Source organism: Arvicola amphibius, chromosome 5 (assembly GCF_903992535.2).
Source record: "Arvicola amphibius chromosome 5, mArvAmp1.2, whole genome shotgun sequence".
Classification (NCBI taxonomy): Eukaryota; Metazoa; Chordata; class Mammalia; order Rodentia; family Cricetidae; genus Arvicola; species Arvicola amphibius.
In genome coordinates this window covers 13,763,441-14,042,434 of record NC_052051.1, presented here as the reverse complement: position 1 = coordinate 14,042,434, position 278,994 = coordinate 13,763,441, and the positions used below count along the sequence as shown (strand labels likewise).

Here is a 278,994-nt window from a genome sequence, read left to right as displayed (position 1 = left end):
AAAAACAAAATGCTATTCAGTTGGGGCTAGATTGGTGACTCAGCGGAGAACACTTGGTTTCTGGTGACAACCAGCTATAACCCAAGTTCCAGGGGCTCTGGTGCCCTCTTCTGGCGTCCAAGGACATTGCACACACACAAGGTATATACACACACACACACACACACACACACACACCTAACACAAAACACTAATATAGCATTATGTCACACAGTTAGGTGTTAAAAAGGGAGAAACTGAGACAGAGACTTGGTTGGCCTGTTAGGTGATCCATCAGTGTGGCTGTTTGAGGTTCTGGGACAGAAAGGAGACCACTCACTCCAGCTTGCAGTGCAATGGCTGAGATGGAAGAATTGATAACACAGCCTGTGCCATTAATCAGTGACCATTGCTGTGGGAAAAAGATGAGGAAATGCCACCCAGGCTTGAGGGAGGGGGGATGGAGTAGAAGCAGTTGGAGAATGCTTCCCAGGTGCTGACCTTGAAGTGGCACAAAAGGATGAGGCCATGATTCATGGTTTGGTGAGATGCAGGGTGGGATGCTGTTCAAGGCAGAGGAAGCCATGATGAGCAAGAACTTGAACAAGCCATTGGTTGCAATCACCGATTGCTGGGGGGAATCCATTAGTATACAAGAGATTATTATATTAGTATTCGCCAGAGACGGGGAATGTACCAAATGTCTCATGCTTGTTATTTCAAAGTATGCTTTTCAGAGGTTAGGAGGGAGATGTGGTCTTCCTAGGACCCTGAACTGTGCTATGATGCCAATGTTCTCCTTGAATGTCAACCGCATGGTGGGCATTGCAAGCAGGAAGACCAGGTTCAGATTTCTGCTCTGACCCGTACCTAGCTTCTTCTGCTCCTCGGCCACAATTATTTTCCTTACAGATTGGGGATAAATGTCATCTATTCAGCCAGTTCATCTCAAGTTGATCTAAGGAATGAAGGCATGGTGGGACTTTTGGTGGTAGAAGGAAGATTCGAGGGAGATAAATAAATGTTTCTGGGTCTCCAGAGAGGCCACAGTGGTCAGATAGGATCATGGCTTACCCAAGGAGGTCCTGGAACAGGTTTGATTTGCAGTATAAGAGATGGATCTAGAATCTGCTGGAAGATGCAGGCAGAGCTCCCAAGAAGGTTGTGCATCGCTGTGTATGCAGTGTAACGGAGGAAGGAGGAAGCTAGGTCAGGATTTAAACTGCTGACACCTGTGTTTAGTATGACAGATGTTAGTGTTGATGATGTCATGGTTTTCTTCCTTCATCCGCAGTCACCACCAGCCTGAGGAATGGGACGAGGATGCTTCTGCCGGGCCGTGCATCTGGCGTCATTCCCGGGGCCTCCCTTCTCTCTGGTCTTTGTGTTTCTTCCTGGACCTGCAAAAGCATCTCCCTTTTCTAACCAATAAAGAGCTCCCTTTCAGCAATGGAGACGCCATAACACCTGCTCTCTTCACTCTGCCTGGTTCCCCTGACTTGGTTTAGGTGGGTGAGAGAGTTTGGGACAACTGGGTCATCCAGGCTCAAAATCCAGGAAAGATTAGTTCTGAAGTCATGAACAATGATTCAGGTATGTCTCTGGGGTGCTAGCATTTCTCTGGTGAATTGTTTCACCAATCCTGTGGAGTTCCTTATTCTTCAAAGATCATGGAGCCCACACGGCCTCTTAGGGGCTGAGGAGCACCTTCGAAATCAGTCAGATTCACTCCTGGGGGTGTTGCGTGCTCTCTGCTAGACAGTGCTGGGAGACGTGCTCAGGGAGGCGTCCTAGCTGCTCAGAGTCCTCAGAGAAGTTCATGACAGTCCGGGGGTCTGCTGAGCAGGCCGTCAGTAAACGCATGCGGCCCAAGTCTGAGGGCCTGGATTCAGATCCTAGCACCCATTTATAAAAGGTCAGACACAGCAGTATGCCTTCACCCTACCACTGGGGATGGGGATGAGGTCGGAGACAGGTTAATTCCCAGATCTTTATGGACAGCCAATCTAGCCAAATACCAAGCATCAAGTTCAGAAAGAGACAGCTTGCAGGAATTGGCTCTCTTCTTCCATCATGTGGGTTCCAGGGATCGTATTCAGTTGGTCAGGCTTGGTGGCAAGCACCCTTACCCACAGAGCCATCTCTCTGCCCTCCCCCTTCCCGCGTGGTTTAAAAAGAAGCCCTTGCCTAGCTTTGTGCCTCATCTCACCTTGAAATGACAGAGCAGACAGGCTCATCTTCCTCCTCTCCTTTCAGAGAGTAATAATTGTTGTTTAAGGAAAACCAGAGGACCTGGGGCTAGGGCTTGCCTGTCCTCTTCATGTCATGACTTAGCTTTAGCAGGAGGTAAAAACTTGCTATTTTTAAAATTAAAAGTGGCCTTAAAAATCTTCAGTTTTTTTTCTCCTCTCCATTCACTATTTATTCCTGTTTCTGCTTAGTGTGGGGCTTGGTACAAACATCTCTTACATCATGGGTCATTTCCTTAGTCCAGTATAGGCCCTCCCTTTTAGTCCCAACTCTGAGTCTTTATCTTCAGATGGGTGGAACAGCAATCCATACTAAGTTTTGAGTGGCACTTCTAAATTTTCCCAGTGGACTTGTATTTTACAAGGAAAGATTTTTAAGCAGGATGCTAACATTTGTGCAGTTTCTGAGATAGAATTAACTTTAGGGAAATGTATTTAGAGGAATGCATTTTTTTATTCACACACAAAAAGCCTTAGGGGACCCCCTAGGGAGCTTGACTTCATGGAGAGCCACACAGGCTGGATAAATCAGGAACGTCTGCAGGCTAAGCGGCACTGATTTCTGCTCAGAAAGTTGTTTTCGTTGCCTCCACAGCCTCCGTAGCTAAACCGCTCACACTTGCCAGATTTGATGTTATAGTGCCATCGCAGTAGGGTGGCTCGGCATTCACCCCTTTCCAAAGGAAGTTTGCATAGCGCTGGTAAGGGATTTCTGAATACTTGAAGAAGAAGAGTGGTTAGGGGGGCCAAATCCATCACCACCCCCTGCTACTCTCCCCTCTGCTGGAGGCTTCCATGGTCACAAGGGGCAAGGCTGAGGCCATCCATGACAGCCGCCTCTTCCCACCCGAACTTCTCCATCTCAACAGAAGCCAAGGTTTGTACTTCTGCAAGCAGTGAAACTCCCTTGCCTAGGATTTCGACATAAGCCCTGCCACCCATGACTGCATGAGGCTGTAGAGACGTCACATCTCCAAGTCTCCAGTTTGTTGTCTGTGACGCCAAGGAGCTGAGCCCTGGATCTCCTTCGCCCCCTCAGATTTGATTTGCTGCAGTCAGACCCTGCAGGTTTCTGCCTTCTATCTCACAGTCTGTTCCAGAATGGGCAGACTGAAGGGAAAGGGTGGGCCTTGAGTCTGAGAGCAGGGTTTCAGGTCTGACACAGTCATTTGCTAGCTGATAACCCTGTATGCACTGAGTTTCCTGACCATAAGCTGGACTGTAATGTTCACATTTTGGGGCTAATTGAGAGGTTAAAGAGAACTAACGAGGGCTGGGGACAGGAGTGGAACACACTTTTAATCCCAGCATTCAGGAGAGGCAGAGGCAGGGGGATCTCTATGGGTTGGAGGCCAGCTGGTCTACATAGAGAGCTCCAGGTCAGGCAGAGCTGTATAATGAGACCCATCTCAACAAAATACAGCAACAAAAATAGGGAACAAAACCAAACAAAAACAGCAAATAAGAAGCACTGAGAAGTCCAACAACTAAAAAACAAACAAACAAAAAACCAATCACCGGATAATGGTAAACTGCCCCTAAGCATCCTCTTCTTCCTAAGCAACAAGACCTAGCAACACAAACCTTGCATACTAACTCTGCAGCCCTAGTTCCCAGTGCAGGAATGCCTCTGAGGTCTCAGCAAACACCCAACAAAGCCACAATAACCATGAGCTCCTCGTGCTAGAAGCTTCTTTGTATTTTTTATGTACACTCACATGTGTCTGTGGCTGCATGTGTGTATGGGTGCATGTATGTGTGTGTGTTCATATGTGTTGTGAAGGCCAAAGGACAACTTAGGTGTTGTTTTATGGAGTTTTTTTTTTTCAGTCATAGTCCCTCACTAGGCTGGGGCTCACCAAATATGCAAGGCTGGCTGGAGAGTGAGCCATCTGCCTCCCCAGCTCTGGGACCACAAGCATGCCCCTGCGACTGTCCCTCTCCTTTCCTTTTCTTTTGATGTAGGTGTTAGAGATCAAATGCAGGTCTTTAGGCTTTCAAGGAGAATGCTTTACAGAATGCTTTGTCTTCTCAGTCTCTGTAATTACTCTTCCTAGTAACTTTGGGGTGAGTGGAAGATGCCGAGGGCCTCGTGTGTGCCAGGCCAGAGCTCCATTGCTAACCTGTGTCTCTGGTCACTCCAGCTATCGTGGCTTACCATGCTACATGAAGAAACTACAGTCAGAGAGATGGGCATCTATCCCAATGCCAGGAAGTGGGAGAATCAAGACACAAAGCCAGCACGATCCAGGTTCTTAACCTGTCTCCTTTACTGTAGGGTGAAGGGGTGGATGAACATTTTGGGTGGAATTTGGCAGAAGCCTAGGCAGGGGAGAGGTTCAGGTTCTCTATGTCTGTGCCTTGTAAGGCTGGTGCTAGGTACAAGAACAAAATAGTTATCCAGTCAAGATGGAAATGGATTGGGGAGGCAGGGCAAGTTGGCATGTTTGCATAGCATGTGACCTCCTGGTCACAGTAGTATCCTCCTTGACCCCAGGTGACTCAGGAGGAGGTGGAGTCCCACTTGTTTTAAAATGTTCCTAATCTGCTTTCCCTCTTCACTGGTTCTGTTAAAACCAAGAAGAAATCACTTTATTTATTTTTGTGTGTAATAGAGGTGATCCCCCCCCCCTTGTGTGTGTGTGAATAAGACACAACCATTGTTCTTATCCTCTAGAGGAAAAAAACCCTGACATTCTGAGAGACCAGACAACACCCTTGAGGCATAGATTTTTGTAAGTAGTAGGACCAGCTCCTGACCCCTGATGCTACTGACTTGGGAGGGGGACACCCAGGACTCCTACATGCTAATAAGTGTTCCCACACTGAATTATATTCCAGCTCTGAATATTTGTAAAGGGAATCCTCCTGTTCACAAGATCTGAATACATCACATTCATGCCCCTCCCCCCATCCACCTGATGACTTTAAACCACAGCAGAGACAGTGGCCCAAGAAGGAGCCTGACCCTGTCAGGAGGACACATAAAAGTTGAACATATACCTCTCCTTCTTGGTCTCGCTTTGGCCATCACAAGCCCAAACTTTCCTCTTCCAATGGCTCCCTCACCGTCTGTTATGCTATGACATATGCTGTGTATCTTCTCCCCCTACCCTTGCCCCCCCCCTCCAGTGTCTTTGGCTGGTGGCTGTAACTCCAGCTCCTGGGATGGTGCCTGGCACACAGCAAATACCTGACTGCGTCTGCCAGACCTGAACTAGCTCCCTGTCCTGCTGGTTGAGAAACAGACTGTCCCGCAGGGTCCCTGCTCCATTCCTGGTCTACGTTGAGGCCCCCATTTCATACCAACCTTTACTTGGTTCTGAGCAAAGTTCTTGGCAGAAGGCGAGGATCAGGAAAACCGAGAAAGAGGCCTGGAGCTGCATGGTGTCTGCCGTCAGCGGCACAGTCTGGAGCTGTCTTATTCAGGCAGAGAAGAGCCTAGGAGGAGGAGCTGACTCTGTGTCCTGCTCACCAGCCCCTAACTGCTGCTGCCAGGGCTGGCTGCTGCAGGAACAGAGAGTCCCGGCAAAGCACAACCTCTCTCTCCTCCAGGACATATCTGATCTGAACTCTGAAGTCGATGGGCCACCATGTCAGTCCTGAAGCTCCTTCAACAGGAATGGGACCACAGTTACTCCCAGCGGTGTGCCTTCGCATTTCCAGGCACCACTCAGAATACACCACACACACTGCTTGTCCGTGAAGTTTACACAGGACCTGACTTGGGGTCCTGACATACAAGCTGGCCAGCTCATATTTCCTGTAACTCCGGCTCCAAGAGAATCCAATGCGTGTGGCCTCAGTGGGCACCTGTACACGGGTGAACGACCCCCTTCGCATACCACATACGTCATTAAAAGGAAAATAAATCCTCAGAAAGGACAAGCCTGAGTTTCTCTGACGTCCTGTCCAACATATGGTCTCTTCTTTTCAAATGTCCTCCTGCCGTAATGCCACCAGTCACCCTGTGACACAGCTGATTGGGGTGGGGGTGGTGAAAGTCAAGCCGAGGGGACTTCTCATCTTTGACTTTCAGTTTCCAATTACCTGTCTGTCTGTCTGTCTGTCTGCCTGCCTGCCTATTTACTATGTGTACAGTGTTCTGCTTGTGTGTCTGCTTACGGGCCAGAAGAGGGCACCACCAAATCTCATTATGGGTGGTTGCTGGGAACTGAACTCAGGACCTCTGGAGGAGCAGCCAGTGCTCTTAACCCCCGAGCCACCTCCAGTATGTCTCTCCACCCCCACTTTCCAATTTTTTTTTTTTGATTAAGTAAACCCCCTTTTAAAATAAGCCATCCAGTCTCAGGCATTTTGTTATAGCAACAGAAAATACACAGAAGCACCCCATTTCGCAAGAAGATTCAGCTGCTAAGTTTCAGAGCCACAACTGTGTCGCTGATCTGTTCGGCCCCCATGATTTGTGCCACTTGGTCGTTAAAGAGACATTTCTCAAGTCTCTTACGTTGTATTGATCCTACTGCCAGGTGCTGCCTCCATCACACCTGGGTGCCGCCCCAGGGAGTTATGGGAACAACATACACTTGGTCAGAAGTTAGAACCTGTCATCTGGGTGGAAAAGGAGCAGATTCAGTGGATTTAAGAAGAATCACAAAAGTTCAGTATAAAATCAAGCTGTAGTTTGTGTATGCCGTCCCAGTACTTAGAGTTGAGGCAGGAGGATTACAAGTTCAAGGTCACCCTTGGCTAAATAGTGAGTTCAAGGCCAGCCTGGGTCATATGAAGCCCTGTCTAAAAAAAATAGAAAAAGAATGAAAGTTTGTTTTTTAAAATTAATATATTCTTTTGTTTAAAAAGGGTTGTTTTTTATTTATTTTCTTTTTGTTTGTTTTTGTTTTTATTTCTTTGGGTTTGGGGGGGGTTTGTTTGTTTTGTTTTGTTTATCTGACAGAGTTTCTCTGTGTAGTCCTAGCTGTCCTGGAACTCACTCTGTAGATCAGGCTGGCCTTGAACTCAAAGATCTGCCTGCCCCTGCCTCCAAAGTGCTGGGGTCAAAGGCATGCACCACCTTCTGGCTTATTTTTAGTTATGTGTGTATGCATGTGTTGAGGGGTATGTTCTTGTGAGTATGGGTGCCTATGGAGGCTAGAAGCATTGGTCCCCTTGAGCTGGAGTTCCAGGTGGTTGTGAGCCTCCAACATGAGGGCTGGGAATCAAACTCAGGTCCTGAGTACAGGCTCTTAACTGCTGAGCCCCCCTTCAGCTCCTAAATTTGTATGTCCTGTCAGGAAAAATGCCTTTTAAGGTCTTTACTCATTCTTCCTTTCCTTCCCTTCTTAATTTTTCTGTTCCTTGTTCTTTTTGTTTTGTGGTATGGAGGCCTGAGCTCAGGGGCTTGGAAACTCTACCACCTAAGTTATTTTCTCAGCCCCATCTTTTGCCAACTTTCTTACTGTATTAGTTGTGTGTTATTGACTTCTAGGAGTTCTTAATATATAATAATAGTTATTGCTGATAGGTGTTATTGTCTTTATTTATTTATTTATTATTTATTTATGTATGTATGTATGTATGTATTTTGGGGTAGGGTCTCACTATGTAAACCAGGCTAGCTCAGATCTTCTGAGTACTGTGATCAAAAGCCTGTGCCGCTATGCCCGACTATTGTCTTTATTATTTGTTTTTATTTATTTACTTTTTTGAGGCAGGGTCTTTTTGTGTGGCCTCAGCTGGCCTAGAACTTGCTCTGTAGACCAGGCTGTCCTCCAACTCATAGAGATCCGCCTGTCTCTGTCTCCCGAGTGCTGGGATTAAAGGCGTGCGCCACCGCCACCCAACCTTGGTTCAGAAATGCATTTATTTTGAGTAGGAGGCGGAAATAGGCAATTCTCCTTAGATGTGAATCCAGTAGATCCCAGGTGGTCATACTTCTGACATCTCCGTGTCCTTCCAGCACTGCATTAGAAATAACACTGATTATGTGTTCGTTTCACCTAATAAGGCAACCAATTGACATAGACAATAAAGAAGAAACCAGTGGCAGAAGGAAGAAAAATCGGGCATATTGCAAATGCAGTGAGTTGTTAGAGAGCATTTAACAGGAAAGGCAGATATGAAGGCTGGGTCTTCAGAGCAAAATTAATAGGAAGAATCAGGCATGGGCTAACGTATGAATGTGATGAATTAAGAGGGATGGGCTCTGCATTTGATAAAACTCACCAAGAACATGATATTAGCATAGGGTGTGGCAGTATGTCTCCAGTTTGAGCTACATAGTGAGACTCATTAAAAAAAAAAGTCAAACCATAGCAGTATCTGAGATGGGAGAGTCTGAGTGATCACCTGCATTGCCTGCCCATTTCCTCCTGGCCGCAAGGGAGGCTGGGAGAATAAATATGCTTATTTCGTACCTACTGTCTCCCAGCAACAAACCCATGCTCTGTATGTATCGGGAATAGGACTCTGCAGGCTATGTGTCCCTTCACTGACTTCTGGCAGCCTCCAAATCTCTATTTATTATTTATTCATTCATTTATTTATTCATTTATTTATTTATTTATTTATTATGTATACAACATTCTGCCTCCATGTATGCCCTCATGCCAGAGGAGGGCACCAGATCTCATTACAGATGGCTGTGAGCCATCATGTGGTTGCTGGGAATTGAACTCAAGACCTCTGGAAGAGCAGCCAGTGCTCTTAACCACTGAGCCATCTCTCCAGCTCCCCAAATCTGTTTTTTTTTCCTTTTTTCTTTCCCCTTAGATAGCATCTTGAGGTGGCCATGCCTTTCCACCCAAAAACCATCGGAACCCTTAAAGGTCTGAATCCAGCCGCAGCACATTCTAGAAGGGAGAGGCCAGGTACACACATCCCACTTGTTCTTCCACAAGTATCAGCTCCAGGTTCACTTGGGTCCCTTCCATGAACTCTGAGATCCTTCCAATCAAATGATCCCTATGCTTACAAATCTAGAAGCAACAATGCCTCAGTTTCCCTCTCTTCCTCCTAACTCTCCAACACTCATGCAACTATAAACCCCATGTTTCAAATGCCCACTTTTGTTCCTGGGTTATTTGTTCATTTTCTATGTGTGTATCGTCTGTGTGCCATACACACTTTGCTCCTGCCTGCGGGCCATGGTACGCGCCTGGCGGTCAGAGACTAACCTTGAGAGCTGGTCCTTGCCTTCCACCTTATTTGAGACAGGGGTTCTTGGCATTCACTGCTGTGGACAGCAGTCTAGCTGGCCCACACATTCCCGGGAATTCTCCCATTCCTGCCTCCCTTCTCCCTCTAGAAGCGCTGGAGATTTCAGACAAGCGCCATTGTGCCTGGCTTTATTCCATATGTGTGGATTCCGGGGATTCTAAGAGAGTTATCGCTGTCTCCCAACCCTGCTGTGTCTGTGTTCTTTACTGGATCTTGATTAATAAAGATTAAGAGTCTGGGTTTCTCAGCCCTAACAGAAATGGTGGTTTTAATTCCAAGCAAGATTCTTCAACTCCAGGAAAGAGAGTTAGATGCCAAATATTAAAATCAAAGTAACAAGCAGTCCCTAAAGGCACCTGTATTTTTTGTTTTATGTTTTCCGAGACAGAGCTTCTCTGTGTGACAGCTCTGGCACCATCATGCCGGCCCTAGCCACTCTTCAGGGCTAAGTTTTAGCTCATTTTGTTATGGCGTACTACTGTGTGGTCTTGGACAAGCTCATTTTTATTAGAACTTTCCATTTGTACACACGTAGATACAAAAGGTGTGGTTTGGTTAGCCTGGATGACCGTTTCCAAATTACCCAAGCTCCCTTATATATTTCTGGTTCTGGAGGCAGATCCAAGGGGAACATCAGGAGAGAAAGATGAGGGGTCCTTCACCCTGAAAACAACCAACGGTTGCTTCCCTGGGGGTGTCTACTACAATGAGGAAGTAACACAGAGACGTAGGGCCGTTCAGCTCCACTGAGGTCCTTCGGTGCAGGAGTTCTCTGAGCACAGCCCTGAAAACTGCATGTTCATTCCTGAGCAGAACTGGGAACAGATCTTATCACCACAGGGTACACACTAGCCATTTCTAAGGTTCTCATTGGTGCAGGGGCAGGAACAATTCGTTCTAGTCACTCACGTATGGCAAACCCAAGCAGGACTGAAGAATGGAGTCACAGGTGCTTATCGAATCTGGCAGGATTCCTTCGATGCCATGTTTTCCCAGAAGTGGAAAGTACTGTCTGATATCATCAATCATTGACCTTCCTGTTATGGAAGGGAAATACCTTGGGAAGGGACTCCCTCCACCCTGCTCTGTCCTAGTTAGGGTACACACTAGGATGCACTAGGGTGTTGCTATGGGCAACAATGAGATTTAAATTTAGGCCTTATTCTTTTTTTCTGTTTTAATGCTTTTGTTGTGTGGAATGTATAGATGGTTGGTGCAAATGGACTTTTCTTTTTGGGCCACTAGCTCACAAAAAATGACAAAGAGACTTATTAATTATGAAAGCTCAGTCTTAGCTTAGGCTTGTCCCATTAGTTCTTAACTCAAACTAACCCATGTTTTTTAATCTACACTCTCCCACATGTTCATTTCCTCATCTCCATTATGCCCGTCTTGGTTATTCCATGTCTGGCTGGTGACTCTGCCTTTTCCCCCCAGAGTTCTCTCTGTCCAGAAGTCCCACCTATACTTCCTGCCTCGCTATTGGGTGTTTAGCTTTTTATTAAACCAATCCCAATGCCTTCATACAGTATAAAGGAATATTCCACAACAGGTTGGGAGTAGTCTGGGCATTTTGGCTATATGAAATCTTTTTATTTATGAACTTAAGAAGTTTTCATATATCTTTGTTTTGCTTTTTAATTCTCCTGATCAATACTTCATGACTTTTGGTGCATACATCTTTTACCCTTTTGATGATTTGAAGAACTTTGCTTTTTTGTTTGTTTGTTTTGCTGTTACTGATGAAAACATGATTATTCTCTAAATTTTTCTCTTGTGGAACTTTATTGGTATATAGAATCACCACATATATTTGCATATTCATTTTTTACTCTGAAACTTTAATAAATTTGTCTAACAGGGTGTGTGTGTGTGTGTGATCCTTAAGTTTTGTCTCTACATAATAACATGCAAATGTGCATGCAGAGGGCTGCAAACAGAAGTGAGCATCAGATGTTAACAACTGCATAAAAAAAGGCTGGGAACATCTGCACACAGAAGGTTGTGAACAGACATGAATGTCTGCGTACATAGGGATATGAACAGACATGAACATCTTTATACAGAGAGCTGTGAACAGATGTGAACATCTGCAGACAACAGAGAAGTTATTTAGATTCTGAAACATCAGAACTCACATGATCCTTTATTAGGAGGAACTAGAATCTTCATAGGAATAAATGAGAGTCCTGAAAGTTGAGGTCATAGGGTCTTACACTGAGAAGGGGTCAAAGGTTAAAGGACATTACGTTTGAAGAGACGCTGGGGTGAGGGAAAGAGAATAAACAAATTCAGGGGTTCTGTTGTGGGAGCAGCCAGAGTCTTAGTGGCTAAGGCTTGGCTGCTGTTAGCCAATCTAGAGTATCCTTGGACTCACCAGAAGCAAGTCTCAGATTAGGAGCCAAAACCTAGAGCTTCTTCCAGCTTAGTCTTATCATATCCAGGAAGATAGGTCTGCAAAACACAAGGGTAAGGATGGAGATGCTGGGCTTCAGTCACCGTGGGAACCAGATCTTTCAGCTAATGGAAAAGGATGAGATGATTTTCACATCCTCGGGCAAGCAGGGAAACCAGAAATGATGGTTGTGCGGGGCTCAGACTGCACCTTCTAATTTATACCACTTTATACCTGTTAACTCAGTGTGGTGACCATGGCAGCTCATATGCTCCTCCTCTGAGTTGGGTCGGGCACTCCTGATGGAGGACTCTCATTGGTTAATAAAGAAACTGCCTTGGCTTTTTGATAGGGCAGGATTTAGATAGGTGGAGTAGACAGAACAGAATGCTGGAAGAAGGGAAGTTAGTCAATCGCCATGCCTGTCCTCTCTGAGACAGACGCCATGGAGCCAGCAACCAGGTCAGACATGCGGAATCTTTCCCGGTAAGACACCACCCATGGTGCCACATACATTACTAAATATGGGTTAAAGCAAGATGTGAGAATTAGCTAATAAGAGGCTGAAACTAATGGGCCAGGCAGTGTTTAAATGAATACAGTTTGTGTATTGTTATTTCGGGGCATAAGCTAGCCAGGCAGCCGGGAGCCAGGCGGCGGGAAGCTGCCCACAGCTCCTACTACACACTCCCTGCTCCTGTGTCCTTTCTTTTCCCACTGCTACCCCCAGACTTGCAGGCTTCCCTTTGCCCACTGCCCCCTCCTATCCTCTCTTTCCCGGGTCCTTCCATTTGCACCTCCAGGACTGCCCAGGTCTTGGAAAGGACTGATGCTCAGATTGCTGTTTAACTTTAGTAGAAATGCAGACTGGGTACCTTTAGCACTTACGTTTCTTTTTGCAGAAAACTCTGCAGATATGTTCAGTTTGGAAGTTGTTAGGATTCCCTTGGCAGCCACCATAGATGAATTCGGTACACACCTCAGTTTCTTTATTATACCACCAGCGTGGAAAGTAAGCCAAGCAGGGGCCAGGATCCTGTGGCAGACTGCATACATCTGTGGGGAAGTCATGGGAGACAGATATTTGGATGCCTGTCTCCTCAGGAACAGCCCTGCCCCCTTCCTCTGTCCACTGCTCTCTTTGTCTAGCTCAGAGCTGTGCTTCCAGTTCCGTGGGAATCTGACCAGTCACTTCAGCCTCTTTGTTCTTCTTTTTCTCAGCTGCAGGATGACAACACAAAGAACCACCTTGCTGGTCGGGACAGGACCATCCCAGGAGCAGACGCCACCATTGTCTCTCCCCAGCATCTGAACCATGACTGCTTGATGACTTGACCTCATAAATGGCAAGGATGGCCATCTCTTTCCTCTCTGCCAGGAATGGCCACCATCTAAGTTAAAACATCTCCAGTCCACAGAGGAGCTGATGCACTGGCTCAGGACAAAGTTATCTTCCAACCCCAAAGCCCATACCTCCCTCTGCAAAGCTTCTCTCTTTTGCTGCTCCTAATGCTCATTTTTTCAAACTCTCCTTGAAAGTCAGCCTACTCCCCAGTCTCCACGCCTTCACACCTGCTCAATGCCCGAGTTGCTCTGGCTAGCAAGGCACACTCCTATTCATTCTTCAGAACCCTTCCAGTAGCCAGGTGTGGTGGCATTTGCCTGACATCCCAGCACTTGGGAAGCCGAGGCAGGAGGATTACAGCAATTTCAAGGCTGCCCTGAGCTATACAGAAGACCGTGTCTGCAATATCTAAACACTCCCAGCATCATTGCCTTTCTGATGTCTCCTGGGTCTGTGCTTTACCCCTTGATTTTAATGCATCCATTTTATGTCTGTGATGAAGATTTATCGTGGGTTTATCCATATTTTCTGACTGCTCGAGAATTGAGTTCTTCATGAGCAAATACTGTACCTTAGCCCGGTACAGCCGTTCTGAGCAGATCTTTGGCAAGAAATGGATGTTTCAGGAATGTTCTCATAAATAAATAAACAAATAAAGGAAGGAAGGAAGGAAGGAAGGAAGGAAAGAGAGAAAGATCCCAAACTTAAGCACTTAATGAACAAGTGATTTCACCACTGAAAAGTACCATTACAATCACGCAAGTTTAGCTATTAGAGCGTTGGCCGTGGGTCTTAGCCTTTGACACATGCTGACATTTCCTCTGTTCTCTTTCTGTTCTCATTGCAGGTGGAGGGCATGAGACTTGGAGAGGTGAAGTCACTCCCTGATGTCACACACCAGTGAGGGAGATAAGTGTAGATGAATCACCAGATATGGTGGTGCTTGCTTAAAACCCCAGACACCCAAAGGCTGAGGCAGGAGGATGTCAAGGTTGAGGTCAGCCTTAATTCCCTGATTCAGCAACCAGAACCTGAGTAGACCACGGTCAGGGGTTAGGATCACAGGGAGGATCACGTCCGGATGTCTGAGCACTCTCTCTCATCCAGCTCTACCTTCTCCACCTCCCAGTGTTTCCACGCCTGATCGCGTATCTCCTAGCACAGGTTTTTCCCATGAGCATTTGCTGGTGTCTGGAAAGCTACTCCTCCCTGTGTTTGCCTGCACACTACCCGTCCTTCAGATTCCAAGTCCTATATGGCTTTTCCAGGAAAAGCTTTGGTGGCCTCATTGAGTAGCCAATCCTGGGTGTCACGAGCACCCGTAAATATTTGCTGATTGATAAATGGGTGAGTAGTTTTGAGGGTCTTGTGTGGAGCTCAAGGATGTGCGCAGAGAGGAAAGAGTATAGGAGGTTAACGCGATGAGGGGAGGCGTCCTGGGTTTTATGTTAGTCCAAGGCCTGGACAAACAAGCCAGCAAATACTCGACACCTGCCTCATGCTCATCCTACATCCAGATGCATCTGTTGCTGCTTGATGAGACTTGGAGAGCTACTTGGCATCTCAGAACAGCACCTGAGCGTAGTCAAGGGGTCACATAACCCAGTGCCCAGCTATATCTTAAGAAGAAATGAGGTTCAGAAAGGAAAAAGAACCTCAGTCAGATCCTTTACTCATATAGACGCCAACTGTTTCAGAACAGGTCTCCGTGGCCGGTACCTACAAGATCCGCATCAGGTAGACGATGCCACGGGGTCTCAGTGAACACCCGCCCTCATGAATGGGTGGGGAAACATGAAAGCAGGAGGACGGGGGCAGCTCAGGGGTCAGAGAGGTACCTTGTTTGAGGTCTAAGCACTTCTTGCCACAGCTGAACAGGCAGCATCTCTTCTTGTTGGGACAGTGTCTGTGCCTTGTGCATTCGTTTCTTTCCTCAATTTCGCACTTCATTCTAACTCTGGGGCATGTTTCTGTAGGAGGAAAAGATGTGCTTCCCTGAGAAGTTGAAGGAGATACTGTTCTTCCTTCCTGGGTCCAAGGTACCACTGCAGAGCTGAGGAAGCTTGTTGGCCCCTCACCTGGCACTAGGAGAGGCAACCCTCAGGGGCTCAGGGTTTTCACAGCACTGGCCCCACTGCCCCCTGCAGCGACTCAGCACTTAATCCCCAGGACCTTCTTCAGCTCTCTCTCCACCCCCTACATGATTCCCCCCCCCGAGAGGGACCTGCTCCTTTGGGACTGTTCTGATCATTTGTCTTTGGCCTTCGTTGGGCCCTGTAGCTCAGTGTTTGCCTAGATTGTCATCCTGAAGGCTAATGGAACAAAGTTTGAAAAGCCTTGGTCAAGATGCCTAGGCTAAAAGAACAGTGATTACTACTGATAAAGACTTCCTGAACCCTTGGTCTTTCTCCTTCCTCCTTAGTACACAATTCAGAGTAAGCCCTGCCAGTGTCCCACAGAGTGAGCAGAGGCATCCAGAGCATGCGAGGCTCTGTGGGTTTTTGCAGGTCACACAGCTCTCAAGGAGTGGACCCGGAATTTGCTCCTGTCACACGGCCTCCTGATCACTCACTTTCCCCACGACCTTCAAGTGCTCCGTGTGTTTTAGCTGGTAAGGGTGAAACCTCCCTGCTTCACCATCTGAAGGAACCCTGGAGGCTTTTCTTCGGCACACAGATAAGGTCCTGTGGATACAGGAAAGCTTTGGGGAGCTGCAGTGGGCAGGCGAGGAAGCTGCTGGGGTGCTGCTAGGGAGAGGCTCATCCTTAAATGGAGATCCCTTTGACTATTGATCTCCAAAGTCCATTTAATGCACACTGGTCCCGGCACCTCCATGAAGAATTCCTTATAATGGCAGACAGAGGCCCCTGTGTGACCCAGGGCACCTCTCCAGGATGATGGGGAAACAGTGACCCCAAACATCTCACTCCTACCAGGGGCTGGGACCGGGTTGGGGAAACCCTCTCATCTGCAGTGTGTTTTGTTCTTTGACCCCATCAAGCTACTTCTCTCCATATTAAGAACTGTACCCCAGTACTTACTGGTAAGGAACCCCTCTGCCAGCTCAGGTTCCTGGATGCCCCACAAGAAGATGAAGGGGACCAGGAATGGCAGAAGTTCCCAGAGTCTCATTTTAAGAAGCAGTTGTCTGGCCAGAGGCATTAATTTGTGTGGAACTGGTCAGTGGCTCCGGCTTCTGCTCTGAGGCTCTGTGCCCCAACCGTCAAGGAAGCAACTCTGGACACGAGCCAGTCATGTTCCCTCCCGGAGGCCATTTGTGGCCTAGATGTACTCACAGTCACACTGTGGAAGAAAGGCCTCTGACTCTCTGGTCTGGGCCTCTGCAAGCTGAGGTCTCTGGCTCTCTGGCCTATTAGGGAGAGGGTATACTTGCTTGAAGTCTTCTAGAATCTCTTAGCAAAGTCATGTGATTCCAGAACCTTCCTTTTTCCAGGGGCAAATTGGCGTTTGGGAATATCCTAGTCCTTTTTCTCTGTGATTCCTCTCTTCTTCAATACTTTCTTTTCTCCCATCCTCCCTTTCTCCTCGATTTACTCCTCCCTCCACCCCTCTCTCTTTTGAGACAGGATCCCATCTATCCCAGGCTTGGTATGAAGTAGACGACTTCTGCTCCTTCTGCATCCACCTCCCCAGTGCTGAGACTACAGACCTGTATCACCTCCCCTGGTTTACGTGGGACTGGGCTGGGGCTGGGGGCTTCAGGCATGCTAGGCCAGCATTAGATCAGTCGAGCTGCATCCTGCCTTGGCTGCATCTTGTCTCCCTCTCTGGCCTAATTATCTGTGGTTTTTGTCCTGTGCCTCCTTTTCAATGACTCTGCCCGAGTCTCTGTCTCCTTACCCTTCAGCTCCCTTCGGTTTTCTCTCTCTTGTCTTTGACCCACGTGTCTTTTTCTGCCACCATCCCAGAGTAAAGACTGTTAGGTGGGCAAAACCTAAGGTTCCTGGTTAGCATCTGGATAGGTGATGGCATCTTGAAGGCAGGAAAGTAGTGGCTCTGAGGGCCTGTGCCCCAAGAGCAGGTTAGCAGAGGCCACGGGAACCAATGACTCAGAGTCAGCTGCAGGGGGGAACCAAAAGGCTCTTTGATAGTTCTGAAATATTCCCTCAACACAAGTCTTGGAGCATTAGTGAGGGAGTGGACACAGTGTGGACACATGTGAGCAGTGCAAGGGGAGACTGAGGCAGGGATGTTGGCTGCAGCCAGCTACACTTGACTCACCTAGGACTCCATCTGCAGATGCAAGAGCCATTTCCATGGCGTGCATCTCAAAAACCCGTGGCCAAATTCCTCCAGAAAAGAATTGATCTTTTCTAAATATGGAATCTGTCTTCTCCATTAGTACATTCACATGACTGTGGGCCATATCTACTGCTTCCAAAGTGTTTTCTATCACCCTAGCTATAAACCTCGTCCCACGAGCTCAGTTTCCCTCCAGCCCCTCAGCCTGTTTCCTGCTGTGTTTTTCTTTGCCCACGGTGGGATTTCAGTCCAGGGCCTCACACAACAAATGCCCTACCTCTGAGCTACATTCCTAATCTAGCCCTTCCCCCCTTCTTTTTTTAGAATTGACACAGACTTTTACTAACTTGCCTAGGCAGGCCTTGAACCTGTAATCCTCCTGTCTCTGCTTCCTGAGTATCTGTGAATACAGGCCTGAACCACCATGCCCAACTCCTAGATATTTTGTGTAAATGGAATTACACAGTTCAGTGTGTGTGTGCATGCGCACGTGCATGTGTGTTTGTGTGTGTGTGTGTGTGTGTGTGTGTGTGTAGTGAGGTTTTCATGGCCTATGTGTAGTGGCCATAGGACAATCTCCGATGTGGGATTTCCTTTTCTACCTTGTTTTCTATCCTTGTTGCCCAGGCCCACCCCCCGTTCTGCATATCCTCCAGGCCAGCTGATCCGCAAGCTTCTGCAGTTCCTCTGTCTTCTGTGCCCATCTCAATGAAGGAGCACTGTAATTACAGGTATGTGCTACCCTGCCTGGCTTTATATGGGATCTGGGGAATTGAACTCAGGAACTCATGCCTGTGTGGCACGTTCTAAGCCACGCCCCCAGCTACCACTGTATGCTCATCCACAGCAGAACAGTGTTAGTTCCCCATTCTTGTGGTTGAATTGCATTCTGTCTTATGCCAAAGTTTCACTCTACTTTCTGACCCACAATTATTTTTGGATCCCTTGGAGCCTACTCAGCTTGAATGTGGAACATTCTGGAATGTGGTTGCTGAGTTAAAGACCTCAGGCATCCAGGGACAATGGGGGAACACTGGACCAGTATCAGCGTCCCTGTTACTGGAGATAGATGAGGAAAATTTGGAGGCATGTTTTATTGGTTCACATGACTCTCTAAAATATACCTAGTGGGAGTGTGTTACAATTCCCAGCAGCAACCAACTTAAAATACAGCAATTAAAAAAATTAGATGGAAAAAAGTGTGCGCTGAAACACGTTTGCTGTTGCAGGTTGTTGGCTGGGAATCAAGTATGTCGAGGTGCGGCAGAAACAGTTCCTGCTGCAGTGTACACTCTTGTGAGTCACCTGCCACAGTCGCCATCTTGTGTTCCTTGGGGGACTTTCCCAAAGATGCCCCTAACCCTTGTCCTAGAGACATTGCCCACAGGCCTTAGACAGAGGAGAAAACACACACACACACACAAAAAAAAACCCAAGATCCCTGCGCTTCCCAATTTTTAAGGATGTGGTGTCCACAAGCCCTTGAGTGATGTCATCAGAAGCTTTCCCATTTCCTCATTCTCCCCACACTGAAGATGTGTGAATTACCCAGTCTCAGAGGCACAGGGTGAAGCCAATACTTTACTGAGTAAAGTTGAGGGCTACACAGAGCTGAGCAGTCGAGGCATTGTTAGAGGATCCTAAGGGAAGGTATTATAATTAGGGACTGGAGATGGTGGGAGGGGAGGCATCCTGGGGTTCAATGCTGGGAAGACCTAACGCCTCGGAGTGCCTGGAGCAGTCACCAGAGACCACTCTGGAGGAGCCAGCAGGTATACCAAGCTTGGAGCAGAAGTCAAATCCTGATGGGTTTTGCAGCATGTCCCCTATTCAGGGGGAAGAGCCTGTTGAGAACACAGACACAAGATATAGCTGAGAATCTTGGGCTCAGTTTACCTCTGGAACCTGAGTTATGTTTCTACATCTTTCCATGGGAGGGGATCCAAAGTGGGGTTCATCGATGATGGTTGAAAGTGAGCAAAGTGCAAACATCAAGGGGTGAAAATATAATGAAACTTATTATTTTGTATGCGAACTCCAAAGCATATTAAAACCAGTCAGTTTGGTCTTTCAAGGAAAAATGGACAGAATTGGATTGCCGGCAAAATGGGGTTGAGGAAGTTGCTGGCCTGGGATGGTTCCCTGGCCAGTGTGCCCGGGTGGAACTAGACACTGATCGTTTTTCAGTTGGTCTTTGGAACCCTTCTTCGTCCCCTTCCACACCCCCCCCCCAAATCCCTTTTTGTTTGCTAACTCCCCCATACCTTCCCACATCCAGTTTCCAGAGGGCCACAGTACCGTCCTGTCTTTCCCCCAACCCTCCCCAGCTCCTGATCAGATCAACCCTCCCAACCAGCTCCTGATCAGATCTAATTCTGTCGGGTCGGAGAAGGACCTAGCTGCTTTGGGACAGGCCAACCCACACCTCCCACATGGCCCTGGTGGGGATGTTAGGGCGCCTCCAAGACTCACTTTTCTTCTGGCAGACTCTCTGGCATAGACTTTGGGATTGGAAGTTGTTGTTGTTTCCCTGGCAGCCGCCGTATATGAAGAGTTGGCACGTGCTGTTTTCTTTATTATAAAACCAGCGAGGGAAATAAGCCAAACAGTAGCCAGAGTCCTTCGGCAGGCTGCATATATCTGCGGAGAGAGCAGAGAACTCAAGAGTGTGTGACCCAAAACAGAACAATGCCATTCTTCTCTCCCCACCCCCAGCCACTGTGAAGCCTCTGTGAATGAATTTGGGACAGATTCCTCTTCCTCTCACACTCTAGGGGTTAAGCACCACGAACACACTGCACCTGCTTGCCGGGAGCACGATGGTGAGTATCTATATCCCCAGAGGTCGGATCTTTGCAGGTGCTTATGGTTTGAACATGAAATGTTTCCCCACAGGCTTACATTTTGAACACTTGTCATTTTGGGGGATGATAATTTGTGGGGGCATGCTGTGGGGCCTGTTAGGAGGTGGAGCCTGGCTGGAGGAAGTGGGTCACTAAGGGAGGGCGTTTCAAGGTTATAGCCTAGGCCCAGTTCCTAAGCCGGTTCCTAAGCCTAGCCCTCCTTCTCCACCACGTGCTTCCGACACCACGAACTCCACCATGCTGTTTCCATGGTGACGTACAGAGGCCCTTTAAAGTCACGAGCCCAAAGAAACCTTTCGTACATTAGTTGTTTCTGTTGGGTGTTTTATCACAGTATGACGAAAGAATTACCACACAGGTGACACCCTCCCTGCCCTAGTTTTGGGGATACTAAGAATGGACTGGAGACCTCATACATGCTAGGCAAGTGCTGTATTATTGAACTGTATCTTCAGCCTGTAGACATAATCAACTGAGGTGGTAGCATGTTGGAGTACGGAAGGAGTGAGTTTGGACAGAGATGCACACACAGGAAGGATACCGTGTGGACTTGAAAGTTGAGATCAGAATGAGAATCTACAAGCCACGGGATGCCAAAGATTGCCAGCAAGCCACCAGATATTAATAGAGAGATGTGTGATTAAGTTCTCACTCATGAGCCAGGGAGATATAGGCACTTCCTATGTAAGCCAGAGGACCTGAGTTCAATCCCACAGCCCATGAAAAAGTGGAAGGAGAGAAAAGACTCCACGAAATGTTCTTCTGACCTCTTGGGACATCACTGTCACCTAACCTCTTCCTTTGAGCCTGCAGAACGTCAGAAAACACATTACTATTGGCTGAAACCAACAGGCTGTGGCACATGGTTGCAGCGGCACTAGCAAGCTAACGCAGGCTCCAGCTGAGCCACAGCTCCATGACCGTAAGGACCACAGCAATTGCTTTCTCCTCCTCTGTCCTTCTGACAGTTCCACTCTCTGCCAGGCTCTTCAAGCCCAGGTCTCCACATAGTCCATTGAGGTAGCCTCCGATGCATCCTCCTGCCTTCCTCCCTGGCTCATCCCATCGATCTACCATGTAGATCACCAGGGAGGAGGAGCGAATGGATTTGAAAACAAGCTGATCATGTTACGCCATGTGTTAAGACCTCGGCTTCATGACAAGATTCTCCTGTCATTCACAAGGTCCTTCGTCTTCTGGCTCCTGTGCCGGTTCTGGCCTCTTCTGCCGAGGGATCCCTTTGAGCCCCAAGCTAAGGCGATTTCCAAGTCAGCACACAATGCTACACTGCACGGCAATACCGCTGCACAACCATATGCACCATTGCTGCTAGCAGAATGCTGCTTCTTCCTTCGAAAGTCTTTATCAAAAATCAGTTCCTCTGTGATGACTCTTAACTCCGCGCCGTATCCCACAGCATGGCAACTGCCCGAATCAAGCCTATCTTGGTTTTGAAGCTTGTGTGTTCACTTATCATTCTTAAAAATGTCTCCAGTCTTGCTCCTGGGATTGTGAATTTCCAGTGCTCAGGGATTATGTCTGATTTCATTTGAGGGCTTGATGCCCAGCAGGTGGGCTGGCATGGTACAGAGCTTTATGGAGCGTTAGAGGGGAAGTAAGGCGGACCCTGACCGGAACTGAGCAAATTATTCCTGAGCACCTACCATTTGCTGGATGCTTTCAGAGACAAAGAAGGCATGTGATCACTCCTGTTTAGTTCTCAAGCCAGAAAGGTGAACTGTTTGGCTCCCTCCTGTGCCTGGCATTGCTCTGAGACCTCCAAGGGATCTAAAGAGCCATTGGCATGAGTCCTTTCATCATGTAAAGAAATGGAGGCACACAGAAAACAAAGCATTAATTTGTTCAAGATTTTTAAAAAGACACTAAAAACTGGATCTGAGATCCGAATTTAGGAAGTCTGGAGTCTGACCCTGACATGTCACCTTGTCTGCCTGCTCTGCTCTGCTGACACATTCCATGCTCCTCGGTACTTTCCAAATGCCATCCGCTCTTTCCTTCACTGAGCTGTCTCTGGTTGAATCCATCACTTCCCCTTTCTCGGAAGTCCTCCAGTCACCCTCCCACGCTCTGGAGGGTCACACATATTGGTCACCTCACTGCTTGCTTTTTCTTCATCTTCCAGCCCTGGTTCTCAGGAATAAGATGATCTTTGAGCCTGTGGTTCTTAGGATTAAGATGAGAGTCTTTCTTCGGGCCCATCAGACCGGGACCGTATGATCCGAACACACAGAGGGCCTTTCCAAGTGACTAGGGTCATGCTCACTCCGCCTCCCTGGGATCCCCCACCGAGGGCTTTGCAAGCCACCCCCCCCCCATGAGTCTCATCAGCCTTGCTTTTACTCCTACTCTTTATTCTGAACTCAGCGCTGAGTTTGGTTACCTCGAGGCTTTTCGTAGTACCCGACCACATTGAACAAGTCGGCTGCTATTACAGGCACTGTGGTCTGAGTATGATTATGTGTGTCCCCCTCAAGTCTTGGTCCACAGGGTTGTGGTACCTTCAAGAGGTGAAATCTCTTGGAAGACTCCCAGATTAACTGGAACATGTCCTCCAAAATGATTGTAGAACCCCAAGCCCCTCTTGGTTTCCATTGATTGTGTGACCTTTGCCGCCCGTTATCTCCCATGAGGTCTATGCTACTCCCTCCCATGATGTGTGGTCCCAGCCTCAAAAACTGACTTCAATAAACCCCTTTTCTTCATGATTAACCTGTCTCATATATTTATTAACGCAAAATGAACTTAAAAAGTGGGCATCTGAAACACCCCATAACTATTTCTAAAGAAATGAAGAATCTCGGATAGCCTTTTGGGAGTCCAGAGAGGTGGTGGAGACGGAGCTGAAACTGCAGCTCTGGTCTGGAATGTCAAGGCATGCTTTCTAGTATGTAGTCCAGTTCATATGGACAGAGAGACAACTGCTTAGCAGTCAAAAGTTAGGAAGATAAATCGCTTTGCTTGTCACCGATAATGCGAACATATATGTTAGGATGACAATGGCCAGGTGGGGACTCAGAAAAATCATGACAGTGAAAAATCATCCAGAAACAGTTTAGTCAGGCGGTGGTGGCACACGCCTTTAATCCCAGCACTCAGAGGGATCTCAGAGTTAGAGGCCAGCCTGGTCTACAAGAGCTAGTTCCAGGATAGGCTCCAAAGCTACAGAGAAACCCTGTCTTGAAAAACCAAAAAAAAAAGAGAGAGAGAGAGAAAGAAAGAAAGAAAGAAAGAAAGAAAGAAAGAAAGAAAGAAAGAAAGAAAAGAAAAGAAATTGTTCGATTCAATCCCACCCATGCACCCATCATTTATTTGGGGAAAACCGAGGCTCTCACCTTACCTGCTGGGATAAGAACATTACTGCCACACACCACATCAGGAACTGTAACGAATCTAAATCGCAAGACCCTAAATCCATCAACCTTACCTAAATACCACCCCTCAGTGAGCCGTGGCAATGGCAGCCCTGGTGGGCAGGAGAGGAGCTGTGGGTAGAAGGCTTGTGGTGTTACCTTGTTTGGGGTCTAAACATTTCTTTCCGCAGTTGAAGAAACAGCACTTCTCTTTCCTCTGGCAATCCCTGTCCCTGGAGCACAGGTCCCTTTCTCTGAGTTCGCAGTACTCTCTGAATCGGGGGCATCTCCCTAAAGAGGAGGCAGTCTTTGAGTCTTGGGGCTTTCGGTTTGCGGGGTTCAGGGAAGCGTATGTTCAAGTTCGTTCACCCTGAAGGAATCCTTTCCCTCACTCATGTTTCCCACACTACACCCTAAACTTCTTCAAACACCCCCACTCTCTCCCTTCTTCCCTCCGTCCTTGGTCTACCCCAAGCCGCGGAAGCAGACATTTTCAGCCGCTGGTGACATTTAGACTGGATAATCACCTGTTGGCCATGGGAACTGCCTTGTGCTTTGTAGGGCCTTTGGCAACATCCTTGGCTTCTAGGCACTAGACATCCGAAGCATCTCCTCCATATCCTAACAACCGGAACTGACTCAAGACACTGGAAAGGCCTCTCTGGGAGCGAAACCCCCTCGCCTAGAGCGCTACTTTAGGATGTTCTAGCTAATCAGTCTCGCTGTGGCCTTGTTTGTGAGTTCCTCTGGAGGGCGACGTTGTACAGCGATTCTTCCGCAGCCACGGCTGGGTTTTGGACTTCTAACTCTATTGGGATGAATGTGTGTGGGAGAATAAACATTAAATACACTGCATAAAATTCTCAATGGATTAACAAAAATATTATCTTAGAAAAATATTTGGTAAGTTGAATGCTGGTAGCCGTGTAATCCTGGGCAAATTATTTAAATCCTATGTCCTCTAGTTTCCTTATCTTTAAAGAGGGGAGTCGGACAAAGAGCTACATGCAACTAAGGGATGCTGAGAGCAGGAGAAATAATCTTTCCTAGGGAAGAGACTCCTAATTGCTTATCCAATACCAGTGTTCAGTCCTGAAATCACATATATACCAGAAACCCTAAACAGACCCAGCATCGTGTATTTATTTATTTAGGCACATACACAGAAACACACACACACTCAAACACACACACACACACACACACACACCCCATAAACACCACACACAGTGATATACATATAACAACAGAGATTAAAGAAAAAGAGACCATTATTTTGAAAGGCTGTGTGCAGGGGGAGGGTACGTGAGAGGAACTGGAGGGAGGAGAAGGAAGGGGGGAAATGATAGTGTATTTTAATGTTTTAAAATTATCTTCTTTAAATTAAAAGAATAAAATATGGATGTTGCCAAGACTTACCCTCACGGAGCTGTGACGAGGATTAGTGAGACAGCAATCACAACTACTACATAATGACGGCAGAGCGGCTACCAGGCAAGCAGCTGCGCTCTCTGCCCCACAGATAAAGCTCTGTGTCTTTATCACAAAGCTTAGGGCCAAAATTCTCCTCAAATGAAGAAATCAAGTTTCAGAGAGCCTACATGAAATTTAAATATTTCTCTCTCAAGATCTTCTAGCTACCAATATTCAACCCACCAATTCTGACCCTAGAGTTCCTGACAAAGGAACTTGAGAACTGAGGGCTCTTCCCATAAATGCTGGATCCATGATTTTTCTCCCACAAAGAAGACACCTTTTCAAAGACCCTTCAAGGAGTGTTTTCCCAGTCCCTTGTCCCTGGAGTAACACAAAGGACATCACACGGAAGAGACCTTGTAAGTGTCTCCCTCCTTTCCCATGTCACCTCCAGGGAGAAGATGCAGAAAGGCAATCGGAACCTGAGGAACTAATCCTGGTCTTCCCTTTCTCCCAGACAACAACAGAAAACCAGTACTTACTGGGAAACAGAAAGTCAGTCAGGCCAGGTCCTTGGATATTTGCAAACAGGCCAAACAGCATGAGGATGTTCAGAAATCTAGAAAACTTCATTCTGGTGAGGGACTGGCCTGGCTGTTGGTTCTAGACCATGGAATTGTCTGGCTTCCTTAGCCCAGCTGACTCTCTCAAGAGTTTACCTTGGCTGTAAGGCTGGAGCAAAGCCAGTCACCTACTATCTTGCTGGGAACACCAAGTTCTTGAGATCATAAGGAGATCTAATGGCATTCACAGCCCACATCTATGGAGAAAGCCCACATCTTACTATGCCCTTGCTGGTTGGACTACATAGGGCTAGCCTTCTGGTCAACCAGAGTAGTGAGCAAAGTGTACTCTACACAATCTATGCTACATTAAGAGGCCACCCTTAGGTCTTCATCTTGATAACTCAAAGCTATGTGGAATGCCCTCTTTCCCATTCATTTGCTCCTTTCTGAAACATCCATCCAATGAACACACCCTTCCATTTGTCTCTGACAGTGTCTCTATTGTCTTGGTATCTCTTCATGTTAGTATATAATGTTTACTTCTGTGGGAAACCCATGGTCTCTGTGTTCCCTGCTCCTTTTCCTAAGGTCAGAGAATAGGGAATTGGGGGAGGTGGATCAGGCTGATATCAGAGTCTTTTGATAATGTTTGCCACAGTGTTGTTGAATGTTACAGACCATAGGAAACCTCCACCACATGACACAGACTCTGCTGCCTGCAGAGACACTAAAATGAAGACACTGATCTGAGAGACAGCAGCTGAATCAAGGTCAACGATACTGCAGAGCTGCGGGATTCTAAATGTGCTGTCAGGAGAAGAAGGGTGCAAACCTGAGTCACCCCCTTAAAAGGCATGCATCCATGGTACCAGCTGCCCCCTCGTAAGGCATGCATCCATGGTACCAGCCTCCACCCCCTCATAAGGCATGCATCCATGGTACCAGACACCCCCCTCATAGGGCATGCATCCATGGTACCAGACACCCCCCCTCATAAGGCATGCATCCATAGTACCAGCCACTCAACTCGGGCTGGAAGGGAGAGAGACACTGCAAAGGGCAGTGTTAACAATAGGGATTCTGCTTTCTTTGGCTGGGTTGTTGACATAATGTGTAGGTCATTGTCCTCAACTTGTTTCATATGACAGACAGCAAGCAGCCAGCCAGAGTCCACAATCTCATCATTAAATAATAATATGATCATAAAATTTGGGATCACAGCAGAGTCCCCATGATAATCCCTTCTCAGCAACTTTATAATGTCACCTAGAATGATTCTGCAAAAATGCTGAAGAACAGATTTATTTTTGGTGCTGGGTGTCCAATCCAGGTCTGTACAGACTAGGAAACACTCCCCCACTGACCTAGTTCTCCAGTCTGGGAAAGAGATTTCCACTAAACATCCAAGATGTCTTAAGTCAGCCTGACCTTCTTGTACTTCGGTATTCTCTCAAACTCAGCCAGAAAGAGTGAACACCTTTTTCTTGTTTCTAGGCAGGAAGGCCCTGAGGTATTTTATTTTGTAGACAGGGTTGTTGTAGCCCAGAGAAGGGAAGGTCCTGACAGATGTCATCCAATGAGTGACTGTGAGCGACAGAATTCCAGGGCACGAGTATGTCTCTACCGGAGGCCACTAGGGAATCTTCTCATGGTGATGTGGCTCTAATACTTCGTAGACTTGAAGGTAACAGCTAGAATACTAATCCATAGGGGACAAAAGTGATGTATGCCATAGAGACAGGCTGAAGAACCACAGCCAACAAACTTCCCAGTGTCCCCAGGACCCCCAGCTAAGTCTGCCTTCTTCCTTTAACTCTCTTGGGAGTTTAAACATGTTATGGTTATTCTACCACATTCTGTCTGATCTGTCTGAGTTGTATGTTAACACATATAAGTGTCATTTTCCAAGCAGATGATGTGAAATTTATGTCTCTGGGACCTAGGTTTGGATTCCTTCTAACTTAATTAATGAAACACGTTGGTTGGGACACACCTGGGTCCTTGTCTTTCTTTCCTTGCTCTACTCTTATTGAAGGCCATGGCCTTCATATACCTCTGTTCTAGGACACATCTTCTGCTTAGAAAGAGTGATCCAGGGAGGACCAAGACACACTGACCCGTATCCAACAACTCATGCTTCTTCATCAGACCAGGGCTTGCCATGGATGACTCCCTCCCTGTATTGTTCCTAGTGCATCAACTGAATTGTTAATGTGCACATCTGTTCTCCCAAATAGGCTCTGAGATCCAGTAAATAGGTCAATGTCTAGCCACTGGTCCTTAAAACATGAGGAGGTTCGGAATAAACTCTCAGTACATTTCCCTGTTTGAGCAAGATAGGCAGGGCAACCAGTAGGCATGTAAGCAGACACACAGGTGTGTGGTGTCAGGTAGAGTGATAGATGGGAGAATTTGGATGAGTAGAAAAAGAGAAAAGGAACGTGGGGGTATCTGGATACATGAGTGCACGGATTGCAGATGGTTGGATGGATGAACAGCTGGGTGAAGTAGGTTAAACAGAATATAAGGTTGGTCAGCTTTTTGTTGCTGTGGCAAAATATTCAGCATACTCAAGTAAGAGGAGGAAAACCTGCGATTGTGAGATGGCTCAGGGTATAAAAGACTCTGCTGCCAGACCCGATGACCTGAAGTTGAACCCCAGGACCCACATGGTAGAAAGAAAGAGCTGACTCCTGAATATTGTCCTCTGGGCTCCACGTGTATCTGTTGGATGTATGCACGCACACATGTGCACACACACATGTGCACACACACAGAGAGAAATAAGGTATTTGTATTTTTTTAAAAAGCACATTTTTAAAATTTATTTATTTATTATGTATACAATATTCTGTCTGTGTGTATGCCTACAGGCCAGAAGAGGGCACCAGATCTCATTACAGATGGTTGTGAGCCACCATGTGGTTGCTGGGAATTGAACTCAGGACCTTGGGAAGAGCAAGCAATGCTCTCAACCACTGAGCCATCTCTCCAGCCCCTAAAAAACACATTCTAAATAAGGTATTTGTAATTAAAAAAAAAGGGAAATTTTGTGTGACTATTTCAGTCCATAGTTGGTTGGACTCATTGGTCTGGGCCTGTCTGGAAGCAGACCATCGTGGTGGGGAACATGTGGTGGGGCTAAGAAAGCGGCCCACTTCCTTTTCATGGCAGCCAGGAAGCAGGAAGAAAGGGACAATGGCATCAGTATGTCCCTAAAGGACATAAGACTTAAGTCCAATAGACTTATTCCTCCAACTAAATCCCATCTCCTAAGGCTTCCAAATAGTGTCCAATGACCAAGGCTTCATTCAGCATACTAGGTTTCGTCGGACATTTAAGACCCAACACGCAGTAGTTAGCAGTGGGATGGGCGGGGCTATGGATGGCAGGTGTCTGAATGGAAGGTTGGCTAGTGGATTGATGAGAGGATTGAGTATGGCTGGATGCAGAAGTGATGAGTAACTAAGTTGGCAGATGAGAGTAGAGAGGGGAAGCGAAGCTGGGTAGAGGTGAGAGATTGGCCACGTGAGTAAGAGGATTGAGTGTTTAGTGGGCAGATGAGCTGGAAGCTTGACTGTCTGAGTCAGAACATTAGCCAAAGTTGAAGATGAGCAGCTGCACTGTGAGGTGCTAGGAGAGTCAGAACACCTGGAAGACGCGGGGCCTCACGTTCCTGTCTCCTGCTGCCCACCCTGTAGCTGTGGAGACAGTCAGGTAGGGCTGGTTGTTTCATTACTCTTTACACTTCGCGGGGCCTGTCACCCCGTTCCCAAATAAATACACACGGGGGCTTATTACTTAGGAAAGCCAGGTCTTAGCTTGGCTTAATGCTAGCCAGCTTTCTTAAACTTAAATTCTCCCATCTACCTTTTGTCTCTGGGCTTTTTCCCATTCTTACTTCGCTGGATGACTGGCAGCTGGCCCCTAGCATCCTCCTCTCCTTTTCTCTTGCTTCTCTTCCTCCTCACAGACTTCTCCTATTTATCCTTTCTGCCTGCCAGCCCTGCCTGTCCTTTCTCCTGTTTTACTTTTGGCCGTTCAGCTCTTTATTAGAACAGCCAGATGTTTTAGGCAGGCAAAGAAACACAGCTTCACAGAGTAAAACAAATGTGACATAAAGGAATGCAACACATCTTTGCATCATTAAAGAAATATTCCCCAGCATAAAAAAAATACAACACATCTTAAAACAATATTCTACGGCAGCGAGGCATCTGTGTAAGTGTGGATCAGGCACTGCCATGTGTGTCTAGCTCAAGCCCAGACCCTGGGGACCCGTGAGCTGGAGAAGTCCCAGGGTTACTGGGGCAGGCACACTATGCATGGCAGAGACAAAGCCAGTGATTCCAGGGATACAGTCAGAGGAGCAGCAAGTGAAGTGTCACCAAGTGTGTGGGTGACTGTCTGCGCCTTGTTCCAAAGGTGATTCAAAAGATGAAAGGGTCTCTCTTGACCATTAGGGGAATAGTTCTTCCTGGTTGCTGTCCAGGCCGAGAGTGGAAATCTGAAGAAAAAAAAAACAAAGAAGAAGGAATTCAGTCTTTTAAGCATGTTCTTTCTCTCTCTCTCTCTCTCTCTCTCTCTCTCTCTCTCTCTCTCTCTCTCTCTCTCTCTCTCTCTCTCTCTCTCTCTCCCTTCTCCTCCCCATTCTCGCTCTGTTTTTGCTTGTTTTATGTTTTGAGACAAGACCTCACTATATATCTTCAGTTGACCTGGATCTTGTCAAGTAGACCAGGCTATCCTGGAACTCACAGAGATCTGCCTGCCTCTGGCTCATGAGTGCTTGGGTTAAAGGCGTGCACCACCACACCCTGCTGAAGTAACAATTCTTGTATTAGTTATGTTAATGTTGGGACAAATGCCTGACAGAAACCCCAGAGTGGAGAGGCTTGTGCTGGCTCCCTGTTCAGAGTATTTCGTTCCATCAGAGCAAGGCAGAAGGGGTCAGTGTGTGGCGGCCAGCAAGGGTAACAGAGACTGTCCACTGGGCAGGCCAGGAAGCAGAGATCAAGGCTAGAACCAAAACAAAAGCTGGGCTATCCCCCACCCCCAGAAACCACTTCCGCTGTGTCTCTAAACAGCGCCACCCAGTGCAGAACAAGTATTCAAGACAGGCCTTAAGGCGGGTACTGGCTAGTTTATGTCAACTTGATATTTCTAGAGTCATTTGGGAAGAGGGTCTCTCACTGAGAAAATGCCTCCCTAAGGACGGCCTATAGTGCATTTTCTTAACTAGTGGTTGATGGGGGAGGGTCCAGCCCGCTGTAGATGATGCCCTCCCCAGGCAGGTTTTCCTAGAGTATGTAAGAAAGCAGGCTGAGCAAGTCGTGGAAAGCAAGTCAGTAAGCAACACTCCTCCATGGCCACTGCTTCAGCTCCTGCCTCCAGGTTCCTTCACTGAGTTCCTGCCCTGACTTCTCTTTGATAATGGACTATGATGTGGAACTGTAATAGAAAAAACCCTATCCTCCCTGACTTGCTTTTGGTCTTCTGTTTTATCCTGACAGAGGAAACAGACTAAGACAGGAGGTCATTTTCAGTTCAAGCGATGATATCTGTAAATGAAGAGACAAGGGCTGGCAGGTTTACGGCAGGTTTTACTCGCCTCTGGATCCCGCTTCTTTATGCTTGACTTCCAGAAAGTGAGAAGGAAAGAAGAGACCATAAGAGAGTGTTTTAGACCCATATTTCATGTGCTAAGTATTTGTTCTGTCTTCCTTGACCAAACCAGGGCCGGCTAGCTGTCAGATTCTACATACTACATGGGTACCTACAGGTTAGCAGAACCCAGGAAGGTTTCAGGGTCTTTATTTTCCATGGGTTTATTTTACATACAAGGGCATGGGTTAGATGTTAAGACATGGCATTGGAGAGATAGATAGATAGATAGATAGATAGATAGATAGATAGATAGATAGATGATGGATGGATGGATAGATAGATAGATAGATAGAAGATGGATGGATGGATAGATGGATGGATAGATAGATAGATAGATAGATAGATAGATAGATGGATGGATGGATAGATAGATAGATAGATGCATGAATGGATGATGGATGGATAGATAGATAGATGGATAAAGAAGTGATAGACAGATAGATAACTTTGTATAGGAACTTCAAAAAAGAGAAAACTTTGGGTAAGAACTTTGAAACATTCCTATTTTTGTTTTCTATTTTTAGTTGCATGTACATATGTATTATGTATGTGTATTTATTTATTTATTTATTTATTTATTTATTTATTTTACTGCGCATGAATGTCCCATTATGTGTGTGTGGTGGGGTGGTCAGAAAACAACTCCAGGGAGCTGGGTCTCTCTTCCATCACATGGATGTCAGGGATCTGTCTCAGGTCATCCTCACACCCTTACCTACTGAGCTGTCTTTCCCCAGCCTGGTCTCTGTTTTGTTTTGCTTTGAAACAAGGTGTCCCTGGATTCCCAGTCTTCCTAGGTGGCCTGGAACTTGCAAGGCAGAGCAGGCTGACTCAGCCTTGTATCAATCCTCCTGCCTCAGACTTCTGAGCGTGTGTGCCATAAAGCCCACCTGGAAGGTTCCTGTATGGATCTTTTTCTGCACACTAGGATGTGGTCGTGTATTTCATGTATATGTGCCAGTGTGCACATATGTGTACAGGGACATGTGTATGCAGGTACATGTATGTGCAGGTACATCTATGTGTGCTGGTGTTTGTGTACATGCATGCACCCATGTGTGGAGGCCAGGTGTTGTTCCTCAGGTATCTATCTTGGTTTTGACATAGGGTCTCTCATTGACCTGAAGCTCAGTGATTAGGCTAGCCAGTGATCCCCATAGATCCTTCTCTTTGTCTTCCCAGCTCTGGGATTATAAGCACTTTCTTCCACACCCAAAAACTTTACATAGGTTCTGGGGATCAAGCTTAGGTCCTGATGCTTGCAGGGCAAGTTTGGTTCCCACCCCCACAGCGGGCAGCTTGCAATCATGTGAGACTCCAGTCCCAGGCAATCTGACACCTCTGCTACATGCATGCACACACATGCACACACACGTGCACACATAAAAACACACTCTCACATATGTTCACACATAAATAAAAGTAAAAGTTAAATTAAATATATATTTAATTTATAATTTATAACCATATAAATATATATATAAATTTATAATTCGTAATTAAATATATGTTTAAATCATAGCAAGCCTATCAGTATTGTCATAATTGACAACACCATTTGTAGTTGGACAATACAGAAGCGGCAGCTTCATATTATGCTGTTCATCATTCATATTCTGGCAATGGCACTTTCCCTGCTTACTGTTCAGTGTTTGGCTTCCAAGCACTTCAGTCCACAGCGCGAGCAGCACTTCTCGTCCAGGGGACAGTCGTTGTCTCTCAAGCACTTGGGCTTGTCGATCTTCGAGCACACCATGGGCTTACTTGGGCAGAAACCTGTTTTGACTTTGTAAAGTAAACCAAAACACTTGACTTTGAAATACTTGAAAATAGTCTGACGTAAGTTTGGAAATCTAGGTAATGTTTTAGTCTTTCTTTACGTGTGTGTGTGTGTGTGTGTGTGTGTGTGTGTGTGTGTGTGTGTGTACAAGTGTGCTTGCCTATGCAGATGTGGGAGGCCAGAGGTTGACATTATAATGTCTTTCTACAATCAACAAATTCTCTCTCTTTTCTTTAAATGAAGTCTCTCACTGAACCTGAAACTCCTCACGCAGTTCTATTGGCTGACCACTGAGATTCTGGGATCCCCTGTCTCCGCCTAGCAGCACTGGGGTCACAACTTTGGTGTGGGTTTGGGGGATCCACATTCAGGCCCTCATGCTTGCACAGGTCCCCTCAGTCCAGGTTTTATCCTAACTAAGCCTCTTCTCTTTCCTCTACAGTTAACAGGAAGCAGTGTCAACCCTGAATAATGACCTGGAGATCAAGAAAGGCCTTGTGCAATTGTGTAAATGGATAGGACCCCCCTCCCCCGTGCAATAAATGGACTTGAGTTACACAATCCCAGAGTGATAGTGGGGGAAGGAGTCTCAGAAGAACCCAGAACCCCCTTATCTTATCAACAGAGGGGATTGAAGACTACAGTGCTCCAAGCCTTGCAGAAAGGCAGGACTGGTGAAGTCAGACGAAGCCACTGGCTCCTGCCATTCTGCTGTGCTGTGACTTAACCGCTCCTCAGGCTTAGAAGCCAGGGCCAGCATCTGCTTCAGAGGCATTCACACGTTCCCCTCCCACAGCATGCAGGTTTATAGGGGGAATGTACCCAGTGGAGGGGTGTGTGTGTGTGTGTGTGTGTGTGCGCGTGCGTGCGTGTAATTGCACTCATGAGAGGTTTGGAAGAACGGTACAAGGATCCAGAGGTCAAGAGGTCGACATGAGAGCCCTGCTGGGCTTTTCTTTTTCTTTTTCTTTTTCTTTTTCTTTTTCTTTTTCAGTCCCCTGAGATAGCTCAAAGATTAGGGCAAGAGGCATCTGAAATCCAAAGGACTTTCACCACCTCACAGGCAGATGCTGGTGTAGTACTCAGGAGGCCGAGGCAGGAGGATGGTTAAGTTTGAGCCTAGCTTGATTCTATAGTGAGATCCAGGCCACCCCAGACTAAGTCGAGTTCGTTCTCTGAGGAGCTTCCCTCCTCCGTTCCATGGGGTTCCACGGCATCCATGCCTATGCCCAGTAGACTCTGGGAAGCCGGCCGCCAGCCCTTACCTAGCCAGACCCTGGCACAGACGAAGCCGCACCTGGACTCACAGCACTTCTCCTTCTCCAGGCAGTCCATGTCGTTCTTGCAGGAGGGCGGGCACTCCATCCTCACTTGGAAAGGGAAGAGTGGGCACTGTCCCTTCTTCACTGCAATGAGAGGCGAGGTGAGCTTGACAGCACCCCAGCACCCCACTCACCTACAGCAAGCTCCTCCTCCTTGGGCGTCATATTTCCTATACCTTGCTTCAGCTTGCCCTGACTATCTCCCGTAGGCTGAGGAGGAACAAAAACATAGGGTGTTCCGTGCAATAGAGTGGGCTTAGTGTCTGAAGCCCCCCACCACAAAGCCCCAGTCCTGCCACTCATTGAGCTCAGGGTCTCTGGGAAAGAGGGGAAAATTGTCACAAAGCTGCCGTCTTCAGATTTGCGATGTAAACACCGTCACTTTGCCTCTGGTAGATGGAGTTCCTGCTGCAGTGGCTGTAAGAACATCTTCTCTCCTCCTTGTCGGGCTGTCAAGGGCTCCAGACGTTGTGAGAAAGATTCCCTTTGGGTTATAATGGGGAGAGAAAACCCCGTGCATACCTCCCTGGGTAGCATAAAAGGACTCCATTCCTTCCTTCTTTCCTTTCTTTCTTTTTCTCAGGTCAGATTCAGACTTGAAATTTAAAAAAAAAATATATATTTCTTCTGCATCTGTTTCACTTTTAATATTTTGAGAGAAGGTCACATGTAGTGCAAGCTGGTCTTGAACTCACTGTGTAGTCAAGGCTAGTCTTGAACTCTTTGTTTATTATTATTTTATGTGCATCGGTGTTTTGCCTGCACGTATATGCCTGTGTGAGGATGTCAGATCTTGGAGTTACAGACAGTTGTGAGCTGCCATGTGGATGCTGGGAACTGAACCTGGGTTTTCTGGAAGAGCAGTCAGTGTTCTTAACCACTGAACCATCTCTCTAGTCCCCAGCCTTGAACTCTTAATTCTTCTTCCTCTACGTCATAAATGCTAGGACTATAAGACACCATACCTGGCCCTGGCTCATGTATTTGACTCTCAAAGGTATTGCCCAATTTCCTTCAAGTCCACAACTCCATGGTTCTTTAGAGCAGTGGTTCTCAACCTTCCTAACGCTGTGGCTCTTTTATACAGTTCCTCATGTTGTGGTAGGTGACCTCCAACCATAAAATTATTTGGCTACTGCTTCATAACTGTAATTTTGCTACTGTTATGATACATAATGTAAATACAGGATCTGCACCTCCAAGGGGGTCATCACCTGTGGGTTGAGAACTTCTGCGCTCTAGAGCCTTCTGGAAAGGGGAGTATATGGTCCTAGCTTCTTGGAGTCAGGTCATAAATTTGGTTTTGCTGTTCAGAGGCTAAGAAATTAAGTTAAAACTTCAGCTCCAAGCCGGGCGGTGGTGGCGCACGCCTTTAATCCCAGCACTCGGGAGGCAGAGGCAGGCGGATCTCTGTGAGTTCGAGACCAGCCTGGTCTACAAGAGCTAGGTCCAGGACAGGCTCTAGAAACTACAGGGAAACCCTGTCTCAAAAAATCAAAAAAAAAAAAAAAAAAAAAACTTCAGCTCCACCCCAACCAACCATCCATCACTAGGCAGCTAAGTGGATTGTTCTGACTCTGTTTTCTCATCTGCAGTGTTGGTGATGGAGCCAAGTACGGTGGTTCAGACCTATAACGCCAACACTTGCATGGCTGAGGCAGAAGAATTTCCACAAGTTCCCAGCTAGCCTGGGCTACAGAGTGAGAACAAGCAAACAAAAACAAAGTGTTGACAATAGAATATTTGTTAATCTATCTCAGAAAAATTTAGAAATACAGTGCCCATAAGTCGATCATATCTCTTCCAAAGTGGACACATACATTTTGAAGATCTATAGTTGCCACACCAGAAAGAGCCAGCACGCCACACCTTTTATATCTCTGTTGGCACAGAATCCTATCAGCAATTCAGCAAGCCAATTGCTCTTCCAGAATCAAGAAGACAAAGAAACTTGCAGTAGACAGAGGGGAGTAAGCTTTTAATCCACATTATTTAATACATAAACCCCACAGCACACTGGCTCCCAACATTATTGGTCCTGACCATTGCACTGAAGAGCAAATCTGCGGAATATACCTCTCCCTCACTCTCCCGGGTCTGCAGTTACTCCCTGGGGTTTTGGAACAGACCTGTCTATGTATATTCTGCTTCCTCAGGATAATGCTCAGCAGGTTGGTGTGATAAGACATCGTTCTCCAAAGAGTTAGACTTGAATGTCAGGTCCCACGGGCCAATGTTTATTAGCAAGTTTTGTGTGTTGTCTCATTTTGGGAGGTTGGGGAAGACTTCAAGAATAGAGAAGTCATGGGTAGTCAGAGTAAAAACTTGAGAGCTGAAAAAGTAGTTTAAGGCCTTGAGTAGGGGCCAAGGAGAATTAGAGTGTTCAGGAGAATGGTATGAAAACCCACATTTGGAAAGAGAAAACCCGAGGCAGGTGCCTGATTGCCCAAAAGAGGGGAAGGGGCTGGACTTCTGAGATTGCTCAACGCTACTTGGAAGCTAGAGAGCTTTGGATGTGAGTCCAAGGAGTCTAGGTGTTTACCTGAGGACAGTGGAAGACTAGGCAGGTGGGAGGCATTAAAATGGAGACTGTTTGGAAAGTCACCTCTTCTGAATGGGAGGTGGCTTGGAGCAGGAAGGACCACGCCTTCCCCTTGTCATTCTCTGAGCCCAAGTCTTCCATGTGTACGCATGCCAAAGTGATTGGGGAGAAGGGGCAGCCCACAGGAACACTTCAAGACGTGGCCTGACTTCTGGAGGCCTCCTATCTACTTACGTTCCCTCATTTCCAGCCTCACAATTCTTACGTCATCTGTTTCTGGTCACGACAACTCTATCGTGTAAATACTGTTGACGCCTTCATTTTATATCTCAGCCAAAACTCACGCAGGCAAGCAGCTGGCTGAAGGCCTCTTTCAGCAAACTAAAGAGCCAGGGTTTGGATCTAAGGCAGGCTAGCCTCACAGCCTGAGGCTCTATAGCTAGACTGGTATAATGTTAGTAGTTCAGCAAGGACCTCAGACTACTAGGGACATGGCTCTTACCAATTGACATGCAGGCGTTCTTGCAGTCCATCTTGCTGAGGAAGTTGTTGGAATTCCCATGACATCCACTGTATGTAAAGGGTCTGCAAAGATGCTTCTCAGAGTCAAAATACCAGCGAGTCAGATTGTCATGGCAGTCCCCTGCATCTGAGGGTAACATGCAGGGTTCTGAGGTGAGGAAGCAAAGCAAGAGTGTGAAGCACGGGCATGGAAAGGGGAGGCCAGGCTCCAGCCACAAGCCCTCATCATAATCCCTAGGATTGCTGTTCTGCTCATAGAAAAAGTCAGTGAAAAAAAGACATAGGTGGACGAAGGAGGTGGGCTCGGCGAGGGCCTTTGCCACCAACCCTGGTGACCTGAGTTGATCTCCAGGGAGGAACCAACTCCTACAGGTTGTCCGCTGGTTTTCACAAACATGACATGGCAGCCTCTGCCCAAAATAAAAATAAGCAAATGCAGCAGTAACAGTTTTTCTTTTAATCCCACCCCCAACTTAATGTTGTGTATATATGTGTGTTCTGCTTTCTGGTATGTTTAGGTACCATGTGTGCAGTAGCCTCTGAGGCCAGAAGAGGGAGACAGATCTCCTGGAATTGAACATTGAGAGCAACAAGAGCTTTCAACTAAATTTTCTTTTTATAAGACATAGGCATGATTCCTAACATCCACATGGGGCTCACAACTGTTTATTACTCCAGTTCTAGGGGATCTGATAACCTCTTCTGACTTCGGCAGGCACCAGGAAAACGTGGTATATATACATACATGCAGGCAAGACAACCACACACATGAAATATAAGCAAATCTTTCTAAAAAGATTTCTTGTCCTGGCTCTTCTTCTGAGCATTGCCAGTTTCTTATAGAGTACATTACAAAACCACACTGGAGCAGATCCACCTTCCTGAATGCCTTGAGCTTTGAGAGGGTGAGTTATCCTCATTCTACATGCCCCCTTTAGAGATAAGAACCACTGTTTAGAGATAAGAGCCATAGATGCTCAGTCATAGAATGAACCCATCTTTGGACAATATCCGATGTAAGGCTAACCCTCACTTCTCTAGCCCTCTCTGAACTACCCAATCCAAGCCCAAATCCTCTAATAGACTCAAACAGATCTTTACTGAGATAGATGCCTCGGGACTCTATGACGACGAACGTGCTCCATGAAGGTCACGAGCAATAAACACAACTTGTTCAGCAAGCGTATTCATGGTAGCCTTAGGCCAAAAGAAGCAAAAGTTGATCTCATGTGGCTTTGAGTCAACAGAGAGCGAGGGTTATTAAACACTTCCACCCAGAAGGTACACAGGTCCTCTCTCTTCATGTCCCCTGTGTAATTTCAATTTTCAGATATGGAGAGGCAATACTATCTTCATATATATATATATATATATATATATATATATATATACATACATACATATATATGTGTGTGTATACACACACATGTGTGTATATATATGTGTGTATATATGTACATACATACATACATACATATGTTCATTTATTTTCCCTTTTGAGACAAAGTCTCTCTGTGTAAACCAGGCTGTTGTGGAATTCAAAGAGATCCACCTGCCTTTGCCTCCCAAGCGCTCAAATTAAAGGCATGTGCCACCATACCTGGCTCCTATCTTAATATATCAAGGAGATATTTGTAAAATTATGGAATGAATGAATGAATGAATCTCTGGGTTGATGGATGCTTCATTTCTCAAACAACAATCAGCATGAAGTTTGACTTTTTACAAACAGTAGTGAACATAGAGAAGGCACTAGTTACGGTGAATGACTGAGGGTCCTACAAAAGAAGTCTAGCATCAGTACTAACGACTCGGTATCCACTACACCTGGACTCCTGACTTGTACTTGAATGCAGAGAGTTAAATTACAGAATGAGAAAGGCTTGAACACTGGCGTGCGGTCCTGCCATCTGAAAGGACTGTTTGGCTAGTTTTCTGCCTCCCGCCTGGATGCCAGTACCTTCATAAGGATCTATGCATACATTCCCACAGGAGAAAGGACAACACTTGAGATGTGCCTCACAGTTGAAGTCTGTTGTGCACAGGTTTGGAGCCCTATTTCTGCATTCCAACCGCTTGCTGGGGCACTTGCCCACTTTCTCTGCAAGAAAGAAAGACCCAGGTTCATGTCCTTGAACGCTATGGCTCCTTTCCTCCATGGCAAAGGTGAGCTGCGAAGATCTCAGCCCTTTGTCATCTACCCCGACCCTCAGTTCTTCCCTTGCTTGTACTCAGGGGCCACAGTTGTCTCTCCCCACCCGTGGCTCCTTCCGGTGGAGCTGAATCAGGAGTTTGTGCTCAGGTAACTGAAGGAAAGCCATTTTGGAGTCCAAGGCATGTAACTAGGTGGAGACAAAGTCATCTGTCTTAAACGAACGAGTTATTGCCTTGTGACCTGATGACTTTAACCCCTGCGTCCCCTGCCTCCAGCGCCACAGTCTGCAGGGGAGGTTGCTCAGAAGACGCACAATAGAAAGAGGAGCCAGGGGTGCCGACTTCGGTCCCTGGCATCTTGTGTGAACTCAGGACCAGTCTGAGTTCAGTTGCAGGGTTCTCTGAGTTAGAGAGAAACGGTGTGTAGGGCAGAGGAAGGAGCTACCATCATCAGACAGCTCTGGTCTGGCTACCATTCAGAAACTACGGATGATGAACTACATCAGAATCTCTAGAAAGTAAGGCCTAGGTGGTCCCATCTTTTAGAGATTTCTTATGCAATGCCGGAGAAAGCATCTGAATGCTACGTTTAAGCCCAAGAAGACTAAGCAAATAATATGGAATCACCTCCAAGTAATCAAGAGGTATAGACAGGGAATCTTCGAGATTATGAAGTCCAACCCGAACCTTGCTAGTGTAGACTCTAGCCTTCCTCCAGCTTCCTGGGGACACTTGGACCTCTGTGTGGCCTTGCTGTTGTACGCTCTTCCCCTTTAATCAGCTAGTCGTTCTGAGCTCCCCTTCCTCCCTGGATGGCTCTTCTTAGTCACTCACCTTGTGTGCACGCACCCAAGGGCTCTTGCACATGTCCTGGTCTCAGTTGTCTCTTCAACTTCCTGAACTCTTTCTGGCTTAGCACGTCCATTCTCCTGGTCTGACTGGTTCTGGCATCTTCCCCCAGGCCCACTCTCTATCCTGAACTGAAGACCCTTGTTTCCAGTCATCTGAGGAAAAGCTACTCAAGTGGTTCTCAAGAGCCTTTCGCTTCCATGTGTGTACCACAGAACCAGTGTTAGGCGGGCTTAAAGAGCACCCTGCACTCTGTTCCTTGGCTTGACCTTCTACACATCAACAGCTCAGTTGTGAAACACCATTACTCCCCCAAACCCCAGATTCTGATCCATTTAGGGTTTAGGCCAATTCTGTTTCTTAAATCTCTTCCCATCCCACCCCCTTCTCTCATTGCGGCCCCTTCCTCAGAGTAACACCTGGCCTCCTGCCATGGTTCACTTCCACTATCAAGATGACATCCTCTCTGGCCCTTTCTTTTCAGACTCATGCCTAATGAATAATTAAGTTTTAAAAACTTGAAGACACATAGTAAGAAAAGCTAGGGAAATAATTTGGGGTAAACAAATGCAGGAAACCATAGAGTGGTAAACAGAGATAGCTCTCTGGCACCCTGAATCCAACCATTGTCAACCAATGCCAGCCTCCGCCTCATTCCAGCCCTCAGTCCCCGAGAGCACTTCCCAGGAAGAAGGACACACGTTTGATTTTGACAGAGTACGATGCGGAAGTCTGCTCCAAGTAGAGGAAGAGAAGCAACACAAGAGCTCCACTCCTCCAGAAGCTGGTGGAGCCATGGAGGGCAAGATGCCTGTGTAAGCAAAGAACAGGGGCCTGAGTTAGGCACATCTGGAGGGAAGCACAGGCCATGCAGGAAGGGTTCCCAGCCCCACTTACTTCATGGATGAGAAAACAGAGCCAGAAGCGATAAGGGATCTGTTGAGGTCTAGCAAGTGAGACAGGCTTGGAACAGCCACCTCAGGATTCTCTGTGGCAGCCCATACTTGGCCACAGGGCTGCAGCTGGGCCCTTTTGGTCACTTTCCCACTGTCTCGCTCCTGGGTAAGAAGTCACACTTGAATCATCACAGAGCTTTGTTTGGAATCGTTGCCAGGTGGCTTTCCTATGCTCATGTCTGAAGCAACTTCAGACACGATTCAGGGCCTTTGCTTTGTTCCACTGATGACAGGGATAGATAGCATGAGGTTGTCTGGAGACCTGGGCAGGCAGTACAGCATCTTGGTGCTGCTGAATAGCACAGGGACATGTGCATAAACACGCACGCAGACACACATGCACAGATAAAACACACAAACACACAGGACAGACACACAGACACATGTCCCAAATGACCTTGGGTTAACAAAGAGATTCTTCTCGCTCTTCCTCGCTCCATACAACTCTGGGATATTATGATTCATCTAGACAACTTGACAAGCAGACAGTCCCCCTTTGAAGCTCCAGTTTCATCATGCTTCTTCATATCCCATATGTATCTTTAAAATGTGTGTGTGTGTGTGTGTGTGTGTGTGTCGGGCACATGTGTGTCGGGGAGTGTCAAGCACATGTGCAGTTAGAGGACAATTTGGGGAGCCTGTTCTCTCCTCCCACTGTGAGTTCTAGGGCAGAACTTGGGTAAGTACCTTTACCCACTGAGCCAGCACCTCCTACAGGTGCTTTTTTTTCAAGATGAAAAGACCCAGTGATGTGTCGCTTACTCAGGCAAACACATTCCAGAAACAGTGAGGAGGAGGGGGAAGGGAAAAGGGAATGTTTTGATGCCACAGACGCCGGATTGAGTCTGGCCTGTAGAGTTTCAGAGCCTGAGGAGCTATACCCATGCCTTGGAGTGTCTTTCCTGGGCCTCCTGAAGCAACAATATGGCAATCTGCAGAAGCTGCTGCCTCCTTCTCTGCCTTTAAAAGAATTCCAATGGCCCCCAGCCCTACAAGTGTTATAATAGCACCCAGACTCTTCAGGAATGGGAATGTGAACTCCAAATCAGTAACTGTGATTTGGACCTTGTCTTTGGTCAGTTATACCTATAGCATAACTTAGATTTTCAGTTTTCAGCTGCTGAAAGACATTTGCTTATAAATGCTGGATTAAACCAACCTATATATTTTAAAAATAGCCTGACTTCAAAATTTAAGTCAAATGATATGTGATATGCTACTTTGGGGGAGAGGTTCTGCTTTTATTTCCACAGGAAATGAGAGGTTATGGATTCATTTTTGGTTAAGAAAAATAAGATTTGATTGAGGAAGTCCCCCTGAAAAATCTCTGATGGGAGTGGATGTCCAAGATGATGATTCAACATCTCAGAGCACCTCTGTTGCAGTTTCCTCTGAGTTCTACATCCAGAACAGCCTCACAGAATACTCTAGTCAGGGTTTGACCATAATCCTAAATTTTCTTTGGGTTCCTATAAGATTACTAGCACCCCCAATCAGCAGGAAAAAGTCTAGAAAACTATATCCACATTCCCCCCAAATGGATTATGGATGTTTGTCTTTGTTTAGTATGTTGGTTCCAAGTGGTTATAGATAATGGTCAGGAAAAAAAGGTAAAAAAGGAAATTAGATTCAGGGTTCTTGTTTTGAAAAGAAAGGGAAAATGCTGTGGGATAATGTTTTGTACACTGTAAAGATTTGTCACTCATATTGGTTGAATAAAATGCTGACTGGCCAGTAGCCAGGCAGGAAGTACAGGTGGGTCACCAGACTAGGAGAATTCTGGGAAGAGGAAAGCTGAGTCTGCAGTCACCAGCCAGAAGTAGCAGAAGCAAGATGAAAATGCTGCACTGAGAAAAGGTTCCAAGCCATGTGGCTAAATGTAGATAAGAATTATGGGTTAAGTTGTAAGAGCTAGTTAATAATAAGCCTGAACTAATGGGCCAAACTTGAAAATTAATATAAGCTTGTGTGTGTTTCTTTGGGAGTGAACGGCTGCAGGACCAGGCAGGACAGAAACGTCCGTCTACAGTTTTCCTCATCCAGAAAATGGGAAAATACAATTACCATGGCAGCCTTGTTGTGGGAATGAAGATGAAACAGTGTGAAAAATTGATGCATCAATATAGAATCAAGATAGAATGGTAGAAAACTTGTGTTTGGAGTTGGACCTGAGTTTTTCCAGGCTCGCCCTGTTACTAGCTGTGTGGTCTCAGCTCAGCCATGAATCTCCATTTTTCATTAAAAACAGAATCAACAAGCCGGGCGGTGGTGGCGCACACCTTTAATCCCAGCACTCGGGAGGCAGAGGCAGGCGGATCTCTGTGAGTTCGAGACCAGCCTGGTCTACAGAGCGAGTTCCAGGACAGGCTCCAAAGCTACAGAGAAACCCTGTCTCGAAAAACCAAAAAAAAAAAAAAAAAAACCACAATCAACAACATTTACCCATGACGGGAAAACTTATCAGACATGGTGACCCGTGTGCCCTGACACACACTTGTCAGCAAATGTCGTAAGTCCTGCCTCCCCTGTTATCTCAAGTTCCCCAATCAGAGACTGCAGGACTCCATAGAAGGCTGAAGGCATATGCTTAAGCAATTCTTTTGTTTTAAATTTTGACCCGTTTATTTCTACCAATCCAGTCTTGAGAATTAGTTGATCAGATTAGCCTGTAGCAAGTCATTATAAAGGAGAGTTCCCAGTACAGGCATGATGGGAAGACAGATCTATCTATAGTCTTTTCAAACCCATGTCTATCCCATGAAACATAGTTATATTACTATGGAATATATATTACTACAGATACAAGGAATATGGATATATTAGAATTATGTTTCGTTTACTTGAATAGTGATTCTCTGTGTGTTTTTTGTCAGGGAGGGAAAATTTGGCAATTTTACCACAGAATGAATCTGTTTTAATTGGAAGGGATTCATTTGCCAATATGCCATCAGGGTGGGCAGGAAAGATAACTCAGTAGCGAGAGCACTGGGTGCTCCTTCAGAGGACCTGGCTTTGATTCCCTCCAGTCACGAAGCTGCTTATAACCATCTGTACCTCCAGTCCCAGGAGATTTGGACTTCTCTTCTGGCCTCTTCTGGTACCACCCATGCATGTAGTTCACAGACATTCATTTATGCAGGCAAAACACCCCTATATATAAAAAAGTAAAAATAAGTTTAAGGTAGATGCTCTGAGATCTGGGTTTGTTGATGACAAGGAGACACAATTGAAGAGTTGCCCAGTTCCCTCTTGCAGAACTCGGGCAAACCAGAGCCACAGACATAACTGTGTTATATAGCACAGAATAAAAATGAGGCTGGGTGTGGCTTAGGCAGCAGAGTACTTGACTAGAGTCATGAAGCCCTGGGTGGAATCCCCAGCCCCACATAGATGTAATGTCATTCCAGCACTCTGGAGGTGAAGGCAGGAGGACCAGAGATCCAAGGCTACATAAAGTTAGTCCAGCCTGGGCCACATAAGACCCTGCCCCCCACCCAAATGAGGGGGAAGCAATAATAATAATAATAATAATAATAATAATAATAATAATAATAATAATAATAGATGAAAAGATCTCTCGGTCCTGGCCCTGTTATTAACTTACTGTTTCAGTATGGCCTGGTTTTACTTCAATCCACTCATTAGAAAAATGGCTTTGAGAAGATTGTTTCTGTTCATGCCAGGGTCGGTCACATAGCCTACAGACACAGGAAGATCTGCCAGCAGCACATGTGCACATAAGTAGTTAAGGATAATTTGTATGGATTCTGTATTTCTTGCTGAAGTTAGTGGACCTGCAATCTGTGGGGGATCTTCTTTTAATTTTATTATTACTGTAATTACAATTGGATGGGGTGCCTGCCACAGCAGGTAGGGGCATCAGAGGACAACTTTGTACAATTGGTTTTCTCCTTCGCCTATATATGGGTTTGGGGGGATTAAACTCAGGTTGTGGGACTTGTGTGACAAAAGCCTTCACCCTTTGAGCCATCTCACCGACACCTCTTCTTACATGAATTAATTCTTAAAAACCATGTCTCAAGCCTGGTGTTGTGATGTTCACACTCAGGAGGGAGAGGCAGACAGATCTCTGAGTTGTAGCCAGCTTGATCTACATAGTAAGTTCCAGGACAGTCAGGGCTACACAGTGAAACCCTGTCTCGAAAAACAAAACCAAACAAAGAAACGGAACAAAGCAATAACAACAACAACAAAAAAAAAAAAAAAGTGTCTCTACTTCTCATATGCCACTCAAGTATGGGAAATTCCAGGTTCCAAACAAAAGGACAATTAAAAGTTCTTCCTCTGAGGATGTGGTCCGTGGGGACAAAGCAAAGACAAAATGGGTAAGAATCGCCAAGAACTGTCTCAAGGGGTAAAGGCTTGCCCTGTAAGCCTGAGTGCATAGTTCAATCTCCAGAACCCATGCTGGGGGTGGGAGTCAGGAATGTGGTACATATTGTAACCCCAGACCTTGGAAGGAAGAGACCGGGGATCCCAGGGCAGTCTGGCCAGTTAGTGTAGCCTACTTGGTGAGTTTCAGATCAGAGAAAGACCCACTCTAAATAAATAAATAAATAAATAAATGTGGGTGTCACCTGAGGAACAACACCCAAGGTTGTCCTCTGACTTCCATGCACACGCATGAACACACACACACACACACACACACACACACACACACGATGTGGGGACTAGAGAAGAGAGAGAGAATAAAGTTTGAGGGTTTCAGGGTTTGTCTCACTCAGGGGCGGCCTATGGTATGCCACTGTGATTTTAGAATTCCAAGTAAAAGAATGTGTCTGGAGTGTCACCAATAAACTTACCTTTTAAGTCCTTCATATAGTTTCCATATATTATTATCTTTCAGCTGTTGGTGTTTGGGATAATATTGTTCCTATGCATGGTTTTAATTAGATGTAATTCACCTTTATTTTTCTTTCCCCCCCTTTCTTTTCCTTAGAGTTCTCACTTCTCAGCATTTGCTTTCACCTTTAATTGTGACCTCACTCTTTTGGAGCATCTTACACGTTACCCTTTTCGTTTTAAATTTTACTGGGGCAAATAATGATTATGGACTTTATGGAGTAGAATGATATGTGAGGAGTGTACATTGTGGCACATTCAAGTTAACACATCATTGGCTCAGATATCATTGTTTGTAGTGAGAACATCAGATCTATTTCCTTGGCAACTTGGAAACCTACAGCACGTATTATTAACAGTGATTCCCATGAGGCACAAAGATCTTTTTTTTATAAAGATTTTAAAGATTATTTATTATGTATGCAGTGTTCTGCCTTCAGGCCAGAAGAGAGCACCAGGTCTCATTTCAGATGATTGTGAGCCACCATGTGGTTGCTGGGAATTGAACCCAGGACCTCTGAAAGAGCAGTCAGTGCTCTTAACCTCTGAGCCACCTCTCCAGCCCAGGCACAAAGATCTTAAAACTGACTATACTTTCTTTGCCTGGTTTCTGTGGAAGACATACCTGGGGAAATGGAGTCCAAAGGTAGCAGGTAGAACACTCGCCATGGGGACCTAAGGTGAAGACCCCAGAACCCATGGGAAGTTGGAACAATGCAACTGTTAAAAAGCCAGCTCCACCACAGTGAGACCAGTAAAGAGCAAATACCCTAGAGACTGTTGGGTAAGCTGCCCCAGAATACACGGTACAGCAACAAACTGTGAGGAGACTACCTCAAGCACAGTGGAAGAGGAAAACCAGCCCTGGAGACTGCCTTCTGACCCGTCCCCAGCTACACACACCTTACTGCATTATTCCATATAGAAGGCATATCCAGGGCAGGAGTTGGGTATCATGGCTCAGGGCTGTAATAACAGATACTCAGAAGGCAGGAGGATGACAAATTCAAGACCAGCTAGGACAAGGTAGGGAGCTGAAGGGTAAGGAGACAGAGACTCAGGGAGAGTCATTGAAAAGGAGAAAAAGGACACACAGGGCAAAACCACAGATAATTAGGCCAGAGAGGGAGACAAGATGCAGCCAAGGCAGGATGCAGCTCTACTGATCTAATGCTGGCCTAGCATGCCTGAAGCCCCCAGCCCCAGCCCAGTCCCACATAAACCAAGGGAGGTGATGCAGGTCTGTAATCCCAGCACTGGGGAGGTGGATGCAGAAGGAGCAGAAATCATCTACTTCATACCAAGCCTGGGATAGATGGGATCCTGTCTCAAAAGAGAGAGGGGTGGAGGGAGGAGTAAATCGAGGAGAAAGGGAGGATGGGAGAAAGGGAGGCAAAAGAAAGAAAGTATTGCTGGGCAGTGGTGGTGCACGTCTTTAATCCCAGCACTCAGGAGGCAGAGGCAGGCAGATCTCTGTGAGTTCGAGGCCAGCCTGGTCTACAAGAGCTAGTTCCAGGACAGGCTTCAAGGCTCCAGAAGCTACAGAAAAAGCCTGTCTCTAAAAACCTGTTTCTAAAAGAAAGAAAGGAAGGAAGGGAGGGAAGGAGGGAGGGAGGGAGGGAGGGAGAGAGAGAGACAGAGAGAGAGAGAGAGAGAGAGAGAGAAAGAAAAAAAGAAAGAAAAGAAAGAAAGAAAAGAAAGTATTGAAGAAGAAAGAAATCACAGAGAAAAAGGACTAGGATATTCCCAAACGCCAATTGCCCCTGGGAAAAGGAAGGTTCTAGAATCACATAACTTTGCTAAGAGATTCTAGGAGACCCCAAGCAAGTGCACCCTCTCCCTAATAGGCCAGAGAGCCAGAGACCTCAGCTTGCAGAGGCTCAGACCAGAGAGTCAGAGGCCTTTCTTCCACAGTGTGACTGTGAGTACATCTAGGCCACAAATGGCCACCGGGAGGGAACATGACTGGCTCGTGTCCAGAGTTGCTTCCTTGACAGTTGGGGCACAGAGCCTCAGAGCAGAAGCCGGAGCCACTGACCAGTTCCACCCAAATTAATGCCTCTGGCCAGACAACTGCTTCTTAAAATGAGACTCTGGGAACTTCTGCCATTCCTGGTCCCCTTCATCTTCTTGTGGGGCATCCAGGAACCTGAGCTGGCAGAGGGGTTCCTTACCAGTAAGTACTGGGGTACAGTTCTTAATATGGAGAGAAGTAGCTTGATGGGGTCAAAGAACAAAACACACTGCAGATGAGAGGGTTTCCCCAACCCAGTCCCAGCCCCTGGTGGGAGTGAGATGTTTGGGGTCACTGTTTCCCCATCATCCTGGAGAGGTGCCCTGGGTCACACAGGGGCCTCTGTCTGCCATTATAAGGAATTCTTCATGGAGGTGCTGGGACCGTGTGCATTAAATGGACTTTGGAGATCAATAGTCAAAGGGATCTCCATTTAAGGATGAGCCTCTCCCTAGCAGCACCCCAGCAGCTTCCTCGCCTGCCCACTGCAGCTCCCCAAAGCTTTCCTGTATCCACAGGACCTTATCTGTGTGCCGAAGACAAGCCTCCAGGGTCCCTTCAGATGGTGAAGCAGGGAGGTTTCACCCTTACCAGCTAAAACACACGGAGCACTTGAAGGTCGTGGGGAAAGTGAGTGATCAGGAGGCCGTGTGACAGGAGCAAATTCCGGGTCCACTCCTTGAGAGCTGTGTGACCTGCAAAAACCCACAGAGCCTCGCATGCTCTGGATGCCTCTGCTTGCTCCATGGGACACTTTATCAATATTAATCACCAGAAGTCCTTTATCAGTAGTAATCACTGTTCTTTTAGTTCAAGCATCGTGACCAAGGCTTTTCAAACTTTGTTCCATTAGCCTTCAGGATGACAATCTAGGCAAACACTGAGCTACAGGGGCCAACGAAGGCCAAAGACAAATGATCAGAACAGTCCCAAAGGAGCAGGTCCCTCTCCGGGGAATCATGTAGGGGGTGGAGATAGAGCTGGAGAAGATCCTGGGGATTAAGTGCTGAGTCGCTGCAGGGGGCAGTGGGGCCAGTGCTGTGAAAACCCTGAGCCCCTGAGGGTTGCCTCTCCTAGTGACAGGTGAGGGGCCAACAAGCTTCCTCGGCTCTGCAATGACACTCTGGAACTAGGAAGGGAGAACAATATCTCCTTCAACTCCTTAGGGGACCACATCTTCTTCTTTTCCTATAGGAGCGTGCAGAAAATACAAACTAAAGTGTTACTATAAAGATACAAGCGAGTGTTCAAGGCACAGAGACTGTCCAAACAAGCAAAAGTGCTGCTGGTTTGCCTGCGGGAAAAAATGCATGGACCTCAACATAGGTAACTGTCCGGTTCGCTGAATTGCTTGTACCCTCCTATTTTGGTACTGCCATGCCTTCTGGGTCCCACTCCTGCCTTCCAATGCTGGTACTGCCATGTCTTCTCCTGGACTACTGAGGGTTAGAGTTTGACCACGATTCTCATAGCATCTGATTGGTGCAGATTTTGACAGTGATGTACAGAGAGAGACTGTCCTTTTTCAATTTTCTTCCATTTCAGGATATGAAGGAAACAACATCCCTTTTCTTTTTTTAAAAAAAGATTATTTTTATGTGAGTGAATGTTTTGGCTCAATGTATGTATGTATGCACACCAAATGCGTACAGTAGCTCTAGAGGAAAGAAGAGGGCATCATAGCCCCTGGAACTGGTGATATAAATAGTTGTGAGCTGCCATGTGGGTAATGGGAACTGAACCCAGGTCTTCTGAAGGGGTAGTAAGTGCTCTTAGTGAGCCATTTATCTAGACCTGGCCTTTCCATTTTGAACCTCAGTTAACCCTTTTATATGAGGCATAATGTTACTGAGTCATGTGACCCCTTAGCTACGCTCAGGTGCTGTTCTGAGATGCCAAGTAGCTTCCAATGGCTCATCAAACAGCAAAAACACGTCTGGCTGCTCATAAGTTGAGACAGGTGTCGGGTATTTGCCAGCTTGTTTGTCCAGGCCTCGGACTAACATAAAACCCAGGACGCCTCCCCTCATCGCGTTAACCTCCTATACTCTTTCCTCTCTGCGCATGTCCTTGAGCTCCACACAAGACCCTCAAAACTACTCACCCATTTATCAATCAGCAAATATTTACGGGTGCTCGTGACACCCAGGATGGGCTACTCAATGAGGCCACCAAAGCTTTTCCTGGAAAAGCCATATAGGACTTGGAATCTGAAGGACGGGTAGTATGCAGGCAAACACAGGGAGGAGTAGCTTTCCAGACACCAGCAAATGCTCATGGGAAAAACCTGTGCTAGGAGATACGCGATCAGGCGTGGAAACACTGGGAGGTAGAGAAGGTAGAGCTGGATGAGAGAGAGCGCTCAGACATCCGGACGTGATCCTCCCTGTGATCCTAACCCCTGACCATGGTCTACTCAGGTTCTGGTTGCTGAATCAGGGAATTAAGGCTGACCTCAACCTTGACATCCTCCTGCCTCAGCCTTTGGGTGTCTGGGGTTTTAAGCAAGCACCACCATATCTGGTGATTCATCTACACTTATCTCCCTCACTGGTGTGTGACATCAGGGAGTGACTTCACCTCTCCAAGTCTCATGCCCTCTACCTGCAATGAGAACAGAAAGAGGGTGGTCACACCAGAAGAAATGTCAGCATGTGTCAAAGGCTAAGACCCACGGTCAACTCTTTAATAGCTAAATTTGCGTGATTGTAATGGTACTTTTCAGTGGTGAAATCACTTGTTCATTAAGTGCTTAAGTTTGGGATCTTTCTCTCTTTCCTTCCTTCCCTCTTTCCTTCCTTCCTTCCTTCCTTCCTTCCTTCCTTCCTTCCTTCCTTCATTTGTTTATTTATTTATGAGAACATTCCTGAAACATCCATTTCTTGCCAAAGATCTGCTCAGAACGGCTGTACCGGGCTAAGGTATAGAATTTGCTCATGAAGAACTCAGTTTTACTGCAGTCAGAAAATATGGATAAACCCACGATAAATCTTCATCACAGACATAAAATGGATGCATCAAAATCAAGGGGTAAAGCACAGACCCAGGAGACATCAGAAAGGCAATGATGCTAGGAGTGTTTAGATATTGCAGACACGGTCTTCTGTATAGCTCAGGGCAGCCTTGAAATTGCTGCAATCCTTCTGCCTCGGCTTCCCAAGTGCTGGGATGTCAGGCAAATGCCACCACACCTGGCTACTGGAAGGGTTCTGAAGAATGAATAGGAGTGTGCCTTGCTAGCCAGAGCAACTCGGGCATTGAGCAAGTGTGAAGGCGTGGAGACTGGGGAGTAGGCTGACTTTCAAGGAGAGTTTGAAAAAATGAGCATTAGGAGCAGCAAAAGAGAGAAGCTTTGCAGAGGGGGGTATGGGCTTTGGGGTTGGAAGATAACTTTGTCCTGAGCCAGTGCATCAGCTCCTCTGTGGACTGGAGATGTTTTAACTTAGATGGTGGCCATTCCTGGCAGAGAGGAAAGAGATGGCCATCCTTGCCATTTATGAGGTCAAGTCATCAAGCAGTCATGGTTCAGATGCTGGGGAGAGACAATGGTCGCGTCTGCTCCTGGGATGGTCCTGTCCCGACCAGCAAGGTGGTTCTTTGTGTTGTCATCCTGCAGCTGAGAAAAAGAAGAACAAAGAGGCTGAAGTGACTGGTCAGATTCCCACGGAACTGGAAGCACAGCTCTGAGCTAGACAAAGAGAGCAGTGGACAGAGGAAGGGGGCGGGGCTGTTCCTGAGGAGACAGGCATCCAAATATCTGTCTCCCATGACTTCCCCACAGATGTATGCAGTCTGCCACAGGATCCTGGCCCCTGCTTGGCTTACTTTCCACGCTGGTGGTATAATAAAGAAACTGGGGTCTGTACCGAATTCATCTATGGTGGCTGCCATGGGAACCTTAACAACTTCGGAAGTGAAAGTGTCTGTACATCCATCTTTAAAAAATAATGTAAGTGCTAAAGGACCCCAACCTGCAATCTCAGCATCAGTTCTTTCCAAGACCTGGGCAGTCCTGGAGGTGCAAATGGAAGGAGCCGGGAAAGAGAGGATAGGAGGGAGGCAGTGGGCAAAGGGAAGCCTGTGAGTCTGAGGGGAGCGGTGGGAAAAGAAAGGACACAGGAGCAGGGAGCACCCAACCCAACTCAGAGGAGGAGCATGTGAGCTGGCAGCCATGGTCACCACACTGAGTTAACAGGTATAAAGTGGTGTAAATTAGAAGGCAAATTACTCTGAACCCAGCACACCCATTACTTGTGGTTTCCCTGCTTGCCTGAGGATGTGGAAATCATCCCATTCCTTTCCATTAGCTGAAAGATCTGGTTCCCACGGTGACTGAAGCCCAGCATCTCCATCCTTACCTTTGTGTCTTACAGATCTGTCTTCCTGGATATGATAAGGTTGAGCTGCAGGAAGCTCAGGTCTTGGCAATTTGAGACTTCTGTGAGTCTAGGGATACTCTACATTGGCTGACAGTGGCCAAGTCTTAGACACTAAGACTCTGGCTGCTCCCACAACAGAACCCCTGAATTTGCTTATTCTCTTTCCCTCACCCCAGCGTCTCTTCAAACTTAATGCCCTTTAGCCTTTTGACCCCTTATCAGTGTAAGGCCCTGTGACCTCAACTTCCAGGGCTCTCATTTATTCCTATGAAGACTCTAGTTCCTTCTAATAAAAGATCATGTGAGTTTTGATGTCTCTGCAGATGTGCACGTCTGTTCACAGCCTTCTGCATGCAGATGTTCACATCTGTTCACAGCCCTCTGTATGCAGATATTCACATCTGCTCTTGGTCCTCTGTATAAATTCTCAGATAACGACAGTGTTGTAAGGGGGTTGCTTGTTTGTCACACAGAAACTGTATTATTTAAATCACTGCTTGGCCCATTAGCTCTAGCTTCTAATTGGCTAACTCTTACATATTAATTTAACCCATTTCTATTAATCTGTGTATCACTACATGGCTGTGGCTTACCGGCTAACGTTCTGGCATCAGTCTCTGGCAAGGCTCCATGGCTTCTCTCTGACTCCGCTCTTCTTTCTCCCTGCATTCAGTTCTGTCTTCCCTGCTTACCTAAGTTCTGCCCTGCTATAGGTCCAAAGCAGTTTTTTTATTCATTAATGGTAATCACAACACACAGAGGGAAATCCCACATCATGACAGATTATGAATCTTCTCCTAACAGCAAAAAGAGAAGAGTGTGAAAATCATGACATTTGTGGATCAGGGGAAATGTATCTATCCTGCAATGCTAAAGACCTGAGAAAGAGAAGAGACAGCACTCCTAAAACTAGAGGCTCATTTGAAAAATGCTTAGAAATATAGGAGAAAATATCTCAAGTAAGAACAGAGTTCACCATCAACTTTTTAAAGATTTAGTTTGTGTGTTTTTGTGTGTGTGAGAGAGAATGTGTGCAGGTGCCTGCAAATCCCAGAAGTATTGATCCCCTGGGGCTGCAGTCCCAGTGATGATGAGCCATCGGAAGTGGTGCTGGCTATGACACTTGAGTCCCTCCACAAGAGCAGCGCCATCTCTGCGGACCCTTCACTCTGCTCTTACCTGTGAAGAACTCCCAACCAAGCTTCCATTAGAGCTGACTTATGGAGTGTCTACAAGATGGTTCCTTGGGGTGAAAGTCCTTGCCAGGGATAAAGGTGTTTGTTGTGCAAGCCTGGCAGACAGTGTGAGTTCAGTCCCTGTAACACCCACAAAGTGGGATGAGAAATCAACGCCACAGCGTCATCTTCTGATGTCCACTTTTATTTACACTGTTACACATACACTCTCTCTCACACACACACAGTTACATACACATCATACACATAAATGATAATAAAAATAGTAGCAGTTAATTTCATTTAAAAACGTTTTTTTTTTTTCCTGGCTGCAGGCACAACTCTCTGGTAGAGTCTAGCATTTTTTGAGGGACTGGCTTCTGTCCCCAGCAAACACATACACACATGGTGTGTAACATGGGGAGATTTCTTTTTAAATATTTTTTTTACATTGCTTCACTTAGTGGAGGCGTGTGCCATGGCAGACATGTGGCAACACTCAGGAGTCAGCTCTCGCTTTCCCTTGTGTGTGTCCCAGAAATTGAACCGGATGTTTTAGGGTTGGCAACCTGCACTTTTTACCTGCTGAGCTATCTGGCAGACTCTAAGAGTCTTGTTTTCTATTTCAAACATTTTTTTTTTCTCATATTCCTAGAAACTTCCAGGCACGTGTTTTTCTGGCTCAATACACTGAAAAAGTTGCCTCCTTCCACATCTTTCCAGAGTCAGGGATGTGAGCTCCAGAGCCAAACCTCTAGCCTCATGCTTCATGCCTCAGTGCAATGGGATTAGTCCTTGCAGCTATTATTACGCCAGGAGCAACTTACTACACGAATCCCCAGCTAAATATGTCCCTAATGTAACTTCCTTCTGTCTGGATGCTCAAAATGCTGGCATCTGTTCTAACGCCACCTGGCCCAGGAGAAGTGGGACGCCAGGGTGGAAGAGCACAGGCTGACGACTGGCAGCAGTTAGAACATCGTAGATGGCACCATCATTTCACCACGTGAGCACAACAGCCAGGGTCGTTCCCACAATCATTCGCTCTGCTCAAGGGAGGGCCCCGCCCCGAGGCTGTGATGAGCCAGCCTGCGTCCATTAGGTTTATGATTAAACTTCTGTTTCTCAAGGATTAGGCTATGCCCCACCTGTAACCTTAACTACAAAGGGTTCTGTACTGCCTGCTCCAGGAAACAGTGACCGTATCTTTGTTTCGTACAGTTGTTTATAACCATCTTGCAATCCCACCTTTCTTTCAAAAGGTTGCTATGACCACCTTGCAATCATGTCTTGGTCCAGGAGGCCATTATGACTAACTTGTTGTGCTTGTGTTCTGCTCCTATTTTTTCCTACCAAACCCCCATTTGGAAACCCCTTACCCATGAGCTATAAACATCTTATCTCCCCCATGTTCAATGCTGATCTCTTGAACCCCACCTTAGGGGGAGGCAGCCCGTATTCATAAATTTAAAAAGCTTGCTTTAATTAACTGCTTGCTTTAATTCATTTAGCCATGATGATTTGGGGCAGTGGTATTTCTCCTCAGATCTTGGGATTGACAGCTGGAGCCCCCTTCATGGTAAATCTGCATTTGAAGTTGCTTTCTGGGGTTGTGGTAAAGATACAGTTGCACAGTGTCTGCTAGAACCCCCAAATCAAATATTATGGGTGAGACAGGAGGAAGCAAAGAGGAACTGAAGAGGAACAGAGGAGGAAGTCAGGTGAAGGCAGAAATGGTACAAGACAGCATGGCAGTCTTGAAGCAGGGAATCAGTGTTGTCCCATGTGCCTCTCACCCTTCTCTGAAGCTAGGTATGCTCTGCTCTGACCAATAAAACAAAGCCAAAATGGTATCATGTGACTTCCCAGGAAGGTAGAGTTCTACTTCCTCTGAGTCCTGTGGGTGCGGGTGGGGGACTGATGGGGAGCAGCTGGGAGCAGGTGTTATGGGAGCACTCTAATCATGGGAGACAGCTGCATTAGAGAGGCTCACAGTGGGGAGGGGAGCTCTGACTGTCAGAGCTGGATAAGCCCCAAATGATGGACCATCAAGTAAGCGGCTCAGTGCCGTGGCTTCTCAGATCAGGTGAAAATCCCACGAAGAAATTGCTACATGGACTCCACCAAATCAATAGAAAACTTAAAAAATACAAGCTGCTACTTCAGACAAGGTGGGAGGGACCCAGAAGCTGTCCTCCAGCTTCCAATTAGCATGTTTGAGTCTGCAATCTCTACATGCAAACTCATGAGCAAACTTTCAAAGATTTAAAAAAATATTCTTGTCTAATTGAAATGCTATACATCTTAAAGACCTTATACATATGTGCAATGTATTGCACATGTATATCGTCAGTAGGTTCTTCTCATCTCTCTATGGAGCGTGAGCAAGGATGACGGGAACAACCTGTGCTTGGTTCTTGTTCTCGCATATATGAGCTGTATCCATTCCATCTTCTCTCTTTTACCCCTCCTTCACCCCCCAAACAGATCTTCCATCTCTACCCAAATTATCTGATTTTTGTCAGTGATGTACAAATTTTAATTAATTCTGCCCATATGTGCCCCTGTATGGGGTCATCCACTGGGGCATGGGCAAACTACCAAAACCCACTTACCACACTTAGAAAAGTGGCTTTCCCTCCCTCGGGAGCCATCAACTGTCATGAGCTCCTCAGCTGCGGGTGAGACAGCAGGAGTCAGTCCCTGCTTCATGTTAGAATGTTTGAGTAGCTTGATCTTGTGATGGTCTTGTGTGGGTAGCCACAGGTACAGTGTGTTTGAGTATGTAACAGTCACATAACCTCCCGAAGTTTGCCTTTTACAGCACACCCACGATCTACCCTGCCCCCCAACCGCCACACTGCTCCCTGAGCCTTGGGTGTGGGGTTGGGGGTAGGGCAGGGGCTTGGTAAAGACATTCTATCCATGGCTGAGCTCTGATTGCCACTCACTCTCGGCATTGCCAACAGTTGCGGGTTTCTGCATTTAACCACCACTCACTGCAAAAAGAAGCTTCTTCTACTCAAGCTGAGAGCAGCACAAATCAGTGGGTACAAACATGCATAGCTAGGGGATTGGAGAGATGTCTTCACAGTCAAGATCACTTGCTGCTCTTGCAGAGGACCTGTGCTCGAATCCCAGCAGCCACATAGCAGCCCATGACCGTCTGCAACTCCAGGCCCAGGGCTCTGATGCCCTCTTCTGACCTCTGTGGGCACCAGGAACACACGTGGTGCACATATACACAACCAGGCAAAACATTCACACACATAAGATAAACATTAAAAACTATTTTTTAAATGTACATTTAGAATACAGTTTGGCAAGGAAGTTGGTTTATAATTTTCTCTTTTTTTGTTGCTGTGTCTCCACCTGACTTTGGAGTTAGAATAATACTGGATTTGTAAAAAGAACTCGGTGGCAATCCTTCCTTACTAATGAATTGCTGTTTTATCTTCAGCTCATTGGTTGTGCCTTAATCTACTGCTATTTCAGCCAGCAATTGCAACTCTGCAGTTATCAGCTTTTCTGGTAGTGGCCTGGTCACTTAGGCCACAGCCTGGTAGGGATTCTGTTCCTGCAGGCGCTGGCTCTGCCACTGCCACTAAAGTTAGCTTTAACTAAATTAAATCTCTATAATTCTATTTATAAGTAAGACTTGAGAGTCAAAGGCTGGGGTGAAAACCTGCTAGTTCAGAGAGGTTGAGTAACATCTAGCTAACCTTCTCTTCTTGCTGGAATCTCCAAAAGAACATACCCTTTTCCTCTGCCAAACAATAAATGTCTCGCTGCTCCAAATCTCTCCCTACTCCTGGTGCCTCTCTCTCTCTCTCTCTCTCTCTCTCTCTCTCTCTCTCTCTCTCTCTCTCTCTCTCTCTCTCTCTCTCTCTCTCTCCCACACACACACAGAGGTTCCCGAAATCAAAGGACAAAGTGTAATCAGTTCTCTTGTAGAATAAACAGCTGTGATGAACAATGTGTTATTACTTTCTTTTCAACTTCAAAAATGCTATATATGTATCACATATAAGCGTGTGAGTATGCATATACATGGGAAAATACCCAAGTCTATCCTGATTGAGATGGCTCTACCCTGGGACATTCTACCTACAGATGCCCAGGTCATTTGATTAGGGTTCCATGGCCTCATCAGGTCATCCCTGGAAATCGGTGCCTTCTTTGGTCTGCTTAGCTTAGTTTATGATGCCCTGCTCTGGGAAAATCCTCGGCATTGTGCTTGGGCATTACTCCCCACGGCAGGCCAGTCTGGCAGCTACATGGTCTCAGTCTTCTCGGGCTCTGACACTGCATACCTGCCTGAACATCCTTTGGGCCATGCTGGGGTTCCACCACATTTCCTGGGTCTTGCTCTCCCACATACCCCTCCTTCAGCTACCACATTCCTCCTCTGTTGTGAAGAACTTTCTAACCCTGACCAGACCTCAGCTTCTTCACTGGGCTGTTCCTCTACATGAGCGTCCTCCTCCCAGGACTGAGAGGCTCATCCTGTACCAGGCTGTCCCCCTGGCCCCCACCTCAGGTGCATGCCTTTCTCATTGTCCTCAGGGCAACTTTCCCTCGGCACTGTTTCCTGCTCCTGCCCTGAGCATTCTCTGGTTCTGCTCTGAGTGTCAGCCACCCTCCTACACAGAAGCCCTCTGGCCTGTCCCAGTTCTGATGCCCACATTGCCCCCCCGCCGTGCCCTTCTCCTGGGGGCAAATATCTACCTTGATCTGCCCTATCTAATGGCTTTAGGGTTGACAGGTTCTGTATCTGAGGAGAATAAAAAGGCAGGGACCCTTTTTTAGAACATGTGTAAAAAATAATGCTAAAATATTTGCTAAAGATTAATGTTCAACCTAACAAATGTATGAAGCGCTCACCCACTAAGCTATCACTGAGTCAAAAGGAAGAGCATCGTCTACACCCGAAACACATTGTTTCTTTCCAGGTCTCACATCCTCCCAAAGACTCTTAATGTAATAACCTCCTTTGCTCTTTTCTTCATATTCTCAAAACTATGTTTCCCCATACACATATGCTAGTTTTTTGACAGATAGGGTTTCACTATGTAACTCTGACTATCCTGGAACTCACTCTGTAGACCAGGCTGGCCTTGAACTCACAGATATCTGCCTGCCTCTGCCTCCCGAGGGCTGGGATTAAAGGTGTGTGCCACCATGTTCAGCCAAACATAACATTATTATTATTATTATTATTATTATTATTATTATTATTATTATTATTATCATTTCTTTCTGTTCTGTGTAAACAGTCATTTGGAAAACACAATTTTGTTTCTAGATGTGTGTGTACATACGTGTGTGTGTGTGTGTGTGTGTGTGTGTGTGTGTGTTCTACAGGTGGGGCTTTTTGCAGGTTACACAGCCAAGTCCAGGGCAGGTAGGTTGCACAGTTTTTCTGTCTTCAGCTTCTGGATGCCAAAGGGTCTTAAGAGTTTGCTGCCTGCTGTTGATAGTTGAAGGTTCTGTTGCTCCATTTCTAGGGCATCTGTGAGGACCTTTTCATGTTTGCCATCCTTGTAAGAGAATAGACATAGCCCGGAGTACATGCTTCTAGTCCCAACACTTGGAAAGCAGAGGTGGGCAGATCTCTGTAAATTCAAGGCCAGCCAAATCTACACAGCAAGTTTTTAGCCAGCCAGTGTCTACATAGAGAATCCTTGTCTCAAAAAAAGTATACAAACACATAATTATGAATGTAATTTGAATTTTTAATATTAGTCCCATCTTTTATCTCTGTTAACCATGGAGATATTTTCTCATAATTTCCTATTTAAATTTTTTCTTGCCTTCTCTGAATTTGTCTGACTAATCCTTGCCAACCTCTGGCAGTTGTAAGCATTATAAAAATTTCCAGCCAGGTGATGGTGTCACATGCATTTAATCCCAGTACTCAGCAGGCAGAGGCAGGCAGATCTCTGTGAGTTCAAGACCAGCCTGGTTTACAGAGAGAGATCCAGTACAGTCAGGACTACACAATAAAACCTTTTCTTGAAAAAATAAATTCCCACAATCAAGAGGAATCCCCCAAGATTTTTATTAACTTATTCAATTTGCATATTTATATTATTTATATATAATATTTTATAGTATTTTTCAATGTTTTATTTTCTGGCATTGGGTACCAAATCCAGGAACATACATAGCGGCCAAGCTCTATGCCACAGAAACATCTCTCCAGCCTTGAACAATGTGGTTTTTAAAATCCCTCTACTGGCCGGGCAGTGGTGGCGTACGCCTTTAATCCCAGCACTCGGGAGGCAGAGGCAGGCGGATCTCTGTGAGTTCGAGACCAGCCTGGTCTACAAGAGCTAGTTCCAGGACAGGTTCCAAAGCTACAGAGAAACCCTGTCTCGAAAAACCAAAAAAAAAAATAATAATAATAATAATAATAAAAATAAAATCCCTCTACCTTCCGTATCCCAGATTCTCAAATCTTTTATCAGCTACATTTCTCCAACACTTTTAGCTTGTAATTATTCCTTTAGTGAGTTTTGTTTGTGGCCCACTTTTCAAGGTCAGCTGATGCAAAAGCCTTGTTTATTCTAACTCTCGAATGTTCCCCACAGGGTGTCCTAAGCCAACTGAAGAGATGTTTTGAACAAACATTTTAGAAACACCCTGCTGTCTCCAGGTTCCCCTACTATTCTGCCGAGAACACTTTTGTCAGTCAGCTAAGTTTTTTGGTTTTGTTCTGTTAACACAGGGATACATTATCTCTCTAGGTATTGTATTTGGTGCTTTTTATGTATTTTTATTATTTTGCTTTCTCTTTCACCTCTGCTATGGTATTAGCGGTCTCTTTAATCTATGTTCATTTCATGCTAATGATATTGATTTTCATTGTTTTATTAAAATGCTCTTATTACTAGCAAAAATTTTAGATATGCCTATTGTATGTATCAAATTGCTTTCCTGAACCCACATCAAGGTGCAAAAACCCACAGAAAGGAGGAGAACACTCCTGGTGGCCAGGCTTGTGCAGCAAGACCTTTGCCAGTTGAAACAACTGGCTGACCTCTGTCACCATGGAACTGAGAACTTTAATGTCTAGAATCAAAAAATTTCAAATGCTTTTATTTGTTGGTTATTTGAATGCCTTGTTCTGAGAACTGCTTGCCATCCAACCTTCCTGTGCATAAGTAACAAACATAAAAAGTGAGCAGTGCGTAGGCTGGAGAGATGGCTCAGCGGTTGAGGGCACTGGCTGCCCTTCCAGAGGTCCGGGGTTCAGTTCCCTGCACCCACATGGTGGCTCATGGCTGTCTGTAGCTCCAGTTCCAGGGAATATGGCACCTTCATACAGACGTACATGCACGCAAGGCACTAATGCACATTGAAAAAATAAATTAATCAAAAAAGAACAGTGCTTTAAATTGTTATCAATCAATTGTTCTAGGTATTTTACTGCACTGTTAGGAAGTAATCACACCATAGCAAATTTAGTTAAATTTATTAGCACCGCTGGTTGAAACAGTTTTCAAAATGTCCATCCACTGATCTTTTTCTTGTTGTTACTGAAAAAATACATTAAAATTGTCTGCTGATCAGTCCTGCCATAAATGGCCAATCAGGTAACTTCAGACCATTGGTTCTCAACCTCCCTAATGCTGCGACCCTTTAGTGCAGTTCCTCATGTTGTGGTGACTCCCCAACCATAAAATCATTTTTGTTGCTACTTCATAACTGTACCTTTGCTATTGTTACAAATCCAATTGTAAATATCTTTGTTTTCCAATGGTCTTAGGTGAACCTTGTGAAAGGGTCATTCTGCTCCCAAGGGGATCGCAACCCACGTGTTGAGAACCAGTGCTTTAGACCGTTCCAATCAGTGAGGCTAACATCAGATCGCCTGGGGGCCCCACCCACACCTTTGAATACTAATCACCTGCAGCGAATAAGGCTCTGGAGCAAGGCAGCCACAGGCTCCTGATGTTCCCTAGTGCCCCGAGGGGAAGTGAGAGCACTGGCCACCAGCCCTTCCCTCAATGACTTCTCTTTAATGGCCCAACACAAAACGACCTGTGACTTTTGCCTAGAGCAATCGCTTCAGGCTAACTCAGTGCAACTCTAAGAGTCAGTGCAACCCCAGTGCCCATGTCAATGCCCTTTCTGCCTGGTACACCTTCCTGATCCAATTCCTCATTAATTCTCTGATCTTAACCTTGCCTTGCGACGATGGACATCATTCAGGATGCTCAAATACTGCACTGTAGAGGGATTTGGAGTAGGGTCTTGCTGAGTGGACTCATATAGGCTCAACTACCAGTTTTTGCCGATTTATTCTCCTTTACTATTTTTGTTTGTTTGCTTTTGTTTTGTTTTTGTTTTTGTTTTGAGACAGGGTTTCTTTGTGTAACAGCCCTGGCTGTCCTGGAACTTGATCTGTAGACCAGGCTAGCCTCAAACTCAGAGATCCGCCTGCCTCTGCCTCTCTGTATTATTTTTAAATGACTTTTTAATTGTTGTTTTGTGTATATAAACATTTTGCCTGGATGTGGTGCACCGTGTGCAAGCGGTGCTTAGGTGACCAGAGGAGGGAGCTGGATCCCTTGAAAACTGGAGTTAAAGATGGTTGTGAGCCTCCACGTGCCTGCTGGGGATTGAACCTGGGTCTTCCGCAAGAGCAGCAAGTGCTCTTAACTGCTGAGTCATCTCTCCAACCTCTCCTCTGCTATCTTTAACAGATAAAGATAATCTTTAAACAGATATTTTTTGAGCTGTGCAGATTTATGGGTATAGCAAGAATAAGGGGTTGGCAAATGGGATGTGTGGTTCACAGCTTAGTACCCAGCTTGTCATTCCGAGCAGGAGAAACAGGGTATTAAAGGCTTTGATTTAAGTTGTCCTGCTCCTCCCCCACACCCTTCCCTAACCCCCCGCTCTATGGTTTTCACTTTCACCCCACTGTACACCATTTCTGTCTCATCCTTTGGGGTAAAACAAAGCATTTCTTCTTCCAGAAGGCTACCATAATGCCACACCCCACAGAACTCCACCCTGTAAACCAAGGTACGAGGTCCCTTCTTACCACACCCCTTTCTGACTTCTGTTTGAATCACGACTTTACCCTTCCTAGGTCTACATATCAACAGTGACACCTAGTGACTCCTCCACTCAGGTAAAGTGCATTTGGACACGATCTTCAGATTGTATGCCCTTGACAACCCTCTGAACGTTGTTCATTCTTTCTGTAGCATTCACTCACATTTGAAGAGACCCCCACAAGCCCCCAAACAGTCTAATGAACCATAGTGACAAATCGGGTACTGTTTAAGAGGAGAACTTATCTAGGATGACCAATGTCATCTTTCAGTTCTAAATCATTGGTGTTGCCATCTTAAGTAAGATTTTGCTTCCATGAACTAATTAAAAAGCAGAAGTTGCTTGTGGGGGCCTACTAGAATTGAGAGCTTGAGATAATCTAAGACAGGGGCACACCCAGGTGTGGAGAATTCAGAAAGACGGTGCCCTCACTGGCTGAAAATGCATCCCATGTGGAAGCAGTTTTCTCCGTTATATCAATAAGCAGTGATAAATAGGTCTAGGATTCTTGGTGACCTCTAAAAGGTGGGAAGGTAGGGAAAATCCAAACCAGGAGGCAGAAGCTGGGGACTGGGGAAGGGGTGGAGTCAGAAGAAGTAGTTAGGGCAGCAGACAGTCCAAGAACCATAGTCAAAAGGATGGTCTGTGTTCCTGGAACAGCTTATTGGGGAGGGGCATAAGGCTGCTGATGAAATAACTCCAGGATTCAGTAGGAAGAGGAGACATTGCTCTGGACACTCTCGCCCCCATCCGCACCTGATTCAAGAGGATGATCTAACAGGTGGCTGTGTTGTGGTCTTCCAAGATGTCCCACGAAACTTGAGTTCTCGATGGTGATTTACGGTACAACCATGGGCATCGCGCTGCTGATTTTACGGCAGGACTTTGCACCTCCTAAAGGAGAGAGGGATAGGCTGTTAGCAGTCAAACGTGTAAAGAAACAGTCTTCCCTCAGCATAACAATCCCGCTAATTCCTGAATCAGGAATATGTTTTATGGTTTCAGAGATTCCCGTATGTGGCTTCCCCTATGGGGCGATAACGCGCTGAGAACAGACATGGCTGGCTGTCACATTTTCTGGTGCTTGGCAAATCAGGTAGGTCTGCAAGTGGAGAGGGGGTGCCTGAGACCAGGATGAAGAAATTGGGGTCCTCAGATATGATTGGATGTGTGAACTGGGAGGCACGTCATCGAGCATTCTGTTTTCCCACGGCAAGGGTTTCCAACGTCTTTGTAAACTGGGTGAAGAGGGGAAGTGATTTTCAGAACCTACCAGACTCTTCCAGGTGCATGCAGACATGGCCACAGAAGGCATGACAACGGCGATACCCATCTCAACGGTCCAAGTGCGCCTTGCAGGAGCTTTTGCACCATGTGCTGGTTGGATGTTTCAGGCAGGGCTGCAGTTTGGACCTTGTTAAAACTGCAAAGGAATACATAAACAGCGATTCTGCCCATCAAGAGTGTTTCTCACTACTGCCGGCACCCCCAGAGCTCAGGGACCCCTTCATCTTCCTCTTCCCGCCCAGCAGCCTAGTCCTTCTTTTTGGTTCTCAGAGGAAAGACCCACTCCCCAACATTCTTCTGACTCCCAGAATCCACTGTAACATTGTCCACATGGAATTTAAAGTCACAAATCTGACAAATCTAGTACTTCATTTTGCACGGAGGGAGGAATTGGGTCTTGGGACCGGGAAAACAGGTGCCTCTGGCATTTGAGTCTTTAGTTCTTTACCTACTTACACAGTAAAGTAGAGGAGTGGCTTGCAGAGATGTCCTTCCAAACTTTGGGCTGTTTCTTTGTTCTACCCCTCGTTCCCTTTGCTATGCCGCAGGCTTATAGTTCAAGGCCCGCTGCTGAGTCTTTGCTTTATGTCCGGAATTACTGGAGTTCTCTTCAGAAAATGGCTGCCTCTGCCCGCAGCCTGAACTGTCTTCCCCACAGTTTCCTCTAGGTCAGTGGTTCCCAACCTTCCTAACGCTGTGACTCTTTAACACAGTTCCTCATGTTGCTACTTCATAACTGTAAATTTGCTACTGCTATGAATCATAATGAAAATATCTCCTATGCGGGATATCTGATATGAGACCCCTGTGAAAGGGTCATGGAGCCCTCAAAGGACTCATGACCCACAGGTTGAGAAGCGCTGCTCTAGGAATTTCAAAGCATCATGTATTACAATAAACATTCCAAAGATGAATAATCCATTCAACAAAAGTAAGAATTACTAATAAACATGTGAAAAATATTGAGCATCTTTGGACATAGAGGAAATGCAATTTGATTCCTTCACACCCCAGCCAGAATGACAAACATCAAAAGAACTAATAACAAATGCTGGGAAGAATGGTAAGGGAAGGGATGGAGCCTCTGAAGCCTTTTAGTGGAAACGGGGATTGGTTCGGTGTCTACGGAAACTAGTGGGGAGATTCCTCAAAGCTAATAGAACTTCTGTAGCCTCCCACTACACTATCCGTGGGAACATCTCCGAGGAAACAGAGCCACCATACAATAAAGATACTGCACACCGTACTCATGGGAGCCACATCCACAAACCCACATATGGATTTAGCCTAGGCTGCCCATCGAGGAATAAGCAAACTGTGTATATACATGATGAGATAGTATTCATCCACAGGAAAGAATGAAATTATGTCATTTAAGAAAAAGTTAATGGAGGTGGATAGACATCGTCACACTAAACAGCAGAAGTCAGACTCAGAAAGACCAGCAGTGTCTGTTTTCTCTCATATGCAGAATCTAGCTGCTTTAGAGTCATGGAAATAGGAGTGTCCTATTGGGGGACGGAGACCCAGTGGAAGGGCGGAAGAAGAGATGCTCAGGATGTGGGGGGAGGGGTAATGAATTAAAGATGTCCTCTACCTGTGTGAAACATAATGTCAAAACCTAATTTTTTACAAATAATACACGTTGACTGTTTTGTTTTGTTTGAGGCAGGGTTTCTCTGTGTAACCCTGGCTGTCCTGGAACTCACTCTGTAGACCAGGCTGGCATTGAACTCACAGAGATCCGCCTGCCTCTGCCTCCTGAGTGCTGGCATTAAAGACACGTGCTACCACTGCCCAGCTTATGTTCATTTTAAAGTAAAGAGCAAGAATCGGGGGTTGGTTTGATCATATTTACCCCCAGCTCCTCCACTACATATTCCCAGGTCCACCCTCCCTCTCCACGTATCTCCCCTACTTCGTGTTCTCTTTTTCTTTTCCTCTAACCTCTCAACTCCAATTTGAACTGCTCACATCACCTGATGTGGGGTCATCCACTGGAGCGCAGTTAACCAAGCAGGACCACATCTTAAAGGAACCCTCCGAGCTCCCCTGTTACGTTAGGGGCTTGTGAACTATGGTGATATTTTGTTTGGGCTGTAACAAATGTAGCTTGCATGAAGATCAGAGTGCAAAGCTAGCCATACTAGGTAGCCGTAGAGGTCAGGCAGTGGCGGCACACACCTTTAATCCCAGCACTCAGGAGACAGAGGCAGACAAATCTCTGTGAGTTCAAGGCTGCTGTAGGAATCCTTACCACCTGTAGCCTTTAAGTTACCTGCCCACTTGGGCATGGCATCTTACAGTATTTATGCCGATGTAAAGTGTGCATCTAGTCTCTTTTCCAACTGCAGGATTCGGTTGCTGTTCCCTGTTTCAGCAGAGGATTGTGAGTCTACCCCTAAATAAATAACCCTCTATTATACTCAGTTCTGAGCTAGTGTGGGATTTCTTTACAGCGTCCTTCTTCACAAGGCCACCCTGGCTTACACAAGATTGAATCAGTCTAAAAGAGAAAGAGAGCCAAGTGGTGATGGCTCACACCTTTAATCTCAGCACTAGGGAGGTGGAGATGGGAAAGAATATGGCTGGGCAGAGAGAGGAATATAAGATGGGAGGAGACAGGAGCTCAGAATTCCGTCTGAGGTTTTACAGAGATGGCATTCAGTCTGAGGATTTGTAGAGACAGGATCTTGTCCCTAGGTTCTGAGGATTTTGTAGAGTTAATAACTAGTGGCCGAGAACCTGGAAACAACCTAAATGTCTCTTGACAGAAGAATGGATAAGGAAAATGTGGTACATCTACACAATGGAGTACTACACCACAGAAAAAAAATAATGACATCTTGAAATTAACAGGCAAATGGATGGAGCTAGAAAACATCATTTTGAGTGAGGTAACCCAGACCCAGAAAGAAAATTATCACATGTACTCACTCATAAGTGGTTTTTAAACATAAAGCAAATAAAACCAGCCTACAAACCACAATCCCAGAGAACTTAGACAACAATGAGGACCCTAAGAGAGACATACATAGATCTAATCTACATGGGAAGTAGAAAAAGACAAGATCTCCTGAGTAAATTGGGAGCATGGGGACCTTGGGTGAGGGTTGAAGGGGAGAGAAAGGGAGGGGAGCAGAGAAAAATATAGAAGAGCTCAATAAAAAAAAAAATCAATCATAAAAAAAGAACTAATGACTGGCTGCTCTGCTTCTCTGATCTTCCAGCTTTCACCCCCTAAAATCTGATTCTGAGTTTTATTATTAAGACCAATTAGAATTCACAGCACGGTGAACTCCTTCCCACTCTGTGACAGAGTGTTGACCAGCGTGGTCTGGTGCAGGCAGCCACAGCTGCTGAGTTCATGAGCACAGGAGTCCTTCCCCGGCCTCTGATGATTTAACACACTGAGAAGCCTGTCAAGAAGATGTTAGCACAGGGCTTTTGAGATTCACAACCTGCAGAACCTGAGTTACCCAGCCTGAGATATGGTTTGTCTTCTCTGCCAGTTGGAGAATTAAAAGGCAGGAAAATTCTCTAGTGTAAAAGGTAGCAGTGAAGAACTCTGTCCCCACAGACAGAACCAACAGTTGAAGAACGGCATTGGGGAAACCACCCATGCAGCAGACACACAGAGGAAATGACCCTCTGAAAAGCCGGAAAATCCAGTCACTTTGCAAGGTCTGGAGGTTCAACCTCCTGAAGAATTTTCCACTCCTAATTTAGGGTTGGTCAGTTTGAAGAAAGATAAGGTGTTTGATTGGCTGCTAATGGTTGTGTAGCGTCCACCCCAGTCTTGAACTTGCTGATCCAGTCCACCAGCAGGGGTCTGCTGTTGGGAGACAAAAGCCAGCAAGGCCTTTGTTTTAAGCAGTCAGACTTTTGTCTCAGTCAAGACGGTGAGGAATTTTTCTTAGTTATGATAAAAAAGTAAATTAGATGTGAAATTTTAGACTCACTAAGATAAGATAGATAATAAAATATCTTCTTCAATTTTGTCAAATACAAATACACTAGATATTATAACTGTAATTCTTACTTAATAACTGTTTTTGTTGTATATAATATTACTATGATGAAGTGAAAACCTTCCTTTTTAATTAGAATTTAATTTAAAGGGGGAAATGCTGTGGAATAAATCCTCTTGTACACTGTTTTTTTTTTTTTTTAAGAGGGCAAGGAAGCATCTGGCCATCCCAGAAACTCTTCTCTCTAAACCTTTGGCAGTTTCCCACATTCTTGGATTTTGTCTTCTGTTGCTTTTTCTTAAGTTTTTGTTCATCTTGCTTTTCAGCTTTGAACGTTTCCGTTCTGCTATACTCGCAAAGCCAGAAATTCATCTACAGCTCATCTTTTGATAAATCCCTGTGTGGTGGTTCCAATGAATTGTTCCCCATAGTCTGGGTCATTGGTTGGTGGTGCTGTTTGGGGGAGGTCTAGCTGATGTGCCCGTCTTGGAGGAAGCCTGTCACTGGAGGCAGACTTGAGTTAAAAGACATGTCCAATTGCTAGTTTCTCTCTGGCTTAAGCTTGTGGTGTAAGATGTGAGCCCTCAGCTTCTGTCCCAACTGCCAAATCTGCTGCCTGATCCTATGCTTCTCACCATGACAGACTCTTACCACTGGGAACCATGAACCCAAACCTAAACTATGACTGTGTCTTCTCTGGCTCCCTCTAGTGTCTGCCTGCTATATACCCATCTTCTGAGACTGCTTTGATTTATTTCATTTTAGATTATGGCTTCCACAGTTCTGGGGAACTCCAGCAGTATGTGTGAAATAAAACTCAGACCCTACAACAGCCCCTCTAAACACGCTGGAATGTCGGAAGTATTCTAATTTTCTCTTTCCATCTCCAGGGAGAAGCTGGATGTTAGCAGTTTGCCGAGGCATACGCACTATGAGAGGATCCTGAGGAGAGGATTCTGGGAGTGCTCCTGGGAGCTCCGGTGTGCCAGTTTCACCCTTGCCTGCTGTGTAAACACCTTTCAGCTGCTTTCTGAGTTTCTCAAACATGTAGTTAGGATGCGTATTTATCCTGAATTGACGCTCTGGAGGGGGACCCAGGCTCACTATTGGAACATCTTTCTGATGTCACTCTCTAACTGGTCAATTTTAACCCCTTCACAGGTCCACAGCCCTGAAAAATGACTGTCACCATTTGGTCTTTGCTTCCTGTCTTAATCTGCTTTGTCCCCGAGTTCCTCCACGGCTGCTTCTGCATGGACACTTCGTTTTTTTCATTGTTTTGGTTGCCTTTCAGCTTTCCCCCCATATTTTCAAAGTTATGTTTTCAGGAGCGCTCCAACTTATTTATTTCACACTTGGCGGCTGATATGACTCAATCTGTAGAACTACAGCTCACTTTCCACAAACATGTACACTTTTTCCCTGGGTTGCGGATGTACTGGCTGCTGTGATGTCACTGAAGACGCCACGTAATTTATTCCTTAAGAAATGCATGGACTGGTGAGATGTCTCCGCAGGCAAAGACACTTATCACCAAACCCAGTGACCCGAGTTTAATACCCAAGAGCCACACGGTGGAAGAAGAGAACCCACCCTTACAAGTTGACCTCTGACCTGTATACACAAGAGATGTGCACCCCTTTCCAGTGAACCCAAAACAAACAAACAAAGTTAGTTCTGCTCCTGTCTCGCTGGCATTTAGTGTTTCGTTCTTCGCAGCCTCAACTGGCCACATTGCCAGGCAGTAGGGCTGAGAACTTAGCCGGCTGTCAAGCTTTACAAACCACAACCCTTGTGTATGTGTCTTTGTAGCTGGCTAAGGAGCTGCGCTGTCTGCATGCCCACCTTCTTCCCACCCTTCAGGCGTCCCTCAACTTCTCTGCACAGAATCATAGTAACCATAATTATTAGTATATATGAGCTATAGGTGTTAATGGTTCTCACTGCTACACTTCCATCCACACATGCGTCACGATCGCTACACGCTCACACTCCTCCTTGCCCCTAGCTTTCCTTCCCCTTCTGATTTCTTCCCTCTTCCCAGCCCTTCACACTTCCTCTTTCGGGATGTCTTCTTCCATTTCTTCTCTTTTCCACATGTGAGAGAACTGGATTGTTTCACTTAACGTGATTCCTCCAGTTCTGTTCATTTTCCTGAAAATGACAAGATTTCAGTCTTGTTTATGCTTGCAAAATATTCTACTGTGTGGGATATTAATTTTAAGAGAATGAAAATTCCTGGTCTAAGAAATGACTGAGTGAGCTCCCACACATGCTGTTCAAATCATGTTCTCTGTTCTCTCTTAGTGCTGCAAAGCTTCTAGCTTATAAACACACACAAACAAAAGTAATTCTCTGAACTTGACTTTCCTCTGGGGCAAAAAGCAGAAAACAAGCCGGGCAGTGGTGGCGCACGCCTTTAATCCCAGCACTCAGGAGGCAGAGGCAGGCGGATCTCTGTGAGTTCGAGGCCAGCCTGGTCTACAAGAGCTAGTTCCAGGACAGGCTCCAAAGCCACAGAGAAACCCTGTCTCGAAAAATCAAAAAAAAAAAAAAAAAAAAGAAAAAAAGAAAAAAAAAAGCAGAAAACAGTCAGGAGGTGCGCTATCAGCATCTTTATGGCCTTGGGGAGGCGTGGCCAGAAAAGATGCCCAGGCAGCTTCTGGGAGGCTTCTAAACTCTAAAAGGGGACTAAGGAAGTGTATATGTTAAACTGCATTCCTAAGTGTGGCCAATTAAGCTAGAAGTTTGTAATCAATAAATGCAGAAAAATGGGAGGAAACGCGACAGCACTGTGCTCCCTGAGTATTCCCTTTTGTTCCCTGAGTACTCCCTTTTGCTCCACAGAGGCTGTTTATGGTGGCCGTGGCAACCAGGGTAAGCTGCTGAAGGAAAATTTGTGGTGTTTGATCTGCATTAACATTTTCATCAGCACTGCTAGCTAAAGGGGACTTTTCAGATCTGAAAATTACTTCTACCGTTGGGTCCAGGGGAATCACGCAAAGATGGGGACAGACCACCAAAGTCTGATAAACCAGAAGCAAACTTTATTCCAGAAACCAGAATCCAGGAAAAAAATAAAATAAAATAAAAATCTCCATAGGACACAAAAAGCTTACCAGCTAGCTGAGACCACAGCCAGAGATGGATTCTGTAAAGCTGTGGCAAAGGTCGGTTTCTCAACCCCTCCTTTTATACTAGGGGCACCAGGCATTAGGTCTGAACAAAAGAATTTTTACAATCTCAAGGTAAAACTCAGATACAGATTGCCTTATTTTTTAATATTATTTATTTATTATGTATACAATATTCTGTCAGTGTGTGTGCCTGCAGGACAGAAAAGGGCACCAGACCTCATTACAGATGGTTGTGAGCCACCATGTGGTTGCCGGGAATTGAACTCAGGACCTTTGGAAGAGCAGACAGTGCTCTTAACCGCTGAGCCATTTCTCCTGCCCCCAGATTGCCTTATTTTACAATCTTCATTAACAAAGTTTTTTAGTTAAACTAGTGTTTGTACTTAATCTATTGTCTTCCTTGGTACTTCCAGGCGGTGTTTACTGAAGCCCTGTGCTCTCCCCTTTGATGCTGCCAGTTTCACGTAGCAGGGATAATGCGTAACCCAGAGGTCATATATCTATCTCCTAAAACTTAACTCAGCTCATATCTGTCTTTAATCAAGGATGGCTGGGGTATTAGGCTCTCAGTTTGCAGAGAGATGCTTCGGCCTTGTAAATAGAGCTATGGGTTGTAAAGCAGAGTAACCCACTGTTAACACTTAATCCTTAAGCTACTGAGAAAGCTACTGACAGTCTGTTCTCATTCTCCTAGGCTTACAACTTTATATTTCTTTATTTCTACATTCCTATTTCTGGAATCTACATTTTTATACTCTTATTCCCTTTGTAGCTGGGACAAGGGGGATTTGTGGTTATATAGTACAAAATTCATGGTCTGACGAATTCTACATCAAAGCCCAAGCAACCGGTGGTGCGTGTCCTTAATGTCTTCCATATGAAGGGGATTTATTTTTTTAATGTAGAACTGGGGTTAACTGAGGTTAGCACTTTCCCGAGTTAGGTGTAGGAGAGTTTAGGGTGCCAGTCTTTTTATCATGAAGGACTAAGAATCAAACGAGCCGGGACCTTGGAGGTCCAGAATGTGAGCCATGTGAAGGACTCCTCTCCTCACCAAATGTTCTGCCAAGAAGATAACTTCAGGGAGCTGGCTTCCAAGTTCTTCTCAGGGAATGAAATGGAGATTAGACTGTGGGAACCAAGGCTATTGACTGTGTGACTAAATTCCCACCCGAGGACCCACAGGGTGGGGAAAGGTGACCAAAAATGCCAATACATGGGGAAAATTGTGCCCGGTAATCTATGAACTGCTAAATCTTGCCCCAAAAGAGAGTGCTTATGGCTTCACAAGAGATCTACGGTAAGAATCAGCCATTATACAAAAGGTGGCAGGCCCAGAGCCTTGCGACTGAGTTTATCTCCATCAGAACACATTCGTTCTGGTGGGCCAGCCTTCTGCGTTAATCAGCTGGGATCTCACTGCATGATTCTTGCAGACTGCAGCAACTGTGTGCCAAATTACTCTTTTGCTGATATTCACCAACCAACATTGTCTCTCCTTTGCAGTCCTCGTGTCTCGGCTTGGTGCATAAAGGTAGGAAAAGGAGCTGATACTGAAGCAAAATACCCAGCCCCAGATGAGAACATCCCTTCCCTTCCTTCCCTTCCCTGGTGCTTTTTACCCTTTGTTCCTTTCTTTGTATCATGAAGAAACAGCCATTGTCCCTCCAGAGGGCACGCACATACACACACATGCACACACATACACACGTACACACACACACACACACACACACTTTGTTCTCTGTTCCAGACGGAGGCATAAGATTGAATGCATGGAAGGTGTCCTCTAATATTCTCATCCAGGTCAAGTCACATCCAGACACAGTCCAGATAAGCAACATAGGCAGCAAAGCCCAGAACACATGACTTGAGAGGTTAGCATGGTTGCCAGGTAAGACGGTAGGGCAGGAAGGAGACTAGACATGGTAGAAAGAGAAGCCCCTCCTGGGAGCTCTTGGTACCCATCTCAGATGACCCTCAGAAAAATGTATTATGAATGTAAATTAACTTAATTTGCTAGTCACGTGAACTCGTTGCTGCTGCTGCTGCTAACCTCGAAGTTGCCATCTTCCCGCCTCACGCTGCCGAGTGTGCACCCATCATGCTTAGCAGCACCACGGAATTTTTGTTGACCTCTCTGCTTTTTCGCTACAGTAGTTAGTTAGTACACAGAAGACAGACTTGTGCCTGTGTCCATAACTGGACGGGAGCAACCGTTAGGACCGTTGGGCTTTCTAGCAAGAGAGAACGCACATCTTTAAAAAAAAAAAATATGTAAGAACCACAGAACCTCAGGTTGATATATTCGTTTATTTGGCAAAAGCTTGGGCTTTCTCTGAGTGAAGACATTAGGAGAGAGCTGAAAGGCTCTCAGCTGGAGTGAGTGTCCCTCCAGGGAAGCAGGCAGCATTCCTCCCAGTCGGTCACAGGGCAACCCGCACCAGCGGAGGACCGCATAGAGACTAGAGTTTCATGGCAACCCGCACCAGCGGTGGACCACATAGAGACTAGAGTTTCATCAGTGTTTTAAACGGTTCTCTGAAAGGGAAAAATTAGATCATTAGACGTCAGTATTCCTGGGAATAAATCCATATCCAAACAATAGCTTGGAGGCTCTGGAAAATGACAGAACTGTCTGTTACATCAGAATTTGTCCTCAGAAATCAAGTTTCTGAGCCACCAAGACAACTCAGCAGATAAGAACACATGTCACCCAGCTTGACTACCCAAGTTCAACCCAAGGACCTAGAATGTAGATGGGAACCAGCTCTCACAAGCTGTCCTCTGACCTCTACACACACATGGTGGCAACGTGAGTGTATGTATGTACACCAAATAAATAAACTTTAAAACAAATCAAAGCGATTTCCCCCAAACGGTTTGCTGATTGAGAAGATACAAGCTCTTCTAGGGTCTGGCTGAGAAGAGGGAACCAGTAGCGATGGGGTCTTTCAGACAAACGAGGGACGCGTGAACTAGTGGGCAACGTCGTATGGGAAGCAAAGAAACTGAGTGAGAGAGGCGGGAACAGCAAACCCCGACCCCACGACAGTGACTTTATTTCTTGGTGAAGGTAACCTGAATTTAGAGATAGGAGCTTCTTGCTTTATCTGATTGTTTCTGTGACTGAACTTTAGGTGGCTGCCGTCTCCTGCGGCTTCTAAGCAGTGGGTTGGAGCGCGCGCGCGAGGAGCAGAACTCAAGCGTGCCCATGCCCTCCCCCCCACCCCCCACCCCCACCCCCACCCCCCACCCCCCACCCCCGCCTTCTCATCCCAGCCACTCACTCGTCGTCCAAGCAGATGTTTCCACAGTACGTCCAGCAACACGTGTGGTTCGGTCTCACACATCCGTGCACCTTCGTGCACCTTTTCCCACAAAACCTTCTGGGAGGCTGTACCCAGCATTGGTCGACTTCTTTGATCTCATCTGGAATGGAGATGCTAGAGGTTGCCAGGGTCTACTTACTCATGGTGGGCAGCAGACACCTTTTCAGATCTTCAGACCGAGCAAACCCTTCTGGAACTTGGATGCCCCATGCCAGGAAGAATCCAGGACAGCGGAGGCTGTCCTTGAACCTCCCCCCATCCCCCACCCTGCCTCTAATCAGTCTCTCTACAACACAGCATTTTTGTGCTGTCACCAGAGCACTGTGGGATTCTGGGTCCTAAAGCTCAGGCTAGGGGTGCCTTCCCAACATATACCACCTGACCAAGTTTATACTGATAAAATCCAACTTGCAGAATGGGAAAACTGAGCCAAAGACAGTAGAAACCTCACTTTCCACTCAGCCCAAGGGAGAGTCCGGTGGATCTGGCTCTGCCCCAGCTCTTTCTGCCAGAGAGCCCGGCAGGACATGACTAATATCACCGCTGTGCTGTTCATCAATGTCTCACCCAGCCAAAGCACAGAGATTTTGAAATATGAGTGCAAAGAAAAACTTAGTTGATAATACTTCCTTTACATGATTCAAACTGAGCAGGTCTGATGGAAAATTGTGTTTCCTCATGCTCTGTGTGATGTAGAAAGGTTTTACTCTCTTTCCACATACCTGGTAATGCTTTCAGAGAGGCAGAGGGAGTTTGAAGGGACACTAAATTGGAAGCGTCCAGTGTAGTCTCCTGGGATGTCTCTGCTTAAGGATAGCTCTGATTTTAAAGTTTTTGTAGTGTGTGTATGTGTGTGTGGTGTATGCATGTGGGTGAAGGCATGCGTGAGCCATGGCACAAATGGGGAGGCGAGAGGACACTTTTGAGAGTTCTCTCCACCATACGTTCCAACAACTGAACTTGGGTTGTCAGCGTCTGATCTTCTGAAGGACAACTTTGAAATACGGGCCCTGAGTCAGCTGTGACAGATATGCCAGGAGCGGACAGAGGTCATACAATTACTGTTACCATGTCTACCCTTGAGGTTTCCCAGAACGTGCAGAAAAACCACAACCCCATAGATGGGCACAGTAAGGAGGAGAATCCGGAGCCTCATCGCTGACTTGACATCTACAGGAAGACAAATCTTCATCCACTGCTGCTAGAAGCAGAAAAGAAACGAAGGCAAGCTGAGCAAGAAGGAGGACACTCTGGGGAACGTGTTTACTCTATGTCCTGCCCTTCCCGTCCTGCTGGCCCCCACATGTACACCAACTCCCTCGCTAGCCGTCAGTTTCCCTTGGGCTGCTTCCCATCTCGCATGACATACACCTTCTTTTGTGAAATCGCTTCTTTTTAGAATGCATTGCTTTCTCGAAGGAAAATAACGAGTCCTTAGATTGTGTAATTCTTAAAGTACACAATACAAGAGGAAACAGAGGAATATCAACAATCCTTCTACCTGATGACCACCAATACAGTTGTATACTTTTACATGATTCTTCACTCCCAATAAATCTCTGTGTAAGGTTTGTTGTGCAGTGTGTCTTTATGATAGCTCTTGGCTCCCATCTGCCAGAGTCGCTTTCCCTCCAGAGCTGTAACACTTTTGGGAAACCTTCCTCTGACCTGAACAGAGCTGTAACACTTGCAGTGGGGAAACCTTCTTCCCACCCCCTCACCCCACCCACCCACCCCAACCCCCCCAGCAGAACTGCATCACTTGCAGTGAGGAAGCCTTTCCCCTCAGAGCGGTAACACTCACATCTCCCTCTCCAGCTTTGCCTCTTTCTTTCACTTACTCTTTTCTAATTTCATAAAAGTACACAATGTGAAAAACCCCAGCTAGACAGGAGTGCGGGTGACCGCTTCATCCACCTGAAGTTTACCTTTGGAGTCTTGGATATGTCAGACTTGTCACCTCTTTTTTTAAGTTTTTTCCCCCACTGGAACAAAAAAATACCACCACCCATATCATGGGAACAATGTTGATACTATTCAGGCAGCAACTAGGCTAAGCCAACCACAAAACTCATGCCTCAAGACCCTCACACTCCGCCTCCCGCAGGTGCTCATGAGAAGGTACTCACAGCTCTTTTGTCCAGACCTGGAACAGAGCCCAGAAGAGAGGAACCCGGACGTTCGGTGGCCTAGACGTTAGGGTGGCTTTTGTGGTAGCATAGTTTTAAGTTCAGCCCAGGAGATACGTGTTGGCCACATCACAGACCCTTTCTCTGGCACCCTTCCACCAGAAAGCACCACGCCGCATCGACACAGATGGCGTCTGGGTGGGCGAGGGACATTGTGTGCCTGGTCTACAGCTCCAGTCTCAGTCCAGAGTTCCTCAAGCACATGGTGTAGTCTTTTCCCAAAGCATCTGAGTTCTCCCACAGGAAGGGAATCAAAGGCACCTGTCTGTGTCGGCAATGGTGATGTTTGAGGAATGATCTCACTCTGTAGCCCAGGCTTGCCCAGAACTCATGGCAATCCTCTTGCCCCTACCTCCAGAATGTGAGAATTACAGGGACGTTGTACCACATCCAGTTCCATGACCTGACCTTTATCATTGCATCCTGCTCAGTATTGATTCTCCTTTGATGGCCAAAGTTCAGGCTGCCACAAATTCCCTCCAGGGTTTACATAGGTGAAGAAACTGGGTTTTTATAAAAGCTAGCTGGCCATCTAGCAAATAAAGGCAGTGGACTGATCAAACCTAAATTTGAGATCTTGCTACAGAGTTGTTGCTTGGTGGGTGGAGAAATTTGTTCACCAAATAGCAAAGAGAAACACGATAGGAGCTGGAGAGCTGGCACAGTGGAGAAGAGAGCTTGCTGGGCAAGCCTGGGACCTGAGTTCAGATGCCAGCACACACATTTTTTAAAAATCCTAACAGTGCCTCACATGCCTGTAACTCCAGCACTGGGGCAGATGGGCAAAAGGGTCATTAATTCTTGCTAGCCACCTAGCCAGGTTGAAAATGTCAATCTCCAGGTTTATTGAAAGTCCCTGTTTCAAAGGGATAAGGTAGAGAGTGCAGACCAGAGCACCCAGTGTTCTCCTCTGCCCCTCCACCTCTCTCTCTCTCTCTCTCTCTCTCTCTCTCTCTCTCTCTCTCACACACACACACACACACACAGACACACACACACACACACACACACACGAAAAGGTCAAGCTCAAAGAGCAGGCTCTTCTCAAACTTGGCCCACAGGATTACTTTATGTAACAACAGATGTCTATGTGTGAAGCTCTTTCTGTGTTCCCCTGGTGCTCTGAGCAGTGGGAAGTATGTGCTATGTCTCCACAGACTTGGTAACCAAGGAGGACAAGCCAGTACAAAGAAAGAGGCCCAGGTTTGGTAACCCAAGTACAACAGTGTGGGAATATACTGAAGGGAAATTACAACAGTGTGAAGTGTTTGGGAACACACTGTAGGGAAATTATAACAGTGTGAAGAGTGTAGGAACACACTGAAGGAAAATCACAACAGTGTGAAGAGTGTGGGAACACACTGAAGGGAAATTACAACAGGATGGAAACACACTGAAGAGAAATTACAACAGTGGGGGAACACACTGAAGGGAAAGCACAGCAGTGTGAAAAGTGTGGGAACACACTGAAGGGAAATCACAACAGTGTGAACAGTGTGGGAACACACTGAAGAGAAGGAAATTACAACAATGTGAACAGAGTGGGAACACACTGTAGGGAAATCACAACAGTGTGAAGAGTGTGGGAACACACTGAAGAGAAATTACAGATGAGGAGGACAATGGTACCTGCTATGGTCTGTAATTTGTTCCCTGAAGGTTCCTGTGCCGGAGTCGTGGTACCCAGAGCAGCAATGGTAAGAGTAGTGCTACCTTTAAGAGGTAGGGCTTCGTCGGAGATAGGTAGGTTCTATGGTATACACACAGAAAGAGAGAGAGGGAGAAACACAAAGGTGGACATATTGGGGGCTGAGAATTCAGAAAGCAGTGGAAGGTGAGTGTTGAGAATGGAGAATGGATGGGATCAGCATACTCTATATACAGGTATGAACTTGTCAAAGAATAAAGAAAAGATGTTTGATGTTTTTAAAAACTAAGAACCCATGAACCAAATTCAGAGCCTTCACAGTGCTGTGGTTGCCAAGCAGTGATTTAATTAATACAGTTTCTGTGTGATTATTTCAGATCTAAGCTAGCCAGGAGGCCGGGAACCAACAAGCAGCCCCTTTCTCCAACAGATTGCCCCCCCCACGTGGCCAACTAAAATCCACTTAAAACCTGAGAGGGCTTGAAAAGGAATTCTAGACACTAAAAAACAAAGTTCAGCTTTGTTTTTTAAAAGCTGGGCTTTGCTTGAGGCAGCATGCTGCAGTTCCTTTAAGAAAAGTCTTACTGATTCAGCAGTAGCAGCCACGTGGTTTCAAAATGGCAGCTTTCTGGCCATGGGCTGTGCTGCTAGCAAACTCTGACTCTTTCAAGAAACCAAGCATTTGGATGGGGTTTGTGAGCAGACTGCTGTAGCTTGCTTGGTGGCAAAATGGACTGGCTGTGTGCCTGGAAGTGGAACAGTATGCACGGCTCAGAGGCACAAGCAGCGGCTCAGCTAGCTCAGTCAGTAGAGCATGAGATTCTTATTTCCAGGGTCATGGGTTTGGGCCCCACACTGGGCACCAATTTGTTGGAGAAGGGAGCCACTTGTTGGTTCCTAGCTACTCGGCTAACTTAGACCCGAAATAATCACACAAAAACTGTATTAATTAAATTACTGCTTGGCCAATTAGCTCTCACTTCTTATTGGCTAACTCTTACATATTAATTTAACCCATCTCCATTAATCTGTACATCACCACGAGGTCGTGGCCTACCAGCAAAGTTTCAGCACATCTATCTCTAGCATAACTCCATGACTTCTCTCTGACTCTGCCCTTCTTTCTCCCAGCATTCCATTTAGTTTTCCCTGCCTACCTAAGTTCTGCCCTATCAACAGGCCAAGGTAGTTTCTTTATCCATTAACCAATAAAAGCAACACATAGACAAAAGGACCTCCCACACTAGTGCTATAGATAGATCTAGGAGAGCAGAGAGTTACCACCTCCTTGGTCCTCCTTAGTCTCTGCGCAACCCTTCCTTGTCAGTTACCCACAGACACACTTCACCCAGTCTGGGGTATTTTGCAGAGCAGCATGAATTAGAACAAATACTTGACTGTATGTGTGATTTAAATGGAAGCAGTGCAATTATGGAAAGGCATTTTGTGAAATTGTTACATGATTAAATAAGTGGAAGACAAGTAACAAAAACAACTGAGCCAAATGTGACTCTGAAGTGCCTGGAGAAACCGAAAGACAAGACAGCAAAACAAGAGTCAGGGCTGGAGAGCTGGGCCAGTGGTCATGAGCACTTGCTGCTCTTGCAGAGGACTCGGATTCCATCCCAGCACCTGTATCAGGTGGTTCACAACTGCTTGTAGCTCTAGTTCCAGGGGATCTGATGTCCTGGTGTCACGTGCAGTGCACAGATACAACACAGACTCACACAGAGATATACACCAAATAAATTTTAGAAATGAGTTTATTTTAACTGGTGAGACTATAGCCTTTTTAATCATAATTGTCTCTTCTTCTTTCCATAAAATCTTTTATAATGAAAAAACTAAAATAGACTGAGCGGTGGTGGTGGTGGTACATGCCTTTAATACCAGCACTCCAGGGGGCAGAAGCAGGCAGATCTCTGTGAGTTCGAGGCCAGCCTGGTCTACAAAGCTAGTTCCAGGACAGCCAGAGCAACACAGAGAGACCCTGTCTTGAAAAACCAAAACCAAAACCAAAAAAAAAAAATTAAATAAATTGTATATTTCCCTTCGTGTGTGTAGTGTGTGCACGTGTGCACATATATGTGTATGCTTGTGCACGTGGAAACTAGCGGTAGAATTCACAGTCTCTCTACAAACCTAGCACTCACAGTTTCCACTCTAGGCAGCCCAGCAAGACCCAGCGAGCTATCTGCTCTACCAGCACTCCCAGCTCAGGCCAGCCAACATTCGCCTCCAGATCGACTTTTACATGCCAACACTTTACCCACTGAACCATCACCTGGGCCTTAAGTGATATATTTCACAATTATGGAAATTATCTTAGCAAGAAAAGAGGGCTGATACTGCGAAAGGAGGTATCTTCTGAGAAAAGACACATGGGACAGATCAGGAGACAAGAAAAGGGAAAGAGATAGGTTGTTGCTCTGCCCCGGCTTGGCCAGCATAGGCAGCAGTGAGCCCTCATCCCGCTGTGGGGAAGTCTGCCATCCAGCCGAGCTCTCAGCTCACCGAGGGCTCTGCTCCAAGCCATGCTGTCCAGGGCTCTGCAGCTCACCCTGGTCCTGCTGCTGCTGTCATCACAAGCCCAGGGAGGGATCCGCGGAAAACGGAGACAATACGAAGGTAAGGGAGTTGGATGAGGTGGGTAACAGGCCAGGAGGGACGCTGAAGAGGCACCACTGGCCTACCCTGCTGCTCCACAACACTGTCCGGGCTCCTGGGGATCACAGCTCCCCCACTCTGGTTCCCAGAGCTAGACAAAGTGAAGAGGTTAAGAGTAAACCTGCAGTTTCCCCCAGTTCGTTCCAAAGATCCAGAAGCCAAGGATTCCTACTGTGGCAAAGGGGCCCCATGGCTGAAAGTCCAACAAGACAATTGTTCTTGATTGATGCATATTTGGGAAGGGTAAACGTGCAGAGATGCTCGTGGGGGTAGAAGGGCACAAGGGCGTCAGTAAAAGATAAACTGTGAAAGGGACAGGATACTGGAAAGATACAGCAAAGGAAGCAAAGAAAGGCCAGGGGTTGACTGGTCACCCTCATGGACCCTGCAAATTCTGGAGAGTGGAGAGGGTCTGAGAAATGTCTCAGGTTTCTATGGGCTGAGAAAGAATATACATTCCACAGAGGTGATGTCATCAAAGCTCTGTCTACTAGGAGAAACTGGTCCTCGATGTAGGTAAGAGGAAAACCAGGAAAGGAGAGCAGGATGCTGACAGCAGTGGAGGAGGTGATGAGAGCAGCATGGGGCATGGGATTTAGAAAACAACTCACCACCAGGACTTGGAGAGAGGCACAAAGACGGGTGCCTGGAAAACCCAGGCATGTTGAGTGGGACCTTAGCACGTTGAAGGAACTTTAAGCCTGGGAGGGATTCTCTCTAGGCAGTCATTCTACTCACCCTCCCGTTCTTGCTGCTCTTTTCAGTAACACAAGATCTCCCTGCCATCAGAGAGTGTAAGAGGAGGCCAAAGCCGTATCTGTGTAAGCACCCATGTGAGGCTCACCAAGACTGCCAAGCAAACAACATATGCTGCTCTGCGTGGTGTGGGAACGTCTGTGTGAACCTGTTGGACGACGGGGTGTGGGAAGTGACCATTGCTCCCCATGACAGTCTCTCTTGGAAGGATCAATCCTCCACCAACTTCGTGTTTGAAGGAGATATGGCTCCGGCCATACCCACCTCATTGCCTGTCCCCGATGCCTCTCCTAAATAAACCAGAATAAATCACGTGGCGTCTGTCCTCTTTACACTCACTGCTGGTAATCACTTAAGCCCAGTGCCTTCTACGTGCACCCTCCTTGGGTCCAATATCTCTCCTTCCTCCCCCCTCCTCCCTCTCCCTCTCCCTCTCCCTCCCTCCATCCCTCCCTCCATCCCTCCCTCTCTCTTTCTCTGTCTCTCTCTCTCTCCCTCTCCTTCCCCTTCCCTTTTCCCCTCCCCCCTCCTTTCTCTCATTAGTAATTTGTCTCCAGTTTGTCCTTTGGGCCTGTGCACCCACTCCAATTCCAAGAGGCTCCAGCACACAGAATCAGACCTTCCACCGCAAAGTGATCGTGTGCAGCATGTCCCAATGCTGAAGAGAACATCCCTTGCCTTAGGGTCAGAAAAACCCTTAAGTACCATGCAGGTAGAGATTAAAAATAAAAAAAAAAAAGCAAAACTGGAGCAGCGAGTAGGAGGCCCCCTAAAGACGTTGTCCTCTCCTTAGCTCTGCCCACTCCCACCTTGCTCTTATGACCCTTTCAAGATTAGTGTTCTAAAATGAAGATAGTCATCCTGGGAAGTCAGGTGATGTGGCTAGGCCTGGGAAAGAGTGAGAGGGTCCGATGCAGCTGGAGGAGGGTGTTTTCTCTGGGCACTTGTTGCTCAGTTCTCTCCACCTCCTGAACACAAACGTATTCTTTCACACCCGCACACCAAATCCTATCCCGTCTATCAATAGTGGGTATGGACGTACCAATGGTGGGGCCTAGCTTGGAATCTGAGACTTGAGTGACTTTATCAGCTAAATGCTCTCCACCAACCCCAAACCGCCCACTTTTTGACTCTTCTTTTGATCCAGAGACATGTCAGAAAGAAGGGCAGGTGGTTTGTGCTGGCACTGAAGAAATGACTTGGCACAAGGTGGCTAAGTGAATTGCCCTCATGCAATTGGCAGTAGACATTAATTACTAAGGGTACAAACTCCCTCTTGCTCTGTGCAATCAAGACTCTGCTGAAATGATGCTGGTGCTAAATCCAAGATTCAGTCATTCCTGGCTGCATTAGTTAGCTTGGCCTGGGGTTGACCTTGTCCTACGGCAAGCCCAAAGAAAGTCATCCAGGTTGTGCAGGATTCTCAGGAGATGGTGTCTCCCTTGTGTCCAAGGTAGGTTTAAAGGCTCAGTGTTGGGGGTAGGGCACAGGTCAAAGACTCCCAAGCTAACTCCAAAAGATTTCAATTATATTTTCTTTATTATAAGAGGCAAACTCATGGAACAGGAATGAGAAATACAACCTCAGGTATGTTAACACAGGAACCAGAGAGAGAAAGAGAGAGACCCTGGGCAGGCCAGTGGTTTTTTTCTGGGTACCCAAAATGTCAAGCCCTAACCTGGTCCAACCTCTTAAAGGTCATTGGCTGACAAAAGTTCCCCATTACTTTCCCCTTTTGTCTAAATAAGACAGTTCCAAACCCAATACAAAACTATATACACTAGGAACAGATATCAAGTATAAAATTACAACCAACATAAACAATATTAATCAAGGAACATATGATAAATGCTTTAATAAACATTCTATCCTAAGGAGTCTAAGTCTTGCATTGGAAATGGCTTGGCTAAATCATAAGAGGATGGTAACTATGACTAATCTTCAACCCCATTGAAGGCCTGAGAAGAGAGATAATATTACTTGACTAGGTGGGAAGTTCAATCAAGCAGCTTCCAAAATGTGCAGTATATAACAAAGATAACTGGCTACCCGAGCAATCACCCAAAGTCTCATTTGCAATGTTGGAGCAACCAAGTTTGGCTAAGGCCTAACCATTTTCAGAGGCATGAAAATTTTCAGAACCATCTTACCCTGTCCTGGCAGGGTTTGACAGTCTTTTTCCTTGCATCCTGCTCATCCAGTCTGGACACCATGTACTTTGTCAGTGGTCGAGGCATGGGCAGTTCCTTGCCCAAGGGCCAGTTGTGCCAAAAAGAAAACAATCTCCAAGTGGAGTGCCTTTGGTGTTCAACATTCTCTCAGGAATATATCAGTGCTATCAGAAGCAATTATGTCTCATGCCAACAGAACCCTAAGTTATTTAAATGCTATGTTCTACAGATCCTTGAAGTGGTTGAAGATTGCCTACCTATGTAGAATAATCTCTATGTATCTAAAGAACCTAATTAATCTGACTATATGTATAACAAACATGAATAACTATTGACCTATAAATACTTAATACCTGCATAACTTAAGGACTAAGAATTCATATCAGAATATTAAATAATCTGTAAACAACTGTGCAGTAAATGAAGACAATGACCTCCAAATGTAAACAATGTATAAGTATCTTGATTACAGGTGGGAATATATATATATATATATATAATGCAATATGATAAATATATTCTAAAAACTGTATCAATATACAAAATGTCTTAAACAGAGGTAGAAACATGCATGCATACAATCTGACAAAATAACTTTGCATAGGTATACCAATATTATAAACAGAAATAAATATAATTTGAACTTGGGTCAATATACAAGAAACTATACGAATGTAAATTGTCCATAAATAGTATCTATTACTCACTATTATTATTATTAGTGTGAGTAAGTTTACACTGTTACCTATTTTCCCATTCAATATTCCCTCTGTTTTTTTTCAAGATCTTCAGGCCTACATAATTTTCACCCCAACCCTCTACCCTGTATAAGTAATAATCAACCCCTAAATGGTATCCCCAACCCTGAGGACAAACTGTGGGCACCAGATGTTGGGGGTAAGGGCAAGGGTCAAAGAATCCCAAGCTAACTCCAAAAGATTCCAATTATATTTTTTTTATTATAAGGGGCAAACTCACAAAACAGGAACAAGAAGTTCAACTTCAGGTGTGTAACACGGGAACGAAAGAGAGAGAGAGAGAGAGAGAGAGAGAGAGAGAGAGAGAGAGAGAGAGAGAGCCCTGCGCAGGCCAGTGGTTTTTCTCTGGGTACCCAAAAGGTCACGCCCTAACCCGGTCCAACCTCTTAAAGGTCATTGACTGATGGAGGTTCCCCATCAGCTCAGTATGAAGTTGCTGGCCTTGGGGCAGACTGTCTAGCATGCCATGCTAGGAGACTATAGGAAGTGTCTGTACAGGGCATCAGGAAACCTAGGTAGTGTTGGCCTAATAATTAAGCCTATGCAGGTCACCCTGGTCCTGGGAGCTGCCTGGGACCTGCTGCCACTGGGGATGGCTAGCATTGAGGGAAGTCTTCAGCTGTTGATGAAGGCTTCCTTGTAAACATCCCCACATTAGTTAGAAACCTATCATCGGCCAGGTACACATACATTTGTTTTCATTGTTTAGTGCAACATAAAAAATTACCTCCATATACCTAAACAAATTATGAAAGAGCCACTCTTTAAGAAACAAAGGGCTCAATTGCCAACTCCTCCCATTAAAATGGTACCTGAGAAAGTCCACGGGAGTAGCTTGTAAATTCTAAGCCACATAAGGTGGCAAAATTCCTACAGTTAGGAATTATAAAAAGTACAGCCAAGAGTAGGAGAGGAGCCTGGTGTGGTGGCGCACACCTTTAATCCCAGCGCTCGGGAGGCAGAGGCAGGCGGATCTCTGTGAGTTCAGGGACAGCCTGGTCTACAAAGAGTAGGAGAAGGACTTGGAACAAAGAAGGGATTTGATGGGAATGGAGAGGAAGTAAGAGGTGGCACTAAGGGGGCTTTGATCAAAGAACGTGACATATGGCACAAAACTGTGAAAGAATAAATAATCTTTAAAACAAGCTCTTCAGGGCAGAATAGAAAGAATGATGTGAAGGAAAGAAACATGGAAGCCCAGTTGTTAGCAAACACTTTATTTTTCAGGTATGTTTGCTTTTCTACCCACCAATAAACACAGCGTTTCCAAAAGTAACCACTGAAGTCTCTAAATGGCTGCTAGCTCTCAAGAGACTGGGCCACGGAGAATTTAGGGTCATTTCTTTCTTTCAAAATATTTCTGTAAAAGAAGAAGTTTAGACTCTCTCTCTCTCTCTCTCTCTCTCTCTCTCCCTCCCTCCCTCCCTCCCCCCCTCTCTCTCTCCCTCCCTCCCTCCCTCCCTTTCTCTCTTCCTCCCTCTCTTCCTCCGTGTGTGTGTGTCTGTGTGTGTGTGTGTGTTTCAATCTGTATGTGTGTCTTTGTGTCTGCCTGCTTATGTGTTGATGTGTGTGTCTGGATGTGCCTGTGTACATGGTGGGTATGTCTACCTGTTTATAGTTCTGTATGTATGAATGTGTGTGTGTGTATATGTCTCTGTGTGGGGGCTTGGTATAGGTGTGTATCTGTGGGTATGTATCGGTATGTGCATGTCCACATATGTCTGGGGTGTCTGTGGATGTTTTTAGGTCTCTCTCTCTCTCTCTCTCTCTCTCTCTCTCTCTCTCTCTGTGTGTGTGTGTGTGTGTGTGTGTGTGTATGTGTGTATACAATTAATTAAATGTCTGTCTTTATGTGTGTTCTCTATACATGTCTATGGGAGGGCTATATGGATGTGTATGTATGTCTGTGCGTGTCTGGGTGTATATAGGTATGTCTGTGTATGTGTCTATGTCTGTCTTTCTGTGTGTATGAGAGCTTGTCTGTGTGTGGGCCTCCTGTGGGTCTCAGATTTGGGCAACTTTGGTCTTCTGTTGAGGAATAACAGTCTGAGGCAAAGGGTGGCATCAGTGAAGACAATACCCCACACACACATCTGCAGCTCACCCCATTTTCTGCACAGATGTTGCCGCAGTAGGCCCAGCAGCATGTGTGATTTCTGTGTATACATTTGAAAGTTCTAGAACACTTCTTGGCACAGTCATTAGCCTTTGGCTGTCCCCAGCATTCCTCGAGTAGCAGCTTTTCCTCTGAAATGGAAACGAAATGACAAGAGGCGACTAGAGCCCCAGAGGCAAGCATTGGAAGACAAGCCCTTTCTGAGGTCAGAGGTTCCTCCCAGAGGCAAGCATGGGAAGACAAGCCCTTTCTGAGGTCAGAAGTTCCTCCCAGAGTGCCAGCCCCATATTCCTGCCAAGGTGTCTGTCTTCTGTGTTCCCCTAGTGATGTCATCACCTTGGCCCTGACCTCACAGACTCTCCCCTGAATTCATTATCTCAGCTCCCACAGGACTTACTAGATTCTGAATGCCCCCAGCATCCATGTACCTGTCTATAAAATATGGATTTATTTCACAAGAGATTTGAAAGTCTGAGCTGTCTACTCGCTTCATTACATGTCTGAGGTAGACAGGGAGATTATGAACAAGCTTTCTGGCTTTGTTTTTGCTTTGAGATGGGCTTTCATGTAGCCCAGGCTATCACTGAACTCAGGTAAAGCTGAACTCCAAACCCCTGCTTCAGCCTCCCAATTGCTGGGACCACAGGCATGATCAGCCACGCCTGGCTTGAACCAGGTTTCTCTAGACTCCTTTCTTGCTGACTCTTCCATGACCCACACGTGGAGGTCAGAGGACAGCTTCCTGGGGTCACCTCCCTCCTTCTGTGTTTCTGTGGGTTTCTGGGTTCAAACTCCGGTCCTCGGGCTTTCCTGGCAAGCCCCTTTACCCAATAAACCGCTTGCTGGCCTCTCTCCAGATTCTTAGCTCTCAATCTGCTTTTTCCACCCCTCCACTGATTCTCTTATTTATGGACCCGCAGCTTTGCTCCACCAAGGACCCTGGGGCCTTCTCACATTCTAAAAAAGGTATTACTTTAAGGGTTCTTTAACAAATATCCGTTTCATTCTCATGACAGGAATCGGAGAACTTCTGTACGGATGGAGGAAGGGAGCTCCGTATTGGCTCTCGAGCCTCAGAGGCACTGGGGCGTATCCTGTCTCCACTGCTCATGGTCTATGTGTGAATGCTGCTGCCTGGGAATGGTTCCAGCTGGAGGATTGCTTAGGTTCTCCAACAGCTGATCTGGAAAGGTGGAAGCTGAATCAAAATGCCAGACACGACACCCACTCCCTGGTCCGGAAATGAGCCCACCCCTGGCGCTGGCTCACACATATCCTCACTACCTACGAGAATACATTTTCTTTTTCCATCCCAGCGCGGGCAGCAGCAGCAGCATGCAGAGAAACACCACAGACGGGAGCAGTGACGGCTTCATGATGCTGACGGAAGTGTCTGGGGACGTTTTTATTTTCCTTCCCAGGAGCTGCTGGAGATCAAACATATAAGTTAGGAAATAATGGTGTGAAGGGAAGCACCTATAGGTTTTTAAATATGCGATCTTCTAGTTAGAAGCCCTGCCCTCCACCAGACAGCGTCTGACCTCCAGCTTGGCCTCGTCTTTTCCCTCTGCTGAAGAAATATTTTTCATATGTTCTTCCTTCCCTTGATTAAAAGATAATTCAAGCCAGGCGGTGGTGGCGCACACCTTTAATCCCAGCACTCGGGAGGCAGAGGCAGACGGATCTCTGTGAGTTCGAGGCCAGCCTGGTCTACAAGAGCTAGTTCCAGGACAGGCTCCAAAGCCACAGAGAAACTCTGTCTCGAAAAACCAAAAAAAAAAAAAAAAAAAAAAAAAAAAGATAATTCAAACTATCACTTGAGACTTACAAAATCTAAATATGAAATCTTACAAAATTTAAATGTAAAACAATCACACTTTCATGTAGCCCAGGCTATCACTGAACTCAGGTAAAGCTGAACTCCAAACCCCTGCTTCAGCCTCCCAATTGCTGGGACCACAGGCATGATCAGCCACGCCTGGCTTGAACCAGGTTTCTCTAGACTCCTTTCTTGCTGACTGTTCCATGACCCACACGTGGAGGTCAGAGGACAGCTTCCTGGGGTCGCCTCCCTCCTTCTGTGTTTCTGTGGGTTTCACACAAAGGAAAATAAAATCTATCTTCTGGTTCCACTACACTGATAATATGCTATTCTCATTTATATGGACAAATATGTATGAACTGTTTTAATAGAATTTTGTTTTGTTTTGTTTTGTTTTTTCGAGACAGGGTTTCCCTGTAGTTTCTAGAGCCTGTCCTGGAACTAGCTCTTGTAGACCAGGCTGGCCTCAAATTTTAATTATGTGGCATTCCTCCTATTCCTTCTTATTTTATTTCTAATTTTTAGTTAGCCTACAAAGTAACAAGTTCCATTCTTTAGAAAATACTCTCTAATATTTTTTATTTTTAAGTGTCATATACATGTATCACGTTTTCATCATTTACATTCCCCTTCCTTTCCCTCCTTCTGATCCATCCCACCCCCCCCCCTTACCTCACTCTCTCCCAAACTCTTGACTTCTTTTTCTTTAATTATTATTGTTGCATACATATATAAATGAATAACATATAAATACAACTGCTAGGTTCATTTTGCTGTTGCTCACATGTGTGTGTGTTTAGGGATGATCCCTTGAGGTTGGATGGCCTACCGGGGGCTCATCCCCAGAGAAGGCTGGTCCTCCGGCTCTTACCAGCCGTTAATTGCCTATAGTTCTCACCTGGGGGCAGGTCTTGTGAGAGTCCCCTTTCCCACACTGGCATGCCAGTTGGTGTTGTAACTGCGCCACTTTGTTTAGACAGCCGTACTGTTGAGATTTCATGGGCGCAGCTCTCCTGTCATGTATAGAAGACACTGTCTTACAGCAGGGGCCCTGGTCCTCAGCTTCTATAGTTTGTTTAAATAAATTGACCCCCCCAAAATGCTTCTCTCTCATCTCCCCCATCTCACTCATAGCCATTCGACCTCAGAATTCTCCTTTGCATTTTTATGTCTCATGTGTTCTATTATCTTCCCGCTCCCTTTCTTTAGAACCCTATTCCTCATACTGGGTCCCCTTATCCAGCCTTAGTACAAGGACAGGTGCTTAGTTTTACTACAAGTTGCTACGCCACATTTTGTTGATATCCATGGGAGGCCTGCCCTTTTCTGAACAGAAGTGGATGGTGAAGGAGTGGGGGAATGGGAGGAGAGGAGCGAGGGAAAACTGGTGTAAAATAAATAAATAGGAGAAAGAATTACTTATTGGCTGTTTATGTTTTTTCGTCTGAAAATTACCTGTTTGGTTCATCGGCCTATTTGTTGATAGGCAAGGGATTTGGGGTGTTTAATTTTATAGTTACTTATGTATTTTAGATATTAGCCCATTCTTTCATCCTAGAAGCTGTCTGTTCCCCTTGCTAACTGTTTTCTTTGGCTTTCAGAAGTGTTGTGACTTTGTAAAATCTCATTTATAATTACTGGGCGATTTCCTATTGGAGTCTGAATCAGGAAGTTCTTGCCTCTGTCTACATCTTGAAGAGGTATCACTATGCTTTCTTCTAGCGATTTCAATGACCCAGACAATTTGTTTGTTGGTTTTTTGTTTTGCAAACAAGATCTCACTGTGTAGCTCTGGCTGGCCTGGAGATCACTACGTAGAGTAGACAGGAGAGCTGCAACCGTGAAATCTCAACAGTATGGTTGCCTAAACAAAATTCAGGCTGGCCTTAAACTCAGAGATCTATCTGACTAGGTCTCCTGTATGCTGCTGGGATTAAAGGTATGCACCACCAAGTCCAGCAGCAATTTATATTTTAATTAAGATAATTTTAATTGATTATTGGCTTGTGTATTCTCTAGAGAATAAAGCAGGGGTTTTATGATTTTGCATTTTTATGGCTGATAAAATTCCACCGTGCTCCACATTTCCATTGTCCATTCAGCTGTTGATGGGTGTCTAGGCTGATTCTCATTTGGAGTAGGGTGGAGAGAGGCTAAGCCTTGAATCTCATTGGCCAACCAGACTAGCCAAAGCCAAGAGTTTCAGGTTAAAAGACTACTTCCAAATATAAATATTGAGGGTGACGGAGACTATCCAACCAACTTCAACCTCCAGCCTCCCTATATACCCATGTGCACACGCATACTGACAAACATCACACACAGACACCATGCTCACACTCATACACACTCATGCACAAATGCACAGGGAGACAAAAATTTATTTTAAAAGAAAAACTGCTGGCAGTCACGTGGGGAAGAGGTGCTTGTTGTCTGCAAGGAGACACAGTGGATGACAACTATGGAAAAGGATGACGCACCAGGCGAGCCACTGTCTGATGGACGGTAAACTCACAAACAGGGTGTATGGGCCAACTGATTATAGATGCGATTGATTCTGACTGTAATTCTCCTGTGTGGTACCATGATCTCTTCCCACAGCTGTTGGCAGTGTGCTCCTCATATACTGAGCACTGGTGATCCTGTAAAGGAGGAGAAGGACAACTTCCTCCTTCGCTGTGTACTTCTGGTGGATAAAACCGGTCCCTACAGTTTAGCCTTTGTTCCGCGTGCTGGTGAGAAATTTAGAAGCCTGTTTTCCATCATTCGCTATCTGGCAAGGCGATTAAGGGCAAGTTAGCTAGACTGAGGGTCTCTGTGCACAGATTGCAAGCTGGACTTTTCCCAGACTTACCCAAGAACAGAATTGCAGATGTCTGGTTTGTTACAGCAAGGTCTTTCAGACGTGGGGGAGCCTGGATCACTTTATCTAGCCAGGCCTGACTGATAACCGAGACCATGAATATTCCGTATTAAATTCCTTAGCAAGCAATGCTCTACACACATTTCTTTTTCTTTTTTTTTTTTTTTTTTTTTTTTTTTTGGTTTTTTGAGACAGGGTTTCCCTGTAGTTTCTAGAGCCTGTTCTGGAGCTAGCTCTTGTAGACCAGGCTGGCCTCGAACTCAGAGATCCGCCTGCCTCTGCCTCCCGAGTGCTGGGATTAAAGGCGTGCGCCACCACTGCCCGGCCTCTACACACATTTCTAACCTCAGTTTATGGCACAAAATTCAAGGCTCAGTTAACTGTTTATGTTAAAGTCCTAAAATTTATATGGCTAACAGGAACAACAATTAACCAAGTTCAGAGAGAAACAACTTTACGTGGGAAAAGTTTTACAGATAGCCAGGGCCACAGAAGCTGGCCTGGCCTCATAGCCTTGAATAATAAGGTACAAGCTTCTCTCCTTGTACTCTGGAGCAACAACAAGATAAGAAAATGTATCTTTATGCTTGGGACTTTTCAATGACAGCCCTTGTCAAAGAATGCTGAAACCCCCAGTGCTCTTTGCCCGCCCTCCCCCCACCCCGCACCCTGCCCCCTGCCTTGCCATGGTAAATGGCTCTGCTCCTTATCGTTTACTCAAGAAATGCATTATGACCCTGAGAAATAGCTTTGTAACTTCTTTACTGCCTAAAGTTTCTTGTTAAATGTGCTTATAAGTTGTATGGAGCAAAAAATTTTCTTTGCAATAAAGAACATGGCTGAAAACCACAACAGAGTAGCAGTTAGAAGCACTGCTGCTCTTGCAGAGGACCCAGGCTGGGTTCCCAGCGCTCACATGGCGGCTCACAACCATTGGTGATTCCAGTTCCAGCGGACTTGGGTTCTTGTGGCTCCACAGGCACTGCATACACATAGTACACAGACACACATGCAGGCTGAACGCTCACATACATAAAAATAATAACTCTCAAAAAAAAAATAAAAGTTCAAGGTACATGCCAGTCATGGTGGCACACACCTTTCATCCCAGAACTCAGTAGAGAGAGGCAGGCAGATCTCTGCGACTTGAGGCCAACCTGGCTTACAGAGTGAGTTCTAAGGCAGCCAGGGCTACATAGTGAGATCATGTCTCAAAAATAAAAAGAGCAAGGTACAGTTTTATGTATGTATGGAAATGTCACAAAGAAAGAGTCAATTTGGTTTATTGATCTCATTTCTAAATACTTCAGTGAGGGTCTTCTAACAAAAGGTCAATTCTCTTACATGACATGTTTACCAACTTCATTGAATTTGATGTTGATAAAATAAACTAAGATCTCATCTACCTTGAATATTCTGTTTCACTGGGACACCCAGAAATACTATTGTTTCTCAGCCTGTAGGTCACAACCCCTTTACCATCTTGCATATCAGATATTTACATTACGATTCATAACAGTAGCAAAATTACAGTTACAAAAATTATGAAAATAATTTTATGGTTGGGGGTCACCACAACATGAGGAACTATGCTAAAGGGTCACAACATTGTGTAGAGAACCACCAGTTTAAGCAATCCCCAAATCACAGTCTCTACAGGCTCAGCCCAGGACCCTGCCCTCTACCTACCTCTGAAGAGTCTCAGCTACAAGTGCTGATAATCATTTGGCTGGCGGAGCTTTCTCTGCAGTTCCAGAGACAGTGGAACCTCTGCACGCAGGGCGAGAATTAGAGGAACAAACATCAGTGATTTGGACTTTGATCGTGCTTCAAACTGGGTCAGATCGATCTCAGATCTTAAGGTGGGTACACGCAGGACCTTGTGCCTCATTCCTGCTTTTCTTCTTGCTACAGGCAGCCTAGATCGGGTCGGAACAAGATTCACCCCCACCTGACTCCTTCCACAGCACACTCAGAAGCCTGGACGGCTGTGGGAGTAGAAGAAAAGTCTGTATATCTCAGTAGCCCTGTGTGACACCTTTGCAGAGTGCCACCCACCTTTCTCCTTGTTTCTCCATTGATAGCATCTTCCTACCAGTGTCTTGTGGGTTCTATGCTAGGGGGAACATAACTCATCTAAGAGAGGTTAGAAATCAGCTCACCACATAAATGTCACACCTAGGCTTGGCGGCTGGAGGGATGACTTGGGGATTGATAGTATTTACTGCTTGTAATGTTGTATTTATTGTTACTATTTTTCTGCGGCTATGATAAAACACCATGACCCAAAGCAGTTTTTGGAAGAAATAGTTTGTTTTTGACTTGTGGGTTCAGAGGGATAAGAGTCCATAGCAGGAAGGCATGGGCACAAGAGGCAGGCATGGTGGGAGGACAAAGAAGCTGAAAGGTCACACCTCAGCCACGATCCTGAAGCAGAGAAAGATAACTGGAAGTAGGATGAAGCTATGAACTCTCAAAGTCCACTGTTATGAGCAGCAATATGCTTTCTTCAGCTCAGCAAGGCCACACCTCCCATAACATCCCCAAACAATACCAACAACTGGGACCAAGGCTTCAAACACATGAGCCTGTGAAGTACACTCTCATCCAAAACACCACAGTGCTCTCGCAGAGGACCTAGGTTTGGTTCCCAGCACCCACAATGCAGCTCCCAACCACCCGCAGCTCTGGTACTGCGGGATCTGCTGTTTACCTGTGTTTATATGCACCACCTATATGCAGTGCCCATGGAGGCCAGAGGAGGGTGATTGTGAGTCACCTGATATGGGTGCTGGGAGCTGAACTCAGGTCCTCTAGAAGAGCAGCAAATGTGTTCTGCGACACCTCCCTTAAGTCTATGAATATTTTCAATGTAATGCATGTGGTAAATATTTTCTATGACTCTAAATGTATTTTACCGTTTGGGTTTTTGTTGTTTTGTTTTGTTTTGTTTTTCGTAGACAAAATCTTGCTGTGTAGTCCCAGGTGGCGCCAGGCTCACAATCCACCTGCCTCCGCCTCCTGGATAGCAGGTGTGTGCCACCAAATCCAACTTTCATTGCGTTTCTTTTCAATTTTATTCGTGTTTATTTTATGTGTGGGGGTGTCTTGGCTGAATACATGTCTGTGCACCACTTGCATGCCTGGTGCCTATGGAGACCAGAAGAAGGTACCTGATTCCGTGGGACTGGAGTTGCATATGATTGTGAGCTGCCATGTGGGTGCTGAGAACCAAACTAGGATTCTCTAGGAGAGCAGCCTGTGCCCTTGCCTGCTGAGCCACCTCTCCAGCCCTTCTCTGCACATCTCACTGGGGTCTGGGCAGCATCGCTCTTTGCACCGGAGATAGTAGCCCTTTATCAAACTCGGTATTGTCAAGCATTTCCTCCCACTCCGTGGGTTACTTCTTTACACTGTGGCTTCCTTTGCTGGACAATGGCTTCTGAGTTTGTCAATCCAGAGCCACCCTGTGTGAGCTCACCTTCAGCAACATCAGCATGAATCACCCGCCTTCCGCCTTGGTGTTCTTTTGGGTCAAAAAAGACAGTGAGAGCAGCAGAGGAAGGCTGAGAACAGTGGGCACGTTCAGCCAACGGAATGCACTGAAGTCCTTCACGGCAGTCAGCCCAACCCGGGCCTTGCTACCAGAGCGGCCATATAGATGAGTGATGGACAGGAGGAGGTGTCGCACAGGTGTGCTCCAGCTTGCCTCTGCGTTCAGCACATGGAGAGAAGTGAGAGACACGAGAGAAAACCCCACTTTGAGTCATGTTAGTCCACACACACACACACACACCTCAGGTTTGCCACCTGACTTCCCGAATTCATTATCCTCATTATGAATATTTTTTTTATCTGAGACAGAGTATCACTCTATAGTCTTTGATAGCCTGGAACTAGCTCTGTAGACCAGGCTGGGCTCAGATTCACAAAGATCCGCCTGCCTCTGCCTCCCGAGTGCTGGGATTAAAAGTGTGCACCACCACACCCAATGTTCACTGCCTCATTATAAACCGATTTCATCCCCAATCCCAAAAGATTGGGACATGCTGGTAGGTGTGAACAAGTATGGGAAATGGGGCTTAGGCTTACCCGGGGCTGCAAGTGAGGAATGTTCTCGGACTGTGAGAACATGGGCAGTTTCCCCCTGGGAGGACTGGCTGTGTGAGCAAAACCCACAGGCTGGCAGCGCTCCTCGGGCCACAGTGAGAGAGAAGAGGAAAGCCCAAGATGAGGATGCCTGTGCGAGATGCCCTGCGTTCCCGGTGGGTACCCACAGTGGGAGTCCAAGAGCCCGGTGCCCACCATCGGTTCCGCTCCATTTGACAGGAGCAGAGAGTTCAGACTGTAGCGTGGGTGGTATTCCTGCCAGCGTCCTTTTGCCCGTGGCTTGAGGCGAGATTGGGTTCAGGAAGCACAGCTGACCTTCCCCCTCACAGGAGCTGCCTGCACAGATTCTCATAGGAGGCGAGCCATAGGAAATGTGGTAGCAGTGGCGTAGACCAAAGCCGGGTCCTCTCTCGCGGGCCTGTTTTTTCTGACAGGAAGCGGGAAGCCTTTTCAAGCCTAAAATTCAGATCACAGAACTGGGTGCCATGCACACTGCAGGAGTTTCCTCTGTGCCAGCACCAAGCCTTAGCACCAGGTCCCAGGGCAGAGCGATCATAGGTTGGGATGGCCCAGAGTCAGCACAGTGCTATTTGCAGAACTGAGTGTTCAGAGAAGTACCATCTTTCCAGGCCCTCCTTGCCCATCACCTACTAGGCATCTTCTTCCATTCTGGGTGCCCTCCCTGTGTCACTGCCAGCAGCAATGTTACAGAGGAGCCTAACAGCTTGACTAAAGCAGCGAGCCTAGACTGTGCCCAAAGAACACTCGGAGAGGAAAGGCAGGAAAGGTTTGCATCAGCTCTTTGCTGCCCCTGCTGACTAAACCGGGGAAGAGCAAGAGGTCACCTGTGCACCACTGTAATGGCGGCTCACCCGGGTACTGTGCCGCGTAGAACTGAGCATCAGCAGGAAGAGCAGCTCCTGTCACCACAGCATCACCTTCTAGCTACAGGCCTTTTCTTGACTGAGGGGCACCGTTAATTATGTGTTTAGTGTAGAGATATAATGTATAGAAAAGAGACTATGTAGATAGACAGACAGACAGACAGACAGATCGATCTACTGTGTGGGCTGGAGAGATGGCTCAGTGAACCTCTGGCCACATCAAGTAGCTCACAACTGCCTGCAACTCCAGTTCTAGAGGGTCTAACACCTATAGCCATACTCACATGCATACACACACACACACTGAAACAAACACACCAAAACAAAATAAAAACAAAACCCAAACAAATAAAATCTTATTGTGTGGCATTACCATGAACTAACTGCATCATCTTTAAATTTCTCTGTGTACTTAATAGGAAGAATATTTTTCTCACTTTTTTAATCACTTCTGTTTTTTTACCTGTCTTCTGCCATCTTTACTTACCCAGGTAAACATTTATAATGTCATTATTCCTCAAAAAAAACCCACATGATTTTTTCATAGTTACTGGTACTTCAGTGTATGTAGCCCTCTTATCAATGCCTGAGACTATTAATGTCCTGAGTTAATATGAACATTTTTTATGTATAATTCCTTGATCAAAGCAACAAAATGTTGCAGCTGGCACGTAAAATGTTTCCCCCCAGGCTCGTGTGTTTCAACACTTAGTCCCCAAGGGGATGGCGCTGTTTGCAAAGGTTGTGCAGCACCTGTTGGAGGAATTGGGTCAATGGTGCCTAGCCTTGAGACTTCATTGCCCAGCCCCATTTCCTGTTCACATTCTACTTCCTGTCTGTAGATGAAATGTGACCACCTGACTTCCTGCTCCTACCGTCTTACCCTCCTGCTGTCAGGTCTCCCCCACTTTGGTAGAAAGATCCCCTTGAGTTGAAAACCAGAGTTAAACCCTTCTCAAATTGCTCCTTATCAAGTGTCTGGTCACAGAGGTATGAAGAATAACTAAACAGAAGTATTACATCATATCTGAAAGATAAACCATTATCTTGTAGGTGGCATATATGTGGAGAGAAAATAATGTAAGAAAGAGACCCAGTTAATATTTCAAATAATACATTTAATTCAAAAAATAATGTCTACTTCCCCAAATCCTCAGGATACTAAGGTGTAGGTGGGAATTATTGCCCAGATAATTCAAAAAGCTCTGTCAATACACATTTGAGTAACAAAGTCATGTTTATACTTTTGTCCCTGGGGAGATGTAAAATTGAATCTTGACTCTAAAATCCACCAGCTTTGCAGCACTGGGAAAGTCTGAGGCCATCTGTAGGCTTGGTTTGTGTGTGTTCTCTTGTCATCTGAACTGGAAAGGTAGGAATAGGTCGCACCTTCCATGGCACGTGGGCACAGCAGGTGTACGATGCTGTGTGTCTGTCTCCATCTCCACCCTGTTTCCCAGGCACATGTTAGCAACCCTGGTGGTTCAGAACGGCCCCTCTGCCATTTAGTTTACATTTCCATCCCTGGCAGAATTGTGCACCAAGGAGCTCGCCTGTTCATCTAAGTGAAGTCATGGACTCTTGAGTGAATTGGTGGATGGGTGGAGGAGCAAGAGGTAGAAATCAGAATGCAAGCAACAACCCAGACATCAGCCATGACTCTCTCTACTGCCTCCAATGATGAAAATGTAGGAAACACTTTGGTACGTGTGTATTGTGTGGGATATATGTGTGTAAATGTTTGTATATGTGTGCACATGCTTGTGTGGCTGTGTGCACATGGAAGTCAGAGGTATTCCTTAATCATTCTCTTTCTTATTTTCTGACCTGGAGCCTCTCTTACTTGGCTAGGCTGGATGGCCAGCGAGCTCTAGGGATATGACTGTTTCTGCCACTCTGGTGCCAGGATTACAGACTTGTGCTACCACACAGCTTTCTGTCACATAGGTGCTAGGGATCTGAATTTAGGTTCTCACACTTGTGTGACAACCACTTTACTGACTGAGCCATCTCTGCAGCCCCTGGTTTGGTTTTCTAGGGTATGGAAGTGAGTCCACTGTTTTGGACTCTTTCCCATTCTGTAAGGTTGAAAGTCACTCGTTCCACACCATCCTCCAGCTGAAAGTACTTCTTCCTGTGCATGGGTTTTACTACCAACCTTTTAGGTGGCCCCTCCTTCCCCACTTGTCTCCTCTTCTCTACAGTTCTCCACTCTAGTGACCCCTTGAAAACACACACACATGCACGCACGCATGCATATACACTATATAAGATATATAGTGTGCAGTGTATACTCCATGTTTATACATACTAGAAGAGTGTCTTCAAAAATGGGACCATGGCAATTGTAGAGCTCATATAGAAACAGAAGTCTGTCACTCACAGGCTTAGGGATAGCCTTGGAACAGTGAGGAGAAAATGGACTCTCAGAAGTGGCAATGCTTATTCTTCAATAAGAAAGGGGGGATTTGTGTGGGATAATCATCCTATACACCATGAATATATGTTGCTCTCATTGGTTGATTAAAAAAAAAAAGCTGCTGGGCCGGGCGGTGGTGGCGCACGCCTTTAATCCCAGCACTCGGGAGGCAGAGGCAGGTGGATCTTTGTGAGTTCGAGACCAGCCTGGTCTACAAGAGCTAGTTCCAGGACAGGCTCCAAAGCTACAGAGAAACCCTGTCTCAAAAAGAAAAAAAAAAAAGGCTGCTTTGGCCTATAGCAAGACAGAATATAGCTAGGCAGGGAAACCAAACTGAATAGAGAGAGAAAGAAGGGTGGAGTCAGGAGAGAAGCAAATCAGTCACCCAAGAAACAAGATGCCAGCAGACCAGTAAAAGCCACGGTCACGTGGAGATACATAGATTAATAGAAATGGGTTAATTTAAATGTAAGAGCTAGTTAGTAATAAGCCTGAACTACAGGCCAAATATTCTGTAATTAACAGTAAGCCTCTGGGTGATTATTTAGAAGAGGTTGTGGAACAGGGCAGAATGGAAAACTTCTGTTTACAGGGGATAACCTGGAGGCAGAGAATCCCAATGAGACTGAAAGAAGAAGGTGGGTAAATTTGAACTCCTGATTAAAAGTTTCCTTCATATATGGGTGTAACTTATGTGCATGCTCTCTCACGTAGCACTTAACAGTTTTCAGAGTGTAGTTTGATCTCTCCAAAATATTCTCTTCACCTAATTTTTTTTCTTTTATGCACTTATTAAAGACAACTATGTAAAGAATAGACGCTTTAATACTGACCTAACAAACACTTACAGAGATGAGAATGACAGCTCAAACAAGGAGGTCTCACAACTCCTCTGCAGCTAGAATGGCAATGGCAGTGTCCGTGTTTTAGCCAAAAGGCTGGAGGCAGATTAAATTATCTGCCACATCTGTGTCAAGGCGTTAGTTAGCCAGAGAGTAAGCCTCCTTCACATTCTTTCCTCTCTACCAGCTCAGTAGAGAGGACATCAGCGCTCTAGGAGCTTGGGTTCCTGGGTCACCAGATGGAGCAAGGATTACTCCTGTATAGAATACCCATCATGGTTGTGTTGGTATGAAATAAACTTTTGGTTGCAATTTGATTCTTATATGATGCACTCTACTGAAAACATCAAGTCTATCATGGCTGATTTTTCTTTCCTGTTTGCCAGAGCACTGCCCTCCCTGCTGTGTCCTGGAACATAAATCAGTTGCTGGGCTGCACGATTCCACTATAGAATGTAGCATGGATTCTAATTGGTCTTAATAATGAAAACCCAGAGTCAGATATCAGGGTAGATGCTGAAAGATCAGAGAAGTAAAGGAGCCAGCCACTTTTACCTCTACCAAATCCTCAGACCAAAGTGGGCAAGATCCTGCATCCACGAATTCTCAGACTGAATGCCTTGATTTCCTGCCTCCTCCCACCTTATCTTCCTCTCTCTTCCCAGTCATACCCCTTCCCATCTCCACCTTCTAGTGCTGGGATTAAAGGTGTGAGCCATCACTGCCTGGCTCTGTTACTCTTTTAGACTGGATTATTCTCAAGTAGCCCAGGGTAGCCTTGAACTAACAAAGACCTGTCTGCCTCTGCCTCCCAAGTGCAGGGATTAAAGATGTGCACCACTACTGCCTGGCCTCTATGGCTAAGTGGTGACTTATTTCCACACTCTGATCTTCAAACAAGCTTTATTTGTTAGATCACAAACAAAATATCACCACAGTAGAGGGTGAGCATAAGGTGGTGAGGGAGCCCACAGAGGACTCTCAGAACCCCAGTTGGGAGAAGCCAATAAAGGATTTCTAAGAGAAAGATCTTTATTATTATTATTATTATTATTATTATTATTATTATTAAAGACCCTTTCAGGTGATACCTTAAGAGAGGACGGACTTTATCTTTCAATACAACCTGGGCGGGGGCAGTAAGAGAGCTATAGAAGTAGAATTTTGTATTCTCTTGAAGCTAAATCTATACCCTTTGAAACTAGATTATCTGGAGTGTTCATTATACCCAAATGCTAACTACTGAGAAAATAACTTTAAAATATGCAAAAAAGGAAATGAGGGCATCACAGTGATACAATACAAAGTACCAAACACATGCAAAAAAAAGTCAGTGTTTAAGTTATCAAATAATAAAAGATAGGACACAACAGAAGCCCTTCCTATAGTAGTCACTTCACATAGAAAGATTAAATGGGTCAGTTATAAGCTGTTAGTAATCCAGCCCTTGGGAGACAGAGAAAGGCAGGTCATGAGGTTAAGGCCAGCCTAGGATACACAGGGAAACCCTGTCTCAAAAAAAAAAAGAAAGAAAGAAAAAAGAAAGGAAGGAAGGAAGGAAGGAAGGAAGGAAAGGAAGGAAGGAAGGAAGGAAGGAAGGAAGGAAGAAAGAAAGAGAACTATCTCCTGTCTAAAAGAAACTACTTCAAGGGCTACAGAGATGGCTCAGTGGTTAAGAGCACTGGTTGCTCTTGCAGAGGACCCAGGTTTGATTCCTAACACCCATGTCAGCTGGCAATCTTCTGTGACTCCAGTTCCAGGGGATCCTACGCCCTCTTCTGACCACCATGGGTATTGCAGGCAAACACTCCTACACAAATAAATAAATCAAACAAAGAAATAAAACTACTTTAGCTCTAAAGACTGAAATTCCGAAGAATGGAAACAGTAAAGAGATTGCACTCATAAGTGGATAATAGCTGTAAAATTAAGGATAACTATGCTACAATCCACAGCCCCAGAGAGACTAGGTAACAAGGAGAGTTGAAGGAGGGGCCGCCCAGACCTCCCTGGGAAGGAGAAATAGAAGAGATTCCCTGAGTGGATGGTGGGCACGTGGGGATGGGAACATGAGAGATCAAGGTCAGGGGTCAGAGAAGGAGAGTGCTGAATGGGATTGCTGGAAAGGGGGGAGACATTTCGGGGCCAGGTAAAAACCTGGTGCAAGGGAATCTCCCAGGAATCTGCAAGGATGACCCCAGCTAAGACTCTTAGTGATAGCAGATACATAGCCTGAACTGGCCATCCCCCGTGACCAGGGAAGACTTCAAGTGGAGGGATTAGGAAACCAACCCAGCTACATAACCTTCGACCTATAGTTTGTCCCGCCTGTGGGATGTGCTGGGGTTAGTGGCCTAGAGATTGAGGGAGTGGCCAACCAATGACTAGTCTAGCCTGAGAGCCATGCCAGAGAGTGAGCCCGCCCCTGACACTGCCTGCAGCACCAGAATCCACAGACTGGATCACCGAGAAACCCAGGGTAGAAGCAAACACTACTGGGGCGGGGGCGGGGGCGGGGGGATGTCAGTGTAGTGATGCCTAATTATAGTCTGCTCTCCTCACAGAGTGGCTCCCAGCCCAATTATTATCAGAGAAGCTTCATCCAGCAACCGATGGAAACAGATACAGACCCACAGCCGAACGTTAGGCAGAGCTCAGGGAATCCTGCAGAAGAGAGGGACAAAGGATTGTAGGAGCCAGAAGGGGTCAAGGACTCCACCAGAAAACCCACAGACTCAACTAACTTGGGCTCATAGGTCTCATAGAGACTGAACCAAAAATCAGGGAACCTGCATGGAACTGACCTAGGCCATTCGGCATATCTGTTACAGTTGTGTAGCTTGGTCTTCTTGTGGGACTCCTAACAGTGGGAGCAGGGGCTGTCTCTGACTCTTTTACTGGCTTTTAGAACCCTACTCCTCATACTGAGTCGTCTTGCCCTTTGGCGACCATGGGAAACCTGTCCTTTCCTAAGCAGAGACAGAGGAGGAGTGGATTGGGAGGTGGGAAAAAAGGAAGGGTGGGGGGAAGATGTGGGAGGAAAGGAGGGAAGGGGAACTTCCCCAGGGATGTAAAATAAATAAATTCATTTTAAAAAAAGAAATTAAAGTAGCTGTACTCATATCAGATAAAATAAACTTCAAGTCAATTATGAGACAAAAAGATGATGACGTATTATAAGAAGACTATTTTGCATGTAATTATAAACGTATGTTGGGACCATTTGGAGTCCTGGCCTCCAGCTGCTCTTCCCTGCTAGAGATCTTTACTTTCCTTCTGATTTGAGTTACTGAAAGCTGTGTCAAAGTTGTTTACCAGCTCTGCTTCACGAGCACGTGTTGCCTTGGCCTAGACGATCAGAGGATAAGGTTTTCACCTGTTGGCCCACCTGACTGTTGGGTATATAAGCCTCCGTGGTGCTATTGAATGAAGGGCTTCTTACCAGTGACTAGAGGTCCGTGTCTTTGTGTGTCTTTGTGTGTTTCAATCTCCAGCTCCTTGCCCGAAGCTCGCAAACTGTATGGTAGCGCATAGAGCGCAGACAGGCGTTGTACACTGCAAATGTATATGCACAGAAGTTGCTGACTGATATGTCTAGGACTAAGAGTCCTGAAATTGAAAAAGACTTTTCAATAAATGTAAACATCCTGCTGGGAGGTGGTGGTGCACACCTTTAATTTTAGTAATCAGGAGGCAGAGGCAGGTGGATCTCTGTGAGTTCAAGAACAACCTGGTCTACGAGAGCTAGTTTTCGGGAAACCCTGTCTCAAACAACAACAACAAAACAAAACAAAACAAAAACCAAAAAAAAGTAAACATCCTACATGCTGGAGTGGAATGGTTAGAAATATTAAGGCGGCAATACCATGTAATCCCATTTTATGGGGTTTTTTTTTTTTTTGAGAAATGTAAAAACATTGTAAGAGGCCTTGGATCTTGGCAACTATCCAGGTTCCTGTAGAGCATGACCTTGCTGGGTGGCTGGATATGAGCATGCAGGAGGGAACACATTCGGGGGGGGGGGGGGGGAAGGATGTTCTGCTAACTTCTCTAAAGTCATCTCCAGGGTGTGCAATTAAATAGAAACAACAAAGTTAAATGTATTTATTCAAGAAAAAAATAGGAGGCCAGGTGCTCACCTGGCATCTCAGCACTCAAGAGCCAGAGGCAGGAAAGTCACATGTTCAAGGTCAGCCTGGGCTACATTGGAAGACCCTGTCTCCAAAAAAGGGGTGACAGGAAGGTTTGTGAATTCAAGTAACTAATTGTAGAACACAAGACTTCCCAGGAAACAAAGAGAGGTGGTGAGTGTAATGGTTTAAGTAAAATGCTACAAGTCCCCGAGTGGCAGCAGTGGGCAGTGGGCCAAGTTCCGTCATCTTTACTGAGGTACACCCTGCTTGGTCCCCTGGTTTACTTATGTTTTTGTCTCTAAATTCCTCTTGCTGACTCTGTTACATGTGTGTTTTGCACAGTGGCATGCCGTTGGTAGGGCCCACCAAGAGCATCCACTTCGCCCAATTTCTGTTCACTGTGTCTGTGTATACAGGTAACGTAAATGCACCTGTGTTTACTGTTAAATGTTATAATTGTCTGTTCATTGCATCTCATTTCAGACTACAAAAACAATAAGTCTCATGTTTTAAACTGGTATGTACTTTTAAGTCTCTTACAAAAATACTTTATATTTAATCCAACCCTGCTTTACCTGTTAAGTTAAATATCAGTACAGTCGAGCTTGGACCCAGCTCTCCAGGCAGATTCTATACTGTAGCCGTACCTGATAAGCAGCCCTCAACTGCTCAGAGATCTTGGGAATATGGCATTTAAATATTTAATTATTTAAAGACTTTTCATAACAAAAAAAGACAGGTTGGCTCCTAGCAGCAGCTCTCTATTTCCATCAAAGAATACAGAAGACACATGGGCTCAAAACAACATCCATCTGCACTTTGATTCAACTGCCAAGCTCTGACCACTGGGAAAAACTGCCTTTCATCTAAACTGAAGATCTCCAGACATGGACAGAATCGCCGGAATCGACAGCCTAGCTGCTCAGGTTAAGGTAGGCTTGTCTTCCTACAGTCTGCACTAAGACTGAAGCAGAAACACAATGCTCTTAGTTTATGTAGAAAAACAATAGGATTAATTTGATGTAAATTGATGAAATATTATTTTTGTATTAGGAATGAAAGCCAATTCTCTAAGCCCTAAAAAGAGGTCCTTTTGAGAAAGTTAAAACAGGCTATGCCAAACAGGGAAACTTAGGAAGTTTCCAGCCAAAATCAGACAGCAGGCAAGAACACACACCATCATTTCTATCTAGCCGTGCAATGCAGGGAAGGGGGCCTGGTCAGCACTCAGAGAGCTAAGAAGACCATTGAGTTCGAAGAGACAAACCACAGGAAGAATAGACTAATTAGTTACAGATCCAAACCAAAAAAAAAAAAAAAAACAAAAACAAAAACAAAAACCCACCTATTTCTTCTCCATTAGCAACAAACAAAAGGAGATAGCTAAGTCATCCAGATACAACCCAGAAAGTCAATTTAAGAACTCAAACCTCAGTGGATAAATATAAACTATAACAAGGACATACAAGACCTCCATGGGGAAAGATTTAAGAAAACAAACAAACAAACAAACAAACAAACAAAAGACTAGGGAGGTAGATGTGTGCCTGGCATACACAATGCACTGGGTTCCATGCTTACCCACACACACACAGTCTCACACAGAGAGAGAGAGACAGAGACAGAGAGAGACAGTAAGAGAGACAGAGAAAGAGAGAGAGATTGATTAAAGCTCCATGTGAAGAGGATGAAGACAGCAAATCTGGAAACAGGACCCGCCCCTGTAGTGGGCAGGGCTAGGAGGTGTAGAAGACGGTTGGGTCCTGCCGGCTCCGCTTGACTGTAACAGACAAAGGGCCATCCCAGCAGCCATCCCAGAGCCTGTTTCCCTCTCTTCTCCTCACGGCAGGGTCTGGGCAAACCCAGCCATCCTCGGCCAGGACTTACCACCTGTCCTTCCAGCACCATGACACCCGTGTCACCTGTCCAGCTCCTGCTGGTGCTCAGCCTAGCACCCCATCTGGTGTCTGGAAGTCCCAAGCAATACTTTCTGAGTAGGTGCTGGGCTTGGGCTCCAGGGGAGGGAAGGGGTTCGCTCCCGTGGAAAAGAGAATGTCTCAGGGAAGACATGTAGAAAAATTTGCAGTGAACAGAATTGTGCCACGTTCAAGGGTCCAAGCTTTATAGTCCAAGTCAGGCTAGAAGCTCTGCTCTGCTTCCCTATTGCTTGGCTCCAAACCTGGCTTTTCAAATGTAACCTCATAATATAAATAATGATATAGAGACAGGAGGAAGGAGAAATGAGCTGGTACATTCTCCATGGAGCACTCTTATTAGACCATGAGACTTCCCACAAAATAGTAGTTACAATAAATGTCAGCCTCATCCTCCGGACTAATTTCACTGTCCCTGGCTCCATCGGGGATGTTGGGTCCCACTTTACAAGCATCAAGACAGACAGGACAATGAATTAGGTGGAAATCAAGATCCAGTCTGCGTAACGTTGGTCTTGGAGGATATGTGGGGAGGGAGGAAAGGGGAACATTGCATTTTATTTCATTTTTGTTATGTAAAATCCAGAGGCACTGCACTATCACCAGTGACTAGTATCCATGGACAAGTATAGACGAGAATCTCTTTCATTGGCCTTCTGCCCAGTTTAACCTGACCAGGACAGTAATGACTTTGGGCCAATACACAGTAGGAAGAGTGCTATTATTATGTGTGCATTCATCTATATTTGGGGCTCTGGGAAATGATATGACTGATAACTCATGTTTTGGGGGAGTCTTAGTTCTGTTTGCAGAGCTTCTGGGAGGAAAAGGAGAAGCCCAATCTTGACATCCCATTCTGAAATTCCTACCCATCTCATCACGGAAAAGGCCATTCTGAGAACTCAACTGAACTGGGTCCCAGTTCTCTGATCCAGCACTTGCAGTTTGTTGGGTTCATGTTACACCAAACTTATCTTCTGTTTAGTCTTCCTCCATACAATCGGCCTGTTTGGTTGACTCTAGTCTAAATCGTTAAGGAGAGGTTGAAAGACTTTCTCAAGTCCACACAATAAGTTCTTACGGATTAGAAGGCCAATACCAACTTTGTTTTGCTTTCTTTTAGCTTGCCACACATACATACACATTCATATCCTTGAAATGGACCCTACCAGGTTCTATAGGGACCCTGCATCTGATCTGCAGGGATCGTCAATGTACAATGAGTTCAGAGTTCCACCAAATATTCTTGGATCAGATATCCATTCCTATTTCACTGACCAGAACTCAGAGGAAGACAGGAGCTAGAAGCAAAGCCTGCTTCCATCCCTGGAGAGCACACAGGAGAAACGAGGGGGCTGCTGCCTGTTATTTCGACCACTCTTGCCTATTCTCCATTCCAGAGTATATCTTGGAACCTCCACCCTGCAGATCCGAACCTGAAGACTGCAACACCTTCTGTACGCAGCAGGAGGAATGTCCAGAAAATCTCCAGTGCTGCTCTGCCTACTGTGGGATAGTCTGCTCCTCAAACAAAGCCCCACTGCCAAACACGTAAGGGTCTCCTCTCCCAGCCCAGGCACCAGAGCTGCCGGCAGAGGCCAACAGCAGTGCCTCTGGCCCATGGCTGTGATGTCTCTTCCTCCTTTTTCCTTTAGTCCCATTATTCTCATTATTGCTGTATTGCCAACATTATCTCTGTCTTTTCCAAGGATGATTTTCACAAAACTTTAATTAAGAGAGATTCCTCAAATTCCACAAGCCTTCTCCCCTGCCCCTGCCTCTCTGAACATACTCCCAATTGCCTCTACCTCTCTTCTGAACCCCTTTCCCAGACTCTACCTTCATCCCAGCATCTGCCTGGAATGATGTATCTGGGCATACATGTGGCACCGAATCCTCAAAACAAATTTGTTCTGTTTTTGTTTCCCCTCCTTTTAGCAGACACTGTCCCTTGTTCCTCGATGTTCTTGGGCTCAGGAGGTCAGCACCAGGAGGGCTGTGGTTGACGGACTAGGCATGGGCATCAGCCCTGAGTCTTCCAAAGGGAAGGGTTCTGGGGTGGAGAAAAGACTCCAGGGTGCTGATGAGATACGGTGGCCCCTCTCATATAGGCACACCTGATGCTTTTTCTAAGAGAGCTCCTCTTTCCTTCTTCCTTTCTTTTCTTCATGAACAGGTGAGGGTCCTACTTGTCCATGCCTCACAGGAAGAATCAGTGACCCACAGCAGGAGATTTAACCACTCAGTGTCTTCAGAGAGGGTCCAAATGCCTCGCCCTTTGCTGTGTTCCCTGCCCTGAGCAAATGCCCAGCTGCATCTACTGTGTGCAGAGTGACAGTGTAGATCTGGAGTCAAATACCTGGGAGCCCATCCTGGATCTACCATGTCTTAACTGGGTGACCTCAAATTAATTAGCCACCCTCTCTGAATAAACTTTCTCATCATTAAGACAAGAATGATGACAATGGCACTAAAATCAAAACCACAAGTTATCTGGAAGCAGTCACTCGCCTCATAATTAATGTTCCATACATTTTACTGGTCCCATGACCAGTTCTCTCTGCAAAGACTAGCCCATGCAATTAAATGCCACATCTTTCAACCGTTCAGCGTTAGACTACAACGACCCAAAAAAGATGACGCTGTTGTCATTTAGTTCCTCCTCCTCCTTTGCTGCAGCAGAGCTCAGCTTCATGTTCTACTTTCAAGTGGGACTGATAGGAAGTACGAATTACAGCGTTGAGAACAGACTGGCTGCCAATAGAGGTGCAAATATTTCTCTTCTACAGATACAAGAGGCTCAAGACTACTCCGCATGCTTGACCTTCGAGCCATGCTCGCCAGCGCACTGCATATGGATGGGTAAGGTTCTCCTGGCTCCTTGTGGGAGACCTCCTCTTCCTCTTCCCACATTCCCCCAAACCACCCGTGTTCTCACAAAGCCAGAACAGCCTCCTTGGCTGCCAGATTGCCGGCTCCCCTATTCTCCACTTCACTGGGTCCATCTTTGAACTCATTCCCTGGGGGCAGATGATGGTCTACAACAGAGAGAAGCAGAGTCGTGGCCTAAGGGGACTGCAGGACCCTCAGACCTGAGGCTTTGCCAAGGAACAGGCTGTTCCAGCCTTCCGTGGGCAAGCACCGTGAGCAAGAGGTCAGGCTTCATGCTCTGTGAGTCATTGGTTAACTCACCGTGCCTCTCTGGTACAATTAACCTGCTCATGGGAAAGAGAAAGAGGCCACCTGTGCCTTAGGATGTTGTGAGGATGATACAAGGTTGCTCAGATGGAAGGACACGGTCACCGAGGAGACCCTGCAAAGATGAGAACACACAGGATGCCACTCTGACCAGGTTCTAGGTGTTTGCTCTTTGAAAAGGTAGAAAGGGAGTTGCCTTTATAATTTGACTGAGATTACAAAAAGTTGTAGATAAAATGCTTGTAAATAAAGTTCCCTGTCCCTCTATCACCAAAATAAAAATGGTGTTTATCATTTGGTGCATTTTGTTAAGAGCATTTTTTTTTAATGTAGGAGCTGTGCTAAGGAAAAGGCTCATTGGTTAAGATTGATCCTGCTCTGTCGTGAGAACCAGGATTTGGATCCCAGTATCTCACAAACATCTGTTAACTCCAGCTCCAAGGGATCCAACATCCTCTTCTGGCCTCTTTGGACACCTGCACACACATGGGTACATGCATGCATATGTATGTGCAAGCACACAAACATATAACAATAAAATGGATTTTTTAAAATTAAATGTACAAGTTTATGGTCTGTTGATGGCCTGATGTTCCCAGAGTTTTCAAATAAGAACAGCGGTATCTCAGCTCCAAGTGCTCTCACTGACCATGTACAGAGAAAATGTTATGTGAACGCAGGTAAGGTTAGCACAGCAGAGCAGGTATGTTAGCGTTGCCTTGACCCTTTCACAACCCCTGCCAAGCCCAGCACTTCCTGCTACACCAGGAGCATCACCCTGGCCATCAGCCAGCACAGCAGCCTTCTAGATAATTCCAGGCTGTGCAGCAGAAAGACATGGGACTAGAGTAAGAACCTTCGTACACTCTTGGGAATCAGTCGAGCTTGGCTCCACTGATGTAGTTACGTTGGGCAATTCCCAATCCCCAGAGACACAGATGAAGAGCAATTAACCCTAGGGTGGATTATGAAGATCAAATGAGATGATGCATGCAAACTCCTCACGAGGACGCTGGCAGAGTTCAGGAATGTTGTTACCTGTGTCTAGTCAATCCGTTATCCAAAATTCTTGTTCTATAAAGAAATCATGGGAGGCCAGTGGGCATGAGTCGGCAGATTCAGTCTTGCCAAGACTGATGAACAAGCATGACAACCTGAGTCTGATCCCCCAGCTCCTCCATGGTGGAAGAAAAGAGTTGAAGGTGAAGCGCCTTCGGAAGAAGATTGCCCTGAAGCCGCTGCGAAGGGCCCAGAGGAAGCTCATCTATGAGAAGGCAAAGCACTATCATAAGGAGTACAGGCAGATGTACCGGACGGAGATTCGCATGGCCAGGATGGCAAGGAAAGCTGGAAACTTCTATGTGCCCGCAGAACCGAAGCTGGCCTTCGTCATCAGAATCCGAGGTATCAATGGTGTGAGCCCAAAGGTGCGCAAGGTGTTGCAGCTTCTCCGTCTTCGGCAGATCTTCAACGGCACCTTTGTCAAGCTCAACAAGGCTTCAATTAACATGCTGAGGATTGTGGAACCATACATTGCATGGGGGTACCCCAATCTGAAGTCAGTAAATGAGCTCATCTACAAACGCGGCTATGGCAAAATTCATAAGAAGAGAATTGCCTTGACAGATAATTCCTTGATTGCTCGATCTCTTGGTAAATACGGCATCATCTGCATGGAGGATCTAATTCATGAGATCTATATCGTTGGAAAACGCTTCAAGGAAGCGAATAACTTCCTGTGGCCCTTCAAATTATCTTCTCCACGAGGTGGAATGAAGAAGAAGACAACTCATTTTGTGGAAGGTGGAGATGCTGGCAATAGGGAAGACCAGATAAACAGGCTTATTAGACGGATGAACTAAGGTGTTGCCCATGGTATTTTTGTAATCTGGTCAGTTAATAAAACAGTCACAGCTTGGCAAAAAAAAAAAAAAAAAAAAAGAATGTATTGTGTGGGTATATTTAGGCCCTATACAACAAAGTCTAAGCAGAAAACAGTAATTGTTTGCTTCTTGAAGGTCAGCAAGACAGTAGAAGCACAGCTAATCTGGCTCTAGCTGAGCTTGGAAGCAAGCTGAGGATCCGGTCTAGTTTTGCTTCCTTTAGGGGATCAAATCCAGGCTATTATACACATTAAACAAGTGTTCTACCACTGAGCTACATCTCTAGCCTTCTTGTTCTCTTTTGAGCTCTGTGTCCTTCATTCTTCTTGGACCAGGGGTCTCTCAAGGTATAGCTTCTCATGGCAAAATTCGGAAGTCAAAGGAGTACATAAAATATCATAGATTTCAAGCTTGGGAACATCCCTTGAGCAAACAAAGCAAGAAGCAAGAGTGAGTCAGAAATCTAAGGTATACAAACAAAGGACAAGTTGCCCAACTGAAGACCATCAGAAGAATGTAGATATGATGGTATAGATTTAATAAGTCTTTACAAAAGAAAGATGAACCTTAGTATTAAAAAGAAAAATGTACCTAAAGTGGTTGCCAACTGCATTTCCAAACAGAAAAATGTTCCCTATGAACAGGACTTCAATTTTAGAGACTCGTGTTACACGAGTAGTGCTTATGACTATTCTGGAAATAGTGAACAAAGAGCAAAGAAGTAGAGACTGGAGCTAGAAGATAATGAAGACTGTGTTTCAAGTACCACATCTTTGAATAATATAGAAGGGAGTTCAAGTGAGTGCTCTTTGCTGAGAGGTAGGTGGGCACGAATATACAAAGGAAGTAGAGACCAGGACTTGGGCAATGGCTCAGTGGTAGAGGGGAAAAGGTTGGGGGGGCAAAAGAGAGATCCCATGGGAAAACAGTGGATATGGTAAAAACCAGATAGTACTATCAGTGGCCTCCGTAACTGGAATGTGAGACTCTCCTGACTAGGACTTTTACTAATTCCCCTGTATTTGATCAACCCATTGTTACTATAATGAACCTCCCACATTAACTCAGCCAAAATGAAGTGATTCTGATGTGTAAGACTGCATCTCAGTTTTCCTGGGTCTTTCATTAGCACACATCCTATCTGTAATGGAAAAATTAAAAATTCTGCAGGATCCCTGGTAGCAGCAGGCAGCAGAAATGCTGTAGGTCCCCAAGTGGTGATAGCGGGCCATGTGGTGATAGCGGGCCATGTGGTGATAGCGGGCCATGTGGTGGCAGGCAGTGGGCCCTGAGAGCAGCCAGTCACAGGCAGAGATGGCTGCCTTTCCCTGAGCTGTGCCTGTGGCTGTCACAGGCAGGGAGACACGTGGCAGGCAGGCAAGAGACAGAGACATGGATAGGCGTGCCATGCAGAGTGAGGTTAGATATTCATTCAGGGGGTTATGGAGGGGGAAGGGGGAGGGGGAGAGGAGCAGAGAGAGAAAGAGAGAGAGAGGAGAGAGAGGAGAGAGAAGAGAGAGAGAGAAGCAGGGGAAGGGGAGAAGTTGGGAGAGAGGCAGAAGCTGCCTCTCCAAGAGGAAGCCTGAAAAGAGAGAGAACTCAGCTGGAAGCTGAAGATCAGCTTGCCTCAGCGGATGGGGGAGGGAGTGGGCATGGCTTGTCTCTTAAAGAGACAGATCATTACATTTGCTTCTATTCAGTATAACACTAGACATCTTGGCCAAGACAATTAAGCAAGAGAAATAAAGGACATTCAAAAATAAGACAAATTTGCCTTCTTTGCAGATGCAAACATACAGACGCATACATAGAGAACCTGAAGACTCCATAAAATTGTACCTAATAAACAAATCCAGCAAAGTTGTACAATACCAATTGAACACACACAAAAAAGGTAGCAATATTCCAGTAGTAAACTGCCAGAAAAGATTAAGAAAGCAATCATTTTCACGATAGCAGCAAAAAATAAAATACCTGGGAATAAATTTAGCCAGAACTGAAAGGTCTCTATGGTGAAAACTAGAATAAACTGATGAAATGAACTGGAAAAGACACAAACAAATCTACAGACTACACGTTAGCAAATCCAAATAAACATGGTTCACATTTTCCTACTGCCAAAATGACCTACAGATTCAGTGCGACCCTTATCAAAGCACAGTGACATCCCTTACAGATATGAAAAATAATACAAAAACTGGTATGATTCACAAAAGACCCCAAATAACTAAGGCAATCTTGAGAGGAAAAAAACAGGAAAAAAGTCAGAGACTAACTATAAAATATCACACAAAGCTGTAGCAAGCAATGCAGCAGGGAACTGACATAAATGGACACTGGGACATACAGGAAAAAAGAACCCAGATTTCAAGTCACCCACTTACAGCCAGCTGATTTTAACCATTCATTCACCCGTTGTGTTGTGTGCGTGAACATGCACACATACATGTGCAGAGGTCAGAAGACCATGTGTGGGAGTCAGCTCTTGAGGATCAAACTCAAGTCATCAGACTTGAGAGCAAGCACTTTGCCCGCTGAGCCATCTCACCAACCCCCGAACAATTGGTTTTTGACAAAGGCACATTGGTCAAAGGACAATCTCTTCAGTATGCCATGCTAAGGAAACTGTATCCACTACAGAAAAAAAATGAAACATTTCTCAGCATGTACAAAAATAAACCAAAAATGTAGAATTCAAAACAATGAAAATACTGAAAAAAATGAAATTTGATTGCTTCGTGATAGTGGACTAGGCAACAATATTCTCAGCAAGCACTCGAAAATACAGGCAACAGCTAAAAGGAATACATGGGATTACGTCAGATTTCAAAGCTTCTTCACAGACAACTGAGGAGATCACCCAGTATGTAAAACACCTGCTACACACATGAGGAAGTCCTTGACTTTGATCCAGAATCCTCGTTAAAAAGGGGGGTGATATGCATCTGTGTTCCCTGCCCTGGGGTGCAGAGATAGATGTGAGTCCCTGAGGCTCAGTGGCCAGCTAGCCTAGCTGACTTGGCAACTTCCAAGACGAGAGACCACACCCACCCCCTCTCCAAACTTTACAAAAGAGGTGTACAGTTCCTGACAGCACACCCAAGGTTCTCCTCTAAACTCCACCTGTGAACACACCCAAGGTTCTCCTCTAAGCTCCACACACACACATCTGTGAACACACCCAAGGTTCTCCTTTAAGCTCCACACACACATCCGTGAACACACCCAAGGTTCTCCTCTAAGCTACACACACACACACACACACACACACACACACACACATACGTCTGTGAACACACCCAAGGTTCTCCTCTAAGCTACACAAACATGTCTGTGAACACACAGACAGAAAATAATCAACAGAGTGAAGGAAAAAAAAAGTGATAGGAGAAAAACATTTTCAGGGTATATCTCTGGCAAGGTTTGAACACTCAAAATATACAAGGAACTCAAATAACAGAACCCACAAATAGTCAGATTTTAAGATGGGCCAAACATACAGGATAAGCGCTGCTCAAAAGGAGACAGCCATCTGAACAACAGGCATATGAGAAAGGCTCGTGGTCATTCATCACAAAGGAAAAAGCAAATCAAAATTATCCATTGTGTTGTGTGTGGGCATGTGCACACATACATGTGCTGCCACTACGTCCCTGGGAGCCATGCTGGTGAACATGTAGAAAAGAGGGCAGGCATATACTTTTGAAGAACACATAAGTTATTACAGCCATTGTGGGAAAAAATGTATGTGGACTCCTCAAAAGTTTGCAAACAGAGCTATCATATGGTCCATCGACTCTAATACTAGGCATATATTCAAAGTAAATTAAATCAGTATGTTAAAGGACACCTGCACTCCCATATTTATTGTAGCAGTATTTGTGAGAGCCAAGAGATGGGCAACCTAAACATCTGTCAACAGATGAAAGGACAAATTTGGATTTATATAGGCAGCCAAATTCCTGTCATTTGCAATAATATTAATGAGCCTGGAGGATGTTGTGCTCAGTGGAAATGAACTGTAAACAGGAAGATAAATGCATTCTATAATTTTGCTTATATAAGATATCCAAAATAGTCAAAGTCATAGAATTCACAGTGGAATGGTGTTTGGTCAGGTCTGATGAAAGGAAAATGGGGAGTTATTAAATAAAATGCACCAAGTTTCAGTCAAACAAGATAAAGATCTAAATCTGGCGTGTAATATTGCATCCATTATCAATAATGCATTAAATATGCTGCTAGGATAGAGCTCAAGAGCTCATGCATGTATAGAGAGGTGCGTGTGTAGTGTATGTATGCATGTGCACAAACCTATTATATGCACATGTAGGTCAGAGGTCAACATCGGGCATCTTCTTCAACCACTCCACCTTATTTTTTGTGTCAGGGTCTCTCATTAAACCTAGAACTCATCATATCAGCCAGACTAGCTGTCAGTGAACCCCCAAACCTCTTCCTCAGAACTGGAGTTACAGGCACATGCAGCTATGCTCAGCTCTTACATAGATGCTGGGTATCAGAACTCAGGTTCTCATGTTTGTACAGTATCCATAGCAACCACTGAGCTGTATCTCCAGGCCTGATACCAAGGACTCTTGGTGCAATAAAGTAAAATTTAAAAAAAAAAAAAAAAAGAGGAGACAAAAAAAAGACAAAAAAAAAAAGAGGAGACATGAAACTTGGAAAGTAAACCAAAGTTTAAAACAGTTGAAAATCAAAACAGTAAATTAGTGAAAATTTATCAAACAGAGGCATCTGTGAACACCATGCAGAGTGAGATTGGATATTTATTTAATGGGTTATGGAGGGAAAAGGGGAGAAAGGGAGAAGAGCAAAGGGAGAGAGGGAGAGAGAGAGAGAGAGAGAGAGAGAGAGAGAGAGAGAGAGAGAGAGAGAGAGAGAGGGAGAAGGGGAGAAGTGGGGAGAGGGGAGAGACAGAAGCTACCTCTGAGAGAGAGAGAGAGAGAGAGAGAGAGAGAGAGAGAGAGAGAGAGAGAGAGAGACAGAGAGAGAGACAGAGAGAGAGGGAGAGGGAGAGGGAGAGGGAGAGGGAAGGACTCCTCTGCAGACAGGGAAGGGAGTGGGCGTGGTTTGTCTCTTAAAGGGACAGGACAGACCATTACAGCCATAAGAAAACATAGGCTCTGGCGCACGCCTTTAATCCCAGCACTCGGGAGGCAGAGGCAGGCGGATCTCTGTGAGTTCGAGACCAGCCTGGTCTACAAGAGCTAGTTCCAGGACAGGCTCCAAAGCCGCAGAGAAACCCTGTCTCAAAAAACCAAAAAAAAAAAAAAAATAGGCTCCCCATGAAGCTAGAGTTATAGGAGGTTGTAAACCACCCCATGTAGGCATGTAGGCACTGGGAACTGAACTTGGGTCCTCCAGAAGAGAAGCAAGTGCTCTTAACCACCCAATCATCTCTCCAGTCCTAGAAATTTTTCTTTAAAAAGATTATTAAAGACCAAAATGAACAGAAAATTGCTCTATAGATTCAATTCAACTCAAAGCAATGTCTAGGGTAGGTTTTCTCAGAAATTTATCCAGTTAATTTGGACTTTTATATGGAAAATAAAAACTCCTAATATAAAGTTCAAGAAATTAAGTATAGCTTTTGAATCAGGAATATATTATGTAATAAAACACACAAGTTCATATATATTAGCAAAGTTACATGACTGTAGCTGTTGGCAATGGCTGAACAGAATGTAATGACTGAAGAAAAGAGAAGTCTAGAACCATTAGAAAATTAAAGGAGGCCTTTATTTCATGGTTCACCAAAAGAAACCAATACCAAGTGATTCCAGGTTATAAATGGGGGCCACTTTTCCCAAGCTTATAAAACAAGTCAGGCTCAAGGTGGCTTCATAAAGCAGTGTAGCTGAGTATAAAGGGGGGAACCTGTAATCCCAGTACTTGGGAGGCTCAGGTGGACAGGTCAGAAGCTCAAGGCCAGCCTGGGTTACACAACAAGTTCCTGGACAAATCAGGGTAAACACCCAACTCTTGCCTCCAAAACTTAAACGATAGTAATAATAATAAAACACTAGTAAACATTACGGCAACTTCAAATCAGGTGTCTACTAGAAAACAGATAAGTGATCATGAACATAGCTTTACCTTCACCCGCTCAGCGCCTGTTGGTGATGATGACGAATACGCCTACCTCAGCGATTCTGTGTATTAATTTAACAACTTAGTCCATATGGGTTACTTAATGTAGACTTTGGCAAGAAGGAAACACCTCAACCATCATTTCTGTTATTCTCGTACTTCGTTCTTTCTAATGCACCAGGCCAGTTTTTTCTCTGCTTTAGAAAACCAGAACATGGAAAGGAAGCAATTCTTTTGAAATTCCTTGCTCTGGTGATCCAGCCCTTCATAGTTAAGCATATGCATATGCTCTGGTCCCTAAGCTCGTATTGTCTCTACATGAATATGGAATTCACTATCAGGGGTCTAATCAGTTTGGGACCTTTAGCTTCATGGCTGGGTACTCAAGCGCTCAGCGTTCAACTCAACACATCATAAAGCCCAATTCAGGATCCCTCCCACCAAACCAAACTTGAAGTATAAGAGCATTCAACAGCTTCTACCTGCTGCTTGCTCCACCATGAAGCCTGCTAAGATGGGGTTTCTCCTAGGAATCTTCATCTTCTGCTCAGTCACTGCCCCAGTACTGAGTGGTGTTGCCAGGCTCACTCACAATATCTGCAGAGAATACAAAGGTATGGATAAGGTTAAAATAGAAGGTAAACTCCAAGACCAATTATGAATGAGGGGGAAAGAGATGAAAACAGTTCCACTGGGGGGGGAGGTTCAGAAGGCTCCTCTCTCGTGGCAACACCTGCCAACCTTCAGTGCTTTAACTCGGGGCATTATTTTCTTCGGGGGACTTGCGGGTGTCCAGAGAGGACAAAACAATATATGGTATAAGTAAATCCTTTCCAGATAGAGAACTCCTTTGTAGGAAGTCAAAAAACTGCAAGCATTTTGCGTCAGGGGTTTTGTGGCATATTTCAAAGAGTTCATACCTTCCAAGAGCATGCCTTCCAATGAGAGAGGATTTTAGAGAGTAATATCATTGAGGTCTAGCCTGCATTTGGGCTCTGGACATACAGAAGACATCTGAGCATGCTGTACCTATATGGAAGAGTTTACAGTGTGGCTGTGACCCATAGGTGAGACTTTCTCTTGAAGCCCAAGTGATACAGTCTCTGCTTTGATTCAGATTCCAAACTCTGGCTCTGTCACTCAGCATGCGTCTGCCTCTGGGCGAGACTGTCAGCCCAATGACCATCTCCTCCCCGACACCACTTTGCCTATATGTAAAACAAAATCTAGAAAATCAGAGAGTATTTGTGATTATAACATTAAATTGCACTTGTGGCAAGGCCCAGCCAAGTAGTGTTAACCAAAAAATAAACTATATACTGGCAGCTTGAGGAAGGTGGGCACTAAGCACTGGGCTATCAATATGGCCACCAGTGTGACTATTTCAATCATCCCTACCCACCATTTGGCCAATAAAAAAGAGACAACTGCTTCCTGGAAAGCAAGAGAAGGCGTGAAGAACAGCAAGATATGGGGGTGAAAGACTCTCATGCTTCTGGTTGTATAATGAGTAAGTAGACTGGGTGGGGTGCGTGCGTGCGTGCGTGTGTGTGTGTGTGTGTGTGTGTGTGCGTGTGCGTGTGCGTGTGTGTTCTGAGTTGTGTGTCTTCAGCAGGCAGCTGAAAGGCTAGGCAATGAGAACATGGAGGAGCAGAATGCCAGGACGGCCTGCAAGGTGTGCAGTGCGAGGAACGATGTCACTTTGCACAAGCTAAGCCATTCACCATCTGGTCCTTCCCCCAAACCACTGCCAAGGACCCACCATCTGGAGATGTAAACTGTATTGGACGAAGGCGGCTTTGTCGTGTGACTCTACTTACAACAAAAAAAGGCAGAAACCTCTGAGGGTCCCTGAACTAGAATGTTTCCAAGCTAGAGGAAGGAACTTTTCTTTTAGTGTGTGGGTGTCTACACCTGCATGCGTGCCACTGTTCATGCATGCTTATGAACCATGGCATGCATGTGGAGGTCAGAGGACAACTGGAAGGAGTTGGTTCTCTCTTCCCACTACATGGGCTCAGAGAGAGAACTCCAGTTGTCAGCTCCTTAACCCCCTAAGGCACCTCACCGTCCCAAGCAGGAACTTTCAAGGGCCTCTGAACAGAGACGATGCTTGCTCTTGAGCCCCAACCATCTTCCTCTAATTCCGTGGCAACTTCTCTTGCAGAGTCTTGTAATATGGACATGGATCCTGGCAGCTGCTATGAGGTCCATTTTAGATACTTCTACAACAGAACCGCCGGAGAGTGTCAGAGTTTTGTCTTCACTGGCTGCAACGGTAACCTCAACAACTACAGGCTGAAAATAGAGTGTGACATCCAGTGCAATGAAGAATACCGGACAGTACGGTAAGGGCTCCAGCTCGGCTCCGGTCTTCCGGGAGAACGGCAAGAACAGGGTAGAGATTCAAGGGTAGAGAAAATTAGTCAAGGGCTTACCCCTTTGGGGACGAGAAGAGGGAGGATTGTAGTAATAGAAGGTTCTACTGGGTAGGCCGGGGTCTCAGGAGAAATTGTTGATTTTGGACAGACAGGTAGTGGTGGCACATGTCTTTAATCCCAGCACTTGGGAGGCAGAGGCAGGCAGATCTCTGTGAGTTCGAGACCAGCCTGGTCTACAGAGAGAATTCCAGGACAGGCTCCAAAGCTATACCAAGAAACCTTGCCTCACAAAAACAAAACAAAACAAAAAAAACAAAAACAAAAACAAAAAAAAAAACCCTCAAATGTCCAGGGAGAAAACTGTAGCTATTATTTGGCACACTGCCAAGTATGCGTTAACAATTACCATATATAACACAATTTTATATTAAAATAGCTACACGAAGCCTCCACCACCAACAACGATCCCACCAACTAAGGCCACAACTGCACCAAAGTCTAAAAACCTGCGTGTTCAAAAAAGAAAACCCTTCCAACTGAGAAGACAGAGAAAGTACAACAGGCACCACAGGTCCAAACGGTGGTACCAGGCCAGGGGTCAAAGGAAGGCTGCCACAAAGGTCAGTGTCTGGTTCAGGCTTCAACTCCAATGGGTCCACAGCTCCCTAAGAAACTGAGCTTTGCCTCCCCGAGTCCCAAAGACAATGACTACTCCAATCCTTGAGCAGAGAAGCTTCTCTTTGCAGTGAATGAAGAGACTCACGGCTGCTCAAGCTGCTAAGAGATTACGATGCCGCTGAGTGCTCAGGCCCGGGGCCTTTATACCATCTCCTCTAAGGGGTGCAAGAGCTGAGTGATGAGGAGCAGGGCTGCAGAACCCTGTCTTCTAGGCAGGCACAGATTCTGCGACCGTGAACCCGCTATAGCTGCAGCTGCATACCCTACTCCTTCACAGACCTACGTTTCACAACAGTCAGTCATAAATGGGAGATGGGTTCAGGCCTTCTCTCCCGGCGATACTGGTGAAAAGCAGCCACGACCTTCTGTTGTACCCACTCCTAAGTCCATCGGGCTCCATGCCCATGGTCACATGCATAGCCGCAGCTAGAATCAGTGGGTCACAAAACAAAATGACATGAATTCAAGAAAGTGACCTGTAGGTGTGTGGCAAAGAGATGAGAATAAGTGGAATGAAAACAGTCAGAATGCAAAGTGTGTGTGTATGTGTGTGTGTGTGTGTGTGTGCGTGTGCATGTGTGTGCATGTGAGGGGTGAGCATGTGTGTGCGTGCATGTGTGTGAGAAATTATTAAAGAATAAATTACTGAAAGATCTGAGAAAATAAGATTAAATGAAAATATCTGTACAGTAGATTTATATTATGATTTTCACCTGCTAGGTGAGAGAAATGAGTCCACTATAAGAAATCAATTGAAGCCTGGCAGTGGTGGCACATACCTTTAATCCCAGCACTTCAGAGACAGAGGCAGGCAGAGCCAGGACTACACAGAGATACCCTGTCTCAAAACAAAACAAAACACACACACACACACACACACACACATCAAAAAATAAATAAATTACTCACTAAATAGTAGCATAGCAAGTTGCTTTGGTTTTTGCTTTTTATTTTTAATCAGATCTGACCACCACAAGGCTCTTACCCTGCCGCTATGCTCCAAGAGCCCCCAAATCAAATCTTTGCATTTTTAGGCCTTCTAAATCTCCAGAGTGTCATGCTATTTTGTACAGGTCAAGCCCAAGCCCCCAGCTGACCGTTTCCAATTCTTAGAACAAGAAGTTCAGTGGCTTCTGCCCAGGCAGTACAGTGGCTGACTTCCATAACAGAGACAGAAAGACCTAGCGGGTGACTCAAAAGGACCAGCTCTGCTTTTAATCCTCCCTAATGTGTCCTTACAGAGGCTAGAGCATGGGTAGTGGCTATCTTTAGGATAAAAATGAAATAGATTAATGCAACAGAGGGTCCCCTGCTAGAGAGGTCATTCTCTAGGACTGTCCCAAGACAGAAATGACCGACACTAATCCAGGGAGACTCTTTTGTAACCTGCAGCATGAATCTTCTTTTTCTTTTAAACAGAACACCAGAGCCTGAGCGTGAGCCTGAGATAGGTGCTCTCATGGACGTCCTCGGATGGGCCACCTGAAACAAAGCTGGAAGAAGGTTCAGGCCAATGCTGAGATCTTTGGGAAATGTCCACAATCCTGGACACTTCGACTTACTGCTTTCCTGTTCCTAATTTTGTCTTTCCTGAGAAATCACTGCCATCATTAAAAATGAAAGGCTCTTCCTGCGGTGTGCCCTTCTTTTCTGTGTCTTCACCCCATTGCCTTATCCAGAAAATGTCAGCGGGTTCCACACTTTAGGTCTCTTACTCTTGAGCGATTTCTCGCACATCCAGACAATGCTGAAGCCAGCCCCAGCACAGCTGACCAAATTGTACAGATTGGTGTCACCTCCCCTACGAAATCCAGCTGAGCAGTGCCTCCACAGCAGCAAACCTGTTCGATTTTAGCCTTCAAATCAAATGCAGCATCGACCCTCACACTCACCTGGAGTGTTTCTTCACCCAAGCAAACCTTTCTTGGTCAGACCTCCTTCCTTAACTGATCTCTTATGTTGTTCCCTGTTTATTAGGAATCATTTAGGTAGCCTTAGGAGCTTGGTGACTAAAAGTTAACTTGATTACTGTCCGCCGTCCCAGAAAAGAAGCCTAAACCTCATTCTGCTGTCTTTGTTTTACCTACCAAAAGAATGACCATCCACAGACAGACTCTCAAGTCTGAAGATAGTGACCAGGTATAGCCTGGCTGTGATCTGCCCAGTTAGAGTATCCTCAGATTGACCATTTCAACTCTGAAATTTCTTGGGTATCCCAGATGAATCTTCACTGAAGTCGAATTGTCCTCTCTATATTTAGTCTAATTAACCCCTCACCTAGAAACCATGTGTCAATCACCAGCGTCAGAGACACTATATATCACTGAAAACCTGTAACAGAAAAATGCAGCCTAAAGAATCACAACTTAGAGACTTCTTAAGATTGATTTTTATTTACATGGTGTGTGTGGGGGGGGGGTGTCCATGGGGGACCAGAAAAGGGCATCCAATCCCCCGGAACTAGAGTTACAGACAGCTGGAAGCTGACTGATTTGGGTGCTGGGAACAAAACTTAAGTCTTCTGCAAGAGTAGTAAGTGCTCTTTTCCACTGAGCCATCTTTCCGCCACCACCCTCTTTTTTTTTTTTTTTTTTTTTTTTTTGGTTTTTCGAGACAGGGTTTCCCTGTAGTTTCTAGAGCCTGTCCTGGAGCTAGCTCTTGTAGACCAGGCTGGCCTCGAACTCAGAGATCCGCCTGCCTCTGCCTCCCGAGTGCTGGGATTAAAGGCGTGTGCCACCACCGCCCGGCCCCACCACCCTCATTTTTTAAGATTTATTTTTGTGCCGGGCGATAGTGGCGCACGCCTTTAATCCCAGCACTCGGGAGGCAGAGGCAGGCGGATCTCTGTGAGTTCGAGGCCAGCCTGGTCTACAAGAGCTAGTTCCAGGACAGGCTTTAAAAAAGCTGCAGAGAAACCCTGTCTCGAAAAACAAAAAAACAAAAAAACAAAAAAAAAACAAAAAAAAAAGATTTATTTTTGTTTTTACTTCTGTTCTTTTGAATTTTTTGAAAATGTATTTATGTTGCCAGGCATGGTACTACAACACTTTAAACCCACTACCTGGGAGTCAGAGAGATAGGTGGATCTCTGTAAGTTCAAGGCCAATCTGGTCTTCAAAGGACTATACAGTGAGACCTTGTATCAAAGCAGGGAGGTGTGTTCTTTTATGTGTATGAGTGTTTTCCCTGCATATATGTATGTGCTCCACATGTGTGCCTGGTACTCACAGAGGTCAGAAGAGGGCATTGGATCCCCAGAAACTGGAGCTATGGATAATCATAAGCTGCCATGTGGATGCTAGTAACCAAGTCATCTGAAAGAGCAGTCAGTGCTCCTAGCCATTGAGCCATCTCTTCAAGAAAACAAAACAAAGCAAGTGACTTGAAAACAGAAGAAATAATCCATTAGGAAACCAGTTAAGACAAAGGCAGGAGTATGAATAAAGACATTTCGGGTCGAATCACAGAACAGTAGTGCAACAATGAAAATATATGAACCGGAACTGCACACGCAACAGATGAACATTAGAACTGGATGCTGAGATAAAGCCATGTGTGCTGGGCACAAGCCAGAGCCATCAAACTTCTGTAAATTCAAGACAGAGTTGGAAAGATGGCCCAGAAGTTAAGAATGCCTTCTGCCCTTGCAGAGAATTGTAGTCTGGTTCCCAGCATCCAGGTTTGGCATCTCACAGTCCCCTGTAACTCCAGCTTCAGGAAGACAGACACCCTCTTCTGGATTTCTCAGATGCACATAGACACAGATATACACAAAGCTGTTAAAATTCAAAAAAACTAATAAATACTTTCTAGATCAAGAATAGATTGATAAAATTCTCAAAGAGATAATGAAAAGGGGGATTTTAAATTTAAAAAAAAAGATGCAGACTATTTCAAGTGGTCATCTTGGTTTGCTGTCGCAGCTGATATGGATGGCTACTACTTTGGTGTAACCTCTGTTGAAAATAACAAAAAGAATCTGCCACTCCCCAAAGGAAGACAATAAAAAAAAATCCACTCTATGTCTCAGATCCAAAGTCCTACAGTTCTGTGTGAATCCTGATTTTTTTAAAAAAAATACAAAACATAAAACTTAGACTTAGGCAGCAGTCACAGTAAACAGTAAATATTACCATCCAACCACACACTCTAAAGAACACACTTGCCAAAGACCAGCGAGCAAGGAAGTTCAGGCAGTTGTACTTGTACTTTCAAATGCTGAGTTCACATTGATTTTCACGCCCTCCGTCTTCTGACAGTCTGAAGGTTTTGCCCTGGAGTGAGCCAGATCTTCATTTCTGGCATGAAAAGGTGGGCTGGAACAGTCGTTTGCATTCTTATATCCCGGCCTTCCTCTCTGCTGCTCATCCCTACTTGATATAATGGCTCATTTGAGAGCCCCATGGGACCTGATTACACACTTCAGTTTCCTTGTTACACAAGGTCAGTCAAGACAGGCAAAGCTGTGACCTCCTCAGTTTAACCAGCGGAGCGGGTGTCCCTCTCAGACCTCAAGTCAGCGAAATCATTTTGGCCTTTATTAGTGGAAGTAATCCTAAACAACATACAAGAAATATTAACTGAATATACATGTGATATCCCTAATCCCTCTCCAGAGGACCAGGTTTGGGGTTGATTCCCAGCAACATATGGCAGCCCAGGACTCTCTGTTTCTCTAGCCCAGGGATCCAATGCTCTCTACTGGTCTCTGCAGGCACCAAGCACACAAGCAGTACAGACATGCAGGCAAAACACCCAAACACATAAAATAGAATAGTTAAAAGTGTATTTTACATTAAATATATATATATATATATATATATATATATATATAATATATGGGTGGTGGTATATGCATCTGAGTGCAGGTGCCTGAGACATTAGACGCTCTTGGAAGCTGGAGTTACAGGAGGTTGTAAGCCACCTCATGCAGGTGCTGGGAACTGAACTCAGGTCCTCTGCAAGAGCAGTACACACTCTGAACAACTGAGTCATCTCTTCAGCCCCCTTAAAACTGTTTTTTACTTCAACCTCACCCATCCAGAAGGTCTGCCACCAAGAAAGTAAATGGCAACAAAGCAGGTAAAGATGCAGGAGAAGAAGAAATATATTCACTCCTGGGGAGAATGCAAATTGCGTGGCCACTCCGGAAATCATGAAAGCATTTCCTCAAGCAAAGACCTAAAACTGAAAGAGCCATATGACCCGGCTGCACGCATACCCAACCATCATAAATACGTTTGCACAGCCATGCACACTGTTTGTGAATTACAATCCTAGGATGCTGTGGGAAATTGTTCTAAGGTGTGTTACTTTTGTTTATGTTGCATTTGTTTAACTGTGAAGCTGTGATTCCTCGCCTATCTAAAACACCTGATGGTCTAATAAAGAGCTGAGCGGCCAATAGCGAGGCAGGAGCAAGGATAGGCGGGGCTACCAGGCAGAGAGAATAAATAGAAGGAGAAATCTGGGAGGAGTAAAAAGAAGGAACAAGAGAACGAGCAGAGGAGGACTTCAGGGGCCAGCAACCCAGTCAGCCAGCCTCCCAGCCACCCAGCCACCCAGTCACCCAGCCACCCAGCCACCCAGCCACCCAGCCACCCAGCCACCCAGCCACCCAGCCTCCCAGCCACCCAACCACCCAGCCACCCAGCCACCCAGTCACCCAGCCACCCAGCCACCCAGCCACCCAGCCACCCAGCCATGGAATAAGAATGAAAGTAAGATATACAGAAGTAAGGAAAGGAAAAAGCCCAGAGGTAAAAGGGTAAATTGAATAAATTAAGAAAAGCTGGCTAGAAACAAGCCAAGCTAAGGCTAGGCATTTATTTATAAGCAAGAATGAGACTCTATGTGATTTATTTGGGAGCTGGGAAATGGAACAATAGGAAATGGAACAGACAGATAGATGAAGAAAACTTAGTACAGGGAAGTGATGGCGCATGCCTTTAATCCCAGCCCTTGTGAGGCAGTGGCAAGAGGGTCTCTGTGTAGTCAAGGCCAGAGAGCCTAACCTACATGATGAGTTCCAGGACAACTGGGGCTGTGCAGAGACCCTATCTCCAAAGAAACAAAACAATAAGGAGGGACAGGAAAGGCGGTACATGTACACAGCAAAGTTTCATCCCACCAGAGAGAGAGAGAGAGAGATCAGGACATTTGCAGGAAAAATGATGGGAAGTGGAAGTTATTATCTCAAGCAACAAGCCCCAGACTCAGAAACACAAATACTACACATGACTGCTCTCAGAACAGATTTGAGTTCTAGGCATGCGTGTACATGTACAAGCAGGAATAGGCCGTGAAACTTGAGAGGGGAAAGATGACCTTAGGGAAGGAGATTTCGAAAAAGGATAAGAGAGAATAAGAGAAAGCATGTGACATGAAGACAGGGGGAGGGGGTGGGAAGGACCAAAAAGCAGTGGGGCCAGGAAACTGGGGGGGGGGGGAGAGGGCAGAGAAAGCAAATATAAAAACTCTATAATGAAACCCATTGTTTATGAACTAATTTTTAAAATGATGAAAAGAAACATCAGTTGCCTGAGTTCTAAGCAGCTGTAGCCCATAGATAAAGAGAAAGAGATGGGGTTCATCCCTAGGGCTCTGTCAAACACGGTCTTTCAAACTCCATGGCTGGGTACCCAAGGACTCACTGTCCTGCTCACTACGCTGATTCTGGATACACCAGCACCCTGTCCAGGCCCTGGGGAAATTCCATTCGAACATGGGTTCAACTTCCCAGAGAAGTAGAAGCTCCTCCCCCAAGACATATCACCTCAGCGTAGCCCCAGTATCTCCATCGGCTGTCAGGAGCACCATGGGGGCTCGGGGGATGTGCCTTGCCCTGTGGCTCCTCACTTTTTCCACGCTCATGCAGATGCTTTCTAGCGAGTTATTTTCTCCAGGAGTCAAAAGAGAGCTGTGTGAAAGCGGGTATCTTGGAGGTAAGCAAAAATGAATGTGTGAACGGGAGGAAAACCGTGAAGGAGAAAGAGAGTCGGGTCCTCTGGATGGTATGGCTGAGGATCAGCCAAACCCTCCTCGTATATCAAATTCCGTGGGTCCGAGGCTTCCGATTATATTGAGGCCCCATTAGAGGTTGGAGAAAAAAGGAAGACAGAAAGGTAAAATCAACTTAAGTTTCTCCCAAAGAGTTTCAGCAACAAAAAAGATTGAGAATCATAAAACTTGGATTAATCTTAGGGTATCTGAGAAATTCTCTCTCTCTATCTATCTCTCTCTATCTCTGTGTGTGTGTGTGAGAGAGAGAGAGACAGAGAGAGAGAGAGAGAGAGAGAGAGAGAGATATTTTATTTCTATTCAATACATATTCATAGGACCACTGTGTTACATTCCTTGAATTCAGAGGGGCCAAGACCATCATCTGCACTTTCACGCTTCTTACTTAATTTGCTTTTAATTTGAATTCTAATGAGCACTTTGGGAAGCTCAGAGCAGAGATAGAGAATTCCCAGTCGTGAAAAGGACTGCAGCTGGGCTGCATTAAGAACGACACTAACTTTCTTTGTCTCCAACATGGTCACCACGGCTCCTGCTGGAATCCACTTCTACACTACCAGCGAAAACCGGTACGTCTAGGTGGGTGAGCAAAGGGAAGCAGGGTAAAGGAGGCCTCTCGAGACCTGGAGGCAGGGAGGGTCTGCCAGACTTGGCAGCAGAAACCAAGACTTCAGGCGCAGATGTGCAAGGTGGACTCTGACATACATGTTTGTGTGCTCTGGGTGATGGGGACGGAAGGGACTAAAGGAAGGGTCCAAATGACCAGTGCCTACAGATACCAAGTGAGATGTTCGCTTCCAGAGCCAAGGAAAGCACGTAGAGACTCCGGAAGCGGATGCTTAATGTGAATAAGGAAGGTGGAGGGTGTGGCCCTTCTCCAAGTGTCCTCCATCACACCGCCCCGGGCTACTGACAGCTCAGGTTTACTGTCCTGAATCACACAGAGAGCACGGTTCACGCTAGAGGTATTCTAGCTTGCGCCCCAGTGATAAAATCAGTTTTACATGGGAGCAGGGGAGCGCTTTCGTAGCCTGGGTCCATAAAGAAAAGAGTGATGATTCTTTTAATAAGAGGCTCTGAACCTGGACTCTTGTCGACAGCACTCTGCAACCACCCTGTAAGGAGGGGATTCTGTGGCCTGTATCTGTACAGATACTACTTCAACAAGGTTACATCGCTATGTGAGCCCTTCGTCTTCTCTGGCTGTGGGGGCAACAGGAACAACTTTAAAAGTAAATACCTCTGCGAATTCTACTGCATTTATAAGCAGGTAAGCCCCTTAGGGCCTCACTCTACTTCTTTGTGATGCTGGATGGTTGGGATCACGGTTTTACAGGCGACACTTAAAAAAAATGCTAGGGTAAAATGAGCAAGGACCCCAGAAATTACCTCCAGATGCGGATGAGGGGTTTGCGAGCTGAGAACCAAAGCCTCGGCAAACATGGTGGTTTTATTGTGTAACCCCAACATTCAGGAGTCTGAAGCAGGAGGATTATTAAGAGATTGACACTAACCTGGGCTATGTAGTGAGTTCCAAGTCAACTTGGGTTACACAAAGAGAAAAAAAAAAGCATGAAATTAGAAAGAGAAGGTAGGGATGGATCTGGGAGGGGTTGTGGAAAAGGGGATAAATATGATCAAAACCTGTTATGTGAAACTCTCAAAGAACTAATAACTTAAAAAAGAGAGAGATCATAACAAAAAAGGAAGAAATATAAAGCCTAAAGCAGTTGATTCCTTGCTTTTCACTCAGAAGGACATGGATGCAGAGGTCCTCCCTCTCAGCCCAGCATCTCACTACTATGGCAATGGCCTGGGTCGTATTTACGTTGCTGTTTGGTGGAGAGAAAAAAAAAGCTACTGGAGCATCAGGAACATAGGGAAGACACCAGTCACAGTCTGGTGCCTGTCGTCAAGACAGAGGCCTCATACTCCAAAGTAGAGGAGCTGGTTTTCCAGCCTGCATATTCCCATACCCTAGCATTACACCTGTTTATTGCTTGTTTCTAGGTAGAACATTAGCAATAGACGGCTATGGAATTGGCGTGATACCTTAAGAACCAGTTGAATAGGAAGGAGAAAAAGACCAAATCTCCTAAGTAAATTGGGAGTAGTGGAGGATCACGGAAGAGGGTGGAAGGGGAGAGGAGAGGAAGGGAAGGGTGCAGACAAAAATGAATAGCTCAATAAAAACAAGAAATAAAAGAAACCACAACCATTTCCCTAAAATGTGATTGTTTTTTATAATCCATTTTCTATTATGCGGCTTTTAATCTCAAAAAAGGACCACTTGATTGGGTCCTTTTAGTAATAATAATAATAACAATCACAAATTTTACTTATTAACAGAAAGACTAATCCAAAACCGGCCAACCAATCAGGAAGTGGAAGCAAGCAAAGGATGAGATACAAGATGCTGACGCCATGCTGAGTGAACAAAGCGGAAACTTCTGACACCTAGAACTCAAAACTCTTGCTCATTCCCTTGCCTCGTTAATCTTTCCCCCTTGTCAGCTGTAGATAATTTTAACTGAGATGTTCCTGAACTTCAGCTCTGGTGTGAATTCATGCATCACTTCTAGCCAACACACTTCTGATATAAAGGACCTATGACTCCTTACAAAAACCATCCCGTTCCCTTTAATGAATAGATCGCTGTGGCATCCTCCTTCTTTGCTCTCTACCTGACTTCATTGCTGCATTTCCTTATGGATCAAAATAACTGTCATTCAGTTCTCGCAACTGCCTCAGATCAACTGGCCATCCACCTTCAAGCATGTTCATGTTCTAGGGAACTGTCTCTGGCGTCCCAGTTGGTGGCACTATAGAAACCAGGACACTGGAGCTGGGAGCTCCAAGTCTTAAGCTGTTAAAGTATGGAGGGTCGCTGCCTGTGCTCTGAGTATTTATCCAACAATGGAGCCTCACAACGGAATCTAGACATGACCCAGTACCCTAGTGCCCATAAGGAATGAATGGGACTGTGGTCCCAGATGAGTCAGCTTCCAGCTCAGTCTGAACACTAGCAACCACAGACCCTGGAAGGGCACAACTTTGGGAAACTCTAGGGAAGTGGCAGAAACCATAGATGAGAGGTTTACCACTCACTCTGTCTCCCAATGGATTACTACAATGCAGGGGTGGAGAGGGCCAAGGAAACAAGAAGGTTCTAGTCACTTCTAAGTATTGAGTCAAAATCTCCAAGTCCAGTATTCCAAACTGTGCTATGTTCAAATGAAGCTTTGTTCTCCTGTCTGATACCATAAACTTTATTTACCTGCTACCAATTTATGAGATTGTGGGATGTTTTTCTCCTTCTGATTATACTAAGATTTGGTGTTTGAAGCCTGGTGGTGGTAGCGCACGTCTTTAATCCCAGCACTTGGAAGGCAGAGACAGGTGGATCTCTGTGATTTCGAGGCCAGCCTGGTCTACAGAGTGAATTCCAGGTCAGTCAGAGTTACACAGAGAAACCCTGTCTTGAAAAAAAATAGATTTGGTGTTTTACAAATACACCTCAAATGTAATTTCTTTGGAAAGCTTTTGAGAACTATATTCCAGTTCAAAAAATGACTAAGTAAGATGCTCAGTAGAGACAAAGAACTCAGTACACACTTTCCTCTTAGGTTTCTTCTATTTCTTCATAGTTCCCAATTATGTTTCTTTTTTAAAAAATAAAAATAAAAAGACAAATGTAGGCACTGGGAAGATGGCTCAGTCACTGAAGTGCCTGCTGCACTAGCTTGAGCACAATGCCCAGCCCCATGTCAAAACTGTTGCATGTCAACTGAGAGGAGCAGATGCGGAGACCCACCGCCAAGCACTCAGTGAAGCCAGTGAAACCCCCGAGAGGAGGGGGAGGAAGGATTCTAGGAGCCAGAGAGGAAGAAGATACCACAAGAACAAAACCCACAGAATCAACTAAACAGGGCTCATAGAAATCGAGTGACATTCACAGACCCTGAATGGGTCTGAGTTAGGCCCTCTGTATACATCAGAGCTGAGTAACTTGGTGTTCTTGTGGGGCTCCTAACTGCAGGAGTTGGTGGGGGGAACCTCTGACTCTTTTGCCTGTTCTTGGAACCTTTTCCTCTTTAGTTGCCTCATCCGGTCTTGATATGAGGTTTTGTGCCTAGTCTTATTGCAATTCGTTATGCCATGTTCCATGTTTGGTTGATATTCCTGGGAGTCCTGGTCTTGAAGGATAACAGAAGGTGTGGACCTTGGGGAGAAGGGAGGTGCTGGGGGGCCTGGGAGAAGTGGAAGTAGGGAAAGCTGTAGTCGAGATATAACGTATGTAGAGAATAAAAATTAAAATTTGTAAAAAGTCAACAGCCAACCATGGATGGGACAGGAGTTGCATATCTATAACCCTAATGCAAGGAAGGAGTTCAGACAAGTGGCTTCCCAGAACTTGTTGTACAGCCAGTCTAGCCAATCAGCAAGTGTCAGGCCCAGCAAAAGGCTCTATCTCAAAAGATAAGGTAGAGTGAGATCAAGAAAGGCACTTGGCATCAATCTCTGCCCCAACACAAAAATAATTAATAAACAAATGTAATAACAGGTTAACTTAAATTAAATAATGGGGACTGAAGAGATAGTTCACTCACAGGGTATGAGTTCTATCCTAAGAACCCACACAAGCTGGGTGGTGTTGGTGTACACCTTTAATCCCAGCACTCGGGAGGCAGAAACAGGTGGATCTCTGTGAGTTCAAGGTCAGCCTGGTCTACAGAGTAAGTTCCAGGGCAGGCTCCAAAGCTACAGAGAAACCCTGTCTCAAAAAAAAAGAGCCCCCCCTCCACACACACACACAAAAAAAAAAAACTGGGCATGGTGGCAATGCTGGTTATGGGGAGGCAGGGATAGGCATATCCTGGGGCTCACTGACTAGCCAACTTAGCTTAATCAGTGACCTTTGGAGTCCAGGGAGATCCCCTAAAACAAAGTAACTGGGCATGATATTTTGTTTGTTTGTTTGTTTTTCCAGACAGGGTTTTTCTCTGTCACAGCCCTAGCTGTCCTGGAATTAGCCCTTATAGACCAGGCTGGCCTCGAACTTGTAAAGATCCGCCTCCCTCTGCCTACCAAGTGCTGGGATTAAAGGCGCGCAGAAGGTGCACACTTTTAATCTCAGCACTGGAGAGACAGAGGCAAGAGGATATTGATGAGTTCAAGGCCAGCCTGATCTCTATATGGACTGCTCCTGAGGAATGACAGCAGGGTTGAGTCTTACCTCTACTTACACACGGGCATGTGAACGCATGCACACGCATGCGCGCGCACACACACACACACACACACACACAGAACAAGCATACATGCCTGCACAATATATATACACACACAAATTATATATATGACATATTCTCACAAAGCTCTACACAGGGGCTGAAGAAAGAACTCAGTGGTTAAGAGCAATTGCTGCTCCTCCAGAGGAGCGAGGTTTGTTTCCCAGTACCCACGTATTTCACATGAGACAAGCTCCCAACAGTTTGAGAGGATTGGATGTCCTCTTCTGGCCTCTGAGGCACCAAGCACACATGTAGTACACAGGTGTCAAATAAAGAAATCTTTTAAACTGGTAAATGCTATCTCTACCCCTAATGATGCGTAGGGGCATGTCTTTTCCTTCCTGACAGCAATCGGCTTCCTTTTGCAAAATTCACTTCTCCCCTTTTATATTATGGTACCTGGTTATGGGGATTAGAAGCCACCCAGGGACAGCACCACCCACCATGAGCCAGGCCCTCTCCATTGCTCCCTAATTGAGAAAATGCCTTCCAGCCGGATCTCATGGTGGCATTCCCAGGTATGCTATTGTGGTTTGAATATAGTTTGCACGACCCCAGAGACTTTTCATGCTGAGGTTTTATACCCATTAAGACAAACTTGAAACATCATTTGATTTTAGTGCTTAGAGGTGAGCCTTTGTAAGGATTTGGATAAGAGTAGAGATCCCTTCGTCAAATTCTAGTGCTCTTCTAAGAAAAGGAAACAAGCCAGACAAGATAGTACATGCCTTTAGTCCCAACTCTCTGTAGGCAGAAAGGGTGGATCGCTGAGTTCAAGGCCAGGCTGGTCTACAGAGTGAGTTCCAGGACAGTTGGAGCTACACAGAGAAACCCTGTCTCAAAAAAACAAAGAAGGAGGAAGAAGAAGCAGGAATGACCAGACATACAGACATATGTCCCTTACCCTTACTCTTTGTCCCTTATCCTTTGATGTTCTGTGATACCTCAGCACTCTGTCAACAAAACATCCATCATTAGATATGATCCCTTAATCTTAAAACCTCCAGAACCAAGAGTCAATGTAAATTTCTTTTTCTCATAAAGCAGCCTGCCTTGGGTATGTCATCACAGCAATGAAAAAGAAACTAATCCCTACCCATAAAATGAAGTCTAGAGTCTAAAATGAAGACTTTCACTAGTATGTTAGCGACAAACGTCTGTCGCTGAAAAGATCTCCATTGGGATATTGTATGTTGTTCTGAATATCCCAGCAATGATCATATGCTCTTTTCCTAAAACTAAAGAGGAGAAAGAAAGAGAAAACAGAAAAAGATTCACAATGCTAAACTCATAAAGAGCTTTGAAGTTACAAGGAAACTGAAGAAAGGAAGAGGAAGGAAAGACAGGAAGAAAACAAAGAAAAGAGGAAGAACAGTTACTAATAAGAAGGCTCCAGCATGCACATCCTGGCTCCCTAATCACCAAATGCAAAGACAAACCATCAGATCAAGAAAACTCCACCAGAGTGCCTGGCAAGTCTGGGATGCCTGCCAAGTTACTCCTTGCCCATCACACACACACACACACACACACACACACACACACACACACACACACACACGTACACTGATCATAGGAAAATTGTTGTCCTGCCCTTGAACTCAACAATTTGACCTATGGTTTTGTATAGGAAACACTGACACCTGGAGGATAACAGTCCCAAGATAAATATTGCCCACCAAAAGAAACACATCACATAATGAAGAGAGAGGGTGGGACCTGCTATGTGATTTATTAGGTGTGGTTCAGTAGCAATACAGGAACTCAGACTACCTTGAGCTTTGCCTGTATCTAGGTTCCTAATGTGTCCTTTCATGATCTTTGACTTAGATTTCTGCTGCCCCCTGGTGACTCAGAACGGAGAGCCCAGGAACGAATTCCCTCCACTTCCTTAGGGACTTAACTCGTTCTTGTGTTTGTCAATCTGTGTAAATCTGGTAGGCCTACACACCCATCCCCCGACTCAACAGATCTTGACTCAACTTAAGGTCAACCTCCCACCTTATCACCCTACACCTCCACTTACCACTGATGTCACGTCCACGGGAGAAAAAGAATGAGATTCAGGACAGCAGCAAGAGGTGCTGGAGCCTCTTGGTATTGCTGGGGAAGGGCACAGAGGACTCAGATGGTCAAGGAAAGGGGCAGAGAGCACAAATCTTTTCCAGTCCCCAAATGGGGGTCAGATGTCTGCTTTAAAGAAGATGAGGGTGCAAGAGAGGGTAGCTTTTCAGTCTGGCCAAAGGTTAATTTGGGGTACAAAGATGGCAGACAGCTGGTAGGATCAGGATTCATAGGGACCTGCTTCACAGAGTTCAGGCTGAAAGGGACTTAAAGCCAGAGGAAGTAAAACTTTGCATGGCTTCTTTGGTTTAGGAAACAGCAGTAGAGACAAGAGCCTAGAGATTTCAGAAAAACCTGGAAATTTAAGCACTCTCTTGCTTCCTCTCTCTCTCCCCCTCTCTGTGTTTATATATCTGTCTCTCTCCCTCTTATCTCTCTCTCTGTGTCCTCCCTCTATATGTGTTTTTCTCTCTCCCTCTGTCTCTGTGTGTGTTTGTCTGTCTCTGTGTCTATCTGCCTGTCTGTATGTGTCTGTCTGTCTGTATCTCTTTCCGTGTGTGTCTGTCAATCTCTCTCTCTCTGTGTCTCTCTGTGTGTCTCTGTCTCTGTCTCTCTGTCTCTCTCTCTCTCTCTCTCTCTCTCTCTCTCTCTCTCTCTCTCTCTCTCTCTCTCTCCTCCTCTCCTCCATCCCTCCCTCCCTTCATACCTTTACTATAGACACAAGCTACACAGAATAGCCCCATCTTGTGGAAGAAGAGATATGGCTCTCCGGCCCCACCCTTCCGTCTGGTCCTCATCTGGAAGAAAATCACCTTACAGCATCTGAAGGTCCCAGGGGCGGACAGCCTCAACTGCTCTCGATGAAGTCGCTATTCATATTACTTTTTTAATTATATGCATAAAGCTAGACAAGGCGCCATGCACTTGGGGGCTGAGGAGACAAGAGAATTCCTTGAGCCTTTGAGTTCAAGGCCAGTCGGAGCAACACAAGCAACACTCCATCTCAAAAGAAAAACACTGCTTTTTTGTTTGGATGTTTAAGTAAACAATAAAATTATAGACAAAATAGTGGAAGAGGGATCTCAGCAATTGGTCAGCAGTCTGTCAGACACCAGCCCTTCTCAAAGTCATGACTGTCCTCAGGCCAGCCACCGTAAAGCTCATGGCACAATGTGGCCACTTGTCATCAGATCATTCAGCTCCAACACAAGGCTTCTCAGAAAAATGAGTGTTCTCAACACGGTAATATCCAGAATTTTTTTATATTTATTACATTGTGTGTGTGTGTGTGTGTGAGAGAGAGAGAGAGAGAGAGAGAGAGAGAGAGAGAGAGAGAGAGAGAGAGAACGTGTGTGCTCATGCTTGGGTATACATGCCACAATGCGTGTATAGAAAGGTCAAAGGACAGTTTGCTGAAGCAGATTCTTCCCTTCCACATGTGAATCCAGAGGACTGAACATTCAGGCCAGCAGACCTGGGGGCAGGCACTTTCACTCACTGAGCCATCTCAGCCACCCACACCTAGCAATGTCAACCTGATTTGAATTGCATGTACCTGAGCCAGGACAGCATCTGCATTACCCAGGGAGCCAGGCAGCACTCTTCCCTTCTCTGCTGACAGGATCTTGGATTTATGTCTCATACCAGGTCTGAAGCACAGCTAAGCCATTCCCTCTGCAAACATCTGTTTCCCTGGCCTCTCCGTGGCAACTTCTCAGGAGGCTGTCACAGGAAGGGGGGTAAAGATCTTTCTGGATGGGGCTGGAGAGATGGCTCAGCAGTTAAGAGCACTGACTGCTCTTCTAGAGGACCTGGGTTCAATTCCCAGCACCACAGGGTGGCTCCAGTTAACTCTAGTTCCAGACCTAACACCCTCATCCAGACATACGTGAAATGAAAGCAAAACACCAATGTACGTAAAATAAAAATAAAAATAAATAAACAAAAAAATTAAAGATCTTTCTGCCCTGCCATCAATACTTTGCTATGCCATCTAGAGTTTCAGTCAACCCTCCTGTACCTGTGAAGGGATGAGGTCACCAGTGAAGGGATGAGGTAACCAGGGAAGGGATGAGGTGACAGGGAAGGAATGAGGTCACCAGCACAAAGACAAAGCCTGAGCCTTTGAGCTGCTGAGCCAGCTTCTTGCTGTTTCATGCTGTATCTTTGTTGAACAAGCCCCTCATTGGATTTTCTGCTTTTAACCCCAAAATTCTCAGTTGACATACTAAGAAATTCAATTCATTCTTTCATTCACTCAAATATTTATTGAGAGTTATAGGGGGAGCTATTTAAGAAACTGGAATTTTGCTAGGCTGTGGTGGCACATACCTTTGATCCACTCAGCACTCAGGAGGCAGAGGCAGGTGGATCTCTGTGAGTTTGGGGCCAACCTGGTCTACAGAGTGAGATCCAGGACAGCCAAGGCTACACAGTGAAACCCTATCTTGAATAACAAAACAAAAAAGTTACATAAAGTATGTGTGTGTGCGTGCACGCATGTGTGCGTGTGTGTAAAAGTATCAGTGTCCAATATGGGATAACTAGTCAAATAAATTAACCATTGCATGAACGTCTAGTAGAGTTAGGTATGATACTGCCATCTTGAGGAAATCTAAGCATTTTGAATGTAAAACATGCTGATTAGTTTGTGAAAAAGTCAGAAACCGTGTCAAAGATCAGCCAAGTACAGTGGAAACACTCTGTGAGTAGAACGGATGAAAACCCAAGCAGGAAATGGTGGTGCACACCTATAATCTCAGCACCGGGGAAGTGGGCATAAGAAGGTCAGGGATTCAGGCTGGAGAGATGGCTCAGAGGTTAAGAGTACTGGTTGCTCTTGCAAAGGTCCTGAGTCACCACATGGTGACTTACAACCATCAATAGTAAGATCTGGTGCCCTCTTCTGGCATGTAGGCATTTACGCAGGCAAAACACTGTATACATAATAAATAAAAAAATCTTTAGAAAAAAAAGAAAATCAGGAGGAGTTCAAGGCTACATAGAAATTTGAAGCTAACCTGGGCTATATGAAACTTCAAAATTAAACAAACAAACAAACAAAAACTAACCTTGTAACACACTTGGCATAAGACAGTGACATTTTTAATATCTGACAGAAAACAAAAGAGGAAAGTAGAAAGGTTTTTTAAAATGTGAGGTGACTAGTTGGCAAGAAACGGGATGAATACAAGTCTGATGACCTGAGTTCAATCCCCAGAACCCACACAGTGGAAAGAGAGAAACAAATCCTCAAAGTTGTCATCTGAAAGCTACATGTGCACTGTGCACGTGCAACTTACACACACACACACACACACACACACACACAGCAATTACTATTTTTTAACATTTAAAAAATTTGCTTTCCCTTGTTATGCATTAAACAAGTCAGGTTGTATTATTTCCAAGATGACTAAACTTGTCCAAGATTGCCAAAGGTGTTACACATTAACCTTTTACTGGAGCTCCATGCAATGGCTAATTTATTTAACTATCATTTCAGGTTGCACATTAATACTCTTTTCATATGTGTTACATTAAAAAAATCTACTATCTTTCTTTAATCCATAGGTTTCATGGGCCAGCGCCATGCACAGGCAGACCCACTAGCTCCCTCCTCATCTGAGCCCTGCAAAGTACAGACAAGAGGGTCCATGCCAGCGCTTTATTGGGAAAGAGAAGTGTCTGTCCCCAGGGCTGTTCCGTGTGCTCCAGGCAGCAGTAAAAGCAAAGAAAAGGACTGATAATTGTGGGATGTCACAAGCCCCAGGACATCACCCTTCTTGGCTTCCAGAAGATTCCTGGAGCTCCAGACAGTCAGGACAGCTAGAATGCTCCAGCCTCTGCAAAGAGAAGACCTTTCAGGTCACAGCGATGCCTTTCGGGCTCCCCTGCCCAGCCATTTCCCTTCTGCCCTGGGAGCCTCGATGGACTTCCTAACTGGTTCTGAAGACTCTTGCCACTTAGAAGTTGGCCCCACAGCTCCGGTTATCAAATAGGAATGGTATCTGCTCTGTTTTGTTGCCCTGCCCCCAGCCCTCCTATCTCTACCACAGAGAGCCACGCCCACTGTAAGCACCGTAATCCCACCACGTCCATATGAAGGGTGTGGTCTGTGACTCAGGATTTTTCTCTCTAACTACATTCTTCATGGCCTTCAGAAGCCGCCTTCCCAGTAGCTAACAGGGGAGTGTTAACAGCAGTGAAAACTGGTCAAAGGTCATCATGGGCAATACTCACCTAATTCAGGATTAGACCCATCGGTCCCGTTGGAGTCTGTGACCTGTTTGAGTGACTGGAGCCGAGGGATGCAGAAGCGGCCACAACCTGACTTGCAGCACTTTTCCCCGGGTTGACAGTTCTCATCCACCATGCAGTTGACAATACACAGGCCCACCAGGATTCTGGGACAATGGCCATCCCGCCCTGTGGAGAACACCAGCACAAGGAAAGACAGGGAGCTGGCTCCTCTCTTCCCAAATTTCCACCTACAACTTTTAGATTCAGGGCCCAGGTGAACCAACCCCGACTCCCAACTAGATATGGCTGGAAGCAGGGACACTGGAGGACTGAGACACTACACATCCAAACACCTCTGACATAGGACTTACAAAGCTCCCAAAGCCCACTTTTAGGGGCTGGTAGAATGCAGACATGCCAGTAGAGCCAAGAGTGGAGAGATAAGGTCCTGCTTTCCCCCACAACTGAATTTCATGCCGCTGCCTCATCTGCCACCCTAGAAGTTTTATGCCCCTGCTTTGTGCCACCCTAATCCTGTGTAAGTCTTCTTTCATCTAAGTTTGTTTGTGTGTGTGTGTATATGTGTGGTGTGAGTCATGTGTGTATGGTATGTGGGTGCATGTGTGTGCATGTGTGTGCTTGTGGTATATGCATAATGTGTGTGTGTGGTGTATTTGTTTGGTGTTTGTAGTATGTGTTGTGTGAGTGTGTGTGTGAACATGTGTATGTATGTGGGGTGTGTGTGTATGTGTACTTGTCATAGTATCGTTTCTCAATGGTACAAGAACAGTAGAGATTCAGGAGGAAGAGTCCTTTAATACTCAATTTCTATTTTTTCCCAGATCAGCAATATGCAGTATGATACTTGCTTTCAGTGTTGGTGGGCGGCAGTCATAGCTCGCAGCCCACCATCGGACTACCAAGGCATACAACTGACACTCCACAGTGGGTTATGTGTATTGCAAAGGTGGAAGGGGTTTTGCGGGTTGAGAGTTGTGCTGACATGTGTATCATGTCAACTTGATACAAGCTAGAGTACTCTGAAAGGAGGGAACCTTAGCTGAGAAATGTCTCCATAAGATCTGGCTGTAAGGCATTTTCCTAATTAGTAACTGATGTGGAAAGGCCCAACCCATTCTGGGTGGTACTGTCCCTGGGCTGGCAATCTGGGTTCTATAATACAGCAGGCTGAGCTGGGCATGGTGGCATTCACTCGGGAGGCAGAGTCAGGCAGATCTCTGTAAACTGGAGGCCACCCTGGTCTACAGAGCAAGTTCTAGGGTAGTCAGGACTACACAGAGAAACCCAGCCTTGAAGAACAAAAGAAAACAAAAGAAAATAGCAGACTGAGAAAACCATGGGGAGCAAGCCAGCGAGCAGCGCCCTCCATGGCCTCTGCATCAGCTTCTGCCTCCAGGATCCTGCCTTGTTTGAGGTCTTACCCTGACTTCCTTCCTTGACGGCTACAAAGTGGAACTGTAAATCAGAGAAACCCTCTCCTCCCCAGTTTGTTTTTGGCCATGGTTGTTCCATCACAGCAACAGTAACCCTGACTAGGACAAGACTGCTAAACAGACTTTCAACTTACAAGATTCGCCATTTCCCAGTGGATTTGTCGGGTCAGACCCCATGACAGTCGAGGAGCATCTGTAACTCACTTGTCTTCCCTAACAATATACGCTGCGTGTACGTACAGACAAAGGGGTGGGCATTGCCTGGGGACATAAACAAACTAATGGACTGGGAATGTAGCTCAGCAAATACACGGTGTTTGCTCAACAACCGAGAAAGCCTGGGTTCAGTCCCCAGCAGTGCATAAACTGGACATGGTGGTGGTACAACGAGGGGGGGGGGCCTTTGTTTGTCTCGGGTGGCCAAGACCCCTGCAAGCAGGTGATACAAATAGGAAAGTCAGAAGTTCAAGGTCATCCTGAGTGGAAAGTTCAGTCAGCCTGGGTTGCGTGAGACCCTGTCTAAAAAACAAACAAAACAACAACAAAAAGAGGTTGAAAGAGAAAGAGGTGGAGGGAGGGAGGGAGGGAGGGAGGGAGGGAGGGAAGGAGGGAGGGAGGGAGGGAGGGAGGGAGGAGGGAGGGAGAGAGAGACCTGAGAGCAATGATAGTAACTCAGACCTGTAAAACCAGCTCACGGGGATTAAGTCAGAGTTCTGAGTTTAAGGCCAACCTGGACTACACAATGAGACCCTATCTCAAAAACAAACAAAAAGTTCGAGGCCAGCCTGGTCTATAGTTCCAGGACAGGCTCCAAAGACACAGAGAAACTCTGTCTCGAAAAACAAAAAAAAAAAAAAATTGATCCAAACAACCAGTGATATTGGGCAACTTTACTGGACAGAGGAAGCAGGCCCCAAAAGAGGGGATTATTTATCCCAGTCACAAAGCCTACCCACAGCAGAGCCCAGACGGAAGCTTTGTTACCACACCTCCCTCTTCTAGCTCTTTCCATGCCAGCGTTAACCTTTAACCCTAGAAGGAAGGGTTCCATTGGGATGGAGACCGAGGGATGCAAAGATGAAGTGTGCACAGGAAGCTCCTCCAAGCTTACCTGGTACCCACCGGGCACTTGTGGCTCTCCTCCCAAAGAACCAACATACCTCCCTGGATGTCTCCTCGGCAGGCATGGCCACAGCCAGTGCTGCAGCACTTGTGTCCCTGGGGACAAGATGTGTCCCCATCACACAGCTCCTCGCATGGAAGAGGGTCAGCAGGACATTCACCACTTAATTCTGCCATAGAATCAAAGCATTGAAACTCAGAGGTGCTCAAGCCAGGACAATAAAATACATTTTTTAGTGGGTGTAAATAGAGATTTTAATATGCGATACTCCTTAATATTCTATATCCATTGCATGTCTTCTGGCCATGAGCCATACTGGTTTTGGTGCTTGTAGTCTGGAAAAACACTGTTCAGCTCTAATCCACTGTAGCAAACATATGAATTATATACCTCATGCTCACTCTCCCATCTTCCATACTGTGGCAGACATACAGTGTTTGATCCCAATCAACTATATCTCCTGGGATTTGTGCCCTGGTGAAGTCCCTTTCCACACTGACTTGGGCTTCACCCTATGACTTACCTTTACCACAGGGGCATTAGCAAGCCTAATGCAAGCAGAGACTTAAGAGCACCTGCCTGCAGGGGCCTGTCCTCTTGGAATGCCCCTCTCAGAAGCCAGCCAGGGTGCTACAAAGCAGCTTGAGCTACCCTGTGGTGTGATGAGGTGCACTGTGGACAGGGAACATAGGAGAAATACATTCCCGGGGGACCAAAGAAGAAGTTCAGTTGGTAAAATGTTTGCCATGCTTTCCTGAATTTGATCCCCAGAGAAGTCTGGGTGTGGCAGCGCCAGCAGTGTGATGGTGGAGATAGGCAGACACCGAGAGCTCACAGGCTGGTCAGCCGAGCCTAGTCAGCAAGTGAGACCCTGACTCAAAAAGCCCAAGGTGGACAGCTGCTGAGGACTCGCCCTCCATGTTGACCTCTGGCCTCCACATGCATGTGCACATACACACAGATATGCAGAAATACACAAATTACTTGATTAATTCATTAAAATAAATACGCTGGGCAGTGGTGGCACACACCTTTAATCCCAACAGAGGCAGAGGCAAGTGAATCTCTGAGTTCAAGGGCAGCCTGGTCTACAGAGTGAGTTCCAGTACAAGCAGGGATAAAAAAAAATGTAAATAAGAAATATTAAACCAGACATTCTATTGAGCTCACAGCTGCACACATGAATGACCTCAGCTATACTGCATGGGGAGATCAACTACCCAGCAGAGCCTGAGCCACCCTCATGGATGTGATGAGGAATAAACCATTGTCTCAGGTCACTGTATCTGGGGACAGTTTGCTACACTGTAAATGAGAGTCATTCTTAAAACCTCAGGTCTGGTCTAAGAAGCAATGAATTTGGTCCAAACGAATCACTTCCTCTCTAGTCTCTTGAACTAGAGGTGACCACAAACTAAGAAATTTCTGTATCCTTTTTTAACAATTTAATTTTATTTTATATGTATTGGTGTTTTGCCTACATGTATGTTTGTGTGAGGCTGTCAGATCCCTTGGAACTAGAGTTACAGATAGTTATGAGCAGCCTTGCAGGTGCCGGGAATTGAACCCACATCCTCTGGAAGAGCAGCCCTGCTCTTAACTTCTGAACCATCTTTCCAGTCCCTGCTTTTGTATTCTTGATACAAACTGCCACTTTGCTTCTTTCTTTCAGAGACATACATGCTGTGAAGATGAAAGGCAGCCTTCCTTGAAGTAGGAAGTCACTAGCATGAGTTCAAAGTCAAGGACTGGCATGGGGAGAGGGAGATGCTTTCTTCTTGGTAGCATCATTGAGTTGCCATGACAGCTCTGACACCCACATCAGAATTCTTGTAAAGTGGGGACAGTGAATCACTATTCTGTAGATGTTTTGTTGTCCATGGCTGAAGACATTCTAGCTTCATCACTGCTGTGACAATCACAAAATCCAGAGAAGAGAGTGCGGCCGACCCAGAACTAGAGTAAGCCAGCAGCTAAGGACAAAACTCAGGCCTGGCTTGCAATGAAATGCATTCTAATACGCCATCCCTAAAAGATGCAGGCAGCTTGGCCCCAGGAGCAGGCACACCCAAAGAAGACTACATCCAAGCCAAATTAAACTCACCATGAATCATTGCCATTCTTTAAATGCGGAGAGAGGTGATGAGCAATTAAAAGTTTTGTAGAAAACCAAAATATGCCTAGCCTAGAGCCTCGAAAGCAGCAGGCTATGCATGACAGCACATGGCTGGCTCCAGAGAGTCTGCCAAGATGGAAAGAGCAAGCGCTGGACCCCAAAGATGAGCCATAATAGTCTTGTGTCCTGGGATTTTCCCGCATGGGAATGTTGTGTTGTTATGACGTCATATCAAAACCACATACCCTGATTTTTTTTTTTTAATTTGGAAAACATGGTTACTAGTACTACCGGCTGTATCCCGCTACACCTACCCATCATCTACTTGACAAACACTGCAATACACCTGACAAAAGTAAAATTTCCTCCACCATTGAGAGAACTGCATATGGAAATCACCCCAGAGGGAAATTCCACAGTCAGCAGCTTCTCATAGAATTGAACAATGAACCTAGAGGGACCCCATACTCACCACGTGTCACCATTCTAATGAGCTTAGCTCTGAGGGGATGAAGGCCAGGAGACTCTGCTCCTCCCCGCTCTTCAGACTTAGTAGAGACCTTACCTCTGCTCTCTCCTAGCTCAGCTTCCCTTGAGCTCCCTAGAGTTTTGGAAAATTTCAGAAGCAAGGAACAGACCCCTTGGGAGGCAGGCTGGGGTCAGAGGGCATCCCCTTTGATCACTGCTCAGCACTGCCATCCTCCTTCACAGCTCAAACCCATGTCAAATAATTCCTGTCAGCTCAAACACATGATTGTAATGGGATGTCACTGCTGTGGGATGGCCTTCGGTATACATGTTGTTTTTATTGGTTGATGAATAAAGCTGTTTCGGCCAATGGCTTAGCAGAATAAAGCTAGGCCAAAACAAAGACACAGAGGAAAGTAGGCAGAGTTGAGGCAATGCCATGTAGCCACCAAGAGGAGAAAGAGGTCCAAACGTTAGCGGCAAGCCATGAACCTCATGATAAAATATAAACTAAAAGAAATGAGTTAATTTTTAGTTACAGCTAACCACAAAGAGGCCTGAGCCATCAGTTGTAACTGATATGAAGCCTCTGAGAGGTTATTCAGGAACAGACAGGTGAGAGAAACCGGTCCAGTGGGGCTGGGCGAGACAGAGAAGAAAGCTCCAGTCACACTTCGTTACCTCTAGGTTGACAATGCCTCCTCAATTTTTTCTTTTCATTTTATGTGCATTGGTGTTTTGCCTGTATGGATGTCTGTGTGAGGGTGTCAGAAGCCCTGGAACTGGAGCTACAGACAGGTGTAAGCTGCCCTGCAGGTGCTGGGAACTGCACTCAGGACCGCTACAAGAGCAGGATGTGCTCTTAACCGCTGTGCCGCTTCCCCAAGCCGCATACTTTCACATCCCTTGTTATGTGTATGGGTGTTTGTCTGCATGTAAGTCTACATGTATGCCTGATGCCCAAAGAGGCCAGAAGAGGGTACTGGATTCCTTCTGGGGTTATAGACAGTTATGCACTGCCATGTGGGTATTGGGTATCAAACCTGTGTCATCTGGAAGAGCAGTCAGTGCTCTTAACAGCTGAGCCATCTCTCCAACCCCGCCATCCTCATTTTTAAGCTAGACAGTGCTTGTACTCCCTCATACTCTCCTGAAACAAGTTCCTGAGAAGTTCTAAGCACCCATCTTTGTCCTGCCCCCAGGAGCCTTGTAAAACATGGTCTTTGTTAGCCAGGCGATGGTGGCACATGCCTTTAATTCCAACACTCAGGAGGCAGAGGCGGGTGGATCTCTGTGAGTTCAAGGCTAGCCTGGTCTACAAGGGTGGGCTCCAAAGCTATAGAGAAACCCTGCCTCGAAAAAAAATGGTTCCTGTGATGATGCCTTTGGACAGGATGCCCTGCCCTCGATGCCTTGGTTCTGCTAACCTACGTGAACTCAGGCATTACAAAGTGTGGGGCCCAGTAAGCTCACAACTAATTATGCTACATGGGATTCGGACAAGAAGCAAGACTGGTAGCTAGAACTGGGATGATCACCCCACCCTCCATCTGCACCTCTCCCAACACCCTACCAATCCCCCAAAAGCAGTGAATAGGCTTCACGCCTGCATCGGCCCAGTGCTTTGTCTCCCTGGGGACATCACTGCCACCTGTCTGTCACTCAGGCTGTTAATGTCACACCGTCCCTAACGCCCTCTCCCTCAGTGGCCACAGCCTTTTATTTCTTTACCTGGTCCCGTCAGCTGCCTTCAAGTCTCTGCTTTTCCGTGTCTGTATTATGGTGAGCTTCTTAGTCTAAACTAGAATCACCTATCACCCAGTCGGCCATGACGGCTTCTCGCCTGGTCTTCCATTGTCTCCACCTGGCCCTCATCCATTCTTCGCACAACAGAACAGCCTTTTCAAAATGATCATTGGAATAGGCCTCTCCCTCATTTAGATTCCCCTCAATAATCTTTTTTTTTTTTTTTTTGGCTTTTTGAGACAAGCCCCATGCAGCCGAGACTGCCTTAAACTCAACCCATAGCCGAGAATGGCCCTGAACTCCTGGAGATCCTCCTGCTTCTGCCTTCCCAGTGCTAGGATTATGATCATTTCCCACATGCAGGGCTTAGGTACTTCTTTACAAATGCTGTTTAATTTGTATTTATTGCTGTGTGTGTGCTATGGTAACGGTGAGTGCATGAATGTCACAGGGTGTCTTACTGGTCTGAGAACAACTTCTGTGGTCGCTCCTCTCCTTCCCTAGGTTGAACTGGGATCCTCAGATTTGTGCGGCCTTTACCAGCTAAGACAACTCAGTGGCTCAAATTACTTCCTTCTGCACATAGAATAAAATCTGCAAAAGGAGCCCAAAGCTGTCCTAACTCTGAGCTTTGCCACCTCCCAACCTCACCTGGAACTACCCTCTGATTTTCTCCAATCACAATGGACTCTTTTCCCTTCCTCAGTGCCTCTGTCTTTGCCGCTCCCTCTTCACAACACTCCCCAAAAGTTGGGGACCTTGTTCACCATAGATACCCATGTGCCAGGTACGGCTGACTCTCCACACGAAGTATAAATGAGTGATTGATGAGTAAGTGGGCGGGTCAAATGCAGGTGACTGGAGAGGGAAACAGACCAGACTGTAGGAGGCCCTGTGCGTTGCCTGGCACATATAATGCGAACTCTCAGAACGCATTTCTTCCAAACTACGTCATCACCCTGTGAAGATGACAAGAGGCAGACAGAGATGAACACACTTGCCCAAGCCCACCGAGCAAACAGGAGACTCACCACCTTTTGGCCGGAGCTTCTCCCTGAGAGCACAGTCCAGTGTCTACCTGTGCCTCTGGCAAGCTGACTGGGACTCACCTTTGCCAAAACAGACCAGCTCTGCTACAGTATACCTGTGATGACGTCAAAGGTTAAGTTTTTCACAGCTCAGGAAGGAGAGCTTCCTGGGAATCAATCTCATTAAGAGCAACTCTTCTCGCGGGGCAGCGATGGCACTTGTCTTTAATCCTAGCACTCAGGAGGTAGAGGCAGGAGGATCTCTGTGAGTTTGCAGTCAGCCTGGTCTAGAAGAGTGAGTTCCAAGACAGCCAAGGCTACATAGAGAAACTCTGACTCGAGGCGGGGGAGTGGGTAGAGAACAACCCTTCTCTACAGCAGAAGCTAAAGATGCTGAGGAAGTAAACAGTAACTCTGCCAACTGCTGCTGGTCCACCAACTCCACCAGGTCTTGCTCAGCCCGTGGGCTCTGAGGGATCTGTAGTCTACTTCCAGCCTGCCTGCCTAACCCCGAGGGAAAAGGAAGTCCCACCTCTAATGGCCAAAGGCCAGAGTGGCTCACAAAGGTACCACACCTAGGAACCAGCCTCACCCTCAACCCCCACAGTTCAGACGTCAGCTGCCAACACTGAGAAGATTGTATGAGGCCCGACAAGCTGACAGTAGATGACTTGCTCACAACAGATTCCCAGGTCTGGTCCCAGAGCTGGGACCTGAGAGTCCTCACAAGGACTGCACTGTTCTCTCCTGTGAGCTGTCTGTCCGAGACAGCTGTCTGAACCAGGTACAGATCACCCCACTGGGTACTGGGAAGGAATTTGCTACCAGGGAGACATGGTTGAAAGGAAAGATCACATGTCGGTGGGGTTTCAGGGTCTCAGAGAGGGGGTGATCAGCAGGCTGGGGAAGTATGCACTCCTGGGCCAGCTGTAGTGTCACATAGGCCTATAACTGTAGCATTTGGAAAACCGAGGCAGAAGGACTAAAAATTCAAAGCCACCATATGCTACATAGACAGACTATGCAGAGGAAGAGGAAGAGGAAAGGTCGGGATGAAAAGGCATGAAGAGGGGAGGAAGAGAGAATATTACAGCCCAGACCCAGGCCCCAGAGGAGCCTAGAGGATCTAATGTACACTCCTAAAGGACTAACACACCCTTTAACACATTATCGTAACTCTCCCGGCTCTTTCCACCTTACAGGGAAACAGAAAGAAGTAGGGGCTTGCCTGGGGAGCCGCTCCTCTCAGACAACCAAATCTACACTGCCAACTTAACACACTGTATTCTCAGGTGAGAGACTGACACCAACTTCTGCAGACAACAGGATGTCATTCAGAAGACCGAGGCAAGGGAGTCACAAGCTCCAGGCCAGCCTAAGCAAAACAGTGAGGCTCTGTCTGCCAAAGAGGAAAGGACATAAAGGAAAGAAGAAAAAAGCCAGGTTTTTGGTGGGACATGCCTGAAATCCCAAGACTCAGAAAGTGGAGGCAGGAAGACTAGGGGTTTAAGGCCAGCCTTGGCTATACAGAGTACTGGAGGCCAACCTGGGCTACATGTCTTGAAAAAAAAGAAAAGTAATAAATGACCTCATTTCAGAAAATAGAAAATAAACCACCAAGAATAAATGTATCAAGAAGTATTTTAAATCTATAAAATACCCTCAAGTCTGAGCAACAGGCAGATATAGGGTTGTATATCAAATCTGTGTTAGCGCTCCAAAAGTCAGTGTATATATCCAATATCACTCTAAGAAAAAAAATTGGAGAATGAAGAGAGACAGAAAGTGTGGTCATAGAGAATACAAAAGTCGCCATGAAAAATCTAAAATATCAGGAAAATAAGAAGTAAGTTCTACGCAGATGACACCACCAACTTCGCCATCACCATCGTCCGCATCTTCCTAGATTCTCCTCCTTTCTGTTTTGGTTTGGTTTTGGTTTTCTGGCTTTTGGTGGTGGTGGTGTTGGGTTTGGTTTTTGTTTTTTCTTTTTTGTTTTTTGTTTTGTTTTGTTTGAAACAGGGTTTCTCTGTGTAGCCCTGGTTGTCCTGGGACTCGCTCTATAGACCAGGCTGGCAGTGAACTCACAGATATCTGCCTGCCTCTACCTCCCGAGCACTGGGATTAACGGCATGCACCCCCACTGCCTCGTGACACCTCCAAATTCTAATAACTTTTGGTGACTCTTAAAGGAATGGTAAAGGAAGCATGACCCAACTAGAAATCTGTGTCCCCTTTCTCCACTCCCTCCCTAGTGTCAAAGGTCTGTCTTCTGTTGGCATTACCCTCCCATCTCTAGCCCTAACCATGCATGAGTCTTGTCTTCCAAAGACCTTTACATAGGATCTCTTCAATATCCAACCACACCCATGCCCTGGCCAGTTAGTTTTAACAACAGCTCAAATGCCACTACACTACCCTAGACATACTTTCCTTAGCCGCCCAACCCAGCGCGAGTGCCCATCTTCTCTCTCAGTGTCCGTCAGTGCCTCTCTGTTGTCTTTATCGCAGCTCAAAATCACGTATTTATTTGCTTGCTTTGTCCAGCACAGTGTACCCAGAGCTCATCATTGGATACAGCAAACAGTAATGATCCAGTAGAAGTTTGTGGAGCAAAGATAAACATGGAAGTAGAGAATTAGGTCATGATGACCCTGTAAGAAGGAGAAGGATCTCTTTCCAAAGCCTTCCTAATAACTGCAGAAGAAAAGAAAATCTGCCTCAACTAGTATCAGGACACTAGGCCACATGTGTGCAGAGGGAGCAGAGCGTCTCAGAAGCAGGCGCATAGGGGAGTGTGTGCTGTCTTCTGCAGACGTCGAGATTCAATTCTGCTGCCTCTCTGCAGATTCTTTGGGTAGAATCTTTAGTGGAGAATCTCTCATCTGACTGTGGGAATTGGGAATTAGTCAGCAACTTCCCAATAGGTCTCCACAGAAAAACTGTGGCCTTGCCTCTTGGCGTCCTGCTCTGTTTGGCTAGGACTAAACCAATAAGCACTTGTGACTTGCATACTCTGTGTATCTTTGTTCAGTTCTCAGAATAGAGCTGGCATTTGTATTGTTCCTCAAAGTAAACTAAAACTAATCATCAGGGAATAATTTGGTACCTTGGCACCAGATGCTGGACACACACTAAATAAAAAAGTAAATAAAGTTTTTAAATTGTTTAAAAGAGGCAGGTTCAGGGGAAAGAAGTTGAGACCAGTTGCCCTTCAAAATGAGCTCCGTTGGGAAGGAACACCTAGGAGGAGGTCATGATCACACTTGAGCTGGGACTGGGAGAGGAAAAGAGGGACAGCCTAAAGTGAAAACAGGACAGCTGAGTGAACAGCAAGCAGGGAGGTGGGGGAGGGGAGGGAGTATCCCCAGGGAGTGGGGAGCCTGGCCACAACTCAAAGCCAGTTTCAGGGGAGGCTCAGAGCTGTTTACTGAGGCCAGGAAGAACATTTGTTTTCAAGTTCTTGCTAGACCATGAGGAGAGGGACCAGAGCCACAGGGGAGCCGGGCCAGATTTCCAAAGGCGGCCAGAGGCTCTGTGATCTAACACCTATAATCCCAGTTCACGGAAAGAGAACTCTAGGTTTCAGGCTGTCCTAGGCTGCACAGCAAGATCCTGAGTTTAGAAGGAAAAAAAAAGCCAGGCCTGTGGATTCCAGACTGTCCTGAGCTACACAGCAAGCCCCTGACTTTAGAAGAAAAAAAAAGGCCAGGCATAGTGGCTCACATATGTAATCCCAGCACTCAGGAGGCAAAAGTGGGAGGATCCTGAGTATGAAGTCAGAATGAGCTATACAGTGAGATCCTGAACTACATCCCTAAGTCCTTAGTGTCTTTTCTAAAAGCATTATTTGGGGGGGGGGCACATGTATCGCAGCATGTGGAGCTCAGAGGACAGCTTTGTGGAGTCAATCGGTTCTCTTTTTCACCTTTGCATGAATGCTGGGAATGGAATTTAGGTCTTCAGGATTGCAGATCAGGCAGGAAGCACCTCTACCTGCTGGGCCATCTCTGTGTACCCACCTTCCCAGGATGTCATCCCACTCACTATCTTAAGCAGGCTTTCCCTCACAACACTACTCTAGTCCAAAGAAAAAGACATGAGCCACCAAGGGCACGTTCTTTCCTGCTAGAAGACAAAGTGATGGGGTATGGGATGCTTAGAGACCTCAAAGGGGGAAAGGGTAACATACCAGAGACAGTCTAGGAGGTGGGAAGTTCTCTGGTTCTCTCCATCCGAGAGACAAGGCCAGGGAACACACTGGGATCTTGCCCCTCGTGACAACATATGAGGTCTGCTTGGTGGGCCTTATCACAGCCTGTGCTATAGCACTTCTGCCCGGCAGGCCATGACCTATCGCTCTGGCACAGATCTTTGCATGGGTTCTGATCAGGAAGGTACTGTTCCTCTTTTACTGAGAGAGATTTCATACTAAATTGAGATAATTGGTTAGGACTAAAGAGACGGGCGGCGGGGGGGGGGGGGCAGCCTCTACCACTGGGGCTGAAGAGATGACTCAGCTGTTAAGAACACTTAATGCTCTTCCAGAGAACACAGGTTCAGTGCACAGCACCCATCTCTGGCAGCTCCCAACCATCTGTACCTCCAGTTCAAGGGGATCCTACTCCCTCTTCCGGCTTCCACAGGCACTCATACACATTTGACATACATACAGAGAGACACCTACACAAATCTTGAGAGAGAGAGAGAGAGAGAGAGAGAGAGAGAGTCAAATGTATTTCAAGGAGCTCAGCATCTCCATGTGCTCCTATGCAGGTCTTCTCTGCAACCCCCTTCTCTTCTTGCCACACAGATACCCACACACCCCATGACTACTAAGACAAGTAAACCAGTACTGCTGTAGAGGAAGACAGAGAGACAGAGACAGACAGACAGAGAAAGGGGACTGTTGTATGGCCCTTTCCTCATTAAATGAACTCTAGGCAATAGCTGGACTGTCTATCTTTCTAAGTCCTAACTCCATGTTGCAGAGAGGGCAACAAAACCCAAGCCAACTTATCCTTACCATCCCAACATTCTTCCCATCCAGTTCTTCCTACAGAGATGATTGGCTCCACAGAGAAGCCTTAGAAGGAAGGAGATGACCTCTCCCCTAGTAGCTTTCTTTTAGCCAGGGACCCCAAATGATAGCTCACCGTGCTCTCCTGCAGTTACCCAGGATGCCAGGGACCCAAGAGCGAGAAGTGCCTTCGTGAGGGAGAGGTGGTTTAACATCCTGCTGGTGTTGAGGGTTGAGAGCACAGTTCAGGGCAGAGGCAGCAGCAGAGGAAGGGATAGGACTGGGTAACTGCTGTCAATCCAATCCCAACAGTTTTACTTTATGCAGTAACCTCCCACCACCCAAAGAACGTCTTCTCCTCACAACAAGAACAGTGACTGGCTGCTGGTGTGTGGAAATTTTCCTGGCACTACCAAAGGGCCCATGTGATGGGAGGGACCAACTGCTGTCATACAATATACATGACACTCTTAGACAAGCGATGCAGATCCCAATGGGAAGCTAGAAAACATGGAGAGGTAGCTATTGGGTTAAAGGTCAAAGAGAGACCAGAAGGACTTTGGAAGGACTCAATTGCAGTCAAAATGACAGAGGGTGAAGCAGACCAGCTGTTCTCCCTGGGTTCACACTGGGACCCTGGCGGGGAGGACCAGAGATGAGAGAATAAACAGGCCAAAGCTGGGGTCAGGAAGGCTGTGAGGGCTAATTAATGACTCAAGCCAGCAAGTTTATTAGTATCACAGTTCTTTACATACCTCTCAAATGGGGAGGCAGAAAACAAATCAGGGGAGTCTATCCAGCAGGAGAATCACAGGGAACTCTAGTTCCTCTTTTGCAAGGTTCATTCTGGTACGATAAGCAAAATATTTCATATCACAGGGTTTGTAATATATAACCACAGCTTTACATGAAACCACCGATCTCAGGGCACTGGCCTGGGCCCCCCAGAGCCCTGGCACCAGTCCACTGCTGGCCTTGCCAAGAATGGCCCTGGCAGGGAACAAAAGTTCAGTGTTCTTCCTTCCATCCACAGAAACCTGGAAGGGCCTTTGGCCCTACCTAGCCCCTGACAGAGGGAAGAACTGGAAAGACAACTTAATAAGAAATAACCAAGCTAGTGCTATAACTGAAGCCTAACATTCTGTCCATCCTTGGCGACTGTCAGAACCCATGGGAAAGCAGCCTCCAAGTGTTTCAGCGTCAGTACAAGTGCACAAAAAGTTTACAACTTGGTCCCTATGGAAGGGACTGAGAGTGATCATGAGTTAGTATGCAGAGAACAAAGATGCAGTCCCCCAGCCCATGTTCTTAGCCCTTGGCTTCCTGACAGCTTCCTAATGGGAAGTTGCTGACTAATTCCCAATTCTCACAGTCAGATGAGAGATTCTCCACTAAAGATTCTACCCGAGAAATCTGCAGAGAGGCAGCAGAATCAGAATTGCTATGCAGCCCAGACTGGCCTCCAACTCCTGAGCCTCCTGCTACTTCCTCCTGAGTTCTGGGGTTATGTGCAGCATCACACCTGCCCATAGCCAATGGTAACAATCACATCACAACAGTTCTCTTTCCTAACTCAAAACTCATACACTTCACACTACCTGATTACTGTAACCTGAGAAGAGAAACATTATCACCCTTAATTCTACTCTTTCACAGACCCAGCTTACCTCTGAGACAGTGCTAAGTGGGGCTCTGAAGAACATCACAATTGCTAAACCCTTCATCCTCAACCATCTAGGGGAAGGAAAACCAGCTCTCTGGAACAGGACAAGTTCACAAGCCAAAACTCAACCTTCATTCCTGATGCCTTCAAACACTAGAGGCAGACCGCCTGGGCTAGTGGGTATTTGGTATGGCACGGACAGCCCTCCTCTTGTTGGCTTTTCTGGTTCCTGAGTCGGATCGCTCCAATTCCAGGGCCTTGTATCAAGTTATCAGATGTCCAGCAGTTTTCAAGACTTTACTTCGGACAGCCCCCATCCGAAACCCTGGGCTCCCCAGCTGCAGTCTACGCTCTGCCGCCCTCACACCCGCACTCATCCCTTAACTGGCTGGCACCCGAACACCCACACTCGGTCCCCAGCCGTCGTCCTCCAGGGGTTTGGAAGCCCCAACCTAGTCCCCACACCCAAGATCCGGAAATCCACCCAGACGCGGCTCCCAGGCGGCAGTTCAGTTCCCATAGCAACTGCACCGCGCACCCGCGCACCCGCGTCGCGCTTCCGGCCGGGTGGCCGGGACGCACCCGTGACGTCACGGCGCCGCTTTCCGGTGGCTGAGTCGAGCTGAGGTTGTTGTGGGTCGGGGGCGCCATGGGGGCGACTGGCGACACCGAGCAGCCGCGGGGCCCCGGCGTGGCGGAACGAGGCGGCCTGGAGTTGGGCGACGCGGGCGCGGCAGGGCAGCCGGTTCTCACGGTGAGGGCGCCCGGGCGAGGCCGGGGCTCGGGCCGGGCAGGGCCTCGGGCTCCCGGGCTCCGGGCCCGCGGGCAAGAGAACGCGGCGGCTGTGCGGCCCTGGGGTTGCCGTTTTCTCCGTGCCGTGCGACGACCTGGATTCAGATTCTAGCTAGGTGACGTGGGCCTGATGTGACAACCTCTGAGCGCCAGGTTTCTCTTCTGTGAAGTGAACAGCAGTAACCTCAGCTTGATGGAATTGTAGTGGGATGGGCTGATAAAAGCGGGTAGAGCGCCCTCATCACCCGCCACAGAGTAGACCCTCGGTAAACACTGCTGCTCTTCCTCTTGCCCTTCCGTCACCCTGACAGGGTCTTCCAGCCACTGAATTCCCCTTCGCCCCAAGGTGGGAGAAGTGAGAAGCAGGAACGTCTAGGTTTAGCTTTATACCCACTTTCTCCTCGTCCCCACCGCGAGGGACCTCGGTGACATTTGCTCACTTGGTCCCCACAGAACCCTTGGAACATAATGATAAAACACCGGCAGGTGCAGCGAAGGGGCCGCCGCTCGCAGATGACCACAAGGTAAGGCTGGCTCTGGGTGAAACCTATATCCGGTTATATGGACATGGGTGAGTCCTTTGGGAACCCCACTGTGCTGAGATCAGCAACCCAAAGAAAGGAGTGGGGGCGGGGAGGGAAGAGACTCAGGGACTTTGATTCTCCCCGTGACCTTAAGTCGGTTTCACGTCCAGAAGCAAAACAGGAAAGGTATTACAGTCTGCTAAGATCTCTGACGTTTCCCCTCTCTGCGACTGAGATCTGTAAGTCAGAGAATGGAAAACCAAGATTCAGGCAACTGTCGTGATACAGGCTCTGATGATTATTATTAACCGGCTAACTTTGGACAGTCCCTTCATTTCTCTTAGCCACTGTTTGCTCAGCTGTGATGTGGGGCTATTAGTTAAGTGTCCTGCCTAGGGAAGGGAAAGAACCCAGGATGGGCCTTTGGAATTCTAGCTGTGGTTTTGGCCTGTGATTTAGTAATCACAGCACTTGACAGAGGCAGGTGGGTCTCTGTGAGTTTGAGACTAACCTGATCTACACAGTGAGAGCCCATATATATAATTTCCCACTTCACAGAGAGAGTTACGATAAAAACAAAATGATGTGTGTGTGTGTCTGTGATCTGCCCAGACTTTGAGCACAAGGCTGGTGTGTCAGTAGTGCTGCTGGCCAGTCTGGGCAGCATGTTTGGGACACTCCCCCTGACTGTCTCCCTCCTGGATGTAGTTTCACAGACCCAGCGATCTCTATGGATCTCCTCCGTGCTGTCTTGCAGCCAAGCATCAATGAGGAGATCCAGAGTGTCTTCAACAAGTACATGAAGGTGAGAGGGGCATGGTGGTTAAAACCAACAGCACTGCTAAAACCGGCGGTACAGCTAGGTTCAGTAGCGGGCCCAACTGCTCAGGAGGCTGAGGCAGTTGACAGCCGTCTGTGCCTACATAGTAAGGCCCCTTGGTGGAGGAAAAGAGGAATGGAGGCTGGGAAAGTGGTTCAAGCATCAGTAGTGATTGCTGCTACCTGTGATCCAGTGCCCTCTTCTGGCCTATACAGACATATACACAGTGTAGATATTCCACAGATATATATATTTGGGGGAAAAAAGTCTTTAAAAGAAAAGGGCAGGCATAGTGAAACATGACTTTAATCCCAGCACTCGGGAGACAGAAGCAGGTGGATCTCTGAGAGTTGGAGATCAGCCTGGTCTAGAGAGTGAGTTCCAAGACAGCCAAGGCTACATAGAGAGTCCCTATCTCAAAAAAAAAAAAAAAAAAAAAGTGGACAAAGTGGACGCCCTGCCTTGCTACTGATTTCAGTTTTGAGTTTTCCCTGTTTACTATAATGTCGGCTGTAGGTCTGTCATATACTGCCTCTGTTATGTTGAGATACATTCCCTCTCTTTCAAGTTTCTTCAGGACTTTTATCACAAAGCAACGTTTTATTTTGTCAGAAGCCTTTTCTGGATCTAATAAGATGACCGTGTGGTTTCTGACTTGAATCCATTGTGTAATGAGTTACGTTGCTGATTTGCAAATGTTGAACCTCCCTGCATATCTGGAGTAAAGCCTGCTTATTCATGATGAGTGATATTTGCCATGTTTTCTTTTTTTTTTTTTTTTTTTTTTTTTTTTTTTTTTTTTTTTGGTTTTTTCGAGACAGGGTTTCTCTGTGGCTTTGGAGCCTGTCCTGGAACTAGCTCTTGTAGACCAGGCTGTTCTCGAACTCACAGAGATCCGCCTGCCTCTGCCTCCCGAGTGCTGGGATTAAAGGCGTGCGCCACCACCGCCCGGCTTGCCATGTTTTCTTGAAATCAGTTTACAAGTATATCGTTGAAAATTTTTCTTCTATGTTCATTAAGGAGTTTGGCCTATAATTTTCTTCATCCTGTTTTGGTATCAGAATAATGCAAACTTCATAAAAAGAAGTAACTGTAGATCATGTAAAAACTTTGAAACCACTTTGGGTTTTTGTTTTCTGGATGTTTTGGTTTGTTGTTGTTGGGCTTTGGATTTTTGTTTTGGGTTTTGTTTTTTTAATTTTTTTATGTGTATGAGTGTTGTGTCTGCATGTATAGATGTGTACCACATGTGTGCTTAAAGTCAGATGTTACTGGGGCTCAAAGAAGCTTAGGATCCACCATATAGCCCAGGATACCCTCAAACCTTAATCCTCCTACTTCAACCTGTGAATGCTTTAAAAGAATTGTTGATTTTTTGTTTTAAGGGAGGGGCTGGAAAGATGCTCAGCAGTGAAGAGTGCATACTGTTTTAGTATGGAGGATACTAGTTTGGTTCTCAGCATCGAGGTCAGGTGACTTACATCTGCCTGTAACTCCAGCTCTAGGAGATCTAGCATCTCTGGCTTCCTCAAGCATATGTAAACACATATACATAATTAAAAATAATTTTATAAACCAAGCATGGTGGCACACACATACATTTAATCTCAACCTTGAAAGGCAGAAGCAGGCAGAACTCTGTATGAGGTCATCCTGGTCTACATAGCAAGTTCCAGATGAGCTAGAGCTACATAATGAGAATACATACACAGAGAGAAATAAATACATAAATAATCAATATATTTTTTATTTAAGAAAAAAAGGAAATGCTATCATGTAGAGAATAGGCTACAGGAGGCCCAGTTAGGAAACTGAAATAATCCCAGCAAGAGATGATAGTGTTGGTCCTTAGCAAAAGAAGTTTATGTACTTTTACATCCGTGACTGTGGTCACAGTGAAAGAGAAGAGGGCGCGTATGCCCAAGGCCTTTGTCCTGGGCAGCCATGAAAACAAAGCTACCTGTGGCTTACCATGAGGAGGAACACAGTGGGGATCAGAGCTCAGCCTCAGGTCATTCCCATAGAAACCTGCCCTCTATTCATCTTCTGTAGATAGTGCTCTACTCCCGAATATCCCATGTCCCACTCTGGTTCACACCTTCACTATTTCTCACCTAGGCGCCTGCTATGGTCCAGATGGGACTTTTCTTTCCTTTTTTAAACCTATTCTCCCTACAGCTGCCAGATGTGCCTTTGAAATAAAAGTAAATCAATTTAAAAAAAAAAAAAAAAAAAAAAAAAAAAGAAAAGAAAAGAAAGAGCCAGGTAGTGGTGGTGCACACCTTTAATCCCAGCTCTCGGGAGGCAGAGGAGGTGGAAGCAGGATTAGTTCAAGGCTAACCTAAGCTACCTACTAAAACTGTCTCAAAATTTTTAAAAGCTGGGGCCATCGAGGTGGCTCAGAAGGTACAAGTACTTGCTGCCAAGCCTGATAACCTGAATATAATCCCCAGAAAACACATGATGGAAAGGAAAGACCCAAATCTATAGAATGTCCTCTGACCTCCACAAGCATGCCATGCCATACACCCACATGCATACACACACATGTGTGTGTGTATATACAGATAGATAGATAGATAGATAGATAGATAGATAGATAGATAGATAGATAGATAGATAGATTTTTTTTTTTAAGGTTAGCACTGTGGCTCAGCCTGCCTAGCATACACTGACCCTGGGTGGTTTGCACCTAAGCACTGCAAATAATAATATTTAATAACATTAAATAGATGGGTAGAAGAATGAGTAGACATAGTAAAACAAACATAGTAGGACTTTGGACTGTGTATATGGAGGGTATTAGATGTTTCTTGAATAATTCAACGTTCCTGTTTCAAATTTTTGATAAAATATTCTCTACAGCCAGATGTGCACATACCTGTAACCTTGGCACTTAGGTGGTAGAGATGAAGAGTTTAGGCTCATCCTTAGCTACACCTCAAGTTGGAAGTCATCCTGGGCAATGTGAGGCCCTGTTCTGAAAACAGGAAACAGGCCAGTGAGACAGCTCAGTGGGTAAGGCACTCGTCCTGAAGCCTGACACCCTGGCATTGGTTCCCAGAACTCAGCATGGTAGAAGGCAAGCTCCAGTTCCCCAGAATTGCCCTCTGCACACCACTGTGGCACCAGCGTGCTCAAATACACATATATAATAGTACCAGGGTTTTTTTTAGATTTATTTATTTATTATGTATACAGTGTTCTGGTGCCAGCAGGCCAGTAGAGGGCACCAGATCCAGATCTCAGTACAGATGGTTGTGAGCCACCATGCCGTTGCTCGGAATTGAACTCAGGACCTCTGGAAGAGCAGGCAGCGCTCTTAACCACTGAGCCATCTCACCAGCCCAATAGTACCAGTTTTTAAATGTTAAAAGCAAAATAGAAAATATTCCTTACAAAGTAATATAAATATTTTTAAAATAAAAGCTAAAAGTCACTAGGACTCACCTTCCAGAAGACTGCCAACAGTGAGCACAGTCTTCCAGCTGTGTTACTTGCACACACCCTTCTCATCGTGGCTGACTTCGTATATGTTGGTGATGTTTCTAGACCATCACACAGTAGCTCATCCTGGTTCCTCCTAATAGTTACAGAGTGGTCTCTTTCATCAGTATGCCATAGCTAGTTCCTAGGAGATCCAGGTTGTTTACAGTTTTTCTCATGTCACAAGAAAAACCACAGTGGAGCTAATGAGAAGGCTCATCAGGGAGAGGCACATGCCACTATGCCGAAGACCTGAGTTCAATCCCCAAGACCACATCGTGGAAGGAAAGTACCAACTCCCGCAAGCTGTCCTTGACCTCCACGTGCATTCTAAATAAGTAAATACATAAACAGATAATTAATATAATTTTTAGTTTGAAAATATTATTCTGCAATGACGCTGTAAATCTCTATCTTTATTCACTTGGGTGGGTGCGGGGGGGGAGGTTCCTGAGGGGAACAGTGGCATTGAGGAACAGTAGGGAAAGAAAGTTGCTCTCCAGGATGGTGGTGCTTTGTGCAATCATTTGCTCTCCCTGGTTTTGTTTGTTTGTTTGATGTTTTGATTTGAGACAGGGTCTCTCCATACAGTCCTGGCTGCCCTGGAACTCACAGAGAATAGCATGCTTCTGTCTCCCGAGTGCTGGGACTAAAGCCGTGCGCCACACGCCTGGCAGTCTCCCTGGTTTCTGATGCTAACAGATGCATTGGAGTCGCTCAGTGGGAACTGACAGTGCATCCTCATAGCTGTCTCTCACAGTAGGAGCACTGTTTGTAGTCTCCAGAATTTTCCTGCATCCAAGAGAGAACTGATACTTTTAGGGATACAATTTGGGTGTTTTAAAAAAGATTTATTTATGTGTGTTAGCCCACTGAGGCATCTGCTTGATCCAACTTGGACACTTGTGTTCCCAGGCACCTCTCAGGTGTTTGGGGCCTCATCATGTAGTGCCTTGGTATTTTTACGATCCATGCTCTCCCTCTTACCCAGCAGAGGAAGCTTCTGCCCTACTTAACCTGTCTGTTGGTGTTGCTGGTATCCTGGGATTCTTGGACAGGTCACCTTCCCTGTCCCACTGATAAGGGATTGGTACTGATAATCCATGACTTCCCATTAACTTGATGTTTTCTGCCTATATTGGCCCATTGCTACAGGCGTAGCAGTCTTTTTTTAAAAAAAAAATATATTATTTATTATGTATACAATATTCTGTCTGTGTGTATGCCTGCAGGCCAGAAGAGGGCACCAGACCCCATTACAGATGGTTGTGAGCCACCATGTGGTTGCTGGGAATTGAACTTAGGAACTTTGGAAGAGCAGGCAATGCTCTTAACCTTTGAGCCATCTCTCCAGCTCAGGCGTAGCCAGTCTTTACATGTGATTTTGAAATTCAGAGGATGTGCAAAGCCCACAGTCATCCATGGTGATCCTACATTCCCCAGATTCCCTTGGTTCATGCAGACTCTCAAGTCTTCTCTCCTTGTCCCCATGCCCTCCCCTAGTTCTTCCAGAAGGCAGCATTGAATGTGCGAGACAATGTCGGGGAAGAAGTAGACGCAGAGCAGCTGATTCAGGAGGCCTGCAGGAGCTGCCTGGAGCAGGTGAGGCCCAGGGTGCTGCTGAGAAAAGTGCTCTGTCATTAGTGGACTTGGGGGGCATTGGTAAGCCACTTACATCCAGGAAGAGTTTGGAGCAGTTGCTGACAAAGCAGGAGGAAAAGTAGCTTGAGTCTGTGCCACGTGCCATAACAGGTGCGTCATTTCACTTCAGTCTCAAAAAGAAAAGCCCTGTGAGGACTGTTTTGCTCATTCCTGTTTGACAGATGAGGAGACTGTGCTTAGCAAACTCACAGAAACATAGAATGACATGGTGGTTACCTGGGAAGCTAAGGAAGCTACAGCCATAGGATGGGTTCATTCTGGACTCCAGTGTGTAGAATGGTGACAGTGGTTGTCGGTCTTCTTTACCTGATGTCTGCTTCTTAAGTGTGCACACATGTACACGCACACAGTGAGCGTATATATAGTGATGATATAAAACTGTGATGATCGTTTCATACATACATCAGGTCAGCACATTGTACCCCCTCATTTATGTAATATATGTTTGTCAGTTTTACCACAATAAAGCTAGAGAAATTTAAAAGACAAACCAGGGCCAATAAGATGCTTGCCCCCAAGCATGATGACCTGAGTTTAATTCCCCAGAACCCACTCCTGGGAGTTGTCCTCTGACACACACATGAGTATCCACACACATACACGAGAACAGCAAGTGCATAAATTAAATTTTGTCACCAGGTGGTGGTGGTCCAGCACTCGAGAGACAGAGGCCAGCAGACCTCAGTGAGTTTGTAGTCAGTCTGATCCATAGAGCCAGTTTCAGGACAGCTAGGGCAGTTACACAGAGAAACCCTGTCTCAAAACAACAACAACAACAAAGACTTGTCACATTCTTTTAAAAGGCAAGCCAAGAAAACAAATTGTAATTAATAATGCACCTCGCCTCTGCAAGTGGTTGATGGATCCTTTCAAGTAACCCTAGCCCTTTAGGGGCTGTGGGACCTAGCACCCTTTTTGCCTTCCTGTATCTCAGGTGTGGTCAAATTTGACACCAGTTCTATAAATGACTGTATTCCAAGACACTAGAGAACCTGTTTGTCTGTGTCAGCTGCTGCTATTAATAGGGATTGTCACATTGGCCACACACTTTGCTTGCTTGACTGGGAATCCATTAACTATGCTTCGCTTGACTGTGAGAGACAGGCTCAGCTACTTAGAGCCTCAGAAAGGAGCAGAGCCACTGCCTGAACTCTGCTTCTCAGAGACTGAAGTCTAAACTACCAAGTCCCTGAAAGGCCAACTTCTTTACTCCAGGAAGGAGTGTTGTATATGAGCAATTGTAGCATTTGCTAACAACAGACATTTGCTAATAGTGTTTTCGTAAGGTTGAGCCAAGGTGGGACTAAACTAAGAAGACCTTCACTTGTGTGGTTCTCATCCCTCTCCTCTCTGTATGTGTGTGTATATTTGGGTGTATATACACATGTGCATATTCCATGGCAAGTGCTGAGTGCATGTAGCATGCTCCTTGGCAAGTACATAGAGTCAGAAGACAGTTTCCTGAAGTCCTTCCTTCTACCAAGTGAATCCTGAGCACAGAACTCAGGTCATCAGGCTTGGCAGCAGGTGCATTTACCTCCTGAGCTCGCTCACTCGTCCCCATCTTCCTATCTCTCCATTTGTTTTTATTGAGGACCTACTTGTGCTTCTTAGCACCAGGCCAGAGCGATGTGCAGAATGGGCATAGCCTTGATAGTACTTGACAGATGGTTGTCTGGTGAGAGGGTTTGCTAGATGAGGAGTCTGGGGAAGAAGAGATGGAGTGTGTCTAGGAGCAGGGGTGGCGAGTGTGACCAGTTTCACAGGATGGAGGCAGTAGTGCATGGCATGGCTGCACAAGTAGGCAGAGCACTCAACCCAGTGAAGGAGGTGGATGGGTAACCACAGGAGGAGCCAAATGGGGTTTGCGTTTCGACTGCTGAACTGGAGTGTAACTCGGCAGCACAGTGCTTGCCTGAGCTCCGTCCCTAGCACCACAGAAGGAAGAGATTGTTCTGGCTGCTATGGGAACATTGGATTGGAAAAGGAGTTAGGAAACTCGAGTTCAGACAAGAGGTGAAGACGAAGGTATGGCTCAGTGGATAAGGCACTTCACAAAAATCTGAAAACCTGAGTTCAACCCCTGAACCCACCTAAAAGGGAGAGAACCAACTCCACAAAGTTGTCCATTGACCCCATGTGTGTTAAAATATATACGTCTAAACACACACACACTAATAATAATAATAATATATAATTTTGTTTGAAGAGTTAAGTGGGCATGATCCATATCATTGCATCGCTGCTTTCCAGGCTCCTGACCCCCAACACGCCACGCAGATCAGCCTAGCAGCGCTGAAGTGCTTAGAAGCACAGGTGTGGAACCCAGGAGATTTTAGTCACTTGGAATCAGAGCAGAGCAAGATAAAGCCCAGGGCCCAGAAAACTTAGAGCAAATTCCTTCTGCTTCTAAGCTTCATTTTTTTCATCTCTGAAGCAGGGAATAGAGCCACTCCCTACCACCAGGGCTTTGCTAGGGGCTTTGGATGGAACAGTGTGTTTAAACTCAAGCCCAGCACAAAAACACAGGTGACACAAACACACGAGTTAGTAACTACGCTGCAGTTACAGTCATATCAGAAAGGGCTCTTTCTCCCAAAACCAGATGTGCTGGCATATAAATGTAGTCCCGGGACTCAGAAAATAGAGGCAGGAGGATCTCTGTGAATTTGTAACCAGCCTGGTGTACGTAGTGAGTTCTAGACTAGCCTGGGCTACACAGTAAGATCCTATCTTTTAAAACAACAAAATTGGGCTGGAGAGATGACTCAGCGGTTAAGAGCTCTGACTGCTCTTCCAGAGGTCCCGAGTTTCAGTTCCCAGCAGCTCACAGCAGTCTGTAACTGTAGTCCCATGGGATCCAGTGCTCTCTTCTGGTATGCAAACAAAACACCCATACACATGAAATGAATCAGTGAATGAATGGATAAATAAATAAGTATATAGCTGGGCATGGTGGCACACACCTTTAATCCCAACACTCGGGAAATAGGCAGGCAGATCTCTGAGTTCAAGGACAGCCAGAGCTACACAAGGAACCTTGTCTTGAAAAACTGAAAAAAAGAAAAGATTCTTCAGACTAAACATGAAGATGATTACACTAGGACTGCTTTATTTTGGTGGTGGTGGTGGTATTGTTTTACATTAATGTCAGCACAGGAAGTCAGAGGATAACTTGCAGGAGTCAGTTCTCCTTTCCCTTGTGAGTTCCGAGGTGAACTCAGGTGCTCAGGTTTAATGGCAAGCATCCTTACCCACTGAGCCAACTTCCCTGTCCAGTTGTTTTATTTTGGGTTCGTTGGTTTCACTTCTTATGCCATATCTTTCCCTTTTCAGCTTCCTCATCTCCCTAACTCTTCCTCCAGTGTTTATTAGGGGGAAATGACTGAGCTTATTGGCTGAGTTTTGCCTCGAGTTTTCTCTTAATTGTTTGGTTTTCTTCTAGAAGGTAGTTGCTTTTATTCATTTTATATAACAGGAGATGTTCGCATGATGGCTAAGAGTATAGACTAAGCTGGGCGCATTCCCACAATGAGGAGGCAGAAGCAAATGTATGGCAGTTTAAGCTAGAGTCCAGCCTGGCTACCTAGCAAGTCCTAGGTGAGCTTGACTTCATAGAAAAACCATTTCAAAACAAGGGTTGGCAAGATGGCTCTGTAATTAAAGGTGCTTGCCCAAGCCTGACAGCACGTGAAACAACTGACAGCCGTAAATCGCCCTCTGACATCCACATATTCCACTGCATGAAGACACACACCCCCAGTTAATTAATGTAACAAGAAAGAATGCAGGCTTTTTCTTGTTTTAGACTGTCCCAATACAAATCGATTGACTAGTTGTGTGACCTCAGGCAAGTTACCTCATTTACTGTTTTCTCAGCTGCAAAATAGGGTTCTGTCTGAAAGTGTTAAATGTGTTGATGGTATTAACAAAAGCTCAGTAAGCATTCCCCACTGCATCCTATTGATAGATATTGTACTTGATCTTAGCCAAAAGACTGAGAAGCAGTTATTGCTGCATTAAGATGTAAAAGTAGAGGGTGGGGAAATGGCTCAGTGGTTAAGAGTGCTGGCTGCTTTTCCAGAGGACACAGGTTCATTTCCCACAGGGTAGCTCACAACTCTCTATAACCCCAGTCCTAGGGGATCCAGTACCCTCTTCTGGCCTCTTTGGGTATCAGGCATACATGCAGACAAGCACCCAGAAAAGTAAATCTTTCTTTAAACGGATGTGAAAGTATGGGGCTTGGGGAAATGGCACAGTGGTTAAGAGTCATTCCGCTCTTATGTTCAGTTCCCAGCACCTCCATCCAGCAGCCCACAACTCTCTGTGACTCAAGCTCTCATGAGTCTCTGCCAAGCCAGGTCTTCTCTCCTTGGGGTTTTTCACCCCTCCAGCTGCCAGAACACACACACACCTACACACACACACACCTACCTTTGTTTTTCTTAGTGTCTCACTGTTGTCCAGACTGGCCTTGAGCATGCAGCAATCCTAGCACCTCGGCCTGAGTGCTGAGGTTAATGTGAGCTGGCTGTTGTGCTGTGAACCAGGTTCAGAGCCTCACATACACTAAGCACACTCCAGCTTCTGTTAGTAACCTCTTCAACAATGATTATGACAAAAAGATGGTAAGTAGGTGTCTCACCAACTCCTTCCCCTTTCCTTCGTGGTCAGCTAGCAGAAGCAGAATGTGTTCCATAGCCAGCTACTTTTTATAAATGTACACATGTTCCAATGCCTTTCTGGCTTGTTCATCTTTGTACATGAATGTGAGTCCATGCCCTTGGGTGGTTATGGGAAAGTTAACCCGTTCTGAAGCTCCGCGTGCAAACTGCTGCACTTCCACCACACTAATGACTGGCAGCACTGGTTTTTCCCTTTCAGGCAAAGCTACTCTTCTCAGATGGAGAAAAAGTGATACCCAGATTGACCCATGAACTTCCAGGGATCAAGGTCAGAATCATTGTGCCCTAAGGCCTTGAGAAGGGAGACAGGTGGGAGGCAGGTAAAATATGTGGACCTGGGAAGTTTCACACACCATCACAGGTAGGGCCAAGTCCCAAAGGACTTCTGGGATCTGGGTCAGGTGGTGGCTAGAGGGTGGAGTCCAGGGGCCCTGCTTACTGTAGTCCCTTAAAACTGCAGCTCCCGGGCACTAACTAGCCTTGCACTGACTCCCTTCCCATTTGTTCCCTTCAGCGTGGCAGGCAAGCAGAAGAGGAGTCCCACCGAGGAAGCCCCATTCCCAAAAAGGTAGGTAAGCATGGAACTTACAGCTGGGATAGGGCCCTTCTGTTCCAAAAGAAGGCTTGGGCTTTTCCAGGCGTGGGGTGGCAAGGGGAGAAAGAGTTGTTTTCCAGGTCAGTCCCAAGGTCATTGGTTCTCTCTGGACAACCGTCTCCACTAACTGGCCTAGCTCCAGCACACTGGAGCAGGGACGCTGCCCATGGTCAGGGCTCTGCTTTCTGGACAACCATCACCACTAACTGACTGACCCAGCACTGGAGCAGGGATGCTGCCCAAGATCAGGGCTCTGACAGCTCTTTTTTGTGCAGAGGAAAGGTCGGCCTCCTGGACACGTCGTGTCAAATGACCGGGCAACAGCTGGCATGGTGTGAGTAGGGGCCACCAGTGCTCTAAGAGCTGAAGAGACCTGAGGGAGGGAATGGCCATGAGTGGGACGCGGCCAGAGGGAGAGTGGTGTAAGCTCCTGTGGAGAGGGCTGCCCGGTGCGGCCGGGAGATGGGGACACCGGAGCGGCTCCAGCTTGAGGAAACACCAGACCTGATTCATGGTCCGAGTACCAGCTTACAGCTAGTCTCTAAAGAACAGGGCATTTAGCAGATTTAAAAGAAAAAGTCAGAATTCTATGCACTAATAGGGCATGGTAGTGGACTCCTCAGATCCCTGTACTTAGGAAGTGAAGGCAGGATTATCAGGAGTTACTGGTTATCCTCAGCTACATAATGACTTAAAGGCCAGCCTGAACTACATGAGACACTCACCAAAAAAAAAAAAGTTATTAAAAGGCAAAGCACTACTACAGAATGGCCGTTATCAAAGAGCGCTTTTAAACTCTATAGAGCATTTTAGATACATCACAAACTGAATAAAAGATACGGAGCTATCTGAAACTCTTCCTGCCCCCTACATGTTGACAACACCCGACGCCAGAGTGGCACATTTGTTACCACTGATGAATCTGCTATGATTTAGTGCCATCATCCAGCCTATGGCTACTGCAGGGCTCCTTCCTGGTGCTGTGAGTCTGAGTTTGCACAAAGTGCTAATGATCTATATCCAGTTACAGCATCCTACCTGAAGTCTCTGTCCTGTCTTGGAAACAGGGTCTTACTCTGTAACCCTTTCTGACCTGGAACTCACTAAGTAGACCAGGCATTTTCATTCTTCACGAACCACAAGCTGGGCAAGGCAGCTGCTGCTCTTACCTCTTTTTGACAGATGAGAAAGCTGCAACTTGAAGATTCCTGGACTTGCCTCTCACTAGGTTCTAAAGCAGCTTCTGGTCCAGGCTTTTTTTTTTCTACATATTTCTAATGAGTTGCCAGAAAACAGTGTGCTATCATTACCCCTAGTAAACTTCTTTCCAGGCTCTGTCCCTCCCTCCATCACTTGGAGAATTCACCTCTCTTCTTTCCTTCTAAGCAGATGGAAACCAAAGTCCTGTGAGCCAATTCGCCGAGAAGGGCCCAAGGTATGCTTGTGTGAGTGGGTTAGTGGCCGAGGCACTGGTAAGGTAAAGAGGTCAGAGGTGATGCACGGTGTACTCACACCATTCCGGAGCCATCTTCCCCATCCAGACTGTACTCCAAGGAGGAACTGTGATTAGAAGCAAAATAAAAAGCTGGGCTTGGGATAGCTTGGTAGTAAAACACTTGTCTGGAATATGGAAAGCCTTAGGTTTAATCCCTAGGATGGCAACCAAAAAAAAAAAAAAAAAAAAAAAGAACGAAAAGAATAATAATTATTTCTTGTTGTGCTCTATCTTTACCCACTGTACATGGGTATGTTGTACTGAGAGCACGCACCTCTCCATACTCGGCTACTTTCCCTTTCTCTGTGTGGCCCCTCCCATTAGTCCCCTTTGTTCCCCTAAGCAGTTTCTCTTCTACATTCATGTCATTTATTCATATGTGGTTTTATAGACCTATATAAAATCTAAGAATCGCACATGAGAAAACCTGCAGTGTTGTCTTTCTGAGACCGACTCAATCATTGAGTGTGATAGCCTGCAGCTGGTCATTTTCCTGCAGACAGCATGACTTCAGTCTTGATTGAAATTGGAAATTAAAAGGCTGGGCTGGAGGCCTGACATGAATGAGGCCCAAGGTTTGATTTAAAAGTCAGAGCACAGGGGGCTGGAGAAATGGTTCAGTGGTTAAGAGCACCAGCTGCTCTTCCAGAGGACCTGAGTTCAGTTCCCAGCACCCACATGGCAGCTCACAACTGTCTGTAACTCCAGGTCCAGGGGATCTGCCGTCATCACACAGATATGCTTGCAGGCCAAACAGCAATACGTATAGAATAAAGATAAATAGTTTTTTAAAAAGTCAGAGCACAGTGCTGCACACCTGTAATCCCAGCACTTGGGAGGCAGAGGCATGCAGATCACTGCAAGTTTAAGAGCAAAAGCTACGTCTCTGAATAAGAGGGTTGGGTCTTAACTGGTGGCCACTGACACTGCTTCTTCGTATGTGAGGGCGAGCATCACCCAGGATCTCTTGTCTGTCGTCTCACTTACTCTCTGGGATGGTGTTATGGGGTGCAGATTGTGTTCCTGTTCTGAACCCGAGCTTCCTTTCCTGTGAACCTGTGGGCAGAAGGTTTACTGGGGTTTCTCATATTTCAGGACCAGGTCTTACACCTCCCAAGCCTCTGTCCTTCTCACAGCTCTCTGCTTTAAACCGTGCATGTCTTCCTGTCTGCTCGTCCTCTCTGCTAAAGGTGCACAAGCATGTCAAACACAGCTGCTCTGGCTACAGCCTGTGTCCAGTAAGGTGACTTGGCAGGCTAGGCAAGTGGCCCACACCACCCTGACCACTCCGTGTGCACCCCTTCTGAAGCTGCATCCTTGTTCCAAGAGGACAAGCTTCCTTGGCAGAGAAAGGTCCTTCTTTGTTCAGAGGTACACAGTAGCTATGCCCCCCACTACCAGAACCTCCAAACACGTTCTCAAACACAGCAGATCCAAAAATTGTAATGAAGGGGACTAAAGAGATGGCTCAGCGATTAAGACCAGTGGCTGCTCTCCCAGAGGACCAAGGTTCAATTCCCAGCACCCACACGACAGTTCACAGCTATATGTAACTCCAGTTCCAGGGCTCTGACAACCTCACACACAAATATGCACGTAAAATAAAAATAAGAGAAAAAAAGAAAAATTGTAATAAGGATCTTTCCTTAAAAAAAAGTTTTGTTGTTTCATTATTTTGAGATAGGATCTCACTGTAGCCCAGGCTAGCCTTGAACTCAAGATCCTTCTCAGCCTCATAGGCTCTGGGCCCATAGGTGTGCACCATTGTGATGGGCTCCACTTTTTGTGGTGGTGATTGTGCTAGGGATTGAACACGGGACCTTGTATATGCTAGGCCAACAGTTCTCAGCTAAGTTACACCCCGGCCCACTCTTCAAGTCTGTTTCCTAGCCCTTACCCTTAGCCGCCTTTGCCTGCTGTCTTCCCACACCTTAGCCTGTGAGTGTGCTACAGTTCCCCTCTCCACTTCCTCCTCACTGTTGCCATAGCTCAGGCCCTTTAAGTTCTGACTTGTCCCACAGCACTCCTGTCCATCATCCACATTGCTGACAGTGACCTCATTAGAGCGCACCACGCTCCCACTTCCAGTAGAGGCTTCTAGTGGTTCCCTGTGGTTTGTGGCTCGTGCGACACAAACTCGTCAGTGCAGCCTGGGGCCTCCAGTTCTCTGCACTGCTCTCTCCAGCCTCCTCGTGTCTCTCACTTCCCCTCTCCTTCAGCAACACAGAAATTACACGGTTTCTCCAGTATTCCGAACAACATCCATCAGCCTTTCTATGTCCTGCACTGTCTGGGTTGCTCCTCTCCTCCCTCCGCCTATTGGATTTGCACTTGCCCTTCCAGAAGTGACTTCAGGCATTGTCTCTTCACGAGAGACTTTTTATCTATTTCATCCAACCCTTTTGATGTCTCATGCCCTGCACCCAGCCACGTCATGTTCCCATCAGGTAGTGTTCTTTGAGTGTGTATGCGGGACTCCTGGGGACCAGGCTGTATGTTAGCTCATCTCTCCAGCCTAACATACTCTCGGTACTCTGTTTCCTGTGGAAGCTGTTGAATAATGGACGCGGAGTGGGGAGGAAGAGATGGAAGCCATGGTGCTGCCCTGCACAGCTCAGTAAACCTCACTCTCTGGCCTGTTTCTTTCAGTGGGACCCAGCTCGGCTGAATGAATCTACCACCTTTGTTTTGGGGTCTCGAGCCAACAAGTAAGTCTGAACCCTTAGTACTCGTGGGGAGGGGGTTAACTCAAGGATCCACGACGGGCAGCACCTACTACCACCCATTTTTCATTTTTCAGGGCCTTAGGGATGGGAGGCACCAGAGGGAGAATCTACATCAAGCACCCACACCTCTTTAAGGTAGGTGACTGCCGGAAGGGACAGCACGCACTGCATGGTGTAGATGGCTTAGAGACTGCAGAGCACAGAGAAGCATGGGCACACAGGCCTGGCAGTCAAAACATCTGCGTTCTAGCTCCCTGTAGCCATCTCCTGTACCTTTTGCCCAGCTGTGCCAAGCCCAGTTTGGAGAGCTCCATTCGCCTGTCATGAGATTGTCCCTGAAAGGGCAGTGTCTCCACGTGCAGTGGTGTATGCCTGCAGTCCTCCTGCACGCCACTGCTCAAGCTAAGGCTGGGAACATGGGTGCGATCCACCCTTCTTTGCTGTTAGTTTTTTGTGGACTTTTGTTTTGTTTTTTGAGATAGGATTTTTCTATGTAGACCTGGCTACCCACCTGCCCTGGAACTGGCTCTGTAGACCAGGCTAGCCTCAAATTCAGAGGTCTGCCTCTACCACTTGAGTGCTGGGACTAAAGGCGTGCATGACTATGTCTAGCCCTGCTTTTAGGGGTTTTTTTGGGTGTGGGGGGGTGTTGAGACAGGTTTCTCTGTGTAGCTTTGGGGCCTATCCTGGAACTCACTCTGTAGACCAGGCTGGCCTTGAACTCACAGAGATCCACTTGCCTGTGCCTCCCGAGTGCTGGGATTAAAAGCGTGCACCACCACTGCTGACACTTTTAGTTTTTTAATCATAGAAATATAAACCCTTTTACCTGGTATTATGATACACACCTGTAATCCTAGCACAGGGGAGGTAGAGGCAGGAGGATCAGGAGTTCAAGGTCATGCTCTGCTACAAGTAATTGGTTCATAGGACAAATACGTATTGACCGCATATTAAATGCTGAACACTCACAGAATGCTGGACATAAAGAAGTAAATGGAATAGAACCAAAGTGGTGGCCCTTTCTCCAAAGGGGAACAAGAAAACAGCTGAGTCTGGTAGCACATGATTATCGTTCCAGCCCTTGAGAATAGGCAGCATCAGGCCAGCCTCAGCTACATAGTGAATTGAAGGACAGCCTGAGCTGTCTCAAGGGGAAGAAAAAAACTGTTTTGTGTTTTGAAGCAGGGTTTCTCTATGTAGTCCTGGAGCTCACCATGTAAACCAGGCTAGACTCTAATTCTCTAATTTACAAATATCCTCCTGCCTTTGCTTCTGATTGCTGGGATTAAAGGTATGTGCCATCACCGCCTGGTTAAAAAGTTTTGTTTTTTTTTTAAAGACAAAGAGGGATGAGACTAGGAAGCCTAAAATACTTATTGACTGGTGAGGGGTGGGGTGTTTTGAGGCAGGGTTTCTCTGTGTAGGCTTGGCTGTCCTGGAACTCACTCTGTAGGCCAGGCTGGCCCCAAATTCAGAGAGCCTCCTGAGTGCTGGGATTAAAGACATGTGCTGCCACCACATGGCAGCCGACTGGTAATTTTACAGAAAGACCTGTTGTCAGTCTGAGATATGACATTAAAGGCGTGCACCACCACGCCCGGCCTGAGATGACATCTTAGTAGCTTAGCTATACTACAAGAAGAGTTCTCCCTCATTTTACTTTAACAACTGTATAGAATTCTTAGGATTGCTCTTTGAGACGGGGTCCCATGTTGCCCAGGCTGTTCTCTCACTCACTCCAGGTCCTCCTGCCTCCATCTCCCAAGTTCTAGGATTATAGGCCTGTGCCACCATGCCCAGCAAGCCCTTCCTTATTGGTAGATATTTCCTTCCAACTTTTTGCTGATAAAAACTGTTCCAGCACTGGGCAGTGGTGGCTCACACCTTTTTATTCCAGCACTCGGGAGGCAAAGGTAAGCAGACTCTGTGAGTTCGAGGCCAGCCTGGTTTCAGAGAAACCTTGTCTCGAAAAAACAGGGGGAAAGAAAAAAAAACTGCTCCAACAAATGTTTTTATGTGTCTGAAAATGGGATTTCTGCAGCAGCAATCACACCCTTTTCATTTCTTACTATAATACTTGGAAAGTGAGAAATTATTTTAAAACTCAAAGGAAAGTAATCATGTGTGTGTGTGTGTGTGTGTGTGTGTGTGTGTGTGTATGTGTGTGTATGTATGTATGTATGTATGTATGCATGCATGCATGCATGCCAGGTACAGTCACAGGGAGAAATCACAAGTAGAGATCTTCCTGATCTACATATGAGACCCTGTCTCCACAAAATAATGACATTTGTTAAGAAGACCAAGGATGGCTCAGTGGTAGAGCACTTGCTTAGCACTGTGACAAGCACCTGTAATCTAGCACTTGAGAGACAGAGGCAAAAGAGTTGACATAAATTCTTGGCCCAGCTGGCATGACCCCACCTCCAATAAGCAGCCACCATAGCTGGAATCTCCACCTCTCTGCTTAAACAGCCTGCCCACTTTATGACCTAGCTCTTTTGAGCACTTGTGTATCACACACTGAATTTACCACTTTGCACCATCATTTGTTCCTAACAAGAACCCTGTTTTTTTTTTTTTTTTTAAAAAAAAAAAAAGAAAAGAAAAAAAAAGAAAAGAGGCCAGGTGTGGTCGGTCGCACACACCTTTAATCCCATCAGGCAAGTCTGCATGACTCTACAGGCAAGTTCCAGGACATCCACGGCTACACAGAGAAAACCTGCCTGGAAAGAAAAAAAAAAAAAAGAACCCTGTAAAATAAAATGCTGCCTCTCTCTTGACAAGGTCTTAGCCCAGGCTGACCTTAAATTCACCACAAAATTGAAGGTGACCGTGAACTTAGGTCCTCCTGCCTCCACCTAGTACTGAGATTACAGGCTAGCACAACCTTTGTGATTTGAAAGAAAATGCCCCCAAAGGGAGTTGCACTGTTAGGAGCTATGGCCTTGTTGGAGGAAGTATGTCACTGTGGATACGGGTTTTGAGGTTTTATATATGCTCAAACCATGCCCAGTGAGACAGTTCGCTTCCTGTGTCTTTGAGTCAAAATGCAAGGATTCTGCTCCAGCACCACGTCTGCCTGCATGGCTGCGTTGCCTCCCATCATGATGAAATGGATAACTAAACCTCTGAGCTGTAAGGAGCCACCGCAATTAGATGTTTCCCTTTGTAAGAGTTGCATGCACCAGGCAGTGGTGGCGCACACCTTTGATCCAGCACTCAGGAGGCAGAGGCAGGCGGAACTCTTGAGTTTGAGACCAACCTGGTCTACAGAGCAAGTTCCAGGACAGCCAGAGCTGTTATACAGAGAAACTCTGTCTTGAAAAACAAAAAACAAAACAAAAACGGGGGGTGGGGGGGAGAATTGCCATGGTCACGTATCTCTCCACAGCCATAGAGCTCTAACTGAGACAACCATGCCTGGTTGTCCTATTTTCCATTCTACACATGACACAGCTGGGTCTGGAGGGAGTTACCACCCAGACAGGTGGTAAGAAGTTCAGCCTTGTTTATCTTTGTCGAACTCTAGAACCAGGTGGTTTATATGATGCTATTTCTTGACTTTTGTTTTAGGAAATACAGTCTTACCAGGAATTAGCACATGCTCAGAGGCAAAGACAGGAAGATCCAGAGTTAATCCTAGCCTGGGCTACATAGTGATAACCTGTCAGAAACCAAAAAGAAAGAAAAAAATTACTGACCACACGATAATTATAGGTGTTCTAAGGCACTTGTGATCATTTTAAACAGGCTCTAAAATAACTGTCACTTATTTCCAGGAATGCTGTATTTTAAGAAGAGTCTGACCGTCTTAGTTAAGGTTTCTATTCCTGTGAAGAAACACCATGACCACTGAAACTCTTATGAAGGAAAAACATTAAATTGGGGTGGCTCAGTTCATAGGTTTAGTCCATTGTCATCATGGCGCATCATGGTGGCTTGCAGGCAGACATGGTGCTGGAGAAGTAATTGAGATTCCTCCATCTTAACCTACAGACAGTAGGAAGTGATCTGCAATACTGGGTGTAGAAGAAGGGTGGGCTGTGTTCCCGCCGCCCTGTTCTCAGCTGCCTGGCTAGCTTATGCCCCAAAATAATTATACGGAAACTGTATTCTTTTAAACACTGCCTGGCCCATTAGTTTCAGCCTCTTATTGGTTAATTCTCTCATCTTGCTTTAACCCATATTTAGTAATCTGTGTAGCACCACGAGGTGTGGCTTACCAGGAAAGATCTTAACCTGCGTCCATCTCAGAGAGGAGAGGCATGGCGACTGCCTGAAGCATCTGCCTTCTCTCTCCCAGAATTCTGTTCTGTCTACTCTGCCTACTTAATTTTCTGTCCTATTAAAGGGGCCAAGGCAGTTTCTTTATTAACCAATGAAAGTAACCCATAGACAGATGACCCTCCTCCATCAACTGGGGGTGGCTTAAGCATAGAGGAGACCTCAGAGCCTACAACCACAGTGACTCCTACTTCTAGCAAGTCCATACCTACTCCAACAAAGTCACACCTCCCAATAGTGCCACTCCCTGTGAGAGGGAGGCAGTTATATTTAAGGTACCACAGGGACTTAAAAGAGAATGGACACGTACCCAATCTCCAGCAACTAGTTTGTAACCCCGAGCTTTCAGCCTGCACTCTAGAGATTCATGAACCCTTGGCTATACACACTCTAGACAGAGTCCCTGTAGTGTCTGAAAGAAAATGGCCCCCAAAGGGAGTGGAACTGTTAAGAGGTATCGCCTTGTTGGAGGAAGTGTGTCACTTTGTGGGCGGGCTTTGAGCTCCCCATCATAATGATATTGGGCTGAACCTTTGAAATTGTAAGCAAACCACCCTAGTTAAATGAGCTGCTGTGGTCATGGTGTCTCTTCACAGCAATGAAAACTCTAAGCCAGGCGCACACCTTTAATCTCAGCACTCGGGAGGCAGAGGCAGGTGGATCACCATGAGTTCGAGGCCAGCCTGGTCTACAAGAGCTAGTTAGTTCCAGGACAGGCTCCAAAGCTGCAGAGAAACCCTGTCTCAAAAAAACAAAACAAAACAAAAAGAAAAGAAAAAGAAAGAAAAGAAAACTCTTAACTAAGACAGTCGTGTTGGTAAGAACTCTAAAAAGGGCCAAGAGAAGAACTCTTCCTATTAAGCTAACGTGTTCCCCACTAACTTTGTCCCTCACAGTACGCGGCAGATCCTCAGGACAAGCACTGGCTAGCTGAGCAGCATCATATGCGGGCAACAGGCGGAAAGATGGTGAGCATTGTTTTCACATGTGCCACTGCCAAAGACCCAGCCAACCCAGGAACCATGAGTCCAGCTCTTGGTCACAGCTTGTCTCCAATTTGGTAGACTCTCTAAGCACCAGATGTTGACTGAGTTTTTCATCCTCTTTGATAACATACAGTATCCAGACTCTGTGTATTTTTCATCTTTACGTGGCTTTATTTTAACCTCTATTTCTTTTATTTTTATTTTTAATTTTTGGCTTTTTGAGACAGGGTTTCTCTGTGTTTCTTTAGCTGTCCTGCAACTCACTCTGTAAACCAGGCTGTCCTTGAACTCACAGAGATCTGCCTGCCTTTGCCTTCCAAGTGTGTGTCACCATGCCTAACTACTCTTTTTTTTTTTTTTTTTTTTTTTTTTTTCTTTTAAGGACTTAATCCTTCTTTTCTCTCCCAAGCCTACATATATTTTTAAACACACTGCAAACTGTTTAGAGGCTTTTTCGTCTGAAACTATCTTTACTGTATCTCTCTTTTTCTGACCACATGAGTCTTTAATTTGCTAAACAATATAGCTAGGATTAAAGTCATGGTTTTGACAGCTAGATCCACCCCCATTTCTTAGCTTTCTGAGAATCTAGCTTCATGGTGGAGGTACTGGCCAGAGCCATAATTGCATGGTATTTCAAGGTCCGTGCCACCCAAGAAGCATGCTGTCGTCAGCTATTCATAAACGCTATAAACAAGTTTTTTGTGGCAGAGCCTCTTAAAAGGGCTGCAAAGTCGGGAAGCCTCTCTAAAATGAGACCCATTTGCCCACCTGAGAAAATGCTACCAAGAAGCCGTGTAACTCTGTTCTTTTTGTCTAGAATTACTTCCCAAGCTCTCTCAGGCTGTAAGTGGATGCATTTGTTCACGTGGGCACCATTTGTTGACTGAGATTTCTGTCCTGCCCGGTTCCTGCAGTCGTTAAGTCCCAAAGAAAACACAGAGGTCTACATTAATTATAAATTGATTGGCTTAGTAGCTCAGGCTTCTTATTAACTCTTATAACTTATATTAGCCCATAATTCTTGTCTGTGTTAGCCACATGGCTTGGTACCTTTTTCAGCAAGGCAGTCACATTTTGCGTCCTCTGCTTCTGGAAAAGACCGAAACTTTCCTCTTCCCATAATTCTCGTTGCCCAACCTCTACTTCCGACCTGATCACCCCACCTATACTTCCTGCCTGGCTACTGGCCAGTCAGTGTTTATTATACAAGTATAAGAAACAAATATTTACAGGGTAAAACCATTGTCCCACAGCAACCAGAAATCTGGGAAGGAAGATCTGTGAGGCCTGTTCCTCCAGGCTGAAGAGCAGAGTCCTATTCCTAGGGCTCCCTCACCCCTCTCACCTTCCCACTTCCTGCAAGATTGCAATCCTATCAGATGCCCATAGGAAAGGCTGTTTACAAGACTTGTTTGTTTGTTTGTTTGTTTTGGTTTTTCAAGACAGGGTTTCTCTGTAGCTTTAGGAACTAGCTCTTAGTTTAGGCTGGCCTTGAACTCACAGAGATCCACCTGCCTCTGCCTCCCAAGTACTGGGATTAAAGGTGCACATTTACAAGACTTTTTTTGTTTCTGTTTTTCAAGACTGGGTTTCTCTGTGTAGCCCTGGCTGTCCTAGAATTCATTCTGTAGACCAGACTGGCCTCAAACTCAGAGATCACCCCCCTGCCTCTGCCTCCCAAATGCTGAGATTAAAGACAATCGCTACCACTGCAAGGCTTTGTCTCAAATTTTTAAAAGAAGTTGTTGGTTTTTTTTTTTTTTTTTCCCTAAAGACCAGATATGGTGTGTCGCACCTGTATCCCAGCACTTGAGGGGTAAAGGCAGAATCAGGAATTTAAAACCAGTCTCCATTATATGACAAGTTTGAGGCTAGCCTGGGCTACATGAAACCATATCAAGAAAGAAGGGGGGGGAGGGAGGGAAGGAAGGAAGGAAGGAAGGAAGGAAGGAAGGAAGGAAGGAAGGAAGGAAGAGATGTGGCAGGCTGCTCTGGGGTAGAGTGCTTGCCTGGTATGTGTGTGAGACCCCAGGTTTAATTCCCAATACTAATGTTAAAACTTCATTATTACAGCTTATTTAGTGTGAGTTGTGTTTGTGGCACGTGCCTATAATCCCAGCACTTTCAAGGATAAAGCAGGAATACTGCAATGAGTTCAAGGCCAGCCCCAGCTACAGGAACAAAGACAGATACCATGTGTGAGCTCAGGGACTGAAGGCTGTGGCCCTGTACAGACCCGGAAGAACTCAGTGCCACAGCCACTGCACGGCAGCGCTACTTGAACCCACCCCTCCACACAAGCTCAAAACCAAGTTGTCTAAGTCCCCAGGGCAAACACCACCTCCTCCTGTCTCCTCCGTATTCTGCTAGCTGTCACCATTTTGTTATAAACTGCATCAAGTTGTGTGTGTAAAAGCCACAAATAATCAGCAAAGCCAGGCTCTATGACACATGCCTGAAATCCAGCTACTTAGGAGGCTGGGGAGGCAAGGTCCATTTTGAGTCATGAAGTTCAGGAGTTCAGGGACAGCCTAAGCAACTTTTTTCCTTAGTCACTGGTATCTACTCCTCCCCTTGTAAAGCTGCTGTTTGAGCCATCCTCCAGTGTCTTCCTACACACTCTTCCCAAGTTATCGGTAAGCTGCATCCTGAATCTGGCTGATCGCCGGCCGTACACATTAATAGAGTGTTTCTGAATCGGTGTGAAATGACTCAGAGGCCTTAACCACTCTCCCTTGCCTCCAGGCCTACCTTCTCATTGAGGAGGACATCCGAGACCTGGCTGCCAGCGATGACTACAGGTAAAACACAAGGGGCCTTTCTCGGCCCTCCATCTGCCTCGGTAGGCACACGGATGAGGCCATCACCCTCCCTTTACCATCCCCCGAATGTCTCCCCAGAGGATGCTTGGACCTGAAGTTGGAGGAGCTGAAGTCCTTTGTCCTGCCATCCTGGATGGTTGAGAAGATGCGGAAGTACATGGAGACACTACGGACTGAAAATGAGCATCGTGCTGCTGAAGCACCGCCCCAGACCTGAGCCAGGTGTTCTGGCTTCTCCACTTGGCAGCCTGCTTCTAAGACCCTCTCTCCCAACCGGCTGAGGCCCTCCTGGGACTGGGTCTAGTTGGATCTTAACAGCATTAAGCTGTACGTGAGCTAGTTTGTAGTGACTCACTGCAGAGCACCCAGACTGGCATGTGGTTCTGTTTTTAAAGTTATTGGACTAAGAAACAATTAAACAGTTTGTAATAAACACAGATGTGAGCCTGCTTTAATGACTGCCTACTGGGGGCTGATGAACAAGGGCTGAAGTACTGGGCACACCAGAAAAGGACCACCACGGGCCCACCCCCCATCTTACTAGGAAACTGTGTTCTTTGCCAGTCTCCCCTGTCCTTGTTCCAGTTTAGGGAATGTTGAGCAATGACAGCTAGCCCCATGGGGGTTTGATGGCCGACCAAAAGGAAAATGCTGTTAGCCTTTATTACCCCAGTGTTACATGCTAACACTGACCTGCAGAGGTAGCGCAGCAAACCTACTGGAGAACCATAAAACGATTACATTTGTGGAGACGGGGGTATTTGAGACAGGATCTGTGTGTGACCCTGACTGACATCGAATTCAGATCCGCCTGCCCCTGCCTGTGTTGGGATTAAAGACATTTTTGTTTCTTTGAGACAGTCTCATATAGCCCAGGCTAGCCTAAAGATAACCTGGGGTCTCCACCTTCCAAGGGATTACAGGCGTGCACCACCGGAAGCACGTTTTCTAACGAACAATCTGCTCCAACTGGCAATCTTAGGATCACCTGTCTAAGTTCTTTTTAAGTTCTTGGGACCCAAACAGAGGTAGTTAAGTCATTTTAAATAGGATGAGGAGAAAAGACTTCAGGCTTGGGGGACGACAGCACTGTCAAAAAGTGATCCCCCCTGAGCGTGTGCCTGAGGGACCACGGGGTGGGACGGAGGTCCAGCCACCGCCTGGCGTGTGGTGCACTCAGTCGTGTCATTTCAACCCTTGGAAAGTGAAGGCGGGGGGGGGGGATGTCAAGAAGTCAAGGTCACACCTGGGTGCACAGCCTAATTACAGTCCAGCGACTGGAGAGTCCGGTCCCCAAAGGACTGGGCGCCCGGTGCGAGGGGAGGGGGTTGTAGTCATGCAGACGATTTCTTGACCCTTTAATGGTCGGCGTCTTCCAATGGCCACCAATCTGCTACCGGTTTGTTAGTTAATGGCAGCCCTCCCCGCCAATCGGCTGTCCGACATAGGCCCCGACGTCCAATCGCGGAGCGTTATTGGGTGGCCTAGCGGTTGCGCAGAGGCAGAGCTCTCCGGGGCGCCCATTGGCTGGATCAAACCCAACCGAGCCTGTGATTGGCTCTCGCTGCGAGAGGGTTAGGATTCAAACGCGGGCGGCGGCCCGGAGCCCCGCAGTTGCTCTTACGTCTCCGCACTCGTGTTCCGCTGCCAGCGTCCTCGGGATGGCCTCGCAAAACCGCGACCCAGCTGCCGCCAGCGTCGCCGCCGTTCGCAAGGGAGCCGAGCCCAGCGGGGGTGCCGCCCGGGGCCCTGTGGGCAAGAGGTGAGTAGTGCGGAGCTCACCCCCGGGCCTCATCCCCGGTAGCCGGTGAGGCTTGGGACACAAGAGGGGCACCAGGAACTCAGGAGATGAAAGGCTGGGGGCGCTGCCAGGCGGCTCTCAGAAGACGCCCTAGGAGCGCTGGGGTTAACATGCAACAGAAGGTTCACCCGGGTCCTCCTTCGAAGAAGAGGCGATGCCTCCATGACAGCTCCTCAGGAGAGTCGAGTGGCAGCAGCCATGCCACAAGTGACGCCTACTTCTCTTTGCAGGCTACAACAGGAGCTGATGACCCTCATGGTGAGTGACGGCATTTTTAAAGATCAATTGGCCCGCCCTCCCATCCCCCACCCAATTATCAATAGCATTTCCGACTTCAGGTTCCTTGCTAATCCGTTGGGTGTAATTTACTCCCTTATGAGAAATCCTTTGAACATAGCAGCCGGCTTCCCGAGTCATGGGCTTATCTGGGCTCATCCCTGCCTACTTTCAGCCCCAGCTCTGACCTCATCCACCCCACCCTGCTAGTCTCTTCAGACCTTGGAATTCTCTCTTCTGGTGGGCCTTTGCTGTATTACCCTAAATATCAATTCACAGGTTCTAATACCATATAATTAATTTAAATTCCATGCGCTTCCCTGTTCCACTCCTTCCTCCTGTGATTTGACTCCAGCTGCTCTGTTTAGGGCCTGACTATAATGATATCAGGGCAGGCACTCCCACAGTGAACCCTTTCTGTGCCTGAAAGTGTACTCCGGAATCCAGCAGTTGGGTGTCTTCTTCCCACAGATGTCTGGTGACAAAGGGATTTCCGCCTTCCCTGAATCAGACAACCTGTTCAAATGGGTAGGGACCATCCATGGAGCAGCCGGCACAGTAAGTGTGGTGTGGGACTTGGGGTCACGTTGCTGAGTGTGACAGAGGAGGCAACTTCCGTCCCCTGTGCCTGTGGCCATGTTCTCTGAGTACAGTGGGAAGGGGCTCTTTGGGCAGTGCCAGTTAGAGGCCACGGTGAAGCGGGAGGGCTCAACAAGCAGCTGCCCATTGTGGCAGATCTGGTTTTATTAAAATCAGAAATTGGCTCAGAGTCAAATCTGAATTTTTACTTTCTTTTATTATTTACTTTGTTGTTGTTTTTGGTTTTTGAGACAGGGTTTCCCTGTGTAACTTTGGGGCCTGTCTTGGAACTCGCTCTGTAGACCAGGCTGGCCTTAAACTCACAGAGATCCATCTGCCTCTACCTCCCGGGTGCTGGGGTTAAAAGCGTGTGCCACCACCTCCTGGCAGAATTTTCACATTGACTAAGATACTAATTGCACCTCTCTGGTAGCCCTCGGGATGCCCTGTCTCAATCTTTTGACCAAAAGGTCACTGATATCCCCCCAGATAAGAAGAAAGCACCGGGGACCAACTTGCCACATTCATTATCTGCTGGTCAGATTTCAGACTCAAAAGTCATGGCCTTATTTGGGGCTTGAATAGAATGTGGGGGTGAGGGGTGCACAGGGGACTTACTTTGCCCTTCTTTTTCCCCCAATGCCAGGTATATGAAGACCTGAGGTATAAACTCTCACTCGAGTTCCCCAGTGGCTACCCTTACAACGCACCCACAGTGAAGTTCCTCACGCCCTGCTACCACCCCAATGTAGACACTCAGGGCAACATCTGTCTGGACATCCTCAAGGATAAGTGGTCCGCTCTATATGATGTCAGAACCATCTTGCTGTCTATCCAGAGCCTGCTAGGAGGTAACTTCTGAGACCACCCACTCCTGCACACCATGGTGGGAATTCGCCAGGGCTCCCCTGAACCTGCCTCTTATCCCTCTGACTGTTCTGACTCCATCCACAGAACCCAACATCGATAGCCCATTGAACACGCATGCTGCAGAGCTCTGGAAAAACCCCACAGGTAGGTTCTTCTCCAGCCTTCAGAGGGACCCTGTGATGAGTTGCCCTGTTGCTTCCTCCGTACTTGAATAGATAAAGGGATCTTTGGGTAGAATGTGTCTCCTGGCCCTGGGTGGTAGTGGTACATGCAGAAGCAGGCAGAGCTCAAAGGAGTTCAGCTCAATGCCAGCCTGGTGTACAGAGCGAGTTCCAGGACAGCCAGGACTACATGAAGAAGCCCTGTCTCCTGTACCTTTCCTGGACTCTGGAAGCAAGTTAATCAAGGAGCCAGCTAGATGGCAACAGCGGCGGGGGGGGGGGGGGGGGGGGTAATCTACTGGGCAGGGAGAACACACCCTGCCGGCCTCCCCCATCCTATCTCTCCCCTGAGACCTGTTTGTTCTCTTCCAGCATTTAAGAAGTACCTGCAAGAAACCTATTCAAAGCAGGTCTCCAGTCAAGAGCCCTGACACGAGATGTCCAGCTTCTCCTTGTGTCGTCTTTTTTCTTAGATGGTCTGTCCTCTCCTTGATTTCTACGCTGTGCTGTTATTTTTGTTTTATTTGTCTTTTTAACTTAAGTCTGCTTAAGCCCTTACAATGTATATTAAATAAATACACGTTGATTGTTTTTGTATAAGTTACCCTCAGCCAGTGGTACTTGGGACAAGAAGGGAGCTAGCTTAACATCTGGGTGCTGGCCTGTTGGCTCCAGGGTTGGAAGCAGCTGATAGACACAGTGGGGCTGAATGTAGGTTACTAGGGTGTGACCTTGTGTGTCTGCATATAGTCTTCACCAATAAAGTGGGTGTCACGATAATGCTTGTTTGCCTGGAAGTATAACTCCCTGGCAGAGAGCATGTTGAATACCTGTGAAGTCCTGGGTTCAGTTCCAGCCCCAGATTAATGTCCATTTCTGAGTTACAGCATGCACTGTGAATATCAGGAACAGTGCCAGGTGGGTTACAGATGAGGCTAAGCCAGACCCTTAAGCTCAAGAATGTGTAGGAGAGGGAAGCACTAGACACCCACTTTCTTTTTTTTTTTTTTTTTTTTTTTTTTTTTTTTTTTTTTTTTTTTTTTTTTTTTTTTGGTTTTTCGAGACAGGGTTTCTCTGTAGCTTTGGAGCCTGTCCTGGAACTAGCTCTTGTAGACCAGGCTGGTCTCGAACTCACAGAGATCCGCCTGCCTCTGCCTCCCGAGTGCTGGGATTAAAGGCGTGCGCCACCGCCGCCCGGCTGACACCCACTTTCTAACAGACGTTATATGGGGGGCTCAGGTTACCCTATAGCAGGTCCGAGTTCTGGACACACATGGTTCCATGCCAGGGATTGGGGGGCACTTTCACCTCCTGCTCCATCTCCATGAGGACCCTCCCCAAGTCGTCAGCTCTGCAAGCAGGTGGTTGTGCAGGCCTGTGGGAAGAGGGAGGCGAGGCAGAGGGACAGGCCTGTCAGGAAGATTCTAGCCAGCCCCGTTAACTACTGTTAGCACATCCTCAGTCCAGATCCCTTACAGCCACTGTGGAAAAGGAAAATTGAATTGTCAGCTCAGAAGTTAGTGTTTCTCTTGGGCATAGAGCTTTAAAATCCATGTAATGTGGACAAACCCACTTGGGATCTTGTTAAAGTACAAGCAATGACAGTCAGCGTTTCATTTCTGATGAGCCCCAGTTTACTTTTGCTGTGGTCTAGTTAACATACAAGGTATTCAGCAAAGGGTGTGGTTCGGTTGGTAGAGTGCCTGCCTGTCGTGCATCAGACCCTGTGTTCAGTCCCCAGAAACACAGTAGCAGTCTGGTCTGTATCTAGTTCTAAGGCAGAAAGAAGCATGTTATCAGGGCCCTATCTCAATACATACCAAAAACAGGTATGAGTTCAGCACGATGAGACATGCCTGCAATTCTAGCAAAAGAAAAAGGTGTGGTCCTGGAAACAGCACAGGTGCCACCTAGAACAGACTGAAGAGGAAGCCTAAGAACAGGAGTGCTCAGAACCACTCCCACCCCACACTAAATCGGCTCCAGATAAATGCTGAAATGGCTGTATACCTGTCTGCCTTGGAAGGCTGGGACGTGTGCTCCTTAAGGTGGTGGTTAGTCCTCTACGTGGTCAGCTGACCTCCCCTGTCACAAGGACCGAGTTGTAACTAGTTAAGAACCAAATAAGGGGGCAGTGGTGGCACAGCCTTTAATCCCAGAATTTGGGAGGCAGAGGCAGGCAAATCTCAGAGTTTGAGGCTAGCCTGGTCTAGAGAGTTGAGTTCCAGGGCAGCCAGGGCTACAGAGAGAAACCCTGTCTCTAAATAAAGGACTTAGGCTCTGCCGCTGTACAGTGTAAAGTCCTACAGTGGAAAGAAAGGGGGGTGTTTCTTGGGGAGCAAGCACTCCAGAGGTGTGCATACTGCGAGGAGTACAAGCTGCCAAAGTAGCTGGGTGTCTGCTCTCCCAGGGCTTGCTGCCATGGCAAAATGCCTGTTACACCAGAGAATCTAGGTTCAGTCCCCAGAACTGCAGGCATAAGGGGGAAGGGGCAGCTACTTGAGATTTATCTTGAAGTCAACAAAAGCTAAACAGCCTTGGACACAGCAGTGATGTGAGACTGAGCCCACACCCTTAATCCCAGCAGAGGCGCAGAGACAGATCTGAGTTCAGAGTCAGCCTGGTCTACAGAGAGTTCCAGGACAGCCAAGGCTGCACAGAAAACCAAGAAAGAAAGGTGCTGTGGGACAATGGTCTTTCATCCTATCACATGTCATTAATAAGATGCTGATTGAAGCCAGGCGGTGGTGGTGCTTGCCTTTAATCCCAGCACTCAGGAGGCAGAGGCAGGCAGATCTTTGTGACTTTGAAGCCAGCCTGGTTTACAAAGAGTTAGTTCCAGGACAGGCTCCAAAGCTACACAGGAACCCTGTCTCGAAAAACCAAATAAATAAAATGAAATGTCAATTGGCCAGTAGCCAGGCAGGAAGTATAGGCAGGGCAATGAGAGTTCTGGGAAGAGGAAACACTATGCAGTGTGATCACCCAGACTCAGAGGATGCAAGATGTGACTGCCTCACTGAAAAAAAGGTATCAAGCCACGTTGCTAACACAGACAAGAATAACAGGTTGATGTAAGATTAAGAATTAATAAACTGGGTGGTGATGGTGCACACCTTTAATCCCAGTACTCTGGGAGGCAGAGGCAGGTGGATCTCTGTGAGTTTAAGGCCAACCTGGTCTACAGGAGCTAGTTCCAGGACAGGCTCCAAAACTACAGAGAAACCTTGTCTCAAAAAAAGAAACAAAAACAAAATAAGAAACCTGAACTACTAGGCCAATCAGTTTATAATTAATATAGACCTCTGTGTGATTCTTTGGGACTTAATGGCTGCAGGACAGGACGGGACAGAAACCTCAGTCAACAGGAAGGAAAGAGAAAGACCCTCTTGGCTGCAGTTTAGTGCAAGGAAGATAGTACCTTATCAAGAAGTAAGGTGGTGACGAGCTAAGACGGAATGGGCAACAACAGCACAAAGTGGGCACTGGGTAAATATTGGCGGTCTCTAACACCAGCACTGGAGCGGGCTGAAAGCAGAAGCTGGGAGGTATATAAGTGGAACAAGAGAAGAGGAACCGGAAGCTGCTTGCCAGAAAGCTTGACAGCCTGAGTTCAAGCCCGGGTCGCGTGAAGGGAGAATGTCTCCCAAAAGCTGTCCTCCGACCTCTCTATGTACGCATATAGCATAATACACACCCGCAAACACATGGGACAAAAATGTAATTTAAAAAAAAAAGTTTAAGTGGAGGGGCTGGAGAGATGGCTCAGTGGTTAAGAGCACTTGTTACTCTTGCATAGAACCTGGGTTCAGTTCCCAGCACCCATATGGTGGATCATAGCCATCTGTAACTCCAGTTCCAGGGGATTCAATGCCATCTTGTGTCCTCGGGTTCCAGGCAAATGTGGTGCACAGACACACATGTAGGTGAAACATTCACACTCATAAATCTAAAAGAATAAAAATGTTTCCGTGGGAGGAAAAAAGAAAGGACAGGGATAGAGAAGGTGGGTTGTAGTCATGAATAAAATAACAGTAAAATTCAGGGTTTCAAGAATGGTGGCAGGGTGGCTGGCATGGTGGCGCACACCTTTAATTCCAGAATTTGGGAGGCAGACCGCCCACAGATCGCTGTGAGTTTGAGGCCAGCATGGTCTACAGAGTGAGTTCCAGGCTAGATGGGGCTACACAGAGCGATGCTGTCTCAAGAAAAAAAGAAAAGAAAAAGAAGGGTAGTAAGGGTGATCCTAATATTAGCAAAAGATACATATGCTATATACAATGGAATGGAGTAGAAATGTGGCTCAGTGGCCCTGTATTTGCCTGGCGTGCACCTGGGCCCCATCTCCAGAACCCCGTAAGTGCCAGCATTTATTAAATGTTTGCTCTGTGTCGGGAGCTGTTCTACTTCATCCACAGGTATTCTAGAACTCCTATCCCCCCGTAAGTATTCGTCATCTTCGTTTTACAGATGAGGAAACAGACACAGGCAGTGAGGGTTCAAACCCAAGGCTAATTACTGCACTCAATTAGTTCTGGCTTGGTAGGAATTGAGTGGTAGGGAAGGTTAGTGGCGCTGTCTGAATCACTGGGGGCTGGGATCCAGGGAGGAGACGGTATCTGAGCCCGGGCTTGTGGGTTGATGAATACGCCAGGTTCCTAAGAAAGGCACATCCTTCGGGATAGGATTTCACTTTAGCTAGGTCATGCCTTTGGCCCTTTGGAGTGTAATGGAGGGGGCTTAAGGGAGGGAGATGAGGGACCAAAGAAACGATGCTCTCTTCCCGCTTTGAGCCTGAACAAAGTAGTTCACGCAGCTGTCTGGGATGGATGAAAAGATCCCTCCTCCTCAGGACGAACCTGCAGAGTGTGAACGTACTACACCCTAGACCCAAGAGTTTCCAGAAATGGTGAGGGAAAAGAAGAGTTGCCATCTCCCGGGTTCCAGCTTCCGCACACCTTTGCCCAGTCTCGGGCGCTTTTGCTTGACTGGCGGTCAGGTCACCCAGCGGTTCCCCTTCCTGCAGCGCCGGGCACAACTGCTGCCCACTTGTCGAGCTGCCCACGGCCAGCGCCTGCTGCACTAGCTGGCCGCGAACCTGTAGAGCTGGTCGAGCACCGCCCAGCCCTCCGCCTCCCGTGCCTCGGGCTCACGTGACCCAGTTCCTTTCCATATACCGCCGTTCGGGGGAACGCTCTGGGCGCCAAGCCAGCCAGGCAACCAACCCCTAAGATTCCTTACCCTCAATCATTCCCCGTCAGTCAGGCCAGCTTTGCAACGTCAGCTTTTATTCCTTCCAGTCACAAAGTCCGAAGGAGCGGCCCTTCCCTGGTGGGGCGGGGAAGGCAAGGGTGGAGTTGTCCACACCAGGGGACCTGCGATCTGGGTGGAAGCGAAGGCCGGCTCCTTACTGAACGCCCTCCATCATCTTCAGGAACTCTGAGGAGAAAAAGAGAGAAGAGCTCAGGGTACCTCTCCGGGGACAGAGACCTGGCCTGGGCTCTCCACTCGCAGAGGGGCGCCTAGTCGCTAAAGGATAAGTTGCTCTAAACGGCCCGCTCGGGCCTCAAGACAGTGGGAGGGAACTTGATCAAGCTACGCCCAGCTCCACCTACAAAGCTAAGAGCTCCCGCTGGCCCTCACCGTCGAAGTCAATGCGGCCATCGTTGTTCTTATCTCCGTCCTTCATCAGGGATTCGATCTCCTCATCTGTCACGTGCTCCCCAGAAGCCCGGAAAATCTCAGCCAGCTCCTCAGCATCAATGTAGCCGTCTGCGTTCCTTTGGGGGGAAATGGACAGAGCATGACACAGGGAACCGGTGAATTGCTGGAGCCATGCCTGACGCCTCAGCTCACACCCTGATCCTGGCCAGCCTGCCCCTTCTCTTCAGGCCAGCAGGCTCTCCCTCTGCTCCCAAGTCCCTGATCCCAGACCCCACCCGCACCTGTCAAAGATGCGGAAACACTCTGCCAGCTCTTCTTCGCTCTTCCCTTTCGCATCCTCTTTCATCTGGCGCACCATCATGACCAAGAACTCCTCAAAGTCGATGGTACCGCTGCCTGCGGGGAACGGGCGGCACACTTAGCCCAGCACGCCCTGAGCCTCTCCCCACCGCCCCCTGCCCTGGAGGGCCCAGCTCACCATCCTCATCCACCTCCTCAATGATGGCATCCAGTTCTTCTTTGGTGGGTGTCTGCCCTAGCATCCTCATCACGGTGCCCAGCTCTTTAACGCTGATGTCCCCACCACCATCAGCATCAAACATGTCAAAGGCAGCCTTGAACTCTACCGGGGGAGAAGCGGAGAGGGATGAGTGAGGCTGGTTGGATTGTCAGCCTCCCACCTATTCTCCTCTCCCCCAGTGGCACATTCTCACTCACCAGCGATCATCTCCTCGCTGAGGTAGGACCTGGCCTCAGCCTGTTGGTCCGTCTGGAGAAAACAAAGAGAGAATCAAGAGTGCAGAAGGGCAGAGTCTCACCTCAGTTTCATCCTCCTCAGCCCCCACTTGTTAGGAAGTGTCCCTGGGCCCTCCAGAACTACTCCAAACCTACTGCCCCGCTCAGGTACCCCTCAGTGCCCACTGCCAGTGCTGAGGAGAGGGGGACACAGACTATGCCCATAGTTTTCTCATGTATCCTCTGGAGCCATAGAAGGGAGCCAAGCCAGGAAACCCCCCATCCCCAACAGCGACCTTTTGCAAGTCACACATCCTGGGCCGCTTTGCAGGGACAATAAAAAATCGGGGGAAGGAGAGGGTTTGGGATATGGTAGCACCAGAGATTTTCTAGATTCCCCTGTCTCCTAACACTGCTTGGTACTTGACAAGTGGCCATGAATACTTGACCTGAACTAAATAACAGAATGCAGAGTCACAGGACACCTGCCGAGTGCTCAGAGGCTGAGCCCACAAGAAGACACGGGCAGCTTTGCCTCAGAGGCGAAGTTTCACATGCGGTCGTTGGAGTAGACACCTCAGGCACTATGGCAAATGTGATGGGGTGGCCGTGCCTTGGTGTGGAAATAAGGAAATTTGGTTCTGTTTCAGAGTTTTGGTTTTGAGATAGTCTTGCAACGCAGCCCAGGTTGGCCTGGAACCAACCTGGCCTCAAGTTCTCCATTCTCCTGCCTCTGCCTTCTGAGTCCTGGGTTTCCATATGCATAAAGTCACACGTGACCCTGAAAATAAGGTCTCTGTGGATTTTTCTAGGCCAGCTAGGTCAGGGCTTTGGTGACTTGGTGGTGAGGAAGGAGTGATGAATACCAAGACGCTCTTCAGCCAGCTGGCCCAGATCCTCCTGCCCTCCTCCACCCTTGGCCTGACCCAGGAGGATAGGCTATTTTTAGTTGGGCATGGGCAACGGCAGCTGGTCTCTGGAGTCCAATTACTCCTTCAAGTGAAGTGGGAAGGAGAAGAAAATGGCAGCCCCAGACTAGGCCCTCTGTGGATGGTCAGGGTCTGTAACTCTGGTCTGTCACCCTCCTACTTCCCATCATCCTCAGGATTCTTAGAGGCCTGCACCTGAGCTGTCTATAGGCCTACAGACAGGAACCCTTTTTTCTCTGGATGCCACACACTTAGCTGGGCCTAAGAAGCCAACTCAGCCTCTGCCTTTCTGGGCGACTTGTGCCTGCCCTCAGGGTTCCTATCTCTCCTATGAAGCAGACGGGCTGAGACCCTTTCCACATAACCCTGGATGCAGAATATCACCATCTCAAGCCTCAGAAGGTGGCCAGGATGTCACAGCCTTGAGGATGAATTCCTGGAACAACCTTCCCAGGGTGTCCTAGCAGGACTTGGGTTCCAGCAACCCTCATCTTCCACCTTCAATGCCCACTCTGCTGCCCACAGGACACCCAGTTCTGGGACTGAAAGAGGCCCATAAGCAGTGGTGTCCTCTCATGTCCTTACCATGGTTGCTGGTTACAGGGGCTCCTCAGCTGTGGGTTGTCTCCTTTGCACTCCACCACCCAAAAGTGCCCCAGATCTCTCTACCCCCTAGGATTTGTAGGGGCATCCTCTCTTCCCTCCTCCCTGCTCCCCAGAACTGGATACCCTGACCAATCAGATCCAGGGGTCAGCAAGCCCCACCCCTCCCAGAGTCCTAGCCCATTACCTAATTTAGCCAAGGGCCTTTGCAGGGAAATTGAAGCTTCTGAGCAGGTGGCAGCCTCTGGCACTGCATCCTCCTGGATTCTTAGGAGAAGGGCCTGCCTCACTGTCTTAGGGAGCTCTCTACCCCCGGTACATTTACTCCGAGATGGGAGAGGATGTTCAGAATAGAGACAGCGTCGTGGGAGTGGAATGGGAAGAGCCCAGGCTTGAAGTCCCAAATTCAAGACACAGTCGTGCCTCTGAGCCATATGACTGTGGACACATGGTGAGGCTCCTCAAAGTACACACCTCCCTCCAAGATAGAAGTGGCAAATGTGAGCCCAGATGAATAAGTCGCCTAGCTTGTACCATGGCCCAAGGGGGGAAGGATACCTAAAACACCACTTACTAAACTCCCACAATGTCTCCACACTATGCGGAACATCTCAGCTCCATGATCTCATCCTGGTGTTCATCCTGTGAGGTGGTAACTATTATTACCACCATTTGGCTAGAGTGCTTTGTAAATAGCACAGGCCTACAGAGGAATTCTTTTCCCCATTAGGAGGCCAGGTCTTGCACATCCCAGGATGGCCTTGAACTCCTTAGGTAGCTGAAGACAACCTTGACGTTCTAATCCTCCGGCTTCCATCTCCAGAATGCTGGGATCTACAGGCATTTACCACTAAACCTTGCTTAAGTCCTTTGATTGATTTTGCAACTGAGTCTCCACTCTCAGCTGATCTGGCCTCGAACTCCTGGGCTCAAGCAGTCCTCTTGTCTTAGTCTCCCAAATCACTGAGACTGTAGGCATGCCTGATGTAGGATATACACAGCATCTGCAGTGCTGGGAATCCAAGCAAAGGCCTTGTGCACATTACAAAGTGTGCTACCAACTGAGCTACATCCCCGTCTTTGGTGAGTCTTTTCAAACTTTTTTTTTAAATGTATATGGGTGTTTTGTCAGCGTATGTTTGTACACTGTGTGCATGCCTGGTGCCCAAGGAGATCAGAAGAAGGCATTGGATCCCACAATTGGGAGCCACTATGTGAGTGCTGGGAATTGAACCGAGGTCCTCTGGGGCTCTTGACCACTGAACCCCAGCCTTGGCAATTCTTACCATTTAACATTTACTGTGGAAAAGTTAGGACAAGCAGGCCTCAGGGACCTACCCAGAAGACATGTTCAGAGGAGCCGGCAGTGGAACACACCTTTAACCCCAGCACTTGCAAGGCAGAGGCAGGCAGATATTGGAGTTCAAGGTCAGTCTGGTCTACAAAGTGAGTTCCAGGACAGCGAGGGCTACACAGAGAAACCCTGTCTTGAAAAACAAACAAACAAAAAATGTGTACAGCGCAATGAGAGTTGGGCTTTGTTAGGAGGAGAAATGAGCATTAAAAAAGAAAAAGGAGTCTTCTCTTAAGTTATGTTTATTCAGGGATAGGGCATTTAGAACCCAGCTTTTGATGAGGAAGATAGATGTTTCTCTAAATAGCAAAGAGACAGAAGAGACAGCAAGTGGCTCTGTTCTAGACATCAAATATCTAGGACTTCCCTGCCTCTACAAAGCTAGGTTCTAAAGTCCTCTGTTTGCTGTGTCTTAGAGGGTCAGAGGCTGAGGCTTCATTTTTTAAAAAAATCTTTCTTTCTTTAATTATTATTTTTTGAGATAGGGCCTCACGTAGCTCAGACTAGCTTCAAATCCACTCCTCCTGCCTCCACCTCCCAAATGCTGGGATTTTACATGTACGCCATCATGCCTGATTTTACTTGATGTTGAGAGTTGAACACAGAGCTTCGTGCATGACAGACAAGCACTGTCCCCAATAAACTACTTCCCCAGCACTGGAGGCTTCGTTCCCATGAGCAAAAAGCTCATTTACCAATGAAGTTATTCAATTTTCTTTTTATTGTGAAATCCCTGGGGTTTGGAATGTAAGTTTATACATGAAATATTCATAAATACACAAGTACTTATGAAAACATGAAAGCAGGCAGCTAGCCCTTTCCTACAGTTCAGCTTATCCTCTGTAGAGTGAAAATGGGGCGTAGAAGGGTCCAAAAGGAACACACCCTAAGAATCCATTGGGTCCTGGCTGAGCAGTGAGGCTCATGGACAGTTGCTAAATCAAGAGAAAGAACATGGAGACAACTAAGTCTGGGGCCAGGGCATGGTGGACCAGACACCAAGGAAGGCAGATGGACAGTGGCAACTGGGCTACACTCTTCCCTATATATAGACATTCCAAAGAAAGCTCAGAGGAGCTAGGCCGGGCTAAATAAGGCCTCCCCCTGCCAGGCAGAGGATCAAGGCATGGTACTCAGGGGAGTCCAACTTGGACAATGGACACTGAGATCATTTGTCTGCAACAGGAGGAAGGCAACCCTTAGCAACCACCCATCACTAACTCACTCCTGTGTTTATCTGGTGAAACAATAAGAACCAAGGTCCCAAGTACACCCAAGCAAGATCTTAGCTGCTCCTATTCTCACTCACCCTCTCTTCTCATCTTGCTATTGCTCCGCTCTGGCCAGGCTTCAGTACTGCCCTAAACACCACCCTCGACGATCGCATATGCTAGAAGCTCCCTGAGATCTTTCTCAGCTTTCAAATCTCTTCCTCCTGTATTCCCTCTGCCCGACACGCCTGCTATGTGGCTCAAGGAGAGAAACAGCTTCCAAGCCTCTGTCCCCACACTTGAACCATGTCACATGTGAGGCCTCACTGAGACAATCATAATAAAAACAAACATAAAAACAGTATGGTTGCTGTAATTTGGAGAGGTGGAGGTAGGAAGATGGGGAATAAGGAGTTTAGCACCAGCCTTGGGGGCATCTCAGAAGAAAAAGAGAAAAAAGGTGATAGGAGATGGCTCTGTCTGTGAAGTACTCGCCACACAAACACCAGGCCTTGAGTTTAGATTCTCATTAGCCATGTGAGACCATAAGCCCAGCAATGGAAGGGGTGATGGGGCCGGAATGAAAACTAGTAGATCCCTGATGCTCATTAGTCACCAGCCTCGCCAAATGGGTGAGCTCCAGGCAACATCTGACTACACACGCACACGCACACACGCACGCACGCATGCACACGTACACACAAAACCAGACAGAGCACTCCTAACTTTGACACCATTTACATGAGAAATCTATCAATGGAAGTGATGGACCACTTTTTGGGGGGATGGAGGGGAAGGTTTGACAAAGGGTTTCTCTGTGTAAACAGTCCTAGCTGTCTTTGAACTTGCTTTGTAGACTAGGCTGGCCTCAAACTCACAGAGCTCCATCTGCCTGCTGGCCTCAGATTTACAGAGATCCGCCTGCCTCTGCCTCCCAAATGCTGGGATTAAAGGCGTGCGCCACCACCGCCCAGCAATGGACCACTTTTTAAAACTTTTGTATTTTATTTGTGCATACACACACACACTCAAACGCCACACTGCACATATGGTAGTCAGGGGGCAGAGATGGAGGGTGGATTCTCTCCCTTCACCTGTGGATCCGTGGAATTGAACTTGGGTTGCCACTTATTTGGGTGAGGGGGGTATCTTTTTTTTTTTTTTAACAGAGTTTCACTACATAGTTCAGGTTGCCCTCTAACTTTCGATTCTTCTGCCTCAGCCTCCCAAGCGCCATGCTTGCAGGCAATGCTGGCTTTCCTGCCTGACTGGACAGACCAGATTTCTTTCCATGACATCATGAACACGCTCTTTCTTTTCACTTCTTGTTTGTTAGTTCCTGCTGCTGTTGTTTAGAGTTAGGCCTTGAACTCAGGATCCCCCTGCCTCAGGTGCTGGAATAACAGGTGTGCACGATCATGCCGGGCTGAACTCCGGCTGTGCATCCTGACCTGTGTGGCATACACTACAGAAAAGTTAATAGCCAGCCAGCAGGAGGAAAATGAGTGGAGAGCCTTTTTGTCCTTGCAGGCTGCCTGTGAGCAAGTGCAGGGCAATTAGAGCTTAAAGTCGCCAGCAAGCTGAAGTCCCAGATGTCACCCTGGCTGGCCTACTCCCTCTGTAGACCAGGCTGGACTTGCACTCAGAGAGACCCACCTGTCTCTCTCCCAAGTGCTGGGATTAAAAGTGTTCACCACCATAAGTCCTGGTCTCTGGCCTCCATCTTTGGAGGCCTGTCCCTGTGCCCTCTAAGCCTTGACCCATCCCTGGAAGGAGGGTCAAGACAGCCACGCCAAAATCTTGACCACTCCCTCAATTTATTTAAACTGCTTCCCCAGAAAGTTCCCTCACGGTCTCTTTCCTCTCCCCTGGTGGTTGGGTTTGCAGCTTCCCCCTTGGGCCACCGGAGAGCACAGGAACCTCATTAAACCTGGATATTTTTTAATTTGGCTTGTTGTGATTTGGCTTGATTGGGATATTTGCATTGGCAGAGAGTTTGCATTAGGAAAATTCCTAACAACCACCATATCTGTTTTTTTTCTAAGATTTATTTTATTTTTAACTATACATACATGTGTGTCTGTGTTTGGTTTTTGTGCACAAGTGTGCAGATACCCTTGGAGGCCAGAAGGGGGCACTGGATCCCATGCAGTTACGAGGTTATAAGGTCCCAGTTGTTGGCGCTGGAAACTGAATTCTGGTCCTCAGTGAAAACAGTACACACTCTCAAGCACTTAGCCACTTCTCCGGCCTCAGTCCTTCATATTGAAAGTGAACCATTACTGTCCAATAGCTGCCTCCTCTGAGACCTACATGTGACAGTGTGTGAAACGACTACAACTGGACACCATGAGTCCTAAAAACAGATACCTTTCTGTTCAACCAAGGCCAGGTTTTCCATTCAAAAGTATCTCCCCATCCCTTTCCTGTGCCCTGAAAGGGGGTAGGAGATACTATCTGAGACACCTTGTTTTGAGACAGGTTCTACGTAGCTCTGGCCGGCTGGAACTGGCTGTGTAGACCAGGTTGGCCTTGAACTCACAGAGATCTTCCTACCTCTGCTTCCTTGGTGCTGGGATTAAAGGTGTGTGCCACCAATGTCACCGTGCCTGGTCATTGTTCTATTGTCTAGCTGCCAATTTCAAATCTGCCCTGCTAGGCCTTGGGACCGGAAGCAGCAATCATTTTCTTGACTATTGTTACTCGGCAGTGGCAGTAAAAGATAAAACTGCAGTTCTCGGAGAGCTCTATAAATCACCAGCCCCAACCTGCGCACGCGGGAAAAGCTCCACACTAAAAATCTCTGCCAAAATGGGGCCAAAAAAAAAAAAAAAAGCGACCTTTGACTGACTCTCTGGATCTGTTTTCCTGTTTGACTTCCCATAGGTGAAGCTCAAACGAAACTGGGAAGGCCTAGGAACACTCTCACCAGGCAAGGGACTAAGGTTCTTGCAAGAGTTGAAAATTTAGTTATTAATATTAGAATTCTTTTTCCATATGAGAAAACCTAGGCTGGGCGAGGCCGGATTTCAGGCTAACCTCAAGTGAGAGCCAAGTTCCCAAATGCCAAGAAATTACATTGTAAAGTTACACAGCACTGTATGGAAATTAGGGGGAAAGCTTGGGGCTGCCCCAGGAGTCCAGGAGGGGTGGGACAAGTCCAAGAGGGTGCACGGCCAACCCGAACGTGGACGGTTTCGTGCGGAGGCCTGGGCTACCCTTGCCACCGCTCGCGTCCCTACCGAAGGCAGCAGCCCGGGATTCCAGCAGTTCCGGGAGCGGGCGGGGCCGGGATGGGCCGGGATGGGCCGGGCCAGACGGCGGCAGAAAGCGGCTAGGCGGCGCTGTGAGCAGCCTGTGCCGAACGCCCCTTAAAGCCTCGGGCCGCCCTACCGGATCCCGGGAACCCGCCCTGAAAGCACTCAGCGTCCCGGCCTGCGGGGAGGCGCACGGGAGAGGCCGGCCTCCTGCACGTCCCAAGCTGTCGTTGCCCGTGGGCGTGGCCTCTTCTGCCCCGCCCACTAACACGCCCCCGAGCCCCTCTCCGGACCTGGACCCAGCTTGGCGCGCTCCCCCCTGGGTGCCATGGCCTCGCGGCTCCTGCACCGGCTGCGACACGCCCTGGCTAGCGATGGTCCCGGGGAGGCGGCGGCAGGCCCCGAGGCCGAGCAGTTCCCTGAAAGCTCCGAGCTGGAGGACGACGACGCCGAGGGCCTCTCCTCCCGCCTCAGCGGCACCCTCAGCTTCACCAGTGCCGAGGATGACCCGGACGACGAAGACGAGGACGACGAGGCGGGCCCCGACTCGCCGCCCTCCGGAGATGGGACATCGGGAGAAGACGCAGGCGAGTGCGGGAGGACGGAGACAGGAACCTTGGGGCTCGGTTAGGCCTCCCCGCTGGCCGTGTTCCGACAGCATCCCGGGGGCTCTGAGTTATCTTCCTGAAACTCTTGACACCTTAAGCATTTGCAAATATTGTTTGGCTGTGTGACCTTGAGTCACAACCGTGGGAACCACCCATCTCGGGTTTTGTGGATATTAAATGCACAGAACCAAAGAAACAAATGCATGGTGTACTAGCTGCTTTGGGTGGAGATATTTAGCATCTACTGTAAGCCAGGCGCTGGGATAAAGGCCACCTCGCTGGCGTTAATGAGGTCATGGCATTTGTTTACGTTAACCCTTGCGCTAGCCCCTTAACACGACTGGTCTTGTGCTTGTGCAGAACGGAGTCCTCCACCTGATGGACAACGGGGCAGTCAACTCCTGGCTCGGCAGTTGCAGGATTTCTGGAAGAAGTCTCGGAACACCCTAGTTCCACAGCGGCTGCTCTTTGAGGTGACCAGTGCCAATGTTGTCAAGGACCCTCCCTCCAAGTACGTGGTGAGTGAGGCTCCAGGGACCCTTAGGCAGTGCAGTCTACAAGTCTAGTTAAGAGAAAGTAGGGAGTAGCACAGCTTTCCGTGGGGTTTTGGCTAGGCAGTTATAAATGGCTGTCCTTATTTTACAAAACTGAGGCAGGACAAGGGAGTGGATGTAGCTTGAGCAAGTCCTCAGGTAGATGTCACTGAGAAAGTGACCTTTAAGAAGCTGCCTCCTGTCACAGTTGGTGTGTGCTGTCTGGTACCCCGTGGACTTTTGTCAACTGCAGCAAGACACAGACTTGAGACCCAGTTGCAGGGGTCAGGATTAAGGAAATGCACTTCGGATCCAGATCAGCCTTGATTCCCAGGCCATATATTTTATCAGTAGCTTCACCGTGGGTGGGTTCTGTACCCTTGATGGACCCCAGTTTCCTAGTTTGAGCAGTAGGACAGTCAGTGCGCAGGATTATAGCAGGGGGTAAATGAGACCAGGCACAAAGAACCCTTAGCATTGTCTGGCATTGTGAAATACTAAACTGGTAGCTATATAGTTTCCGATTCCCTAATCTGAAATGCTTGAAAATCCTAAGCATTTGAGTGTCAACATAATGCCACAAGTGGAAAATTCCACATCTAACTTCATGTGATGTGTGCTTGAAATGTAGGCCCATTTAAAAATATTGCATAAGGACTTGAAAGGCTGAGGCAGTAAGACTGTCACAAGTTCAAAGCTAACCTGGGCTAGAGAGTGTGTGCCAAGCCAGGTAAGACTACACACCTAGACACCGCCCCCCTTCCCCCCCCCACACACACACACGAGCCAAACACCAAGGGGGAGTATAGCTCACTGATACGGCACTTGCCTACCATGCTCAAGAACTGAGCTTTATCCCCTGCTCCCGCCCCCAATCATATAAAACTACCTTCAGAGCTAAGTGTGCTGGCGCAGTTGGGAAATAGAGCTCCAGGCCAGTCCCGATACATAGCAAGACCAGATTGCTACATAAAAACCCGCCTCAAAAAACAAAAATCCCACACTACTTTTAGGCTATGTGTATAAAGTACATGAAATGAGTTTTAGGAGCCAGCATGTAATTCTCAGTGGGTAGAATGCTTGCCCACCTAAACTGTGTGGTGCATACCTGTGGTCCCGGTGCTTGGAAGGGGGGTGGCGGACCAGGAGTTCAAGATCAACTACGTGCGCTCCAGGACAGTCTTCTGCAGTACATGAGACCCTGTCTCAAAACAATGGTTTTTCGTGTACTTTATAGATTTTATATTAGATTTGGGTCTCATTTCTAAGACATCTCATTGTATATATACAAATACTGCAAATCTGAAATAGCTCTGGTCCCAAGTACTTTGGATAAGGGAAACTCGGCTTGTATGCTTATTTAACTTTGGATGGGCAATGTGAGGCGTCCAGGGCCTGCTGCAGCCTCCTGACCAATCAGTTCTCCAGCACTCCCACTTCCAGCCCTGTCAGGACTAAGGGGCAGTGTGGAGCTAGGCCTAGAGTCCCTGTTTTCCTTGCTGTGAAGTGGAGAGACTGGCCAGGTCCTGCTGCCTCTAGGTCTAGCCCATCTAAGCTAGCTGGTTCCATCCTGGCAGTGGTCACACACACACACACACACACACAGACACCGGCTTGTCACTTCCCTCCTCTTCACACCCTCCTCCACCTCTGACTCAGCAAGACAGGGGGCCCAGAGCCCTGGGGTCATGGAGCCCTGTCCCATATTTGGGTCTCTCCACCCCTCTCTGTTGCTATTAGTAACAAGGACCACACCCACGGAGTGACTGTTCCACTTTGTGCAGGGACGGATAGACGATGCAGGTTTTATATCTTGTTAAGGATCAAGTCCTTCTGTGCGCTAAGCAGATGCTGTACCACTGAGCTACACACTTCTAGCCCCCGATGGTCCAATCTTAAGTTGCAAACGTTCCAGAGCTCTGGGGTAGACAAGGGGTCATGCACAGGAGTGAGACACCAAGGATCAGTAAACAGAGAGCAGCTCTCTCAGAAAAGAACGGGGTATGGGGGTGACTCTGGGGACCTAGGTGGAAAGGCTTAAGGAAGAGCAGGGGTCATCTTCCATCCTGACCTGTGACCTCCTCTGTGCAGTGGGCACCCATGTCTCCTCCATATTTCTTCTCTGGGAGGTCAAGAGCATGGATTTTAGAATCAGTCCTAGGGCCCAGTCTTTGTGCCCTCCGCTCCCTCTCGGAGCCTCTCCTTGCAGGGCTGTTAATGATGGCTAAGGAGCACCTAACTGGAGAAGTACTTGGTCCAACACGAGGCATGGGGTAAGCGCTTAGGGCAGTCAACAGACCAACAGTCACACCGTTAGAGGGGTGGGGGGGTGCAGATGGAACCCATGGCCTCATGCATGCTAGGAAGTACTCTGCCATCGAGGGACCACCAAGTACCAATAACTATAACCACTGTCACCTATATTGCGGGGTCATTTTAAGCATCAGGTGAAATAAAGGATATAAAATAGTCTTTGGCAGAAAATTAAAAATAAAAATAGAAGGGAGTAAATATGATAAAAATATGTTGTACACATATATGAAATTTCCAAATAAAATTATTAAGATTTAAAAAATCAACCTAGAGCCGGGCGTTGGTGGCACATGCCTTTAATCCCAGAACTTGGGAGGCACAGGCAGGTGGATCTCTGTGAGTTCGAGGCCAGCCTGGTCTGCAGAGCAAGTTCCAGGACAGGCTCCAAAGCTACACAAAGAAACCCTGTCTTGGGGGAAAAAATGTTGCCAGTGGGCCAGGGAAATGGCATTTGTCTGACAACCTGAGTTTGATCCCCAGAACCCATGGTGGAAGGAGAATGACCCCCCAAAGTTGTTCTGACCTCCATATGTTACTGTGGCATATGTGCACAAACATAACACACTCACCCTTGCCACATCACATCGGATACAATTAAAAATAAATAAAAGGTAACTTATACCACTCTTTGCTTAACTTGTGGTGGTGGTGGTGGTGGTGGTGTGTGTGTGTGTATGTGTATACTGAAACTGGGCCCTTGTACATGTTTAGGCAAGTGCTTTACCCCTGAGTTATATTCTCAGTCTTTTTAATGTTTGTAAAACAGTATAAACATTATAATAGTCTCGCCAAGTACCCAGGGTGGTCTTGAACTTACTGTGTAACCCAGGCAGCCCTTGACCGTTCAGTCCTGCCTCAGCCCTGCTTTCATGACATTATTCATTAAAGGAACCCTCTTTTTCTAAAATAAGTTTAAAGCCACCTTTATGGCACTACTTGTCAAGAAGAGAATTTAAGAAGTATAGAGCTGCCGGGCGGTGGTGGCACACGCCTTTAATCTCAGCACTCGGGAGGCAGAGGCAGGCGGATCTCTGTGAGTTCGAGACCAGCCTGGTCTACAAGAGCTAGTTCCAGGACAGGCTCTAGAGCTGCCAGGCCAGTGACTCAGGCCTGTAACCCCATCTCCTTGGCAGGCTGGGGTCATAAGTTTAAGGCTTGCTTTTGCTACATAGTGAATTTAAGACAGTCTGGGACAATTTAGTGAGACCCTGTCTCACAGCAAACACACACACACACACACACACACACACACACGCACACACGCATGTTTGAGGCAGCCTGGGCTCCATGAGGGCAGGGCCTGGAGATACAGCTCAGTAGTAATAGATGTATAGATGTGTACTAACACGAGCAAAGCCCTAGGCTCAGGCCCAGAAACACACACACACACACACACACACACACACACACACAGTGTGAGGCTGAAGATGCCACGCAATGACTGTGCTCGGAAGGGCCTGGGTTCACTAACTCCTGCCTAGACACTGTTCTCTGGAGAGTGCCCGGAACTGAGAGTTCTGACTTTTTCCTAAAGATAAAGATGAATAGTGGTAGAGAAGCACCAATTTGTGCTTTAGAAAAAGATCAGAAAGGATGAGCATGGCAGCACATGACTCTAGTCCCAGCTATCTAGAAGGCTGAGGCAGGAGGATCACCTGAGCTTAGGAGATCAAAAGCTACCAGGCAACAAAGGGAGACCCCCCATCTAAGAAAACAGGAAAGAAAAAGAAGAAGAAAGAAAAGCCATTCCTTGTGCCTTATTCATGTAATCTCAGCTCTTGGGGCTGATGCAAGAGGATCAGATCACCAAGAGTTCAAGGCTAGCCTGGGCTACTGAGGCCCTGGACTCAGTGTACGGAGTGGAGGTGTGACGACTTAGTTGGTAGAGTGCTTGGCTGGCACCCACTAAGCCCTGGCTTTGATCCCCAGCTCCCATCCCTTGGGTGCGGCGGACCCTGCAATGTCAGCACTCAGCTGGCTGCAGGCAGGAGCACACGAAACTGTCTCAAAAAACAACAAAACAGTCTTACCTACAAAATAGCCCAGCGTTTGTCATGGCCTGAAGACCTGAGCTCAGTTCTTAAAACCCATGACGGAAGGGGAGAACTTAATCCTGAAAGGTATCCTCTGACCCCCATTTGTAAGCTATGGCATCAAGCTCAGGTATGTGTGCCGAAACACAACAACAACACACACACACATACACTAACCCCCCCCCACCCCAGGAAAAAAAAAAAGAATTAAAAGGACAAGGCATGGTGACAATTCCTTTAGTCCTTCCATTCAGGAGGCTGGCCCAGATTAGTGAATTAGAGGCCGTCTAGGCTGCACAGTGAGACTCTTGAGGGCCAAAAAAAGAAAGGCAGCAGAGAGGAAGCAGAATCACTGCATCTCCGGCAGTGTTCTCCAGTGTCTGCCACCTAAAGACCTAGAGCACCAAAACTAGGACATCCCAGACCTGAGCAAACAATGGCCTTGCCCTAGGAACTTTTCCCCAGAGCAGTCACCGGCTTTGCCTGAGGTCACCAGGAGGCTGGACTTTGGGTTGCCCAAGTCCTGGACCAGTGAACTCCTAATTTTGCCACTGTGGCTGTCTGAAGACTTGTCCTTTGGTCTGGTTTGAAAGAGGCTGGTCAGTAATGTGGGGACAGCTATGTATCCAGAGTGGCACACAGCTCCAAGCTGGCTCTCAGATTGGCTCAGAGGCCCTAAAAATGGCTCTGGGTTGCCCTAAGGCTTTCCCAAGAACTAACTCCCTGGGGACAGGGAGAACTTTCCCAGAAGCAGTAAGCTCCAGACGCTGAAGTTCATTTCTGTCTTTCTTTCCCCTGTGCTGCCTTGGGCCTTGGGTCATTTCAGAGGAGCCTCAGGTAAGATGGGAGTGGGTTCCTGGCCACTGCTCTGCAGCTTCCTTCCTCCAAGACAGTGGGGGGGGGGGGGGGAGGCTGAGGTGGAAAAGCAAAGCCGAGTGGAAGGGAGGGAAAGGACCCCAGATGGTTTATATCAGCCCTGATGTCCACCCTCCCTACAGCTCTACACCCTCGCCGTGATTGGCCCAGGGCCACCAGATCGCCAGCCAGCCCAGATCTCCCGCCGTTACTCGGACTTCGAGCGGCTGCACAGAAACCTGCAGCGGCAATTCCGAGGCCCCATGGCTGCCATCTCCTTCCCCCGTAAACGTCTACGCCGGAACTTTACTGCAGAAACCATTGCCCGCCGTAGCCGGGCCTTTGAACAGTTTTTGGGTCACCTGCAGGCAGTGCCCGAGCTCCGCCATGCCCCAGACCTGCACGACTTCTTCGTGCTGCCCGAGCTGCGGAGAGCACAGAGCCTCACCTGCACTGGCCTTTACCGCGAGGCTCTGGCATTGTGGGCCAACGCCTGGCAGCTGCAGACCCAGCTGGGCACCCCTTCTGGCCCAGATCGCCCCCTGTTGACTCTGGCTGGGTTGGCTGTGTGCCATCAGGAGCTGGAGGATCCTGGGGAAGCACGAGCATGCAGTGAGAAGGCCCTGCAGCTGCTGGGGGACAAGAGACCTCATCCTTTCCTGGCACCCTTTCTAGAGGCCCATGTCCGACTCTCCTGGCGCCTGGGCCTAGACAAACGGCAGACAGAAGCCCAACTTCAGTCCCTACAGGAGGCGGGCCTTACCCCCGTCCCACCCCCCAGCCTCAAGGAGCTGCTTATCAAAGAGGTGCTGGACTAACTTTTATTTGTCTTGCGGCCGCTTCTGGGCGAGGGGCTGCTCCAGGTCGAGGGGCTGAGGGCAATAGAGGACAGTGAGCAGCGGGGGCTGAGGAGTTCTGGGAGCCCCTAAAGTAGTTCCCGAGAAAGAGTCTGCAGCAGACTGAGAGGAATTTGGATTTGTGGGGCTGGACTCCAAACAGGCTTTGGCTGGGGTTACCCTAGGATGTTTCAAGGAGGAAGTTTTGGGGCGGGCTCTTCAGCCTACCACAGCTTGAGGCCGTAGGCAAGGTCAGGATCAGTGTTTCCTGTTTCCTTTTCCTTGGCCTCTACACCAGTAAAACAGCTTGGCTGAAGGACTAGGTAATAGTACCAGAGTCCTGGAGTTTAGAGACAGGAGGAGGGCTGTAGCTCTGCCCAGGGAAATTAAAGGTCAGCTACTTCAGTGTTAGCAATCTCTTTATTGAATGTGAGAGGCAGGAAGCCCAGCTCTCAACTGTGACTCCTGCCTCAGGAATGGCAGTAGAAAGAGTTCTTTTAACCCCAGGCCAAGCCAGTTTCTTTGACTACAGCTTACTCGCAGACACTTGAGGCTTCAATCGGATCACACCCTCTTGGGCACAGGTCACAGCGAGGACCCCATCCCGACGCCACAGCCGCCCATGCACTAGCCCTCGAGAGCCACCTGTGTGCAAGGAGAAGGGTGAGAACAGCCTCTGCTTTAGCACAAGCCTGCTTTGTCCTGGAGGGGTTTGACACAGGGCAGAGCTGCCCCACCTAAGGGCACACTGGAACATAACTACTCCAAATGCCCCTTTGTGAGCTGTTACAGCCACTTGATGCCCCCAAAGCACTTCCACATAACTGCTAAGTTCCTCTAAAGATCCCAGAGAAACCGTCTCCACAGGCTTGGCCAAGCAGACTGCCGCTTCTCTGGCCACTGGTCAGAAATCCCATTCTTTCCTTTTATGATAAGCAAGTCCTCCCAGCGCTGGTCATCCACCACCAAGGGAGTGGGTAGCTCAGAGAGGACCTGAGACCATGAGGTATGGCCTCTCTCCCCTTTTCATCTAGAGGTTCTGGCCTGAGTTGGTTACCTTCAGGAAGCTAACTCAAGCTTTCTTTACATACAGCAGGGCCCACACGGATCTAACCGTAGCCAGAGAAAGTGGGGCTTCGTTTCTTGTACCGTCTTACAGACAGTGACGCTAAAGTGCTCAGAGGCTCAGGCCTGGCCTCGAGGGTCAGGCCAAAGCTGACCGAGTGTCCTAACTTCAAGGTTGTGGACCCTGTTCTGTGCTGCTGGTGGCATCTGAGTAACCCTTTCCTGACTGCTAGGGGTTATTTAAGTTTTGTCCGTTTTATAAAGCAAAACTTTTCTTCCTTTGACATGTACTTCATTATAAAAGAGCCAGGGCTCTAACACGAGACATCAATGAGTCTGGGTTTCTCTCGGTTCCCTACAGACCTTAGAGACCACTGAGTGCCCTGCTCCATCCTGCCAACTCACAGAATCTCTCAGGGAGCTCCTTAAAATACAGTTTACAGCTGGGCATGGTGGCATATGCTTCTAATCCCAGCACTTGGGAGGCAGAAGAATGCGGATCTCTGTGAGTTCAAGGCCAGCCTGGTCTACAGAGCAAGTTCTGGGATACCCAGAGCTATACACAGAAATCCTGTCTTGAAAAAACCAACCAAACAAAAAGGGCAGTTTCCTGGACCTGATCCAGGACCTGCTGGGGTGGAATGCAATTTGTTTAGAAAAAGCTCCCTCAAGTGGCAGCGTGGTGGTTTACTAGGTGTAGACAGTACTAATATAACCCTATTTATTTAGATGAAAAAAACCTCCCAGCACTTGGGAGGCAGAAGCAGGCGGATATCTGAGTTCGAGGCCAGCCTGGTCTACAAGAGCTAGTTCCAGGACAGGCTCTAGAAACTACAGGGAAACCCTGTCTCGAAAAACAAAAAAAAGGCTGGGCGGTGGTGGCGCACGCCTTTAATCCCAGCACTCGGGAGGCAGAGGCAGGCGGATCTCTGAGTTCTAGGCCAGCCTGGTCTACAAGAGCTAGTTCCAGGACAGGCTCTAGAAACTACAGGGAAACCCTGTCTCAAAAAACCAAAAAAAAAAAACAAGCAGCAGGGCATGGTGGCTCCTGCACTTGGGAGGTGGAGGCAGGAGGATCAGGAGGATCAGGAGGATCAGGAGTTCCAGGCCAGACTCCACTCTATAAAGAATTCAAGACAAGCAGGGGTTACACAAGACAGGGCTGGGGAGCAGAGATGTGGATCTCAGTAAGTTCTAGGCAAGTCAGAGCTCCACAGTGAAACCTTGCCCCTCCCTGTCAAAACAGAAAGAAAGAAAAGAAAAAGCTTCAGAAAGGAGAAAGGACTTTTGTCAGGTTCATACATGGAATCTAAAGTGGTTTGGGTACCTGCGCTGGGTCTCTTAGATAAACTCAATCATTCCTGGCATGTAGAATACCTCTGAAGACAACATGAATGAGGGGCAGCAATGCAAGGGCCCTGCCCACCCCAGAGACACTGACCCACAGGCCCACACTTACCAGCCCAGGGGCTCTCGCACTCATAGAGCATCCAGTGGTCAGCTCGAAATGGGGCGTGGAACCACATGGAGTGGTCCAGTGAGACCATGAAGTTCACTTTATACTTGAACTGGTGGGGCAGCAATGCTGTACCCAGGAAGGCGTAGTCAGAGATGTAAGCAGCCACACAGCAGTGCATCTTGATATCGCCCTCCCCTGCAACAGGTCCCAACCCCATCAGCCCTGGGCTCCTGGCTTTCCAGCGCAGGATCTGCAGGGAGGTGGGGAGAAAAAGACTACCACACACAAATTCATCATTGTGTAAGGGCACCTGGCCCAGGGTCAGGGTGTGTGTGTATAAGGATAAAGGCGGTGGGGACGAAGGAGAACAGAGGTAAGACAAATGCAAATCCCAAGCCTCTCACCCCGGCCACTCTTTGTGGTCCTGAAACAGGCATCCACAGTTTGCACAAAAACGTCTATGGTTAGCCACTGACCTAGATAAGAACCTCAGCAAGGTATCTTGCTTCCCCCAGAAAGGTCCAACAATGGAATTACAGTTACGTCATTATTCTCATGTTAAAGGGTAAGGGTTCTGGTGAGAAACTGAGCCAAATTCTGCATAACTCAGATTTGGAAACGGGCCCAAAGAGAGAATGGGATACTCAATCAACAGATGGCAAATGAGTGGCAAGGCCTAGACCCCTGGAGTGTTTCCCTCCAGTTCATGGGTCCTCTTACCAATATAGCCCCGGGCTCGCACCCAGAACATCTGTTTGGGCTCCAGTGTCCGCAGTTGGCTCAGCTGGCTGGGTGGGTTCACCATTTTGATCTCAATAGGTACCTCCTGGGCAGCGATTCGGTTCAGCCCCACTTGGTATTTCTTGTGGAGGTTAGGGTCCCTGAAGTAAAGACAGGGACAAAGAGACCCAAGGAGAGGGAGCATCTCTGTGCTGCCTCTTCTGGTCCCCACGTCTGTCTATAAGGACTTGTGTCCTGCAAAGCTTCCTCATGGAGCTGGCAAAGCAATATAGTGTCTGATTCCCTTCCTTGTCACTTCAGCCATGCCGTGACATGCAAGTCAGTCACCTCTCTCAGCCTGTTTCCCATCTGAAACAGGAGAGTAATGATGTGACCTGTCTTGCAGTGAACATATACAGACCTAGGCACCAGTCGGGCGGTGGTGGTGCACACCTTTAATCCCAGCACTCGGGAGGCAGAAGCAGGTGGATCTCTGTGAGTTCGAGGTCAGCCTGGTCTACAACAGCTAGTTCCAGGACAGGCTCCAAAGCTACAGTGATACCCTGTCTCAAAAACAAACAAACAAACAAACCCAGGCACCAACCACGCAAGTACTGCACACAACCATAACCCATTCCTTGCTGGGACTTCACATGACAAGTGTGGTCATCATTCCAATTGAGAAGAGACATAAGCACAGGAGAATGAATGAAGGATCTGATGTCAGGCAGTCTGGACCCACAAGTTCATACATCTAACCACTCATTACTGTGAACATGCAAGAAAAGTCTCCCTATGTTATCTGCATTCTCCATCCTAAGTGGTTAGGAGCCCTGTGTGCTGGGGTGACACCATTTCCATGGGCCCACAGTGCTCTTAGCAGGCTCTGCCCTTCCCACCCCGTCTGGTAGTCTGTCCTGCACTGTCCACCCTGGCAGCCACTACCACATGACTGCTGTGACTACAGAACAACACTGATTAAAGGGGTGGCATGGGATGCGGCTCTGTGGCAGAGAGCCTGCCTGGCATGCACAAAGGCCTGGGGATTTGTTCCCTAGCACCACACACAGAAAAGAACTGTTCATTCTGTTTCATTAATTTCATATAGCCTATAGGGTTAGTAACTACCTTATTGAAGTGTGTAGTCCTACATTCAGGCTCCTTTAACAATACAATATCTTCATTTCTGTGCACACCAAGCCCCAGCTTCATGCTCGTCTGTCAGTGGTGTAACTACTCACATAGCACCTGCTGAGTGCCTTTATACCTCTATCGCATTTAATCCTCACCGCAGCCTTATGAGGTGAAAGTTATAATAGCTCCATTTATAACCAAAGGTATGGACTCAGAGTAGGCAAGCATTTGCCCAAACTCATACAAATATTAGGGACAGAGCCTAGACTTGAATGCTGGCTATTCAGGTTCCTGAACCCACACCCATCCCACATGCCCTCCTGCTGCCCCAGTGTCCAACACAAGCTACCGGACCCTTTGGCACAACTCCCTACTTTGACTGCTCCTAACTTCAGATGAAGAATCTAGGGCCTTGGATGGGGAACCCCATAGCAGGTAGACACTACCAGAGGTCACAGTCCTGGTCAGAAGCCATGTGTCCATGTCTGTATCCAGAGCTCTTCCCCATATTCCAGCATTGCCAGACTTCATTTGTTATGATCTCTGTGAGAAATATATGCTACCAAGGTAGAGTCAGAATATTTAAAAGACACCAAAGTGAAGAAACTGACCAGTAGGCCATACTCTGCAACAGGGTCCCAGAGGAGGGCACTCATCCTGCCAAACATTAACTCCAAAGCTGCTGCATGATAGGCCTGAGGTAGGAGGGGGATCAGTCGGGGGACTGGAGGATATTTATTTACCCAGTGGTTGCAAAAATAGTTTATTGTTGGATTCAAGTACAGAGGATTGAACCCAGGGTCAATTTTTAAAAACATTTTATTTAATTTATTATGGACGGGTAGGGGATAGTATGTACATGTTATACAGTGTGTATGCAAGGATCAGAGGACAACCTTATAAAATCGGGTTCCTACTTACATCTTTAATGGGTCCCAGAGATTGAACTCGGGTCCTCAGACTTGTACAGCAGGGACCTTTACCTGCTGAGGCATCTCTCTGGCCCCAAGCTAATATTTTAATAACAATCAAGCTATCCCATGCCTGTGCTGGCTGCTGGCTGAGTGCAAGCTCTGCTTTTTACATTATGATCCAACACACACATGCATGCATATACACTAGTAAAAACAAGAAACACAACTGAAATTGAAGTTGCAGAGGGCTCTTACCCTCCTTGCACAGTGGGCTCCAGGATCTCCTTTTCTGCTTATATATACTATATATAAGATACATATATTCCTACATACATACGTGTGCATGCAGCATTGGGGTTGAACCTAGAGCCTTGGGTACACTTAGCACATGCTCTATCAGAGAGTATACCCTCTCAAGCCCCCCATGTATATAAAATTTTTAAATAGTTTGTATTTACTTTATGTGTATTGGTGTTTATCTGCATATATTTATATTATGTGTGCCACATTTGTGTTTGGTGTCCATGAAAGTTAGAAGGGGATTGTCAAAGCCTTTGGAACTGGAATTAGAGGTGGCTATGAGTCACCCTGTGGGTGCTGGGTACCACACTTGGGCCCTCTGCAAAAGTAGCACATGCTCTTAATGGCTGAGCCATCTTCTCAGCCCACCCTCATTTTTTTGAGAAAAGGTCTGACTAGGAAAGAACCTAGGAATCACAGAGATCCACCTGTCTCTGTCTCCCAAGTGCTGGGATCTTTTATACTTATACTTTTAGTACACTTAGGGGCTCATGACCCACTTACAAGTAGGAGTCAGCGTGTGAAAACACTCCTGGGTGGTGGTGGTGCATGCCACCCAGTAATCCCAGCACTTAGGAGGCAAAGGCAGGCAGATCTCTGAGTTCAAGGCCAGCCTTGTCTACAAAGTGAGTTCCAGGACAGTCAGGGTTACACAGAGAAAACAGTTGCAAAAGAAAAAAGAGAGAGAGAAAAAAAACAAAAACAAAAACAAAACCACTGCCCTGGGACTATATGGGAAGAGAAAGGGACAAGAAAGTTAACAAGGGGAAATATAATAAAAATACAGTATATACATTCACGCTGGGCAGTGGTGGCACATGCCTTTAATCCCAGCACTTGGGAGGCAGAGACAGGTGGATCTCTGTGAGTTTGAGGTCAGCCTGGTCTACACAGTGAATTCCAAGAAAGGCTCCAAAGCTACAGAGAAACCCTATCTCAGAAAAAAAAAAATCAGAATTCATCAAAATATACTCATCTAAGTATTGTTTTCTTTTTATTTTAAGACAGGCTCTACACAGGGCTGGCAGGCTGGCTGGGAACTCCCTATGCAGACTAGGTAGCTTTGAATTCTCACAGATCTGCCTGTCTCTGAAGGCATGTAGATCATACCCAGGACCTAACGGTGTTTTTACTATAGGTCAAAGTAGTAAATGTTTTAAGGTCTAAGGTGTAGCTTTGAGGTAGAACAGACTTACCTAGCACACATGAGACCCCTAGGTTTGATCCCTAGAACTATAAAAACTAAAGAATAAAAAAAGTTTGAAAATTCAAAAACAAAACAAAAACAACAAAAAGCCTCCTCTCTGGAGTCCTCATTCTCACCTTAAATACTGGTCGATGAGGGCCTCATGGCCCAGCAGCTCTTCTGGCGGAGGCACAGTGGGCATGGAAAACTGGTGCTGCAGGGGGCTGGGCTGCATCTGCTGGAAGGAGGCCTGGCAGATAAAGATGGCTTTGCCATGCTGCACGGCCTTCACGGAGCGCACTGAGAAACTGGCGCCTGTTCGCGTCCGCTCCACATGGTACAGCACTGGCACCTTTGGGTCCCCTACAGTGGATACAGGAGACAAGGTGACCCTGAGTAAATCCATGGGCCCCATAATCATGACAGTTGGTAAGCAGACACCTCTGTTCTCATCCTCAGTTTCTGCTGCTGTCATTTTGAGACAGGGTTTCCTTCTATAGCCTAGGCTGGTCTGGGACTCAGGGCAACCCCTTGCCTCTGCCTCTCAAGAGCTGGAATGCCCACCTTTTCTCTCTATCTTTTTTAAAAGACAGACTTCTCAATATGTTGCCGTCACTGGCTTTTGGCAGAGACCCAGCCAGGCGAGTGAGTGTGACATATCTACAGTAGAAAACAATTATAACGTGCTAGGTGAGCCCTGACTGGAGGCTGCGAGCCTGGGGAAATGCAGGTGAACCAACCAGAAGGGGGCAGTCTAAGGGATTTGTTAGGGACACATTTGGCTTTCTCCACTTGGTACAAAGTCAGAAACAGGTGAAAGTAGCAGAGCTGTTAGTTATTAACCAAGCCCTTGCTGTTTGGGCTGAAGAGGGTCACCCTCACTCATGCTAGGTAAGTGCTTTGCCAACTGAGATACAGAGGACAACTTGCGGGAGTCACTTCTGTTCTACCATGTGGGTCTTGAGGATTTAACTCAGGTCTTCAGGTTTGGTCACCAGTCACCCAATATTTTCTTTTTCTTTCTTTCTGTTTGTTTTTTAAGACAGGATTTCTGTGTAGCCTTGGCTGTCCTGGAACTCACTCTGTAGACCAAGCTGGCCTGAACTCACAGAGATCTACCTACCTGTGCCTCCCGAATGCTGAGACTAAAGGCATGAGCTACTGGTATCAGTGACTAAAGGCTATATGGAACACAGTGATCCTTAATACTAAGGAAAGAGTATAAAGCACATGTTGTTTATTGTGTGTGGGGGGGTAATTTTTAAATTGATTATTATTGTGTGTATATGTGACTATATGAGGGGTGGCTTGCCATGGTAAGCATGCTGGGGCTGGAGGACAACTCAACGGTGTTGGTTCTTTTAGGGAGGGGTATAGAGTTTATTTAATGGGTAAGGGAATTCTGGAGTGAAGAAATAGAGAGGAGAGAAGAGGGAAAGCTGAGGAGGCAGTGGTTACCTTTTCAAAAGAGGGTCGGAGGGAGGGAGTGGTATTGGCTCTTTTCTACCTTTCCTCAGGTCCTAGGGATTGAACTTGGGTTACAAGGGCCCTTCTCTGCTGAGTCATCTAGAAGGACATGTGTTTGCTTTTTGGCAGTGTTCCATTCTTTTTTTTTTTTTCCTGGTGCTCCTGGGAATTGAACATGGGGCCTCTAGCCATGCAACTGCTGATCTACATAACCAGCCCAGACCAAGAGTTTGCAATGAGAACTCCCCTGTATCTGAGCCCAGAGCTTTAAGAGTCTAAAAGATCCTACTGAAATATCTCTAGTCCCACTCCTCCTCTATTTCACCAATGAGACCAATCTCAGCAGAAGGTGATCTCATTCAAGATTACCCTAGTAATTATTATAAAGCCGAAACTGAATTCCCAACCCACACTGCATAGCTCCTAGCCTGAAAGTTTACAGCACTCTGAAGACTTAGCAGTCTTGACCCTAGAAGAGTATAAAGACTGAAGAAGAGAGCCATTAGTGCCAAACACTCAAGGAGCCAGAGGCAGGCAGATCTCTGTGAGTTTCAGGTCAGCCAGGTGAGACCCTGTCTCAAAACAGCAAGGACAAGGACAAAGTGAAGAAGGGGATGGTAAGATGGCCTATCAGAGCACTCTTTGTTCTTCCCGAGGACCCATGTTTGGTTCCTACCACCTACATGGTGGCTCACAATCCCCTGTAACCACAAACTTTAGGATAGCCAATGTCCTCTTCTGGCCACTTCAGACAATAGGAAAGCAACACGGTGCATGTAAATTCATTTAGGCACATACATATAAAAATATGCAAATACATATTTTTTTTTCAATAAGAGAAGGCTGAGTATGGTGGCGCACGCCTTTTAATCCCAGGTCTCGAGAAGCAGAGGCAAGCAGATCTCTAAGTCCCAGGTCAGCCAGGCATACAGTGAGACTCTGCCTCAAAAAACAAAACAAATAAACAAACAAATAGAATGAATGTAGAAGAGAGCCAGGCCTGGTGTCATGAAGGCTGGGGCCAGCCAGGACCACACAGAACGAGACCCTATCTCAACGGAAAACTAAAAACAAAAATCTGGGGCTGGAGAGATAGCTCAGAGGTTAAGTGCATTGCCTGCTCTTCCAAAGGTCCCAAGTTCAATTCCAAGCAACCACATGGTGGCTCACAACCATTTGTAATGAGGTCTGGTGCCCTCTTCTGGCCTGCAGGCATACACGCAGACAGAATATTGTTTACATAATAAATATTAATATTTTTTTAAAAAAAGCTACAGGGAAAGACCCAACAAGACCACATAAGCATTAAGAACCAGAGAACAAGTATTTAGTGGATCTCAGGAAGTGTGTTAAGCATCTAGGTTGCTTCCAGACCCATCTCAGCTTCCCCAGTGTTGAGACCACAGACCGGGCCAATATGATGGGCTCCCTTCCTGCATTTTTTGGTACTTGAGATGAAACACAGTCCCTTTCATGTGCTATCCAAGTGCTCTACTACTAAGCTACATCTGCAGCCCCGTAGGGACCTTTCATGGGATCTTCTCTCTCCCTTCTCCATCTGCTTCTCTGATTCTCCCATTTCTTCCCCTTTCTCTTGAGTTAGTCTTCAAAGCCAGGGAGCAGTGGCTGCTGGACCACCAGGGATGGCTGCAGACAAGGAGCCAGGGTACGGGGTTTACCTGCCCGGACAAAGTAGCAGTGTAGGGAGTGCACGTGGACGTCCTCACTCACAGACTTGGCAGCAGCCACCAGGGCTTGGCCCACAATTTGACCCCCAAAGAGCCGCTGGGAGGTGGGTACCCAGTAATGCCTTCCTCTGTGGGAAGAGGAGAATGAAAAAGACTTGAGGAGCGCTCCAGGTTCCGTAAGCCTCAAGTGAAGGGTCTCTTGTGGTTACTTGGGTCCTTTTTGAGAACCTGAGAAAAGCCAAGGACTCTGCTCTCAAAATCTCTGCATAAAACTTCAGGTTTTAGGTCTACCCCCCCTCTGTGGACTTCAGTCGAGCATAACAAGCTAGCTCCCTCAGCTTACAGCAGCTGTACAGAGAACGAGTTCCTACAACTCAACCATCCCAATCCTGGGCAGTTTCAAGTCCACAGTTTCTTCCCTTCCCCACACTAGGGAAAGGCAGAGGCCAGAAGATATTTGAGGCCTTGAATGGACACAAGAAACCCAAAAGCAGAGCTGGGGCTGGACTGTATGGACGAAGGCCTGCCCCTGGCACTCCTTAACTGGCAACGTATGAACTGGCTTCAGAGCTAAAAGGGTCCTGAGTCATGCCATCAAACTGTCTAAAAAAAATAAATAACTGTCCAAGGTCTGAGGTTGTGAAACTTAAGACAGCTGAACAAATTGGCCTGGCCTTCTAGGTGAAAGGGCCTGCCCAGCGCTGGAGGTGAACCTTGAGTCCTACCACCCAGCCCTGAGGTTATTATTTTCCATTACAATACATTTTTGAAAACCACTCTGGCCTAGGGAGCTATAATTACCTAGGTGGAAGAAAGGGAGATCAAAGTTAAGATAATTTCTGATAAAACCAGAGAGTGGTGGAGGTCAAAACTGCCACTAAACAGGGGTGATGGTGCATTCCTTTGACCCTAGCTCTAGGGACTCTTTGCAGAAGCCTGTGAGTTCAAGGCCAGTCTGGTCTACAAAGAGACAGCCAGGGAGGGCTATAGAGAGAGACCCTGTCTCAAAACCAAAACAAAACAAAAACAAAAAACAACAACAAAAACAAAAACTCACTAACCAGCCAGGCATGGTGGTTGGTGCTCTCCTGCCAGCACTCAAGAGGCAAAGGCAGGTGGATCCCTGTGGGTTCCAAGCCAACCTGGTCTATGTAGTGAATTCCAGGACAGCCAGGATCATATAGTGACACCCTGTCTCAAAACAAAAACAACAACAACAACAAAAAAAACCTGTTACAAACCCGTGTCGCGATAACCAACTTCAGTCATGTCGGGGAGACAAAAAATGACTTACCAAACCCCAGTTAGTGGTGCAGGGACGGGGTGGAGGAAAAAAGGCAGTGAGTTTATTAGAGTTGTGTATTGGTTTTAAAAGCCGATCTGCTGTGTACCCTCAGGTAAATCACTGCCCTCGCTAGGTTGATTCTAGCAGGCTAAGCTGCCTTGTAGGGTAACCCAGTCCAAGGGCGGGTGTCAGGGACACGCCTTCTCCTAACTGCGGCAGAGCTTGCAGCCTGAACAGAACCTCTTAAGCCCAGAAGCGGGGGGATCACGGGGGAGCGGCGGCGACCGCGGCTCTCTATACTGCAGCAGGGGTGCGGGCCCGGTTCCGGGTGCCGCCGGCTACCTGAAGAGATCCTCATCTAGCGGCTCCAGGTTGAGCACGCTGGTGACCAGCACACTACGGAGGTCTCCGGAAAGGTCGTCGCCGTCGGCGTCGCCTTGCGCATCCCCCGGGGCTTCTGGCACTGACATCCTAACCTCTCACCGTGGGCGCGGGGGACACTGCGCTTTGTCAGAGACGCGGAAACTTATATAGATGCACAGCGCTTCCGGCAGGTCGCTCCAGTGGCCGGAAATCCCGAAGGCTTCGCGGAGGAAGATGCAGATTGTGACTGGTCGGTGTACCTGTCAATTTCGCAGTGGGCGGAGTTATCTCTACCTTATGATTGGAGAGTATGTGTGCCAGTTTGGGAGCTCCGCGTGTGATTGGGTAAATCAGCGAGGGGGCGGAGCCTTGGGGCTGAATAATAAGGGATGAGTGTCATTTCCCTTCTGACACACAGCAAAGTCGCCCCCGGGTTGCTGTAACCGGTCTCCTCTCCGGCTCCTCCCCAGCTCCCCAGAGGCCACCCAGTCGGGTCCCCACCTGGGTCCATGCCGGCCGGTTCCCGGTGACCTCTGACCGCTGGCGTGATTCTGGGCTTTGGTGCGGGCCAGTTCCCGGCCATGGAGCTAGGTAGCTGCTTCAAGACCTACGAGGACTTCAAGGAGTGTTTCAGCGCCTACAAAAAGGAGACCAGATGCTCCTTCATTGTGAGGGACTGCGTCTCCGTCCGCTTCCACAACCTCAACCACGGCACCTCCTTCCGCGAGGATATCCTGTAAGGGTGGGGCAGGAGGGTGGGGAGGAGGGCTTCCTGGAGGAGGAGGTCGTGCACGGGGCCACGCTGCCTGGGGCCACTCGGCCGGACAGCTGCGGCACGCCTGCTGAAAAGCGAGGGAAACCTCGTCGGCGTGGCCCTGTGTCCCCAGGTGCGCTTGCTCCCGCTCCTTCATTCATAAGGGTTTTTGGAATTCGCAGTAACTTGTACTTTGTCGAGGTTTTTTGTTTGTTTATTTGTCCGTTTGTTTATTGAGAGCATCTGTCTCAAGCTCAAAGCTTGTTGAGGAATGGCTCCCAAATGCCTTGGTAATGTCCTCCATTAGTCTCCCCTTTACAAAGCAGTAATGTGCTCCTCCGTTGGTTGGTTCGTCCTTTCGTTGATTCATTTTGTAAATGACTCTTCAGCTCCTGATGCAACCGTTTCCAAACACCTTTCTGACCCAGGGCCGCCTCTCCCTCCCTTTTCTGCCTGCTTTACTCTGCAGGGGTGTGTGTCAGAACTCATTTGGTTTTATGAGGGAAAAGCTGTTGATAACTCCAATGCCGTTAGGACTCAAGTGAAACACCTCCTATAAATGTAGCTTTTAGTTTTACTTCGAGAAAAAGAATGGTAACGTGCATGTATATAACCCCAGTGCAGGCAGGAGGATTATGAGTTTGAGGCAAATCCGTCCTTTAAAAATTCAGGGTGAAATGAGAAGCAGGCCCCAACTAATCAGCTCAGCTAATGACTGGAAGGCTGTGGGTGCCAGAATTTGCTGTGAAATCCAGTCAATTTGAAAGTCAATTCAAGTATTAATTACAACATAGAGGCCAACTCAGAGTCAAAGAACACTCAAATTTGAGGGCAGGATTGAGCTATTTGGACAGCGCTTCCCAGTCTAAGGAACCTGATGGTGTACTGGCTTCTCCTGAAGTCCAGGGCCATTCCTGGCTACACACAAAGATGAGTAGGCGCCACTAAGGAGCGAAAGACGAGATAGACTTGGACTTGACAACTAGTATGGGTCAAAATACTAAAGTAAACAAGTGGGGCTGGAATGACCGCCCCGCGGTTAGAAGACCGACTGCTCTTGCAGAGGACTCAGGTTCGGTCCCTGGCACCCATAGGACAGATTCCTGGTGCCTTTAACTCCCGTTCTAGGGCCTGCCGTACCCTCTTCTGACCTTCAAGGGCTCCCGAAAGCAGATGGTACACATACGTACACTCAGGCACACACTTACACACACATTAAATAAATAAATGTGGTGTGGTTGTGAGTGCCTTTAGGTCCCAGCACTTGGGAGGCAGAGGCAGGCAGAGCCTCTGCAAGTACAAGGCCAGGCTGGTCTAAGTGGTGAGCTCCAGGGTGCCAAGGACAACATAGTAAGACCCTATCTCAATCAATCAATCAATAAATAAATAAAAAGAAAAGTCTACCAAACAAATACACTTTTTTTTTTGTTTTGTTTCAGTTTTGGACACAAGCCCTCTCTATGTAGCCTGGGTAGCCTCAAACTCATGGCAATTCTTCAGTCTCAGACTCCAAAGCGCTGGGTTTATAGACATGGACCACTATGTCTACCTGGGACTTTTCCCCTCGTCAGTATTCCCTACCCAATGCAATAAAACTATTTACATAGGATTTCCATCACATTAGATATTATAATCTGGAGATGATTTAAAGTATATGGGAGGTCATATGCAAACCCTATATCCTATGTTATATAGGATACTTGAGCAGCTGCATATTGTGGGATCTGGAAACCATGACTCTGTGTGGTAAATGCCCTCAAAAGATATTCAGAAGGTGTGGCAGCTCTTGCCTATAATCCCAGCACTCAAGAGGACGAGGCAGAAGGATTGTATGAGCCAGCCTACAATACATAGAGAGCTCCAAACCAGCCTGGACTACAGGGTGAAACCTTTCTCTAAAAATCAAAATAAATAAAAATAAAAGAGTTATGCAAAGAAAAAGCAGGCATGATGGCGCACGCCTTTAATCCCAGCACTGAGGAGGTAGAAACAGATGGATCTTTGTGAGTTCCAAGACAGCCAGAGCTGAATAGAGAGACCTTCGTCTCCCTTTTTCCCAGAGAGAGACAGAGAAAGTTACAAGGAAAGAAGTTACTTTCAAAGCAGGCAAGGCTTCTCACTAAAATAAGTGTGTAAATTAATAGAAGCCAAGACTAGGAGATTGGAGGTTGGTGACTGAGTAGCAGAGAGGAGTTTGATAAGAAGTTCCAATGGGAGTAAAGACATAGGTTTGCAGAGAAGGCATGTTGGAGAAACTGGACTGCCAGCTTGGCAGAAGGTGAGGTCAGTTGCAATCTGTCAGCAAGAGCTTTCTATAGCTGAGATGTCTGGACTCCATGCTGTGTGGTGGTTCCTTGCTAAAGTCCCCTTCAGGCAGGTCATCCCAGCATCCAGAATAGCAGGATGCAGTACTATCCAGTATAGTTGAGTAAATGATTTATAAAGCCAGACAGTGGTGGCGCACACCTTTAATCCAGCACTTTAATTCCAGACAGAGGTAGGTGGATCTCTGTGAGTTCGAGGCCAGCCATGTCTACAGAGCGACTACCAGGACAGGCTTCAAAGCTACACAGAGAAAAACCCTGTCTCAACCTCCCCCCCCCCCCCCATCAACTTATCAAGTGTCAAACGTGATTTAGGGAAATGGGTGCTACAACAATTCAGTTTTCTATTTGCTGCTCCAAAAAAAATGCATGAGTTCAGGGTATTGCAGGATATTTGATCACACTGTGAACGCCGGGATTTTTCCAGTTATTTACTGGAAAAACCTGTTTCTAGTTGTAGTGTGGCTCAGCCCCAACACACCTTTATCCAAGAGCTTTCTTGTTAACAGGATTAAATAAATCAACCATAGGTCAAGAGGCAAAGCAAGCAACCAATTAACAGGAAAAACCATAGAGAGTAAGAGGGAGTCAGGAGGATTGAGAGAGATGCACAGGAAGTAGAAGGTGTTTTCTTTCAGACGGCATAGGAGAAAGCTTTCTTTCTGGGACAACAATGGAAGAGGAAGCAGCTGAATGCTTTCTCTGCCTCTGAGCTAGCAGGTTTTCACCCCAACATCTATCTTATCTTTATTGATAAGATAGAACAATAGACTTAGTTTGAAAAACAACATTAAGGGTTTATTTTAATATCTCTCTCTCTCTCTCTCTCTCTCTCTCTCTCTCTCTCTCTCTCTCTTTCTCTTTGGTAGGGGGGTTCAAGACAGGGTTTGTCTGTGTATCCCTGGCTGCCCTTGAACTCTGTAGACCAGGATGGCCTCCTGAGTTCTGAGATTAAAGGTGTGTGCCACTACTGCCCAGCAGGATTTATTTTAATCTTAAATTTTGGTTTGGTTTGGTTTCCATTTTTCGACAGGGTTTCTCTGTATATCCCTGACTGTTCTGGAACTTACTCTGTAGACTAGGCTGTCCAACTCACAGAGAGCCACCTACTTCTGCCTCTGAGTGCTGGGGTTAAAGGCCTGAGCCACTACCACCTAGCTCAGCTCTTAATCTTAATTTAAGACTCATTTTATTTGTATTTGTGTGTATGTGTAGAGAAGAGGGCATTGGATCCTCTGAGTTGTAGTTACAATGAATTGAGAACTATCCAGTGTGTATACAGGGAACTGCAGTCAAGTCCTCTGGAAGAGCAGCAAGTATTCTTAACTGCTGAGCCATTTCTCCAACTCCAAGTTTTGCAGTTTAAAACAACATAAATCAGGTCTAGTGAAGTGGTGCAGTCAGTAAAATGTCTGCCACACAAACTTAGGGAACCAAGTTCGGATGCCCAGGTCTGGGCTGGGCACTCCTGTGTTTCTCTCTGGCTAGCTCACCTCGCTGAATCAGTGAGAGACCCTATCTCAGAAAGGTGGGGCATCATGGCCCATACCTTTAATCTCAGCACTCCAGAGGCAGAGGCAGGCAAATCTCTGGAAGTTTGAGACAGCCTGGTTTACATATTAAGTGGCTGCGGACCAGTCAGGGTAAGCAGGGAACATTAGAGGAAGGAAGCCAGTGCTGACCTCCAACCTCCAAACACATGCATGTTCATGTGCATGCACACATGTGTACACACCCTCCTGTCCCTACCTCCAGTCTGCTGCATGTTCATGTACATGCACACATGTGTACACACCCTCCTGCCCCTACCTCCCAGTCTGCTCTGCTCTTTGAGGACCTGGCTGCCTAAATTGGACATGGTTGAGAAGATGTCAAAGGAGAGGGCAGGTGTGAGGACTGCAGTAATGATGACCCGGAAGAAGAAAAGGTGGGAGCAAGTCGGAGCAGGGAGAAGGGGAAGAGTTGCACACAGTTAAGAAAGTGTGAGCGGTGTCTTAACTGTTGTCTATAGGGACCTTCTAATGTCACATCACTCATTCCATCAACAAACTTGTATTTAGCCTCAGCCAGGCAATAATGTAGGGCACAAAGATGAGCACGCCATAGGCTGTGCCCCTGAAGACAGCCTTAGACGAATGCTGAATTCATTAGCTCCACCGACCTTCATCCTCAGCAGAGATGAATGCACTGTAGGCTGTGCCCCTGAAGACAGTTTTAGAGGAATATAGGATTCATGAGCTCCACTGACTCAGCCTCAGCAGAGACAGATGGGCTGCTGGTTAAGTTTTTGTTTGATTTTTGAGGCAGGATCTCACCCTTAAGCCAGCCTGACCTTGAACGTGCAGTGATACTTTTTTTTTTCCACTCCTCCCATCCCCTCCTGTTTCCCTTTCAACGGCCTGCCTATCTGCTCCTCCTCCATCTCCATTCAGAAGGGGCAGCCTTCCCACTTAACCTGTCTCCAAGTACTGTGAGTCCACTGTCTGGCTAGAATAGTTTGTCTGTCTGTTTGCTTGTTTGTTTGGAAGCAGGTTCCTCCTGCCTCTTCCCACACCATGCCTGGCTCCACTAGATGTTGAATGCTCTTTGTTTTTGAGGCAGGGTCTCGTTGTGTAGCCCTGGAACTTGCTATGTAAACCTTGAACTTGCCTCCCAAGTGCTGGGGTTAAAGGCCTGTGCCACCACACCAGGCACTATTGAATGTACAAACAGGCTCCCTGGAGAGCTCACTGTCTATGCTGGAGGAATTAGAGGGCGGGTGGTAGAAAATGTTTTTTTAGGAAATAATTTAACAGGTGTTTCCACAGCCAAGTATATACACTTAGTAGGGAGATGATTTTAATAATAAATACTTATACAAATGTAGTCACATGAACTTCTTACTAAACGGTGTAAAAGCAGCAAGCTGATTTAAAGAAAATTGTTTGGGGGCTAGAGAGATGGCTCAGCGGTTAAGAGCACTGGCTGAGTTTAATTTCCAGCACCCACGTGGTGACTAACAACTGTCTATAACTCTAGTTCTAGGGCATCTGACACCCTTTTCTTGCCTCCATAGGCACCAGACATGCCCATGGTGCACAGACATACATGGAAACAAAACACTCGTACACATAAAACAAATAATTTAAAATTTGTACTTTAAAATAGTGGTGTAGATGGATATACGTGGATGGCAGTGGCAGGTGTACATACAGAAAGTTAGCAATTCAAGATCAGGAAAAGCTGACCATACAGATTAAAGGATGAGAGCTCTGGAGTCAGCTAGCCTTTGCTCTTGACCTCCACAGCAAAGTTTTATCCCTTATAAAATGAGGAGGTTGGACTGGAGAGATGGCTCAGCAATTAAGAGCACTGGTTGCTGCTCTTCCAGAGATCCTGTTTAATTCCCAGTAATCACAACCATCTGTAATGAACTCTAGTGCCCTCTTCTGGCCTTCAGGTGTACATGCAGACAAGACACTGTATATGTAATAAATAAATAAATCTTTTAATTAAAAAAAAAGAATAAAATGAGGAGGTGGGGCTTGAGAGGTGGTTCAACAGCTAAGAGCATTGCTGCCCTAGCAGGAGAACTCAAATTCGGTTTTCAGCACCACATCAGGCTGCTTACAACTGCTTGTATCTCCAACTCCAGGGGAATCTGGTGTCCTCTGAGGGACTCTGGGGACACTGTACTTAGGTGCATGTACATACAATAGACAGAGACAGTCATATACCTAAAGATAAAAATAAATATTTTTTTGAGTTCAGGTGATAGTGGTATATATACTGTTGATCCCAGCACTCAGGAGGCGGAGGCATGAGGGTCTCTGTGAGTTTGAGGCAGCCTGGTCTAATAGAGCAAGTTTCAGGACAGCCAAGGCTACACAGAGAAACCCTCTCTCAACACTACCCCCCAAATTATTTTTTTTATTTTATTTTGTATGTATGAGTGTTCGCCTGGGTGTATTTCTGTGTACCACAAACAGGCTGTGCCCACTGAGACGGAAGAGTGTTAGATCCCTGCAACTAGTTACAGCTGTGAGCTGCCGTGTGGGCGCTAAGAACTGAACCTGCGTGCTCTTACCTGCTGAGCCATCTTCCTAGTCTCAGGTGTGAATCTTACAAAAAGAAGTGAGGAGGTGGACTAGGTAATATAGCTGAGAGGTAAAGTGCTTACCTGCCTGACAGTGCACGGTCTTCAGTTCGATTCCAACCCTGTGAAGAAGAAGAAACCAGCAGAGTGTTTGTTGAGAAATAAGAAAATGCTTCCATGTGCAAGGCCCTGGGTTTAGTACCAGCAGCACAGAAAAAAAGGAAAAGGGTCACTATCGTTTATGAACTGTAAGTTTCAGAACACTTGCCTGACATCATTAGGGGCTGGGCTAAATCCTCAGCACTGCAGAGGAGAGAAATGAGGGAGAGACCCTTGTGAAAGGACAGAGGGCAGCCTGGGAGTGCAGCTCAGCTGACACAATGCTTGCCTAACCTGCACCAAGCTCTGTGTTCAGTCTCCAGTCCCACCTCCAGCACTTAGGAGGCTAGCACAGGAAATTACCACAAGTTCTAGGCTAGCCTGGGCTACAGTGTAAGACACAGCCTCAGAAACACTAGTGAGTGCATACATAAGTAAAATCAAGCTAGGTGGTAGTTGCACACACTTTTAATCCCAGGCGGAGGCAGGCAGATCTCTGTGAGTTTGAGGCCAGCCTGGTCTACAGAGCAAGTTTCAGGATAGATAGCCAGGGCTGTTTCACAGAGAAACCCTGTCTCTAAATAAATAAATAAGATACATATGTATGAAAATGGCATAATGCAACCCACTATTTTATAATAACTAGAAATATAAAATCAAAACTTGACATGGTGACACATACCTTTAATCTCAGTACCCAAGAGGTCAAGGACAGATGATTGTTATAAATTGGAGTCCAGCCTGGGTTACACACTAAAATTCTTTCTCAAATAAGTGTTTGTGTGTGCATGTGCGCGTGAGTATAATTAGAAAATTAGCTGGGCGGTGGTGGCACACACCTTTAATTCCAGCACTCGGGAGGTAGAGGCAGGCGGATCTCTGTGAGTTCGAGACCAGCCTGGTCTACAAGAGCTAGTTCCAGGACAGGCTCCAAAACCACAGAGAAACCCTGTCTCGAAAAACCAAAAAAAAAACAAAAAACAAATAAAAAAACATTTAATTCTGTTTATGTGGAGATCAGAAGACAACTTTCAGGGTGTATTTCTCTCCTTCCACCATGTGAGCTCCAGGGGTCAAACTCAGTCAGTGTCTTACACCCTGAACTCGTTGGCTCTCTAATTAGAAAATTCTTAAAGGGCTTATTGTGGCCAAGAATTTAAGAATGGAGCTTCAGCCAGGTGTGGTGGCTCTAGGGATTCCAATGGTGGATCTCTGCGAATTCAAGGCCAGCCTAGGGCTCCACAGTAAAATTCCTGTCTCAAAAAAATAAAGATTTCTTCAAACCCAACTTTGTAAAAAAATCTTCTTGCAGGCCATAGAAGCAGTTTGTAAAGGAGAAAATGCTTTGAACTTTTCCTTAACTATTTATTATTTATTAACTTTTTTTTTACAGTATATAAGGCTGTTTTGTTTTTGTTGAGTTTTGTTTGGTTTTGCTTTTGAGGAGAGGGTCTCACTGTGTGGCTAGTCTGGAGCTTCATGTGTAAGACAAGCTGAACTTGAATCTAGGGGGCCTCTTCACTCTGCCTCTTGAGGGCTGGGATTCCAAGCACTACCGCCATACCCTGCAGGAAAGCTGGGTTTTGTTGCCAGTGAGATCGACACCTTGGCCTGTAAGAATTTCTGCCCCGGTGTTTCCAGTGAGTAGTCTCCGTTCTTCAGGCAACTCATTTTGAAAAGTCAGAGCCGTTCAGGGCATGTTCAGGGAGCACACAAAGACTAAATACATATTTCACAATATCACAGTTATATCAAAACTTTAGTTTTTATTTTTCTTTCTTTTTGTTTGTTTGTTTGTTCTGATTTTTTGAGACAGGGTTTCTCTGTGTATCCCTGGCTGTCCTGGAACTCGCTCTGTAGACCAGGCTGGCCTCTAACTCAGAGACCTGTCTGCCTCTGCCTCCCAAGTGCTGGGATTAAAGGTGTGTGCTACCACCACCCAGCTTTTATTTTTTTTTTAACACCATATCAAGTGAGAAAGTCTGTGACTGTTTTTAATGAATTTTACAGACTAAGCCCTCCCAGCCCCTCAGGTTGAGTGTACATATTCTTCAGAGTCCTTGATAAACTCTGATGCCCTCTCCATTGCTGCTCAGTTCAGTAACTGCCATTTCCAGACACTGTCCAACATTACTTATTCCAGATTCTTTTCTAGGAACTTTGCAGACACTGTCTCACTTAGTCCTTAACAGACGCCTTTGAACTGGACCGTCGTTGTCAGAGTGACAAGGCCGTGTCACAAGCAAAAGTCACGACACGAAAGTCTTGCCAGTAAGCCAGGCATGGTGAGGCATACCTTTGATACCTCCCAGCATTTTGGGAGGCAGAGGCAGGTGGATCTCTGTGAGTTTGGGGCCAGCCTGGTCTACATAGTGAGTTCCAGGACAGCCAGGGCTACATAGTGAGGCCGTGTCTCGAAAAAAAAGGAAAAAAAAATCTTGCCGATAAACTAGTCACTTATAAAATTCATCTCTACTTAACTATTCTTTCCTGCTCAGTCCTGCAGTTTCCTTGACATCATTGACAGTGTCTAGCTGATGAATAAATATTAAAGTAATGGCGGAGAGCCACCATCCTCATGAAGTGACCAAGTGGAGACTGAAGTCTACAGGTAGACAGGGCACTAGGACCTTGAAGAACAGAGGTTTTGTATAGCAGGAATTATACCCTACAAAGCTTGATAAAGGCCAGAAATATTTTTGTAAAACAAAATATCAATTGAGAAACATAGACTTTGGGGAAGTTGTACCAGAAACAAGAAAACAAAGTTGGTTTTGGTTTGCATTTGTTTGGGTTGGTGTTTTGAAATATGTACGTGTGTGAGCATGTGTTGTTGTGTGGGTTCCCCACCCCTGTGCATGTACCAAAGCCAGGAGGCTACCTTGGACCCCTCTGAATTGGAGTTTGTAGTACATGGGTACTGGGATCTTTACTCCAGTCCTCATAACTAAACATCAAGCACTCTTAACCACTAGTTAGATTTTTCTTGCTGTGATAAGACACCATGACCAAAAACAACTTGTGGGGGAGAGGAGAGCTGTTTATTTCAGCTTACAGTTCTATATCACAGTCTGTCATTGAAGGAAGTCAGGACAGGAACTCAAGGCAGGAACATGGATGCTAGAGCTGATACAGAGGCCATGGAAGAATGCTGCTTATTGGCTTGCTCATCATGGCTTGCTCACTGTGGCTTGCTCAGCCTGCTTTCTTATATATACCATGCAGGATCACCTGCCCAGGGATGACACTGTTCACAGTAGATGAGAAAATGTACTCCAGGTAGGGCTGGAGAGATGGCTCAGAAGTTAAGAGCACCTCTGCTCTTCCAGGGGTCCTGAGTTCAGTAACCAGCAACCACACAGTAACTCACAGCCATCTATAATAGGATCTAATGCCCTCTTCTGGCTTGTAGGCATATGTGCAGTAGAATACTCATATACATAAATAAATCATTTTTTGTGCCCCAGTCTTGCCTACAGGCTAATCTCGTGCAGGTATTTTCTCAATTAAGATCCTCTCCCCTTGCCCAGTATGGTATCTCAGGCCTTTAATCCTAGCATTCCAGAGGCAGAGGCAGAGGCATGTGGAGCTCTGTGAGTTTGAAGCCAGCCTGGTCTCTATATCAAGTTCCAGGATCTTCAGGGCTACACAGAGACACTCTGTCTCCAAAAACAAACAAAAAACAAAAAAATTCCCTCCTCCCAGATGTTTCTAGGTTTGCGTCAAGTTGACAAAAACCAACCCGTACACTGTGTCTCTCCCTGCTCTGCTTCTTTGAAGTTGATTCTTGTTGCATAGCCCTGGCTAACAGTGTCATCTTGCTTGGCCTTGTTTCCAAGGTCCTTCCTGCCTCTGCCTGCTGAGCGCTAAGATTACAAGTTTGTTCCACAACACCCAGCTCTGTCTGTCTGTCTGTCTGTCTGTCTGTCTGTGGGACAGGATCTTGCCCACAGACCTCCAGCTCCAGTCCTGCTTCACGTTCCAGAGTTTAAGTTACAGGTATACACCACTGTGCCTTGTAATCTTAATTTGTGTGTATACTTGTTTATGTGTGTGTATTTGTATGTGTATGTTTATATGTGTGTACTTGTGTGTGCATGTGCTTGTTTATGTGTACACACAGGTACACATGTACTCATGTGATGCTAAGAGTGGCGGTTACAGGTTGAGCGTCTCCATTTTATTTTGTTTTGAGACAGTGTCTCTTACTGAACCTCAAGTTCAGTGCTTTGGCTAGACTGGCTGACCAGCAAGTGCCCAGGAATCCGCCTGCCTCCAGTTCCCCAGCCTTGGAATTACAGCCACACACAACTATACCCATCAGTTTTTTGAATGAGTACTAGGGATCAAACTTATGTCCTCATGCTTGTATAGCAAGCACTTTACTGACCCAAGCCATCTCCCTATCTCTTGTAGTCTCCCAGTTTTTAAAAATATTTGTCTATCTATCTATCTATCTATCTATCTATCTATCTATCTATTTAATGTATTTGAGTGATTTTTCTGCATCTATATGTCTGTGTACCATGTCTGTGCCTGGTGCCAAAGAAGAGGGCTTCTGAGCCACTGGAACTGGAGTTAGTAATTGTTGTGAGCCACTGTGTGGGTGCTGGGAACTGAGCCTGGGTCCTCTGCAAGAGCAACAATTGTTCTAAACAGCAAGCCACCTCTCCAGTCCCAACCCCATAGTCTCTGTTTTTCAAAGCAGGGTCCCTATGTAGCCATGGATATCCTGGAACTCGCTTTGTAGACCAGGCTGGCTTCATACTCACTGAGATCCACCTGCTTCTGCCTCCTGAGCGCTGGGATTCAAGGTGTGCGCCACCATACCTGGCTGTAGTCTGTTTTTAAGGTAAACTTCTGTTCAGATGGGGTTTTTTTTCCTATTAATTTCTATGAAATGTCTGTAGTAGGTTTTTTTGGGTTTTGTTTTTTGTTTTATTTTGTGTTGTGTGTGTGTCGAGGGAGGGGGGTTGGACTGTTTCTTTGTTTTATGTGCTATGTAGCCCAAACTGGCCTTGACAATCCTCCTGCCTCAGTCTCCTGAGTGTTGGAAAATGAGTCATGTGCTACTAATCCAGCTTGTAGGATCCTTCTGTCCTCAGTTAGTTAACAGCTCTAACTTAAGGTGGTTTATGTGTTGCTAATGCACAGCTCAGAGTGGCCGGCCTTCTTGCATCTTTCCGTTCTACATCCTCACACCTGTCATATGCAGGACAGCTCCCCACGTGACACAAATGCAGTTACATCCAGAAGAAAACGCTTCCTTGATGTCCTATCGTGGCTCTTCTCCATAATAGGGCAAGTGTTCATGCCCAGTTCTCACAAGATTACCTTAATTGGCTTAGGGTAGTAACAGCTATTCTAAGCACGTAGTTGTGTTTGGGAGGAGTAGCATTCTGGATAAAACTGGCTCTTTGTCAGGAGGACAAGGGGGATGTAGAGTTGACAAGCAACACTTTGGGTTTAGATACATCTGTGGTTGTTCCTCAGTGTCGGGAGATGGTTTCCAGGATGTCCCACACACATCAAAATCAGTCAATACTCAAGCCTCTTATATAACATGGCATAGTATGTACACACGCCTTACACCCTTCATACTTTGATTTCTAGATTACTTATAATACCAAATACTGTGTCAGTAGTCACTACATTGTATTTGGTGATTAGCGACAAGAGAAATGTGTATATTCAGGACAAGCACAAATCATTTTTGTTTCTTGTTCAGGACTGTACTGGGGAAACCTGGGGTTTCACACAACTGGGGTAAGGGTTCTACCACTGAGCTACAGCCCAAGACAGTTAGTTGTTTTGTTTTTTGAAAACTAGGTATTGCTTTCTAGTCCAGACTAGCCCAGAATTCCCTGTATAGCCCAGGCTAGTGTTTCCCAAGTCCTGGGTTCACAGGCATGAGCTTCCATCCCCAGCTTCACTGAAGTAGACTTTAGGTATTGGTGCACTCACAGGTTGGTGTGGAGGGTAGGGCATGCATGTGTATAGATCAGAGGACAGCTTTGCGAAGTTGGTTCTCTCCACCTTTTGGTGGGGTCAAACTCAGGTCTCTGGACACCTTTACTTGTTGGGCCATCTTGCCCTGTTTAGAGATCTATACAAGGATTGTTGAACCTAAGAAAATGGGCAAAATAATGGTTAAGTAGACGATAGACGCACAAACCTGGCTCAGTACTCAGATGTGCCGGTGTCAGCTGGAAGAGTAAATCCTAGATTCTCATCCGTACACCTGTTTCCCTCTGTAAAGTGAAGATGACAGTAAAACTCTGGCTAGTGTGAAGACACTAGACCCTAGTGCTGTCAGGCACATGATCTGCAGTGCATGTAGTGATGGCAGGGAAGCCTGGCAGAGACTTGTTCACATGGTGGGTACAGGCTGGGGTGAGGTTGGTAGCAGAATACCTGCCTGGCTGTGCATGGCCCTGGGTTTGATCCCTAGCATGGTAGAAGAGGGAGAGAGTGAGGAAAGTACTGGGCAGGGTGGTACCTGAAATCCCAGCACTTGGTATGTAGTGCAGGAAAATGGCCATGAGGTGAGACCCCACCACCCCACCCCCCAAAAAATAGAAGCAAGAAAAAGAGGGGAACTGAATAAGAAGGAAGAATTAAAAGAATGCCCAGGACTCCACCCTGGCTGGCTGCAGATGCTAATAGAGCCAGGTATAGTAAAACGAGCTTTGTGGTTGGCAGTGGCTCCCTCGAACCATCACTAAGTACATGGCAAGTAAGTACAATCTGGTGGTAGAGTTAGGCTAAGATACTGAGTAGCAGATGGGTGGGGGCAGCTTTGTAGAAGAGTATGGCTCCATGTACCCCAAATGATGAGATGAGGGTAGAATGGTCCTTCAGAGAAAGGTACAAGCTCAAGCTATTGCCAGAAGACACTTCCTAGTGAACACCAGAAGCTGTGAGCAGTTTGTCATCCTAAGACACAAACAAGGTGGAGGAGAACTAAGATCCGGTGGTGCTCACTTGCTGGCCCCACCATACTTTGGGACTGCTCCAAGCCCTTCCCGACCAAAACTAGAGATGGCGCCACCACAGACACTGACATCCTCAGCCCAGGCCCCTCCACCCTGCTGTCATGAGACTGACGTCCTGTTTTCCTAAGCTTGCCCTACAGGGCGGGCAGACTGGTCCAGCTGGATGGGAGTGTTTGGGAAAGAATAGGCGGAGCTCCCAGGCTGTGCCTTGTTGTGCTCGAGGCTGAGATTTTCCCCCCTCCCTTGATTTTTCAGCTGGGCCACTCCCTGAGGAGGCAGGGGTGTGACCCATCCCACCCGTGATTCATTCGCCTGTGATATCGCTGGTAATCATCTGCTGAGGCGTGCCATTGTGTTAGGAGCTGGGAATACACTGAGGAATGATTTAGCCCTGGCACTTGGAGACGTCCCCACTAAGTGTCCCCGGCATGGGAACTATAAAAGCAGCTATCTTTAGCCTTAACATAAACAAAAGCAAGGCAGGCTCTGGGCTAAAGTTTTCTCTGTGGTTCATTTAGTCTTTATGATAACCCTAATGAGGTTGTCTCACTTTATCATGGGCAGACTATATCCACAGAGGTGAAGTGACTTGCCCAATTAAACAGATTCCTAGTGACAGCCAGGACTCAAAGGACTCAACTCCACTCGTCCTCCAGTGGTATTGATACATAGAGCTCTGTAAGACCTTTTAGCTGAATGTAGTAAATTCAGATTCAGGATTAATTACTGTAGCTTGGGGTCATCCGTAAAGGCTGAGGAGAGAAGGGAGAATTTGATTGGGCCTTGAACCTAAGAGTCGAATGGAAAGAGCAAATAATTTGATAACCACCCCTTGGAATCATCCACTCCCACCCGGAGTGCTAAGGCTGCAGGGATGAGATTCTTAGAGGGTTCAGTCTCCATCACAGACCAAAATATAAACAACTCAGGGTATGAATCTTCCTCTTTACAGGAACAGCCAGAAATTTTCTCTTCTGCAGATAAGCCATGGCACATGCTCTTCCTGGGGACTCTGGAGAGCTCAGTGGACAGGCAGTAGGCCTCAGAATGTTGCTGTCGAGGAAGAGAAGGCGGAGTGTCCCAAATGAATAAAAAGGACTTTAAGACAAGGCCTTGCCACATAGCCCAGGCTGCCCTGGAGCTTCCAGCCTTCCTGCCATAGCCTTCCAGTTGCTAGGATTACATACAGGCCTGAGGGTCATTTAAATAAGGAGAAACTAGTTTAGGCACTCTGTTGCTATGTCAGCTTTTCCTTACATCCCACCTCAGACTGGATTGGTGGCAACCACATGGTAGCAGACAGAATGGAGAAAAATATCGGCCCTTTAAGTCAGGCAGAGTAAAGAGCTCACATCTGTAACCACAGCTCATAGGAAGGTTGCAGCAAGTTCAAGGCCAGCCTGGACTATATCATGAGTTCCGTGCCAGTCCCCAAACTAAAAAAAACCACAAACAAATTGGCCTTAGAACTGTGTGGAGGAATGTGAGGGGTGTTGTAATATAGTCTTGAGGGAGGGAGCTGGAAACGTTGGGGCTAGAGAGTTACTATAAACTTTTCTTGCTTACATTCTACACTACCTTGTGATCTAGGGAGTGTATTGGTCAGTATGCATGGCTACGCGGTCTTTTAAGAGAGCGGCAGCCAGCACCTCTCTCACTGTCGCCTCTGCCTTCCCTAGATATGTGCAGGTGAAATTTGTCTGTATTCGGACGCAGTCAAACAGGAAGAGAACACGGAAGGTGGACAGGTGCCCAGCGTACTTGCTCCTGCAGTACAACGAGAGCCTAGATAGACTGTTTATCAGTGAATTGAATACCCAGCACATACATATTGATTCTTATGCTGCTGGATTAGCTCCTGCCAGCAAACTCCAGAAGGCAGTGTGTCTGCATACACTCCAGCCGGTGCAGCTCAGCATCAAGAAAGACCTTGATGCAGCAGAGAAGCTCCCAGTAGAACCACCGTCTTTCTGCCTAGATAAGACACAGCTGCCCTCAGATCCAGAGCAGGGGGCCATCAGTCCTTCCGACCTGGCCAAGATAGCAAAAGTGATGAAAAACTTTCTGACGGCAGACGAGGGCTCCATGGCTTCCTTCAGCGTGGGCACCAGCCAAGACCTGGATCGGCTCAGCTTCCAGAGCAGCAAGATGAGTGACTTGTTCACCCGATTCCCAGAGAATCTCTTGTTGCACCGGGTGGAGAATAGCCAGGGCCATATTCTGTATGCTTTCTTGGTGGAGAACAAGGAGCGAGAGAGTCGAGTAGTACATTTTGCTGTGCTCAAGGCTGAGACAGCCCCCTCTGTGGCCAAGATGCTTAATATCTTTACAGAATTCAACTCTGACTGGCCCAAGGTCAAGGTGGTCTTTGTGGATCCTTCTTTCCCTCACCGAGCTATTCTTCAGGAGATCTTCCCCGCGGCACGCATCCTCCTTTCTATTTATCATACGACCCGGCTCCTCGAGAAGAAGCTGCATCAGAGCGCTGCAAATGCATCCTTTAAAAGGCTCATGAAGGAAGCTCTTCGGGAGGCTGTGTTTGTCTCTTCTGAAGCAAGCCTGAAAAAGCTCTGTCAGATGACCCAGGCCCTGTTGGATGAGGAACTCTTCAGGTTCCTCCAGGCCCATTGGTTCTCCTGTGAACTGCTGTGGTACATGCATGTGAGGAAGGGCCTGCATGCATGTAACACCTACATGGACAGCCTAGACATAGTCACCAGCAAGGTGTCCAGCCTCTTCCGGGAACAGCGATCCCTATTGGACTGTATCCTTCACTTTGTGGATTACATAGACTTCTTTAACACCAACGGCCTGAAGACCTTGCCCACAAATTCCCCCAAGTTAAAAAGAACTCAGCTCCCAAGCACACCACCAAGGCCCAAGAAGTCTTTTCGAATTTGTGGAGGGGATGTCACCAGGCTCCCTGTGGACGAGACAAAGCCAGACTCAGAGCAGTCCCAGTCGCCACCACCCCAGGATCAGCCCTGCAAGGGTGGCATGCTAGACATTTTGCAGCAGAGTGGCTCTGAGCTAGCCTACAAGCTCTGTCACAACGAGTGGGAGGTGGTGCGGAACTCTACCCACCTGGTGGACGAGGTTGGCTCCTCGGTTGCCGTGAAGCTCCTGGAAGACTCACACCAGGTGAGCAAAGACGGCTGCAGCTGCAGCTGCTCCTTTCAGCGGTGTTACCATCTGCCGTGTCGGCACATCTTGGCCCTGTTGCATACCAGCCAGCAGCCAGTAGGGGAAGCCATGGTGTGCTGCCGGTGGCAGAAGAAGTACCAGCATCTCCTTGGACCCAATGGGGAGCTTCAAGACCGTGGAATAATCCCAAACACAGATCAGCCTGAAAAGCAAGGTCAGAACCACATGATTCAGGACCTAAGCAGGGAGCTGGCAAACCTGCTGATGCAGACTGAGGGGCCAGAGCTGGAGGAACGCTATTCCACCCTGCGCAAGATTGTGGACATCTGGGCTGACCCCTACCAGCTACCTGAGTCCAGTCAGCAGCCAGTTGATTTCAAAGATGTGGGGTGCCTCCCGTTCCTCTGGGGGAAGCTAGAGGAAGGGGACAGCCTTCCTCTCGCCGAAGCCATGGTTCATGACTGAATCATTTGTGCTAGTGCACTGCGTGTCCAAACCTTGGAAGTGGGCGGGTCACACTGTGGGTCAGTATTTCAACCAATGTCTTCCGAGGTAAGGGCTAAGAAGATCTTAAAAGTGAGGGGGATAGGGACCCCACTGTGACAGTCCTCTGAGCCTGCTGCCCCTTTCAGCCCTTCCTTTGGCCAAAGTTACTCCATACTGAAAGGTCACGTTCCTTCCTCCCCAGCCCCAGAGGTCAAATTGCATTGACCCAACAGAGACGAGCCCTTGCCCAGGAGAATAAAACAAAGTGAACCTGGAAAGCAGCTTTGTTTTCAGGGACGGAGGGGAGGAGGGTGACCCTTGACTGTCGCTGCTCTTTAGAAAATACCTGTTATGTATTTTTACTCACGTTAATAAAGTTGTTTTTGTTTTTGTTTCACTTTTGTGGTTTTTGAGACAGGGTCTCATGTAGCCCAGGCTGGCCTCAAACGTCATTTTAAAGGAAACTTGAGTGTTGTCTAACGGGCTGTGGTGCCCTACCTGGTGCTTCAGATCAGCTAGTACTGTAGTAATACCACTTTGCCCTCTTCCTACCAACTAAGCCTGTAGCATTGACGTTAGGTGCCTTGTTCATTCTATTCAGGAAAGGGACAAGAGGACCAGGAGGGAGGAGACCCAGATCCTAGATTTTACTGCGAGCCATTTTTTGAACGCTGTGGGCAAATTCCTATTTTATTTTATTTTTTTGAGAGGCCTAGCCTGGAACCTAATATGTAGACCAGGCTGGCTTCTGCCTCCCGGGCGCTGGGATTAAATGTACCACCACACCCAGTTTTTTGTTTTAAGACTCGGTTTTACTAGATTGCCCATAGCTTCAAACTCTATCCTTCTACCTCAGCCCCTGAATAGCTGGAATTACAGGCCTTAGTTTCTCCACAAGGCAGAGGACGAAGTACGACCTTTGCACCTTTCCCGTCTGTCCCTTCGGAACTTCACAGCTCCGTACCCAACAAACAAAAGGTTCCCTTATAAAACATTGCTCTTTATTTTCCATTATGGCCTTCGAAAGGCGCAGTCTTCCCAGCCCTGTTTGACCGAAGGCAGGCTCCGCCCTCGGGCCTTGGGTTCTCAGCGCGAGCATCCTTTCACAGACTCTCATTGGTTACCTCCGGCCGAGCCCCCGTAACCCTGGCAACAGCGCCCGCCCCGGAGCTGCCAGTCCAGGATTGGTCCGTAGCTCCCAAGTTCGACAGCGAGCTCCTTAGGCCTTTGGCCTGAGTCATTGAGAAACTGGCGTGGTGATTGGCGATCCTGGACGTCAGTCAGTCGGAGGCGGGCCCAGTGGGAGAAATGGCTGCCGTGTCTGCCGTCTGCCGGTGGGTGAGCTGTCTCAGCAGGGGCGGTGTGGAGCCGGGTTGCAGCGTTCAGGGCATACAGCTCCCACCAGTGGGAGGTGGATTTCGGCTCTGCTGGGCTTGAAAGCGAACCTCAGCCTTCTGCGTCCCACACCCGGGCTCAGGTGAGGTCAGAGGCCGCCTTCCCTTCCCGGTCCACATTTTCGGACCCTATAGGATGCTTCAGGATCTGGAGCCAAAGACTCCAGCTTCCAGTTCTCTTAATGGTGGACCTATGTCTTTGAACCTCAGTCTCTCATCTGCTTTGACCCTGACTGAGACTTTCATCTGCGGAATGGGGACAGTAAATGGAGCCAAACAGGAAACATTTGCATAAAGCATTGCAGCCAATCGGGATATACGTAGAAACAGGAGACGCTACACCCAACTGTTAGCCCCGGTTTACAGCGACAGGAATTCAGTTTCAGAGAGGGTCACTGACTAGCCCAATATTTCACAGAAAATTTTGAGCGATTTTTTTTCTGGTATATATCAGGACCAAAAGAAACAGTTTGTAAGAATTTACAAGAATTTGTGAACATAAAGGCTATACAAATATCCAGAATGATATTTTTAAAAAGAAGTGGTGTTTGTGGCGATACATACCTGAATCCCAGCTCTTAGAAAGCTTAAGCGAGAGGATTGCTGTGGGGTAGGAGCAAGCCAGGCCTACACAGGAGTGTCCTTGTGTCGAAAAATAATAAAGGCCATGTTTTTTCCATCCCCTGTACTGTCAATGTGCTATATCCCCCAGCCCTGAGAGTTCTTAAGACCAGGACCTCATAGTTCAATATGACCTTGAGGTGATCTGGCTGCCTCCACCTCTCAAGTGCTGGGATTACAGGTGTGTGTTACCACACCCAGTCCTTTGGGTTAGGTTTGGGTTTTGGTGTGTGTGTGTGTGTGTGTGTGTGTGTGTGTGTGTGTGTTTAGGGTTTTGTGTTTTGAGACAGGTTCTCTCTCCCTAAATTGCCTGCACTGGTCTTACACTGGTCTAGCAGACTTTGGCCTGGTGATCCTTCTGCCTCTGCCTTTTAGGTAGCTTAGATCACAAGTGTGCACCACTACACCTGGCTTTGTGCCTATTTGAGTCCCTGGGAACCATATGTTTCTATGGCTGGCTTGTTATTTACATCTTATATCCAGGGTAACCTCCCCTAGAGAGGCCTTCCCACTTTAGCTAATGTGTCCTGCCAACCCCAACATACACTCTGACCTGTTTCTCATTTTTGTGGTTTTTATAACCATTATTCAATGTACCTTCACTGGCTAGTTGTGTATCTGCCCCTAGAAGATACATAGTAAACATTTGATAGATATTGAACTATTGTCCATATAAATAATCGAAGTGCCAGGTCCTCACTGTTTTAAGTGTCTCTTTCTTTCCATAGGTCCATCTGGAACAGAATCTAAAACTGCAGTCTAACTTCAGACATCAAATTCCGTGGCACTTGAGAAATGTAATGTTTTCCTGACGGCAGTCCTGCAGAAGAAGCATCCTAGCGTGGGCCTTAGATCCCTCCCTGCTCCTCCATGGCCCTGACAATGATGAACGGACATCTTATTGAGGACTCGAGCCCACCCACACTGCTGCACCAGGTTAGCAAGACTCCTCAGCTAGATGCCTTCAGCTACCAAAGCTGCTTCATGCAAGACCTCTTTGCTCATTTCCCCGAGGTCTTATTTCTACACCGGACCTATAACCCAAGAGGCAAGGTGTTATACACTTTCCTGGTAGATGGACCCCGGGTACAGCTTGAGGGTCCTCTTGCCCGAGTGGTGTACTTTGCTATCCCTACCAATGAAGATGCCAAAGGCCTGGCCCAGATGTTCCAGGTGTTCAAAAAGTTTAACCCAGCCTGGGAACGAGTCTGCACCATCCTGGTGGATCCCCACTTCCTTCTGCTGCCCACCCTGACCATGGAGTTCCCCACCGCTGAGGTCTTGCTCTCAGCCTTCCACATTTGTAAGTTCCTCCAGGGTAAATTCTATCAGCTGTCCCTCGAGCAGCCAGTACAAAGTGTGCTTCTCTCCTCCCTGCAGAGCACGATGTGCTCGGCCACAGCTGGCAACCTGAGGAAGCTGTACACACTCCTGAGCGACTGCATCCCCCCCGCCAGGCTACCTGAGCTCCGCTCACACTGGCTGCTCAATGACCGCATCTGGCTGGCCCACCGCTGGAGAAGCCGAGCCCAGAGCAACCGATACTTCCAGAGCCTGGAGGTCACAGCCCACATCCTCAGTCAGTTTTTTGGTACTACCCCATTTGAGAAACAAGGCATGGCCTCTGTGTTCCGATACATGCAGCAGAACCCTTCTGACAGTGCAAGCTTCAGCCTGACTGTGACTCCCGAGGACAGTCCCGCTCCTGCAGACAAGAGCCCGGAAAGCCCCAGCACAGAGCAATTGGTGGAAGCCCGTATCCAGCACTCCCTCAATGCCATCTGCACAGGACCGGCCGCCCAGCTCTGCCTAGGTGAGCTCGCCGTCGTCCAGAAATCCATGCACCTCATTGGCTCTGGCTCAGAAAAAGTGAACATACAGATTCTGGAGGATACGCACAACGTCCAGCTCCAGTCCCCGGCCAGCTGCAGCTGCTACTTTAACCAAGCCTTCCACCTGCCCTGCCGCCACATCCTAGCCATGCTCAGTGCCCGCCACCAGGTGCTCCAGCCTGACATGCTGCAGGCTCCGTGGACCTCAGGCTGTGCCACCAGTCTAGACAGCATCCTGGGAAGCAAGTGGAGTGCTGCCCTGGATAAGCACTTGGCCGTGACCCTCCTCACTGAGGAGGTAGGCCGGCTCTTGCAGCACTGTAGCCAGGAGGAATTCGAACGTCGCTACAGCACCCTTCGAGAACTCGCCGACAGTTGGATCGGCCCTTACGAGCAGGTACAGCTCTGATCACACAGACATACCCAGTCTGAACCCAGCAGCACATATGTGAGGCAGACACCACCACTGCCTCTATTTCTTATTGAGGCAGCCAGCCTCACTAGGTTGCCTAGGCTGGCCTGAAGCTCAGTATGTAGTTGAGACTGGTCTTGAACTCCTCCTGATCCTCTGTCTCCCAAGTGCTGACCACTGCCTCTTTTTATTTTGCGATACTTCACAAGGTTGCCCAGCCTAGTCGTGAACTCACTCTGTGGATAGGCTGGCTTTGAACTTACGAGCCTCCTGAGTGAGTGGGATTCCAGGCCTGTGTCACCAGGCTTGACTTTGGTCATGTTGCTGCCCTGAAGTGTTCATGTACATATGTACCTTCAGCTCCGCCCCTCTGCACACAGCTGTGCTTCCTCCGGAAGTCCTCTGTTCTACTCCAGTCTTCTATCTAGAATGCATCAAACAGGTGTCAGAAAATGTTTTCTGGCTGGGCAGTGGTGGCGCACGCCTTTCATCCCAGCACTCAGGAGGCAGAGGCAGGCGATCTCCGTGAGTTTGAGGCCAGCTTGTTCTGCAGAGCAAGTTCTAGGACAGGCTGAAAAACTACAAAGAAACTGTCTCAAAAAACAAAACAACAACAAAACAAACAAACGAAGAAAAAGAAGAAAGAAAATGTTTTCTGTTAAGGGGTCAGTAGTAAATATTTGTGGGCTTTGATGGTCAAATATGGGCTTTGTTCTACATTCTGGCTTCAGATTTGACAACTTTTTCACAAGGAAAATATAGCTCAAGAAATTTCTGTTAACAAGTAATTCCTTGAGAGAGAAGGGGGGTGATGAGGTTGAAGACTCAGTGTTGGTAACTACTTCCCCAGTCATGAGATGGCTCACCTAATGCCAGCTCTGGAGCCTTCCCACAAAGGAAGAGGCTGCTGGGTGAGTCAGCCAGGCTTCCCAGTTTTTCCCAACCCACCCTGAGATCAATAAAGTGAATGTTGTATCCCCACACTTGTCCTGTGGTCTGCTTTATACCTGGTCCTTGAGAGGGACGAAAGGAGAACTGGCAAGGCGGGGCTGTGTGCACAGGGCAGGGCTGTGTGCACAGGGCGGGGCTGTGTGCACAGGGCGGGGCTGTGTGCAGGTGTTGCTTCTCTTCTTTTTACCTTTTTTAGGTCTGGTTCTGCTTTGCTAGCTGTGAGACTCCCAGCAGGCAGCTCTCTAAGTCTCCATTTATCTGTAAAGTGGGCATCCTTACAGGGTGGGTCGTATTAAAGAGGAGTTGTCTGAAGTCATAGGGTTTGCTCAGCCACGTTTTCATCATTTGCCTACAGCCCTGTCTGTCTTCAGGAAGGCAGGACACAAGGCAAGAGGAAAATCCACAATGTCTAGAACTAAAAATTTCTCAGGTTCCTCAATATAAAATAAGCATCTACTCTCTAAATAGGGCTTCCTACCTAGGTAACTTCATTTAACCTGGTCAGATCTCTCTGGGTGGTATCTCATGCGTGGGGAGGGAGTCCCAACAAAGCAGTGCAATTGATCAGGGATGGCTCAATTAGCCACACCCTCTTCCCATCCCTGCCATAGCCATCCCCAACCTTATCTGCCCAAAAACCATACGGAGAAGCCACCCTATGCATCTCATGCTATTTCATCTGGCTACAAGCAGGAGTCCCTCCTGGATCTCACTAGAAGCATCTGTCCAGAGGCCATGTGCCTTCTCCACTGCACCCCCTCCACAGCTCCCTCTGGCTCTGGATGGGCCATCATGAAAGCTTGAGCTGCCCGGATCAGGTCCTCTTCCCGCAGACCTGGAACAGGCACGGTGGGGATGCCCGCAATCATCATGGCTAGGGTAAGGATGCAGATGTCAGGTTGGGAGCCAGCCTCCTTCCCACCTGCCTCGGAGGACATCGTCAGAACCCCTGGTGACAGCCCACACAGCAGCAGGGGCCGGGGTCTGCTAGGGCCACCCAGGTGGGGAGCTCTGCTTCGGGAGCAGGGGTCTGCCCAGCTCAGGGTCTCCAGCTGCCTCATGGGGGGCAATTTGGGGCAGTATCGGTTGTGTTCTTTCCGCAGTGTCTCCCAGATAGCACCCCCAGAGCAGCCCCTGGCTTCAGGCACTGCCAAGGTAGGGCCCCAGACCTGGGCAGCAGGTACCACCTGCTCAGCTTTCTGGCTGAGTGGACCTAATCCACCAGACGCCACCACCACTGGCTCTGCAGAACTATAGAGACCAAGGGACGGACCCGAAGCAGCAGCCCCACCTGCAGAGACAGGAATGAGATGGAATGTTATTCTTGGTCTCTCGGAGGAAGAGGCCCTGAGGGGCAGGGCCTGGGAACAGGAGCAATCAGAACCAGCCCAAGAGGACTGTCAGAGGTTGGGAATGGAATGTAAGCATTACATATCCATAGCTCCAGCCAGTCCCAGTTCTGCAGGTGATGGGGAAGTGTTTGTTAAATAAGTGAGCAAGTGGGTAATTAGTAAGTGGCAGGGCCTTTTGAATATCTTCTCTTCCAAGAAAACTGATTCCAAAGTCAGCCCAAAAAATCCAGCAGAACCTCCTCCCCAAAACCAGGAAGCAACTTCACGTAGGAAGCTGTGGTGTCCCCTCCAGTTCCGGGACCCCCCTCTCACCTTGGCCAGAAGATAGAAGCCCCAGATGAGTTTGTGGAGACATGAAGTAGGACATGGCTGCCCCAAAGTCCCTATCTGTGAGGGAACTGCTCTAGTCCTGCCCGACTCTCCAGTTTTCTACAATGTCACCTCAAAGTCCCCTCTACACCCGGACCCTACCTCACAATACTAACCTGTTCATTATAGAACATGTATGTCACAATGGGAGGGGGTTAGATGGACCAGGGGACACTGGACCAGGATCAGGATGTTCCAGACTCTTCATTCATTATCTTCGTCAGGATCAACTTGGACGGGTGGTTTTGTTTTGCTCTCTTCTTTTGCGGGGACAGAAGCCAGGGCTTTGCAGATGCGAGAACTGAGCGCTGCCTCAGAACCACGTTCAAGTTGTTTGGTTTCTATTTGATTTTTATTGTTTTTTGAGACAGGATCAAACTATAATAGCCCTGGCTGGCCTGGACTTCCTATGGTCTACTTCCTGTGCCAGGCCTGTCTCCTGCTTGTTTGCTGGGATCAAAGGCGTGAACCACCATGCTCAGTCTGTTTTTGCTTTTGTGTAACTGGCCTCAAATCCTTGATCTTCCTGTCTCAGCCTTCTAGGTGTTGGGAATGTGGGTGTGTGCCACCACACCTGGCTTCACCTAGACAGTTTTGTTACTCGGTATCCCCATCTACAGCCAGGCCGTGATGGCGCACGCCTTTAATCCCAGGGAGGCAGACACAGGTAGATCTCAGTGAATTAGAGGTCAGTCTGGTCTACAAAGCAAGTTCCAAGACAGCCAGGACTGTTACACAGAGAAACCTTGTCTTGAAAAACAAAACAAAACAAAAAATTCTCATTGGCAAAATGGGGGTGATACTGCCCCCTGCCTCCCCAGGAGTTGTGAGGGTGATATAAGAGTATCCCTGTGGAGCTAACGGTCAGAGATAGAAATAAATGAGGCCAGTGCTTTTGTGTCTTACAGTGTGAGTCAAGGTATTCATTCAATCATCTGCTACCACACAAAACGAGCATGGGCACCGGCCTGTGATCTCAGCATTCAGGTGGGAGAGGCAGGGGGATCAGAAATCCAAGGTCATTCTCCACTTTATGACCAGTTCGAAGGCAAACTCTTGGAGTTCAGGTGACCCTCTTGGTTTTTTTTTTTTTTTTCAAGATGTATTTATGTATATGATAGCTCTATTTACATGTATGTCTGCATGCCAGAAGAGGGCATCAGATCCCCTTTCAGATGGCTATGAGCTAGTATGTGGCTGCTGGGAATTGAACTCAGGACCTCCAGAAGAGCAGTCAGTGCTCTTAATCACTGAGCCATCTCTTCAGCAGACCCTCTTCTGTTGTTGTTGTTTAAAATCATTTGCTAGAGCCAGGCATAGCAGCTCACACTTTGAATCTCAGTACTCAGGAGAGGAGACAGAGGCTAGTGGATCTCTGAGCTTGAGACCAGCCTGGTTTACAGAGCAAGTCCCAGGACAGCAAGGGCTACAAAGAGAAACCTTGTCTCTAAAATAAGTAAACAAATAAATGAATAAAATAAGAAGCATTTGCTATTTGTCCTCACACAAATATATTCTCACCTGCTGGCTTGTTTTCCCCTGGAAAACGACATGGTTGGCTCAGGTCACTGGTGGCCAGCACAGGCTCTGGGAGACTTTAAATAACACTAGGGTCCTACTCCATCTTAAATCAACCACAGAATGCCAAGGACAGACCTATGTATCAATATTTTTATGTTCCTGAAGACAACATAGTCAGGCCTAATAGAACAGCCTGGAAACAGCTACCTGAGAAGCTGAGGCAGAGGGATCACAAGTTTAAGGCAAGCCTGGGCAATGAGACTCTGTCCTAAATGATAACTAAAAAGGGGGCTGGCAGCTGGGTGTGGGGGTACACCCCTTAATCCCAGCATTCCAGGCAATGACAAGCAGATCCTTGTGAGTCTCACATAAGCAAGGGCGACGTATTGAGACCCGTCCTCAAAGGGTTGGAGGAAGGCTGGGGAATGGTTTGGTGGTACAGTACTCATCAGGATTGGGCACTAAACTCAGTGCCTAGTCCTGCAAAAGACAGAGCCAGAACTAGTCGGCCATGCCTGGGCTCTTGGGTTGAGATAGGACTGCCATAGTTCAAGATCCCGTGTTACAGACTCAGACCCTGTCTCAAACAAATCAAAAATAAAGCAGTAAATATAATATTTCCCAAAGGTAAAACCTCTGATCTAGTGAAATGCTCTTCACTCTGACCATTTATTAGACTCTTTAAAGGGGCTTTTTACAAAACAAGTGTTAAATCAGGCATGGAGGCCCACACCTATAATAATATCAGAATATGGGAGTCTAAGGCCACTCTAGGCTGCAGGCAAGACCTTGCCTAAAACAGAACAACACAAAAAGCCATGATGGCTGGGTTTAATCCCTGACAAACCACAAACCAAAGGAGAATATGGAAGCTGTGTGTGTGTGTGTGTGAGACCAAGTGTCCTAGATAATTCAAAGGAGCGTGCACACTATGGAGCCCTGATCTAGACAGATTCTAAAACACTCTCTCTGGCCAGGTGACTCTAGAAGTGGCTGCCCCAGAGCTGCAGAGACAAGGAGACCCTCCCATGCTCAGAACATCAACATTGGCTATTTATTTCTGACCCTGATCATTAACCATGTGGCCAGTTTCGGATCTGCCACTGCTCTGGAGGCAGGATGGCACTTCTGTGGCTCTGCTCCGGTGACCACAGGCCTTCATTCATACTTGCAGAAATCCTTCAGTCCTTTGGGCAGGTGGAGCCCATCAATGGCCAGCCTGTGCACCACACTCTTCTGGATCACTAGACGGCACAGAGTTTGCAGGGACGGCACTGTAGAGAGAGGACTGTCAGAGACAAACTCATCTGGGGGAGGTGACAACAGGGCTGAGGAGATCTACATCTTGGTTCCTAGTGCCATCAACCCGGGAATTACTTTCTGCTCTCAGGCTCAGCCTGCCTGGCGGGGCTGCTTGTATAGATAGCTGACATACACCTCTTCCTGAGCCTTTGTCTACACACCTGCTTCTATTGCAACAGAGTCTGATTCCTTCACCCTTTACTCAGCTTTGTGTCTGATTTGCCTGTGCAACCACAGCCCAGTATATTGCAGGTTCCAGCGCAACACATTCAGACGCGTGACCAGAGGTTTCAGTGAAAGGCTTACTGGGCTACAATGAACCAGACTTCAGAATTAAAAGTTCTCAATCTGAGGTCTGTGGTGGCTCTAAGCCAAGAGGTCCAAATCTGTGAGCATTTTCCTAATAAAGACACACGAACTCATAGCTGAATGTAATGGCCCCAACCCTCAGCAGGCTGAGGCAGAAAGGGGTGTCTGAAAGTCTGAGTCCTGCCTGAAAGACCAAGTTCCAGACCAGCCTGAGGTACAAAGTAGGTCTCAGAAAACAAAAATAAATAAGTTCACAAATTTCTCAAGAACCCTCAGGTCTAAAACTGGTTTTAGAATCCCTGTCTTAGGGGTTGGGATATGCAGCACAGCAAGAGTGTTTGTCTAGCATGCATGAGACCCTGACTTGGTTTCCAAGACAAAAACAAAACAAAAATCCCTATCCTATTGAAACATTGTCCAGGCTAAAAGGACCTGTGGGGTCTCAGTCAAGCAGCTGAGTATACTGGTGCAGGCCCACAGCCAAGAAGCGATGTGTGTAAAAGCCACAAGCAGATGGATGGCCTAGGTGAGACCAGATTCTCCATCTTCAAAACTAGTGCTGCACAATCTCAGGCCTTGCCAGCTGGCTGTGGTGTCCTAGCGGGTGCCTGTCCCTACACTAAGCCAGGTAAGGTGGAATACCTACAGCCATACTCCAGTTGGACCAGGCGCACACTCTTGGTGGAGGCAAACACATCTACCACAGCGTAGAGGGGCTGGGCAGCTGGCAGCCCTCGGGCACTGGGACCCATGTCTTCCCCGTTGATGACGATGTGCATGTCGGCGGTCCCATCCTCACGTGGGCAGAAGAGAACACCCAGGCGGCTACGGCGCGCTGTAGGAGGCAGCACATTTTGTTCATAGAGCTGATCCAAGAGGTGGCTATAGAGCCCTGGCCGGCTGCGGCCCACCAGGCGGTCCCGGGGTATTCGGAACTGCTCGATGCGCAGATAGGGTTCAACCAAGAGGGCTTGGGGGCGGCTGGGGGCCGCTGACTCTACATATGCTTGACCCTCCCGGGGCACGCGGTTGTGGTGGCGTGTGATAGCGAAGACCCAGCTGTGACCAAGGCTGACCAGGTCAGGCAGTGAAAACTCGGGCACAGCGGCCAGGCTGGCAGGGTCCAGAGCGGTCAGGCCAAGACGCAGATGCCCGCACCAGCCCAGCTCTTTTTCCTCTATCTCCACTAGGAATACCTGGCCCGGGGCTAGGGGCTCGCGACTGAAGCACACACCGTGGGCAAAGCTCTCCACGCGTGTGGCTCGCGTTCCCGACGGGTCCACGCGGATGTTGGCTCCGTGAACTTGATGGAAGCGGGTGGGAGGGGGCTCCGGGCGCGCAGGACCCCGTGGGTCACCCAACCCTACGGGTTCGGAGGCAGCAGCCATCTCCCCGCCATGAGGCAAGCCCGCTCGTGCCAAGGGCTATTTTGGGCGGCGGGCTCACATGGTGACCGTGGGGGACCATGTAAGGCATTTCCCCCTTGCCTACCTAACCCCGGCTCTGCCTAGGGGTCCTAGCGCCGCTTTCTCGGCATCTCGCCAGTAACATGTCCCCAGGAGCCTGGGAAACTTTGTCAACACCAAGATCATCTGATCTCTGGCACCCTGGCTAATAACCCTAGGAGCTGTGTACTTTGGCCAGGTAACTGACCGCTCCCGACCCTCAGGCCGGCAGACAAGAAAAAAAAAAGTGGACATGACCAAGCTCTCACGTGATGCGGGCGTTCACGTGACTAGGACTACACATGACTTCCAATCCACCGGCGCCTTCTGGAGAGCAAGGACGCAAGGAAGCAGAGGTAAGGAGATTCCCGGACCGATGGGCAGAGATCGAGGCTCTGCGGCTGGGAGCTGGACCCGGGTAAGTGCTTCTCCGGGAGCTGCGCGACAGCTTCTCCCCAGGGACTGCTGCACCGAAGCTCAAAGGAGCTGGGGGACTGGTAAACATCCTCTGCCGATACTTCCTCCCGCAGATGCTCCGAGCCGCGCTGTCTCCACTGCTCTTGCTGCTGATTGTGTCCTGGGCATCCAGGGGCGAAGCGGCTCCGGACCAGGATGAAATCGATTGCCTCCCCGGCCTGGCCAAACAACCCAGTTTCAGGCAGTACTCCGGCTACCTCAGAGCCTCGGATTCGAAGCACTTTCATTACTGGTGTGCGGCCCTGCCTGCCGAGGAGGGCTTGATAGCTGGGCGGGCGGACAGGGTCTCTTACTTGCATCAATCCTGCCCTGCACCCTTCCTAGGTTTGTGGAGTCGCAGAAAGACCCGAAGAACAGCCCGGTAGTGCTTTGGCTCAACGGGGGTCCTGGCTGCAGCTCCCTAGATGGGTTCCTTACAGAGCACGGCCCCTTTCTGGTGAGTTGAGCCCTGTTCTCCGCTGTGAGAGAGGACAGGAGAGTAGAGAGAGAGAGAGGCCGGAAACAAGGAAAAGAAGTGACAAGGGAAAAGGCAGGAGGGGTGTGGGGGGGGGGAAGGAAGGAACCTGTGGCTTCCCGAGTTTGTTTTCCTTCTTAACAATTCTGTTTTGAGCCGGGCAGTGGTGGCACAGGCCTTTAGTCCCAGCACTTAGGAGGCAGAGGCAGGCAGATCTCTGTGAGTTCCAGGACAACCAGGACTGTTACACAGAAAAACCTTGCCTCAAAAACAAAACAAACAAAAAACCTACAATTTTATTTTGTTTTGTTTTATCTGACCCTTGGCCTAACTTTCTGTACCTCTCGGGAGTGTGGCAATATGTAAAGAGCCTGCGGGGCGGTGGAGGCGCACGCCTTTAATCTCAGCACTGGGGAGGTGGAGACAGAGGGATCTCTGTGAGTCTGAGGCCAGCCTGGTCCACACAGCGAGTTCTAGGAAGGCTCCAAAGCTACAGAGAAACCCTGTCTTCAAAAACCAACCAACCAACCAACCAACCAACAAACAATAAAGAAAGAAAGGAAGAAAGAAAGAAAGAAAGGAAGGAAGGAAGGAAGGAAGAAAGAAAGAAAAAAAGAGCCTGGCACTGTGGCTCTTTCTCTCCACCCAGCTGCCCAATGGGACTCACACAGCTGTCTTTCCTCCCCAGATCCAGCCAGACGGTGTTACCCTGGAGTACAACCCCTATTCTTGGAATCTGGTACACCTGCAGTTGTGGGTCTTGCAGGGCTGTCTGGGTACTTGCAGGGGCAGGGAACACTCTTCCACTCATTCCCCCCTTCCCTCTAGATCGCCAACATGCTGTATATTGAGTCCCCAGCCGGAGTGGGCTTTTCCTACTCAGACGACAAGACCTACGTGACCAACGACACAGAGGTGAGTCTGGCGCCTGCCCACCTGCCCCGTTCTCGCTGCCTCCCTAAAGATAGCATGATAGGGGAGACAGCACGACCTCAGAGTCCACTTTCGGCTCTGTCATGTGACCTGTGGCAGGCTCATTACAAAGTCACTTCCTCTTCCACAAAATAAAGTGGGCTGGGCTCGCCATCTCTGAAGATCTCTCCAGCTTAAACCTCAGGTCTTCTCTCTCTCCCATCTCACCGTCCCCAGGTGGCTCAGAACAATTTCGAAGCCCTGAAAGATTTCTTTCGCCTCTTTCCGGAGTACAAGGACAACAAACTCTTTCTGACGGGGGAGAGCTACGCTGGCATCTACATCCCTACCTTGGCTGTACTGGTCATGCAGGATCCCAGCATGAACCTTCAGGTGCAAGACAGCTACAGGAGGGAGGAGAGACACTTTGGGGCCGTGACCTTGGATTAGTTAGGTCAGCCGAGGCTAGGCGCTCCCTCACAGCCTGCTAGTCGGCCTCTGAGCTAACTACTCTGTCAGCTTGCATGCCTCCTACTACCGGAAGCTCACCTGCCGGGCTGCCACTTACGTTTCTTTAGATTGAGTGACCTCCCCCACCCCCACAAACCACTCTGGATTGATTTCAGCTTCTAGATTGCAGGTCAAGGGAGGGTCCCCTCATCCTCACCCTTCAGATGAACTGAGAACTCCGGCTCTTTCATAGGGGCTGGCTGTGGGCAATGGACTTGCCTCCTATGAACAGAATGATAACTCCCTGGTCTATTTTGCCTACTACCATGGTCTTCTGGGGAACAGGTACGGGAGAGGGATGGTTGGGCAACGTCAAGGGTGGGGCAAATCCTAAGATCTCAGATCTGTCCTCCAGCACATGATATTCCTGCTCTGATTTATGAGTAGGTAGGGTTGGCCAAACAAAGGGTTTGATGCTTAGAGGCCAAGAATAGAGACCAAGATGTAGAGGAAGTAAGGAGTCTGGGCATGGTGGAAAACAGCCCCCAGCCGATACCTGGAAATAGGCAGCTGGGCTGCACAGTGAGTTTAGACCTTGAACCCAGACTACCTAGAAAAACCTGGTCTCAAAAACATTTCCTTTTTTTTTTTTCATTTTAAAGGGGCCCCTAGGAAGACTCTCTGTAGGGATTGGGGGCATGTTCTTGAGAACTGGGTTTAACCGCCTACACACCGAACCCTGTCTTATCATTCCTCCTCCCCTGGGGTCAGGGTCTGAGGAGGCTGGAGGGGGAGGGACAGTGCCTCACCGCCTAGCGCCTCTCTACACCGCTTAGCGCCTCCGCCCTCCCTCAGCCTGAGCACTTTGATCTGCAGGCTTTGGACTCTGCTCCAGACCCATTGCTGCTCTCAGAACAAGTGCAACTTCTATGACAACAAAGACCCAGAATGCATCAACAACGTGAGGTTCCGCCCTTCTACCCTAGTCCTGAGATGCAGCTCACACCTCACCTTGGGAATCCCCTATCTCTCTAGCTCCATTGCGGCTCCTTTTGGTGGTATTGGGGTTTGAACCCAGGGCCTAATGCACACACGACAAGCACTCTACCAACTGGGCTGTAGCTCCAGCCCACTTCACAGCCTCTCTGTCCTGGACCTTTCCATACTGTGGTGGTCTCTGCGAAATCCAGTGAGACAATTGAAGCCAAGGATGCTTAAGCCACTTGCCTTAAGTCACAAGGCAGGGAACGGCGGTGCTAGGACTGGACCCAGGTCTTGAAGATTGCTTCCAGTGAGCTTTGGGGTCTGTGGAATAAAGTGGGTGAAGGGTGGTGACAGGAGATGAGGTAGGACAGCAGCTAATTTTGAGGGGGGATGGGTAGGTCATGGAGGGTCACGGATCCAAAAAAACATGATGGTATGTTGGCACAGCTCCAGGAAGTGTCTCGAATTGTGGGCAAATCTGGCCTCAACATCTACAATCTCTACGCTCCGTGTGCTGGTGGGGTGCCCGGCGGTGATAGGTAGGTGCTGCTGATTATGCCTGGGGCCAACCCCAACGGCCTCTACAGGCCCAGCACCCATCTCATGTATTTATCTTTCAGATATGAGGACACTCTTGTGATTCATGATTTCGGCAACCTCTTCACTCGCCTGCCACTCAAGCGGCCCTATCATCAGGTATGTGAGGGCATGGGCTTTCCCTGGGGGAGTAGGCGGGGCAGAGAAGTAAAGGCCCTCACCTTGTGTCCATGCTCCCAGGCACTGCTGCTCCGTTCTGGGGACAAGGTACGCTTGGATCCCCCCTGCACCAACACCACAGCCCCCTCCACCTACCTCAACAACCCGTATGTTCGGAAGGCCCTCCACATCCCCGAGAAGCTGCCCCGCTGGGACATGTGCAAGTGAGCTTCTGTGGCCACTCATGATTCAGGAGGTGGCATCAGCAGGGTTCACGGGGGTCCTGCAGCTAGGGCTCCTCCTCCAAGCGGGCGGTGTGGACATTCAGGGTGAAAATTAGCTGGGCAGAGTATTTAATGGCCTTGACCTCCATCTTGATTGACATTCAGTTAACTTGGAGGTGGCCACATTAGTTATCATCAGATCCTTTACTGACATTTAGTGCATAGGTGCTGTCCCAACTTCCATTCCACTGCCACCCAGCGCTGCTCATTCTGTGACCCCATCAAGTAAAAGGGTAGACCTAGCTCATCAGAGCCTAGTGAGGTCTTTCCTGATTGGTCAGTGCCCATCCTCTACTCTGTCATTACCAGCTGTTACAGCTTCCACACCTGCTGGTTCCTTCACACTAAAGCCAGCTGTATCCCAGCCATTCTAACAACCAAAAGATGCACCCACACATCTCCAAAGTTTGGGTGGGTTGAGAATCTCTAAGTGCCAGCTCGGTTCGGATAAGGAGACCTACAAGGAGAGGTAGTAGACCCAGCGCTGGGAATCAGAAAGCTCTGATTGACTGGCCTCCTCTGTGTCTGTTTTTTTCTGCATCCTATGCATGTGCTCCCGACAGCTTCGTGGTGAACTTACAGTACCGCCGTCTCTACCAAAGCATGAACTCACAGTACCTGAAGCTGCTCAGCTCACAGGTATGTGGGCGCAGCACAGCAGGCTCCAGCCTCCGCGGCTTCTGAAGCTTTCCGCCATGGTAGCCTTAGGTTCTAGAGCAGCAGGTCAGGTGGGGCGCCATTCAGAGCTCGCCCCACCACGCCCTGGTGGCTGTTTTTTTGTTGTTGTTGTTTTTTGTTTGTTTTGTTTTGTTTTTCTGTTGCTATTCTGAGACTCAGTCTTGTTATGTAGCCCAGGCTAGCTTTGAACACAGCAAAACGGTCTCAGCCTCTCCAGTTCTGGGATTACAGGTGTGTGCCAACATGCCCAGCTCTGGGAAAGTGTCTTATGCATTCCCAGCAATGTTTTCTCTGTCTGTAAAATGAGACTAATCATCTGGGCATGGTGAGTCATAACTGTAAGGCTAGCCCTGGGAAGACTGAGGAGAGACTTCAAATTCTAGACAGTCTGGGCTCCGTGATGAGACTGTCTCATTTGGGGGATGGAGGTATCTTCCTCCCTAGACAGTAAAAGCGTTTGACTGGTGCTTACTGGACATGTAGTATGCAATCAGAAAACACGAGAATTTCAGGTTCCTACTATTAGCTGGGCTTCTGCGTTCCCAGGAAGGTAGGGCTTGAACCAGGGAAGGGCTGAGGGCCTAGGCCAATCCCACACTTCTGTCTTCCCCTTCTCCTACTCCAGAAATACCAGATCCTACTGTACAATGGCGATGTGGACATGGCCTGCAATTTCATGGGGGATGAATGGTTTGTGGATTCCCTCAACCAGAAGGTAAGGTTGTGCTGGGGGGTGGGGTGCCAGGAGTGACTCTCATCTGTAGAGGGCACACCTGGAGAGGACTCTCCAGTCCTGTGGTCTCGAGGACAGCTGTGGGCAAGGCTGGCAGGAGCCACTGGCTGATGTCTTTCCCGATGGGCCAGATGGAGGTGCAGCGTCGGCCCTGGCTGGTGGACTACGGGGAGAGTGGAGAGCAGGTAGCCGGCTTTGTGAAGGAGTTCTCCCACATTACCTTCATCACCATCAAGGTAGGACTTGGAGCCTAGCGAGGGGCAGCTGAGGCCGGAGGGACAGTGGTGGGACCTCCCTTCTTTACCCTCTGGCTTTTGTTTCTTCTGGGTCACCACTGGTGCATCAGGGCAAGCTTTCAGGGTGAAGAGGGGAGTAAAGGCCTTGGGATGAAGTACCAGGGGGGAAGGGTGATAAGTATTGGGGATTGGAATCTCATAAAGCTGTGCTCCCCAGGGCGCTGGACACATGGTCCCCACGGACAAACCCCGAGCTGCCTTCACCATGTTCTCTCGATTCCTAAACAAGGAGCCTTACTGAGGGGACCCATGGAAGTTCTCAGTCCTCCAGCCCCTCCCAGCCTCTCTCAGCCGAGAGAGGGGTCCTCCTTTATGCAAAATGCCCCTGTGGGGCAGGTCCTGCTCTAACACTGTCCCCAACTTACCACAGCCCTGTGCATCCCAGCCTGGGCCTCAGGGCTTCACAGAGACAGCCTAGGGGCAGTGAGCACTTTGTTCCCGCCACCACCGTGCGGTGGCCTGACCTCCCCTCACCTGCTTAATGAATGCCCCATCCCAGGACCCCAACAGAGCTCTAGGGCAGCCCAAGAAGAGGGGTGGATGGATTGTAATTGATGGCTGAGTGATTATGAAATTAAATCGGGTATAGCTTCCAACTGAATTCTTCTCTGTGGCATTGGGGACACTACAGGCTATGGGTACAAGGGGGCCAGGGCTGATGCCGAGAAGACTCAATTCCTGAATGCCAGCTGCCTGGGAGGGATGAAGGATTCAGGCAGCCGCTACAGAGGGTGGGGTGACACTGGAGTCCACAACGGTGGCAGGACGGTTCTTGTCAATCACTTCTCGAAGCCCTTTGGCAAAGTGGAGGTCAGCCCCAACGGTGAGGAAGCCCTGGGAAGGGGACAGGGAGTCTCACTCTGTCCTTTAGGAGTTTGGAGACAGCTTTTCCAAACAAAGACGTAATTGAGAGATCTCAGGGGGGCCCAGCTCCTTTGAGGTGTATCTCCGCTATAGCACGGCTTGTTTCTGAATAAAATCCCTTGCTAGTTGCTAGGAAGGAGCAACTAGTGGAGAAGGGGCTTTGGGGGACAGAAAGCACTGGGTGCTGTAGGGAGGGGAAGACCCTGGAGCGCATCCTCCCACCCACAATCTACTTACCGCGTGGTTGGTCACCACCTCCCGCACAAAGTTGATGCCCTCGGGGAGGGGGATCTGCACCCCACGCCAGGTCCGCTCTGTGGGTGGGAGAGGCAAGCTCAGCCGGGTCCCCCCAGGTAAGCCCCTGCCCCCACTCCTTCTTTCCTCGCCCCCGCAGCCCCTACCATTGAGCATGGGCACCACTCCAATCTGCAGCAGCGTTTTCAGCGGGGCCTGCAGTGGGATCAGCTGAGGGGAAAAGGGCACAGACAGGAGTGCATGGGTGGTGGGTTGGTGTGAGCTGCCATCCTCCCCAGTGGACCCACCCACCGCCATCCCCGACTCACTGCCAGAGACTCCAGCGCAGACTGATTTGAGTAGATCTGAAACCTGCAGGAGAAAATGTGCACCATGGCCATGAAACCTGGGGGCATCCTTTTCTTGGGCCTACCTAAAAGATGGCCCCAAGTGTCAGCTTTCCAGGTCCCACCTAGTCATCTTTCAGGGAGCTGCCATTCCCCAGGTATACATGCTTGAGTGACACTTGTCTTTGGAGCCACCCCCCCCTTTTCCTTTTCTCTCTCTTTTTTTTGTTTATTTTTTATTTTTTATTTTTTTTGTTTTTTGAGACAGGGTTTCTCTATGTAGCCCTGGCTATCCTGGAACTCTGCAGACCAGGCTGGCCTTGAACTCACAGCGATTCACCTGCCTCTGCCTCCCAAGTGCTGGGATTAAAGGCGTGCACCACCACGGCCCAGTCTGGAGCCCCCTTTTTTAGGCCTGCCACTTTTCCTTTGTCAAGAACGCCCATGTGCCAGGACTCCACTGATGGCCCAGCAAGTATGGTTTCCTTCATCTAACAACATTCAACAATGTTTACTGCCTGTCAAATGGGTACTAAGCTTATTCAAACACTTAAAATAGGGCTGGAAAATGGCTCAAGTGTGGGTAAGGGTGCCTGCCACCAAGCCTGACTGAGTTCGACCCCTAGGGCACACATGGTAGAGGAGAGGATGGACTCCTACAGGTTGTCCTTTGACTACCACAGGCACTCCGTGGCATGCAACTACCCACACACATAGTGCCTATGCACATAGGCATACACATATACACAAATTAATTTTTTTATTTATTTGTTTTGTTTTTTTCGAGACAAGGTTTCTCTGTAGCTTTGGAGTCTGTCCTGGAACTAGCTCTTGTAGACCAGGCTGGCCTCGAACTCACAGAGATCTGAGATCTGCCTGCCTCTGCCTCCCAAATGCTGGGATTCAAGGTGTGCGCCACCACTGCCCCGGCAACACAAATTAATAAAAAAAAAAAAAAAAAAAAAAAAAAAAAGCTAGCCAGGCTGGTGGACCCCTAAAGCCAGCAGTCAGTTTTCTTTCTAAAGGCAAAGGCAGGCAGTTTTCTTTGAGTACCAGACCAGCTTAGAGCTTTGATTAGAAAGGAGTTGGGGTGGGGCACGGTACTGGGGAGATGGCTCGGAGGTTAAGAGCACTCTTCCATGTGCTGAGTTCAGTTCCTGGCACCTATGTCTGGAAACTCACATGGCTTATAACTCAGGCTTCAGGACAGTCGAAGTGCTCTTCTGGACTCTTCAGGCACCCATGCACACATGGCGCACACACACACACACATGCGCGTGCACAAATAAAAACTAGAGGGGTGGAGAGAGATGGTTCAGCAACTAAGAGCACATACTGCTCTGGGGTACCAGCACCCATGTCAGAGAGTTTACAACTGCCTGTAACTCCAGCTCCAGGGGGAGAGGGAGGCAATGATTCTGGCTTCTGGGCACCCACACACACACACATATACGGATAATTAAAAACAAACTATTACTAAAAAACAAACACCGAAGTTGAGAGCTGCCACAGAGGCACAGGTCTCCGATCCCAGCACTTGGGAGGAGGCAGAGGCAGGTGGGTCTCTGTGGATTTCAGACCAGAAAAAAAAGCACTCAGGAGGCAGAGGCAGGCAGATCACTTGAGTTCAAGGCCAACCTGATCTATAGAGTGAGTTCCAGGACAGCCAGAGCTACACAGAGAAACTGCGTCTCGAGAAGAAAGAAAGAAGGAAGGAAGGATGGATGCTGGGCTGGAGATGCAGAACTCTTCCCTAGCATATATATAAAGCCCACTTCTATTCCCAACATCACATAAATATACACACATATGCTGCTGAGGCACATGCACACATGTGTAGGCATGTGTGTGTGTGTTTGCATGGGTAAAGGTACACACGTGTGTAGGGGTGTGTATGGATATGTGCACATGGAGACTGGAGGTCAAACTCAGGTCATTTTTCCTCACACACCATCCACCGTGCTGTTTTGAGACAGACTCTCTTCATTGATCTGAAGCTCCCGTGTTAGGCCAAACTGGCCGGGGAGTGAGCCCAGGGATCCTTCTGTGTTTTCCCCAGTGCTGGGGTTACAAGCCATGACCCCTAAACCCCAGGTTTTTAGGTGGGCTTTAGGGCTCATTCATCCTTGAACTCATTCACTTAGCTATCTCTCCGGTCCTTGGGATTGTTCGTTGTTGGTGATGTTTGAGGCAGGGTCTTGCTATGTAGGGCAGCCTTGGCTCAAACCCACAGGAGTTTTCTTACCTCAGCCTTTCAGGTGCTAGGATTACCTGGCCAAGCTGCAATACTGTAAAACACAGAGTGACTCAGTCCTCACTCATAGCCCTAAGAATCTGGGACTTTTAGAAATTATTTGGCACCCATGAGGAAACTGAAGCTGCAGAGGTGATGTAAGTTGCCTGAAGCCACGTGGCTATGTGGACTAGACCCTGCCTCTAGATTCCAAGACCCTGCTACCCTTCCTGGTTTCGTTTCAGCCTCTGTATCAGCACTGTCTGCTATGTAGCCATTGAATTGTGAAGTACAGCTGTTTAATTATAACTATAAAATGCCGAGTCGCACATGGCCAGGGGTGACGACGCTAGGCTCAGCCCTAGAGAAGATGGTATTTTCACTGGTATTCGGCACAGGAGGAAATGAGCCTTAGAATGAGAAAATGACTTGCTTCAAGGTAACCATTGTACTGAGCCCAAGTTGATGCTCAAACCAGTGTTTCCATCCTCTTGGCTGTGTAACTGCGGGTGTGTCATTTAGCCTTACTGAACCAATTTGCTGGTCTCTAATAATACCTGCTCTGCCTGCTTCTGGATGCTGGGAGAAAGCAGAGGCGTTGCTTTAGAAACCACTGTTAGCCAGGAATGGTGACACACATTTGTAATCCCAACACACAAGAGGCAGATCTCTTTGACTTTGAAGTCAGCCCACTATATAGAGTGCCAGTCCACCCAATGCTACAGAGTGAGACCTTGTCTCAAAAGAAAAAAAAAGATAAAGGTACTTTGGGGGCTGGGGAGATGTGGTTCAGTTGGTAGAGTGTTGCCATCTAGAATGCCCTAGGCCTTGAGTTCAGCTCCCGAGCTCTGCATAAACAGGACATAGTGGTGTGTGCCTGTGATCCCAGCACTCCAGAGATGGAGGTAGGATTATCTTTGGCTGTCTTCTAAGACAGAACTTGGATGTGTAGGTGTGGGTATGTGTGGGCATGCGAGGTCAGAAGACACCCTCCAGGGTGTTGGTCCTTAGATGCCTCCCACTTTTTGTTTGAGACAGTGTCTTTCAGAGGCCAGACTGGCTCTCATCAGAGCTTCCAAGGATCCACCTATGTCTAGTCATCATCACTGGGATTAAAAGCTTTTCCTTTGGGCTCTAGGGATTCAAACTCAGGTCCTTGTGCTGACAAGGTAAGAACTTTACCAATTGAGCCATCCCTATATCCTTGAGTTAAAAATCTTTTTAAAAAAGATTTATTTATTTTTATTTTATGCGCATTGAGCTGCCATGTGGGTGCTGGGAATTGATCTGAAAGAGCAGCCAGTGCTCCTAACCACTGAGCCATTTCTCCAGGCCTGAGTTAAAATCTTCTCTATTCATTCATTCATTCATTCATTTATTTTGAGACAGTAGCTCACTATGTAGCTCTGGCTGGCCTGGATCTAACTATGTAGACTAGAGCGACCTTAAACTCACAGAGATCCACTTGCCTCTGTGGAATGCTTAAAGGCATGAACCTTAACACCCAGACTTGAGTTCAGTTTCTTTTTTTTTTTTTTTTTTTTTTTTTTTTTTTTTTTTGGTTTTTCGAGACAGAGTTTCTCTGTGGCTTTGGAGCCTGTCCTGGAACTAGCTCTTGTAGACCAGGCTGGTCTCGAACTCACAGAGATCCGTCTGCCTCTGCCTCCCGAGTGCTGGGATTAAAGGCGTGCGCCATCACCGCCCGGCTTGAGTTCAGTTTCTTATGTACTAACAAAGACAGATCCCAGCTTGTTGGAGGCTTCAGGAAGAGCTTGGTTTTAGCCCCATGGTTCTGTTGGGCAGCTGTCACTCACTAACGGAGGTGTTAAGGCTCAGAAGCTAAGGGCCCACCCAGGATCTTTATCAACCGCGTACCTGCGAAGATCCAGCTTCGTTCGCAGCGCCTTGCCCCGGAGTGTCATCTTAGCACTGAGACGCCCTTCCTGAAGGGAAGTGCACGGTGCCATTAGGAACTGGGAAGGTTTGGAGCCCACCTCACAACCTACTTCTCACTGACCCCCAGGTACCCTCATTTTGGGGCCATACCATGATCATCTTAGAGAGCTCGACTTCAGGCAGCATGGGTGGGGCCAAGGTGATGGTGACGCTGGCAGTGACTGAGATGGTGGTGCCCGAGGGCTTGATGGTGCAACGCGGAGGGCTCACAGCCTGCAGCTTCAGCTTCAGTGGGGAGTTAATCACTGTAGGGCTCTGGAGACGGGGTAAGGAAGGTGGGTCACAGTCCCAAACTGTTACCTGGTGAGCCCTGGGGATACTGGGGGGACAAAGTCTTAGCCTTTTAGGAGACAAGGATTGCAAATACAGACTGTGCTACCACCCCACATCCTTCTGACCTGCACCCAGCCCCCATGAGTTGGTCAAAGTAGTATCCTTCCTTCCTTCCTTCCTTCCTTCCTTCCTTCCTTCCTTCCTTCCTTCCTTCTCTTTTGAGATGGGCTCTTGCTATGTTGCCTGACTGGTCTAGAAACGCTGGACTCCAGAGCTCCCCCGCTCAGCCTTCAAGTGAAATTATAGCATGCACCCCACACCTGACTCCCTGCCCACCCACTTTCTCCTCAGTAGCTAATCCAGACTCAAACCCCAGCTGAGCCTCCCCAGGGATGGATGACCTTTTTGCTTAAACATCCCTCATCTCTGCGCTGCTCTATGGGCCACATAATACTATTAAGTACATGCGCTTACTCACTGCTAAGTGTGAGTCTGAGCCAGGTGTGGTAGTTAAACCTGTAATCCCAGTCTTTGGGAGGTAGGGTAGAGGCAGGAGGATCAGGCATTCACACACACACATACACATATACTTATATACCTATCTATGTGTGTATGTATGTGAATATATATAATTTGAGGCCAACCTGGGCTATATGAGAATATGAGATCCAGTCTCAAAAACAAGCATCCCCTTAAGCATAATTCTGACTCATTTAAGTCTCAACCAAATGAGCCAGGTACTATTATCCTCATTCTGTGTATGTGCATGCGGTATGTGTGTGTGCACACACGGGTGCACACGTGAATGTATGCTTTTGCTACAGCCCAACTTAGGTGTCTTTCTTTATCACTTCCAACCTTACTTTGTGCGACAGGGCCTCTCCCTGGACCTGCAGCTCACCGATCCAGCTAGATAGGTTGACTAGCAAATCCCAGGGATCCTCCTGTCCCCTCCCCAGAGCTGTGCGTGACAGCTCTGCTCCCAGCTCTCAACACGGGTGCTAGGGATCAGGGATCCGAGCTCATGTGTCTAAAGCAAGCACATTACTCACTGAGCCATCCCCCCAGGGAACTGAAGCAGAAGGACTAAAGTCTATGTGGTCATTGAGCTGCAGAGCTGACCGATAAATGCAAGCAGCCTGGGAACACAGCCGTACTCTTAAGGCTCTTAACTACTCCGCCATTGTGTTGACAGATGACAGCAGCAGCAACAGCAGCTGTTTTACAGAACACGCACTCCATAGCTGGTGCTGTCTAATTACACGCCTTACTTCACTGAAAATTCATGACATGCCTACAAGGTTATGTGTGTAGAGGAGGCCAGCGTGACGTGGAGTCACACGAACTCAAATTCCTGTCACTTACAAAATTGTAGCTCTGTATTATCTATCACCATGCATGCAGTGCCCCTCGGAGACCAGAAGAGGGCACTGGGTCCCTCCTGAATTAGAGGTCCAGACAGCTACTGTGTGGGTGCTGGAAACCAAACCCCTGGGTTTCTCTTTGAGAGCAGTGAGTGCTCTGAATCACTGAACCATCTCTCCAACCCTGTGGAGTAAGTATGTATGTATGTATGTATGTATGTATGTATGTATATACTATGTGTGTGTATGTATGTATATACTGTGTGTGTGTGTGTGTGTGTGTGTGTGTGTTGTGTGTGTGTCTATTTTGTTTTGTTTTTAAAAGACAGGGTTTCTCTATAGCTGGAGCCTGTCCTAGAACTTGTTTTGTAGATCAGGCTAGCCTTGAACTCACAGAGATCTACCTGCTTCTGCTTCCCGAGTGCTGGGATTAAAGACATGCACCACCACTGCCCGGCTTTTTTTAAAAAAAAATATTTGCAGATGGTGCTAGAACTCGGGGCTTCACGCCTACACAGCAAGCATTCTACCAACTGCGCTATATCCCTAAACCCTTGTTTTAAATGTTTTCATTCTTTCCATCCTCCCCATTAAATAAAGGTAAAGAAATGAAGGCCCGACACTTGGAAAGCTCAGATTCTCCCAATCTCCCAGCTGCTCTGTGAAGTCGACAGGGCAGGGCAGTGCCACCCTGCTCCACAGAGTGGGAACAGGCTTGGCGAGATGAGGGGACTTGGCCACAGGCAAAAGGCCAGCTTTCAGTTTCCTCTACAGCCACCGCTGGAGATCTCCAACTGTACCCTCCACCTACCACCTAACTTCTGTGACGGTGGGGTGACCTTCAACCCCGTCCACACCCCCGGCCTCTAGCCAATACTCACCAGAAGAACAATACTCCCAAAGTAGGTGGCCCTCAGAAGCATGTCCAGGTCACTTGGCACCTGAACAGGGGAATTAGAAATGAGACAGGGTCACTGAACCCTCCATCATGGGCCGTTCTTCACCCAGCCTCAGACAAGCCTGGCATACCTTGTCCCCCACAAGCGTCAGCTGCAGGGCTCCAGCCTGGAAGTAGCTCTCCATGGCGGAGTCAAAGAAGGACTCAGAGAAGGCCACATACACCATCCTCTCTTCCTCCTCCAACTGTGGCTCCACCGCCCTGTTGAAGAAGCTCCAGTTCCCATCAGTCAAGGGGAAGAATGTTCCCTGGAATTGGGAGTTCAGGGTCAGGGTCAAGGTAGATTGGATTTGTGCCAGGCACAGTCAGGAGTCGTGGAGAACTGGACTCTGTGGCTGTTCTGGGTTGGGGGTGGAGGGGTACTCATGGGCTCATGTCTCAAAAAGTATTGCAAAGAGGCCAGAAAGGAGGAGCACAAGAAGCAAGGTATGGAGCTGAAGAGACAGCTCAGATATTCAGAGCGTGTACTGCTCTTCCAGAGGACGGGGGTTCAACGCCCAGCATCCACATAGTCTCAACATCCTGCCAGTTCCAGAGGATCCTTCTGTTCTCCACAGGTACTGCAGACACACTGCTGTACTTACAAGTGGGGAAAACTTTCACACCATAAATAAATAAGCCCAGAAAGAAGGGAGGGAGGGAGGGAGGGAGGGAGGGAGGAAGGGAGGGAGGGAGGAACGAACGAACAAAGAAAAGGAAGGCAGAGAGGACCTGGAAAATAACACAGCAAAAGAGGAGTCTGAGTGGCTTTGGATACTGGCAACAGTAATCACAGTCAAATTTACATATCCATCCTGGCCACCTAGTTCCAGGTACTCAGTGCCCTCCTCAACTTATGTGATTTTGAGATGTGGTCTTGCTAATGTAGCCCTGGCTGGGCTCAACTGCACAGCAATCCTTCTGCCTCAGTCTTTTGGTGTGTTGGAATATACCAGCGTGCGCCACCCACAAATGCTTCCTTCGGCCTGTCTAACAGAGGCTCCTTTTGGTCCGCGCCACAGCCCTGGAAGTCATGGTATCTGGCTCTGTTCTTTACACTTACTAGGAAACAGGCACAGATGGGTGAAGCCCATCTGCCTGATGTCGTGCTGCTGGCCAGGGGGTGGGATCAGGATTTGAACTTACGACAGTTGAGTTGCAGAGTCTTTAGAACACTGTTGCCAGCCACAAGAAGGTGCAAAGGTGGTCACATATGAACTGCTGACGTTGGGCAAGTCTTCATAGCCATCAAATGAACACAGCTGGGGTGCCCTATTTCCTGGGACCTAGTCCTGTTCTACAGGAGCCCTGCCTTCTCTCCCTCTCCCTAAAATAAAATTACTTAAACTTATAAAAGCCACTCACTCCCTATAGTCCATGCTTTTCATTCTTCAAATCTGTGAAATAAGAACCTGAGAGCTGTCTGGCCCGGTGGCCAGAATTTAATCCCAGAATTCCCATTCCCGAGGCAGAGGCAGGCAGATCTCTGAATTCCAGGTCAGCCCGAGTTTCAGGCCAGCTAGGGCTAGTCCTCTAAAAACAAACATCGAGCCTTGAAACCTGCAGGCTCAGGATGGCTTTGGTGGCTGTCCAGTTTCTCTCTAGCCCCCCTACCTAAGCCCACCTTGGACAAAAGAAAAGGCCTCCATCAAATTCAAAGATGTCCCAGTAATTCCTATGTCCCGATGACTTTCCTTCCTGGCCAGGAAACTGACGAGAGAATCCATCAGGGAAAGATCTCATATCTAGCCATTCCAGCTGCCAAAAAGGCTTCAAGGCAGAACCTGGGTTCAGCACTTTCCAGTCCAAAGCCTTGAAGGCCTAGGAAAAAAGGTCCACTAAGCTAGCCACAATGGCTGTGGCCTGAGTCTGTGAAATATCCACTAAGCTAGCCACAATGGCTGTGGCCTGAGTCTGTAAAATATCCACTAAGCTAGCCACAAATGGATGCGCCTTGAGTTTGTCAAAGGCGCTACAGGTTTTGATTGTGCCCTTCTTTTTTTTCTTTCTTTCTTTCTTTTCTTTTTTTTTGGGGGGGGGGTTCTTGAGACAGGGTTTCTCTGTAGCTTTAGAACCTGTCCTGGAACTAGCTCTGGTAGACCAGGCTGGCCTCGAACTCACAGAGATCCACCTGCCTCTGCCTCCCGAGTGCTGGGATTAAAGGCGTGCGCCACCACCACAAGGCTTAATGTGCCCTTCTTTCCAGCCTGTCCTAGTTGTCTGCTTAGGGCTTGTGATGCTGAGCTGTAAAAACTGCCTGCTCCCACTAGAAGGGAGTTGTTTTTCCTCCACGCAAAGGTCCCTGGTCCATTTTCTCCCCATCCTCTCTCGCCTTTACTCTCCCATCACATCATTACCCAGGTACCAACAAAGGCCCCTCACTATGCCCAGCCGTTAAACAAACGGAGCTACTGATGAACTCTCCAGGTCCCTTAGGTAGAGCCCAGTGGAGGGGACCACCAACTGCCACATCCAATGATCCGCTCAGCTCAAAGAAGCCAGACTGGTAGCTACCCAGATTCCCTAAAGGCAGACAGGGCTACTCCTTGGGGTGTGGGGATGAGAACAGAAGGTAGGACAGGCCCACGTAGGGCAGGGACCCCAGAGCAGCAGTTGTGAGAACGTCCTGGCGTGAGGCAGGATGCAGGAGAGTGCTCTGCTCCCCGGCTTCAGGTTTTCAGTTTTGGGTCACTCCCGCCTCGAAGCTACACCTGAAAATATACCATAAAGTCCTGCCTGAAAGCAGAGAGTCACCTGGACACGGTGGCTGGCCAACCGGACTGACCAGCTCAGCCCCTTCCCAACACCTCCCCCAGCTTCCACCATCAGTCCAGACTAGCAGCTGTGTGGTACCCTACTTCCAAGGACCCCTCCTGCTATCCAGGAACTCTTTACTCTTTTGCTTAAGTTCTCTGCAGTGAAATATTTATTTCCAAAACTCAAAAAAAAGTTCTAATAAACACAGCTATGTTTTCATACACATAAATTCAACTATAATTAAAAGCAGCAGCTGGGGGCTGGAGAGACAGCTCAGTGGTTAAAGAGCATCAGAGGATATGGGCTCAGTTCCCAGCAACCATGTGGCAGCTCACAGCAGTCTGTAGGTCCGGATCTAGGGTATCTAAACCCTCTTCACACATGGACTAGACAGACAGACAGACAGACAGACAAAACCACTTATATACAGAAAATAAAAATAAACCTTAAAAAACAAATATTGTTGCTGGGTGTGGTGGTGCACGTCTTTAATTCCGGCACTCAGGAGTCAGAGGCAGGGGGATTTCTAAGTTGTGAGACCAGCCTGGTCTGCAAAGCAAGTTTCAGGAAAGTCAGAGCTACACAGAGAGACTCTGTCTCAAACAAACAGCATTGTCAGGCTGGCAAGATGGCTCCTCTGGTAAGGGAGCTTACTGGCAGTCCTGAGGACCTAAATTTGATCCCCAGGACCCCAGGTGGGATGGAGAGAAACAACTTCCACAAGCTGACCTCTGACCTCCACATGTGTGCCATGGCATGTGTTGTACACACACAATATTGTATCGATCAATGGACATTTGCAGGCTAGGTGTCCCACAAACATGACACCATTTTAAACGGTGAACTTGAACATCCTCAGACCATGGTACCCATGGAGGGCTTGGACTCTGTCCCCCTCGGAAACCCAAAGAGACTGTTGGCAACCTGATTCACAGGGTTGGGAGAGGCAGGGGATGGGCAGGGCATGAGCAAGTCCCTGAGGTAAGGACGTTTGTGGGGGCCCAGCTGGACAGAAAGGAGCTGCAGAGACACAGGACATAGCTAGAAAGGTGGGGCTTGCCCTCCAGATCCAGGGGGCTGAACTCAAGGCAGCAGCAACAGCAGGGAGCCACAGCAGAACAGCAGAGGAGAGAGAGTCAGTTTGCAGAGCCCTGCTCAGCCACAGAGAAAAGGAAACTGGTTGGCGGTCAGAGGTCACAAGAAACCAAGTCAGGCAGCTCACCCGAATTCCAAGTCCATATTGGCCAATTGGAGACCACAGGATCCTTCAGGAGGGAATAGTCGATGCCAAAACGAGATCATCCACAGGACTACGCACTGCAGAAAGAGGCTCAAAATCACTCCAACCCTGGGCGACATTGGGTCTGGTGCTTAACCTCTCTCTGTCTTTCCTTCACAATATGACACTCCTCCTCTCACAAAGTTCTTTGTTTTGTTTTGTTGTTGTGTTTTTTGTTTTTTTCAAGACAGAGTTTCTCTGTAGCTTTGGAGCCTGTCCTGGGACTAGCTCTTGTAGACCAGGCTGGCCTCAAACTCACAGAGATCCGCCTGCTTCTGCCTCTCAAGTGCTTGGGATTGAAGGTGTGCGTCACCACACCACCGGCCCGGCTCCTTCATAAAGTTCTATGGGATCAGATTCAGCTTAAAGAGCGGCAAGCCCTTAGAGCCTGGGGTGGTGTCCATGCTTGGTTATGAAGTTATTGTTAGTTTCCCGGACTACTATGACCACTGGAAAAGTTCAGTCATCAAAATCACTAGCGAGACTGAAAGGAGGGGCCAGCAAAATAGCTCAGCGCTAAAGGAACTTGCCTCCCAAGCGCAGCAACCTGAGTTCAAACAACCCAGAACCCGTACAAAGGCAGGAGACAGTCAACGCTGTGTTCTCTGACCTCCGCACAAACACCGTGACATGACTACACACACCACACACACACACCACATGCAGAGTGATAACAGTGTGTTTAAAATGCTTGAGATGGCCGTGACATGAGTACACACACGTACACACACACAACACACACACACACACCACACCACATGCAGATTAATAATAATGTGTTTTAAAAATGCTTAAGATGGCAAAGGAGTCACTTCCCCTCCCTGCATTCTTTCTCAATGCCCTTCACCCAACAGGTCTGATGGGACAGAATCACACTGATTCACGGTGGACAGCCATAGTGGCTTAGGAAGAAGGGACCTATGTTAAACTGAGCACCCATGAAACGCAAGTTGATGATGGTGATCACAAGCACACACTAAAGACCTTGACAGCTCCTGGTGGGAGGCATTGCCAAAACAAGAGGAACCTGAAAACTCAGACGGTTTTCTTCAATTACCTAAGGTTAGAACAGCAGTTCAACGACACATTTGAAACCAGGACTGCTCCATGGCTGGACTTGGAAGGGGTCTGTTCTGAGAAGCTGTATGACAACAGCACACAGCTTCCTTCCACCCCCCCAGCCCCAGGCCCAATCCTGGGTCCGGTCTCTCAGCCCCACCAGCACTGACTCACCGGCACCGTGTTCCAGGAGAGAGTTGAGCAGCACTGTCCCAGCGTGGTAGAGCACAGGGCAGATCTGGGGGGACAGGACCAGAGGTCAGGGCTTCTCAGCACCAGGCCACCCCTACTTTGGTACCCAGGTCTGCCACCACCGCCCGTACCTGCTGGTTGAGGAGGACCGCATCCCGGAAGTGATGACGTGGAGAAGAAGTTATATATTCCTCTGCAAGGAGAGGAGAGCCTGGGTTAGCCCAGCCCTTGCCCCGACCACAAGCCGAGGCCCAGGAAAAACACGTGCACAAAAAGAGACAGTTACAACAAGGGCTCCTGTGTAAAAAAATCTCCCAGCAGCTCCTCAGTAGATGCCCCAAGATCCAAGCCCAGCCCCTCACAGCTTGACTCTCAAGGCTCCCACCGCCTTTACTCACAGTCTGCCCATAGATCCCCACGTCTACCTGTGACCCCCCCGTTGCCCTCCCCAGTGTCCTGCCCACTGCGGCCTGACTGGGCACCGTGCCCCCTGTTCAAGTCAGTCTCTCAGTCGACCACCCTCCATTAAGAGCCCACCATCCTGAACACTGACCTGGGCACTCAAGACCACTGTTTAGAGTCCTGCCAGCTGAGCTCTAAACTGCTTTCTAAATCATTTGTTGAACAAACAAAATCTGACAATGTATGAACACCAAATGGACAATCTATCATGTTCCCCCTCAAAAAATCATGCCAAGGACCCCCAATATATCGCTTTGTGCTATTATTATTTGTTTTTTCAAGACATGGTTTTCTCTTTGTAACAGCCCTGGCTGTCCTGGAACTTGCTTTGTAGATCAGGCCTGCCTCTGCCTCCCAAGAACTAGAATTAAAGGAAGTGGTGCCACCATGCCTGCGCCAGTTTCATTTTCTAAATTCAGGTGTTGGGGATTGAAACCCAGGGCCTTGTGAATGCTAGGCAGGTACTCTACCACTGAGTTCCAGTACCGGACATACTAATCCTAACAATTACATTTAACCTTAGCAGTTAGACATTTATTATACGCCAGGGACTGTTCTAACTATTCTACATCTGACAACACAGTGCCCAGGACGATCTGGGGAAATAGATTCCCTTCTTCTCCCCATATCCCAGAAGACATGGAGGCACAGAGCTTTGCTGACTTGCCAAGTTCACACAGCCGGGAGGGGGTTGCGGGGGACTAGGATTTGGGTACATTCGGTGGGATTCCCAAGATTTGTCCTTTTTCTGTGCTAGGAAGTTTGGACTGTGGGGCTCAAAGGTGTGCACTGTGGCCAGGACTTACTTGAAGGTTCCCCCCGAAGGCCATATCCATTTAGAGACAGAGGCCTCGCAGGAGACATTGGACACTTTAATCCGACCAGCAGGATCCTGGGAGAGCTTCAGAACCTGTGCGGATGGATACAACCCTCGGCCGAGGCATTGATGTAGCCCCCATCATAAGCTGCCGAAGGGGGTTCGTGTTCTTCAACCCGTACAACATCCCCATTGCCTCCTGATCCCTCCTCCACGCCCAACCCCTTCTCTCCAACATGACCACGCCCTTACTTCAGGACTTTTTTTTTTTAATGATCCAATGAGTTTAATATTAGCGTTGTTTGCATAAGCACAGGTGTGGGAGTTCTAACTGGAGTACGTGCCAAGTACCAGCATCTACACTTTAGAAAAATGACTCCCTGCTCCTCAATAACCATTTACTGCCTGTAGCCGGAGTGGAGAGCCATAAACCCTCCCCATAATTCCTCTTTACCTTCACCAGACAGCCTATCAAACCCTCCACTTGCTTGGAGAAACTGAAACCTAGGAAGGTTTGTGGATACTGGGCCCAGCCACCAGGCCCTCTCCTGAGCGTGGCGTGTGTGTGTGTGTGTGTGTGTGTGTGTTGTGTGTGTGTTGGGGGTGTGTGTGTGTGTGTGTGTGTGTGTGTGTGTGTGTGTGTGTGTGGTGGGGGTGGTGGTGGTAGGGTGCTTACAAGAACCAGTAGAGAATCTGTCTCCGGAAGTGCAGCCCCAAGGACGCGTTGGAGATGTGCAGCAACAGCTCCTGGTCTGGCTGGAAAGTGGAGCTCCGAGGATATCAACTGCAGCTGTGTGACCTTCACCCTGCAGAGGGCAGTGTCAGGGTATGTCCAGGGCTGAGGGGGAAGGGACTCACCCAACCACAGGGACTTCGTCCCTCCCCTTCTAACTTCTGCAGGCTGGGAAGCCGGATGGTGGGGATGGGAGTTTCCTTTGCCCCTCAAGAGCTCAACCTGGATCTGGTAACTCAGAGATCTGCTCTCTGGACCCAGGGGTTAAATGGGCCTTCCTCTTTTCTTATTATTTAATGTTTAAAAGACAGTTAGTTGGGCTGGAGAGATGGCTCAGTGGTTAAGAGAATCTGGCTGCTTTTCCAGAGGTCCTGACTTCAAATTCCCAGCAACCATATGGTGGCTCACAACCATCCATAATGAGATCTGGTGCCCTCTTCTGGCCTGCAGGCAATACATGCAGACAGCACATCTGTAAACATAATAAATAATTTTTTTTTTTTAAAAAAAAAGAGCTGGATGGTGGTGGTGGTGTATGCCTTTAATCCCAGCACTTGCGAGGCATGGCAGGCAGATCTCTGTGAGCTCAGCCTGGTCTACAGAGCGAGTTCCAGGACAGGCTCCCAAATTACACAGAGAAACCCTGTCTTAAAAGACCAAAAAAATGGGGGGCTGGATAGATGGCTCAGAGGTTAAGAGCATTGCCTGCTCTTCCAAAGGTCCTGAGTTCAATTCCCAGCAACCACATGGTGGCTCACAACCATCTGTAATGGGGTCTGGCGCCCTCCTCTGGCCTGCAGCATACACACAGACAGAATGTTGTATACATAATAAATAATATTAAAAAAAGAAGAAAAAATTATAAAAAGGAAAAAAGATCTATATAGTCTCGTTCCTTGCACCGTATCCTCTGCCCAAACTGTGATCGCTAGACCTGTTTCTTGAGACAGGTTTCTCTGCATAGTCGCTCTGTAGACCAGGCTGGCCTGGAACTCAGAGATCTGCTGCCTCTAGCTTCCCGAGTGCTGGGATTAAAGGGCCTTGTTTTGATTATTTTAAAGTCCAAAACCGCGCCTTTAACTTACGATCCTGCCCCAGCCCCTCCTCCCCCTGAAAGCAACCGAGCACAGGCGTGTGTCAGCACTCGGCTTTCCACCTGGTCCTTTGCCTCCATCAACTTTAAACTCGCCCCACGTCACGCTCTCCCATCTCTGCCATCCTTAAACTTTCCTCCCTTTTAGCGCCACCCTATGCCGAGACTTCCACTCTCGGCCACTAGTAAATTCTTCCCAGCGCACCTTCACAGTGTTCTTTGGTCCAAGCTTCAAATCTACTGGCTCGTAGTCCCTTTCTTGGGCCCGCCTACCTTCATCCCTTTACCTTAGAGCCCCACCCTGCTTAACTGGCCACGCCCCGAGTCCAGGGGTCTCCCAGGTCATCCCACCCATCTTTGAGACCCCGCCCCCGGGGCCTACTTACTCGGAGATGTTGTAGTAGAAGTGGCCCTTACTGCCGTACAGGTCCGGGATGGTGACGGTCTCCAGCTCTTGCTCCAGAAAGCGCAGCCCCTCCTGCTTCACTGAGGTAGCACGGAGACCCTCAGCCCCGTGCCCGCGTGAGAGCACCCCACCCGGTCCACAAACGCCCGCCTCGCGCACTTACCACCCCTCCAGCGCCGCGGAGGTGACGCGGATCTTGCATCCCGGGAGCCTCGGCATGAGCACCTGCCAGGAGCGCTAAGAAGAGGGGCGGAAGCAGGGCCATGGCGACCAGACCTGGGGGGTAGGGTGAGGTCGTCAGGTGTCACCTGTGCGGCTTAAAAACTACTCCTTAGGCGTGCAACTAGAACGGGGTGCTGGCCCGGACCGTTATCTCCATAATGAACTGTTCGGGGGCACTCAGAACCAATAAGCTTGTCTCCATTAGCTAGAAGCAGAGACTGAGGGCTCCGAAGCGCAATGCGACTTGCGCTTAGCCTCTAGAGGATTTTGGGGCTCAGTTCCCTCGTGCAACCTCCGCGTGACGAGTTTGGACCTCAGGAGGATGAACACCCCCCCCCAATTTTTCCCTTTTCCTTCAGAGGAGGAAGGCGTGTGCTGGCTTGTATGTTGGTATGGCAACCACCACACGCGCATTCCTGCTGAGCTGTTTGCGGTTTCCCAGGCCGCGCGCAGGGGTGGCCCGGCTGACCGCTGTCTCCTGGGTTCCCCGGCTCTCCCGGCTCCCCCAGGTCCTAAATCTCTCCCATCAGGCATTCGGCCTGGTGTCCCATCCCAACGCCCTCCTTCATCTGCTCTCTTCTCCACCTGGGTTCTGCGGGCCATGCGGCTCAGAAGGGTCTAGGGGTACGATGGGGACGCGCCCCAACTCACTTAGTGTTGGAACTGGGGGACGGCGCGGTCACACCGGACGGCAGACAATGCAAGGAATCCGGGCGGCAGGGTCTGGCGGGCAGCGCGGGTCCAGCAGTCTTTATAAGCCTGGGCCTCCCGACCCCCCTCCTCGTTGCTGTTCTCCCCTCCTCCTTGGGAGCTGGGAGGGGACGGGGCGGGACGCTGGCAGCCCGGAGGGTGGAGAGAGCAGTACCGAGCTTGTGACAAGCCCGGCTGCTGTCTAAAAGTGCCAGAAAAGTGCAAACGGCGGCCTGCCGAGCCACAGTTGTCAAATGCCAGTCACCTAAACTCTTCCTGCACCCTCTTCAGCAAACTCCTTCACTTTACGGCGGAGCCTCAGTTTCCCCATCCAGCACAGAGTCACGGAAGCTCCCGTTTCCGCACCCATCCTTTCCCTCAAACGCATTTCCTTGCTGGCTTTGTTATGGGACCCCAATCTGCCAGGGAGTTTTAGGGCCCTGGAACCTTCTCCTCTTGGAGAAGCAAGACCTGACAAAGTTTTTTGTTTTGTTTGGTTTGGTTTGGTTTGGTTTGGTTTGGTTTGGTTTGGTTTTTCGAGACAGGGTTTCTCTGTGGCTTTAGAGCCTGTCCTTTGTTTTTTTAAGCCCAGGAGGACACCTCTGGGGCAACTAGAATCACCCCGGAGGGAGGTTTGTCCTTCCTGGGGGACTGTGGATTCTTTCGTGAACCCCTGTGGCTGGCTGCTCCACACAAGGCCCCTGGACCCCGTGCACTGCCCACAGAGTTCCATTCCTCAATGTGTAGGATCGCGAGTAGGTGCTGGCTACCTTTTTATTGCGTTGTGGATGGGCCAAAGAGAAAGAAGGAACTGATAACGATGCTTACTGAGCATTCAGCTGACCAAGTAGTCTTGCGTCCAGGACCTTCCTGGATCCAGAATTGTGCAATGGAATCCACCCGTTCTCAGGCAAATCAGAATGGCTAATCACCCCGGACCTGGTTTTACCTTCTTATAGTCTGTGAGGCTGGCTCTCTTAGGAATTCTCTCTGGCAGGAAACTGGAGGTTGAGACAAATTCTGTGACTGTTACTGGATTTTCAGGGATTGTTCCTAAACAGTGGGAGGTGGGTGAGATAGCCCCCCAAAAAGGCCTAGATTCTTCTGTCTGAGGGATCAGTGTTTACAACCTAGGGTGTCAGTCCTTAGGACCCTTATTTAATCTCTCAATTAAGTTAGAAGTTAGGGAGGAGGAATGTTTTTTGGTTTTTGAGACAGGTTCTCATGTAGCCCAGGCTGGCCCAGAAATCTCTATGCAGCTAAGGATGGCCTTGAACTTCGAATCCTCCTGCCTTCACCTCCAGAGTGCTGGGATTGCAGATGTACGCCATCACTCCTGGTCTCTGTGGCGCTGGGATGGTTCACATAGAACCTTGTGCATGCTCGGCGACACTCTGCCAAGTGAGTGACATCCCAGCCTTAATAGGTTATTGTATAAAAGGGTCTATTGCAAGGGCTGGGCATAGCCTATGCCATACCACGAGCAAGGAATGAATACCATTATGATTAAGGGCACACACCAGGAGTGAGCCCAGCAGGGAGCAGAGTGCAGAGGCCACCTAGAGGATTAGAGACCTGCATGGCCTTGAGTTGAAACAAGTTGTTTTCATGGATTCTGACTCAAGACGCCAACCTGGGGTCTGGAAAGAAGGCTCAGCAGGTAAGCATCTACTGCACGTAAAGAGGACCTCAGTTCAAGTCCCAGTGCCCACATCCGATGGCTCACAATGAGCTCCAGGGGATGTGACACCTGTGGCCTCGGCAGGCATGGTAGTCACATGCACACACTCCCCTGAGGCACATACACATAATTAAAAATAAAGATTTAAAAACTGAAGCAAACCTGGGGCCTGGGTTGCAGCTCAGTGCTGTTAGGTTTTCTGTATATGCATCAGGCTTTGGGTCAGTTCCTAGCACCCTCCAAAAACAGGAGACTCTTTCCTTCCTCTGTCCTTCCTCCCTTATCTCTTCCAGCCTCTTCCTCTCCTGCCATCTTCTTCTTTTTTTTTTTTTTTTTTTTTTTCAGATAGTCACTGTGTTGCCAGATGTTTGGAAGTGTTAGGTACAACTGTTAACATTTCTACCACCATGACTTCTGCCAGCATGCTCCAGTCTCTCATCCCCTTTCATCCCTCCTCTGTCTCGAACATGCAACCTTTTTCTTGCTCAGGGTCTTTGCGTCTGCAGTTCCCCTCTGCCTGGAATGCTCTTTCCACCTTCCTAAGGCCGGCTCTTGTTATTCTGTTTTCTAGCTAAACAGGGACTTTTTTTTTTTTTTTTTTTTTTAAAGCAACTTCCTTCCTTCCCTGCCCTACTTAGCATTTACTTCCAATCACACAGCCTGGTTGATTTGCTTTTGCTTTTGTGTTTGTTCTAAGAAAAGGTCTTGATATGAAGCCCTGGCTGGGCCTGAAACTCACTGTTTAACCCAGGCACGGGTGTGACCTGGTGGGGTAGGAGAAGGTGCCGTCCCTCGCCCTGACTCCGGGAGCTGGCAGGCTCAGTCTCCCCTTTCAGTTGTATGGATTTCCCCTTTCCCTCACAGGGTGTTGTGGTTGGTATCACCCTCCACACACACACACACACACACACACACACACACCCAGTGATGCGGGCAGAGTGTTGCCCCGGGAGCCCTTTAGCAATCTCCCTGAGTGTCACAACTTGCCTTGCGTGATGGAGGGGTGAGCCCCAGCCGTGTCTCTGACACCAGGCTAGCACATTAGTTAAGAGCCTTGTACACACAGAGACCTGGTTCAAGTCTTTTGCTGAGTACGACAGCCAGTTTTTCTGGGAAAGGGCCAGAGGGAACAGATTTTAGGATTTGTTTAGCTCTGCTGCTGTAGCATGAACAGACATGACCAGCGTCTAAGTGGATGTGCTGCCTGGCTGGGGCACAATGTTCTAGAGCAGCCATTCTCAACCTGTGGGTCTCCACCCCTTTGAGGGTTGAATGACCCCTCTCACAGGGTTTGCTTAAGACCATCAGAAAACACAGATAATTATGATTCATACATAACGGTAGCAAAATTACAGTTATGAAGTAGCAACGAAAATAATTCTATGCTTGGGGTCACCACAACGTGAGGAACTATATTAAAAGGTTACAACATTAGGAAGGCTGAGAACCACTGTTGTAGAGGAAATAGCAAATCTGATCCTGAACCTCAGTTTTCAAGTCTGCAAGATGAGGGTGATTAAGTGGCAGTGAGGGCTTATAAGATAAAGTCTACAAAGTGCTAAAACTAGCACCTGCATGCCAGAGGACTCAGTAGGCAGAGCTGGTAATTAGCACTAATTAGTAATTAGACTGCCCTGCAGATGTGAAGTCACACAACACCACTGTCCTGTGGTCTGCTAGAAGCTGGGCATCATCGCTCCCGGGAGTTAGGAATTAGCTCAAGCCCCTCTGGTCCAGAGCCCATGCTCACACTGTCTTTTTCTTCTTTTTGTGGTTAGAAACCAGAGCCTTGCTCATGCTTGGCCAGCCCGGGTCTCCTGAGTTACATCTCCAGCCTTCTTACAAGTATATTTCACTTTTTACTGGGGAGGGGTAGTGTATGTCACGGCAAGTGTGCAGAGGCTGGAGGACAGCTTGCTTGAGTCCTTTTTCTCCTTCCAACATGTGGTCCCAGGGATTGAACTCAGGATGTCGGGCTTGGCAGCAAGTGTCCTTATCCACTGAGCTATCTCACTGGCCTACCCAGTGAGTATTGTTTACTTTGAGGCAGGGTCTTTCTAAGGTTTTCAGGCCGAACTTGAACTCAGGCTGCAATCCAGGCAGACCTTGAGTGAGCGATCCTCCTGCCTCAGCCTCTTGAGTAGGTAGTATGACTGGGAAGTGCCAGTGTGCCCATATGATTGCCTCTCTGTCAAACAGATTGAGCAACTGAGGTCCAAGGGAGAGGAGTGGATGTCCAAGCCAATAAACACAAGCTCTGCTGGCCTCAGGATGCCAAACTGGATTTCTGCCCAAGATGTTAGCTTGTATCATCTTCGCCTGACGCTCTCAGCTCATCATCTCCAGCTGTGTTTTCTTTGGATCGCAGCCCAGCTTGGGGAAGCTGAATCAGCCATCTCCCCGTTTGCCCCGGCCACCCCGTGCCCACCCAAGTTGCTCCTCAGGAAATAACACCATCCCCAGTCCCCCATCCACAGGGCTGCAGCTCATGTGCCTGTGTGAGTCATGAGAGGTCAGCCTGGGAGCACAGAACAGAAGACCGGGGTGATGAACGGGGAAAAGGGCAGTCTTCTGACGCATAAGACCACGATGGCAATCCGTTTCCAGAATGCAGGCAGGACAAAGCAGGTCCCCATGGAGGCCTGGGTATTTACCAAACAGGGAAAAGGCAAAGACAGGGCTCGGGCTTTCTGAGTTCAGGCAGTCGGGAAGAAGTGTTGATGGTCTCTCCGGGCTGCTAACGCTTGAAGACAGAGCGCAGTGTGTTCCTCTTCTCGTTCCCATTTCCTTCTTGAAAACCAGTTTCTTTCTCGGGGGAAAGAGCCATCTGCCTGGTCCCTAGAGGCCTTTCTAGGTTTGAAAACTGGAGGGTTTGAAAGTTCTTTCAAAGTGCCATTTCCTTCAGATCCTCCCTAGAGCCATTCTACCGCTGATCTGGACCTCTCCATCTTGACCCTGGTGCTGGCCTTGAGTGGCCTCTGACTTCCTTAATTCCATTCAATAGTTTTGTGTGGTACCAGGCCTTGTCTGTATTAGGCAAGGGCTCTACACTGAGCTTTTATCCCCAGCCCCCTTCCTCCCCTCTTTATTTAATTAATTATTTATTTAGTTGGTTTTCCCAGCATGTATATATCTGCACCGCTTGCTTGACTGGTGTTCAAGGTCAGAAGATGGCATTGAATTCCCTGGAACTAGACTTTCAGGCCATTGTGAGCTATCTTGTGGGTGCTAGGAATTGAACCCATGTCCTCTGGGAGAGCAGTGGGTGTTCTTGACCACTGAGCCATCTCTCCAGCCCCTTATTTATTCATTTATGGTTGAGACAGGATCATTCTATCTAGCCCTAGCTATCCTGAAACTTGCTACATAGACCAGGCTGGCTTCAAACTCCCAGAGATCTACCTACCTATCTCAGTCTCCTAAAAACTGAGATTAAAGGAGGACGATCCTGCTGCTGGGCCTTTCTCTCTCTCTCTCTCTCTCTCTCCTCTCTCTCTCTCTCTCTCTCTCTCTCTCTCTCTCTGTGTGTGTGTGTGTGTGTGTGTGTGTGTGTGTAAGGTGAAAAAGAGAGAGAGCGCATGTGTGTGAGTGTGAGCGTGGAAGCGAGCAATCAACTTCAGGTTTCCTGTATCAGATGCTTCAACCTTGCTTTTTTGTTTTTTCCCTCTCTGAGACAAGATGACCAGGATCTTACTAAGTGGCTCTCTAGAACGAGGCAAGCAAGTCTCAAGACTTCTGCAGTCTCCCCTTCCCCAGTACTAATTAGCATTTCTTGCCACCCTGCCTACCTGGCATTTTTTTTTTTTTTTTTTTTTTTTTTTTTTTTTGGTTTTTCGAGACAGGGTTTCTCTGTAGCTTTAGAGCCTGTCCTGGAACTAGCTCTTGTAGACCAGGCTGGCCTCGAACTCACAGAGATCCGCCTGCCTCTGCCTCCCAACTGCCTGGCATTTTCAAAGGTGTTCTGGGGTCCAGCCTGAGCGCCCCACAATTTTCCTCCAAGCTCTTTAGGGGTGAACTATCTCTAGTCGTCCTCCGTTTCCCCTCGTGGTCTGCCTCCCTTTCCTATTTCTCGGTCTCTTTCAGAGGCCTGACACTGACTCACAGGAGCCTCCGCCCTGCCTCCCCAAGGCCTTTTGACTCTCTGGTCTTCATTACACTCCACATGGACTTTCCAGTCTCAAACTCTTGGGAGAGGAGGCAGGGCATCTGCAGCAGGGCAGTTTAGGTGCCTGGTGATGAAAAGCTAAAATACCTAAGATACAGGAAGAAGGGGCAACAGAAGGAGAGATTGGCTCTTTAGTTGGGCTGCCACGGCCACTCTAAGCTTGCTTTGTTTCCCCACCCCAACCCCCCACCCTCATCCAGGGTCTTTTATGAAGGTTACAAAAAAACAAAACAAAACAACAACAACAAAATCACACTCAACACATTCCAACTATTGAAGATTTCCAGGATGTACTAATCTTAACATCTCTGGGGCCAGACAACATCACAAGGACCACCAGCCACAGCTTCCAGACCTCTTCCTCTCTAGAGCTAAGTGGTCAGTGCCCTGCTGACCAGTCCCCAGCTCTGCACCCCTCTCAGTCTTCTCTGTCTCAGATCATGACATCCTCTTTTACCCAAGCTGAAATTCACCATCCTTAACGTGCCTGTGTTCTTTACCCACATCCGCAAATCCTGGTCTTTGCAAAAGATGTTCTGTACTCTACCAGGGCTCTATTAGCTCAACAATATCAGGCCACCTTCATAGTCTGCCTGGACTTCATCCCCTTCCCTACAGATCTAGTCTCTATAGCAACCAAAAGTGTCATTTAGAGGGTGGAAGAGAAGCTGAGAATGGTGGCAAATACCTCTGTAAAAACTAAAACAGAGGCTGGAGTGATGGCTTGGAGGTTAAGAACACTGGCTGCTCTTCCAGAGGTCCTGAGTTCAATTCTCAGCAACCACATGGTGGCTCACAACCATCTGTACTGAGATCTGGTGCCCTCTTCTGGTGTATAGGTATACATGCAGATAGAACACTGTATATATAGTAAATAAATATTTTTAAAAAAATAAAAAGAGTTGGGCCGTGGTGACACGCGCCTTTAATCCCAGCACTTGGGAAGCAGAGGCAGGTGGATCTCTGTGAGTCTGAGATCAGCCTGGTCTACAAGAGCTAGTTCCAGGACAGCTTCCAAAGCTACAGAGAAACCCTATCTTGAAACCAACAACAAAACAAAACAAAACAAAAAACAAAAATTAAAACAGAAATAAATAAAGTGGAAGATAGAGAAAGAGAAAAATAAGGATTCTAGGCATGGTGGCATCTGCCTATAATCCCAGTATACGGGAGTCTGAGAAGGGAGAACCAAAAATTCAAAGTCAAGCCTGGCATGGTGGTGATCGCCTTTAATCCCAGCACTCAGGAGGCAGAGGTAGGTGGATCTCTGTGAGTTTGAAGCCAGTGGGGTTTACAGAGTGAGTTCCAGGACAGTCAAAGATACACAGAGAAACCTGTCTCATAAAAAAAAAAAATTAAGAAAGGGGTGGTAGGGTGGGTAAAAATGACAGTATTTTTTCTACCCTTTCCAAACCCTCTATTGGTTCCCCATCACACACACATGACTAAACCAAGACCTGGCAACCCCTAAACACTAAGGGTCTTAGCTCTTGCTCTTCCTTCTGCAATTCCACCGATCTGCCACTGTTTGGACCACACGACAAGCTTGATAAACCTCAGGCTTTTCATGACTTTTCCCTGCCAAGTCATCCTGTGAGAGAGTACCCTCCCTGTTATTGTGTTTGCTTAGTTTCTTTTGCCCCACTCTCCCCAACTTTTTTTCTTTCCTTTGAGATAGTCCCATTAAGGTCAGGCTGCCCTTGAACTCACTACATAGCTGACTTTGAACTTCCATTCCTCCTGCTCCCACCCTCCCGACTGCGAGGGTCACTGGTGTGTGCCACCACACCCAGATTTTTTTGTTTTGTTTTGTTTTATTCTTCACTGTCTTCCAATACACTCTAAATTCGACCTCAGGGCCAGGCAGGAGCCTGATACCCACGTTTACACTAACTCCATAAATATCTGCTGAATCCAAGGATGAGTGGACGTCGCCATCCACGAGTCCTGTAAAGGAGGGGAGTCAATGGCCGGCTGTGCCGGCCCCGGCCTAATTGCCTGCTGAGCCTCTAAACTCTTTGATGCTTCCCGCTGGCACCATCCATCTCCTGACTTTCTCCAGGGTTATGTGGAGCTGGTCTGCCGCCAGAAATGTCATGCTTTCCTAATCTCCTCTGGGGCCCACAGATCTCTATGGTCATGGGAGGTGCCCCCTTGGGATTTCAGTTGACTGTACACAAATGTGGACTTCTTGACCCAGCTGGCTCCCATCCCTTTCCACATGCTAGGCTGCCCTGGAACAGTGTGTCTGCCTTCTTTGTGGGGGAGGTAACTTGTTTCCTGGTATGGAAGAGGTTGCTGGCCATGGTGACCTCTCTCACAGATTCCTAGGGCAGAACTTCAGGCCTGAGATGAGACAAGTTAGTTCCCAAACAATTTGTAATATAGCAACTTTTCTTTCTTTCTTTATAAAGATTTGTTATTTATGTGTATATATGTGTATCTGTGTGTGTGTATACGCTCATGTGAGTGCAGTGTCTGTGGAGGCCAGAAGAGGGCAATAGACACCCTAGAGCTGGAATTACAGGCAGCTGTGCGGCCTAACATGAATGTGGGGACCCAAACACTAGTCTCTGAAAGAACAGTACATGCTCTTAGCCACAGGGCTGTCTTTCTAGGCCCAACAGCAGTTTCTCTCTGTCTCTGCCCCCTTTCTTTCTTTTGTTCTTCCTTTTATTTTTCAAAAATTTTTTTTGAAAAATTATTTATTATCATTGTGTGGGGACATGGGTATGCCGTGTTACCCAGGTGATGGTCGGAGGGTGACTCTGAGGAGTGTAGTCTCCATTTCCACCTTTGTGTGGATTCAGGGATTGAACTCATGTCATCAGGCTCCTGTGACATTTTTACTTGCCACCTCAATGGTTTTTAAAATAGGTAATTTTGGTTAAATTAGGTGTGGTGGCTCCCATTTGGGAGACTGAGGCCAAAGGATCGCCTTGAGTTCCATGATAACCTGCTCTACACAATGAGACTTTGACTCAGAAAGAACAAGGCTGGAGCTGTCTCTCAGTTGTTAGGAGTGCTTGCCTGGCATGCACAGAGTCATAGATTGGATTCTCAGTGGCTCATAAACCAGGCATAATGCCACCCATTTGTCATCCCAGCACACTGGAGACAGTGGCAGGAAGACCAGCGGGTCAAAGTACCCCTAGTTACACAGTGAGTTTTTGAGGCCAGGATGGGATTCATGACATTTTGTCTCAAAAAAACAAAAACAACAAACCAACCCCCAAAACAGCTGAGACAGCCAGCGGCGGCGGCGGGTGAGCAGGGTCAGCCAAGCCTATTTGCTGGGCCTGACACCACTCCTGCCTGCCTCGGCCCTGGCCTTCAGCATGGTCCCTCAGCCCTGCTTCTGGGTTGCCACTTCGCCAAGGCCCTCTCCCCAACCCGCTCCTGAGACCAGCAGCCTGCCTGGTTCTGGTTCTGGAATGGCTAGGGGCCGTCCCATGTATGGCTTGACAAATGTCATGCCTGTCCTAGAAATGGGCTTTGGCTGGGCCGGCATTCCTGGGAGGGACCATGGTCTGGCGCCAGCCAATTACGAAAGGGCAGATCCTACAGACCCCCCCCCCCCCTCCCACCTTGTCTGGACTTGCCCTGACAAGTCCAAAGATGCTGCAGCAAATCAAATTCAAACTAATGTAACTGCTGCTTGCTTAGCCAATCAGGCTTTGACTTTGACTTTGTTGGCGATGACCTAACAGTCTCTGGAATTCCCCAGCTGTGTATAAAAGGAGCCTGTGCGCTTCTCTACGTGTTGCTGCCATTTTGTTGTGTGGCAGATCCCAGAATGCTGGAATTTGTTCTTGAGAATTAAATGCTTCTGCTTTGCATAAGTAAGTGGTGGTCTTTTGTGGGGGTGATTTGCAGACCCCAACACAGCAACAAACAAACAACAACAACAACAAACATCACTCAGAGGCAGGTTGATCTCTGTGCATTTGAGGCCAACCTGGTCTACAGAGCAAGTTCCAGGACAGACTCCAAAGCTACACAGAGAAACCCTGTCTTGAAAAAAAATCAAACCAGGGGCTGGAGAGATGGCTCAGAGGTTAAAAGCATTGCCTGCTCTTCCATAGGTCCTGAGATCAAATCCCAGCAACCACATGGTGTCTCACAACCATCTATAAAGAGGTCTGGTGCCCTCTCCTGGCCTGTAGACATGCACACAGACAGAATATTGTATACATAATAAATAAATAAATTTAAAAAAAAAGAAAAAGAAAAAAAATCAAACCAAACAAACAAACAAACAAAAAAAGCAAAAACAAAAACGCAGTTCAAACCAAAAATAAACAAGGAAGGGAGGAAGGTAGGTAAATTTTTGTCTCAAAGCAAGAGCAAGATCCTGTCTCTACTGGATTCGCAGAGAGGTAGGCATTTGTCTGAGAGGATCTTCAATGACTCATCTGGCCTTGAACTCAACTTGTAGTCAAGGACATCCTGGAGCTGATTCTCCCGCCTCCACTGGCGTGATTATCGACACTCAACTGACTAGAACTCTTGGTTGGCAGGATGCAAACAGTGTTTGGTGGAAAGCATCGCCTCGGCTCCCTAACATGTCTAGATTTAGCTTATATGTCCAATTGAAATATAACAGGTAATGATACCCAATTATCAACTGCCTTACAGAGCTGAGAGAATGGCATTTAACAAAAGAGCTTCTAACACAGAGACATGCCAGCTCCTGCAGCATTCTATAGCTCCTCCAAAAAGATAGGTGGTTGCAAAAGACCCTCCGCCTCGAGGCATGCCTTTGGGTATGGCAAAGTCACCTGCACAGCAAAAAGCAGCCTTCCACCTCTTCAGTTTTCTGGATGCCACCCGGGGAAATTGATCATATCATCCTGCCAAGACAGGTAGACTAAATCTTCCCCACTCGGGAATCTTCGGGTCTCTTGTACTCAGCAGCAAATAGCAAGCACTGTTTCTAAGGCTGGTGTTCTCCAAGGACTAAGGAGAGACTTGGGATTGCCTGCATTGCTAAAAAAGCTGTCTCATGTCTGCTCATTTACCCCTCTTAGATCTGTCTAATGGTATTTGATGATTTAAGATACTGGTAGTTCATTACTTCATTTGTTAAGTTTCCTGATAAAAATACAGACAGGTGTGCCTCTTTAACAGGCTTCATAGTCCAGCTAACAGGTTTCAGGTGTATCTTCAGAGGCTTCGAGTTTCCAATTCCTTTTAATTGTCTTCTAAAATGTTCATACACCAAGATGTAAATCTGTTCCAGTTGTCTTACAGATACCTACAGGTTCCTGCGGGAAAAGTACTGCTGCTGTATCAAAAATCAGGTCTGGTAAAAACTAACAGTCTCCAGAGCGCACTTTATTTATT

General features: G+C 47.4%; 22 protein-coding genes across 33 annotated transcripts in view; 11 read left to right on the top strand and 11 right to left on the bottom strand.

The window, feature by feature from the left end:
* Wfdc2 (WAP four-disulfide core domain 2) overlaps positions 1-1,443 on the top strand; it is a 4,847-nt gene extending 3,404 nt beyond the window's left edge. Inside the window, exon 5 of the mRNA XM_038330600.1 lies at positions 1,274-1,443. The gene's annotated coding sequence lies outside the window, so the exon portion shown is untranslated. The remainder of the gene's footprint in view (positions 1-1,273) is intronic.
* Positions 1,444-2,756: 1,313 nt separating this feature from the next.
* On the bottom strand, positions 2,757-5,614 carry Spint3 (serine peptidase inhibitor, Kunitz type 3). The gene is made up of 2 exons (XM_038331316.2): positions 5,539-5,614; positions 2,757-2,947 (listed from the first exon to the last, which is right to left on the bottom strand). The coding sequence occupies exons 1-2, from the start codon at positions 5,612-5,614 to the stop codon at positions 2,757-2,759; spliced, it is 267 nt and encodes an 88-aa protein (XP_038187244.2).
* Positions 5,615-12,949: 7,335 nt separating this feature from the next.
* Positions 12,950-25,691, bottom strand: LOC119815125. Its single transcript, XM_038331314.2, has 5 exons — positions 25,601-25,691; positions 23,802-23,933; positions 19,880-20,047; positions 14,868-15,114; positions 12,950-13,190 (listed from the first exon to the last, which is right to left on the bottom strand). Exons 1-5 carry the CDS (start codon positions 25,689-25,691, stop codon positions 12,950-12,952), a joined length of 879 nt encoding a protein of 292 aa, XP_038187242.2.
* Positions 25,692-32,933: 7,242 nt separating this feature from the next.
* Wfdc8 (WAP four-disulfide core domain 8) lies at positions 32,934-43,996 on the bottom strand. Its single transcript, XM_042055115.1, is given in 9 exon segments — positions 32,934-33,073; positions 34,334-34,474; positions 37,435-37,602; positions 39,415-39,555; positions 41,159-41,291; positions 41,355-41,435; positions 41,437-41,486; positions 42,295-42,402; positions 43,906-43,996. Coding segments are annotated over 9 exon segments (1,053 nt in total).
* Positions 43,997-48,334: 4,338 nt separating this feature from the next.
* On the top strand, positions 48,335-52,241 carry LOC119815806 (WAP four-disulfide core domain protein 6A-like). The gene is made up of 3 exons (XM_038332103.1): positions 48,335-48,455; positions 49,488-49,619; positions 52,075-52,241. The coding sequence occupies exons 1-3, from the start codon at positions 48,335-48,337 to the stop codon at positions 52,239-52,241; spliced, it is 420 nt and encodes a 139-aa protein (XP_038188031.1).
* Positions 52,242-73,605: 21,364 nt separating this feature from the next.
* Positions 73,606-77,278, bottom strand: Wfdc9 (WAP four-disulfide core domain 9). Of its 7 annotated transcripts, XM_038330974.1 has the most exons (5): positions 76,572-76,762; positions 75,712-75,844; positions 74,602-74,743; positions 73,815-73,852; positions 73,606-73,769 (listed from the first exon to the last, which is right to left on the bottom strand). In XM_038330974.1, the coding sequence occupies exons 1-4, from the start codon at positions 76,653-76,655 to the stop codon at positions 73,822-73,824; spliced, it is 390 nt and encodes a 129-aa protein (XP_038186902.1). In that variant the 5' UTR covers positions 76,656-76,762; the 3' UTR covers positions 73,606-73,769; positions 73,815-73,821. The 7 variants fall into 7 exon arrangements, with proteins under 7 accessions (XP_038186902.1, XP_038186905.1, XP_038186904.1 ...); XM_038330977.1 differs by lacking the exon at positions 76,572-76,762 and adding an exon at positions 76,773-77,278 and having other exon boundaries at positions 73,606-73,852; XM_038330976.1 differs by lacking the exon at positions 76,572-76,762 and adding an exon at positions 76,773-77,277 and having other exon boundaries at positions 73,606-73,852; positions 75,712-75,841.
* Positions 77,279-80,983: 3,705 nt separating this feature from the next.
* On the top strand, positions 80,984-82,215 carry Wfdc10a (WAP four-disulfide core domain 10A). The gene is made up of 2 exons (XM_038329220.1): positions 80,984-81,108; positions 81,912-82,215. Exons 1-2 carry the CDS (start codon positions 81,015-81,017, stop codon positions 82,199-82,201), a joined length of 384 nt encoding a protein of 127 aa, XP_038185148.1. The 5' UTR covers positions 80,984-81,014; the 3' UTR covers positions 82,202-82,215.
* A 3,848-nt stretch (positions 82,216-86,063) lies between these two features.
* Wfdc11 (WAP four-disulfide core domain 11) lies at positions 86,064-93,422 on the bottom strand. 2 transcript variants are annotated; one of them, XM_038332143.1, is made up of 4 exons: positions 93,323-93,422; positions 88,237-88,375; positions 86,937-87,079; positions 86,064-86,192 (listed from the first exon to the last, which is right to left on the bottom strand). In XM_038332143.1, exons 2-4 carry the CDS (start codon positions 88,322-88,324, stop codon positions 86,169-86,171), a joined length of 255 nt encoding a protein of 84 aa, XP_038188071.1. In that variant the 5' UTR covers positions 88,325-88,375; positions 93,323-93,422; the 3' UTR covers positions 86,064-86,168. The 2 variants fall into 2 exon arrangements, with proteins under 2 accessions (XP_038188071.1, XP_038188072.1); XM_038332144.1 differs by having other exon boundaries at positions 88,237-88,372; positions 93,323-93,407.
* Positions 93,423-105,891: 12,469 nt separating this feature from the next.
* Wfdc13 (WAP four-disulfide core domain 13) lies at positions 105,892-107,510 on the top strand. The gene is made up of 2 exons (XM_038331312.1): positions 105,892-106,015; positions 107,356-107,510. The coding sequence occupies exons 1-2, from the start codon at positions 105,928-105,930 to the stop codon at positions 107,508-107,510; spliced, it is 243 nt and encodes an 80-aa protein (XP_038187240.1). The 5' UTR covers positions 105,892-105,927.
* Positions 107,511-108,770: 1,260 nt separating this feature from the next.
* Positions 108,771-111,077, top strand: LOC119815121 (60S ribosomal protein L7-like). The gene is made up of 2 exons (XM_038331311.1): positions 108,771-108,817; positions 110,343-111,077. The coding sequence occupies exons 1-2, from the start codon at positions 108,771-108,773 to the stop codon at positions 111,013-111,015; spliced, it is 720 nt and encodes a 239-aa protein (XP_038187239.1). The 3' UTR covers positions 111,016-111,077.
* Positions 111,078-138,055: 26,978 nt separating this feature from the next.
* On the bottom strand, positions 138,056-152,172 carry Wfdc3 (WAP four-disulfide core domain 3). The gene is made up of 4 exons (XM_038330866.2): positions 151,921-152,172; positions 141,444-141,575; positions 138,830-139,015; positions 138,056-138,432 (listed from the first exon to the last, which is right to left on the bottom strand). Exons 1-4 carry the CDS (start codon positions 151,997-151,999, stop codon positions 138,416-138,418), a joined length of 414 nt encoding a protein of 137 aa, XP_038186794.1. The 5' UTR covers positions 152,000-152,172; the 3' UTR covers positions 138,056-138,415.
* A 1,865-nt stretch (positions 152,173-154,037) lies between these two features.
* Positions 154,038-178,773, top strand: Dnttip1 (deoxynucleotidyltransferase terminal interacting protein 1). 2 transcript variants are annotated; one of them, XM_038330726.1, is made up of 13 exons: positions 154,038-154,201; positions 154,693-154,763; positions 155,472-155,568; positions 160,573-160,671; positions 165,619-165,687; positions 165,934-165,987; positions 166,290-166,348; positions 167,404-167,449; positions 170,159-170,217; positions 170,310-170,370; positions 175,422-175,493; positions 178,260-178,315; positions 178,415-178,773. In XM_038330726.1, the coding sequence occupies exons 1-13, from the start codon at positions 154,097-154,099 to the stop codon at positions 178,551-178,553; spliced, it is 987 nt and encodes a 328-aa protein (XP_038186654.1). In that variant the 5' UTR covers positions 154,038-154,096; the 3' UTR covers positions 178,554-178,773. The 2 variants fall into 2 exon arrangements, with proteins under 2 accessions (XP_038186654.1, XP_038186653.1); XM_038330725.1 differs by having other exon boundaries at positions 167,401-167,449.
* Positions 178,774-179,942: 1,169 nt separating this feature from the next.
* Ube2c (ubiquitin conjugating enzyme E2 C) lies at positions 179,943-182,571 on the top strand. Its single transcript, XM_038331576.1, has 6 exons — positions 179,943-180,098; positions 180,368-180,395; positions 180,885-180,971; positions 181,639-181,843; positions 181,947-182,006; positions 182,396-182,571. Exons 1-6 carry the CDS (start codon positions 179,998-180,000, stop codon positions 182,452-182,454), a joined length of 540 nt encoding a protein of 179 aa, XP_038187504.1. The 5' UTR covers positions 179,943-179,997; the 3' UTR covers positions 182,455-182,571.
* Positions 182,572-187,388: 4,817 nt separating this feature from the next.
* Tnnc2 (troponin C2, fast skeletal type) lies at positions 187,389-190,626 on the bottom strand. The gene is made up of 6 exons (XM_042055114.1): positions 190,621-190,626; positions 188,405-188,456; positions 188,166-188,309; positions 187,969-188,083; positions 187,667-187,803; positions 187,389-187,462 (listed from the first exon to the last, which is right to left on the bottom strand). The coding sequence occupies exons 1-6, from the start codon at positions 190,624-190,626 to the stop codon at positions 187,431-187,433; spliced, it is 486 nt and encodes a 161-aa protein (XP_041911048.1). The 3' UTR covers positions 187,389-187,430.
* Positions 190,627-196,044: 5,418 nt separating this feature from the next.
* Positions 196,045-204,300, top strand: Snx21 (sorting nexin family member 21). The gene is made up of 3 exons (XM_038329683.1): positions 196,045-196,363; positions 196,745-196,902; positions 202,262-204,300. Exons 1-3 carry the CDS (start codon positions 196,105-196,107, stop codon positions 202,934-202,936), a joined length of 1,092 nt encoding a protein of 363 aa, XP_038185611.1. The 5' UTR covers positions 196,045-196,104; the 3' UTR covers positions 202,937-204,300.
* Acot8 (acyl-CoA thioesterase 8) lies at positions 203,356-214,726 on the bottom strand. 2 transcript variants are annotated; one of them, XM_038329684.1, is made up of 6 exons: positions 214,515-214,726; positions 212,879-213,015; positions 209,870-210,095; positions 206,199-206,359; positions 205,479-205,673; positions 203,356-203,599 (listed from the first exon to the last, which is right to left on the bottom strand). In XM_038329684.1, the coding sequence occupies exons 1-6, from the start codon at positions 214,640-214,642 to the stop codon at positions 203,481-203,483; spliced, it is 966 nt and encodes a 321-aa protein (XP_038185612.1). In that variant the 5' UTR covers positions 214,643-214,726; the 3' UTR covers positions 203,356-203,480. The 2 variants fall into 2 exon arrangements, with proteins under 2 accessions (XP_038185612.1, XP_038185614.1); XM_038329686.1 differs by lacking the exon at positions 212,879-213,015 and having other exon boundaries at positions 214,515-214,664.
* A 231-nt stretch (positions 214,727-214,957) lies between these two features.
* Zswim3 (zinc finger SWIM-type containing 3) lies at positions 214,958-232,806 on the top strand. Its single transcript, XM_038329749.2, has 2 exons — positions 214,958-215,271; positions 230,462-232,806. The coding sequence occupies exons 1-2, from the start codon at positions 215,117-215,119 to the stop codon at positions 232,389-232,391; spliced, it is 2,085 nt and encodes a 694-aa protein (XP_038185677.1). The 5' UTR covers positions 214,958-215,116; the 3' UTR covers positions 232,392-232,806.
* An 842-nt stretch (positions 232,807-233,648) lies between these two features.
* Positions 233,649-237,652, top strand: Zswim1 (zinc finger SWIM-type containing 1). The gene is made up of 2 exons (XM_038329750.1): positions 233,649-233,889; positions 235,156-237,652. Exon 2 carries the CDS (start codon positions 235,298-235,300, stop codon positions 236,666-236,668), a length of 1,371 nt encoding a protein of 456 aa, XP_038185678.1. The 5' UTR covers positions 233,649-233,889; positions 235,156-235,297; the 3' UTR covers positions 236,669-237,652.
* Positions 237,653-238,305: 653 nt separating this feature from the next.
* On the bottom strand, positions 238,306-239,341 carry Spata25 (spermatogenesis associated 25). The gene is made up of 2 exons (XM_038329306.1): positions 239,287-239,341; positions 238,306-238,913 (listed from the first exon to the last, which is right to left on the bottom strand). The coding sequence occupies exons 1-2, from the start codon at positions 239,339-239,341 to the stop codon at positions 238,306-238,308; spliced, it is 663 nt and encodes a 220-aa protein (XP_038185234.1).
* A 2,555-nt stretch (positions 239,342-241,896) lies between these two features.
* Positions 241,897-244,146, bottom strand: Neurl2 (neuralized E3 ubiquitin protein ligase 2). 2 transcript variants are annotated; one of them, XM_038330018.2, is made up of 2 exons: positions 243,122-244,146; positions 241,897-242,152 (listed from the first exon to the last, which is right to left on the bottom strand). In XM_038330018.2, the coding sequence occupies exons 1-2, from the start codon at positions 243,861-243,863 to the stop codon at positions 242,109-242,111; spliced, it is 786 nt and encodes a 261-aa protein (XP_038185946.1). In that variant the 5' UTR covers positions 243,864-244,146; the 3' UTR covers positions 241,897-242,108. The 2 variants fall into 2 exon arrangements, with proteins under 2 accessions (XP_038185946.1, XP_038185945.1); XM_038330017.2 differs by having other exon boundaries at positions 241,897-242,138; positions 243,122-244,140.
* On the top strand, positions 244,136-250,485 carry Ctsa (cathepsin A). Of its 2 annotated transcripts, none has more exons than XM_038330014.1 (15): positions 244,136-244,276; positions 244,451-244,629; positions 244,722-244,833; positions 245,540-245,590; positions 245,680-245,766; positions 246,001-246,156; positions 246,467-246,558; positions 247,090-247,174; positions 247,645-247,736; positions 247,818-247,893; positions 247,975-248,117; positions 248,741-248,816; positions 249,481-249,570; positions 249,720-249,824; positions 250,042-250,485. In XM_038330014.1, exons 1-15 carry the CDS (start codon positions 244,223-244,225, stop codon positions 250,123-250,125), a joined length of 1,482 nt encoding a protein of 493 aa, XP_038185942.1. In that variant the 5' UTR covers positions 244,136-244,222; the 3' UTR covers positions 250,126-250,485. The 2 variants fall into 2 exon arrangements, with proteins under 2 accessions (XP_038185942.1, XP_038185943.1); XM_038330015.2 differs by having other exon boundaries at positions 244,231-244,338.
* LOC119814376 (phospholipid transfer protein) lies at positions 250,414-267,155 on the bottom strand. Its single transcript, XM_038330019.2, is given in 22 exon segments — positions 250,414-250,718; positions 250,986-251,062; positions 251,150-251,213; positions 251,312-251,354; positions 255,438-255,505; positions 255,609-255,773; positions 258,037-258,096; positions 258,185-258,383; positions 262,095-262,138; positions 262,141-262,166; positions 263,362-263,425; positions 263,511-263,527; positions 263,530-263,547; positions 263,550-263,572; positions 264,648-264,748; positions 264,750-264,767; positions 264,769-264,805; positions 265,335-265,420; positions 265,422-265,464; positions 266,871-266,989; positions 267,050-267,100; positions 267,102-267,155. Coding segments are annotated over 22 exon segments (1,500 nt in total). The 3' UTR covers positions 250,414-250,595.
* Positions 267,156-278,994: the final 11,839 nt, after the last annotated feature.

Bases quoted from the DNA above. Each gene is read 5' to 3' on its own strand.
- Tnnc2 (XM_042055114.1), bottom strand. The intron at 188,310-188,404 runs GTGAGTGAGAAT...CTCCCCCGGTAG, and splicing joins CAGCGAGGAGATGATCGCTG to AGTTCAAGGCTGCCTTTGAC. The intron at 187,804-187,968 runs GTGCGGGTGGGG...TTCCCCCCAAAG, and splicing joins TGTTTCCGCATCTTTGACAG to GAACGCAGACGGCTACATTG.
- Snx21 (XM_038329683.1), top strand. From the start codon at position 196,105: ATGGCCTCGCGGCTCCTGCACCGGCTGCGACACGCCCTGGCTAGCGAT. The intron at 196,364-196,744 runs GCGAGTGCGGGA...GTGCTTGTGCAG, and splicing joins GACATCGGGAGAAGACGCAG to AACGGAGTCCTCCACCTGAT. The intron at 196,903-202,261 runs GTGAGTGAGGCT...CCCTCCCTACAG, and splicing joins ACCCTCCCTCCAAGTACGTG to CTCTACACCCTCGCCGTGAT.
- Spint3 (XM_038331316.2), bottom strand. From the start codon at position 5,614: ATGCAGCTCCAGGCCTCTTTCTCGGTTTTCCTGATCCTCGCCTTCTGC. The intron at 2,948-5,538 runs GTTGGTATGAAA...TTCTTCTTCAAG, and splicing joins TTGCTCAGAACCAAGTAAAG to TATTCAGAAATCCCTTACCA.
- LOC119815121 (XM_038331311.1), top strand. From the start codon at position 108,771: ATGCTTGACCTTCGAGCCATGCTCGCCAGCGCACTGCATATGGATGG. The intron at 108,818-110,342 runs GTAAGGTTCTCC...CCATGGTGGAAG, and splicing joins AGCGCACTGCATATGGATGG to AAAAGAGTTGAAGGTGAAGC.
- Wfdc3 (XM_038330866.2), bottom strand. From the start codon at position 151,999: ATGTTAAACCACCTCTCCCTCACGAAGGCACTTCTCGCTCTTGGGTCC. The intron at 141,576-151,920 runs GTGAGCTATCAT...ATTCTATGGCAG, and splicing joins GGTAACTGCAGGAGAGCACG to AATTAAGTGGTGAATGTCCT. The intron at 139,016-141,443 runs GTATGTTGGTTC...TGTTCTCCACAG, and splicing joins CCGAGGAGACATCCAGGGAG to GGCGGGATGGCCATTGTCCC.
- LOC119815806 (XM_038332103.1), top strand. From the start codon at position 48,335: ATGCCTCTGGCCAGACAACTGCTTCTTAAAATGAGACTCTGGGAACTT. The intron at 48,456-49,487 runs GTAAGTACTGGG...CTTTTCCTATAG, and splicing joins GGCAGAGGGGTTCCTTACCA to GAGCGTGCAGAAAATACAAA. The intron at 49,620-52,074 runs GTAACTGTCCGG...ACTTCCCCACAG, and splicing joins ATGCATGGACCTCAACATAG to ATGTATGCAGTCTGCCACAG.
- Wfdc11 (XM_038332143.1), bottom strand. From the start codon at position 88,324: ATGAAGCCGTCACTGCTCCCGTCTGTGGTGTTTCTCTGCATGCTGCTG. The intron at 87,080-88,236 runs GTAGGTAGTGAG...TTTCCATTTCAG, and splicing joins GAAAAAGAAAATGTATTCTC to AGGAAAAGCTGCTACTCGAG. The intron at 86,193-86,936 runs GTGAGCTGCAGA...CTTCTTTTACAG, and splicing joins ACATCTGTGCAGAAAATGGG to AAATATTTTGAAAGAAAGAA.
- Zswim1 (XM_038329750.1), top strand. From the start codon at position 235,298: ATGGCCCTGACAATGATGAACGGACATCTTATTGAGGACTCGAGCCCA.
- Neurl2 (XM_038330017.2), bottom strand. From the start codon at position 243,863: ATGGCTGCTGCCTCCGAACCCGTAGGGTTGGGTGACCCACGGGGTCCT. The intron at 242,139-243,121 runs GTAGGTATTCCA...CTCTCTCTACAG, and splicing joins GGTCCAACTGGAGTATGGCT to TGCCGTCCCTGCAAACTCTG.
- Wfdc9 (XM_038330973.1), bottom strand. From the start codon at position 76,655: ATGGGTGGTGGTATTTTTTTGTTCCAGTGGGGGAAAAAACTTAAAAAA. The intron at 74,744-75,711 runs GTAACAGTAATT...TCTCCATTCCAG, and splicing joins AAACCTCAAGGGTAGACATG to ATGAGATCAAAGAAGTCGAC. The intron at 73,853-74,601 runs GTGAGTGGCTGG...TTTCCCTTTCAG, and splicing joins AACATCTGCTTGGACGACGA to AGAACCGTTTAAAACACTGA.
- Dnttip1 (XM_038330725.1), top strand. From the start codon at position 154,097: ATGGGGGCGACTGGCGACACCGAGCAGCCGCGGGGCCCCGGCGTGGCG. The intron at 166,349-167,400 runs GTGAGTAGGGGC...TTTCCTTCTAAG, and splicing joins CGGGCAACAGCTGGCATGGT to CAGATGGAAACCAAAGTCCT. The intron at 175,494-178,259 runs GTGAGCATTGTT...CCTTGCCTCCAG, and splicing joins GGGCAACAGGCGGAAAGATG to GCCTACCTTCTCATTGAGGA.
- Ube2c (XM_038331576.1), top strand. From the start codon at position 179,998: ATGGCCTCGCAAAACCGCGACCCAGCTGCCGCCAGCGTCGCCGCCGTT. The intron at 180,972-181,638 runs GTAAGTGTGGTG...CCCCAATGCCAG, and splicing joins TCCATGGAGCAGCCGGCACA to GTATATGAAGACCTGAGGTA. The intron at 182,007-182,395 runs GTAGGTTCTTCT...GTTCTCTTCCAG, and splicing joins GCTCTGGAAAAACCCCACAG to CATTTAAGAAGTACCTGCAA.
- Wfdc13 (XM_038331312.1), top strand. From the start codon at position 105,928: ATGACACCCGTGTCACCTGTCCAGCTCCTGCTGGTGCTCAGCCTAGCA. The intron at 106,016-107,355 runs GTAGGTGCTGGG...TCTCCATTCCAG, and splicing joins TCCCAAGCAATACTTTCTGA to AGTATATCTTGGAACCTCCA.
- Wfdc10a (XM_038329220.1), top strand. From the start codon at position 81,015: ATGCTGTCCAGGGCTCTGCAGCTCACCCTGGTCCTGCTGCTGCTGTCA. The intron at 81,109-81,911 runs GTAAGGGAGTTG...TGCTCTTTTCAG, and splicing joins AAAACGGAGACAATACGAAG to TAACACAAGATCTCCCTGCC.
- Ctsa (XM_038330014.1), top strand. From the start codon at position 244,223: ATGACTTCCAATCCACCGGCGCCTTCTGGAGAGCAAGGACGCAAGGAA. The intron at 246,157-246,466 runs GTGCAAGACAGC...GCTCTTTCATAG, and splicing joins ATCCCAGCATGAACCTTCAG to GGGCTGGCTGTGGGCAATGG. The intron at 249,571-249,719 runs GTAAGGTTGTGC...CCGATGGGCCAG, and splicing joins TGGATTCCCTCAACCAGAAG to ATGGAGGTGCAGCGTCGGCC.
- Spata25 (XM_038329306.1), bottom strand. From the start codon at position 239,341: ATGTCCTACTTCATGTCTCCACAAACTCATCTGGGGCTTCTATCTTCT. The intron at 238,914-239,286 runs GTGAGAGGGGGG...CTGTCTCTGCAG, and splicing joins GCTTCTATCTTCTGGCCAAG to GTGGGGCTGCTGCTTCGGGT.
- Acot8 (XM_038329684.1), bottom strand. From the start codon at position 214,642: ATGTCAGTGCCAGAAGCCCCGGGGGATGCGCAAGGCGACGCCGACGGC. The intron at 213,016-214,514 runs GTAGCCGGCGGC...CTCTTCCCACAG, and splicing joins CTAGATGAGGATCTCTTCAG to AGGAAGGCATTACTGGGTAC. The intron at 205,674-206,198 runs GTAAGAGGACCC...GACCTGTTGCAG, and splicing joins GCGAGCCCGGGGCTATATTG to GGGAGGGCGATATCAAGATG.
- Zswim3 (XM_038329749.2), top strand. From the start codon at position 215,117: ATGGAGCTAGGTAGCTGCTTCAAGACCTACGAGGACTTCAAGGAGTGT. The intron at 215,272-230,461 runs GTAAGGGTGGGG...TGCCTTCCCTAG, and splicing joins TCCTTCCGCGAGGATATCCT to ATATGTGCAGGTGAAATTTG.
- LOC119815125 (XM_038331314.2), bottom strand. From the start codon at position 25,691: ATGAAGTTTTCTAGATTTCTGAACATCCTCATGCTGTTTGGCCTGTTT. The intron at 20,048-23,801 runs GTAACACCACAA...CTCTCTCCGCAG, and splicing joins ATGTTTAGACCCCAAACAAG to ATATATGCAGCCTGCCGAAG. The intron at 13,191-14,867 runs GTAGGTACCGGC...GTTTTAACTTAG, and splicing joins GTCTACCTGATGCGGATCTT to ATGGTGGCCATTCCTGGCAG.